Source organism: Thermobia domestica, chromosome 1, assembly GCF_964235325.1.
Source record: "Thermobia domestica chromosome 1, izTheDome1.hap1.1, whole genome shotgun sequence".
Classification (NCBI taxonomy): Eukaryota; Metazoa; Arthropoda; class Insecta; order Zygentoma; family Lepismatidae; genus Thermobia; species Thermobia domestica.
Genome location: NC_137454.1, coordinates 60,169,610 through 60,433,309, shown reverse-complemented (window position 1 = coordinate 60,433,309; position 263,700 = coordinate 60,169,610). Strand labels below are relative to the sequence as shown.

Below are 263,700 nucleotides of genomic sequence, written 5' to 3'. Positions count from 1 at the left end.
GTGCATCCCTAGGGCGTAGACGCGTCAGAGATGGTGAGAATACGCGTAAAATACATACCAACACAACTATCGTATCTTGCACTGGAATTTTCACTGATCCTTTCTTTCTTTCTGTGCATCTTTCCACTGCAATTCTTTCTTTTAGTTCACGTCTTACTTCACCGTATACCATGTTAAACCATCAACTGATTCATTTTTCTTGAATAACATAGGCGCAAATCTGTATTCAATACTGGTGGGACGAATAAGACCTTTCCCATAATAGTTTTTTTTTTTTTTTTTTTTTTTAAGCGATGTTCAAAATATTTATGAAGTTGAAAAGCAATGCTGTGTAGGTCAGGGGGGCAGAGTTGTCTTCAACTTTTGGAGGCGGGAAGATTTGAGGCTTATTCTGGGGGGAGAGCTGAGATTCATACTACGATAGAGGAATCTGATTTCTGAGGCGAACCTGTTGTATATTATACAGGGTGGCCAAAAGTAGGTATACATTCCCGTACTGATCGGTTCATGGCATTTTATAACATTTACTTATTGTTATCCTTACAGGTATTGACTTAAGCCGTGTCCAAAAGATACAAGTGTGCATTCGAAGTACGCTTATTTCCGGAAATGACGTCACCTAGTGTGCGTCAAAAGGTCCAAGTTCACAAGTCTGCGAGTGCATAGTAAGTAGTGTGCGAGGATGTACACTACGTTAGCACACTTGCGTACTTAAGATGGGAGTTCTTCGTCGTAGGAACAACAATAATGTCAAAGTGACTTAATAAAATTTTAAAGGACATATGTTTAATATTTTTGTTGAGGTGAATAAATTTGTGGGCTGATCTAATAATAGTTTACTTGATAAATATACAAGTTAGTGATTTTAAAAGTGGGATATAAAAATGTAACGCAAATAACAAACGTATTTATGTTGTGTTCTTTGAGTATGCAGTGGAATGTAAAATTGTATAGGGAAAGCAATCAAATAGTTTCTTTGATAATGCTATAAAGGCATTTGTGTTTAAATATTACGTGGTTTATGTAGCTTAATTGAAATAATTATACTATCGGTAATGGAGCTATTTGCACGTAAATGAAAAATTTTAATGGCGTATGAATTAAAATGTTAAGTTCTATCATAGAATAATGAATACCTAGATTATTCATTTCTCTATACCTACAGCTACAGTTGCAGCTGCAAATATTAATTCGTAGGTAGATAGGCCTAGTTTTGATTCTAAACAAATTCCTTTCAAATCTACCATATTTCCTTGCACTTAAGAGACTGTAATATACCAATTACCACACATTAGCCATTTTTGACAGCTGCCAAAGAGTGAAATACAGATCAAAAGTTTCTTTCTTCACATTTATCAAAGATTTCACAAATTCCTCTTGGTAAGTCTTTACTTTGGCCATTTTTTCTTTTCTTTTCTTTTTCTTCTTTCTTTCTTTTTTCTTGATTCTTTGATTCAGCGATTTGATCTTTCGGTTACGTTTTTGAGAACTCGCCTGTTAGCTCATATATGTAGTTACTAACTAGGTTCATTTCTATACCAAAGTTTAATATTTAATTCACATATTATTGCCTTGAGCGTCAGCGAGTGAAGGCAGGTTAGATGCTCGCAGGAGATGTTCTTTTCAGCCTTGGTTACGAATGGGTTGATTGAACGATTCATTGAATGAAATGGCCAAAATAAAGACTTGCCTTCCTTTTAATTTATATAATCCCATTATGAATTGATTATGAACAAATAATTCCTTCCGTATAGTTGAACAATGAGAGCCACTACATTGCATACTGTATTTTTTCATAAAACCGTCTCTTAATTTTCATAAAATTCTTATTAGATAGATAGTAGCTTTTTATGATTATATTTGGACAAGGGGATTTGTTTCGTTACTGAGTAACCATTTTCGTAGTGGGAAGCATGTAGGAGAGACAGCTGGTATATTTCAAGAAAGATGTAGGGCGCCGAAAACATAGTGAAGTGCACTCAGATGTTGAAGTGTATACAATGTACAGAACTCATTTAAGCGGGCTTATAAGATAGTAATCTTATATTTTTTTAACATATTATTTTAATTAGGGTTATCCACCTTGAGTACACTTGATCCTTATAAATTGGTATTTCATAGTGACACAATAGCTTTTTCCTGTTAATTTTGGTCCTCATGTTGTTCAACTCCACCACTTCTTTCCTTGTCATCCTTGTAAGAGTTAACTTTTAGTGTAGATTAAGAACATGGAGGCACTATTTTGAAGCTTTACGGGTAAAATCTATATATTCACAAAGAAAGAGTAACATATAAGGAACTTCAACATTAGCACAATATGGTAGAGATAGTCTAATCAGTATGCCTGTAACTGAGCAATACAGTAGAACGGTGACAATTATAGTGTCATTGTTTTGTATCTACCGTACACAAAGGAATTATACTCAATATGAACTCTCTCCCAAAGTAGTTTTGAGCCACATTATTGTAAATAGCGCTCTCCTCGGTACCTTCGGTGTCCTAACGCTTTTGCAAATTCCTACTTTTACCTGCAATAAAATTCCTAAGCTACTTCGCAACAGTGTCATCAGCGCCCTAACCACCAGTGCTGCTTTTCTTCCGGGGGATTAATAAATATTCCCTCGCGCAAGCATGCCTAATAAAATAGAACATCGCCAATAGTTTAGTGGTTTTTATGCTGATAAATATTTGCAGATACTGTAAAACAAGCTCTTGGCATACATGAAAGAAACTCTCAAGTCATTTTATGGTTACCCCATATTGTCAATCTGTGATATATTTATCTCTAATATAACTGGAAAGTCATTCATCTAAAAAAAAAAAAAACATGGTAATTTTTTCTAGTACTCGAAATTCTCCCTTCTTTTGTTATCAATGTTCAACATTCCACCACGATGAGGCGCTGTAAACAAGTGTGGATCAAAAGCTAATTTGACGAAGTGTACACTATGTAGTGTGCACTCCATTTGTAGACTTCGAGTGTGCATCCTCGAAGTGTGCACTATGCGATTTTGGACACGGCCTTAGTTTCTTCATTATTTCCCAGACAGCACAATGCACGTACAGTACCCGTATAGTACATGTATAATTGTACTGATGCAACATGTGCATCGTCTGTATAAATACATGCCTGTACGTGTGATGTACATAAGCGTCACAGGTCCTATTCAACATCTTCATGTGCGCAGTACATGTGCAATACACACGTCCTCCACAAGTGATTTACACCTACCGCAAAGTTCATTTGCATATAGTGAACAGGTGATTTATATGAAGGACAGAGATGATTTACACGCCGTACCCAGATAACTTATATGTAGGACACGGGTGATTTCCTCGTAGTGCAGAGGTGATGTAAAAGCATATTCGAGATGGAAAGAAGAAAAACGAGTTTTTATTTTTGGTGCATTACGCAGTAATACCATCTATAACACCAAAGCCATTACCTTCCAAGTATATTAGAAGTAACTAATAATTGTCAGTGAAAATTTTACTTTTGGAGTTTATTTGCAATGAGCAAAGCTTTAGGTAGTATATTTGACATATTTGCCAAGTAACAAATAACGCAACATGTTTTGCTGTAATCAGTCACGAAAATAGTTTTGTAAACCTATGAACTGTCTGACTGTAGTTACCATAGATGGCCATTTTCCATTGGGCTCGCTCGCGCTCGCGCTCACTTCTCTCAACTGAGCTCGCACTCACTCGGGCTCGCGCTCATCTCTCTGAACTGGGCTCGCGCTCACTCGCGCTCGCGCTCACTTCTCCTAACTGGGCTCGCACTCACTCGGGCTCGCGCTCATCTCTCTGGACTGGGCTCGCGCTCACTCGCGCTCGCGCTCACTGCTCCTAACTGGGCTCGCACTCACTCGGGCTCGCGCTCATCTCTCTGGACTGGGCTCGCACTCACTCGGGCTCGCGCTCACTTCTCCTAACTGGGCTCGCGCTCACTTGAGCTCGCGATCACTTCTCCCAACTGGGCTCGCGCTCACTCGGGCTCGCGATCACTTCTCCCAACTGGGCTCGCGCTCATTCGCACTCGCGCTCATTTCTCTTAATTGGGCTCGCGCTCACTCGCGCTCGCGATCACTTCCCTCAACTGGGCTCGCGCTCACTCGGGCTCGCACTTACTTCTCTCGATTGGGTTCGCGCTCACTGGGGCTCGCGCTCACTAATCTCAAGTGGGCTCGCGCTCACTCGGGCTCGCGCTCAATTATTGAGCCCGAGCCCGGTTGAGCGTGAGTGCCGAGCTCACGAGCGTCGGGCTCGCGAGTTTGGACACCTATGATACAGACACGGACAATGACACGGAGAACCAGTCGTATTAACAAATGCTGAAACAAATCTTCAATTATGCGCTTATTCACCTAAAAATCACCTTCACTAACATGTCTGCTCACTAGGAGCGAATCCCCAGCGTGTACGTTAACATATACTTACGAGATAATACCTATAACGACGAATGATGTACTCAGATTTTGAGTACAGTTTCAAAAGTTCATTTCCGTAAGCTGTAAAGGCAGTAATTGCTATGCTATCACAAATTGCTATCACAAATTAATTGCAACTTTTGAGTTGCATACACACAAACTACTAGGTAATGAAGAGCATGTACTAACAAAGAGTACACTGGAAAATGAAATAACATGTTATAACAAAAATTAAAATAAGATGATAATCGATACAAATGTAGAGGATGAATATGGCATGTCCGAACTTCGCCAAGTATGGTGGAAGAAGCTATTTGTTTACTTCTATCCTCAATTCATGTCATAGTTTCATTACACAACTGTAGTTGAAAAAAAAAAAAAAAAAAAAAGAAGTGACACACACTACGGTGATGTTCAGGAACAGTTACTCATCAGTGGGGGACTGTATTGAAACTATGACATGAGTTGAAAAAAAAAAAGTTAGCTCAACATATTGCAAAAAGGAATATATCAAAAAAGTTTAGTGAAATAACTAGCATTGTTTTCTAGTAATTATATGTAAAAAATGTATGTGTACTTAAATTAGGTTACAAAAGAATTTTTGAATAAACAGTCACACTTATCGTGGACTAATGAGGTTCTCCGGCAGTCACGTAGCGTAAAAAGTAATTAAGTGAACAAACAAGGCTGTTATGGAGAACCTCAGGGTCTGACTGAGGAAATTTATACAATATAAAAAGGTAAGGGAGAGGACCAAGGATCATCTCAGCAACCAACCAGCATCTCGTCGAGTAATCGACCAGCATCTACACAACATGGGTCGAAAATTAACATTTATACCATAAGTTGTATTTTTCATTAGTACCAAAACGCTGTCATTTATATAAGGCTCCAAGCTTGTCGAATTGGTCTCCTGCGAAAGAGCATAAATTGAATTTGTATTTGGTCTTTAATTCATGTAAAATAAAGTCTTGCTTGTTGTAGAAAAAAAATATTAATCTGTTAATTGACATCTGACAGGCAAGAGATCCCTAACTACCTTACTATTTAAACAATTATATCAATTGACGAAGCTATCGTAAAATTTAGGATGTTTTGCGTTCTTTTTTTTTTTTTTTTTTAAGCAATTAGTATACGATACCTCATTTGTCCGGAAGACGAGAATACATACCACTTAATCACATTAAATCAATATGAATATAAATGCCTGGTAACCCTTAGCTTTTTCGTTAGGTATGTGCTAAACTTCAATGTAATATGATCTGATAAATCCGTATGAAAATATTGTGACAAACAACACCAAAATCGAGTAGTGGCAAACTGAATGCTATCGTTTCAGAGTAGATTTCGAAAAAAAATATAATAAATAAAAAATAAAATAAAAAGACTTTAAAGGAAGGAAGTGTGTATGTATGTATGTATGTATGTATGTATATACAGGGTATCCAATATACAATGCAAAGCGGAGTTTGGGATAGTAGAACTTTTGAACCTGAAGTGATACACGAATAATGGTTATACCAAAATGAAGCCTTGTTTATGTATATACTTTTAAACTAGGAAGCATAGATTGAAGTACACTAGGAACCACACAGTGTTGCTACATGTAACCGAAGGTGTAAATCTTTTTTTTTTTTTTGCAAAATATGTTAATTGAATCATAACTTATACGTATGGATGTTCTGTCGTTTATTTTCAGTTTGTTTAGTTGGAGTAGCTTGGAAAGTATGGAGCAGAAAAAAGATTTTTTCATTTCCACCGATAACTAATCGGATGAGGCCCCTGTAAGGGGTTACTAGGGAAATCGTATTTTTCATAAAATAACACACTGAATTGGCAACTGCTGATGTTTCAATGCATCAAAAGGTGTGTTAAGGATCTGTCTACGTTATTCAATTCCTGAAAACAATGAAAAACAAACTTTGAAATTATCATGATAAAACGTTTACTTACATGCACCCGGTAACACTGCTACTATCAGAAATGAGTTACCAGCTCTGCAGCGAATGCTGGGAGTGTCCTCTGTTTTGATTCAAACACTGGTTCACACGTTTCACCAGGTTGGCAACAACTTTACGAAGATTAGAAGTGTTAATGTTCACAATGGCACCCCGAATGTTCGTTTCCAGGTCTTGAATAGTTCGAGATTTGTTCTTATATGCCTCTTGCTTTAAATAGCCCCATAGAAATGAATAGCAGTGTTGCCGGATGCATATAAGTAAAAACAAATTTCATTATAATTTCAAAGTTTGTTTTTCATTGTTTTCAGGAATTGCATAATGTAATTAGATCCTTAACACATCTTTTGGTGCACTGAAACATCAGTGAAGTTGCCAATTCAGAGTGTTAATTTATGAAAACTACGATTTCCCTAGTTACCCCTTACAGAGGCCTCATCCGATTAGTTATCGGTGGAAATGAAAAATTCTTTTTTCTGCTCCATACTTTCCAAGCTACTCCAACTAAACAAACTGAAAATTAACGAAGAACATCCAAACATATGAGTTATGTGTCAATTTACATGTTTTGCAAAAAAAAAAAAAAAAAAAAAAAAAATACACCTTTGGTTACATCTGGCAACACTGTGTGGTTTCTAGTGTACTTCAATCGTTGCTTCCTAGTTTAAAAATATATGCATGAACAAAGCTTCACTTTGGTATAACCATTATTCGTGTATTACTTCAGGTTCAAAAGTTCTATCCCAAACTCCGGGTTGCATTGTATATTGGACACTCTGTATATTTCTCCTTCTGGTCTATTTAAGTGTCCCTTGCTTTCAAATTTTCTAAAATATAAATATAATATTGCTTCAGTTTTTTAAAAATAAATATTAAAATTACATAGTGCAGTAATTAAATTTCGCGTAAAATACATTTAAAGATCTCAAGAAGAATTCAGTAAAATTAACTTGCTAAAACTGTCGTTTTTTTTTTGTTTTTTTTTTTTAAGAATAAATAAAATGTTTCGTAATATAAATTAATAAGCTAAGAAAAAATTATGTTACATGTATTTAATACTATTAAGAGCTACTCTTGTTTGTTGAGATTTAAAGAACCTACAATTAAAATAATACATATTTCGCTCGACTTTTCTATGAACGTAAGCTTCACATTAGTTGCTATATATAAATTTCTTACCTTGTAGGGTCAAGAAGTTTCCTTACTCTATGATCTATTAGAAAAAGAAAATGGCCATGGAATTTGCAAAACAAAAACAAATGCCAGCCTCAAACACCACTGATAATAAGTATGAAAAAATGGGATTTCCATTCCCAAAGATGTTTCGACAATGAGATCACAGGTCAGATGTCAAACATTCGTCGAGTGGATAAATATAATACACTTCAGATAGTACAGAATGCACTTTTCCTTCATTTTCGTTTGCATAGCGGTTAAAATCTTGCAGGTCGTTATAATCTGGACTTGGAATACATTTCTTATATTTTATTCCTGAAGCAAACACCTGTTTAATGTCGGTCTGCAACATAAGCTCAGCTATACACTACCGTATGTTTACGCGCGTAAACTAACGATGTGAGTTTATGCGCGTCATGCAGTTTATGCATTGTGCATGAATTTACGCATATAAGCTGAGGAAAGCAGTTGCAGAATGGATCGATCGAAAGCAAAGTTTTAAGGGGGGGTACTACCAATGCTATATTGCTGAGAAAAAGAATAAAGAAAAGACGCTAAAGAAATAGGTATGTTTGGACAAGGAATAGGATTTTAATATTAGACAAGGAAGGATAATCCAACTTTCACTGATTATATCAAATTTTTATTTAGATTGTGATGGCTCAGTAGTAGAAGGTTCATCTCTGGTGCGTGAGGTATCTGGTTCGATCGCAGCTCGTATCAAATGGGCAGGGGTGTAGCCAGCAGGTTTGTGTAGGGAGGTCCGTCGTTTTTGAGGGGGGGCAGCTACAATGTACAAAGCCAAAAAAATTTGTTGCTGCTAGTGTTTTTGAGGCCTGAAAGAAAGGAAAATTTTGGTTTCCTTCTGGAAAACTAAAAACACTATTTTAGCTTATTATTATTATTATTATTATTATTATTATTATTATTATTATTATTATTATTATTATTATTATTATTATTATTATTATTATTATTATTATTATTATCCATAAATTATATTCAAGATAGTTTTTATTATGCTAAATCAAGAACTACTGTCCGGGACCAAACGCTATACTTTTGTGCATAACTATAAAGGTAACCAAGAAAGTTCTGTCCCTTTTCGTGGATGTCTGTGTTCAATTGGACCTCACACCGTGAGTTGAATGCGAGTGGAGATAAGGCGAAGGTCAATTGTTGGTGTGTATATCCGACCATACTACCTGGTTGTGGCAATTCAGATACACCGTAAAGACAGAGGGAACGGCTTGGGTACAAAACCTCGCGGCCCAAAATCTCGCCGGGCCGGAACCTCGCCTGGCCAAGACCTCACTGCCCAAAACCTCGTGGGACAAAATCTCGCCGGGCCGAAACCTCGCCTGGCCAAAACCTCGCCGCCCAAAACCTCGCGGGGCCAAAACCTCGCCTGGCCAAAACCTCGCCACCCAAAACCTCGCGGGTCAAAATCTCGCCGGGCCAAAACCTCGCCTTGCCATAACCTCGCGTCCCAAAATATCGCCATACCCAAAATCTCGCCTAACCAAAACCTGGTTGTAATGATCGTGCGACACAGAATCTCGCCTGGTCTAAATTAAGCGAGACGTAGTGTCGCCTGGGAAAAAATGTTGTCAGGATAAAACCTCTTCACGACGGTTTCTTCAATGTAGAATGTTCTATCGCCAGATTTACAAAACTTATTAGGTTTTGAAACTTGACATTTTGTATAAATCTTCTTGCTCCACAAGGGCACTAGCTCCAGATAAGACAATATTTTGCGAAATGCATGCCCTAAGGAGGAATGGAATGGAATGCCTTGAATGAATTTTGCCGTTCTCCAGATCTAAAAAAAACTACTAAGCATAGAACCTTTACGTTTTGGTACAAATCTTCTCCTTGTACCATAAGAAGGTATGTTGCAAAATACTCCTCGTAAGGGAGTGTTGAAGTTTGGATAATTCTTGAACGTTGGCTTGATCTCAGGACCCACGAGGTTTTGTCCAAGCGATGTTTTGGGTGGCCCCGTGTCATTTTCCTGTTTCACTTTTTATTATGTTTATTTGTCTCCAACCGTTTTCTGTTGGACTTCGCTTATCAAAATATTTCTAAAACTGGTTTACTGGTCCCAAAATCTAAAATTCAGAGTGGGGGTGGGGCGACTGCCCTCCTGCCCCACTGGCACCTCTGTCTAGCGGCTGCAATATGAAGCTATTCCATGCCCTTTCATATGGTTTTAGTTACATTTACTTCGGACTCTTGACTGCGAAGACATTAGGTTTTTAAATAAAATTAATTTGCTGAGCAAAATTGAACTTTATTGAAAATGAACTTGGATTCATTGTCCTCTGAACGTCCTAAATATTACTTTACTTCAATAAATTATTGACTTAAAAAACAACCAATTACATAGGCTTGCAGAAAATATTCTAGAGTTAGCACAACATGAAGTGTCCTTCAAACATTACTTTTGAAGCAATGGTTTTAAATGTAGGTACTATCAATGTTGTGTTGTTGAGAAAAAGAATAAAGAAATAGACATATTTGGACAAAGAAGTGGCTAATATTTAACAAGGCAAGAAAGAATAATGCATCTCTCACTGATTATATCAAAACTTTATTTAGATCGCGGTGAGTCAGTAGTAGAGGGATCATCTCTTGCGAGTGGAGTCTCTGGTTCGATCCCAGCTTGTGCAAAATGGGTTTTGTGGTTGACAAACACCGCGTGCGTGAGTTTTCTCGGATTGTCCCGTTTCCTCCTATTATTGTTACATTCCTCCTCTTTAGTGACGAGCGCAAGAGTCTTTGTCTTGCAGTTTTTACAAGAGTCTTCACCAAGACCAAAACCAGGAATCCCGATGCAAGACCAAGACCAAGACCAAGATCAAGTGTGCCAGTGCAAGACCAAGACCAAGACTCGGTGTGCAAGACCAAGACCACCTGGGTCTTGGTCTTAGTCTTGCATTTGCTCATCACTACTCCTCTTCGTTCATGTCATCGTCGCCCTCTTCTGTACCCTACACATTAGCCTATATGCGTGGAACGTAAAATTCGAAGATTTAATTTTCTTTTATTTAGAACATACAATGTAACAAGACTAATTAACATATGTAATTTTTATACTTGCGAAAGTCTTCTATTCTGTACTTTCCTCCTGGAGATGTATTTTGGCGAATAATCTTCGAAGAAATACTCAAAGTTTACATAGAAAAAATAAAACTGGGAGTAGGCGGCTTCAGCCTTTAATCAGGGGTTACTTTCCACCGGTCCAAAATATAGCTTAGAGAGGAAATTATTACTACTGGCACCTCCTACTTTCTAATTTTAGGTAAATATCCTATAAAGGTAGATGCTGGAATTAATTTCTTGTCGGAAAATAAATTGCGAACAATGGCGGATCCGCTTCATTCGCTTCACTCAGTAAGGCTTAGCTTTTTCTTTCTTTCTTTTCTTTTTTTTCTTTGTTTGTTTTTTTTTTTTTTTTTGTTTGTTTTTAATCGCTGGACGTTTTGGGGGGCTTGAAGCTTACACACATAGGACTTACTAACATTATTTTTTTTAAAAAAAGAAATCCTGAAATTTGGCTAGGCTTCATCCTGAAATCCCCAAACCCCGTAAACCTTCCAATGATTACGGTTGGATGATATTCTTGGGCACAAAGAGCTACCAAGGGAAATCACTTCACGGGATTTTTTTTTTCGTTCCTGAGTTGACATTTTTGTTGGATATATGCTAAAAAATCAGAACGTGGTTCCTGTGCCGGTCCAGAAAATACACAATTTTCTTTACAAATATCGATAAATCATACTAAGTACTGATACCAGTACCATGATTCTAATATCAATATTTGTAGATTTCATGCAGTTTTGTGTAGGAAGTGAAATGTATAAATACTGAAGGGAAAACATTGCACAGAAACATTATGTTCCTATGTTCAACATATTTTTTGTATGTGTTGCAAAGTATCCTGACCTATGATGTTACTTTGCACCAAAGTTTATATTATAGTAATCACGGTCATCGTGAATGTTTACAAATGCACTTGCACGAATGTTTTCCTTATATATCTAGCTATTATATGTTTAAAATATAATGTTATAAATAATTACGTTTATAAGTTACATGCGATTTTCTTTAAAATTCATTACATCTGCTGCAAAGTAACCCCGTCTTACGGTACTGGATGATCTTTGTCTTAAACAATATCACCTACTCACGAAGCTGTATACATTTCTTGGAAAAGCAATCAGAACGAACATAATGTTTCTGTGCACTCAAACAAAACCTTTTATCTGCAGCTATAACGCCTACAGGTAATCTATTATTGAAATCTAGGCCCTGATCTAGGACGGGCTCCTGGGAGGGAGGGGCAGTGAAAGATTTCTGCGATGGTCTGCCAGTGGGGAGCGGCGAATGACCCTTCGTCCCGTGCTGCAGAGATTTCTTTGAATTTAGTGCAGGTGTCTTCTGTGGTGCGTATTGTATTCAAATTTTAAAAAGTGGATCAAAGAATTTTCCACATAAGAAATATATACCATATAGGCCTATTACAAAGAGTATTATTGCTGGAATTTTAAACGAAATTTACTAAACTAATTTCGTGCAAATTACTAACTCAATCCTTTATATAAATTTTATATGCATTGGATGACCCTCTTCTCATTTACACCAATCACACCAGTTTCAACATGGCCTCTTTCAAGATGGCGGATATTCCTTTTATAACTTTTAACAGATCATATCGACGATCTCGTATCCATGTATGCTCATTTCGTGATGCTACAATAGTTAGTTTTAAAGAAAAACGTGCATTTTCTCACCATGTCCTTAATGTACTGAGGTTCCACTTTTGATCTTTCTCGGGCCCTAGTGTCCCAACGTCTTGGACTCTGCAGCTACAGTTTTGGCTGTGCGAGTTTCCCGAGGTACTCTCTCTATATACAAAGTTTCGTGAAAATCGGGCTCTGATAGATACCTAGGGTTCCTTGTTAGATTTCAAACATCATTTCAGTGCTAAATGATCCGTATATAAAACCTATAAATTATAAAAGTAATTATACGATCACAATGAAGAGCATATAGGAACGCCTAAGATATTCAAATCATTACACAATATACTCCAATAAGAAATATGGTTTAAATATTGTTAAATTACATCCTTCTTAGACTTCTCTCCTGAAGCAGAAGGATTCTGAGAACTATTAGATAAGGGAATACATTTTGTACTTAAATTTACAAAACGAGACGAGAAGTGAATCCTCGAGAATCCAGACAAGAAAGAAGTTTTCGAGAATTTATACAAGACGAGACAAGACTTAGGTTCAGGAGAAGTGGTGTGATCACCAGTGGGAACTGGCAAGTCATCTAATTTAGATTCCAAATTAATATAGAGGTTTCCCTTTCATAAACCTCGTTAAACTTAGTCAGTCAACTAAGCTTTATTAAGCTGAATGCGTCCACATGTAAACGTTTATTTACAGATATTTCTCTCGAAGATGGTTTGAATTATGTTGTCCAAATTTAGCGCTATCATAATGATCGTGTATCTGGTTTCAAAATTAACTAGATAAAATTCCCATTTAAGGGCTGTATGTCAACTTGACATCGAACAACTTGCACGAAATTTACTTAAAGCTGGCCATTTTTCACTTCCATTCTTGGCAATTTGCCGAACAGGTAATTTTGTCACCGAAAATTTTGTCACAGTAATTTCGTCAGTGGTAATTTTTTCACCAAAATATTAGCATATAGGTAATTTCGTCACCGGAAAATTTTACACAGTAATTTTGTCATCGGTAAATTTATCACCACAGCATTAGCATATAGGAAACTTTGTCACGAAATTTTTTCCCCTTTGTTGAACTAGGTATAAACAAAGTAAACGACCAAAACAGCTTATTTATCTTAATCAAACTTGGAAAATAATTTAGTTGGTGTTATATTGTCATTTTGAATTTATTCCTACATCCATATTAATATATGTATCTGTATACGAAAAACAACGTATCAGTGTCGGTCTTGTTTCGATCAATATTTGCAGCTCCTCCCTGACAAAGCGGTTAGCGTACGTACCTTTGGCGTGGGACCCGGGTTCGTTTCCTTGCAGGTTATGTGCTTCGGATCCCACGTTAAGCTATAGTTCGCATCTGATGTGGCCCCGCTGATATAGTCGCAAGAGCCTGAGCAACAGGAAATTTGTTTGAGATATCCTCGGTACCGAAAACCAACATTAAACCCCAATAAATAAATTCCAACACTTTGCATTACATTATACTTGAATAGCCAGAGCACATGTCTTTGAAGCATGGGGTTCCAGGTTTGAATCTTGGTGGGAGATCATTAAAAAGTTTCAACTCATAACGGTAGCTTACATTCCATCTTAAACCGTACGGCGACACCTCGTACAGCTTTGATGTTGAAAAGGGACGCTAGATTCCAAGCCAACCAACTATGCAATTTATATTTTGATATTTTAACAAATACTCTGGTTTAATCTGATAGTTTTCCTTTTCCCATGATCTTGCCTTATACTGAAATTCTAATCTCTACCAATCGCTGCTCTGTTGAGTGAGCTGTCGGCTCGACTCGATAGTGAATGAGCTGTAAGCCGACCCGCTCGAGCCGTTCAGAACCCTAAACCCGAGCCGAGCAGTTTTGAACTTGTTTGGCCGGCGCTCTCTAACTTGTAACGATTTTTGGTTCGAGCCCAAATACTTGCTCCTCCAAAAATCAGACCCAGAATCACGTGAATAATGCCTTCCCTCCTAGACTTCACGACTACCGAAGTCAACAGTCAACTCGCTTAGTATTTAGATACAAATCGCCTATCTTTCATGTATATACACGGTGTTGTAATAATAATAATAATAATAATAATAATAATAATAATAATAATAATAATAATAATAATAATAATAATTTGTAGTAGCAGTAAGTATCATTGATAATAATTATATTGTCAATGTAGGATATCTGAAGAAAGTATTTGAAACTACACACAACATTGGGCTCGATTTGGCTCGACTCGACTCAAATTCGAGTCGAGTTTAGAGCCGGGTTGGAGGAAATTTTTCGATCCGAGTTTTCGAATCGAGCTCAAATATGTCTGTTTCGAGCCGAGTTGAGTTTCAATGAAAACTCGCTCGAACTCGCTCGTGCCCATTCTTAACTGTCTCTCGTTCACGGTTTTGTTTAGGACTCTGAAGTAAGGCTCGATCGATATGTTGTATCTCGGTCTAGTTTCGATTTACTAAAGTCTGTCTCGTCTCGAAATTTAAAGAGGAGAAACATGATACTTAGAGTAATCTCGGTCTCGGCATCACCATTAGAATATGTTACGTATGTTCAAGTTTAATTCTAGAACGCTTGGAGCAATTTCAACGAAGTTTGATACACATATGACATACAATCACAATAATATTGTAGGGCAAGATATCTCCGGTCTCCCTAGCGGTGGATAGAAGGGTGACGTATAAATAATCGAGAACGACCTACATTCATGTCGAATACACATTTTTAAAGAGTCGCTATACTGATTGTTGAGAGTCCAGATGACATTTAAGCTCAAGTTTAGTCTAATAGAACAATAGATCTCCGTAGAACCTTATGCTAACTGTTAGAAATGAATAGAACTATTGAACCTACCAGAAATTTTGAAAACAAATAAATTGCACGTCAAATATACATTTCAAATATTTTGAATAAACTTTTATTCTTCCGTGTATACAGTTCAAAGACTAAACCATATTCGATTACCGATTAAAGAAAGAAAAAAAAAAACACTTTGTGCTCTCCTACTCTGAATCAAACCTGGAACCACGTACAACAAAGGAAATACGCGCTAGTCACTACACTAGCAGAGAAAATTGCTTATTGCACTCTTTCGAGTACAAAGGCTATATGACACGGTGACCTTCAATTTAAGGTAGAACCATAAGCACCGCAATACGATCAAATTTCAAGGCTCTCCTCATCAGGACTCCAACCCAGGACACGGTGTAAGGAAGGCGCAAGTGCATGATTGTAAATATTTTGCCGTAATTTAAATGTGTTATACGGAGTATTCATATAGTTTTTGGCCAAGAAGAAGAAAAGAAAAGTTGTAAGCTGTTGTAGTTTTATTCATTGCTTATAGCATTGTTTCAAGTTCTTTAGAAATAAATAAATAATAATAAAAATAAAAAACTTCCACTGAAATCTAGTTACATAAATCTAGTTTCATACTATCCTTCGATATGGACAACAAACCCATGTGCAAAAATCCTGCTGCTCTGTAACAATAGATAGCAATTTCCAAGAATTGTCTCACTTCCCTCTTTGCTCTGTACCTTCAACCATAAAATACAAGCATCATATGATCTCTGCATCTTTCGGAATGATGGGAGAATTTTGAAAACGCTACGTCTCATTCAGAGCTTACGAAGCAGAGATTAGTATTTTTGCTAACTCTCACTCACACTCACCTACCAAAATCTTCCTTTTCAATGCTGCACATGGAATGCGTTTCTTATGTTCTTGTCTCTGAAGCAAATGAGTCCACGTAAGCGCGAAGCGAGTGCGGGCTCGCGATCACACTCACTTCTCTCAACTGTGATCGCGCTCACTTGGGCTCGCGATCACACTCACTTCTCTCAACTGTGATCGCGCTCACTTGGGCTCGCGCTCAGTAATCTTAACTGCACTCGCGCTCACTCGCGCTCGCGCTCAGTTTTCCCAACAGAGCTCGCGCTCACTTGGGCTCGCGCTCACTTTTTTCAACTGGGCTCGCGCTCACTTGAGCTCGCGCTCATTTTTTTCAACTGGGCTCGCGCTCACTCGGGCTCACGCTCACTAATCTTAAGTGGGCTCGCGCTCACTCGGGCTCGCGCTCACTTTTTTCAACTGGGCTCGCGCTCACTCGGGCTCGCGCTCACTAATCTCAAGTGGGCTCGCGCTCACTCGGGCTCGCGCTCACTTCTTTCAACTGGGCTCGCGCTCACTCGGGCTCACGCTCACTAATCTCAAGTGGGCTCGCGCTCACTCGGGCTCGCACTCACTTTTTTCAACTGGGCTCGCGCTCGCTTGGGCTCGCGCTCAATTATTGAGCGCGAGCCCGGTTGAGTGCGAGTGCCGAGCTCACGAGCGCCGGGCTCGCGAGTTTGGACACCTATGGTAGTTACACGAGTACAGTTCTGTCACCTGTTGATCTTATATCCTTGCTCAGCGGACGTTACGGAATGTTTACAGTAATTCAGCTGTCATTCGTCGAAAAGTCTTTATAACACCACCTGGAGGAAAAACGACAACTTCCAATGAAAACTACTATAGTCATATTGCATGTTTTAAATACTAGGAAAACGAAAGTAAAAGTATACACTTGCACGGTATTATGGACGTGTCATACACATGTGCAGTAGAATATTTAAATGTGCTTCATCCACACAAATGCATATGTGCACATGCACGACTTAATCACGGGTTATATACTGTGTTTCATCCACTCAAATGCACATGTGTACATAATGTCTTAAGCACGGGTTATATAAATGTGTGCTTCATCCATGCAAATGCACATGTGCATATGCACGACTTAATCACGGCTTATGTACGTGTGCAAATCCACACAGATGCACATTTGCTCATACACGGGTTATGTATGTGTGCTTCATTCACGCAAATTCATATGTACGCCTTAAACAGGGTTATGTATGTGTGAATCATCCACACAAATGCTCATGTACGGCTTATGGTTGGATAGTGCACATGTGGCGTACACGCACGTGTTGTCTGGGTTGTTCTTAATTTCTCTTCACTTATGCCTTAAGCTCGGAACAGATCGAAGCAAATAAGTTCATTATCTTAATAAATTAAAATGTCATGCTTTATCGATGCTGGTCTGTATGCTCCATTTGGGCCACCCTGTATATCAACCGAATAGATGAAGTGGCAGTCGGACACAAATCATCATATTTTTCCCCCAAAACACATTTTAAATTGGATTATTGGAGAAAGCATAAAATTCTCTCTCTCTCTCTCTAAATTTCGCCGCGCGTTTGCCACGCTTAGGGAAATGGAACTTAGAATTTGGCGATGAGTTTCGGAGATTTCTATTATTAATTATAATTTCTTTATTTCTTAATTTTTTACAGAATTTTTTAAATGAAATATGTGGTTTCCCTTTTCTGCATATTTCTAAAAAGACATTTAACATTTTCTATCATAAGAAAAAGAGTTATTTCTACTTATGTAATTTTGAAAGATATGGGACAGAAATTCTGGACAGAAGTGTAGTTTCTTCTTTTATTTATACTCCATTTCTGGACACAGACAAACCAACTTTCCTTCATTTTATTGTTTCTTTAAACAAATCACGTAATGACCGATACCTTTGGTTCGGTCTTACTTGTTAGCTTTAAACTATATGGGTCTTGATTCGTTTGTTTTTTCCTTTTCTACTTGTGCTGAAGAAATTAAAATGGTTCTGCGTGAGCGGGAATTCATCCATGGACTACAAGTTCTCCAGACCACCTTGCTACCGAATACTCTACGAGGGTGGATGGCCAGAGCAGAGAAACTATTTCTTTGTTCAAGAGACACACGCACTTTACTCTGGCTTCGTTACCTCGATCTGTGTGCGAATTCACAACTAACTCGGTCAAAAAATTTTACACGTGATTTCAATAACAAGTTATTATTGACTTCAACGCTACATGCAATGTTGAAAAAGCATTAAAGGAATAACACAAATTACAAATAGTGATCGAACTTACAACTGTAGTCACAATAAGGACTATATTTAAGGTGTCACCTCACCTTTCTATCTGGCAAAAGACCCGGGTTCGATTCCCGGCAGGAGCTCATGTGTTTCGGATTCCACGTTGATGATTAGGTCCCATCTCATGTAGCTCTGTTGCTGAAAGGGACGTTAAACTCAAAATCAAGTCAACCTATCTAGAAAAAGGGCGAAACAAAATTCATTAATGATACCAGCTAATACACATTTTTACTCCATTTTTTGTTCTCATAAAATAATAACTCTATCTGTCAATCCATAAATGTAGTAATATTATTACGTTCATGTGTAAACCTAAAAAGAATCTGACCAAGTATATCTCATCAATAGCTTCGACTATGTGTCCTTGTTCTTTCTTTCTTTTGTCATTCTATTATTATTATTATTATTATTATTATTATTATTATTATTATTATTATTATTATTATTATTATTAATAATAATAATAATAATAATAATAATAATAATAATAATAATAATAATAATAATAATAATAAATGTACACTGTTTTCCTCAGAAACTTGCGACTTTAAGGTCTACAGTGTAGAGCTCTGTCGACGACAACACACTGGACATTGTTTATAAAAAGACCGAAAAACATTATTCTTATTATTGTCTATTGTCTATTGTCACAAGTTATTGTCTACTGTTTGAACTGCAAGAAATGATCATATTTCTTCGCAATAATGTGAATACAAAAGTAAAATATTGTGTTTCTACACAATTATCTTTTCTCGAATAACTGGATAGTTTTCAAAAGTTCTATTGTTGTAAAGAAAATAAAAAAGTATGTCTTTAGGGGGAATCGATCTTAGGACCCCGTGAACTTGAGCTCACGGTGTTACCGATTACACCAAGACCTGCATGCAAGGAAACCGCTACATTGAGTGATTTGGCGAAAGAGTCCAAGCACTTTACATCCCATTGTATTTTTTTCTTGTTCGTTTTTATTGCGTTCACTCTTGTGTCTTTCGTAGAATGCACGAAAAATCAAATACATTTTTCGCCACGATATCCAGGAATAGTGTTTCAACTGATGAGCAAATAGGAAGTTACTGGCGAAATGATATGGGGTAATGTGTAGTATTTTAATTTCATAGCAGCAAGGGGCAAGATACTATCCCGCGAAAAACTTGCATAAACTTTCTTGACAGAGAATACGTGTCAGAGTTCATTTTTTATAGTGCGGTCCGTAAGTGCAATAATTTGTATGTATCGTGCATTTCCGGTTACCAGCACGAAATTTGGTCAGAGTGTTTAACGCGACATGTAAATGAGAAAAAAGCCGGGAGACAGCTTCTCAATATGTTTCGTGTAGCTCAGGGCGCCATCTTGAAAAATGGCCTACTTTTCATAATTTCCCCACATTTTGTCCAATTTACACCGTCTTTGGGCTCAAATTCACAGGCAAAACGACTATAGAAAACTGTGAACTGCTAGACAATAACAGCAATAGCTTTAATTTCTTGAGGGAGCTAGTGAAAGGGCACAAGTATTCTGGGAGGGAGGGACAGTTATTTTGTGTACACCAAAAATAAGACTATTGTGTTACATGACCTATATATAAAGTCAACATCTCTGGGAAGGGGGCTCACGACAGGCCCGTATCCACGGGGGTCATGGGGGACCACCGCCTTAATTTCTACTGCCCCCCTAAAGTTTTCATGGTAAGCTTGCAAGAGCAGATATTACAGTTAATAGGGTTGAATCGGACCCCCTAAGTTCTACCTCCCCCCTACATTTTTGCGATGGCTACAAGCCTGGCTCACAATGCCACCAGAGGACACTTTCCCCCTTCTTCCCATCTATCGTTGTCAGAGTGCTGTTATTATTTGGAACATGTATCGACTATTAATACATGTTTCTGCTGCATTGAGTAATATTTTGTTGGAAATAGCAGTCATCTCGAAAACGTTTTATTATTCTGCAATGTACCTGTAATGAAACTTTCAAATAATACAGTCCTTTATGATCTTGCTCGTACATTAAGTGCCTAGGAATATCATTTAAATTTTGGAATTCTCTAAGGGACATTTCACCAGTAGGAAACGTTACCGGAACTTTTTACGTATGTCAGACGACCAGCTTCACGAACAGAACAACAAACTGATAAAAGGAAGTGGTTCTCTATGGGGAGCTTCCGATAACCGATTTACCCTTTTGAAGAAAATAGTCAGTTGTCCCGAAATCGCTCATTTACTGGCTGAGTATGAAGACAGCTACTCTGCTGAGTTGCACGTATCGAGATCACACCACGAGAACACGGATGCATTCCAAAGGAAGCACAGGACACATGTGAAGAACCAAATTGATGTATTTCGCGATACTGGTAATCCTTTTGAAGAAGAGCATCTGTCTACAGTTGGGTTTACCAGACGTATAGCGCCAGAAGATTCGTGCCAATCTGTCCCATTGCAACTACCACAGAAACAAAAGTGTATGAGGACTTTGTTTATAACCGTCTAATGACATGCAAGCAGTCGATATACGATGTTATAAAGAAAGTTAATATGCAGCTTTTCAACTGTAGCTCGTTGAAAGTTCGTTGCAAAGATAAGATGAAACTTGCTAGTGCACACAAAGATTTTAACCTATTCTGCAAGATGTTCATAACATGTCAGGAAAGGTAGGACGATATCAGAGAATTCTTTTCGCATGAGAACACAACTTATCCTCCATCAATATCTGAATTTAGAGATCTCAGACTTCCTACCTCTAAATCAGATATTTTGAAATGTTTTGAAAATTTTAATGGGTGTACAAGTAATATCATCCCCCATTCCTCTTGTCTTGTCGTCGATGGAGCGATGCTGGTACACCAACTGCAACTAGGAGCAGCGAAAACATTTGCAGAATATGCCGCAGTTGTGAATAACTGGGTTTCTTTCACACTTCGAGACACTAAACTCTTAGACGTGGTCTTTGACCGCTACATTGAAAAGAGCTTGAAAACACAGACGCATAAGAAGCGTGGGCAGGGTGACCGCTTTGTTGTCAAACCAACGGGACCGCTTCCAAAAAAATCCATAAGTTCCCTGACAATAAGGAATAACGATGACAATAAGGAAAGGCTATTTCATTATCTCGCCGAAACAATAACTGCAGCTGATATTTCAGAAAGAGAAATATTCTGCACAAGACGAAATCAAGTCTTATCCTTTTCCTCAGACTTAGATATTACTGGTATTTCTCCCTCGTCCCCATAGAAGCTGATGGAAGAATCCTTCTGCACGTCCGTCATGCCGCCGAGAGGGGACACAAAAATATTACAGTTCGTACAGTTTACTCCGATGTTGTTGTTATCGCTCTCTTTGCGTTTCTGCATCTGTCACCCACTCTGGAGAAACTATGGATTGATTTTGGTTCTGCAAAAATGCGACGTTTCATTCCTATACACACCATGTGCTTACCTTCTTGGAACGATAGATTTGCTGCCGTTTCTTCACAGTTTTACGAGCTGTGACACAGTGTCACACTTCCCTAGCGTTGGCAAGACAAGTACATGGAATATGTTGATGGCGTTTAAAGAAGTGAATATAGCTTTCCGGGAACTGCCAGTCGTTTATTCTCACGGTTTTGTAAGCTTCCAACCTCATATTCTAATCCTGCGATTTGTGACGCTCATGTACGGCAGATCAAGTATTTGCGAGGAAGTCAACAAAACCAGATGTATTCTATTCAGCAAAAAGAAAATCGCACAATAGACCGAATATCTCCAATTGAAGACGCATTGGATCTCCATACAAGAAGAATAACTCTTCAGTGCAAGATCTGGCGACAGTGTCTTGAAAAGGATGTGCATGATGTTGAACCCCTGAACTGGGGTTGGAAGGAAACAGATGACGGACACGGTTACGAACGTGTGTGGACTACGTTGTGGAGTATGTCTGATAACAGTCGGCAACTAGTGACATGCCGTTGCAAACTGCGCTGTACTAGGAAATGTATTAAGAATGGCCTCGTCTGTACGTTGCTTTGCGAATGTGAAGGACAATGCTAATAGTGATATCACTATGAACACAGCAGGTGAACTTTTTTTTTAAAATGTGAAAGTGTATATGAGTTACGTAGATATGTAACATTGTAGCAAATGTATTAAAGTTGTAGAATGATAAACTGTATTAATTTGTACTTGATACACAACACCTCTACAATAAAAACACACAGCGAGGTCGGGTGACCGGGGAGGCGATTCATGCGGTTAACCCTTATGGGACCTTGTTTTTTTTAGGTAAATTTTAGTTTCAGTCAAGCGCCTATTGCAACGAGACTATTTATCGTAGGATCATGGTTCATACCTCATTTTTTGTAAAGAAGCTGCGTGTCCAACTGTACTAGTCGAATTTCCTTATTTTGTAACTAAGGCGGGAAATTCCAGCCCAAAGTGGAAAAACGGAAATTACAAAAAAAAAAAAAAAAATGGCACCAACATCTTCCCTCGAACATGCAAATGGTACATGACACGAACATGCAAGTGATGCCAAAAAAAGCTTTGCTTTATAGTGAATAGAATGAGGTATGAAGAATGGTTCCCCAAAATTAATGTAGATGCTCTAGTCGATTTACCAATTTACCCCAATAATACATTGTCACTCAATTGTTTTTCAATGAGCTTCAGCATAAAGACTATTCATTGTAGGAACATGAATCGTACCTTGTTGTCTTTGGAATGAATCAATCTTTCGAGTGGTACCACTCGCATGTGGTTACCATGTGCCTGTAGAGGGAAAATTACCTCCAAAGGGAAATTTTGTCAGAAAAAAATAACTTTTTTTCAAGTTTGGGTCCCTCTCCCCCCTGTGTTAACGCTTGGACATCAAAATCGCCTAAAACATACTACATGGTGTATGTAATATCTGTGGAAAATATCAATCTCATATCTTGAAAACCAAGGGCTGTAAAGAAAATTCCTCCACGTGGAAGGCATAACCCGTACTACTTTAAGGGAGAAATAAAAAATCCCTGACACGTCCCTATTTATCCGAGGATCATAATTCGCAAACGATTTCGTGCCAAATTAGAGTAGATTTAAATTGTACCACTCACATGTCCCTATCATGTCCCTGAGGGGGGAAATCCCGAGAAAGGGACCGAAAATATCTAATTTAAAAAAAAAAATTGGACGCGATTTTCTCGCTTCTGATACACAATAGGGAAATTGTTATAGTACGTTGGAAACAGTGCTTCATTCCAAACACAACGAGGTACGAAGTATGATCCTATAGTAAATAGAAACGTGTCGAAAATTCCCAAAATGCTGTAAAATTTACCCAATTTTTTCTTCTTTAATGTTCGTGACGTCACCACCGGTAGGAAACGCACGCGTGACTGGAAAATGCCCATGAAAAACGTTCTTTGATGCTTCCACACTTAAATAAATGCAAAAAAACCGGTGTGAAAACTTAACTAGAGACTTATAAGGCAAATTCCAAAGGTCGACGTTATGGTAAACTCGGGTGCACCGGTCCACTAGGTTCCATCAGTCCCTAAAGGGTTAAATTACTAAAATCGGAAATTTTTTGCTATTAACTGTTTCTTGTTCTGTTTGGCAGCAGATTGGATAAGAAGAAAAGTATTTTCTAAAGCTTTCATGTAAATTTTAGATTAAGTTGCTAGAAGTTAGCCATTTTCCAATACGGCGTCCAGTGTCGACCATAATGATCCTATGAACTGTCTCCCGGTAATTTTCCAACCTTGATTGGACATGTAACAAAATGACGAACTTTCATGCTGGTAACCGGAAATGCAGGATACTTACGCTAACATACCACACTATTAGTATTTCTCTCACTGTTCTTTTACTGTGAATTTTATATTTTTTATGTATTTAATAGCCATTACAGTAAAATTAAATTACATATATAATGTTAGTATGTGAGCGTACGTTTTTTCATATTTTAAAAATAATTTATTTGCTATATTTAGGAGGCAAATTCATTATCTTTCCTTCACAAATCTTAATTCCGGGTAACAGGTGTAAGCCTCCAGAAGAAAAGATTCGCTCTGTATGAAAATCAGTTAAAAAGAAAAAAAGCTACGCAGGTAGTTGCTAAGTGAATTTGCCTTCTTGTATGGTAATAAAACAGCAAAGGGTCATTTGGAAAGATAATATTTCACGGAAATTGTATAACTTTTAAAAATTAGGTACATTTATCATCGTATCTGTGTAATTTAAAGTCCGAAAAATGGGAATAAATCTTTAAAGTCAAACATATCCCATAAAAAACTGATATTAAAAAAAAAAGAAATTTCGCTCCGTACACGCACAAAAAAAGTTAATTTACTTTTCCCTGAGAGAAAATTAACCGGTCCCTCTTGACTAATTTTAAAGCCAATTACTGGAGATACTGAAAAAGCCTCATACAAAAATATTTTGTATCAAAATTGATAAATCTTCTTGGAAGTATATGCCGAGATTAATTAAAATGGGATATATATTAATTAATCTCGGCATGTAATGATCGTCTTCGGAGTTAGACCAGGGTGCGAAATCATCTCATTCAAAGTGAGGGGGAAGTTCTTTTAAACATAATACCTGTACACAAAATCGTAACCTATCAGAAAGAAAAGAAGCTAACCTAAGCTTACTAGCTTGTCGCAAAACACACTCATTTCCAATTATGCTATTCCGTATTGAATAAAACTCAAACAATACAAGAAAAGTATACTCTGAACTAAAACGTTGTGCTTTATTTTATTGACCTTCAATATGTTCTACAAGCTTGCATTAATAAACCATCAAAAATAAAAATAAGGCTATTGTTCTAACTGGTGGCCTACCAGGCTATATTATTATCTAGTGTTACATCTAAAAATGATTGGCCATTTAAGTATTTAATTATATTTTTGTTGAGATATAAATCCGAGTCTATTGGCTCATGTCCTTTATTAATATAACCACAATTTAAAAGAATACTGTTTAGGTTAGAGCTCGGTAGGTTACAAGTTAGAATAATACCGAAATGAGAAACTGTATATAAAAAAATAAGAATTACAGCCATCCGTTAAATCTGACAAACACGAGACTACCGGTAACCTGTAGTACTCTTTATAGAAATAAATTATATTCATACTCATCTTCATTCTTCTGTATAGTGCTATATTTATTGTCTGCCATATGGTGCCCCTCCTTAACCCAAGACTGTGAAACACTTAATGCATTCCACAAATTCAAGGGTGGTCCACATAATTTAAACTGTCATTAAGGCTTCTAATGTATCTATTGTTAATCGATTTCTTTCATAGCTTTTCAAGTCATGTGCAACACTGAAACGAGGCTCACATTCTGCAGTCGACAGTGTAACTGATTTTATTTTCCGCAACAGCAGTTTAAATACGGGTAGATCATCAATAGATTTGAGACCAGATTTCAAATGTCTCCATTCTATTACAGCTATAGACGGATCTATACCCAATAATGCAGCAGCGTTATAGACATTAGAATTGCCGTACAATGGGTTAAGTTTCTTGAATTTAAAGTTTCATCAAATACTTTAAAACAGGAAATCAGTTCATCTGCTGGAAATCTTCTTCGTAGTTAATCTAAATCCCTTGTAAGATTTGACATTTTACTCGCTCGAATTGAGATGATGTCGAGTTACTGTCAACACAATAACACAGATACTTCTCTTTGCAATTCGTGAGATAAACGTCACCATTTTCTTTCATTTCAGTAAGAGTTGTGCCCGCAGTACGTAGCTGAGTTTTTATTTCTCGATATAATACAGATTTTTTTTTTTTTTTTTTTTTTTGCATTGTTGTACTGACCGTAGTTAATATATGTGCAATGTCTAAAAGCAACCCTAACATAAGTATAGTTTGTCTTGAAGTTGGCTTACGATACAAACATTCAAAGTTTAACACCGTTTGTTCACTCCACTCTTTTCTCACTTCGGCAGAAGACAAATAATCAATTATGGATGATAGTCTCTATATACGGCTAAGAGCACATCCTTTTCACATTAAATCCAACGGATTCGAAACAGTTTCTTTACTTTCAAAATACCTTTTTTGCCAATGACTTTGGCAATGTTTTCGAGGCGAGCAAATGCAGAAGGCTTTCTGAAGACTTTATAAAGTTCGTTAAGCAGATTTTCGAAGTGTACTATGTTCACGACTCCAAAACATTTTATGTTACTAAATCAAGCCTATGAGCCATGCAATGAATACTGACTAAGTGGGGAACAAAATTTCTTCTAATACGAGCAGCAACTCCATCGTGCTTAGCTACAAGAACCGATGCGCCATCTGATTCAAGACCCACAAGCTTCTCTTTAATAATATCTGAATCAATGCCCTAATTTGCGAAAGCTTCAATGATCTTCATTTCTATTCTTTCTGCGTCTGCTTTCTCAATGCGTACTAGTTTACCTAGGTATAAAAACAGCTTCGAGCAATATTCCTCTTATCCACGTAGCCTACGTAATATACAAAATCAAATGCTTTTCAGAAAATTGATCTGTAAACTCATCAACAGATATAGAGAAGCAATCAGTAAACTTCAAAAAATGTTACCAATTTCTTGTGTAGCTGGTCTGCAATGAAACGTGTTGTCAAAGCAGCACTTTTGTCTGTATGGAGATGAGTTCCCATATCTAAACCATTTGCACGTTGTAATTTAATCAGTTCTGGGTGATTTCTGAAACTCCAACCTCGCTTTGCACCAGTATACGCAGTACGAAATACCTTTATACCGTTACATCCAATTGCTGTTCTTGCTTTCTCAGACACGTTTTCCTTGCTGTTTCTGCGTTTTTTCCAGTGCCTTTTTCTGACAAGTAACTCCTGCATCTAAGCACAACCGATGAACTGAACTTAGTTCATTTCTGTATACGGCATCCAAATCTTCATTTTTCCGAGAAACACCTTTCGATGACCACGGCAAGTCATTATTGGCAATTTTAATGTTATTGTTTTTACACATGAAAGAAGCATGCAGTTTACAAACATTACACATCATCACTTCCTGTCCTGCTTTCATTTCGAAAACAAGCCATGATCTATCTTGATTCCACGAATTCTGAAATCTTTCCCATTCCATGGGCGGTTGACTTTCTTCTAACAATGTTACATTTTGGTTCATTTTACTTGACATTGTTTTATCACTTCCATCACACAAACTCTCTCATAAATGTATTTTAGAAGCTTCCATCACATTTGCACTAAAACACTTCTTTTCAGCTTCACCCGTTTCACCACTACTGCATTCGTCACTGCTTTTGTTCGTGAATAGCGACCCATTATTAGTAGCATGTGAATTGTCACTATTTAGTTTGCGAACTTTATTGTCTGACTCAGAATTAACGTTAAAGTACTTTGTAATTACGTTATTCGTAGCACTCTTCCTACGTTTCACTTTTGTTACATTCAAGAAGTCAATAACACCGCGCTCAAGTATGATCATATTAGTAGTAGAAGGACAAAAAAAGAATAATTACTTCAGATCCCATTTCTATTTTGTTTTCAGAGTTTGCCAGATCAAAGCACAGTTTAATTATTCACTGCATTTTTATTTTTGCTTAACGCTAACTGCACTTCGATTATTTTCATTATACTTTTCCTCCTGAAACATTTCCAAATATATTGATAAGTTTATTGAACATGTATTAATGGGAAACATGTGCCTTTGAAAGTATTTTGTAGGGAAACTAACGTTACATTTTCAAGAAATATGTATGACTTCTGACAAATATCTACATATTCTCTTCCCCCCAGTAACTCTGCAGTGAGGGGGATTATTTTTCAAAAAACAGTAAGTGAGGGGGAATTCCCCCTCATCCCCCAGGATTTCGCACCCTGAGTTAGACCATGAAACACCTTAATGGAAGTATGAAAACTGTAATTAACCAGCTTAACATGCACATTTTGCGCACAGCTTCGTCAAAGATGTACCTAATTTGATAATTCTTTTATTGTTTGAAAGAACTCTTTTCCTTATCATCCCATAAACTTCAGGAACTAACAATGGTCTTCGGGGCTACAGGGTGTCTGTGAAATTTCCCAACCTGAACTTTTGAACTGTAAGTGCGATTGAAATGAAACCTCCACCTGAGAAGGCCTATCCTAATAGATATTTTCAAGATAAACCATGGTGTTGGGGTTCGACGTTCGTCCTCACAAATGTCGAACACACGAAAGTGAAGTTTCTCTTCTTTTTTTGTTTAACGAGACATCAAAATTCATGAATAAAACTTAGTTATGGATTCTTTGTGAACAAATGAAATAGTAATGAGTACGCTGGGTGGGAATGAATCGTTCTGAAACGACATATTAGGCCTTATGTAGAGTCGTTCTGGCGCGATATTAGTGCCATAGTTCGACTAACATATGTTTCCTGCAGTAGTCAGGCCTTTAGTATGACGCTAATCATTCATCAAAACGACTCTGCATAAGGCCCATTGACACCAAGTGTATGTATCTCATGGCCGTGATAATGATGCCGAAAAAACGCGTTGTCCTGGTAACATGGCAACACTGAGGCACGTAGTCAGGATTTCGTGAAGGGGGGTCCGTGTCATGAAACACTGTGGTTATCACACCAGGGGCTCGACCATTCAAAACTATTTTACTGGAACATATGTTGGTTCGTTTCGCCAGGATTTCGTAACGGGGGGGGGACAAGAAATTTTGAAGGCCCAGGAGCTCGATCAGTCTAAATTACTTTACTATCAACGCATATTGGTTTGTTAGGACAATAAAATGAGGATATGTTGGTAAGTATTTTGTGAAGAAATCTCGAGTAAAATATTTTTAAAAAACTATTGAAAAAGATTTTACAATGTATTTACGTTCTTTCTCTGTTCATTCAAATATAACAATTTTTCCTTTCATTATGACCTCAACTATTATAAAAAGTATATTCACTATTATAAAAAGTACATACTTAATAAAGTCTTGTAAAATATTTTACAATATCTGCGTTCCTTTCTCTGTTGAATGAAATATTGACAGAACTTTCTTTACACATAATTTTTTGTTCTTATCAGTCCGCCAACTACTGTCTGTTCTATTGACAGGTTAAAGTTGCAGTAGACAATGTTTTTGAAATATCATGTTAGATACTGCAAGGATGTGATGACGAAAAATTACAATAAAAAATGTCACTCTGTTACACAACGGCACTATGCTTTCGGAAGCTTAAAATCTACCTGACTAGTAGTAGAAATTCTGAGAATTAAGTAACTTTTTTAGAAATTTCAAATACCCTGACTCTTCCAGGATATTTTGCTCACCTCGCCACCATGTGTTGCAAGTAATACAAATCTCCTCATAAAAAAAGAGTAATCAAAAGCTTTCTGTAGTATTTTTTAAATAAATTAACGCTGATCGTTCTTTTTCTCATTTCATTTTGTTTCATCCTTCCTTATTTTTTTCATTTCTGGCCTCGAAGGGGGGGTCTGGACTCCCCGGACCCCCCCTTCTTGGCTACGTGCCTGCAGCACTAATTGTGTCAATTACACGTGGATGGCTACCACCTACCCTACAAAATAATAGATTGCTACAAGCAAGGAACTTGCACATTATTAAGAAGTAATAATCTATCTACTCCTAATCATGACTTCCTGAACTCCATAACGATCTAACAATAATCTTCAGAGTGGGACTTTGAAACTCTTCAACAGCTGAAAGTGTTATCGTAATTCATTCTGTGCATATTTACGCATAACTTGAACATAGATACACCATTTTGATTATTATTTTTAGTGTCAAAAAGTACACAGGAGACACATAAGCCATTCCGCGGTGCATGTAATAGTGTTAACATTAAAAGTAAGGTGTAGAAGATGAAGTGATTAAAGTTAACATTTCTCATCGTACACTTTTTATACACTTTTACAAATACTCATGAAAACATTAACATTCATTTACAACTAATTTAGACGTCATTTTATTTATTTTTCACTTTTTCCAACTTTTACACCCTATCTGAGTAATTGGCCTTCTTCTTCCCGTTGGAACTCCTTCACGAATTTGACTTATTACATCCTATTGTGACTATACATTTCTTTAACTGACTTTGACAAACTTTTTTTTTCCTGATCTTGAATTTGCACAATTACAATTTTTACTCTACTACATTTTCTTACTATAGAGCCATTCCATATGAAATCAACAAATCAAGGTGGCTCATATGCTTTAGATTTTCTTCAAATTTTGTACAAATGTTGTGGTATCCAACATAGCACACCTGTCAAATTTTACAGCTCTACCTCAAAAAATCCAATCAAATTAGGCTTTAACCCAGACATTTAAAATAACAAAGCGAAACTTGCTGGAATATGTAGCACTAGTTATGATGTGCTTCTGGCAAAAAATTCCCAAGAATCCTGTGACGGGTTTTGGAGCTATGACGTCATCAATATGGCTGCCGTCAAAATTCATAGGGAAATTTTTGAATGCGTAATAAAGCCAAGACGTTCATTTTTGTGTCAAACTGAGAGAACTGGTTGAAAAATTTGCAGAATAAACTATAGTGGTTAAATCGAAGGTTTTCTTTGAAATATTCGCACATAAACTGCAAAAATTCACTTTTCTGAATACTTGTTTTGAAGTTTGCACGTAAATACCTCCCTGGCTATAGAGTACTAATACATGTTTTCTATAATATTGTAGACCATTTTATTAGCTTTAAAACGACACCGGTTTTATTTCTCTATCGTAGAAAGTAAAGGAGCAACGTAAATTTAAGTTGTGGAGCATGCGATCCGCAACGTATGCTGGATGAGCACAAAGTCTAATTCTATTTACAGATTCATAGCAAATGGTCAGAGATATTGGAAATTTCTTTTACGAGTTAGTTGGTTAGAGTGGATAGGGAAGTTACAGCCATTTTACTGTAACAGCTATTTTGAATTCTATCATTTGGGGTTTCAATAAATTTTTGAAACAAGGTTTTGCACTACTTAAATATTTAAACTACCGTTGTGAATAGCGTATGAAATACTATTGAAGATTAAAATCCTTATATCAACACTTGTATAGCAATATGTAGAGCTCAAGTGAATGAAAAAAGTTTAATAATAAAAAGCACTCTAAAAGTGATGATAATATAAATTAGGGTAGACAAGGTAATACTCTAAATATATAGAAAATTACAGTACATACAACTCCTGTTGTTTCACATTTAGTTCGGATGCTTAAGTTGTGCTGGTGGAAAACTTAACTCGTTGCTAATCTCAATGCCATTTTCATTAGCACGTGTTGAATTTATTGTTTGTCTCGTCATATATTCTTCAATCGCCATTTGGCTGTTACTACAACCATAACCCCCACATAGTCCGGCCATATGCCGAATGTACTTAAAGTGAGACGCGAACTATACGAAACATCGGACTTTGAATCTAACTTGTTTGATGATCCAACCCGAGACCTCAGATAGCAAAGATTAGTGCCGTAGCTTTCACCACAAGATTAAGGAAGCTCCTGTTTTAATGTGTCAATTAAACACTGAGATGTGAAACGGTAATAAATCATTTGATTATTTTGAAACAAAATATATTGTAGTAATAATTTACTCTATTTGTTAAGGTAATGAATATGACAGTCAAAGCAGAATGTATTGAATAATAACTGAGAAATTGTAAAATTTCAATTTCGGTACGATTAAATACATTCGTGCTGCTATGTGTTGCGTTATTCGTTAGGAGGCATTGAACAATTCTGATTCAAAGGAAGGAAGCATACTACTGTATAGTACTGGGGTTAATTTAATAGAGTTTAATTGTATAGGCAGTACTGAAGCTATTTGAGACAAAGTCTATTGCTGAAAGTGAAATATGAGTTACTATTAGGGTTTTATCCCGGGTATGTTATACCCACTGATGATTGAATCTGGAACACACACATGGAAAGCATTAGCGCTAGCAAATTAGCTACGAAGAGGTACATCATACCATAATTCTAAGTCAAGAATGAAGGCAAAAAATAAGAAGCGGAAACGACAGACTGTACCTTCGAGACTTTCGAGACGAGACCGAGACCGAGACGGCGATTTTTGACTCGAGACGAGATCGAGACCACTACTTATCAACCGAGACGAGACCGAGACTGTATGAATTCTCGTCTCGTCTCGTCTCGATACCATCCCTACATCTGGGGAAGATGAAGAATTGAAGACATCCGTGTGATCACGAAGCTTCTTATCTGATGAAAGCAGATTGTAAGTTTTTTTCCTTTTCTGAAAGAAGTAGAATCACATCCAGTGAATGCATGAAGGAAAAGTATATACTCTCTCATGGGATCTAATTGGATCTGTATCTGTCGAATGTTGTACATGCAATCTTCTTTCCCAGTCCTTCCGGCCATTACCATAATACTTGATCTGTCACATACACGATTAACAATACAAGGAGATCTGTATCTTCAATAAATACCGATGGACCTATAACAGCTAATTCTATGTATTCTTGCTACAATAAGTGTATCTGCGTCAGCAACTGCTTGATACTTATGGCACCCAGCGCTGTCAGATGGAGCTTTAACATATTTATGAACCTTTCTTTGTTGATGTGATTTGAGAGGAAATCCTGTTAAGACATGGAAATCTCAACATCATCTTTGACATTCGCCTCAACAGAAGTACGTAACTTTGTTCTTCGTAAGTGGGTCACATCTTTTATTCTGGGTCCTCCTTCATAGCAATCAAACACTATGTGGTAACTTCCATAATCCTCCATAATGTATGTCACATATTGCGTGCGGATGTTTCTATAAGTTGCTGGGCGATGCCAAATAACCCTGTACAACAAATAACCACCGTCTATTGTATACATTGCATTGCTTAGGATATAAAAATCGCTAGACATTGTATTAACAATTTGAAGGAGAGATCATTTATTGCCCTTTCTCATCGAAATATCGTCAAACATTGATGGTGGTTGTGCTGCCAATTCATAAGACAAAAAGTTTTCCAGATCTTTTTCACTACGCACAATGCACAACATTCTGTGAAAAATCTGGTTTGAATTAACTACAATGTCTTCGTTGTTTATTTGGACAACCTTGTTCACTGTAGCCAACGACATGATCATATTCTTCCGCCGGAAATGAACTTCGTTGAAGAGCTTACCACCATTATTCCTGAGGGAAGCAAGTCCAATTTCGTTAGCTCGATCGCAAATTACGCAGTTATAACCAATAATTCTGCTGGAAAGGGACACAAGTTCTGTTGAAGCTTTCTTGAAAGGGTGGTAGCACGAAGCCACTCTAGCAACTTGTTTGTGTCTGTTATGTCTCGCTCCTGTCTTGACAATCTTAGTTCGATATGTTGTTCTGAAGATGTACTATGAACTCCGGCGATTTCTTCAATAGCCTCTACTACTTTAGATCTTATTGGCATTGTGTGCACCCATTACGCAAGTGTAGATGCGGACATATCATGACCATAAGTCAATCCTCCTGCGCTCTTCATTGATCGCATCAATACCTGCTCTATGGTCGTATCAGTTCAGACACCAGCCCAAATTTGTTTGTGATTCATCCTGATTCATTTTCTGCTCCAGAGTAAGCATTTCTTGAAGATAGACATGTGCACTCTTTGCATAATTGAAATGGCCAGCGGCATGAAAATACCGCATCATTTATTGAATACTGTAAAGATGTAGCCGCCAATCACCATAGCGCTCAGCTCGAATGAACAAACATATAATTTTCACCATGTTTATGTACTGAATCCATAGTTTACCTGTTCGTCTCCCTTTCGCTTCAGCTTCCTTCATTCTTTCCTTTAGTAGCTCGGTACATGTTTCGAGAACCTAGAATTCAGCAGGTTTTGTACGCCAGCTTAATGCTCATCTAGCACACGTTGCGGATCGCACATGCTCCACAACTCAAATTCACGTTGCTCCTTTACTTTTTTTGCGATAGAGAAATAAAACCAGTGTCGTTTTAAAGCTAATAAAATGGTCTACAATATTATACAAAAACATGTATTAGCAGGCCCGTATTTATGTATTGTGCGCCCCTGTGCTCTAAATAATTTTCCGCCCCTCCCCCCGACTCATAACCTTATGTCTCAAATGCAAAATACGTCTTGCGACCTTGCTGGTATATAAGTTATAAATATTAAAGGAAAAACTAAATATTAAAGGGGGAAAAAATCTGAAGTCCTTACACCGAATAAATACGGATTTTGATAAGTTATAATCCATTACCATTGGCCGTAAGGAGCTATAGGCCTATATTGCTCTCTTGTATATTTTTTGGCCCAAAATTCCAAAGGTGGCTCTACTTTCGTCTTTCGGGCCTGCTTAAAATTCTGGAAATTGGGCCTTTCCACTTTAAATCATCTGTGTGTTCTCCGTATTTATTCGCTGTAAGGACCTCAAGCTTGTTCTTTTGGACTTTGCTTTATCAAAAGATTTCTAAAACTGCCTTACTGTCCTGAAAATATGAAATTCAGGGTGGGGATGGGAGCGGTTGCCCTCCAGTCTCTCTGACGCCCTTGTTTAGCGGCTGCCCTATGAATATATCCCACGCCTTTTCGCATGGTTTTAATTACATTTGTTTTGAACTCTTGACTGCGAAGATGTTATGTTTTGAAATAGAATTCATTTGCTGAGCAAAACTGAACTTTATTGAAAATGGATTTGGATCCATTGTGCTCTGAACGTCCCAAATATTACCTTTCCTCAATAAATTATTGATTGAAAAAACTACCAATTACATAGGCTTCCTGAAAATATTCTAAAGCTAGCACAACATGAAGTATGCTTCAAACATTACTTTTCGAAAATGTATTATTTTAAAAGAATTTTATTAGCATCGTGTTCTGAAGTAGTAATCAAATTTTGCAACAAAAACTTCCCCCGCCTCCACGAAACGCGAGCTTAGCCCCTAAAGGCATAACTAGAAAACTTTCAGAAGCGGTACCTCCGAAATGACTTGCTTTTGGGGCTTAAATAACCTCACAACCGTATTTCTGGTAAAATTCTAACCTTAAAATATATAACATGACTCCCTTTGCATTTGAAATTTCGAATAGAAAGCAAAGGTGTCAGCCATGATGCTTGATAGCACCATCTGATGCGTCAGACCACTTTCAAGTTTTATCATTCTCCCTCAACCCGTTCTCAACACACAAGAATAGTGAGGATTTTTGTTCTGCCATGTATATTGATAGATTGTATGAAATCTCAATAGTAGGTAGATGTAAAATCTACCTAAAAAGCTTATTACAACGAAGAAGATATTTACGAGAGTCATTGGCAAGAGGATGTAATAAATGGGGGTCGTGATATGAAATAAGTTGAGAAATACTAATCTATACTGATATATTCTGTACCCAACATAGTTTAGTCTTAACGAGAATAAAATAAATGAAAAGATTGCTTGCAAGAGCAAAAAAGTCTTAATAAATACGTTATTACACGATTTTGAAATATGTTTAAAAACATGTTTTAAACTGTTCAAAATGTTTAAAACATGTTTTTGTGAGTGTTTTAAAATATGTTCAAAACATTTTGAACACCTTTTTAATGTTTTAAAGACATGTTTTGTTCTTTTTCAAATAAAACTATTTTTTTCCAACCCTGGTGGGCGGAAAGAGGCAGACCTAGTTGCTGGGCGGGCGGACAATAAAAATGAGAACTGGGCAATATAGACTTTATTATTATTATTATTATTATTATTATTATTATTATTATTATTATTATTATTATTATTATTATTATTATTATTATTATTATTATTATTTTACAATAATTATGTTTCACTTTTTATACTCTTTAATTAGCTAAGGCTCAGACCGAAATAGGGAAGGAACAAGGATGTGGAAAATAGCTGTCTTGGCCTTATAGAAGGTACAATTCCGGCATTCACCTGGTGAATTGAAGAAATGCAGGACTTAGAATGGGCTGCGGGAATTCGTGGCTATATGGTCGACCTACCGAATTCCGCGTGGCAGACACACTACCTCTACTTCGTTAAAAAAACAGTAATAACGGTGTGTTCTGTGTAGTCTATGAAGTTCAAAACAGCTTTACACCGTGTGCGTGGGTTTTCTCGGGGTTCTCCCGTTTCCTCCCACTTTCTTCATTCCACCATTTCATTCATTACTCATTATTACCGACTCCTTTAGCCTAACCGGCATAACCATGGGACGTAAAACTCAAAATTTCATTTCATTTTTCAAAACAGCTTTACCTCCTCTACCTCCAAGAATGCACATGAATGCGTAGAAATAAAAGCAAGTTTAAACAACACAGACTAACAGAAAATACTCTACCTTTCGTTAATAACATAAAATACACAATAAGTAGGTAAAGCAAAACAAGGATAAAATAGGCTACTGCAAACATTTTTATCTTTGAAAGATTTATTACAAGAAAGCAAGAGACAAAAAAATATAAATCATTTATATTTTCTCATGTATTCTTAATTTGAGCACATTAGATTTTTTGACGTGATCTCTATATGGAACAGCAAAGACCTATGTTACTAAAAGAATAGGGAAATTCGACAACATGATTGATCGTACCTTACACAGAAATCTTTGAAACTGAAACTCAAGTTAGAAAAAATATATTTGGATAAAGAAGTAAATATTTGGTCTAGGAATTAATTCCTGCGGGTGGACAAGAGATGGCGCAACGAACGGCGCGTCCCACAGTTCCGTGTATCCACACATGTGTTGCAAACCCCTGTCATCGCGTATCGTTCGTAGTATAGGGCAGTGGATTAAAGCGTCAACAACACCAGTTTGTAGTTAAGTGAACATGGCGCAATTTGTGCCTGATAAAGTGTTTTTGCGGGGTGTCCTGCTGCATTACTTTAACATGCAGAAAAGTGCGACTGAAAGTCATCGTATTTTGGTGGAAGTGTATGGTGACCATGCTCTAGCTGAGCGAACGTGTCAGAAGTGGTTTGCACGGTTTAGAAGTGGTGATTTCGGCTTGGCAGACCAAGAGCGAGCTGGACAGCCAAAAAAATTTCAAGACGAAGAATTGACAGCATTGCTCGAGCAGGATTCGTGTCAAATGCAGGAACAACTTGCAGCAGCATTAGGCGTTGATCAAACAACAGTCTCCAAACGCTTGAAAGCCATGGGAATGATTCAAAAGATGTCACATTGGGTTCCACATGAATTGAAAGACAGAGACGTTGAAAGACGAAAAACCATTTGCGAATTGCTGCTTCAACGACAGAGCAGAAAGGGGTTTCTGCATCGAATTATTACGGGTGATGAGAAGTGGATCCATTACAAGAACCCTAGACGAAAAAAGGCCTGGGTGAAACCAGGTGAACCAGGTCCATCACAACCAAAACGAGATATTCACTGTGCAAAGGTTATGCTGTGCATATGGTGGGATATGAAAGGTGTGGTGTACTATGAGCTGCTGCAACCGGGTGAAACTATGAATGGAGAACGTTATCGACGACAATTAATGCGTTTGAAGCAAGCTCTGGCCAGAACATGACCAGAATGGGAGAACAGACATGATAAACTTATTGTTCAACATGATAACGCTCGCCCACATGTCGCAAAACCGGTCAAAACCTATTTAGAAAATGTCGGATGGTAAGTTTTACCCCACCCGCCGTATTCACCAGACGTTGCTCCTTCGGACTACTACTTGTTCGATTGCATGAACAACGATTTGATTGGACTGCGGTTTACTTCTTCAGAAGATATCGAAACATGGGTCTCTGACTGGATCGCTTCCAAGGATGAGGACTTCTTTCGCCACGGAATCCGTACATTGCCTGACAGATGGGCGAAAGTGGTGGCTAGCGATGGACAATATTTTTCTTAAGGTATTTATGTATTTTGTGTTTGTACTACAGCTTCAATGTGTGCGTACCAACCGCACGAATTAATTCCTAGACCAAATAGCAATTAACAAACCATCATGATCCACAGAAACAACAATATATTTTAAACTATGAAGGGCGTATCACATGGTTGAACAAGTTTACAATATACTTTTATACCTACACTTTAATGAAGTGCAATGCGTAGATATTTATGTCCAGATCGAATACGTTTACCACATCCTCTACAGCAATATTCATTACAAGTTCTCTTTCTATTGAAAGAAAACAAAGATCGCTTTGGCGACCGTTTGCCATTCGATTTCTTAGATTATGTTTTAACCCAGACACGAGAAAGAACGCTCACATGGTGAACTAGATACAGGAATGGTGACAGCATTACGGCTTATTTATGAACTTCACGAAAAGCAATTTTGAAACGATCCATCACTTCAGTAAACCGAGAAACGGAGGTAATTTTGCATTGCTTTTCCTCCTCATAACGTTTCAAAACTTTCGGGAGAATTTGAGTTCCACCTCTACACTATCAACATCACATCCACAATGACGCGCAAATGGTTCAATTTTCTCAAACGAGAGGAAGTGTTCAATTTTAGGGAGAAAACTGCTTATCCCACTTAAAATCATTGCAGAGTTAAACAGGGTAATAGAATTATTACATTACAATCGAAAGTAATACCTATTGCTTTTGAAGTACAGGATGTCACGTTCATTATTTTACTTCTGTTGGGGTGGGCGCTGCCCACCCTTAATGCCGTCCCTGCTGTAGACTTTAATTTGGAGCCTCAGAATCAGGGTTAGGCCAGACTGTCCTGTGAGTCAAGGTCCAGTCTTTGAATTGTAAGGAGTGCGGGCCAGAGTTAAGTGATTACTGTAACTCGTATTTCAACAAGTCCCTTCTTAATTAGAGAGATTTTGAGTAATTAATGAATTAGGAAAATTAGAAGTTAGCTTAAATTCTTCCTTTCTCCATTAGTTATTGGAGAAAGGCAAGCAGGAGATTTGGATGCATATACGACGGAGTGGCGTCCTGAGATTATAGTCATTATCTCACCTCCTAAATTCAGGGTGCGAAATTATTTGAAAATGGTGGGGGGAAGAAGTTCAGCGGTCCATACTAATGCCTTACTGTGCTTCACAAATGAAGTGGGGGCTCCAAAAAGTTGAAATATTCATGTATTATTATTATTATTAATAATAAATGTTCAAACTAGTCGTCGTTGTTACTTAAAATACTTTAATAATGGTATTTATTCATTTAACCTAAATTAGTACACTTATCTACTGCATTTAATATATAATTCGGTGCGTATGGTCCAGGGTTAGACTCCCGTGGGAGCACAGTCCTCTTGTGTTTACCATCATAAGGAGGAGTACATTCACGAAAATAGTGGTGTGAGATCTAGAAGTCAGAAATAATAGCGCGTGAGAACCGATGTGCTAACCAAGCATTAAACATACGAAGTTGGAGCGCTCCACCTGACCAGCCATAGAGTTCCATGAACTGTAGACTGAGTATAGTTTTTATTATTTGTGAAATTCGCGTTTCTTCATTGTATTTAGTGTTTCAGTTTGGACGCTCAGATATCCGGCCACCTATATGTCTAAATAATACTATGTATCTATATCGTATTATTAGGAAAATGTATTATAAATTACATATATGATTTCAACACAAATACTTGAAGGCACAACGAAAAGCCGCGTTATCTTAGTGGTAGAGCGTTCACCTCAGGTGCATGGGATCCTAACTAGTGGCAAATTCTGCTTGTGGTATATAAACACTGTGTATGGGGTTTTCTCGGGGTCCTACCCTTTCGTTCCATTTTCTTAATCCACCATTATCATCTATCTCATCATGACCGCCTTCCTTAGCCTTGGTGGATATTCATAGGACGCTAAACTTTAAAAAATGAAAGCACAAGCACAATAATACGATTGATTTGGGGATTTAAGTTTAGCATTCCTTTTCAGCAGCGAGGCTATGAGATGTGGACTTACAGTTTAAGGTAGAATACGAACCACCGTAATCGTTCCAATTTTTGTGAGGCGCTCCCACCAGTAATCGAACCCAAGATCCCGTACACCAAAGATGGTATGCGTGCTAGCCACTAGACCAATGGGGAAAGCCACAATAATACGAGTATTGAATGTGTGTATTACTGTATTTATAGACCTAAAATATAGTTTGCAATAACGTATTACCTTAGAGAAAAATTTTAAGATTAGACTTCTCCACTTTCTTTCCGTGTGTAACGAGAACATGTGATGGTCAGACGAAACCCACGTATCAGCAGCAGTAACAGCATCCCATAATTTTAAAAGAGACCCATTCTGGGGCGTATCCAGGGGGCAATCACCCCCCCTAGAAGAGAAAACTTTCTTATTTATATATGTATAAATAAAACACATCCCAGAATTTGGTGCTCTTAAAAGTAGTTCTAAGTAGCAGTATTACAACACCCCGTAGAAGTCCGTCCTGGATCCACCCCTGGGTCCATTGAATTGAATTGTCAATAAAGATTGCAGGGAACTCATCAACATACGGTTTCTTTCGAAACTTTTATTATTATGATCAACACTGAATTCACATTCACACGAACAGTTGATAATGGCACAGAGCTAACTTTTTTGTTAGGGCTTTAAGAACTGGAAAGTCACTTACCGACTTAGAACTTCACTTGTACTCTCTCCATTCTGACACTTCAGTATCAGGATTCAATTCCAATAATTGAACTGAATGATATAGACCCTACGTCTATCTTACCGTATAAACCACTCATGCTATTATGATCTTTATTTTCAAACACTGAAAAGCATTTTAGCACATCATTTGAACAAAACCTTCTTTCCACTTCGTCTACTAAATCCTGGATTACCTGCCCCTTTATTTGATCAAACTCCCTATCATTACTCCCTGTATCAGACGCTTGTCTGTAGTGCACTAAATATTTTTCCCTTATAGAAATCCTTTATAGCCTATAAGGAAGTTATAGGCATGCTACTGATTTATTTTAGCACTATTTAGAAGGTGTGACTATGAAGTTTTTTTTATTATTATTAATTTATGACATCTGTTTTCCATCTCTCCTTCCCCACCTACAGATTTTGGTCGGGGGAAATGCAAGCATAAAATTTTTGGTGGGGGAAAATTCCCCCGTCCCCCGCGATTTCCATCCTGCCTAAATTAGAATGTTAATTTGTAATAAATAATTAATCTTCTTACTAATTCCCCCAAATTTTCATTTAATGTCTTTGATATGAACAAATCTTCGACATAACGAGCCGGTATTTATTAGCGGACGTATAGATATATATTAGTGATGAGCAAATGCAAGACCAAGACCAAGACCCGGGTGGTCTTGGTCTTGGTCTTGGTCTTGCACATGCGGTCTTGGTCTTGGTCTTGCACTGGAACCCTCGGTCTTGGTCTTGGTCTTGGTCTTGCACACCTAGTCTTGGTCTTGGTCTTGGTCTTGCACACCCAGTCTTGGTCTTGCTTGCAAGAGTCTTGCAAGTTTTGCTTTTAAGAAATCTATGATTTTCATAAGTAAATTTTACTCTGGATATAAGGGATAATAAATCCTACATTGCGTCAACAGTGAGGGAAATACAATGTATGTTTCTAAATGTAATATATTTTACCTTCGTGTAAGTGTGATGATACTGTACAACATAGGCGATGACCTTTACTTTTTTTTTTTTTTCAATGAGTGATCACGCTTCACTACTTATAAGATAAATCACAACATTTCGTAATATTTTTATATTTTTAACAGATCCAATACTCCACTGGTTCCCAAACTGGGGAGGCTACCCCTGACAGTGAGACGCAAGAAAGAAAACCAAGACGGCACAGATTACTGAAATACCATAAATTGCAAAATTATTTTTACACTCTAAAGGCGTCAGATTTTTTCTTTCTAACCACGATTAGCTTATCTTTGTATTGAACAAACTCCCAATTAAATATTGAAATACTAATTCTAATATGTACTGTATGGGGCAGAAACAAGGACATTACGCAAAAACGATGAAACAGTTAGACTTTCGAAATGTAAGCATGGAGAAAAAAGGAGAGAATCAGCTGGGTTGAACGGAAAACGAATGCGAAGGTTTTAGAAATAGTAGCAGTAGGGGAGAAAAGAAGAATTTAGATGTAATGAAGAGGAGGACATTGGCTGATGAGGAACTGTATTATGAGGGACGTGCTAGAGGGAGGGGGCGAAGGAGATTGTAATCTAGCTGAGGACCACAGTTATCGAAGCTTCTCAGCTGCAGCAAGTGACCTGCCAATAATGGCAGAATAGCTATTATTATGACGATGATGATATGTTTTGCAATATTGACCAAAATAGAGAGAAAAAATTAAAATAATAATAATTAAACCTCTTAATATTTTAGAATATGAAATGAAATTAAATTTGTGAGTTTTACGTCCCACGTTATGCCGGCTAGGCTAAAGGAAACTGTGATAATGAAAATGAATGAAAATGGTGGAAAGAAGAAAGTGGGAGGAAACGGGAGAACCCCGAGGAAACCCACGCACACGGTGTTTGTCCACCACAAAGTTCACTTGGCGGGGCTGGGATCGAACGCGGGACCCCAAACACCAGAGCTGAACGCTCTACCATTGAGCCACCACGGCCCCAATATTTTAAAATAATTTGAGTGAAAACTGAAAACGACTCAACTGTCTATGTCTTTTGTGTAAACTCAATTTATATAAATACTTTTGACCTACATCAGAAATACATAATAACGGCATCAAACTTCAAGTTATTTGAAATAAGTACGAAATCACTCTCAGTTGTGAATATAGATTATTTATTGTTGTATAATGTTATATCGTTGAATCCTAGATATGCCGTATACCTAAGGGGGCTATAAGTTATATTGATAAACAATTATTCAACGTATAAGCATCCACATATGAAATCAAACTTGCGGTCACATGCGCTAAGTTTTTGTCAATGTCATGAAAATGTTATTTCAATATTAATTTTATAAGTACACATTAAAAATTTCCAACGTATGCTTGAACCTCAGAGCCAATGCCCTACCCATGTAGTCGACATCTATGGTGTACGGAATTGCCGATGTTCAATACTACATTTCTTTAGTTTTGGAAGAAGAACACCATTAATATGTTTTGAAATGAAATGAAATATCTAGTTTAACGTCCCACGATTATTACACTGAGGCTAAGGGAAACAGAGATGATGAGAAATGGTGGAATAAAGAAAGTACGAGGAAACGGGAAAACCCACGCACAGGGTGTTTGTTCACCAAAGAAGTTCACATAGCGCAAGCTGCGATCGAACCAGGGCTCCATGTACCAGAGCTGCACGCTCTGCCACTGAGCTACCGTGTCTATAACATGCTCTAGTTTATTTTTGCTTATCCACTTCTTATGGACACAACTATTCTTCGTATGATTTCCCAAAATCCAATCATGGGCCGTCGTGAATGATCAAATGATGACCAAAGTAAATCAGACACTGAAGTTACACCGGTGTATTATAGCTTGTAACAATTCATAGAATTATGCTATCGGTCGTCTAGTGAACGACCGATTCAAAAAACGACATACTGTAGCTATATGTTACAGGAGCAGATCGACTCACATGGATTGCGTAAACTACTGGGAACACATTCACTCCGGCGGTATTTTTACTGGAGTCAAGAAGTTCACTTGAAAGATGTAATGATTTTTCCCCTTCCTTTTTATATTCTATAAAAAATCAAGTAGTACCATACTTGTGCAAGACTCTTGCGCAAGAGTCTTGGTCTTGGTCTTGGTCTTGCAGGTATGGTCTTGGTCTTGGTCTTGGTCTTGCAGGTATGGTCTTGGTCTTGGTCTTGCATCGGGATTCCTGGTCTTGGTCTTGGTCTTGGTCTTGGTCTTGCATGCAAGACTCTTGCAAAAACTGCAAGACCAAGACTCTTGCGCTCATCACTAATATATATTTATAGAGTGGATGGTAGTAAATGCGATTTTTTTTGTAATTTCAAATTTATTTTATTGTATGTTAATAGTATAATTTCTTCAGGGAAGTGAAGGCTATTCAGTAACTTCATCTCAAGTGGGGGCCGAGTAAAATATCTAATAGATATTTAATTTTAGTTGTATAGTTTTGAGCTGTAGAGAGTTCTGTCAATAGAGATCAGAGAGAAATAACCGTATTTACCGTACAGACATTCGAACACATGGACAGCTAAGCCAATTTTTTCTTCTATAAATAAGGAAAAAAAGCGTGATTTCGCAAACATACCAGATCTTGTTGAGTAGCAGTTTAAGTATTACAAGTTATAAAATTTACAACTTTTAAATGACCTAATTCTGTAAATGATTATTATGATGTGATGTTAGATAGATGGGCCATAATAGATAGAAACATGAAATATGAATGTGTCCCTAGGTTACACCTGAGCTGAGATATGGCGGTTCAAAGTCCCTATAGGAATAACATGATGGCACTTTTAAAATAATCGAAAACTACAAATACTAGTGTTGAATCAGGGGTGTCATTTCAGACTTCGCTTGAGAGGGGCAAGAGCACCACTGACATAAGAATCTCATGTTTTGTACTAGTGTATTAGTAGACAATCTATTAAAGCATTTGTACTCCTCAAACTCTTGGGGGGGCAATTGCCCCTCCTGCCCTCCTTAAATGACGCCCCTGTGTTGAATTCATAGTTTTTGTGGTCGCTAAGATGAATAGTGACAGTTTTAATCCAACTCAACTTCAAGGTTTTAATCCAATTCATACTCTACTCCCCCGGGGGGGGGGGGAATTTAAAAGTAATCGACAACGACAGATAATAGTGTTAAATTCAGTTTTCGCGGTCGCTGAATTTAACAGTATCAATTTTCATTATGTACAAGTTCATCCTCACCCCTTGGGTTGGAGTGGGAGAAAATGACTTTAAAAATAATCAGATAATCTAGCTAATTAGTAACAACTGTAATTATAGCGAATTATTAACATTTTTTCGGGCTTACACGGAACTCTGAGGGTTACTAGTTTTAAATATTACTTTATTGTGAACCTTCAACAACAACAACAACAACAACAAAAAAAAAAAAAAAAAAAAAAAAGCCGCCCTGTGCTCGAGCACAGAATAGCACTTACCTAAATACGGGCTTGTGTATTAGTAGTCTATAGTCAGGGAGCAGCCCGGTAGCCAGCCCAAAACTGAAGGGGGGCTATCCAACCATATTATAGTTCATTTGCAAGCCTACCGTGAAAATTTTAGGGGGACCAGCAAAAATGTAGGGGGGCTCGCCCCCCAGGATAGGGGCCTCTCAGGGAGATATTTACGTGCAAACTTCAAAACAAGTATTCAGAAAAGTGAATTTTTGCAATTTATGTGCAGATATTTCAAAGGAAACCTTCGATTTAACCACTATAGTTTATTCTGCAAATTTTCCAACCAGTTCTCTTCTGTTTGTCACAAAAATGAACGTCTTGGCTTTATTACGTGAAAAGTTATACGCATTCAAAGATTTCGCTATGAATTTTGACGGCAGCCACATTGATGACGTCATAGATCCAAAACCCGTCACAGGATTTTTGGGGATTTTTTCTGCCAGAAGTACAACGTAACTAGTACTACATATCTCAGCAAGTTTCGTTTTGTTGTTTTAAATGTCTGGGTTTGGCCCCAAAAATGCCTAATTTGACTAGACTAAAAGGAGACTGCTGTAGGAGCCATTCGAAGTTTGAGGATTTTGTGCGAAAAGCACCTAAGTCCGCCTTCGACTTAAAGTACTGAAACCGCTACATCTCTGGATATATTGAAGCTATTTGAAAATGGTTTTCATTAAAACAATCTTAGAATTCGTAGCAATTAAAACATTGTAGTAATGAATTTCCCAAGTGGGGTTAAGCATATGAATTTCACCATCAAAGAGCAAAAAGAAGAAAAATAATGTCAAAATTTGGGAACTATTTCTGAAAAAGGTCCACCTAACACCAATCTCAAATTTTTCAACACCGCGTGCGTGGGTTTTCTCGGGGATCTCCCGTTTCCTCCCACTTCTTCATTCCACCATTTCATCCATTACTCATCATCACCGTCTCCTTTAGCCTAACCGGCATAACCGTGGGACGTAAAACTCATAGATTTCATTTCATTTCAAATTTTTCAAAATAAGTAGCACTGGTGTTTCTCTTTAACAAAAAAAAAAGAGGGTTTTTTGGTATGTTCAAGAAAAACAAATTATGACAATGTAAGCTGAGGGCGGATTTAGGGACTTTTGAAATGTTTCAACAGCTTTCATAGTCGTCCATGATTTTGGAACTAATGACATAATCTGAGTCCTTTTAACAATGGTACTTAAGTTTCAAATTTCTGGCACAATTCATTTATTCAATCACCTCAGTCTTGACAATTATGAACATTTTCAACACGGAAAATTGGAAACAATCATTGGAAATTTGGGGGTTTTGTGCAAAAAGTCCCTAAATCAGCTCTCAACTTACATTGTGTCCTAACTTGTTTTTCTTGAACATACCAAAAGACACCCTCCTAACTTTTTTATATGTTAAAGAGAAATACCATAGCTACTTATTTTGAAAATTTGAGATTGCTGTTAGGTGGGCCTTTTCAGAAATAGTTCCAAATTTTGACATTTTTTTTCTTCTTCCTTGCTCTTTGATGGTGAAATTCATATGCTTAACCCCACTTGGAAAGTTCATTACCACAATGTTTTAATTGCTATGAATTCTAAGATTGTTTTAATGAAAACCATTTTCAAATAGCTTCAATATCTCCAGAGACGTAGCTGTTTCAGTACTTTAAGTTGAAGGCGGACTTAGGTGTTTTTTGCACAAAACACCCAAATTTCGAATGACTCCTACAGCAGTTCCTTTTGAGGTAGAGTTGTAACATTTTACAGGTGTGTTATGTTTGAGTACCACAAAATATGTACAAAATTTGAATAAAACTTAAATATTTGGTGATTCCATATGGAATGACCCTATATATTACAGGCAATTCGACGAATGGCGTCATCCGCAATTTATAAACTTCTTTACAATTTTTAATTCAAGTAATTAAATTTTGAAATAAGACTTCAATTTTCAAGTTACAGACATTTATAGCTACTTGGCCAATAAGGCTGATACACTATTATTAAAAACACCGTTAATGGTGAAGACAGGAGCACACACTTTCACTGGTTCTAACAAAATTTATCAGGATCTAAATAAAGTAAGATTTAAATCATGAAACAACATATTATACTGGTAATATCCAGTGGCGGCTAATGTTAGTGTTGCAGCGTTGCGCAACGACCAAAGTATTTCAAGAAAAAAAAATATTAGCAATAGTAGTAAAGAACAGAAAAAAATACTTTCTAATACTCCATATATACTTTAAATAACATTTTTTTTACTTCTCTAACTGTCCGTTTCGTTAATCCGTTTTAAAAAGCGAAAAATAATCCTTCACAGAGTCTCTAATTTATATTGTGTTGCAGCGAGCATGCAACGACCAGGTTCCTTCAGATCGGGAACTGGAGCAAATGTTAAGTCTCCTTTCCCCTATCTCAGAAGTTAAAGGGTCTGGTCGTTGCAATGCTTCTGCAACACAGCACGGTTTCCAGTGAACGAAAAGGTTTTTCGCGCTAAATAAGATTTCTAAATTTTATTTCACTAGCAGTTAACAAATGGAATTTGTTTTTATGCATTCATATTTTTATATTACGGTACTTATACTGAAGCAAATCAATATAATGACAATTTAAAAAAAGTGATAGCAGAATTACAAAAGAAAAAAGAAAAATAGCAGAAATCAAATGAAAATAGATCCGCATTTACAAGTTAATTCTTAGCTTATATAGATAATGAAAATTTCTTCTACAGTAATTTGTGAACCAAATATTAATAAGTCAATATGCAGAATTCCCCCCTCTCCTCTGTGGATAGTAATTTAGTATATACATATTTCTTTTATAAAATAAGTATATTTTATACTCTTGATAGAACTGTATGGTGGGGAACGCCACACTGAATTTGGAACTAGTTAGCAATGCTCAGAGGCGTAGCCACGAGGGGGGTCCACCGGGTCCGGACCTCCCCAAAATTTCGAAACTCGACTAGCATTTGTAGACTTTCTTAACGAACTATACTTGTTTAACAGAGAAATGATTGATGTACGCTAAATATTTTATTTTACGCCTCATCATGTACTCTTTCTTTTCTTATACAAATAATCGTTCTATCATTTTTTCTAAATATGTAGGTGACAGTAAGGCGCGCTATACATTACGAGATCAATCCTAGGAAATGTCTTAGGATTTATCTTCGGAAAAATGTTATGACATATCTTGTAGGAAATCTTACCCTTGTGTGCCATACACGTGAAGATTTTTCCTGTCTGACCGAATGACATATATCAACATTGTGAAATAGTTCTATTTAATAAAAGTATAAAGTTGAAGAATTACTATGCTAACCACACTGCACATCCCACTGATATTAATATCAGGCACTATATTGTTAAATTATATACCTCTAAAAAAAAAAAAAAAAGCATAAGTCAGAAGGGTGCTGGTATACTTTTGGCGCACCACATTTTAGAAGATTTACAAGTAAAATTTAATACTTTGCATGAAAAGACATATTTATAAGGAACAAATTTTTTGGAAGCAACATAATTAAATACAAAGTAATACACCTGTATTTTATGTTTACAACTGTAGGGTTACTAGTGTAAAATCATTATAAATGTTTTAACGACGGTTAAAATAGGTGAGACAGTTTAGCAGAAAGGGTCCAGCTATTTTTTCTAAGAAATGCTACAATTTCGGTAGTTTATATTCACATTAGTTTAGTTTAGGTTGGTTCAGGTTAGTTACGGTTATGTTACGTTAGATTATATTAGTACATGGGTCCAACACAATTTTCAAAAAGTGATAGAATTTCGCTTACTTCTATTAATATTAGGTTAGTTTAAGCTAGTTAACTTCATTAGGTTAGATTTAGTTAGGTTGTGTTAGGTCTAAGTACTTGCATCTTCCATTTCTCCTGTAAATTTTGTATGTTCTGCTTACTTCTGGACCCCTTCTGCGAAACTTTTACGTAAGTGAGTGCATATGAAAGTTGACTGGTGTTACTATTTTCCACCACCGGTGTATTTCTGCATAGTTTACAGAAGCTATAATTTATGTTTACGAGTGGAGCGCTACTACCAGGATACCATGACAAGTGCTATTCAAACTCGTATCATTGCCAAAACGCACTCGTTTTCACTACATCAACTGACACGCCTGCTTCCTTCGCTCGCACCCCCTCACTAACGCTCGGGTCTCCGGTTAGCCCTGCTCTGACTCGGTTAAATAGCATTCGTACTTTCTAGAAACAACCTAGCACAACTTGGTTTGCGTTTTTTGCACTATAGTTTTTATACTATATATTTATCTTGACCCCGTATTTGTACGCAAATCGTAAAAGAATTGTAGTTTATCAACAATTGCTTTTGTTGGTCCCCTTCAGGGATTTTATCTATGCTATGTAAGATATTTTCATGTCGGTCAACGCAAATCATTTAGGAAATAGTGACAAATTATAATTTTTCAACAATTATTTCGAGTGGTACATCTAAAGTAAACCTGCACGATCAGAAGATACCTCATCATTTGTGTTTTCGTTTTGTTTTGTTTTCACTTTCTCTCACCTGATGTCGCTTAAATCGAAATCTTACGAATTTTCTTTCCGAAATAGAGCGTGCTCTAAAGAAAAGAAATCTCATAGGATCGTTCAGAACACAGGAAATGACATGGGATCTGTTGCCATACACGTTGAGATTTTGACTCTAGGATAAATCGTAAGAGATTTCCTAGGATCTATCTTATAGTGTATAGCGGGCCTAATTAAGAATTACTTATCTTTTCGGGTACAGTAAGGCGTGCTTTACACTATAGGATAGATCCTAGGAAATCTCTTACGATTTGTCCTAGAGTCTAAATCTCAACGTGTATGGCATCAGATCGCATGTCATTTCCTGTGTTCTGAACGATCCTATGAGATTTCTCTTGTTTAGAGCACGCTCTATTTCGGGAAGAAAATTCGTAAGATTTCGATTTAAGCGACATCAGGTAAGAGAAAGTGAAAACAAAACAAGTGAAAACACAACTGATGAGGAATCGTCTAATCGTACAGGTTAACTTTAGGTGTACCACTCGAAATAATTGTTGAAAAATTATAATTTATCACTGTTTCCTTAATGATTTACGTTGACCGACATGAAAATTATTCACATAGTATAAATAAAATCCCTCAAGAGAACCATCAAAAGCAATTGATGATAAACTACAATTCTTTTACGATTTACGTACAAATACAGGGTGCGGATATATAGCATAAAAACTATAATGCAAAAAACGCAAACCAAGTTATGCTAGGTGGCCTCTGGAAAGAACGAATGCTATCTAACAGTCAGGGCAGGGCAAAGCCGGGGCCCCAGCGTCAGTCAGAGGGTGCAAGCGAAGGAAGCAGGCGCGTCAGTTAATATAGTGAAAACAAGTGGGTTTCGACAACGATACGAGTTTGAATAGTAATTGTCATGGTATCGTGGTGGTAGCGCTGCACTTGTAAACATAAACTATAGCTTCTGTAAACTATACAGAAACAAACCGGTGGTGGAAAATAGTATCACCGGTCATCTTTCATATGCATTCACTTAGGTAAATGTTTCGCAGAAGGGTCCAAAAGTAGGCATAACATACAAAATTTACAGGAGGAATGGAAGATACAAGTACTTGGACCTAACCAAATCTAACCTAATGAAATTAACTAACTTAAATTAACCTAATATTAATGGAAGTAAGCGAAATTCTATCACTTTTTGAAAATTAGCTGGAGCCATATACTAATATAATCTAACATAACATAACCGTAACTAACCTGAACCAGCCTAAACTAAACTAATGTAAATAGAAACTACCGAAATTGTAACATTTCTTAGAAAAATTAGCTGGACCCTTTCTGCTAAACATTGTCTCTCACCTATTTTATCGGTCGTTAAAACATTTATAATAATTTTACACTAGTAACCCTACAATTGTAAACATAAAATACAGCTGTATTACTTTGTATTTAATTCTGTTGTTTGCAGAAATTTGATCCTTATAAATATATCTTTTCATGCAAAGTATTAAATTTTATTTGTAAATCTTCTAACATGTGGTGCACCAAAAGTATACAGCACCCTTCTGACATTTGTTCTTTTTTAGAGGTATCCAATTTAACAATATAACGTCTGTTATTAATATCAGTGGGATGTGCAGTATGGTTAGCATAGTAATTCTTCAATTTTGTACTTTTATTAAATAGAACTATTTCACAATGTTGATACACGTCATTCGGTCAGACAGGAAAACTCTTCACGTGTATGGCACAAAAAGGGTAGGATTTCCTACAAGATATGTCATAACATTTTTCCGAAGATAAATCCTAAGACATTTCCTAGGATTGATCTCGTGGTGTATAGCGCGCCTAAAAGACAGGTTCGTTATTACGTAGACGTATTGGACCTTCCTCGAATACTTTGGACCCCTCCCAGCTAACAAGTTGTTCCTATATCTGGCGGGTTTCAAGGTTGCTTTCCAGAGCGTTGATAAACATTGTTTCGCCTCATGTGGAAGTATATTGTGTTCATCGTGCATTTCGTAACAACCAAGACGGATGATTTGGAATGTAGTTCTTTTTTTTCTTTTACGCACAAGTGTGTGTGTTGATATATGAATAGGGTTGCCAACTCTGTAAAATTAAAAAAAAAACGACACTTCCTCAAAATTCTCTGTGATATAGGTCTCAGCGTGAAGTATCTCTGTTCGGACCTATCCATGGAAAGGAAATGTACTATCGTGAACGAAAGTGCATTAACACATATATTCTGTATGTCCTTAGAACATTCACTAATAAGCTTAATAGATACATTGTGCTATAAATGAGAAACTGAAATTGATCAATCGGCATTGATCAATTTATTGTATTTACCAGTAACTACCATTCCTTTAAAATTATCGAAACAGATGAACAAAATTATAATAATCTTTACGTGACAATTTTGGATTTGGAAAATGAGATTCACTCTTTAAACATATAGTCTCTACTTCAACTGTAGGAAATTGCTTTAAGAAGTCCTTTTCCACTCTTAATAAATGTATAAAATTCCTTGAAAGTAAATTTCAAATTTTCCCTGATACAGTCCCTGTCATCTCTCTAAAATTTTCTAAACAGGTGAACAAAGTATATTAATCATTGATACATGGTGAAAGGTAACAGTTTTGAGTTTACAGAATGACAGCTACTTTTCAATATCTATACTTCGAACTAGATACAAATTAAAAAAAAAAAAAAAAAAAAAACGGTTATAAAGGAACTGGTGAGAAGTTTGTACCCGTCACCGGCTTTAATCAAAATAACATCAATTTTTCCGGCCAGGCCAATGAAAAGCCGGCCAGTTTACAGCCCTATGTATGAATATGTGACATTTGCAATTCATATACTAGTATCTCTTTTGTATCAGCTGTTTTGGTTATTAGTTATTAAATTTAATTTTATTGCGTGTGCTTTAATTCTGTACATAACCTACAAATTCTGAATGAATTGCATATCATGACTTCTGTAAATAACTTACAAAAAAAATTTGCCCAGCTTTCAACTGAGGAAAACTAACAATTAAGGCTTAGACAAAACAAGCAAAGTGCAATTTAGGAGAGTGTTCGAAAGAAAAAAACGGTTTAAGTTTACAGGACACCTTATGGCAGTAATGTTGTATGCACTAGGTGCATTTCCACAATTTATTTGAAATTCTCCTAGATAAATTGTGAATAAAGCGTGTTCAATGTACATTTTTTTTATAACAATATCTGCTACGAACTCTCTTCAGTCTACACTGAAGAGGAATTCGGATCACTGTCAGGGACTGAGTTTGCTAGAATGAATTGTTCACAAAAATCTAGAAAAAATATTTAGTGAATCTACAAAGCTTCTGCAATTAATATTAACTGTACCTATGGCATCAGTAAAAGAAGAAAAGTTCTTTTTCACATCAAAAAGAATTGACACTTTCAAGAAATTGAATGTCCCAAGAAAGGTTATCACCATTGGTTATGCTTTCCATCGAAAAAGACCTGACAATAAGAATACTAGAGTTCAACCAGCATGTATTAGGCAGATTTGTTCCAATCAAAGAGATAAGAATGAACTTACTAATTAAATAAGGTGATTAATCGGATTAAATGTTCTGCATTTTTTTATTTTTTAAAAACAGATTTTTATTTAATTTAACATGTCACATAGCATTTGCAACTAAATTTATGCTGATCAGTCAATGAGTCCACTTTATATCTTCTGTCTCCGATCGTTCGTACTGCAACACCCGAAACCACAAAGCACCGGCCGCCACTGGTAATATCCTATGTAACCAATTTATCTGGTCACGCATGTCTCGTAGATTGCCCACTTTATAGGAAATTAGTACTCTACGACCTTAGTTTAAGTATCTAACTAAACTGCTGGGATAACAAAAAGTGGAAATATTAAATAAAAAGTATCAACGACTTCGAAAAGCACTAACAATCAGATTTTTTTTTAAAAAAATAACCGACTTCAATAAAAGCTCTAAAAGTAGGAAATAATAAAGCACTCAGAAGCAGAAAATACGTTTTTTTTTTGGTGTGTGTGCCAAGGAAACAAATTAATTTCTCATAAAATTATTAAAAATATTTCTTTTAGGTATTACTTTCTTTGGCTTGGCACAGACTTCGATTTTTTATATATAATAATAATAATAATAATAATGAATTAGTCTTGTTTAAGCACTTTATTATTATTTTTTAACTTCAGCGCGTTTCTTAACTTGGTGAATATATATTTTAAGAGTACTTGTACTCTTGAGATTCAAATACCCTACACTCTTCTTTCCCCGCCCAAATTGTGCTTCTAGTAAGCTTTTCTCTCTGATTTCACAAGTTCTCTCTGTAATTATGAAGTACCTTTGTTTCCATTTTCCTGTTGACTTATGTAAATACATCTTGTTTCAAAAAGAATATACGTATTTCGAATGCATGTATTTATTAAACTTTAAGACATACGAATATGAATTTTACACCCATATTTACGAACCTCTCAAGTTCAATTACAGTTCAAAGTTCAAATTACCGATGTTCAATATGTCCTCCATCAGCGACACGAACAATATCACATCGATACTCAAATTCCTCCCATACTCGGGCAAGCATGTCCTGCATCACTGATGTTATGGCAGTACGGATCCGGTTCTTCAACTCTTCCAGGTTCTGTGGGAGTCGTGGTACATAAACTTTGTCTTTAACGAAACCCCATAGGAAGAAATTACAGGGTGCCAACAGGTAACCGTGAAGGCCAGCTGAGACATGCTAAGTCGCCAGCTCCTTGACGACCAATCCAACGGTTCAGTAGAGTTTCATTCAGATATTCACGCACTTGGATACTCCAGTGAGGGAGTGCCCCATCTTGTTGAAAAATGAAGTTGTCTTCGTGCAGCTTCGGAAACAACCAGTTTTGTAACATAGCGAGATACTGCTGACTGTTAACCGTTTCCATTAAAGAAGAATGGGCCGTAAACAGATGATTGGGATATCACACAAAACACTGTCTTTACACACATCCTGTATCTACAAACTGTCGATACCATCTGCGAATGTTCCACCCATTCGGAAGATCAACTTGGAACGTAAAGCTGAAACGTCTTTGCACTGTAATCACGCAATTGAACTTCGCAAACTCGAGAACACAAGATGATTTCTGCTGCGGAGTTGCCATTTTAAACATATAACGGTTACCAAGCAAAACAGAAGACAACTGACATCTAGTGGCTATTAATATAAACTAGACTTTGTATTCGTTTCTCCAATAGCCGAGCCAAGGCGCAGCGATCGATAGTTTGGACAAAACAATTCTTCGTAATATATATTCTTTTTGAAATAGGGTGTATACTGTTGCTGATCTTCCTAGCGTTAGTCTTTATGGCTGAAAACTCTCATAGTTAGAAGTAATAATTTCTAGGCATATATTGTCTTGACGACTGGCATTCTTGCACTTATGAATAGCTCAGGGAAAAGTCGCATTCGGATTTTGCTACCCAAGTGGCTCACATCGATTACTGAATGCTGCGAGGACACGAAAATAATTTTAAAAATCCATCCTTCCTTACAAAACTCTCTGCAGGTATGCCTATGTAAGCCTCACGATTTCCTACACAGTGTTTCGATGCGACCGCTACAAACTTCTATTCTCATCAGATGTGCTAATAAGATGATAATTTTGAAAAACATTACCTATAGCAGGGACAGTAAAAGATGGTCTCAGACGTTTCTTACTACATGCGGAGGGACAATACTCCCTGTTTGGTACTAGTGTTAACAACCACAACCACTGTCTTACACCACCAATTAAATTACCACTATAGATGCACCGAAAAAAGCCTTGACACGTGAGTAGTAGCAATGTCATTGCGAGCTATCAGAAATCTTCCCTTGCTGGCCCTGCTACAGTAGTCAAAAGATGGTTTGCAAGTCTTATTTCAGTTTGTCGAATGAGACATTCACTACGTAATCATAGGTTTGGATGACTTTTAGTGAGTCGTTTTTCCCCCTTCTCCCGCGTGTCTGAAAGATTGATAGGCATCCCTTATGGGTAAGCAAAAATCGAGGAGTCCTTCAGCGTTATAAAAAGGGTGGTTACAAAAGTACGGTTCTTACTGATCTTTACAATTGCAGTGTTTCAACTGTCAAAATGACAAGGTGTATGCCTCCATATAGTGATCTTTATTATGAACCAATCTGGAGGATATTCATTTTATTTTATGCATTAGACTTAAGTCCATTTCGTTTCATTTCTGCGTTTTTCTTACTTTTCACATTATAATGGACTCTTTCTTGACGTTTGAACCTCACCCGTGAAAACTATTCTGATAACATATTCCCGCATACCTTTCTTATACGTCATGATAATGCTCCAGACAATGAGGGTACATGTACAGTAGGGTGGGCCGAAATTTTTTTTTCAGATATTCAGGATTGAGTAGTTATCAAAAGTTGTGCTTTGGTACGAAATTAAGCCATATCAAATATGTTGATTTTAAAACAATATTTAACCGGGCCCCCGTGGCCCTAAAGTGCCTAATTTTTTGTTCAAATAAAATGATTTTTGGTAATAAGAACATTTTACCAGACAATACTATTAATACATAAAACATGAAATACATGAATTTAATATACGCGAATAACTATTGAGACCTTAACTAACTTTCATAACTACCATATTAACACGAAAAACCTTCATATTGAGCCCACCTCAGAACTCTCAAACTTTAAGAGAATATAACTTTTTCGCATCTGGATGCAAAATGCGCAACACTGGCTTTCCGAAGGCGGCGCTTACATTGCTGAATTCAAATAAACTAGAAACGATATGGCTGCGAGCCTCTCTTCCTGTATTGTCTTGCCTTCGAATTAAGGATACGATTTTGAATTAAAACTCAAAATGCAAAACAATCATTAACCCCATTAAGAAACAAGATACCTCCATTAAGAGCCAAATTAAAGAAATTTAAGAACGGTGCTCAGAACTTATTTGATATTTTCTCTTGCAAATGCTGCGATAGATTAACCTGTAAGTGTGATAAATCAAATTAAATACAACCGTGGGAGCTCATATTAAATCAGAGACAAATGACGAGTTGCAATGTAGATAAAGCAGAAACACATAGGCTCAAAAGAAAGCATGACACACAGATCGATTGTGATGCTGCAGTACCAAATACCAATCGTTAGCCTCAATCCCGCACTTGGAACATACATTAAGTGCTTCCACCCCGAATTCAGACGATGACGAGTTCGCATGGAGCTACCGTTTACAGAATAAAATCTAAAGTAAACCTAAACAAACAATAGTGAGCCCTAAACAAATGAGTACCGCAAAAGATTTAACAGGTGTCTCGAATATGTCGGCTGCTAAAATTGTATCCGCTGTTTTAGAAGATATTAATTTACTGAACAAACCTAACCAAGACAAGGTAGTAGATAAAAACAAAATCCGTAAGAAACTAGCAAAAAAAGATAAAGAAAGAGAAAAAAGAAACCGTCTACAGTGTAAAGCTACTAATTTTAAGGGTCTATTTTGATGTCCGAAAATAAACTATAGTTCTAATTGACAATTGCAGTAGGCAAAGCACTGAAGAATATGCGGATTATATTGATTTGACCGATTAGTCAGAAGTAATATTAACGAAACCTCCAATTTTGGCTAACGTATCAACAGAAGAGCTAACCGAAATAATTGTGGAAAAGAGGAGATTTCAGTTTGTCACGTTTCCCTTCTACACACAGGCTTTGGAAAGGTGTGTAAAGGTAGTAACAGAATCTTCTTCAGAAGTATGCGGTAGTGTTGCACGAGACGATTGTATTCGCGCAAAACTGGAAGCACGAAAGTATCTACCAAGCTTCGAACATAAATCTCAATATTCTGTTCCAAGATTCAACTAAGGAGCTTTAAGTACGAGGGAGGAACTCGCTGTGTAGCCATCTCCACGTGGTGAGTTCTGGGCTGGTTTGGTGTTGGTCAATTTCTCAATTCTTACCTTATGTATTTGCGTCCGTACTATTATATCTGCTCAACACCAATTAGACGAAGAGCTGCACATCAGATCAGAACATTTAAAATCCTGGGGTAAGTTGAAGTATTAGGAATCTTAACCAATTTCCTATACATACTTAAAATAATGGTATATATATATATATAAACTTTTCGGACCAGCAGGTCCTGGTAAAATATTTTCATCTGCCTCTGTTTTGGGAAAGAAACATAGCATTATACAACTTTTGCACAAATATTTCAATAAAATTTTCACTACTCACAACCATATTTTTTCAGCATTAACGTTCTTTCGGGCTCCCGGGGCCCGGTTAAATATCTTTTTATCCGTTTTTATCTGTTTTCGTGAGGAAATATGACATTATAAATTTTGCACGGTACTCAAACTTAACTTTCTAAAAATATATTTCAATAATATTTTCACTATTTACAACTCTTTTTTTTTTTTTTAAATTAATGTTCTTTAGGGCCCCCGGGGCCAGGTTAAATAACTTTTATTCCGGCTCTGTTTCTGTTAAGAAACATAACATTATACAACTTTTGCACGGTACTGAAACAACTTTCTAAAAATATATTTTAATAATATTTTCATTGGTCGCTATTTTTTTTTTTTCAAAATTACCGTTCCTTCGGGCCCTGGGGCCCGGTTAAATATCTTTTTATCCGGCTCTACTTTGGTGAGGAAACATAATATTATACAACTTATGCACGGTACTCAATTTTTTAAATAATAATAATAATAATAATAATAAAAAGGCCGTTTTCGGCCCACCCTAATGTACAGACGAAATGAATAAAAAATCGTATGTTGTGAGATGTATGAAAATTTTACGCCTGGGTTCTAGACTCGTAGGCGGAGCTTCGCGAGAAGAGCGATTCTGTATTCGGGAAGATGGTCGTTTAAGACGTGCATCATGTGTCGTGGTTAAATTTTCTGTTACAGAATTTTGGTTTCAATTCTTCTTCCTCTTTTCGACCTTTGTAGTATGGTAGAAGGTTAAGAATATCAATAATATGATAAATTGGATCATATATGTTGAATTCAAGATTTCTCCTCTGTGCATGTTACGTGCGTAATAATTCATCGTAGTAAGTTTTATGTATAATTGCATAATTCGTAACTTTTAATGTAGTCTTTTACTGTGGTTGTGGTAAGGTTGGAACAAAACTCCGTTTAGTTTGAATGGCATCATATATTGCAGGAAAATAGCATTTGCGTATGGATAGCTTTGTATGCATTCAAGTTGACATTAACGAAGCTGTCAATGCACGGGTGTTGAATGTATTACAAGTTCGTTTCCCGAGCTTGGTTATTACGGTGGTTTCTTTTATCATCCGCAGTAATCAGCATATCCATACCCAATGACACCTGTACGAAAACGATAAGGATCCTGAGAAGTCAGCATCCCGCTTCAGTGATGGTTTGGTGGGGTTTCCGCACACTAGCACAACTGAGCATCATTTCTACGAAAATAATGTTAAAATGTCCGCCAAAGTGCACCACGAGACAGTAGTGAAACTCTGACCACCACAATGTTCAATTATAAACCTGGAGCTTCCAGCAGGACTCAGCAAGAACAAGTGGGTTCAAGGAGAATGTGACTGACTTCATTTTACCAACTGACTGGTCCTCCAGCAACCTGAATCTCCATACATCAGACCGCAAATTGTGGTCCGTAGAATCAAAATACAGTGAAACCTCTAAAGCGGACAGCCGTGGGAAATCAAAAAATGTCCGCTATAGAGAGGTTTCGATATTTTCTTGCGTAAATTAGTAAACAAGGTGATATGTAACGATTGAAGGTAATTTATCAAATCATTCTATTACTGTGGACATGTCGACATCTGCGGATTCTTCACAAATCACTTTGAAAGAAATTTTGTGTCTAACCCGAAACTTCTCTAACCACTCGTTCGAGACCTTGAAATCTGAAACATCCATTTCTGTTGCTACCTCCAAATTCTTAGCTTTTAGCATCGACCCTAACACAGGAATTTTTTAAATTCCGCCCTCTACAAAACCACTCATTTGCATACCAACTTTGTTCAAAGCAATGAGAGACTATTTTCATTGTCATTTTCACACCACAACTTTATTAACTTGTCTTAGTTTTACATTAACTCAGGTGCTTGTTTCACCGATACAAAAATTTTCAGCTATCCTTCGCACACCTCAGTATTCTTCAAAAATTCAATCAATTCGATTTTAACGTTAGTGCTTCTCGTGGCATTTCGAAAGCTCTTAACAACTTACGCCTTATTGCTTATTCGATGCAGAATGATTTAGAAAGATTTCGTTCTACAAATAGAGGCACTAAGACAATATGCGTATACGCGGACAAAAAATACCAAACATGTCTTCTGCTTGATTCCAGCGGAACAGTAGAATGACGTGTCATCCCAAATGGCAGGCAACTGTCAATCACTTTTGATTCTAAAACAGGTTGGATGGGAGTGGAATGCAAGCAAAGGATACAAGGGTGTTGTTAAACAAAGACGCTTCACCTGAGTTTCTGAACAATCAGTTGACGAGGAAAAATGTTATTACAATGCTTCCTTGGTGATACATGTATGCATTATTGAAAATGTACCTTTTCCGTATTTTTCAACTTGTTTCTAGAGAAAGTGTTCGTAATATGGAGGTAAATAATACCTATAAGAGAGACAAAAGACTGTCTATGTCCGTACTAGTGTGTGTCCGCTTTAGAGAAGTTTGTCAACATGGTTTTTCCTATTACAGTCTTTGGGGATTACAAAATATGTCCTTTATGAGAGGTGTCCATTAGTAGAGGTTTCACTGTATATTCATGGTCTGCAAGAAGACGAAACCCAAAACAATCTCATGCATGATTTTCTGAAGGCAGTGGCAGATTTTCCGATACACGTCGTGGGTGCTGCGAATGATGATTGGCCTCAGAGACCTAATGTTTATACAGGGTGTCCCAAAAGTAATGGTAAAAAATGAAACCACATATTCCTGGCACCAAAACAAGAAAAAAGTTAATGACATATGGTGCGGAAGTGGACAGAGGCGGAGCTAGACAGCTTCGAATGTGTCAGTGGATAGGTAGGAAAGAACTTCACACTTAGGGAATGGAACTCAATGATTTGCAAAAACCACATTGAAGATGCGTGTGAACAGTTACGCAACATACCGCGAGTGATGAAACGCATTCGAAACTTACGATTAGCACGTTTGTATAGATGTGGGAGGACAAAACTTTGAACATCTCTAGGTGCGTTTGTGGTTAGCATGTATGACCTAGTAGTTTGTAGTGCTATTCTGTGTAAGATACTACGTTGCAAATACAGTGCGTCGTTGTAGATTCTGCCGGTTACTTTATTAGGCCCCAGATAACACGACCAGTTACATTTACTCTTATTTCTACCCTCTCCCTGCAAGTTTCTATCTGGTATACCACTTTCCATTACCCCTTGAGATTTTTTCAATCATGCTAAGTGGTCTTTGCTTTGATTACAAATGTGCGTGTAATCGTGCCATGGATAACAACTTTCTTCTATATGGTTTCTATCTCTGCACCTTTTCATTACTCCTGCCGCACAGACATTCGGCGAATCCCTAAATAACGTATGAAGAATCTCTGGTGCATTTATGTAACATGCGTTTAACATGTCAAGCCGATATAATGTTTGTCTTTCTGAACCCTTTCCTAGCTCCTATCATTATTCCGCTGGCAGGTGTCAAGTTCCTTTCCCCCCGCATTCAAAGCTGTCTAGCTCCGCCCCTACCCATTTCCGGACTATGTCATATAAACATCTTTTCTTGTTTTTGTGCCAGGAATCTGGTGTTTCAATTTTTACCATTACTTTTGGGGCACCCTGTATGCAGACACAGGTGGCCACTTCGAGTGATTGCTGCTCTATCTTGGCAATACATGTCCATCTCTCACATCCAAATATTGAGTTAGTTTTGCAACTGTTCTCGTACTTCATTATTGACTTTTTTAACAGAACTTACGGTATCGCTAAGAACATAATGCTTCAAGCAGTGGCGGTTTCTCTTAATGTTTGCATGTTTGTACAAACTTCCAATATTTTCAATTTTTATTTGTGCTAAATCACTTTTCGTTTTATTGTCTTCATCTTTTCTTAAACAAGTGCGTTTGAAACCGGGCTGACTACTTGCTTTCTGCTTGAGTTTTCCAAACTCCCCAGCTTAACACCTTCTGGGTCACTGCGAGAGTTGCGCAGTAAGGGGGGGGGGGGGCTGTCACGTCGTTTACTACCTCATAAGGATCCATATGCTTGCAGATCTATTGCAAACAAGTGTACCAAACAACAAAAACAGATTTTCCAAAACATAACGCTTTGGAACTGGAACTTCTCCACCGTCCCTCCCCCTGCAGTATTGGTTGACAAGGTTCTCGCCTGAAGGGGAATATTCTATTTCTTTGTGACAATGTTGCGTATCGTAACTAAGTCGCTACAGAGAGAGAGAGAGAGCGAGAGAGCGAGAGAGAACATTGCGCCTTGCCTAAATTCGAGATTATTTGTGAAAGACATCGGAAGACCGATTCCGACTCTTAATATAATGCAAGTAATTAGAAGTCAGAAACGAACATTTACAAGTTTAATCTCAACTTGTACGAACAGCGTAAGTGGTTATGTGAATGTGAAATTAAAAATGCTTTGTTTTGTTTTCCCTGTTTGTTGTTCGGGGCGGGGAAAGATGCATGGAGTATAAAAAAAAAGTGCGGATATCCAGCATCTGCACAACAAAATAAATAAATAAACATGAAAATTCGTCAGCTCATATAAGACATGTTCTAATCTCTCTGTGTTGGGAAATGTGAATATTGTTGCTCAACTAGATGCTGGTTATAGGCGGTCCATTGAGAATCACAATCAAAAAGTGACAAAACAAGTACGTGCTCAATATAATCATCAATTGCATTTGGTTTCGTGGCACCTTTGAGGACATGATGGAAAACCGACTCTTCTTCAAATCGAGGAATATTTCATACATTAATTAATTTCAGTGCAGAACTTGACAGTGCAATCAAGTCATATTTAGAAAGCGCAACAATTTTCAAGAGTACGTCAAAAATCATACAAAATGAGATTCTTCATTGCATGCTTAAAGCATGCCATGAAGAAATCGCTATTATTATTTATACTAACTATTATTATTAATATAATAATAATAATAATGAAAAAGGAGTTCATTGTGCACCACCTAAAATTCAAAGCACAAGCCGCCACTGGCTTCAAGTATTCCATTTTTTTTTTTTTTTTTTTTTTTTTTTTTAAATATATATATGCCTTAGTAACCATTATTTGCACTGAAAAGTGTAGCGCTTAGAAGCATTTACCTATACTGCCTTTTCTCTTTCAACATACAAATTTTAAACGAAGCTCATGCTTCATTAAACTTATCTCTGATACGACGGGTACCTTGTTCAATCCCAGGTCATGAATTTGTGTTGGACAACATCGTATTGCGGTTTTCCAGATTCTCTCGTTTCCTCCCTCATTCCTATTTCACAATTTCTTTAATCATTTGTCTCCTTTATTCAAAATGACATGAGAGTAAACCGCTAAATTCTTATTGTGTATTAATAGCCAAAATATCATAAGCGCAAATCACTAAACTATTATTATTATATTACATTTCGAAAATTGGAACGTTTGGATGTTGAAAGCTATGGACAGAGATGCTTCTCAATTTCTACACTGAAATCGATTTTCTATTCAAAACGTTATTTATATAGCAGGAAATTTACAAATTTGCCAAACTATGAAAAAATGTAAAAGAAATTCCATTGTTAATGCTGTGCGCATGTTAACTGCAATCACAGAAGAATCAGTATATAAGCTAAGAATATGTAAGAAAAATTAGTGTTATTTTATATCAACAAGCACAACATTAGTTTTATAATTATAATAATGATAGTTTGCTTTGGGATAAAGGCGAACAAAAAATAGGTTAAGACCAGTGAATAGTCTACTGACTTGAAATATAGACAAAATAAACTATACTCATGTTGTTCTAATACTGTAAGAGTATTTATTTCGACATTTACTCACCTCTGGTGGTATTATTTAACACCGAATTACACGTGAAGCTTTTTCGCTTATTTTTCCCTTTGTACAAAACACTAGCAACAAACCAAGTGGAAGAAAACCATATTGGTTCGTATATATATATATATGTGTGTGATGAAACAGTTCACTTTGTTGCATGAGACAAGGCGTATATTTATCATATCATTTATATATTATATTTATAATGTTTATATGTGAAATGAAGTTATCGTCATTTTCATCTTGTACACCAGACAGAATTATTCTTATGCTCAGATGGGAAACACTCATCACATGGGCGTATCATGTTTGAGCAATGTTGTGATTATGTAAATGCAAATAATAAAAATAAATAGTAATAACAAACTAAGTTATAACCACTTGGTTCTTTTATTGGGGGAGGGAGGGAACAGAAATGTGATATAAATAGTTGCATACATTAGTTCAACATTACTGTTCACTACGATTAAAGGTTAAATAAAACGCCACTGATTTATACCCTTTACAACCTTTACAAAAATTTTCAAATAGCACTAGCTCTCACAGTAGTTCGTTATGTACACAAACATGTATTGACTTTCCTTTCGGTTCATGTAATCCAAGAACTATTTTTACAGAACATTATATATATATATATATTTTATGTATATATTTATATATATATAAAATGGTTCACGTTGACAGATCAGGGGAAGATAAAGAAAAGAATAAAGAGGTGAAATTAAAGCAAAACACACTTGTCACGTGTTCAGCTGAAAAATCTCAGAAGCAATGGAAAATAACATTTTCGTGAATACAAATTATGCACCACCTAATTTACTAATTTAAAAACTTTTAGTTCAAAGTATGACCAGTACCTGCATGGAAAGGCTATCACAGAATGCACAATACAAACCAAGGATGACACAGAGAGACACTTAATGCTACGCCTCACTATTCTCACTCTTCTCTTCCTCAGGTGCAGCAGTTTCACTGGCTTCGTCACCTGTCTCTCCTTTATCTTTGGTGTTTGATTTTTCACTGTCACAACTATCAGCAGTCTTGGTTATGTCCGGTACAGAACCATGACTCCTCAAAAACTTTCGTTCAAAAACATTTTCTTTTAGTTTGCTAACAGTTTCTTCCAATTTAGTTAGTTTATTTTCTAAACGAGGTCTCTTGCTACTTCGCGTTCTTCTACTGCATGGTTCCTTTACCACTTTCGAAGCACAACGTTTATTAGAAGTTGTCTCAGCCACAACGGTATCATCCACTTTCTCAGTTTCCACTTTGCTAACGCTCAAACTTTCTTTCGGCTTCACCGCAGAAGGCTCTGGTTTCTTTTCAGTCACACTGTCCTTTTTCACCAGAGCAACAGCTTCTTCAGTTTCACAAGTAGCAGCAGAGGGACTACTACTAGTAGGAGTGGGTTTACTACTAATAGCAGAAGAGGGTTTACTACTAATAGCAGAAGAAGGTTTACTACTAATAGCAGAAGAAGGTTTACTACTAATAGCAGAAGAAGGTTTACTACTAGTAGCGGAAGAGGGTTTACTACTGGTAGTAGGAGAGGGTTTACTACTGGTAGTAGGAGAGGGTTTACTACTGGTAGTAGGAGAGGGTTTACTACTAGTAGGAGGAGAGGGTTTACTACTAGTAGTAGGAGAGGGTTTACTACTAGTAGCAGGAGAGGCTTTACTACTAGTAGTAGGAGTGGCTTTACTACTAGTAGCAGGAGAGAGAGTACTACTAGTAGCAACAGTAGCAGCAGGTACTAGGACCGGAGCTGAGGACTCCGATTCCACTTTTTGCGTCAGTTTCTCCTCTGGAGTTGGCGTTGGCTGCTTCTCTTTCTTCTTCACCTCTGGCTCTATCTTCTTCTTCTCCGATTCCTTTGGTATACTTATCGATGGGCAAGCAGCAGGGACCTCTTCCTCAGTCTTTGTGGGTTCATCCTTGCAACTTTCCGTTGAAGGTTTTGAAGTCTTTTGCGGAGGCTCCTGGGGTGCTTGTAACTGTGGTGACTGCATTTTATCACCGGTGTCTTTTACCTTATGTCTATGATTGACTGAAGGCGCAGGTGGTGTTGCTGATGGAACGCTAGTACGAGTTTGTGGCTTAGGTGTTGATGTGTTTCTACTCGCACTGTCTGTTCTACCAGGGTTTAAACCATTCAGAAGTCCACACTGGGCTAGGCTATCGTACGCGGATGAGAGTCCAGGTTGCAAGGAAAATGGATTCAAACCTCCAAGACCCAAAGGAGTATACAATAGGCTTGGATTAGGGAAGAGAAAGGGGAAAGCACACGTTGTTGGTATACTTGACGACGACGACGGTTGTGATGCTGACGAAGAGACGGGGGGTTTATTAATCCGTTCATCCACTTTCCTAGATTTATTTTTCATTGTATTTGGACTACTGTTCATTTCACTATCAAGATTCATTGACGGAAATCCTAATCCTGCCAAGTTGCTAAACAATGAGTTCGTTAAATTCAAATTAGACATGTTGCCAAGATTTCCTACATTCCCTAAACCACTCATTCCACTCAAAGCTCCTAAATTAGGCATTCCACCGAAAGGAAGCAGTAGTGGGTTTTTGGGGTCTAAACCTCCTAGCGCTCCTAACCCTGTGAGGAGGTTAGGATTTAGGCCAGATAACCCACCCAAGCCTGCAGTTGCTGCTAAAGGACCGAGTCCTGACGTAAACGGAAGGCTCGAAGCTAATGATGTCGGAAGACCAGCTTGACTAACAACAGGATTTGGTGGACTCGCCAAAATAGGTGGTCGTCCAGGTCCCTTCTTTCTTTCATTTGGTATCCGCTTCTGCAATTCATGAGGAAGATTCCCTCGTTCCTTCACTAGTTCACCCCATTTCGGATCGACATCAAACATGGGATTTTCAACCAACCACTGTGCTAGCTGTTTCAATTGTGGTGCCTTTGGTCCAGTTATCTGTAAATACAATGTTAAAATTCTATTATACAGAAACTAATAATATAAACATGAATCTCAGTATAAGCATATGGAAAAAAGAAAATATATAACAGTTTATGCTACATTCCATTAGCTAAAAATACAAACATGAATGTCAGTATAGGAATATGGAAAACAAAAGATACATGACAGTTTATGCTACGTTCAGACTGTAGTTGGTCTTTACGTTTACCGCCCTCAGTTTGTCAATAAATCAAAACACAGGGTACATAATAATAAAGGAAAAATACACTGAAAACATTAAGACCCTCAGCCTCCGAAACTCAAAACAGCTGGTCAACGGAGCGAAAGAAAAGAAATCATAATATTACGCAAGGTACTTATATTCTAGTCTGAACAAAACACTAACAAAACCAAATACAAGCACTTAGCTTAGAAGATTTGATATTAAAAATAAATAAATAAATAAAACAACTTCCTTGTCTAGCATTCTCTTTCGTTTCTTAGATCTTTTCTACACTCTCAATATGACTTCGAAATTCATTTATCTAATATCTTCAGTACCTTTGTTCCCGACTGTCGTGTATATATATATATGTTTTATGATGCTTATGATGCACTCTTGTTCTAACCACGTATGACACACACACACACTTATACAAGTACACTCTCATTTAGTAGCCTTAACCGTTAACACTTATCACCATAAACAGAAAATATATGCTCGACAATACTTATGAGTGCTTAGAAAGTCACATGCTACAAAGTTGTTAAATAAATGTAGCTTCAATTAATAATGCAAAATTGCACATATTCTGTATTCTTCTACTACACTTCAGTATATTTACCAAGTACATGAAGTGTAATTCCAAATTCATGAAGTGTTAATCTTCGATTGCAATCTTGCTTAACAACACAGACACGTGCAAGTGGTATCAATGGACGCGGAAACAAAATCGCCAGCTGGTATAGCTGTAGCGTAGTTACAGTTTTTACCGCTAGGATGATAGGAGAGAAAATGGCTGTCAAAAAAGATGGAAAGGTCTTTTAGAGTTTTAAGTCTGCCAGTCTGTTATTACTGTACAATTGAAGATGTACCCAGTGGACACAGTATCTGTTAGTGATATTCTGAATTTAATGCAAATGGTTGCATCTGCAAATGGAATTTAATCGGCCGCCCATTAGTAAGCGAGGGAACTATGGAACGTGAGAGAGTTTCGTACGAAGTCTACAGAAAACAACTACTGCAGCCAACTGAGAATTAGACATCCCGCAATTAACTACGTGGAAGATTCTGCATGAACATTTGCGGTTCCATCTTCACCGTTTGCAATCGTTACGGTGGCGGCTGAATCCAGACGGCAAAGAAAGGACAGTCTTTCTGCGAGGATACGCAAAATGAAAAGAAAGCTGGAAGTTTTACAGGACTGTTGGCATTCAGTGATGTAGCCACCTATCAGGCATAGCGCATGAACAAAATGTCAGAATCTGGACTCTCGAAAATTCTAGATGTGGAGCTATGTGGAGCTTAAACGTGACTCCGGTAAGGTGAATGTTCTTTGCGCTATCAGCCATGTAAAAGTGAATGGCCTCTCTTCAGCGAGAACATAATCACGGGGTCTTCGTACCCCCATATGTTACGGATATGGCTTCTTCCACAGAAACAATACACTCCCATATTCACTCATCAACTTGATGGATCACAATTCCATTTCCATTCGTATGTCAGACGTGAACTAAATAAGGGACTATCAAACAGATTAATTGGACGTGCTGGTAGAGAACTTTCACGCAGGCTTGACCTTATGTCCTACGATTCTTTTCTGTGGGATTTTGTCCCCCCCCCCATATATATATATATATATATATATATATATATATATATATCTTGCGCCTTCACCATAAAGGACTTTCTGATGGATTAGTGGGAAGTCCAACATTACCTATTTATGTTAAGAAATGGTTACAAGTTAGATGCGTGTCACGTGACAAAGGGATGTCACATTCAACACATGTGATGTTATGAAACAAATGTAAAATGAAACTTTGTGAGTTTCCATTTCCACTGACAGCACTTTCACGTGTCTTGAAAGTTAAGCGAGATTTGTTCAAGTTTGTACTCAGAGAGATCATTTGGTATATTAAGAAGCATATAAATAGGTTCAAAACTGCTTCGGAAAACAGGTAACAGCATTATCCTACTTTGTACTAAGGATTTAAACAGTATGTCTGATAATTAAGGGTAAAGCAGGGCAAGTGCAAACGACTATGTACCATGGAAAAATCGAAGAGGACCACAGGGTAGTTTTCTGCATGAGCGAATTCTGTTTTTGCCACGGAAAAGCTACCCATATATGGGGAAAACTGCTTGCTGCGGCGAGCAAGTAGGCAAATTAAGTTGTAAAATTCACCACAGGTCGTGTGAAGTGTAGTGATGTAAACCTGGCCGTCGAATGGAAATTGCGACGGAGTGAATACTGTAATGTCTGGCGATATAGTTTTTATATATCGATTAAACGCACATCTGAAACTGGCACTTCACATAGATTAGTCTACAGCATAGTGCGTAAGTAGTTTTATTTCCTATAGGAATACGCATCTCGATGGGTACTCAAACATTTGCCTGCACATGCTTATCAAGACCGTTACAGGCGATTCAACAGTGTGAATCATTAAAATTCAGAAACTAAGTGCGTATGGAAATACTAGACTAGACTGCCAGCAAATATTCCAAGAATGTATCCTCCAATATGACAGTTATAGCCTTGGTGTTATTGGGTCGACACGGCGTGCTGTTCGTCTATTCATTTCTAGTATCGAACATTTGGGAACCACCTCGCTGAGCCTCAGTACGTCATGAACGATATGGTAGACTGATCTTGTGATATGCCGTTTTATCCGTATCAAGTCTTCCACGTTAGCAATGTTGCTTTCCATGACTGCAGTAAAAGAGACTTGGACGCAGAGCATCTTTTACACGGGTTGTACTCTGCTTAAACTTAGCCTACTCGTAAACCTGTTTTCGATTCATAAAGTTGTTAATGTATTTACTAGTCATGGAGCTATAAATTTCCATCGGTATTACGTCTTCATTCAGCACAAATCTAAAGACAGCATGGTGCAACGCAGTAAAGATATTGCTGTTTCCCAATGTCCCATGCGCAACACATGCGTGGTAGCCCCAGCTATAAATAATTTTAAGATAAAACTACCACAAATCACCATATAATGGTCTATTTTAGACTTCTTATACAACTTTTCCAGTTATTCACTGAAGAGTCTTTGTAGTTCAAACATATCTTCATTAGATGCACTTGCGGTACCAAAAATAAATAAATAAATAAATAGAGCAATATAACTTTACTGTATAATCTGTACCCGAGTAAATTCAAATTCTTTAATATTTCAATTGAAAATCGTCAACCATGATTATAAAGATAGGTTGAGTTTGAATATTTTGGAGATCTTGATTAATTTGGAGTTATCTGTTCCTTTCTCACAAACGATGTACGAGATGTATGCTTATAGTGTAACATAAAATTGGAACTACATCCGTTCCGGCCGCAAATTCAACCCAGGTCCCCTGAGCTGAAGCTGTGTATGCTAACCATATGGCCATAAGAATACTCCGATTTTTAGGAAGAAAAGAACAAAGTTCTTAAAACGGATTGTAAAAACTCGTCAGCTGAGCACTTTTATGAAACGCATGATTTAGTATTCACCATTTCCAACGATTATGTTCGAAATTTTCATTGTGATTATTGCAGTTACCCAACAATGATATTTATATGACTTACATTTCCTTGAGGAATAATTTTGGAATTTTATTGTTTAATGACAATCGATTCGGAAACTTCACTGGTCGATTATTTAGCATCTAACCCACACTTACTCTGGTGTTTATTACATTTGCATAGTGCTTCATATAATCCTAGCGAAGAGGAAACACTAAACTAAGGTCAATGCAACACACTAGGGACAGAGAAAAACAAACTATAGTCTTGTACAAGTAAGGATTTACGTACTTAAAAAAATAATCACAGAAATCTTCGAAACATTGTTGGATAACTATACTTTACAAAATAAGAGTGACGATAATAGTTGAAACTACTGACCTGCCAATTTCACAAAACAGGGCTCATGTGATTTGTAACTTCAGTTCTAAGATCTTCACTATCTAATTTTTTTCCAAAACTTTGAAAACAGCCCATCCTACTATCTTCATCACCTTTAACGATTTTCATCGAAATATTAAACTAACTACACTTAACTCTCCCACAAATAGTGAGGACAGCCTATTCTATTCTATTTATTTATTAGCTGTGTGCATTAATTTTATGGGATGCCGTAACTAGTCCTATATGGTATCGGGAGATCAAGTTAGTATCACAAGGGGCCTGTGAAAGCCACGTGTCCATTTTTTGACTAGAAACCACAAAAACTCTGTACCGACCGGATAATGGAGTTGAAGAAAAAAAAAAAAAAAAATAGCGGAAAATCATGGAACAAAATAGTGCATATGTGGTTTCATAACGTTATTTTCAAATAATAATAAAAGTATTCTCAATTTTGGCCTTCAAAGAAAAAGTTACCTCAGAGGTTTTTACGTTATGCGATACCTACTAAACTTAAGAATCTTCCCTACTTTCTTCAACAGAATACCATAAAGAAAATAAAAATCTACGAAATGCAAGTCAGATATCTACAAAACGCTATTAAATAAATTAATAACCTTTTCCAAACCTTTTCTTACAGCCCAAATATCTGGCGCACATTTAATAAAGTTAGCTTACCTTAAAGTTAACAAATCTTTTTATTATGCGAAAGCTAAAACTATTAGTTAATGCCACGTGCTAAAGTACGACCGTTATTATGACCATTCATTTCTCTTCCTTTACAGCAACAAAGGTTCCGGCTGCCCTGACAGCTCCCTTTTAGTGAGTTCATGTATTCAGCACACTGGATTTCTATCACCATTGTTTCGGAAATTCTACGTAGCAGTTCTTACCTCAGTACAAGATTTTATTCACTAAATCTATCTTTTACACATTCTCGTAACAGATCAAAAATTACTGTACCTTTTTGCCAGTCATTCTGTTAATTACGGATACATTCTCATCACCAGTCAGGTTCTTCCAATCCAGCAAAGAAGGCTCAACTCTGGGCCTCCGCCGTCGTGTGCCACTTAAATAGTCAGCTATATGTGCTTGCTCTTGCATCATTGCTGTTTGTTCAGACAACCATTTGTTTACCTGAGAATAATCAAATGAACTGTTAGCTACCACAATAATCTAAAATAACTCACTGAAGATAATATACACTACGAACTCTTTGATATTAAATACAACAATTACATTCATTTCAAATTACAAAAATACGATACATTACGGATCTTCAAATTTTTTTCGAACTAGCTGACACTACTTGTTTCAAGTTCAGTCATATCTTTACTTTGCGATTGTTTATCACTTAATTTAGAGAACCAAAAGCTCGTACATTACAATATGGCTATAAAAATACATCTCTAAGAAAATCTAAAAGACATGATTATTTTCCAGTACTTCGACATCAAGAAATTTTCATAACGTCAAATAGACGTTTTTCAGTAACACACTTCCTATCCCACTAGCTCAGTTCAACGTAAGGCATCCGGTAGATGAGCAATCTTATCAATGAACTCAAAGTATTCATCTTGCCCTATCCTATTATATATTGTTTAAGACCGCTCACGTAAGTTTTAATACGCATAGGATAAATGGGAATTCGTTGAACATGACACGAACTTACTGATCAATAAAAACTTTATCTGTTTCACAGAAAACTTGTCTTAAATCATTAAGCTGCTGCTGCTGATGATGACGATGATAAAGATATCAAGATTATTCCAAGATCTGTTCAGAATGTTCATTTCGAAATTTAATTCTGAGTCTTTCGTTCAAATAAAAACGGTTTCGTATGCTTCTTTCTCTAGGTTTTTTTTTTTTTTTTTTTTTCAAATCACTTTCACCTTATCGATATGCTTTTATCTTCCAAGTGTTTTGTATCCCTAATATGTTCTTTTAATCTAATACATCTACTCCTTTTGGTCATGCTTATGTGAGTGTCTTCTCATGTACATGAGACTTCATAGATATATGCGAGCACAACGGAGCAGTGAAGAAACTTGTTTCTTCAGAACGTTCTTTGGAAGTAATAATCTCGTATTAAAATTATGCTCCCTCAAAACTTTTTATAATTTGTTTGAAATCGAATTAAATAAAGATATATTTTATCCATTTTACGATTTCGTCGTTTTGTTTTAATATTGTGCATTTTGACAGATGGTTCGACCTGACATAGCCATTACAATGAAGTCTCACTAATCCGAACTAATTGGGACCGAACCCTGTTCGGATTAGCCGGAGTAACAGTAAAATCGCTGTTTGAAGCAGGTAAACGGATCTATTGTGCTGTAATACATAGTGTATAGTATTGCAAAACACGTTTTCTGACCACAGTATATATACTAAACTGGAGAAATGTTAAAAATGTTGGAAAAACTTGATGTCTTTATTTAACCACGTACAATACGTTCACTACTTACAAATCTTTCTCTTAAGGGTATTATTATCTTTGTGTAGTTCACTCTGCACCGGTCAGCAGTTTTGTCAGCTGTTGTCTCACTTGTCAGTGCAAACATTGTTTCCTCTGTCTTGAGCATTTACGTATTACAGTGAAAGAGCCGATTGTTATGGGGAGTAAGCGTAAACATACAACCCTTACTCTTAAGCTAGACGCTCTAAAGCAGCCTTTCCCAACCGGTGTGCCACGAATTGGCCGCTGGTGTGCCGCGAGGAAATCGCAACAAAATTATTAATTCTATAGCAACCAAATTGTTAGACAAAGGAAAAATATATATTTGTATTTCACATTACTAATAGTAATTTACTATGAACTTGTCGATGTGAGGAATGACCGAGGCTTAAAGCTCCAGCACTTACAGCAAGACATAGCATCATTCTGGATTTCTTTCCGGAGAGAAGTTACCTACATTTGTATTTTAAAAGTGGAAGAGATTTGTTTGTTCGTTCGTTATTTAGTTATCTTCCTTTAAAGTGAAAGGTTGGATACAATTTTCGAAAAAGAAAGTGTATTTTTATTAACCTAAGTCCTATATTTCATTTGAATTGTTTTCTGTTTTTAAATTAGAACGAAAAATAAACATAATGATTTACCACGGGGGAAAACCAGTGATCGAGCTTTCTTCTCTGTGAGATCAGTAATCACAGGAAAAAAAATGGTATTTTATATTTACTACTACTACTACTATTACTACTACTACTAATTATTATTATTGTCTATGAGTGTGCCGCGAGAATTCAAGTTACGCCCAAGTATGCTGCAAGCTGAAAAAGGTTGGGAAACGCTGCTCTAAAGCGTTTAGATAGCGGTGAAAGTGTGACTAAATTGGCCACAGAGTTAAAATACTGGCAAGCTACAATTTTGTGTCTGGAGAAAAAACCGTGCAAATCTTGAACAATATTGTGTTACTTCTGGCCGACTCTTGAGAACACACACACAGCCAAGCAATCCCTGTAGGGTAAAGTTGATGAAGCACTTTGCGTTTAGTTTACCCAGGAGAGAGAGAGGGCAACTTCCCTAAGAGGGCTTATTATTCAAGAAACGGCTATTCTACGAAAACATGCACCAATTTTCATCTTTTAGTTATCAATTTCCTAAAACTGTGTATTTTCGCCACAATAAATAAATAAATAAATATAAAAATTTCCCTCCCGGACCTGTTCGGATTACCGGGACTCCATTGTATTTTCAAAGTGTCAATTGTGTAACTATTTACCTTCCTATTGTTTAATGAGAAGTTGATTTCAGTCATGTTGTAATCATTGGTACCAAGAATTTAGACTATGCAAGAAAGTCTTCTAAATGTTCGCTTTTATGTGAGTGCTTCGAACCTATATTATGGACTGGATACCTGTTGTATCTTTCCGGTAAACCTTGGTGTGGAACTTATTTTATTTATTTTTATTCTTTTTCATTTTTTTTTTTATTTTTTTCATTTTTATTTATTTATTTATTGTTTTGAATATATGGCAAGATCCAACAAATTTGCATTACTGATAATTTCAGTTGCTTTTACTACTTTGATGTTGAAATGTATGGAGTTCCAATTATTGTACGGAAGTTCTAACTGTGCATATTCACAATATATCGTTTTGTCCAGAAGAATGTAATATTTTGAGTAATTTCAGAGTTTTAAAAATTTTGGTTTCAAAATGTGTCGAACAAATTCTTTGTTTCAATGATTACAACACAATAACAAATCAACTTCTCACTAAACATTCGAAAATATTTTATCAAACATTGGAAAGAAAGATGATTACAGGACTGACACTTTGAAAAATGGTTACTTCATGTCGCAACAAACTGCAGGTACTAAAAACAAATTATACTATAAAATGAAAAGAAATCTTTGGGAATTTTACGTCTCACGATTATGCTGGTTAGGCTAAAGGAGACGGTGATGATGAGTAATGAATGAAATGGTGAAATGAAGGAAGTGGGAGGAAACGGGAGAACCCCGAGGAACCCACGCACACGGTGTTTGTCCATACTATAAAATGAATAGGTATGTCCTTATTTCATTTGGTTTCAACCAAATTATAAAAGTTTTCAGGATGCATACTTTTAATACACTAGTACCCCAAAGAACTTAACAAAAACTTAAGACTACGAAAGTTTACTCACTAATCAGCTTGATTTCACATGAGTTTCCTTAGTCTCATGTACATATTAAGACACTTATATATGTATAACGAAAAGGAATGCAAATACCAGATTGAAAGAACATATTACGGATTTAAAACACAATATCGATAAAGGGGGAATGATCTAAAAAAAAATATCCTCTCACAGAAGTTAATATTTTAAATTATTATGATATATTTAACTAATCTTAATAATTCTTATCCACCCAAAAGTCTTTTCTCACCTGTCTTAACAATGGTGATACTATCAACGAAAATGTTTGACATTATAATATTTAAAAGGAATATATATATCAAGATATAGAAGAGCAAGCTGAGCATCTTTCAAGTTTATAAATAGCTAAGTTCACTTTTGCAAACTCGGATACAAACCTAGTATTATGCAAGGTAGATAATTTTACATTTAACAATTCCGATAAAAATAAAGACGTCAGCAAAACTGCTCTCTTGAACTACTCTCAGCTCTATCACCATTGATTTGGAGAGCTTTCTCGACCATTACTCCACTTATCACCAGAAGTTATCTAAACATAATTAATATCATATTCTACAAAGAAGAAACTGCTTAGCTCCTATTTCTGATATCATTCATTATTTACTTATAATAAATATGAACCCCTAAAGAAAAACAAAGTTTGCACCTTAAGTGACATTCTCACTTGATTTTCTAATACCACTCACCGGACACAAGATACAGTTTGCGAGGTGACATTTGCATTACCTTTACAGACAGTGAACAAATTATTAGGTAACTTAAAATGCGTTATTTTGTTCGTTTCTTAATTAACTGATGATTAGAAAACAATTAAAGGTATCTCCTGTTTGTTTTCACTGACATTAGAACTAATCATTACATAACAAGCAGTTGTTTTGTCTTTGCCACAGCAGGACGAAGTGGTTGGAAAATATTCTTAAGGTAGCGGTACCAAACATTCCCGGACTGATCATACAGATTTATTTTTTATGACAAACACTTTCTAAATCTTAAACGTTTGCAAAAGTTAATGGTAAAATCTTTAATAATTTGGCCACGATCTGTAAGATTGACATTAATGTATATTATATATATGTTATTTCCTCAATTGAGATTAAGTAAGGTGGCAAAGTAATTTTTGAATTTGCGTTTGTTTATTTTACAGTACACAAAATAATATTTGGATAAAACTTGCCTTTGCTTCATGCGAGAAAGAACCAATCTTTGATGAAAAGTCTGCAATTTTATTTACGTCTGCTAAGAGAGATTCGTAACTTTTACGAGCAGACTGCTGCTGCTGCTGCTGTTGTTGTTGTTGTTGTTGATGTTGCTGGTGCTGCTGCTGTTGCTGTTGTTGCTGCTGTTGTTGATGCTGCTGCTGTAGTATTGATGATGATTGGGCTTTCTTCAAAATATTCTGTTCCATCTGAGAGAGGATGGAAAAGCTATCTTTAGATGTAGGAATATCAGGCAACTTGGATGTTCCTGGCGAGGATACAGACGAAACAGTGATGGTGAACGGCGGTCTGGATGGAGTAGTTGATGTAGGAGGAGCAGTTGTAGTAATAGTAATGGAAGTATTGGATGTTCCAGATGAAATGTGTTTCTTCGAATCGCCAAAGAGAGATTGTTCCTTTGCCGCTGATAATCCTAAAACAATCTCGTCCAGTTTTCTACGCTTCTTCTCTTTACAGGCAGGATCATCCATCTGTAATGAAATTTAAAATATTTCGTATATAAAATAACTTCAACAGAAGCTTTGTTTCGTATGTTTATCTCTTAATTCATCCAAGAAAAACTGAGTTTTTGGAACACATTCTACAGTTTTATTCTTTATTTTAGAATTTTTAACGAGGAGTTTATTTCTAAACTTCTTTTCAATAATTATTCAAACTAAATAACTATCGTAAAACTGACATTAATAAACTTCTGCCACCACCGGTGGATTTTTTCTTTCATTTATATACGATTAGAACTTTGATGAAATCTAATGGATTATGTAAGTGGTTACTCCATAAATTTTGCAAAACGAACTAGTAACTTTTCTTCTCATTACAGATTAAGTTTCTTATGAAACTACAGAAAAAAATCGTAACCTTGATATTTGTGCACAAGCAATTAATTATCAGGTCGTTTAAAAAGTATTTAGCCTTATGCGTACGAGATGGCGTTAGTGATCCAAATCTTCGCAACAGGTCAATTTTATCATCATTTGACAGCTGCCAGTTAAAGCTACTACATGTGCAAAAATGCTATATTTTTTTTGTCAGCCGTACGGCATTGTACCGTGAAATGATTTAAAATTTCCACACAACTGCGATACATTTTACAATTTTATTTCGATGAAGGCACAAACGTTGCGCAGACCTGTGAAAAAATTTCTGCTATTAATGTTAAGATACGCTATCAAAAGCAACACCCAAAAGAGGTTCAGTCGCTTTTGTTTTGCAAATTTCGATGTCCAAAATGCTCCTCACAAGAGATGACCAATCGCAGCAAAACTGGATGATATTCTGGCAAAGCTAGAGCAAGGCCGACATGTAAGCAGTTATAACTTAAACATCCATAACCAAACAATGCGAAACAATTTGGAATACGCTGGTATAAAATGAAGTTTAACGCTTGGGTGCCATGATCTGACTCAAACATATTGACTCGATCAAATTTTAATCTAAGAATTTCAACTGAAACGTTAACAAACTCGGGTGATTTCTGAAGCGGTAGATCTCGAATGATGAAAAGTGGATAACTTATAACAATGTGCAGAAAAATCGTGGATGAAGCGAGAAACTCAGGTCTCTCGCAAAGCCCACACTAACCCCCAGAAAGATTATGCTGTGCGTTTGGTGGGTTTGGAAGAGCATTGCGCATCACGAACTTCTGTCACCGCGCATAACGATAGACTCGTACCTGCACTGCTGATAATTAGCATAAGTGCACCTAGCAATTCAAAAGGGGCGGTCGGAATTGGTAAAAAGAAAGGGTGTCGCATATCGCGCTAACGCCAAAATGCATCCATCTTTAACGACCTGTCAGAAATTGAGGTAACTTGGCTGGAAGGTTGTAATTAATAAACTGTTATAGCCCAGACCTGGTACTGTAAGACTATCACTAATTTCAGTCTTTGCAGATATGCTTGAATGGTACTGAATTAGTTTAAAAATCGACCTACTAGAACCACATGTCACAATGTTTTAATCAGAGAGCACCGAAGTTCTATAGCGACTGGATTATAGTATTGCTGAAAAAAAAAAGGGAAGGTTATCGAACAAAATGGTGTATATGTGGTTTCATAATGTTATTTTCGACTCACAATGAATGTATTCTCAATTTTAATCTCCAAAGGCTAAATACCTTTTAGACAACCTGATATTGTAAACTGAAGCGCAGGAGTGAAGTTGTCACGAAAAGAACTTCAAACCATGATTTTCTCCGATTTGCACGTTGCTTTGAAGGAGATTTTAAGATTGACACTCCAGTATATACGGTAGTTTAAAGGGGGTACACGTATTTCAACACGCCTTTCGGAAAACCCGTAAAGAAAAACTAGGTCGTGTAATAACGTCAATTGATGTGGCTGCTGCGGAAGATATGATATTCAAAAATCCAAAATGAATCTATCGCTTCTCAGATTTCTGGAAAGTCAAGGTAATTAATTATGATGAGACTTATCTACATTAACTTTCGAGTATGGATCTATGAAGACCACTCAGGCCAACAGCAGTGAGAAAAAATTAGTAATGATAAGTCACTTATGTTATATTCTTCCGTAGCACTTAGTCGCAACTATTAGTCAAGGTGGGCAGAAGATTGTTAACAGCTAACTTGTACAAAACAGTATATTTATCGAAAGTTCTAGCATTTTTGGAAATTTGAGATTTACTCTCTTTCATCACGATAATGACACTTTCTATGGCGTGCAAGACAGTTTTTACATGTTAATAAAAATAACTGATCATTCCACATGCTTACTTGATGTAGCTATGCATGATTTGTTTTCTAACCTTAGAAGCATCTGAAAGACGACATTTTCATCCTCAAACAATGCAACATTTCCACGACAATGACAATTAAGAGTGGCTCTGAGCTTCTGACATGTGTAAGGAAAAACACTTAAGTGTATTGTTACTGCAGGCAATTACTCTTCAGGAGGAGATACGCAGTTTGCCCGATTTCAAAACTTTAGAAGTGTTCCCTCATATATCCATCAACGTTTCAAGAAAGCTTTATTCACTTTATTTGCATTCCAAAACCTACTCCATTTCGCTACCACTGCTTCAATGTTAATTCTTATTATAACATTAATATATAATAATAACCAATCCAAAACTATAAGTGCACTCTAGTTTATTGTCGAAGTTATTTCAAATTGTGGCTTAACTATACAAGGATATCACGATATGTGCACTAACCTTACGCTTCATTATTTTATCTAACATATCGTCCAATTTACTCTTTTGTTTGTTCTTTGAGGGAAGTGAGAAATCTTGCGCTTGAGCTTCTTGTGTTACTGGATTTTCCTTAAGTTTCGGAGATTCCTGAGATTCAGATTTATTAAGACTGCAAAATAAAAAAATACAATAATAATAATCACAATTCATTTAGTATTCATGATTTACTAAATCTTAAACATAATAAAGTAAATGTTAATATGAAATAATGATTACCAATAACGTTAAAGAAAATTATCCTCTAACTTTCAGTCTTTATTACAAGAAGTATATGCATCACTTTTAGAACTCACTGATTGTTAGATCATGGTGTTCAATGGGTATGTCAACAGTAAGGAGCATTTGTCTCCCTATTGAGAATAACGTATGTCACCGTCAGAAATACATACAACAATACTGTATACACACATTATTTTAAATTACACACACAGTACATAAATAATCTGTTCCAACAGAAAAAATCTCAATTATTACTGATAACGAACAACTTCTTGGGACTGTAATTTTTTATCTATCTTGAAAACTACACATCATAATCTTACCCATTGTTCAGCTTGACGTGATCTTTCGATTAATGTATGTCTCATTTTTGAATAATATTGTTAAACAGAAATTTAAGAGTTATAATTTTGGGCTATATCTCATTAACCATGCGTGTACTGACGCCTTGCTAATGTCATAATGAAAAACTGGTTAGAGTATACTTTACTGTCAGTTTTATCTTAAGGATGGCGTAGTTATGTAGTCAAGCAATTTTCAGCTTCACAAGCAAAAATAATTTCTCTCAAGATTTTCTGCAGACTACGGATTAGGATTTACACTCACCCTTAGTTTGTCTACCTCAAAGAGGTATCGATTGAAATATATAGTAGTGCCTCCGAAATCCGAACGCCTAAGAACTCGAACGATTTTGAACAGGAACGATAAATAAGAGGAAATTTTGCTCCGGAATACGAACACGGCTTTGGAATATGAAAGCTCAGCATCTATTTGTTGTGTGCTTGTTCAAACGTATCTGCTGAACTTGCGTCACCCACATTTTGTTGTTCACTGGTTGTTGAAAGCTGTAGTGAACACATTTCGTGTGATTTTCACTACAAGTTTTTTACTTTTGCCCCTGTTTTGTGTTGTTTTTATATAACAACTTAATGTATTCCCCAAGGGCTCTTAAAAAAAAAAAAAAAAAAAAAAGTTCATATTTATTCAAATATTATCATTACCCGTTAATATTTGATCTTAAAAGTCCAGTATGTTTACTGTTAAAATCCAACAGAATAAACACTATCAACTCTATAATACTGACAACGAACGACATACATTTTAGCGCCACAGAAAATAGTTTTTCTCAATTTTCTCAAATCTTATGCATGCGAATTTATTCTCAAGCATGTCATTTTGTTCAGCCAATGTGATCTATCGACTGATACATTTCTCATTTTTTGGGTAATATTTTATTTGAAGAGAAATTAAAAACAAGAGAAAATTGATTACGATATACCTCAATATCAGTTTCACCTTAATGCTTGTAATATTGTAAAATTTGACACGCACTAGCTATTAAATGTAAAAATAGAATGTATGAACTTTCTTTTAAGTCATTCTATAAGAATATACACAACAGCAAAACCAACCTTGACGAAAGATCTATCGGTGTAAGAGTACTTGAAGTACCCGGTATCACAGTTGGTCCAATGGGTTTGTTAGGCGTGTGATACTTCAAATCGAATGAATTCAAAGGCATTGACAGAACACGTGGACTCTGCTGATGTGCAGGTGGAGGCTGTCGGTTTGACGTAACAGGAGTGGAGCTGAAATGCACACAAATATATTATGATATAACTTTAAAAAAAAATTTTGTAAATTCCTAACACATTAAGAATTAACTAACACTAAACATTAAAACACCCTCCCTTACTTCTCGAGGCACTTGCATATACCATAGGTCCATAGTACCTTGCAATTTAATTAATGTATGTGAATAAACAGATTTTGTACAATGCTCTCTAGTTGTTCTAAACTTGTCCATCACTAGTTTGCTTTACATCCTTATACAGGGTGTCTACTAAAATTCTAAAATGAAATTTCGTGACCTTTTCTTTTGCAAACCATAACACTTAGTAACATTTTCAAGAGCAAATTTGGGTACGAATTGACCAAATTTTCATGCATGAGAGAGAAGCGTGCTTTGCTTGCGATTTGGTAGTGTCTAAAGCCGACCGTAGACATTTTTGGTGGTGAATTTTGACGTTTTATAAAATACAATTTTCCAGTCTATACTTATACTTGCACAGATGGAAAAAATCGTGACCCAAAAGCTAAATTTCATGACCCTTTTCTGATTTCATGACTTTCGTGACCGATAGACAGCCTGTTACACAACGAAATTAAGAACCATAAATCCAAAATAATCCGGTTTTTATATTTGCCAATACATACGCAGCAAAAGCCAGCGCGCTACCCATGAGGCAGACCTTCTATTCGTTCATTTTAGTTCTCTACTTTTCCGTTTGATACACTTTTAACAACAGATACATATGAGAACGCTACTCTCCGATGCCAGATATAAATATATATTACAATACTAAACTATATTACACTTCTGAACATATATGAATACATGTATTTCATTATCACTGTACGTAATGCTAGATTTGAAATTTATAACGCTAGCAACCCCTCCCTCAAACAACACTAACAAAAAAACTTGCTCTCACAGATTTAGTACGATTAAATATTCAAGTCTTCTTTTAAAAAATAAATGTAAATATACATTCTGTTTATATCCCGTCTCTTGTAATGTATGTGCTTATAGGATGTTCGTAGAGTCGTGCAACCCTAACTTTGGAACGTCAGAACTTCCGAACCAGGAATCCTTTCCTTCATATAGATAAGTAAATTTGTAATGGCTTGAAGAAAAAGAAAGAGACATAACAGATTACTTAAATTTTTTGTATGTAATAGTTTTCCTTCTAAAACTGAATGTGTATCACAATTTCTTCTAAACCTTTAAAAAAAAAAAAAAAAAAATCCAAGAAACTTGTGAAAATAATAATTAAAACAATGTAGGTATTCTTGCAATGTAACAACTATCAATAATTTCTATTATCGGTCAACGATAAGGATGTGAATTCACGTTCATTTTAAGAAAAAGCCTTCCTTATGTTTTACTGTTCGTGGCACCATTAAGTACTAAGTTAACTGTAATTGGCTACTTCCCTCAGATATCAATTATAATATGAACTATAGGCCATTGCTTCTTAATCTGTAGTCCGCGGAGCCTTGGGAGACAATGAAAGATTGTAACAGGATCCGCAGAATATTTTATCATCTGTTCCTTAGACATGCGATATTTATAATGTGCAATTCCTAGGTTTTAATCAATGAAGAAGAGAATATCAAAAGATAGAAGAAAAAAAAAAAGCCTTATCAATCTAGGCTGAAAGATGCATCATCCATCACCTTACGTGAATGCTGCATTCATAATATTGCGCCTAGCTCTATGATCATATTTTTCGAATATCTCCATTTATACGATAAATGCGTTGTCATAAATGACACATTTAATGTTGTAAAAATATAATTTACCATTTAATATTATATATATATATATAAATCACATTTCATTTTATGAGGTCGTGGGAATAACAGTCCCTACTAGAGATCTGTAACATTCGAAAAGACTGGGAAACGATGCTATACAGTACATATAGAGTACATCTCATACATAACAATGGATTTAATGCGAAGTTAATTTTTCTAAACATGTTTTGAACATTTATCTCCAGGGCTTCCTCGGAGGCGACTCTCTGTTCTTCTATGAATTATACTAAATTCTAATTTATCTTTTGGATCATCCTGATTACAAATTAACAATCATCTTGAAAATCGAATAATTACAAGCGAGCCCATGTTTCCTCGTTTTAACAATATATTTCCACCTTAATGCATAATACCAACAGAAAAGTGAATAAATACGTGGATTAAAATAATAATAATAATAATAATAATATGGTAATGATGAAATGGTAATAATTAATTACAAGTTTCACGGTTTGCCGTTAACCGTATGTATGTTGCAAGGTTACAATGGAGGACGTTTCCTCCTACGATAACTACACCGAACTTTTATTGTAGTGAGCTTTGATCTATCCTCACTATAAATTACAAGCTAGTAGCAAAATAATTATTTCTATTAACAACGGATATTTCTCAGGTAATCATCCAGACTTAGCACTAGATATAAAAGATATTCACTAGTTCTCCGAATCTGGTAGCAGATCTAAATATTGCTTACGAAAGTACAATGTTGGATGTAATGGTAAGAAGCAAATATTATGTTTTTTTGTTCTCATTATCTCCCACAGGCTTCGTCAATCGCTCCTTTTTTCTTCTTTCTCATCGCACGACCTACTGTATCTTGCCCACTGATTGAATCTAATTACGTTGTTAAATACTTCAAATATGACAAAAAAATGAATGGGATACAAAAATTTGTGTCAAACTCTGAAATTTGCCTCGAAATTCCGTTCAATATCCGTTCATGAAAGATCGATCCAAACACTAAGAGAGTAATAAACAAGTGAGATACCAAAATATCTTACCGTGACTCCTCGGGGGATTCTTCACTTGGCTCCCAAAATGACGGCTTCGCAACGGGAGTGGGTTGGTGCGGATTACTACTATTTAACAGTGCATGAAGTTTCGCTAAAATAAGGAAGAAAAAAAAAAAAAAAAAAATTAAAACAAAGAATTACCACAAAAGCAAATGTAATATTTCACTTGATTTCGCACCTCCATGAAAGGACACGGTATTATCACTATATTACATAAATTCTTTAACTTTGCCTCTTATTAAATAATTACTTGCAGCCCTAGGCTATGCAACACAACATGACAGGGCTGATCAAGCACTGAAGTTCTGGTGCGATGTTCTAGGATGTGGTCTGAACAACAGAAAGTATTCCTCAGATGTAGTACATGTGTAGTAAGCTCGTCTGAAGACGAACTGGGTAACGTCGTACTGGTCGGTGAACCCATACAGTAAACTAACCATTCGGGTTCGATTTCTGACCCATATATAAAACTTTGAATTTCTATAACAACCCCAGCACTGAAAATATCCAGTATTTAACTGCATACTGTATGCTGATCATAATTAAATCAAGAATCAGTGGTTGCTGCATGCACCATATTCCACTAGGGCTCCCGTTAACTTTCGTATTTGCTGACGTCCTCACTAAACCTGAATCAATTAACTTCCGTATCACTATAAAATTTTCAACACACTGTTGTCTTTTTCTGTACTATTGAGGGCCTACAGAGACAAGAAATTCGGAAAGTGTCAGTTAAATTATCCTAGAAATATATTAAATAAAAGAAAGAAAAAAAAAACCGAAAATATAAAGATGACAATTGTATGTCGGAGTGTTTCTTTTGTATATAGTTTTTCTTCCTCTCGTATCGGCCCTACATGTTGGTCTAGTGGCTAGTGCGTGTCCTTGGTGAGCATGGTTCTGAGTTCGATTCTCTGTGAAAGATAATAAGAATTTAATTTCACAATCATTCAATTTCATTAATCACCCGTTTCCTTTAGCCTAAAAGGTATAATCGTGGGACATTAAATTAGTAGGTTTCATTTTCATTCTTCTTCCCTCCTATTTAGCACAATTTTGGTCAGTTTAGTATCTCACTGTAAGTAGAAAACAGGAAGAACACTTTCGATATCCCTATGATACGAAAGTCAGAGGGAACTTTAGTGTCGTAAGGTACGTACAGTATACAACACGTGAACTTGAACAAATGGAATTTCTTAGCGCAAATAATATATTTCCCAGTGGTTTAACATTAGTAGCAGCTATTGTATTATACTATAAGGTGACAAAAATTTCCTTTGATATTGAATGATGTTCCATTGTTCTTGAAGTTCAAATATATGCAAAGCTTTCTGATTTTCCTACTTACATTTGTACTAATATGTTTTCAGCGCTGGTTGTTAATATATTTCAAAACTAGTGTATTGTAAAATGGTAATTTCTGAATTTAAGAAATAACTTGTTTTAATATAACTTATTACAATTCGCACATTACACAATATGAATAAAAATGATGGTTACCTCTTTCGGTTTCAACATCAATAGCAATATGCCTTTTCCTCTTCTTAGCAAATCGAGGAGCACCATGATCTGTTGTGATGGTGATTACTTCCGATCCTTCTGACACTGGTGTTGATGTCTCACGCTTAGGAGTAACATCAGGAGTATCGTGAGCAGTTAAATCCAATTCAATAGCAGTCGGAGTGTACATGCCATGATGACGTGCCATTGGCCATTCATTATTCTCAACAGCATATACAATGTGTTCCAAACGTACCTGAAGAACTCGATCCTACAGAGAAAAAATATATGCTTGACTGTACTTTAATTTCATCATGTAATAAAGGAAAGTCACAATATCCTTATATTCAGTCTTATGCTAAAATATACCTTACGATATCATACAAAGGCCCCATTCCCCTAAGGTTTGCATCTATAATACGCAAAATTTGTGTTTAGGTAATTACAATTGCATATTCTGCGTGGCGATGCTATCAGCAAATTATTGGAAGACTGGTACATAATGTGGTCCCAGCTCAACTTCTGTCACAAAAGTGGCATGAAATTCCCTTCGAGTTTCAATGAATTACTAATTAAAAATGCGAACTACCATTGTAACGCGAAGAGAATTCAAACATTTCAATAATCTCACCCAAAAAAAGAAAAAAAAAAAAATCTAAATTGATTTCTGTACTTAGCCAACTGAATCCAGTTGCTACTTCCAATTCCTATTTCTGCGAGATCCATCTTAATATTGTATTCCCATCTATGCTTACGCCATAATACATTACGCTAAGCGTAATTTATTTATTTACATTACTATTAACCTATAATGCAAATAATTTTATTTTACCAACATAGCGAATTTACCAAAAATATAATCTTGCCATTTTAATTATATAAGCACTCAAAATAGTAATAAAAAACCTTTCTAGAACATTGGTGTATTTGCATTGTTATGGATAAGTTTTTCATCGGTCAAACATGATCAGATGACCCATTACCGCTGCCATAGCCACTGCAGTGGAAACTGCCCTGAGTCTTAATCGCTTCTAATCAAACAATTCGTTACGATGGGACGGAATGGCAAAAAGGGTCATTGTGTTTGGACAAGTACGTGAAGCTGCTACGTTTGTTGGTGTCAGATATCAAAATAGTGTGACTGCCAGGTCCGGGCTAAGTGACGGGATGCATTAAAACCTCGCAACCACATATCTAAATTTTTTATGGATCGTTAGTGTCAGCGTGGCATACACCCTTTCTCTTGACCACTTCCGGCCGTTTTCTGAATTGCTAGGTGTACTCGTGCTACTTATCGACAGTACAGGGTCCGAGTCTATCGTTCTGCCTGGTGGCAGCAGCAGTTTGTGATCCACGATGTCCTTCCAATCCAACTAAACGCACAGAATAACTTTCCTGGGTATCAATGTGAGCTTTGTGACAGAGCTTCTACTCGCTTCGATCACAATCTTTTTCAGACATTGCTGTCGCAGGTTATTCACTTCTCATCAGTCGTGATAAACTGCTCCAGAAATCACCCACGTTTGTTATGTTTCATTAGAGATTTGCAGATTGAAGTTCGTCGAGTCAATGTTCTTTGGCCAGATCATATGATAGCCAAGTGTCGAGCTTCTGTTTGTAGCCAGCTATCTCCAAATAGCTTAAAACTGTTTAAGGGGGTAGACTACTAAATATTTTTCAAAAGTTAGCATTTTTTCTTTTGCTCGTCTTTCATAAGAGAAAAGAGATAATGAAATGTAACTTGCCACAATAATAGATAATGTTATTCTACAGCGGAAAATAGGATTTGGAAGAATTTTTCAGTGTTGCCATCCATGGAAATCACAGTGTGACCAGAATTTGACTTACCCAAAAATCTAAGTTAAGGCTACGACTAGGTAAATGAACTCATCGGTAATTGATTACTTATCGTGCTGTCTTTGTTCCCTGTTAACTATTTTTAAAATAATATTTGTATTTAGTCTGTAGTAACTTATTTATTTAAAAAGTAGTTAACAAGGAACACAAACAGCACAATAAGTCATCAATTATTGTTGAGCTCATTTTTGTAGTCGTTGCCTTAACCTAGATTTTTGGGTAATTCAAATTCTGTTCACACTGTAATTTCTATGGATGGCAACACTGAAAATTCTTCCGATTCATAATTTCGGGTGTAGAATAACATTATCTACTATTGTTGTAAGTTACATTTCATTATCTCTTTTCACTTACGAAAGACGGGCAAAAGAAAAATTACTAACTTTTGAAAAATATTTAGTTGATGGATGTTCAGGTCATTGGCAACGTCATGACTGCTTACTTGCCAGTCTTCCTGAACTTTTGTCAGCTGTGATTGGTCACACACTGCGAGGAGCATCTTAAACATCGAAATTTGCAGAACGAAAGCGATTGAACCATCTCTTCTGTTGCTTTTGATAACCTATCATGCCCATAAACAATACATATTTCTTCATTCAACACATGTTAGTTGTGCAGCATTTGCGTCTTTATCGAAATTAAACTGTAAAATTTATTGCAGTTTTGTGGAAATTTATTTCATCTTCATAGCGCAATTACCTTCCGTTTGATTATAAGATTTTCAAAACTTCTTGCACGCCTATTGGCTTGAATTGACAGATGTCAATTGGGATTAGATTTGATCCGCTGCGACTCATATACACCTCGAGATTACACATTAACACCATCACGTGCACAAAAGGCTCAATACTTTTTAAACTATCTGCTATTTAGCAGATACTTCTCATATAATATGCAATAAAAGTTAACAATGACATTTGGTCGAAAATAATTGTCTGAAATTTTTGTGGATGCTTGCATTGCGAGGAAGAATCTGCATATTTATTAAAGCAACGTATTATTGCAGTATTTTCTGCGTATATTTTATTATAGGATCATACATATTTGAGAGTACAGTGAAAGAAAATTACACGCACATCAATATAAATAATAAATTTATTACATTTGATGTGAAATTCTTTTAGTTCTAATGTGAACCAAGTGATGTCGACAAACGATATCAAGTTGTGCAATCGTTTTTCGACTTGACATGCACAGAAACGGTATGCTAATGGGAACAGTAATTGGAGAGAATGGGATATTTAGGAAATGGACCAAGCATTTCCTTTTCCTGTATATTGAGTATATGTATTAAACAGAATCGCATCGCGAATTGAGTTGCTACATCAATACATGGAAATAAGATGAAAATGGAATACTATAATGTGATGTATCTAATTTTATTATTCAGGTTAGATTTGCAACTCCCACAAATAAGCAGCAATGCAAAATAAAGCGATAAATCGAATTGTTACCTACTTTGAATTTCGTACTCTTTCTTTATAGATTTAAAAGTGAAAATAATATTCTTAACAGTCAAATCTTACACAGAACTCTTAAAACACTATGAAAACTGGGAAGTTATTCAACAACCTAAATGTAAATGTAAAACCTAATGTGTTACAAATATTATAAAGCAGAAGAAAGTTACTCACCTTGGGCCACCTAATAGGATTTTGATAACTCTGCGCAAGCAACTGGGCTACTGTAGGCTCCGGATAATCAAATCCTCCCATATGTCTATCTCTGAACATGAATGAATCCAATTCTGCTAACTTCGAAAGTGGCTGGATTACTTCTAGTTCAGGGAACAATGACTTTAAGTCCCTTGGTTTCTCGTCGAAAACTTTTCTACCGTCATTCATTAGATTTATGTGAGGAGACTGTATTTTAATATCAGTTCCCACATTTTCATCTTTGACTTTATGGATGGTTTTTTCAATTATAATTTCTTCTTGTTTTTCCTCTGATTTAATATCCAACTTTTTATCCTCATCTGGTTTTGCCTTTATCTCCGATGAGGCATTTTCAGGAGTTTCAGTAAAGTCCGATTTTTCATCTTTAACTTTGGATTCACCTTCAACTTCAGCACGAGCAGTTGGTAGTTCTATCTTATCTTTCTCTTCTTTGTTTTCAGTCTTTTCTTCCTCAGTTGTGGCATCTTTATTTTCGTTCTCTTCTTTTTCTGGCTCCTTTGTTTCTGCCTCTTTAGGTTTTTCCTCTTCAATGGTAGCATCAGTCTCTTCATTCTTTTTTTCTTCCTCTTCTTTCTCTGGTTTACTTTCCTCTTCGTTAGTAGCTTTTTCTTCTTCTTTTGTATTAGTTTCTTCCTTCTCACTTTCTACTTTACTATTATTGCTTTCCTCAGTTGTTTTCTCAGTTCCCATATCCTCTTCAGCATCCTTCTTTGTCTCCTCTTCCTTTACACATTCTTTTTCCTTCTCGTTCTCTGATTCTGTATTCATTTCCTTTTTCACATTCTTTTCGTCTTCAGTTTCTTTCTCTGTATTATCATTCTCCTCCTTATCGGTCGGTTTTTCTTCTGGTGCTTCTGTTTTGATTATTTCTTTCACTTCTTCCAACGTTACTCGCTTAACTTCTTTCTCTTCATCAGCATTTTCTTCCTTCTTCACAGGTTTTATTTCGACTGTAATCTCACTCTTCGGATAATTTATGACTTCATCCTTCTCCTTTTTAATCAGAGTTAACCTGACGTCATCTTTTGGTTCCCTTTCAATAGGTTTCTCAGGATTCTTTTCCTTTTTCACGTTTATCTTCTCTATTTTCAACGTACCTTCACCCTTTTCGAGTTTCACAATTATTTCATCTTTGTCTATCTTTAAAATATCCTCAGGTTTCTCTATTTTAATAGCATCTTCTATTTTAAACGACCTGTCAAATCCAGAGCTCTCTCTGCTTTTATCTTTCAGTTTGTCTTGAGGATTAACTAATGGTTCACCAACCATGTGTCTCCGCAGTATTTCCCGGAATGAAAGTTCTGGATCATTTAGTATGTAAAAATCAGTTCTACCCAGACCATGCCTATAATGAAGTTAGAGTAATATATTATTTAGCAAGGTACGTACTACACAGTAAATATATAAGACCTTGTCAACGTGATAAATAATTAGTAGTCAGAGAACAAGGAAAAAAATATCGAATTGCCATACATGTACATACATAAATTATAACTCATGATTACAAGAGGAATTGTAAAGGAGAGAGGTCACGATTTAGCACTTCCTAGAATTTCTTTTCTATATTAAGTGAAGTGTTTTAAGAGTCAAGCATAGTAAAACAGACATAATCATAATAAACAGTCCTTCACTTCATTTTTACTTCTTCGTACAGTTTAAGACCTAAAGGTCTGAACAAAATAATTCACACGCTTCTATAGCAGATCAAGGCTTACCAACATGCTAACTCTGATGCAGATCGAGTGACTTTGGCTTAACTCGTACGATACGGTGCTTTTTTTTTTTTTTTTTTCACGGGAAAATCAAATAAACAATGAAAAGCAAGTTTTATGTTCAAAAATATTTGACTAATTTACAGTATTCACCAGAATAGTGAGAGTAAGTTCAAAAACAGAAAAGGAAGCTTGAGAAGATCTATACGATTCCATCAGACTTGAAGGGAAGTTTCAGACTTGTATGCGAATAAACTAGTACCATTAAGTCTAACATTACCCGATCGAAAACGGGGTTATTTTTTAAATTTACTTATCGTCTGGTATTATTAGTTTTTCCCTACCCAGCATAATTCTTTCCTCCACTTTCCTGATTGATACCGCCACTTTTAATCTAAGTTCAAGGACGTTACGCAAAAAAACTAAATGTTTTACCAACTACTATATAATATCGAGTATTTTATCATCATCTTTATTAAATATTTCTTTCAACTGAGACTGTTCCCTCTATTTACACATATTACTGGTAAACTCTTAAGTAACTAGTTTAGACACTTGCTAAAAAAACAAACTACTCTCTTCCGATATTTCTACCTGCAAGTATGTATAATAAATAAATATCAAACTTCCCCTTTAAAACACTTTGTCCGATTAATCAGTTAACTTCTTGTAACTACTTTGTATGTAGTCACTGTCAAAAGTATGAGCACATTACTGATCTTTCAGACCTTTCCAGAAAGACCTGTATTCATATAAAACCCAATTTGTTGGACTTGTTCTGTAAAATAAACATCACTACTCATATAAAGAAATTTAAAAATATGGTCCCGTTTCCGCAGAGGCAAACTAATTGAGTAAGTTTGCGTTCAATGGTGTGCCGACCCTTAGCCTTAATACGAGCTTTACAAATTTTAGGCATTTGTTTGACTGGTTTATCAAACTTTTGCGTTGCTATGCGACTCCAGTAGCTCTGAAGAGCCTTCGAGTATTCGTTGGCACCTGTTTACAGACTGTTCTGTTACGTTCATCTTACAAGGACCCGATGGGTAACAAATCCGTTGACTACTCGATTTGTTTGTCACATAAGCAGATAATTACTGCATACCTTGGAAGAAAGTTTCGGATGGTAATCATCTTGTAGTGCAAAGTTGCTACCCCAAATCCGCGTTTCTGATGGAATTCCACGCCTCACTTAAACACTGTGAAATACGCTTTGTCCATTATTCCATTAATTCGAACTACATTATCAACTTGGCAGTCTGTAAAGCATCCCAAAACAGTGAAGCTCCTTTCTCCGTGGCTTGCTGTAGGTATTATATGGTCAGGACGAAAGCGCTCTTCGGGACACGACGCACAAATTTCTAGCATTGGAAAGCGAAAAGTTTGAATTAGATTCGTAGGTAAAGAGTGCTCTCTTCCATTGCTCATCGTTCCGGTCTTTATTTTTAATTTTTTCGGCCCAAAAGTATATTTTGTAACATTTACTACTTGTGGGAATAGTTTCTTTACTACAACCATACATCCAAGACTACAGATCTGCCGTGCTAAGCGAAAAGGCCTTAACACCATTTCACATACTTTCGAGAAAATAAGCAAAACGCATTTTGGCTTAGTCTGTACGTTCAAATTTGTTGTATTTCAGTAAAACTTTATTAAATATATTTTCACGATCTAAAATTTGTGTGGAAATACAGTTAAATATTTTTGCTTATGAACTGCCACTTAAGGTGTTTTTGCTTACATTCAGTTACAGTTTTGAACATAAGGTAAACACTCATGACGTCATTACCCCCTACCTATTGATCAAACCACGTCAATTTCACTTTAGATAGATGCAGAATTGTACTACGAACATTTCCATACCAATATTTCGATTTTCGAAAAATGTGGAGTTACCGTCTTTTCGCTTAGGACGGCAGAGATCTGAAGGCGCTGGGCTACCGTCCTATTTGATACCAATTGGAAATGGTTCTTCCATAATTCTATAATTTCTTCCGGAGCGGTTAACGTCTATTTCTCTCAAAATAACTACTTGAACACGTGGTTCGACTCTTAGTTAACAGTTTCTCTTCCTCATAGTATTTGCATGTTCTTCACATTATTCAACTGGATTATGAAAATTAAAACAGAGACGACATATGTCAGATTTCGATACAATTTTGCCCATATTGCAACACGACTGAATAGCGCATACATAACTGTTCATTGAAGTAAAGAGATAACTACTGACAAGGGTTCATATACGTACCACTAGGTGTCGTTGAAACGATGCACCATTAAATAAAGCGTGACGTTAGTTATCTGGTCATTAGTTGTTTACTGCCTAGTAGCTTTCTTCAATAAATTTGTCTAGTCAAAACGATCATGAATTTTCATATGAACAAAATGATGAAAATCGACTGGAAGCCTTCGAAATTTGGGTGTGAAGAAGAACGGAAATAATTAGTGGGTCGAGGTATGAGAGTGTGTTAGAAATGGTTGGGGAGAATAAAACACTTTTAGATATTATTAAAAAGAGGAAAAGAAACTGATTGGGACATTGCCTAAAAAGAAATTGTACCATGAGGGACGTCCTAGAGAGTATGGTGGCGGAAGAGGGAGGGGGCGAAGGAAACTGCAATTAATGGATGATATAAAAACAGAAAGATCATACGTGAATACGAATAGGTTAGCGGAGGACCGTGGAGCATGGAAGCTTCTCAGCTGCGGCAAGTGACCTGCCAATAAGGGTAGAATACCTATGATGATGATATGAACAAAGTTGTTTATTTTCAAAACTGAGTTCAACAAACTTAGTTTTGTATGGATAGTTTTTTATATATATATATATATATATATATATATATATATATATATATATATATAAATTCTGGAAAATCAATAGTGTGCTCAGAGTTTTAACAATGACTGTATATATACGTCCCTATTTTTATTCTGTCTGTTGAAGTCACCAACAGATCTTACAAAATTTTCCTTTTTCTTGTGTGTGCTGGTCTCTAACTAGATTATGAGAATAACGGTGTTCATCTTATATCCGTTCCAAAAGTTTTCGTTTTTTTTTCTTTCTTTCTTAAAAATCTGTAAAATTATACAATATTGGTCACACTAACATCTGTAAGGATCATCTCTGGACTTGCTGTCACTTTTTCCTTTTTATTTTTCTTTATTTTTTTACATACCAAATTATAATATTACCAGTTTACAATATCAATTTCTCGCACTTACGAAAATACAAGAAGCTTACAATCCGGTGTCAGACTAACAAAAGCACTAGTTTTTTGTAATATAACTACGTACAAGTGCAGCATGAAGCGTTGTTTGCGAATTAGTTGTTATACTAGCGCTCAATAAAATTCCCATGTGCGGATTTACGCGATAGACTGAACGTCAGTCAATTACAGATATAACTTGTTTATAGAGTTTTGGCAATAATATGAATAAATGCTAAAATAGTGTACGGATTTTATAAGATAAATTTTATATTTACAAAGAATACTCTTGACACAGTAATCATAATATTGCTAGTACTTTGAATAATTCACTATTCGGGTTTTCTTGAGGTTATGAAAATACCGTTTACTTTATTCTCTATCACATTCGATAATACAAGAATTTGTAGCATTGACAAATCCTGTTAATTACTCCATATGAAAATTCACTTTATTACAGTTTATAGGAATATAAGCTAATAGGTATAGATTCTAAAGTACTAATAAAAGCAAAGGTACTAATGTATGTTAATTAACGTATACATAATGATACTTAAGTATTAACATCAGCAGGAGACCCGGGTTTTATTCCCGGCGGGAGATCATGTGGTTCGGACTCCACGTTAATCAGTAGGTCAACGTCTCATATAGCCTTGCTGTTGAAAGGGACGCTAAACAAAAATCAACTCCATTAAATACTAACAATCTATAATGAATAATAAAACAGCAATTGTGATTAACAAAATAGTGTATCTAATGTCATGATTGTACTTTCCTTCAAAATTTAGAGTAGAAACTAGACAGTAATTTCGAAAACGCAACAAACCCAGAATAATGAACTGTTCACAATATCGGCAGCATTAATTACCACTACTCCCCTTATAACATTTTTTGTACGTACAAACTTTACCTTATGTATAAGCTATTTTTGAATACAACAGTAACTCTGTGTGATGTTCAGAGCTACATACTATATTGAATAAAGTAATAAGGCATGACTGTTTCATACCACTGACATATGTAGAGTACTTCTATCTATTCTTCTTTGCTTTCTCTAAGAACTATTTAGTTTTCAGCATTTTTTTGTGCAATCACGAACAAATACGAGGATTCTGATCTGTTTTTATATAGAGAATTTTACTCTTCGTTCCTCGACTGGAAAACTGAGAAACCTCAGTTATGAAAAATGCAATTTTGAAATGCGTCACTGTTTTGCAAGACTCGTAAAAAATAGTGCCCTGTTATTTATATTGTGTACTCCGTTATCCATCTCATCTACATAGTATAAATTTCAATATTTTTTAAAAATAAAAATACACTTTAACGTAGATTAAGTCTCAACAACATGAAGCAAAGATGATTTACTTTAATTAACACGTAACAAATTCCAACTTACAAAGCCGGAAATAGTGACGATAAGAATAGATGTGCTGGCTATCAAACAACGATCTTTCTGGCCTGTAACCGTAGAATTGAAGTTTAATTTTAATTATAAAACAATTTAGGGTCACATTCGAAAAACATGCCCCATTCGTTTAAGACAAAATTTCCAACTGCCACTTCTCCCCTTATTAAATTTTCAAGTTATACTAAGACTTAAGATACTTACTTAGCTGCACCGATAAGTAAATCCTTGTCATGTTTCCCAGAAATCCACCAATCAGGTAATTCAATTGAAGGCTGGCATAATTTCAATCTTTCATCCAAATGTGGATGGTGAATAATTTCTTCCCTTATCTTATTTAAGAGTTCAATTCTTTCCAAAGTTCTGCTTGCTCGTTCTTCGGTAATTGGTTCCATAATCATCAAATCGATGTTCTCTGCAAAGTATAAATCATATTACAACGCTGAAATTAGTCATTTGCACGGAAGGCAAACTTGAAATAAATGAAAGTTCATTTCAGAATGATCTTTGTTCTTTGGAGAAACGCAACAGCATAAAGCACTGCTTTGAAATAATTCTGTAGCTGATTTCACTAGCTGCCTCCTTGTTAGAGGAATATTTAATTTAATGCCACGAAAGATTTTGAACCACAACCGGAGTAGCAAAACTAATGCTAAAACGTGGGTAAACCATGCTACAGAAGAGAATTTCTACAGAGCAGCATTAGAGAAGAGTCAGATTGAAATGAAATATAATCTTCCAGTTTAACATCCCACAATTATGCTCTTTAGGTTAAGGGAGACGATGATTAAAGCAGACGAATGATGGAAGAATTGGTGGAGTGAGAAAGTGAAAGCAAACGGCAGTATCCCGAGATAACCCACGGACATGATGATGTGCACTACAAACTAACTTGACTGGGAATCGAACCAAGGAGCCCACGCACCAGAGGAAAGCGCTCTACCACTGACCCACCGTAGCTCCCAGTGAAGAATCAGAGTAAGCGTATCATATGTCCCTAGGATGTGATACAAACTGAGCAGCATCCAACGAAATATCTAACACGAACAAGTGCATCTGCACTTGATGTAGAACATCAGCGACGGCTATTAAGATGAACGAAATTAATTTTGGTGAGGACTGCATGGAAGGATGCATATTAAAATTTCACAAATTAAATTATGGTCTTCAGCAATTGTATAAGCAATATTAACAAACAAAACATGTGATATTGGAGTGTTTCCAGCCCATGTTTAATGTGGGGCACCAAATATGCAAAGAAGTGGTACAGTATTAGTATGTAAAATGAGGGTTGCTTGGTGGCATATTAGTGCGTGTGGGATTCGATCACCTATTTGAACATTCTTCGATTGGTCAAAACGGTTGTTAGTAACCTGTAAGGCCACAAGATTCAACATAGTGGATTCTTTTGTCAGGTTATTTAAAGAATATCACCCGCTAGGTTAAGATTGTGTGTAAAGAACATGAATACTTTCGCATCCCGAATAAACTATCTTATTTGCAGCTTTTCGCTTTCTCTTCTCCCCATTTTCTGGCGCACCACTTAAATCTCGGAATGCTATTGAAGTAAGTGCCAACTTTTCTTACGTCTTTCATACGAGTAGAAGAAAAATGAACAACTATTCTTTATCTGGTTTTGTAGTAGAACATTCTGTCCTAGAGTTTTCTAGAGGTTATCTCCCTTTCACGTTCACTCCACCAATCCTTCCATAATCATTCACTTGTATTCACTGTCTTCGTATTTAGGCTATACGGTGAGACATTAATATTAGACTTTATTTCACTTGAGTTATTTTCTTAACCTAATAGACATTACAAAAATCTAAAAAGACTATAGTAGTTTTCTCTACATTAAATAATGCATGTTAACGCAACTAGACCCTAAAAATATTTATTATTTTAACTATTGTCCTTATTCACTAATATTTTTTCTTTCTTTTAAACGTGCATGGTTCTTAATGTGTCCAGTGGCAACTGCCTGAAGTGTATTTACAATCCAAGCATATAAAAAAATCTCTAACTTTTACATAACGACTCAATTTTATTCTTGCGTAATTTCCAATTTCTTACTATCTTTGCTTTTGACAAATAATTTTTATGTATAAAATTTAAAACAATATTGCAAGTAAAGCAAATTTTATTATTCAATTTACAAATGTACTTAAACGTGTAAACTTTACCTAACAGAGTTTAGTGAACATCCGAGTGGTAATAACTAAATTATTTTCCGCTTTTGGCATGAGGTATAATGATAATTAACACTAATACACTTATAGATCTATTTTATGAAGAAGATTTCAAAGATGATTATAATACGACTAAATTAAAGAACAAGAAAATATACCTTCTTCTTCTGTTAGCTTCATTCCGCAAACCCTTTTGCAAGTTGCAATAAAAGCTTTATAATATTCTGTCATCGTATCATCAAACTTCCTATCCAATCGGGAAATTGCTCGGAATTTACTCCAATCGTATCTACCTTTCTTCCTGTAATATTAAAGAACTATCAGTACTGATTGATTTATTGTACATTCACATACATTCCATAAATTTAAAATACATTACATACATTGATAAAACGTTTGATTTTGAATACGTAACATTAACTAAACGACTTGACTCAATATGATTGTTTGAAATGTGAGAAATTAGTGTTTTGTCCCTTATTCCAATAATATGAGCGACAGAAGAACAGACGGCAAGAACTAAAGAGGACTAGAAATATTAAGCATCAAATATTTGTCTCAAATGCCTTTATCAACTACTCACTATGCTTGTCATATTTAGCATGTATTCAGTAAAGTAATAGAGCAGATAGTTCGTACATGGATTATACTTATTTATTCAATTGACAATGAAATTATTAAATTACATGAATACACTTTCAACAGTTATTGTCCTTAGAAAAAATACCGCTGCAAACCATTTTTTAATCTCAGGTCTGATGTTTGCAAAGAAAAGTTTGGAACAAAATACCTGATGCAAAATTTGGAAAACCTCTTATATTTTACATCTGGACGGTATGTTAAATAAAATAAGAATATATTTTCTGGGATCATTGATCATGAAAATAATTCTCTTACTTTTTATATTCGTTTCGTACTTCATGCAGTTCTATTATTAGACAAAACCCTGAAAAAACCATATACACAGTAGAAAAGAGAGCAAATATTGTTATCTATGTGATGAGTGAATTTACATGCTACAAATACTATTGGTAAAGTTTTAACCCACCTACACACACACACACACAAAGGAAAAAAACAAAGAAAAAGAAAAAACAGAAACTGGCTAACCAAATCAAAATCATTCACAATTAGAATAATCTTACCTATCAAATTCTACTCCGAAAGTTGACACAGTCCTGAAAAAATCTGCTTCTTCTCGACGGGACCACCTCCTTTGATGAATTTCGAGTCTCTGTCTTTCTCTTTCCCTTACTATTTGCTCTATTTTTTCTCGTCGTTCTATCTTCTGTAAAGAAAAAAGAATTAATGTTCAAGAAGAAAGGAACAATCACAATAACTATTTCTTGAAAGATGTTCACTAATGTAAAGTAAACAAGCCAAAATATGACAAAACGCGTTAAGAATAAAACACCTGTTTTTGTACTTCCCATTGAGCTTCCCACAAACTTATTCTGCATTAATCAACTATGAGTGTAGAACCAATCTTATATCAAAATGAATAATATTCCTTTTGGCTCCTTTATTTGACTACTATTTGAACTTTTATATTTTAAGTTTATATAAAACGCACCTAATACTACTATTATTTAGTACATACAAAAAAAAATGAACCCTTCTGTACCTGTCATGGCAGGAAAAAATTAAGGGCACAGAGTTTTAATAAAAACTGTCTAAACGCATCAACTTTAGAAGCTAAATATACTGTACAGTAGATTTACAGGGATAATGGAACAAAAATTTACTTCTGCCATAAATCATGAAACAAACAAACGTATTTACATTTTCTGTACATTTATAATTTATAAAATGCTGTGAAAAAGGAACTGAATTTAGAACCAGAGTAATTTACCTACAATATATAGAAAATCAGACAGTCTTTAAATGAAATATTTATTTCACTGAGAAGGCACTATTTATCTACACCTAACACGCTTATTTCAGTGGAAAATCTTCTATGTCAATTTTATTTATGGACTTCTTCCTAATTCCCTTATACATGTGCTTTACGAAGATTAGTACAGCGTTACGATCATACAGAATTAAGGTACCAAAATCAAAATAGGAATTTCTTTTCTAAATAAAACCGAGCATAACGATGGAAGAGCATGCCTTACAACGACGAGCTCACTACCTTTGTTTGCATAAGCAAATAATAATAATAATAATGTACCGTAATATATGGTAAGTTATATCACCTAAACACCTATCAATCCATATCAAGCAATGAAACATCTATTTACCAACTCGCACAAACACACACACACACACACACAAAATTATTCTATGACACCTTTACTGTGTATTTTACCATGTGATCTTATTTCAAGAGTCGCTCCAGTTCTCTTCCTCAATCACACGATGAACGCCAAATATAAATCATTGTCTTTGTTTTCATAATTATTCGTATATTTGAGTGTTACGAACAGTTGTCTGCTTTTCAAATACAATCACTTATGTTAGAGTGAAGTGTTAGAAAGGAGCAAATAGATATGTGAGTTCTTGATTTCTGTTCATCGTTCATCCAGTGAGTGAGGAAGACCAGGGGCGGTTCTTGAAATGAAAGGAAAGCTTTCAGTTACGACTCATGATTATGCCATGTAGGCTGAAGGATACTATGTTGTTGAGAATGAATGAAATAGTGGAATAAATCAAGAACGTAGGAGGAAATAGGAGAATCTCGAAAAAACTCATGCATACGGTGTTTGCCCACCACAAAGCCAACTCGGCGTGAGCTGGGATCGAACCAGGAATCCCGACCACTAGAGGTGTCCTGAAAGAGTATCACATGGTTGATGCACAGTGAAATGAAGTCATACCATATGTTGAAAATAATATGTCAAACGTTTTTATTACATTTTATATGCATAAAATGATCCGGATCTTATGTAAGATTACAGAGTTTTTAACTTAATATTGAAACTGTGGTGTACATGTATGTATCAATGTTTTGTGTCTTTGTAACAACTGAAAAGTTTGTAATGGCTTCTTAGTTACGAACGGATTTAAATTATTAAACTTACAAGTAGATAAGTAAACTTAAGTCTCAATATGGTTTATAGCGAGAAAATGAAACATAATAAACCCACTAACAAATATATCGAAAACTGGGTATAATACATGTAACATTCACTCTGAAGTTCCATCATTTCTGAACAAACAATTACCACAAAACCAGTAGAATACAATAAAAGGATTAACATTGTCATCCACATGCCCCCTTTGACCATGCCAATTCTTGTTCTTTCATCGTGTTAATTCTGACCATAATGATTCTCAATTCCGACCACAACCACACAAATGAGTACTTCATGAACAGAACTACGCAAATGAATATTTCTACATTTACCAAACGTACAGACAGTACTTTCATTACTTTCGAAAAACTGCAATCAAACTAGTGTACACTATTCACATCTACCTCCAAATATACTCAATATATACGTTGGCTGGTTATAAGGCAAGCAACTACAGCAAATATTTAGCAACATTTTAATTACATCTACTTTCGTCTTTACAATAAATACCATTTCTCCAGACAGGCAATATACTGTACAAAATTGCACAATCTTATGATTTCTACGTTGTTACTCAGGTCAGTAAATGAACCCCATTGCAAATATACAAATGCACTAATTTCAATCATTTTTTTTAAAAATGTATATTACAATATTTCATCGTAGTATTTACTTTGAGAACCTCAGAGTGAATATTTCATTATTAGACCCACTGTAGGTCAAAAATGCGCATTTTTCTTTTTTTTTAAAAAAAGAGCTCTAAATCTGATTACTAGGAATGCACGTACGGAAAGTGCTTGTAAGTTACTGTGGGTCTCATCATAGGAAGGTCCCAATCCATAGTGAAATTGGTACGGAAGAGCATGTCCATGACAAGAAGTGGTAGCAACTGAGGATGGCGTACTTGAGGCCACCATCAGTGATTCCTGTGAAAGAAAGGTTTCATTACAACACGAGTTCAAGATATACAAAAATGTACATCTTCAAAGAAAGATGAATGTAATTCAGTTCTCCATTCTTTATAGAAATCTGTGTATGCCTAAAAATTCAGTAGCTTTGTTCTTTCCCCATTTTACTCACATTCACATAAGCAGACTGAGATATTAAACCAACTTATTATTAGTGTACTGAGTTACATACTTTACAAATGATGTAATATCATAACGATGTTTATTTTGCAGAAGTATAATACAAAAAGTAATTTAAGAATAATAGGATTTCAAAGATTATTAAAATATGAGTAAACAGGAATTAGAAACTTGGCAGTTATCTGCACTTGAATCTAAAATAAAGCTAAGAAACTATCAAAGTTAAAATGTATGATTCTGTTTTAGATTCGCACCGTTTAATATAAATTGCTGGAATGAAATGATGAATGAAAATAATTAAATAAAATTATTTTATAAATTTGATATCGTATATAAAAAGTATCAAAAATCCGATAATGTAAGTATACAAAAATACTAGGTAATGTTCTCATGTAAGTATTCTTTAAACCTACAATTTCACGCTGTAAAGCACAAAACAAATGCTAATATTATCCCAATAAAACACAGTATGATGAGGGTCACAATAATAATAATACTCTACAGAGAAGAGCATGACGCCTAAGAGGTCTTACGATGTAGAAACAGGTTTAAACTTGCCTTCGCCTTCTGAGCAAGTTTCATTTCTTCTTTCTTAAAATTCCTTTGATAAGAAGTAATCACACGACGGAGTCTCGTGTTCAGATCAGCCATCGAAGGCCACACTGCTTTGTTGGTATCTTCTGTTTTAATATTTTCCATTTTTGGTGTTTGGTTTTGGCTCTGCTCCATTTGTGTCGGTTCCTGCACTTGCTCCGATGACTCCTGTGCACGTACTTCGCTATCCAACGTTTCTTCGTCTTCGGTTATCTTACCCATATCATCTTCATTACTGTATCAAAAATAAAATAAGATTTCAATTTATTAAAACCTTATAGATAATTAACATTATTTTTCTCTAATAGCTGGTGCGTGTATGTTCGAAATCTGAATAGGAAAGAGATTCTCATAGTGTGTTTATGAACGTAAAATATCATAAATTATTTTAAAATGCGTCTTTGTACGAAGGTAAATCAACTTTTCTTTAAATCAATATTTTGGCTGAAAATAGTCACTCTTGATTACGACAATAAAATATACATATTGGATAATAACAAGTTTCACAATTACTGGAAACACGAACCAACCCATTTCATTAAACACGACTAACATCGATTTCAACTATTTTTGCAACTCAGTTGCAAAATCTTCCCTACCTCTTTCCAAAAGCCTTTAAAAGCTACTTTATCCTATGACATACGAAGAGTGAAGAACTGCACAACTGGATTGTCTTCAAATTTTGTCTCAGCCTCCCCGGGAAAACGAATCAACCACTGTGCTACCAAACCTGCTCTTAGAAGCCATACATTCTATCACTCGAAGTCTATGCTCAGCCACATAAACCAAACGAACCATAACTACCGTTTTCCTTGAACAACCCATCGCCTACACTGGAACCTCTGACGGTTGAATTAAATATTATATATGATGAGTGGTGGGACTAACAGATTTCGTTACAGAACAATCTCTCTTTAGATGTGAGTTCAATGATATGCAAAAAATTTGACCTAATCGGACCCAGGTATCTGGTTCACCGTGTGATAGAAAATGAGTCATTTCCTTCATTTATATATGCTGAATAGAGTAAGCGTCCGATAAACTACATTTCTGTCGTACACAAAAATGAAATGAAAAATCCTTAGTATCCCTCAGACATGGTATCTCAACAGGCTAAATGAGACGACTGATACATTCAAGTAGCTCTCTTTAATGTTATCACAGGCTTCACTCAAATTCTGGTATCGATAACCTACAATTTTCATGACCAAGTGCATTTCCCCTGATCCGCCACACCGCAAAGATTATAATTTATGGTTATTTTCTTAATCGATCTCCCCATCTCCATTGCCATTCAACGCCCTCTTCTAACCTTTTAAACACAGTATAACGTTACGTTCATACTGTAAATACTATAGTCTAATTAATGTACTTGGAATACAGTAAGACAGTAGTACCACAAAATTATACACTAACGAAACCTTTAATATCTTCGCATTCTACATACATTTATCAACAAACAAACAAGTATCATAATTTGGCTTAATTCTTTGGTAATTTACACCCAACAAGTTTTTTTTTTTTTTCTGTAGGACTCCAATTTATTTAATTTGTATTTTCCTCTCAAACCTCGAAGTTTTAACACCTTTCAGTACTCCTCAAATTGTTTCTAAATATGGTTTTCTTATTTCAGTCTTTTTCTTAACTTCTTTTCGAATGTCTTGGTTTTTTGAGACGTTCTTTATCTTTTCTGTGGGCAGCTACAAATAATTCCCTGACTTTAGTGAAATGTAGCAATCTTAGTCACTTGCATCATATTTCAAGCATTTCCATATCTTTGAAGATCAGTGCGAACCCTGTGTTATTATTATTAACCCTTTTAAAATGATGGGTTATTTAAAATGATATTTTAGAATTTTAAATTCCAAAGTTACTCTTCCAACTCCATTATCTTACATGAACGGTTCATACATCATTAACTTTGAATGAATTAGTGTTTTGAATTATGCCGAAATTAATTTCAGGCAACTTGGAAAAAGAAAATCCTGTAACCAGTTTGGGAGCTCCTAGTGGGACCACACCTACACAAACTGCGTCAAAAAACATTCTATGTCCTGGATTACATTTCAGTCAAGTTCCATTGACGTACGATTAGTAAGCATGAAGACAGAAACATTTAGCGATAATGCGACATTTTGAAATAAATATTTGTCTTTAACAAATTAAGCTTTCTCGTACCATATATATATATTATATTCATAAATTTGGAAGAAATTTGGGAAAATACTCAATATTTTGATGAAAAAGGTACTTTTATAAATATCAGGGCACCCCTATTCGGACCTGAATATCAGGTACTTACACGAAAGGTACTTCAAGAAACTCTACATATCTTATGCTGTATATCTGGAAAGTACATATTGATGTACGGTTAGTAACTTATGAAGATATAGAGGTATTCGAACTAGAAGTGTCCGCTTATGTAGAAAACATTATTTCTTGAATGGAGGAAGACAGAGATAGATAGAGATAGAGATAGAGAGAGAGAGAGAGATAGATGGGATAAAGGGAGAGAAAGTATGTTTTTTCTTACGTACCGTAACCTTACATGTGGAAGATTGTACAACCCGAACTTAAGTGTATGTCCGAATTGGAATTAAGTATATGTAAATACTAGTCAAATGATAACTCATTTCTGTGTAACATACAGTGTTCCAAGATTTTAAAAGGGTTAAATATAATAGTATACAGACACAAATAGTGCGCCTCACGGTATTGAGAAAACAAGCAATATTCCACCCAGTCACCATACTCGACCTGTAACTTACGAACATAACAACAGAAACACTGGTTAATGTTGCAAGTCCAGAAAGGACAAAATGACGGCAGAATTTCCCAGAAAAAAAGGCGAGTAAATACCAAACAAGCTAATTTCAGTAAGCATGCATTATTATTCCTTGTATATGTAAAACTGTGGAAAATTTCCCAAGTAATCTATGATAACTTTTTCATTCACTTAAGATTTAAAATAACTGTTACTAATAATGTTCCTGACTTAATTAGTGCCAATCATAAATTAAGTTAGAAGGTTTTAGCATTGCAGTAGGTCTATAAACAATTCGCACATTTGCGAAGAGTACAATTAAACTGCCGTGAATAGAACCAATTTTGAGAATAATTCTTTGAAAAATGAATTACTAATACACACTGTGATTAGAAGTAGTAGTGACACTCCTGTCACGTGAGGGGCGAGTCAAATACACTAGGTATTTGGTAGATCATAACAAAACGTTAGACGAACAATTATGGCAAATGGGAACGGCTGTCTCAGTCAAATACTGCAGTGTCGTGAAATAGATTTTAAATACCCTAACAAGAGTTATACTAGTCCTATCGAGATGTTTATAGAAGTGAACAATGTACGTGGGTCAAAATTAAAGTGACAAGTGATCGACGTGCACATGACGTTTTCAACGCCTCCGTCAAGGATGTGGTGAGGAAAGTTCGTCATATCAAATACTGTTGAGATAGGTGAAAGTTTCTCGAAAGGAGCCATGCTGTTCAGACCACACCAATCTGACAACCACACAATCATCTATTCTTTTACTAGCTGGTTGTAAATTGTCATTGGATTGCACGTGAAATAGTTACTGAAGTATGCATTTGCCACAAAACTGTGCTCCAAATCCTGCACAACACTCCTGGATTTCGCAAAATTGTAGAACGGATACTCTACCAAATCAATACGCTATGAAACCGAGAGTCACAATAAACGTGAATGAATGAGGTCAGCGGCTATTTCTGCATGCTACCACGTTTACAGGCGGTAAACAATATATAATCAGAACAAAACTTATTTCGACAACTTTTAATTTCAGAACAGAACTTAAAATGTCCTTCGGGCTATCATACCTTAGTGAAACTCAAGTCTTGTAATAGAAGCGGAGAAGTATTACTATTAAAGTCCACTGTGTATCAACACTACAATACGCAAATAAGCGTTGAAGACGACTATACTCACCGCGTGTCCACGCTGGTATGGCGCTCGCTCAAATATACCAGGACAAACTTTCTGCTCGATCTTTTAGTTTCCTGTGGACTCTCTTTGTTTTCTCTAATTCATGATTTTAAAGATGTGAAGGACAATATAAAACACACACAGATATATACAGGTTAAACAATTTATCTTGATACGTAAAGAACCAAAATTTCGTACCATGCAAATATCGACAGGGGAATGTTGAGACTTTTCAATATCACCACGTTAACAAAAATGTCAACACAACTAAGTTTTATTTTTTTCAAGCGGAACTACATCAGGTTACTACATATTTTAAATCTCCATGTCTAAATGAAAACGTATAATACTATATTTGTTATTCAGAGTTGCAAACAAAGAACACTACAGTATCACAATCATCCAAATTTCACTACATTAGTAGTAACGAAAGTAAGACGGACGTGACAACGGACATCCGAAGTACTTCAGTGTCTAATACTATGATCATGATACGACGGATTTCAATTGAATAGGAACAAAATTACAAGGGACTGAAATTTTGTCTTCCTTTTAAAACCCTGTACTTCGGAGAACATATTAAATTGCACACATGATTTTCAACAAGAGTCAAGATCCTAATGCCGTTTCAATAATCTCATATCTCGAATCGTTCTAAAGATATGATAAAACTGTTTAAAATTACATAATTCCAACAACTTGTAATTGCAGCTACCAAAGAGAGTTGTTCTGTTATTATAGAAACAAAATAATGTAACAATTACTTTAGTAAGTTCCCACAAATTTGCCATTTTGAGCAATATAGCAATCTTTTTCTTCTTTTTATTATCATCATCATTATTTTCTTTCTTTCTTTTCCGTATCTGAGGAACGGGTTGAAATAAATTACTGTAAACGGTATTATGTCTTCGGTTGAAAACCATCTACACAATTGGATGTAATATATATATATCTGAACATGTTTTCGAAATAAAGCCATTTGAACAAAGATAAATTTTCAATTCCTTGAAACTTTCTTTCTACTTGTTCAAAAATTAAAATAGTATCCGGCACTAAGGTACTTGGGATGGGCATTACCGCATCTGTTTCACTTGTGTTATTACTGTTTTAGAAGTCTCCAAAATTTAGTCGTTCTTCGATGTTTCTGATACCTTAGTATCCTTAGTTTGCACCACGAAATAACAAGTGTGCTACAAGGTTTTGTTTAACACAAACATTTGAAATATATAGTAACCTGACATAGTACCATTTAAAAAAAAAATCTTCAACTTTATTGTTGGGCTGGCAACACTGCTAATCTAATTGTATTTTAGAGTATGTCGAACGATGTCCCCCTGTCGATAGTTGCATGGTACGAAATTTTATCGTTTTCTATCTATTAGCTTTAAAGTCATAAGAGTGTTTCAAGATAAATGGTTCACCCAGTATATATGTTGAGGGTATGTTCACACACATCGACATAGGTCAAGCGACTTTTTTTTATTTATTATTTTTTTATTTCACCTCCTTGAAGGAGTACCTTCTCGGTGGTTCTATATACATTTCTTCAGGATCTGATAGCAAACTTCGGAGCTAGAACATGAAAGATCTCAACGGACGCTACGTTGAAGTCTGTTATGACTTCTGTTGAAAAAATACAATGATTATCCATGTTCTTCATACTTCCTTTTCCGTACTATTTAGGGATATTTCTTACACTCTCTTCTACAACAGGTACGAGGGTCACTACGAAAGTTTTGAGATACGCATTGTTGTGGCACAGTATTTGAATTCCAACAATTGCGTTCGGTAGTGGTATCTAGTGTGAAGAAGCGAAGCAAGTTTCAACTCGCCTCGCTTACCGACGTGGCTGTATCGCCTTCACTTGTTTGTTGATGTGAGCAGTATTCGGCTGTCCAGAATGGAGCTCGAAAGGGAACATTTTCGGGCAATGATCCTTTAGGATTTCAAAAGTGGTTTGAACGAGACACAAAGCCTTGACCGTTTGCAGGGGGCATTTGGGGACCTTGCTCCTTCCCGTGTTACAATTTTTCGGTGGTTTGGTGAATTCAGAAGAGTCGGACATCGCTTAAAGATGAAGAGAGCTGGACGTCCGGCAACAGTTGTGTCAGATGTAAACATTGCCGCTGTGGAACAAATGATTCGAGAAAATCTTCGAACAACTTTCAAGGACATTGAATCTAAAGTGAACATTGGATCGCCAACAGTAACAAAAATTCTTCATGATCACTTTGGTTCAGGAAGGTTTCATCTCGTTGGGTGCCTCACAATTTGACCATGAAAACAAACGCCAGTCTACAGTTTGGATCTTTCCAGACGAAAATCCACCCACGAAAGTGAAGAGACCACGAAGTGTGGGGAAGAAGTTGGTCGCAACTTTCTTCTCCAAATTTGGCCATGTTGCAACTGTTCCACTTGAAGAACAAAGGACTGTTACTGCTCAGTGGCACACCACTGTTTGCCTAACAAAAGTGTTCCAGAAGCTTCGGGAACGGCGTCCAAGAACTGGATTGCGTGGGATCCTGCTTCATCATGACAACGCGTCCGCACACACGGCCAACATCACAATTCAGTTTTTAGAATCTACGGAGGTCAAACTTATGACTCATCCGCCGTATAACCCTGACCTGGCCCCGTGTGAATTTTTTCTGTTCCCCAGAATCAAAGATCGCATGCATGGGAAGAGATTTTGCAGCCCTGAAGAAGCTGTAGTGGCTTACGAGAATGAACTTTCAACACTTGAAGAAAAAGACTGGCAACACTGCTTCTAAAAGTGGTTTTCGAGGATCCAAAAGTGTGTACAGCGTAATGGTGAATACTTTGAGAAAATGTAAGTGTTAAATTGATTTTAAGTATGTAAGTTATTTCACATCCCAAAACTTCCGTAGTGACCCTCGTAGAGCGGGGACGAAACCAAGTAAATGAAATTCAGAACATGTGTGAATTATAAAACGTCGTAGTACAGTGTCGTTCTTACTTTTTTTTCTCCTTATCTGATGAAATAATTAAATGAGGGCACTAATAGTGTACTTTTTTCGTAGAAAATAAATATTATTCACTGCGTTTAACGATTTAAATATACAAATTAAAAATGAGTATAGGGCCATGCATTTTTTTTTTTTTTTTTTTTATCAATCTATTTGAGAATATGCCTCGCTCTGAATAAAACATGTAATATTTACAAAAAAATTAAGTATCGAATTCCTCTACTCTCATATTTCACTAGAAATTTGGTATTAACTAATTTTAGGATGACTACTAATACACAAGGCCTTGTCCCAAAATAATGGTTGGAGGATTCGAGTTTAGCGTCCCTTTCTGCGAAGCTGTATGAGAAAAAGACCTAAGACATAACGTGGGATCAGATTCACGAGCTCCTGCCACGAATCGAAGCCAAGGTTTGAAAATAAATTCAGGGACGCAGTCTATTTGTTAAAGAAGGAACAAGAGCTTTTACTAGAAACTTTCAAAATAACTTAAAATATACTGTATTAAATATAAACTTCCAATATTTTCGCCTTCTTGCTGATTACAGCCTTAATGAGGGGTTTAAAGTCTGAAATAAAAATTCTGATTACATGATTGCACTTAACATAAGATATCTTATATCTTAATCCTAACGATTAAGCCACTACACAATATCAATAATCTTAATGTTTCAAAATAACACTGTACCATTTCACATATGGTACCTGTCGCACGTTATTCAATTTTATTACCACTAAGACTTAAAGCCTAAAACACAATATTCATGTAACTAAAATTACCAAAAAGCTGAATTACTTGTAGTTGAAGCAATATACTTTGAAATAAATAAATAAAAGATCATGCAGGTCGACCATACTTACACTGTAACATCTGCAAGCAGGGTAGAGCCATCAGGAGGGCCACAGCGTGCGAGGAAACTGAGTGCTGGATCAATTCTCATCAAATGGTAGCATTCGTACCCATGTTTGTAGGTACCCACCAACAGTGACTTATCTGCATCATTATCCCACCAGGGAGTGGGGGGCTGATCACAATAGGGTGGGTATATCGGCAAGTCACTGTGAACAGCAAGACCCAGGATAGGAATGAAATAAACAAATAGCACTATAGCGCAAGGACTGGTTACAGGAGATTATTTCTGGGATGTCTATTGCACAGTGCACAAACGAAAATACAATTACAGCTTGTGAGCAAGGAAATAAACAAAGACACTTAAAAATGCAGTAACAGCTTAGTAAGCAGTGGAATTTAATGTTACTTTGAAATTAAATTACTTTCACAATCATGCAAGATCAGCAGAACAATTGAAAGAATTATATTTCACATAAATAAACAGCACCAACTGAAGAATATGTACAGTAAGCTTCCAGCAAATGAAAGTGAGCTGTTTTCAGTCAATTTTGTTTCATCTCGGAACACAATTCAGCTTAGCGGGAAAATATCATCCTAAAACAGCTAGCCGTGCTTATAAGATGCACCCCAAATGTTTAGTAATAGATTTATTAATGAACAAACAATAACGTAATTTTTATAAAATCATACCTAACAGGAACACCTTCTGCGATTTGTTGTACCAAGTCGCCAATTATCTCGTGTTTGATGTAATACAGCATTCTCACTCGCAACAATACCCTGTAAAACAAGTTTGTATATTTTCCTAAGCTTATATGTTAGGTCCTTGAGAACATACAATACATATACATATACATGGGAAAGTTTCAGGAAAGTGAGCAACTAGAAATATTAACGATTATTCTGTAAAACTTATTGCACATTAATCGATAAGCAACGATCTACAGCTTCTGTATGTCTGAGGACACAGCAAGTGACTTAGCATTTTCAGGATGTTACTACAAAATCAATCCAACTCAAAAAACATCTTTTTGTATTCAGAAAAAGAACTACAATTTTAAGTTTAGGTCAATTACTAATGGTAACTGGAACTTATTTTCCTTCTTAAATTACTATGCTGAAACAATATTAAAACTGTATGTTGCTACAAGAAAACTTATTTAAATCATTACAAATAGTATCTATCATTGTTAATAGCAGACGCCCCAAGAGCAGTTTTATAAATAAATTCAGAAGGTAATCGCTCACCTTGCTCTTCTCGACCACAAAATGAACGGATTAAGAAGATAGGATAAACGAGAATTACATTAAAAAGCTTGTTAAGCTGTCACAAGAGAACCACGTAAGAATTATCCATGAATTAGCCAATGCGAAACATGAGTTGAGTGAGTTTAACGTCCCTTCAGAGGCTAAATGAGACGGGCCTACTGATTAACGTGGAATCCGAAACACATATGCTCCCGCCGGGAATCGAACCCGGGTCTCCCACGCTAAACCAATGCGAAACATGAATCAGCCAAATCTGTTCATTGGAGATCTTAGCTCCTCCATACCAAAAGAGAGATTCTGGTGTTCAATCGTTGTGGAGTAATGATCGTGAAACCATATTGAGTGCAATCGAAGTGCTCGCCACATATAACTACATGATGTACGAGGTACATAAAAAAGCCGGTAACTTTTTTACGCACGGTTGGCAACACTAAAACGAATTTGAGCATGTTCTTGTATTCTGTACGTACAACAGAGATACAACTGTTCGAGTGGAGTAGTGGACGTGCAAGTAGCAGTAAGGTGAAATGGCTGCCGTAATACAAGATCCTCCCAAATGAGAGTGATATCTATCATAAATGTGATTTCTGAATACCAAGAAACTGACTACAGTTAACATCCATCGGCAATTGTGTGCCATTTACAGCCGACAGTAATGAATGAAAGGGAGGGTCAGGCAATGATGCAGTTTCAGAAAGGGCGTTCAAATGTTCATGACGATGAGCGTACCTGAAAGCCTACTATTCAGACGGACGATCTGGAGGAATGCTTTAACCAGAAAGTGCGAACCAATCCCCGGTTCACAATAACTTTTCACAACAGTGAATCGAATTCTGACTAACAAGTTGGATTATCACAAACTGTGTGCGAGGTGATTGCCAGATAGACGCTCAACAATAGCAGAAAACAGTTGCACGTGATTTTTTGGCCCTGGGGGGGGAGGGGATAACCTCTTTTCTTACATAGTGACGGGGATGAAATCTGGATATCGTACATCACTGGTTAGTCGAAGCAGCAGTTAATGCAGTGGCGGCATTTTGGTTCTTCTAAAGCGAAGAAATTCGAACACCACCAGTTCATAAAATCATATCATCCGTGTTTTTAGATCAAAAAGGTGTGATCCTTGTGAAATTCTTACAATTACAGGACGAACAATTACAGAAGATGTGTATTGCCAAACACTGAATAACATGCGACGTGCCATCCAAAATTGGGAGCAGAACGCTACGCTCTATAATTATTCTGATCCGTGACAACGCTCGCCTACACACAGTTGCTCGTACTGTTTCGACAATTCAAAGATTCCGACGGAGGTCTTCCTTAGTGCTTCGACCTTGCTTTCAGAGATTTATTTCTCTTCATCTGAAAAGTGGCTTGCATCAAAGAGTTTCAATAACAATGAAGTGCTTAAGACATCAGCTCTGGACCGGCTTCACTCTCAGGTAGAAATCATTTTTACAGTACATATACAAACGCTTGTGTGCCACGCTACCATAAATGTCTGGAGGTTCATGGTGACTCGTCGAAAAAGAGAAAAAAAAAAAAAAAAAAAAGCCAAAATATGAACTTGTAATATATATTTTAAATATCGCCCTCTATTTTCTTTTTCTTCCTTCTTTTGACATGCCCCTCGTAATTTAATTTCTCCAGGAGGAAGGGCATTTAAGCCACAATTCGTCGTCGAATGATTTAAGGATTATGACGGGAACTTGATAAGTAATTGTTATGTGCACAAGTGCTACAGCCAACTTTGATTTCAGTTGCGCGTTCCTTTCAGCAACGACGTTATATGAGACATGAACTCATAACTTGCGTAACGTGAGATCCGAATAACATGGGCTCCCGCCGGGATACACAGTTTAAAGAAAGTCTTAAGTTATGTACACAATGAAAGTGGTCAAGGATCAAAATCTATGGCGGAAGACGACCTTGATGAACGCGTGAATCATGTGGTTCGCGAAAAGTCTAGAATATAGTTTCTTAACTCTCTGATCTTGGAATTTCAGGGAACTCAGCATCCGCCTGGAGAAATCACATTACATTACGTAGTTCACAACTCGTGAGCGCTTCGAATTCACTCGATACGGTTTTACGCTCACTACTCCACAATAATTAAACACCAGAGTCTGTATTTTGGTATAGAGGATATGCGACCTCCAATGGACAGATCTAGCTTATCCGCAATTCGCTGTCTCACGGGGTTCTCTGGTGGCTTAATGGAAGTTCAAATAAAACCCCTTACGACCAAATAATAAGAAAGACCAAAATTACGAATACCAAAACCAAAACAAATATTGCTATTTTTCTGTAACTGAAAATTAAAATTGCACAATATTTTCAATTAACAAGAAAAAAATATTAACACTCCTTTATGTGCATTCCACAACTAAACAAACAAACAAAAAATTCATTACTACTACGCATACATGTATAGACCAGTAATGAACTTATTACATTTCATTTTCTTGAGACTGCATGGGTATGTAGTTTTTCATATACTCACGCACCCAAAGGTACATAACCGTCTTTATCGCCTTACACTATTCTGGTTTTTACTCACTTGTTGGCATGTCTTAGTAAGTGTTTCTTGTAGTTGCTTTCCAGAAATATATCTCCATCATATTTTTCTTCTCTGCTCCAATCATTATCGTCTATGCTGGATGAGAGTGATCTGGCCTCCTTTTGTTTCTTTTTACCTTTCCTGCCTCTTGGAACAGGAGCATTTAAGCCTGCCAAACAGAAATTGAAATAAAACGTAAATAGATAACCATGAGAAACACGAATTCTCCAACTTCTACAGAACAGCCACGTCTATATATAATGTAAAAAACGAACTTTTTTCTCCGAGCAGAGGGTTTCTCATCTACTATGCAGATACATATATTTTATATATATATATATATATATTTATATATATATATATATATATATATATATATATATATATATATATATATATTTGTGTGTAACATAAGTTTTTAAGACAAACTAATTTATTTTATACAATATCCCATATTACATTGTAGGCCCTAACTTTTTCACGTTTTTTTTTCAGGTTGTCATGAAATTCCCCGATTTTCCAGGACTTTAAAAAATTAAGCTGAATTCCCTGACATTTTCAAGTTTTCCAGGTTGGTGGGAGCCCTGTAAGCTGAGTAACGTGTCAATAACAGCACTACATTTTCTGAATCTCGATTTTTGCAAACTTTAAAACATTAAGACATAGAAGTCAGTACACATAAGCTGCAATTCAACAGTTATAAAAGTTTTGCACAAAAGTAGTATACAAACTATAGTATTCCTTACATAATGATCAGACTTTGCATTATTTCATGTTTTTCAGTCACTAATAGAAAAATAAATTACTTAAAAAAGGGACATCATAGTGTTTTTTTTTTTGTTTTTTTTTCACATTAGCACTCACTTGTAACCCGTTCATCCATCTGTCACTTCAAAGACTCAGAACGACGTATTCCTTACGTCCAGGAAGAGCTTTACCCTCCCCTTCTTTTGATACACTAAATCTTCCTAATAGCTAGGTGGAAGTTGCATCCTATGTTTATTGAATGTTACCAAGAAAATAGCCATCCTACAAGATGATTAATACGTGTATATCTATTTGTAATGTATTGTTGGTTTCGTGGATGCAAAATCTTCAGTGTAAACAGAAATTTCACATAACAATAATCTCCAGTGCTAAATCAAGATTATCCATTTCTCTAAAGATATGATTTCAAGAAAATACTACGAACACCGGATAGCATCTAGGAAGGATCTATCTAAGAGCGCAGTCAAAAGACCGAGGTTATTGTCTCTAAGAAATTAACGTTCAAAATTGTGAATATGCATGTTCTTTTATTCTATCGTAAGGGATTTTCGACAGAAATGAAAATCATATAAGCACAACATCTAGCTTTACACTATTAAGTGTCCAATGTGTGGAGATTACAGCATTGAATAAAGTTGTTTCAACTGATCAACATTAAAGTGTTACACTTAACTCAAATTACGAAAGTACTAATTAATGCAACATTTATGGAAAAACACAAATTTCACAAATAAACGAGTTAATCGTGGTTTTGTGATGTTTTCAAGTTTTAATATAACTAACTTAACTCGATAACGTACGAGGGATATGTCTGTTGCTTTTATATTTTGCCTTCCTGTCTCCACTGTTGATAAAATTTATTGTTTGCAACTGGTATCTCTTCTGAGGTCGATATTATTTAGGACAAGTTTTTCTCGCTAATAATTGTTTAATTAGAAGTCATACTTGCTTTAGTCTTGTGAACTTGTTACGAATTGTAAGACTACATTTTAATTAAGTAACTAATTTGGTTTCAATTTCTTCTGCAAGTAGACCACTGATAAATATTGAAGTATTAGGAATATTTTAACATATTATTTCTTGGGTTTGCAAGGAATGCTAACTACGATGCATTTTTTTTATTATGGGTGTCTATGTACCCTAAAGGTGAACAATAAAGTCAATATTCAATTCATGCATATTTGCTAATATGTGGCTGTGGCAGCTTGTAGCCCGATTTAGAGTAGTTTAAACCGGGAAATATTAACCACAAAATTAAGCTTTACGGAGAAAGTAGACACGTCTGGGAGAGGAGGACTGAAAATATCGACTTCGTCACACTGGATTTTTTCTTTTCTTTTAACGTTTAGCATTTACTTTGCCAATCATGGGTTCATTTCGGTTCTTTTTTCATTTACTGCGAGCATAGAGGCTCTACGAGAAGTGGACCCAAAGATTAACATGGGATCCAAACGTCACACGAGTTCCCACCAGGAATCGAACCGGTGTCTCCTGCTTAATAGGTTCGTTCGCAAAACTGTAGTCAGATAGTGCTCCATGCACACTCTGGAAATTAAGATGATTACTGAAAAGATTCCACTCTGAAGCAGTTTTATTATTTCTTGCGAGAGGATGTGAAAAATTTAACATATCTGGCAACTGACAGATAAAGTCTTCTCTGGAGTTGGATGTTAGATTATTTTATTTATTTTTCTCAATAATAGAACTTTTATTAGGCATCGAAAAGTTGTTGAATGCACTGACATCTAAATACAGGCGAAGATTGAACGAAGTTTAGTAGAATCCAAAATTTAAAAATTAAATATCTAATTGTATACAGACTAAAAATTTAGCAACAGCTTGTATCTCACATTCTAACGAGAACAACAATACTACTATCTCAACGGCAACGATACTAAACAACGTGAAATAATTCAATTTCCCAACAAATTTATTCCTCAGCTTTATTAAAGAATGAATTTCCCTACCCGTTTCCAGGGCAAGTAGCGAAACGCCGACCCTGAGACATTAAATGAAGCGTATCCACTGATGATGATGAAATATAATGCACATATACGAGGAATGGATTTGATGGACCGAAAGATATACGAGACTGAAAGGAAAAAAAACTGATGTTCTGAAATTGATCTCTGACTTACTGGACATTTCAATGAATAATTGTTATCAATTATTGCAAACGACACAAGCAAGCAAGTGAAAAATTTAATTCCATGGCAGGGATTTTGACAGCACATGTTTAAAATCTTTACAGTAAATTACAGTTGAAAAAGTCATTTCCTAAGATTTCCCTACAGGGAAGCTAAGACAGTTTCTCACCACCTTCTGAACATCCATCATATCGAGTGACAAACTGAAATACAAAGAAAGGGGTGTACTATATTATACTGTATTAGTCTAGTGTCCCTTTCAGCAGCTGGACCTACAGCTTAACGTAGAATCTGACCAACATGGGCACCAGCCAGGAAAAGATTCCACGTCGAAGATGCACACGTTTACCATATAACCAAGAGAAAGCTTGAAGAAAGGAGCGCTTACTCTGTTAAGTTACATGTTGAAAAATAAAATAAATGTTCTTGTACAACGTACTGTATATTTGTTATACGACTTTAGTGTATTTAATTAAATCAAGTTTTAACGATTGTAAAAAAATAACGTTCGTAACTATCAAGAAATTACAAAAAGGAACTGAAGATAGTTTAAAAACAAAAAATAAAATGCACAAAACTGACATCTTCCAAATAATTTATTTACCTAATTTTTAACCACCAGTCTTATAACCTTTAACGAAATGCTGCAATTTGGTATGGTTGATAATTGATGTAAGTAATAATTTAGAAGGAACGGACAGTACAAATATAACTTTTCTTACAATTTACAATGAAAAATTTTAATGAGATCACTTACCCATATGATTTCTCTGCACTTTTGATTCTCCATTTTCTGTAGGTGTTATTAAATCATATATAAAGCTCTTTATCTTATCATCACCATGATAGTATTTCAAACAGTAGAGAAGCTATAAAAAGAAAAATGATATAAGGTCAATTTCGCAATATAATTGACGTAAATATTTACAGTCTTATTTCCATACATGTAGTCTTTAATGCTTCGTTGACTTTGTATGTCAATATCACTTATATGTTACTTATGATCCTTTTTTTTTTTTCCACGTGGATCGACTTCCCTAATATATTAATGCAATATATCACCGATGACTGACACCTTAGTTTGAGAAAGATCTACTACAAGGTACTTACTATGTAGAAGAATCGGACCAGCTCCATAATCAGTGTGAAATTTTAACTAACCTAATTAAGAAGTGACAAAACAAGAACTTTTACACATGGACTCTAACACTAAACTTAGCCTGACTATTCTGCACATCAAACATTGAAAAGAAACGAAATGGAGTTTTACTAAATACTTACTATAACACGGGCGCAGTCTTCAATATCACTTTCTTTCCAGCCTTTTCTAAACTGTCCATGGACAAGTATTTCTGGCCACCTTCCCCAGCTACGAAAAGAAATTATATTTCGGTTACTTTTAAAAGAAACAAATTAGTACTAAGCTAGAATACACAAGGATGTTTTTCAGTTAATGTGCTTCTAACTCATCGGAAGCCCAATAAAGCTTTCTCAGTATTAGCATGGCAAAACATCATTAAAACAAAGGCAATCGGCCTAAATACGTTCTCAAGATATTTAATGTTTAGATGCTTGTGATCATATAAACGTCATGGAAAAACTAGTAGCAGTTCTACATAATTTCACAAGTTTACAAAGATTCAAAAGAAGTTTATGCGAATATATATAAATGGGACCTTTAATGCAGAATACAGATGAAGTACACAAGTAACATTGATCGGCAATAATAAGTAATTAACAATATAACATACGTTGTTGACTGACTAAAATTAACATACACACGAAAATGATCGCCTTAAGCTAATGCGTAATTAATATCCACACGATTCCATGTATTTTTGACATGGAGACGAATAAGTTTTGTATTGTCTCTAATGAAGTGTTGCCAAACAGTTTATTGATTCAATGAACCCAATTCCTGTGGTAAATTTTCTTGCACAAACTTTATGCTTTAAATATCCAAAAAAAAAATTCATTTCGCCTGGATTCAATCCCGCGAATTACTAAATCAAAAAAGTGATATTGCATTACGTAAGGATAATTTATAATCCTTTGTAACTGGCAATGTAGCAAGGGGAATAGCCGTGAAAAATAAGGAATCCGCCGTTGAATAAATCTCTTCCCCAAGATATAATTTTGGTCTCTTGGGTTATCTTGTATGTTTATGTATTAACAAATGTGAATTCTGCCGACCCCATTCAAAGATCTGATTACAAATGGGAAGTCTCTGAAACTGTAGTGTTTGAAAATTGAAATTTACTTCAATGTTATATTCACATTTAAGCTTAAGAATAAAAGAATTTTAAGGAATTCACTATTTCAAACGAGGGATTACCTTTCCTTGTTCTCTATTTAACATTTTGCCCAAATGTTCTATATGCACAATAAACTTGAGTTACACGTATTCGAGAATTTCACTCCGGAGAGTATGTACAGAAATTAAAATATTTTCCACTATTATTACAAATTTCTTTTGAAATCCTGGCACACAGATCAAAATTTTGTTAACTATATAAACACGCGCTTCCATTTTCGAGGTGATAGGGATCAACTAAACATTTTGCCTAAATATTTGCATGAATTTGCGTGAATCAAACGCTTTGGGGTTCGAAAAAAAAAAAAAAAACATTTGACGTGGGTTTATTCTGAACAGAATCTTATGTGTGGGCTTACGTAAATCCAGTGAAATCTGACTTGTAACAAATATCCTAAAACTGGGAGAAGTTCGTATGTACCTTTCAAATATTTTCATTAACCCTATTTTTCTACGCAAAGAACGAGCATTTCTGCTAGTCCGTATATAATTATCTCGATTGTACTGGAACTAGAAATGTCGCGAGGGAAACTTTCCGCATGTTTCACCTGACGTCAAGCTGTACTGAGTGACTGGCATTTATTACAAAAAGTACAATATAGTTTGAGAACTTATCACCAACTTTCTTTGACGTTAATTTATAAAACTTACCCGAAAGTTAGTAATCCTCTTTCTACTTTAAAGCATTCACTCCTAGCCCAGCTTCCGTAAACAATTTCACCTTCTCTAGGCACATAATCATCTCGGAAGAATTTCATTTTCTGGCGCCTTCCGAACTTAGACTTACTTCTTCTCCCTATAACGAAATAAATTTTAATACAAATTAAATTCTGCACTGAATATTTTCTTGTGAAAACCAAACAAATATTTTAGCCTGGTACTAGTATGTAAACTATTGTAAAATGAACTTACCGAGTTAACGTTCCATTCTTCATGATCTATCACTACTTTTCTCCCCCCCCCCCCCCTCATTCAAAGAATCTTTTCTAGAAGCAAAAACTGTACTAAGAAAGATACAACCAACATAAAAAACAAAAGAACACATCAAACGCATGTTTTACGATATGCAAAGTAGCTACTGAAATGACTATTGTTGCCCATCGTATTCTCTTAACCGTATTCAGTTTTGTGGTTTTTGTACTGTTTTACGTATCCTCAGACATTTCTTACTACTTAGGGATTTAATCGAAGAACGAAAATCAGCGACAAAATATGACGACTGCAAGCAGATACGGTAAATTATACATTATATCACTCAACTTCATGTTTCCTGAGGAAATGAAATGAAATTTTTGAGTGTTACGTCCCACGTTTATGCCGGTTAGGCTAAAGGAGACGGTGATGATGAGAGAGGAATGAAATGGTGGAATGAAGAAAGTGGGAGGAAACGGGAGAACCCCGAGAAAACCCACGCACACGGTGTTTGTGTGCGTGGGTTTCCTGAGGACAGACATAAACACCTGTCCTCAGGGAACAAGGAGATGAGTTACAAATATAAATTTTTCTAAAGTCGTTTTACATTATTTCAAAACCTTTCCTGCGCAAGAACGATAATATTATGCCAATATTACGCTAGTCAAAATTCCTCCGGAATTCTTACACAGTTAAGATTTATCAATACATATTTTGCATCATTTGTTCACAGTAGAAGCTAACACAGTGAGTTCAAACTTACTACTTTCTTCTGTATATAGCATTAAACACAAGAAATTATCTTGAAACAATGTTGTTGAATTCACGAAAATAATTAAAATTACTTTACTACAATAATTTTTAATCCAATACATACGTCAACAAGGTAAATACCTTTCAAATTTTCAAACATATGCACTTAATGTCGTCAGGAAAAAGGTGCAAAGCAAAACCAACTTTACGGAGAAGTAGAAAGAACAAAGTTAAAATATGGGTTCATTAAGAAAGAAAAATTATATAAACTGATATTAGGTAGGTGGAAATATGCCACAAAATGACAACGTAAGTACACACTGTAACAAAATATCCATTTCGGAAAATTTTCCGCTATATTTTTCCAGAAAATTTTCCGTTCTAAAAAAATGTCAGTAATCAAGTAACAATTTCTCAGCAATCATAAAATTGGTTGAATTCATGTACAGAAATGTAAAAAAGTGAAAGATCGTTTAAAGAATCTGAAAATTTTCATGGCTCAGACAATTTTCAGTACCATGTAGGAACAAGTTAAACAATTTTTCATGAATCGAAATATTTTCTGTCTTATATAGAAAAATTGAAGAACTTTTTATGAGTCGGAAAAGTTTCATCATTTTGAAGCAAAAAGTAAAATAACTTTTTGTGAATCGGAAAGTTTTATTGCTCTGTAGAAACAAGTGAAAGGAATTTTCATAGAGCGGAAAATTTTCATCACTATGTAGAAACAAGTGGAAAAAACTTTTCATAAGCCGGACAATTTTGGATATTATGTATAGTGATGTTAGGTGGAAAATTTTCCACTATATTTAACTGCACATAGAACTACAAAATTGAATTTATGTAGAGGAAAGTTAGTCAGCAACAAATTATAATTTTCCAATTAGCTTTCATGAACCGGAAAATTTTCTACTGTTTCAAGTTGGGAAGTAAACTTTTACATAGTGTTTCTCTCTCTCTCTCTCCATCTGCGAGCTCCTTCGTTGCTAAGCAGTTAGCATACGCGCCTTTGGCATGGAAGACCTGGCTTCGATTTCCAGCGGGAGCTAATATAGTTCGGATTTCACGTTAATCAGTTGGTCCCGTCTTATATAGTCTCGCTGCTGAAAGGAACGTTAAACTCAAAAGCAACTCAACTCCCCTCTCCCTCTCTCGCTCTCTTGCTCTGTGTGTGTATGCAAAGTGCAGAGAACATGAGTTCGTAGAGTACAAATAACCAATTCCATTATTTAAAATTTCCATTTATTAAAAGTCATGAATGTTTTCCGACTCAAAAACATACTCCATTTATTCTACATCGTTGTTTAGCCGTAGAATTTATTGGTAATAAGTACTGTCTTACAAAGTTTCATGAAGTGAAAATCTAAACCATTCATTTCAAGAATGTTTCAAAAACTTCAATGCGTTCTTCCCTCAAAATCCACCTTTGTTCTTACAATATTAGATTTCGTCAGTTTAATACGCATAAGACGGTTTTCTCATAGCTTTACTACTTTTATAGATTTACATTCTGCAACATTTATAAATAAGTAAATATAATCGAGAGAGAGAGAGAGAGAGAGAGAGAGAGAGAGAGAGAGAGAGAGAGAGAGAGAGAGAGAGAGAGAGGAGAGAGAGAGAGAGAGAGAGAGAGAGAGAGAGAGAAACACTGGGTAAATTTTTATTTCACAACTTGAAATATTAGAAAATTTTTCTGGTTCCCGAAATCTAATGGAAAATTATAATTTGTTGCTGTCTAATTTTCCTCTACAGGAATCTTATATCTCAATGCGCAGTTAAATATAGTGGAAAATTTTCCACCTAACATCACTATACATAATATCCAAAACTGTCCGGATTATGAAAAGTGTTTTCACTTGTTTCTACAACGAGATGAAAATTTTCCGCTTCATGAAAATTCCTTACATTTGTTTCTACAGAGCAATAAAACTTTCCGATTCACAAAAAGTTTTTACTTTTTGCTTCAAAATGATGAAAATCTTCCGACTCATAAAAAAGTTCTTCAATTTTTCCATACAACACATAAAATATTTCGATTTATGAAACATTGTTTAACTTGTTCCTACATAGTACTGAAAATTGTCTGGGCCATGAAAATTTTCAGATTCTTTAAACGATCTTTCACTTTTTAGCATTTTTATACATAAATTCAATTAATTTTATGAATACTGAGGAATTGTTACTTGTTCACTGATATTTAGAAACGGAAAATTTTCCGGAAAAGTATAGAAGAAAATTTTCCACCTCACATCACGGCTATACAACGATGTAGGAATAAGTGGGGTATGTTTTTATGAATCGGAAAATTTTCGTCACTGATGACAACGCTGAGCACAGCTGTACATGTACTGGAAACTTTTTGAGAAGTCTTTTCGGGATAGTACTCAGGAGCCTTGTCACGTTCCGTTGGATGTCTGGAATATCGTCAAATCTCTTTCCTTTCAACGCGAGTTTGGGGCGTGGGCACAGGAAAAAGTCAGGATGATTCAGATCTGACAATTATGGTGGATGGTCAATTTGCACCATCCCATTTTGGGCCAGGAATTGTCTGACGATATTGGCTGTGTGAGGGCGAGCATTGCCGTGAACCAGAAACAATGAACCATGTTTTGAGTACCAAGGTCGTACCCTTTGTACATTAGGGTGTCTACTAAAATTCCAAAATGAAATTTTGTGACCTTTTCTTTATCAAACCATAAAATTTCGGAACATTCTCAAGTGCAAAGTTGGATGCGAATTAGGCCGACTTTCCATTTATGCGATTTTGTAGCGTCTAAAACCGATCATAGACATCTTTGGTGGTGAATTTTGAACAAAATTTTCCAGTCTGTATGTATATTTGTACAGATAAAAACAATCGTGACCCAAAAGATTAATTTCTTGACTTTCATGACCGTTTTCTCATTTCGTGACTTTTTCGTGACCGATAGACAACTCTGTACATAAAACGTCTCAAAATTTCAACGTACGTAACAGCATTCAATGTTGTTCCCTCAGGTAGAAATTCCTTGTGGATTATGCCACTACTGTCAAAAAAGGTAATTAGCATAGTTCTGATGCGTGATTTTTCTGATTTGACCTTTTTTCCGACGAGGTGATGCAGGAGAACGCCATTCTATGCTTTTTGTTTCCGGATCGTACCTCACACACCAGGATTCATTCTCAACAACAATACAGTTCAAGAAATTTGGATTTTCATCCGCCAAAGCGATAAAATCCTGAAAGGCAAGAACACGTGAGTGCTTTTGGTCATCAATCAAGTAATGTGACATGAGTCAACAACACGTTTTCCTTTTTCCTAAGTCGTTGGTGAGGATAAGTCTCGCAGATTCACGGCTAATGTTCAATTACTCAGCAATTATTCGCACAGTTAATTGGCAATCGTTCGTGATTAATATCCTCACCCTTTCAATGTTTTCATCTGTGCTAGAGCTTGACGGCCTTCCGCTACGGGGGTTATCAGAAACATTATCCTGCCCTTCTCGAAAACAGCTGAACCACTAGTGAACACACTTGAAGGACACTGCTTGATCTTCAAAAGCCTGTACCAGAATATCATGGGTTTCTTTCGGTGTCTTATCAAGCTTTCAAAAATTAAAAAAACCTTCAAATTGATTCTTTGTTCGTTCCTTTTACTGTTATCAGTTTGGAACCGGACACACTAACACTCACTTGGTATTACGTGTCTCACACTGACCACAGTTGACTCACAACTAAACGGTGGGTCCACAATGGTGGCACCTGTCGCTACTCGTATGCAGTGTTTCGTTGCGCCAGTGTTGCCAGGCCGAGCACAGCGCCTTCACCGAACTTTAGCGTCCTTTTCAGCAGCGAGGCTATATAAGACGTGGACCTATTGATTAACGTGGAATCCGAACCACATGAGCTCCCGCCGGGAATCGAACCCGGGTCTTTGTCAGAGGTTGTATTAATGGTGTTAATATCGCAACTCGAAAAGGTAAGTCGTATAGGAAAACACGTATACGAGAATAGCATCGAAGGAAAACAGATACATTAAGAGATAAGTTTAGTGGTGTCGAACAGTATGTTAGATTTAAACCTAATTTTAAGTCTCTCCAATGTGTTGCTATTTCACTGCTGCACACAAGCAAAGAAATTGTAATGAAATGATTATGCCTTCTCACAAGAACATTTATAAAGTTAAAGTTACTCTAAAAATTGTAGTACGTGTCATGCAGGTTATGCTGAAAAATGAGAATTAAGTAATTATTCCAGTGTGCATTTTGAGTGACTCATTGTTACTATTTACTTTCCTTTGTACAAACCGCAAGGAATTAGTATGGCATGTTGACAACGATATTTTTACACAATTCACGTTAATCAGGCTTCAATGTAAGATGGAGGTCCACTTCTAAGTTTTGTTATGATTTCTTAATAGCTTCTTGTTCTAGTTTTGTTCACTTTACCCTTTCTTGTATTCTTTAGCACCTTCTTTTCGTGATCATGTCACGCGCGTACCTTTGTAAAAATTTCAAAATAATTTTTTATGTTAACTGAATTATTCATGTACAATATTATTCATTCATCTGCAGTACATTTACAACTTGAAATACAAGTTCATCATACCTCTTCCTCTGCTTAAACCTCCTTCCTCATCGCTATCAGTACTACTATCCAACTCTGACATATCGACTACTGATTCATCATGGCCGTATCTTTTAATCTGGGTTCTTCTTCGAGGCTCCGAAATAACTAACACATTCTGAAATTAAATAAAATATACATTTACTAATACTGAAGTTTATTTCACATGAAGAACACACATGCACACTTGGCTCACAATAGGTTTGAACAATATAAAATAGCTACTAATATAAAACTGCCTATCACATACGATAGATTTATACTTCGATATTTGTGGAGAGTTGTTCGCGATCTCTAGAAATAAATCTAGTCAGTACTAAAATCTGAATTAAAATCCTCCCCACCATCAGAAATGATAATCTATTTGAGGCCATATGACACTATTGCACTGCACCTCACTTTCCATTGCAACCAGTTGGAGCGAATTATAGTCATGTCGATTTTATCACACTCTTGTTGGAATTCTTCCCTAAAATCTTTACTGTTCGAATTCGTCTGTTTACAATGACCTTTTTTCAGCTGGCCACATGCACGGAAACCCACTGGCTATGTATCGCGTGATTTTGCGGGAATAACTGTATTGTATAGAATATGTCTTATCGTTTCTCCCTCCCCAACTTTATCAAATATCGGCGTGCTGGAGCTGAGTTATGGCTTGAAGACTTATTCTAAATTTTAGATTTTATTTACAACAGTTATAACAATTTCCTCTCACCGACCAGAGTATTGACGCAATTTTCTCCTGTTTGCGGAACAGCAGGTTGCAGATTGAGTAGAAATCTCGATTAATACGTTAACGTAAAAGAAGAAAGTTCTTGAGAATTTTTAAACAAAATTTCCAATGCAGATTTAAAATACTGTATTTTGAACGTATATATAATTCACACCTATTCACGACAGTGAAAGATAAAATTTGAAAAAAAAAATATCCGTAGACTATTCATGAAGATGTCTTCCACAATCTTGATTTGAACATTACACAATCTTCCTTATGCAATGGGATACACACTTCACATGAAGGTGTTCATCCTGATATAGCAATAATGATTCTCTTGTTTCAATGTATTATATCCTAACAAGACTGCAATATGTTTGGAGGGATCAGTCAGGGGAAAGGGGGAGGTCCCTTAGTGTCGCATCTTTGTCTCCCAATGGTCTATTGTATCAATAAGACATTTTAGAGAAAAAGGAGCGCGCATCAGAAAATCTGCTCTCGTTAGCGACCAGTGTACTTTTGCGGTACACCAGCATTTCTAACCATCACAATCACACAACACAAGTGAGTCATATGGGAATATATCCGGATTGATCAATGCTTCATTCAAACGCATGTTACATATTATATACTCTTCATTATGGAGTGATAGAGCGAATTATATAGGTTGCACAGATTAGCTAAACTTGTAAAGGGAGAAATCAACACATTACTTTGAAACTGTACGAAGGAAAGCAGTATTGTATAGCTCAACTTAATATCCGAACTCCTGTATGTAAGATTATAAAAGATGTTTATGGGGTATCCCATAAACTAAAAACTACTTGTATCTTTTAAGGTACAATGGGCCCTACGGGATTGATGAAGGTACTTATAGTAGTCAGCGACCCTCGACCACTTATGTTCTGGATTTGGACTGGATATAAATATTGTAACCTGCCCAAATGTATCTTGGAATTGGTGGCACAGGAGTAACTATCACCTAGCCTTATTTATCTAAAATGTCTTTCCTGAGAAATCGTGATTCTCCCATCCTACGTAACTGAATGATCCACAAATGAGTATTTTACATCGAAAAAGGCAGTAATACGAGATTGTCACAAGTTCTTCAATATTTCTATCATTTACTTGCTTTATGCATCACGTTAAGCAAAAGCTGCCTAATACTCAAGGCAGAAGCCAGTGTTGCACCAGCTGAAGCCACCTTTCGGCAGTTTGATCCTATGCAAATAACAGCACTTGTCCTTCCATGTGAACAGGATTTAAGCTTCCACTTCCTCTTCGTTTTTAAAGCATCGCAAGCGAGGACTGCTATGAACTAAGTAATAAAAACCCAACGTGAGAAGTCCGGATTATATGGATGTGGCATCATTTCAATTCCCTCCAAGTTCATTCCACATCAAGAAGTATGAGGTTTTGTGTTGTCTTGCTGCAGCGAAGCTCGCTTTCTGCTTACCAATGTAGTATGCTTTTCGAATGCTGTCATATATCTCCTTCAATTATTCAAAGTACAGGTTGACATTCATGATTTCACCATCCGGAACCAACTCTTAGTGAATTATAACTTCATAATTTCACAAGATGTATAGCACCACTTATGTTAGAAACTCGTGCCCGTCGACAGGTTTCGGCGCGAGAGCCTTGTTTAATCATTGCTTAGAATTTCAGGATGCTCCTTAGGATTTCAGAAAAATATTTTCTTTTCGATGTGCGTTATAATTCTCTTTAGAAAACTACAATCATGCAAGTTTCCCGTGTTTCTTGCAAACATCCACTCGCAAATTCGGTTGGCGTACGCGCCTTTGACGTAGAAGATGCGGGTTCGATTCCCGAGGAGAGCTCATGTGGTTCGGATATCACACGTTAAGCAAGGTCCATGTCTCTTATACTCTCGCTGCTAAAAGCCACACTAAACTCAAAATCACATCTCATCAATAGGTCCGGATGGTTTTGACGAGGTCATAAAAACTAACTACATTGGACTATGGGACACCAAGCTCACCTAACACCCTCAGAGTGTTAATCGTCAGATTTGACTACAGCCTGGTATGTGACCTCGGAATACACTGTTTTCAATGTTTTCTGACCTTGGTTGATCGGCAAGGTTTTTGCAATCGAAGCGAATTTTTTGAATTTTATAGCTGCAGTGCTGTATATGTATCTCGAAAAATGTTAAGTTGACGATAATATTAACCCCTTTCTGCGTGATTTTTTTCTTTTAGCGAAGAAAAAAAAATAGTAAGTATTCGAAATCCTCATATGGGAACTTGAAAAATGAATTAAAACTTGAATTTTAGATTTTGCACTCAATTCCGACGAGAAATAAGTATATATGATACACTTCAACTCACAAAGAACATGCAAGATGACACCAAAATCTCTTATTCATACATGTCAATATCTCACACAGCAGACAAAACAGTCATTTAATGCCTTTGATAAATCACAAAAAAGCTAAAGTGTAAAAAGGGTATGTGGCACGGCATGCGGTAAGGGGTTAATTCAATCCAAACGGTTAGCATATTAATAGCATGCCAGCGTAACCTGCTAATAAGACTGCTTATACGTTTGGAACATAGGTGCGTATGGTTTGTTGAATGGAGCGACTTGCTCGTAGTACTAAATCATCAAAAATACAAAATGTCTAAACAATAACTGCACTTTCTACCAAAGATGAACGATTTGCTATTCTCTCATGCATGCTGATTTGATCAAACCCTTTTTGTAAGTTTTAATTTGCTACGTGTTTTCTACGCGAGTATTTAATGTATTGTTCATTACTATTCCACTATATATAAAGTTGTTCATTCTGGATACGATTATTTGAAGAAAATATATCAATTAAGATAGATTACAAAAGTACTTCAGACCAAGCCGCTTAAGTTAGAAGAAATATTACAAACTCTTGTAAAAACTATTTACTGCAATAGATGATTATCCAAAATTATATAGCAATCTACAATACGGATTATCACTTTTGTAACTGGCTTTAAAACAATACAAAATAATCAATACCAACCTTGTCTCCTCCTTCAGACATATCAATATCTGCCTTTTTAGCCCATTTCTTCCAAAAATCTGGATCATCTATGTCAATATCCGAACGAATTCCTGAACTCGCAAAGCTTGCTTTAGAAAATGTTGATCCTTTTTCTGAGTCTAATGTTATAACTTGTGTACGGCGTTCCAGAATTTGATCAATATCTTCTTCACAAAACTTATCTCCAGCACTATCTTCATCCATAATAGCTCCATATGCACCTTTAAGTATAAATTTCAACATATAAATACTACGTTGTACAACAATAATACAAAATTGGTATATTCGTTTCATACAAACCTAAGTTATAACATTCATTATTTTTAACAAAAAGAGTTGGCTATCTTCGGGATTTTTTTTTTTTCCTTAAATCTACAAACCTTGGTGCTTCTCTGAGAAAATTTTCACGCACCCACGTTTGTTAGATCTCGAGCTATAACACGTTCAATTTAGAGTACAATCTCAAAGCAGAATCTCGGAAACTGTGTACATGTGTTATTTTCCCAAACTTTGATCGCCTCCAATTCCAAACCTATTTGGTCTGAGGAGGAAAAACTTCAGAAAATCTTGAATGGTGAGTTAAATGACCTGGTTGAACTACCACGCAATTACCTAGCTCAGAACAGAAGTCAACTAAAAAAATGGGTACTTCTAGACTTTCTTTCGCAAAATCCCTTCCGGGGTGGTAATGGAGTATTTTTATATTCGAGGAAAAACTTACGTTATACATGTTGAATTTTGGTCTTTAAAAAATTCTGGTAGGAGAGAATCTCAGTCTGGGGTAGAATATCCGAACCAACCCTCTTTGAAAGAAATATTACTTTCAGTGTTTACCACGAGATATAATTTCTTTCATCTGATTCTTCGCGGACCTTATTAATTGTATACACACAAGTACGTGTTGCAACTGCTGCACGTTTGTTGGCAGGAGTGATAAGGAGAACGCACTGCTTAGTTTTAGCTTCTTGGTCATGAGTCGATAACATTACTAATGATTTCCATCTCTTCCCTGTACATTGTTTTGTCTTCTTTTCCTATGTTCTTTCAAAGATTCGTGACAAACGCAAATTATTCAACAAAATCACCACGATAAAACACATTAAAATGTCAACAATAATAGCAGCACTAATAAGGACACGAACAAATAAAACACTAACTAGAATAACAATTCCGCAACCGATACACTACAAGTAAGTTGAACTGACAACTTGCTGCGACAGTGAACTAAATTTATAATAGCGTCCACCTCTGAAAATCTTTCTCACTGCCTGACCATTCTCTTCAAATTTGCCATTGTTGGAAAATAGTAGTACGAGATTCAATGCACCGAATTATTTGTTTTTCAACAATTTTTTATTACTATATTCACTTACCTCTGTTATACATAATTTCTGAATTCCGTAAATAAAGAACATTCTACGCAAAAAGCAGTACCTCACTTGAAAATACGACTAAGGTTCTTGATTGGTACTTTCCTTGAGCAAATTTTCGGAGGTCAATGTAGTGTAAATTCACTGCACCACGCTGACAATACTTGATAACTCATCCGTAGCACACGGAAAACCCAAACATAAACCATTTTTCACCTCCAGATACTGAAAATATAGTTGCCCTTTTTTTTGCCACTTTTTATCCTGTCTTCCCTTTGTACAGAGCAGGGTGGAAAAAAATCATTTTTTTAAAAAAAACCATTTTTGTTGATTTTTTTTTATTTAAATCGAATTTTTTGATTTAAATCAAATCTTTCTCCTCGTATAATACAAGTCGCGAACTGAAGAAAAAGCATTAGGAATTAGTATTAAATGCTAATTATGCCACTTAAGTGAAAGTATTGGGGTTGAATTTTGGGGTATCCCCAATCGTTAACCTATATCAATCCCAAACAATGTTTCTTAATCCTTTTAAATTATGGCTCTTTTTAAACTTAAATTATAGACTATCAGTCAAGCAGCTACAGCATCATCCCTATTTATCCTAGGATCATGGTACATACATCACTCTCTTTAGAACAGAACAGCTTTTGAAACGGTAATATTCACATTTCCCTATCATGTCCCTGAAGAGGGAAATTTTGAGAGTAATGTTTTTTTTATTTTATTTTATTTTATTTCTTTCTATCCCCTCTGGATTCGCCTGTGTTAACGCACAATCTCAAAATCAACTGGGAAACACTAAGGGGTGTACTAAATGTATGTACAAAATTTCAAGCTTGTATCTTAGAGTAGTAAGGGTGAGGAAATTATTTAACAATGAGCTAAGAACATTCCCACGATGACCCGGATGTAATATAAAAATTTCCTCAGACATCCCTATTTATCCTAGGATCATGATTTGTACATTATTCTCTTCAGAATAAAACAAATTTTCGAACGGGTCCCTTCAAATGTCTCCATCATGTATCTGGGGCGGGTAAATCACGAAAAAAGGAATTTTCTCTTAAAAATATATATATATATATATTTTTTTAAATACCTCTGGACCCCTCCTCCTGTTTTAAGGCAGAGATCTGGAACAAATCTGAAAAATACTGAGGAGTGCACTGAGTAAATGTGAAAAATTTCATCTTGTAGGTGCAAAAGTAAGCCCGCGAAAGATAATATTCCCTAAATACCCCAGATTCACGTACAAAACAGGATCTCAGATAACAGTTTCCTGCGACATCCCTATTTATCCTAGGAGCATAGTACATACATCATTTTCTTCAGAATAGAACAGCCTTTCAAACGGTACCATTCATGTCTCCATCTGAGGCGGGAAAATCACGAAAAAAAGCTGTTTTTGTTAAAAATATTCTTTTTTTAAAAACATTTTTGCCTCTCTGGATCCCGCTGTTTCCACACAGAGATCTGAAAACATCTGAAAATTATTAAGGGGTGCACTGAACGAGTGTGCAAAATTTCAGTCTTCTGAATGCAAAATATAACCCGCAAAATGCAAAATAATAATACGCATAACAAAAATATCATCTTTTTAAATTTGACGTCATCACACACTATGCCTCAACGCAGAAAGGCGTGAAAGCATATGTAACGTGTTCTAGAATGCCTCCAGTCTTGAAGAGAACGAAGTAAAAAGCCTTACTGGTACTTTTTTAATCGAATAATGAAGATTCTACCCTATCACCTACAAATATAATATAATTTAAATATAATAATTTAATTATATAATTTAAAAGGTTAAGCATTAAGGAAAAAGTACAGCAACGTTTATCAAAATGACGCTTTTTTTCACAAAAGTTACTTATATTTGGCAGGGGCCTATTTTTAAAAACTAGAACTACCTTGCAGCATGAAATACATAAATTTCGCCTAAAGTTATAAAACAAAAAACAAAACTGGAGAGAGGATAGGACCCCTCTAAATACACCCTATTATCTAGGAACAAACAAACAGACACGCACATAAAAGAATTTTCGTCTTAAATGTCGATAGTGATTTCCCCGTTGGAATAGTTAACGATCTTAAAACCCAAACCCAATGTTACGACAAGAAGAAAGCAGGATTGCTCCGTTACCTGTTCAAAACGGGATTTTCCCTAATCATCCTCTGCATGACATTTGTTTTCATACTATACTGTACATTTGAGTCTCATTGTATTATGATTATTAATTTCCATTATCGAAATAACAAAACAGAAACGGGATTTTACTTATTTTCACTTTAAATTAATTTATTTTGGAATTCGATTTAAATCAACGATTTTTATTAAAAAAATCAAGTGATTGAAATCTTGATTTAAATCAATCCACCCTGGTACAGAGTCTTCTCGTAGCACACAGGCTGTACGCTACTTTATTATTTTATATGAAATTATTTCTAACACATACTAGTCAACGAAGATGACAGTGCTACAGAAATGTAATCCACGCATGCAGGAACTCTTAACTTTTTAACAGAGAAGACTACTACTAACACACAATGTTCAGCGTTTTTGCTCTAATTAATCCTATGCACATAAGGAATACGAATGTATTTGGGTTTTAAAACATTTTTATTTACTTTATATGGTGCTGCAGTAAAATTTCAAGAGTGGAGTAAAATTGCGGAGTATCCCAAAGAACATACGTATTTGGTACATATAATTTGAGGGAAAAATTTGAATAAGGGCTTAACTAGCAATTCTTTTATTTTTCAGGAGAGCAGAAAAACAAACGCCATTATCCAATTAACCAGCGTATTCACACAATATTTTTGGAGACAGGCGTTCGCTACGGAGCAGAGATATTACCTTACCATCACCTAGACACATGCGGACATGCTCAAACTTGCAGAAAATATGTATATCTCATATTACCGGAAATAGGTCGATACGCCCTTATCCAAATTACCCCTTCATTTAAAAAAACTATTAAAAGAATCGAGGCGTATTTAATGGTACGTCATTGTTATTAAATATTAATATGCGTCGATTTATTTCTTTAAGTAATTACTGCTAAAAGAGACTCAGTTTTCTATAAAAATGAAAAATAAATTACCCTTTTTCAAAAGATCTTCAATTTCTTTCTTCGTAAGTTGTTTGCTGCTATGTTCTTTGCCTCCTTGCGTTGTGTTCATGCTCTGGAGAACAGCCTTATCTAAACCTAGCTTCAAAGAAGCCTTGTCAAACATTTCGCGTTCATACGTACTACGACATAAAAGCCTATAAACTTTTACCATCTTCTGTTGTCCAATACGGTGACATCGAGCTTGAGCCTGAAAAAAAGATATAGAATCAGGTGAAAATCTTCATTTCCTGAAATTGAGCAGTATTTAAAAAAAAAAAAATAAAAATACCTTTCTTGATGTATACTTTTCACTGGTTTACATATTTAATACACTACTTGTTTGAACTTCACAAGTAAAGGGATAAGATAGTCTCGATAATGTGTTTCCCGTATCAAATGAATATTTGTGGATGATCTAGTAAAAAAAACAGTCTATAGAACATGGAACATAGATTATATTGTGATTTTTGCACACGATGGTCATGAATCAATTAAAACTGTTTACACAACAGATGAAAGAGCATATAACCTTCGAAAAAGGCATTTTCATTAAATCCTTGGCAATAAAGTGCGAAAAAGAAACTAAAAATTTATCACGCTTTAGACAAAAATCACTAAAATTATAATAAGAAATTCAAAGTATTACAAATTTCCAGTGAAACTAGAATCGAACCGAAGAATTTTGGCCCATTTCACTTTTCTTACTACAAATTTCATAACTCGCATTTGATACAATGAGAAAAAAAAAAAAAAAAAAAAAAAAAGTCCTCTATTTATCATTAATAAATTATTACAAATTTAGAGACTAATGATTTTTTTCCTTTTTTTAATATATAGGGTCGTTCGGAAGTGGGCGTACTCCTAATTGGTGTTTTTTTTTGACGGTTTTAGGTTTTATCCACATTTGTTTGGTAACATTGATTAGCATTGTATGGCAACATGGTTATCCCTGTTCATTTGCTTTCTGCTTGTTAACAGTTATTACCTGAATCAGACGTTTCCTGGCCGCTGGATTGGAAGAGGCTGTGCATCTTCACCAGCTCCCTTTGCTTGACCTCCAAGAAGTCCCAATCTGACGTCACCAGACAATGCTCTCTAGGATTTCATAAAGCAACAAGTAAGAAACACTAGATATCACACAACGCAGAATTACGAGCAGCTGTGGATCACGCTTTTACCCTCGTGACTCCGGAGTATCTCCGCAAAACATCTGCGAGAACTTGGCGCAGAATTCTGTTGTGTTATGACATGGATGGTGACAATACCGATGTTTATAACTCTCAAGACTTCAAGGTAACCGTGTACAGACATTCTACCATAACTAACACTATACTGTTGAAACTAAAGGGGATTACGCCCACTTCCGGACTACCCCCCCTCCCCCTCTCTCTCTCTCTCTCTCTCTCTCTCTCTCTATATATATATATATATATATATATATATATATATATATATATATATATATATATATATATATATATATATATATATCAGGCAGGATCAAAAAGTACTATAAGTGCCCTAAAAATGAACCACTGTATGTTAGTAACTTTTTGTGTGTTGTAGGTATTGACGGGTAGTATCCCCGGTGACGCAGTCGAAGACAATCGTAGTTCGAAGATGGCAGGGCTACTGGAAACATGGTCAAATGTTGAAGTGCGAAGTGTGAAAACAAGTGTGGTGTTGGTGTAGGGAGTTTGATAATGGGAGGACTGACATCACTGATGAGCATCGAAGTGGCATACTGTTAACCTCTGCTAGCGACCAGAACATTTGTCAGGTGGAGGAAATGATTAGGCAAATCATACTGTCACACATTGCAGAAGTATTGAACATTTCGTATGTTCCGTTCACAGTATTGTTCACAATACGCTTGGCTACCGCGAAGTGTGTGCACATTGGGTACCACGGAATCTCACACAAACGGACAAAAACAGACGAATGAGCACTAGTCTGAACCACCTGATTCGTTATCAACAAGAAGGTTCTTCATTTCTGTATCGCGTCATTAACGGGTGATGATACACCTGTGCCATTGTGAACACCTGAATCGAAACGTGCCTCCATGATGTTGAAACCTCCTTCATCGCCCCCATCCAAAAAAGTTTTAAACAGTAACATATGCAAAGAAAACAATGACCACTGTCTTTTGGAACCACCTTGGTGTGATTCACCTGGAATTTCTTCAACCGAGTACCAAGATCATTGCTCGGACCTACTGCCAGACGTGGAACAGACAGGGAGGCCATACGTCGGAAAAGACCTGGAGCACTAATGAAGGGTGTCTTGTTGTTACATGACAATGCTCAACCCCACACAGCCTATCTCACCCGTGACCATGTCACACGTTTCAACTGGGAGGTTTTGGAACACCCTGCATACAGCCCAGACCTTGCACCCAGCGATTTCCATCTCTTCGGACGAATGAAGAAGCATCTTCAAGGACAACGTTTCAACACAGTGCAAGAGGCACAGGACGCAGTGAAAACCAGAATTCTTCCATAATGGCATTGATGCTCTGGTCACCCGTTGGAACAAGTGTTCTAGACAAATATGGCGACTATGTGGAATGTTAGTTTGCAGTGTCATGTATATCCTGTAACAGAATAGGCAACCGAGACAAAGATTTCTGAAAAAAAATGTTACCTTACTTTTTGAACATATCTTTTATATATATGTTTTAATTTAATCTTACCTGTAAATCATTCTGAGGATTCCAGTCACTGTCATAGATAATTACTGTATCTGCAGCTGTCAAGTTAATACCCAAACCTCCAGCTTTTGTACACAGTAAAAAAACAAAACGGTCCGAATCAGGTTTGCAAAATCTATCAATAGCAGCTTGTCGAAGATTTCCTCGTATTCGCCCATCAATTCTTTCGAATGGATATCTGTAAACAGTAAATTCACATTCTTTACTCCTATACACAGACTATTTTAATGTGAAAACTTAAAAGTATATACTTCTTTATAAACGAGACTGTGAAGCTTCCGAACTTCTTACACCCACATGCTAACAGCTACGAATGCTCTATTATCCTACTAGTTTTTCTATCTTTCAATTTCAACTTATTTTTCGTTTCGAAATGAAAATTAGGTCTAATGTCTTATCCTTTCATTATGAGTGCAAAACACTCATACCTGACTTCGCACATACACATAATAGTTTTCTACAGCAGAAATGTAGCTACCACATTGTGTTACTTGCTAAAGGAGATAGAAAACTTGCTTTGGAATTCAGCGTTCCTTCCCAGCATCGAGACTAAGACTTAATATAAGATCCAAATCTTCACGAGATTCTACAGGATTAAACAGGGTTCTACCATACAGAAAACTGGAATGCTATTTAGCCTAAGGGAGCCTAGAATATAGTTATTTCAAGTTTCGGAAGGAAAAAGTATAATCAAATACATTTCGTGTGGTTAAACTTTAAAATACAGTTATTAGAAATAGTAAAATAATAAAGGTTACCGTTGCACTCATGGACCTCTACATTTTAGCTTAATATTTCAATTCGCTTGGGAGTCAAGTTCCCAACCATTTGTTACTTATTGCACGCTGGAACTCCCATACTACTTTCATTGACTGATTCTGTTTAAGTTCTGTAAAGAAAATGAATCACGGATTCCCGGACAAAACCAGATTTGTAAAACACTTATTGCATTTTTAAACACATCGTTTGCAATTATTATCCATCCACTAACACATGAATGAAGAACTGCTATTTTTTGTTAACAGTTTTGACATCAAATGTTATGTCTTTGATATTAATTTTTACATGTCACTTTGCACACTGGTTCCCATATATGCTGTACTCACTGTTAATATATGAAATTTAACGTATTTACAACTATGTATATATATATATCTTATTATGTATTTAAATATTTTTCTCATATTAGTTTAGTAAGTTGACAAGAAATATACACAGACAATATTCAACTTCGTGCTGAAGTCAGTCTTGGATCTGGTATTCTACAAAGTCCTGAACGTGAACCTATAAACCTTTGTAACTGAAAATACAAGTTTAATTTGTACTTTTCTTTTGATCTGACCTTATACAATTCTACCTATTATAAAAATGTCCACTATTTAAGTTGTTTTGGGCTTTGTCTCAATGAAAAACAATTCGAAAACATTTCTTTCAGTGATGTTAATGCAAGAATGAAGTACTTCCACTTTTTCAATTTAAGAGCCTGCCTTACTAAAAATAATACAAAATTTACCAATTTTCTTTTGCTTGTTTATTCATGAGTGAAAGGAAATAATGAAATGCAACTTACCACAATCGTAGATAATGTTATTCTACAACAGATAATATGACACTGAATTGTTGTATTTAGTTTGTGACAAACAAAATAGTTTTAACGTACAGTTATTTAAATTAAATAATAATGTTATTTAAAAAATAGTTCACATCATACCAAAACAACATGATACTTAATCAAATGCAGTTGAGTTCGTTCCTGTACTAACTGCCTTAACTTAAGTTTCAGGGGAATTGTTTTCTGACAACACTAAGATTTCTATGGATGGCAACACTGAACATTCTTCAGGTTCATATTTTCTATTGTAGAATAACATTATCTATGATTGTGGTAAGTTGCATTTCATTACCTCTTTTCACTAATGAATAAACAAGCGAAAGAAAAATGGTAAATTTTGTATTATTTTTAGTAAGGCAGGATCTTAACATAAGGAAACATTTGACCGTTACAAGAAGTAGCAATCCTTTATTCCAGTATTGGTGGACGGATAATAATTGCAAACGAACTGTTAAAAGTGTAGTAAATGTTACACAAATCTAGTGTAGCCTGGAAATCCGGGGTTCACTTTCCTTACAGGACTTACATAAGCAGTCAGTGATAGTGTTATAGGAGTTTCAGCCCGCAAGAAGTATGAAATGGCTGCGAACATGACTCTGAATAAGTTCAAATATTAAACTTCAATGTTCAAGATTTAAGTAAGTTACTGAAATATCAATTGATAAATGAAAAGTAATTAGCCTTTTGTTTCCAAAATATGATTTCCCGATCCAGAACAATTTATTAATTCTCCATCCAAACACTATGATGAGGGGCGCAGACAAACTGTCCTGAAAATATTACGATCGAATGATAAATGAACCATAACCAGATATGACAACAATACGACGTTAACTTACTTTCTATATACCAAATAATCTTCTAATATGTCCAAGCATCGCACCATCTGACTGAAAATTAACACTCGATGTCCATTTGCTTTCAATTTTGGAAGCAACTTGTCAATAAGAACCATTTTACCGGATGAATTGATCAACGCTTTGAAATAAGCATCAGGATCTGGATCTTCTCCATGAGTAGTTTTGTACTCTAACTGAATTTGTTCCTCCGCACCTGGAAAATAATAAGACGCGTCTACTATTTACGAAAATATGGTACAACATTGTATTGTAAAGTTTGCATTTGGCACAGAAAATTACACACAGAATAACCACATGAAGAATTGTTGTATTTCTTCTTCTTCCCACATACGACGTTTTACTAAATAAATAAATAAATAAATAAAACGAAATATGACTATTTTCAATGCCACTATCCAACAGGGGACCGAAACAAACTGAACAATCTTCCCCACCACGGTTTAGCCTATATGTATAGATCTGATATATATATATATATATATATATATATAGACAATTTATCTGGAACATCCGTGATAACGGAGAAATCAAAAGAGGGAGAAAAGTGGAACTTTGTATGAAGCAACTATAAGGAAGGGGACATAGTTTTACGTATTAAACACCACCACCCGGTGAACAGTGTTGCCACACCAGTATAAAGTTATATTTTTCAAATGGCACTACGTTAGGTTATCACATTATTCAAATCAACATGTTAAAACGAAAACTTAAAATATCACATTTATTATTCATGTTGCAAACTAAGGATGTTATAATATCATAAACATCCAAAGTTTGGTAGCCTCTATCACACAAAGGAGATGGAGAAGACAATGCGCATCGGAAGTGCCTTAGCGTTAGATACTATGGTCGTGGTATGACTTGTATTGAATGAATAGCAACGAAGTCTGAAAATTTGATTTTTTTCAAAAGGCTTCATTTCGAAAAAAATTCTTAGATAAGTATCATATCTAGTTACTTGTGTGGTTTGCAATTGGCAAACAAATCATTTTTCCGTTTATAGCACTTCGATATCTAAAACAATTCCGGAGATATGATAAACATTGATGAAGTTCGCAACACTGTTGACAATATTTAAATTGATTGTTGTTTTCCTTGTCTTTTATAGCATTAGGTGTAATAACTTAGTAGGTGTAATTACAATAAGTCCTCGCAATTACAGGATTTAAGCAGTGTTGGAAACTTCAGCAATGTTTATCATATCTCCGGAACGGTTTGAGATATCGAAGTGCTGTGAACGACAAATGATTTATTTTGTCAATTGCAAACCACATAAGTAACTAGATATGATACTTATCTAAGAATTTTTTCGAAATAAAGCCTTTTGAAAATTTTCGAATTTCCAAGCCCATGTATCTTAGTTGTTATTCATTCAAAACAAGTCATACCACGAACATAGTATCCAGCACTAAGGTACTTCCGATGTACATGTCTTGTCCATCTCCGTTGTGCTATATGTTTAATAGAAGCTTCCGAACTTTGGATGTTTGTGATACTGTCACATCCTTAGTTTGCAACACTGAATAATAAATGTGATATTTTAAGTTTTCGTTTAACATATTGATTTGAAATACGTTATAATCTGACGTAGTACCATTTGAAATATATAACTTTATACTGGGATGGCAACACTGTTCACCGGGTGGTGGTGGTTAATACGTAAAACGATGTCCCACTCCTTATGGTTGCTTCATGCAAAGTTTCGCTTTTCTCCCTTTTTTGGTTTCTCCGTTATCACGGATGTTCCAGATAAATTGTCCACTCTGTATAAATAGGGTGGGCGGAAAGTAACTCCCTACATTGAACTGTGATTTTTTATTGATATTGTGTAGACAAAAAAATTATCTTGTTTTGTAGACTAAAGTATGATGTTTTTCACTTTTTCCAAATGCTGTGAAGCTTTTGTTGTTTCTTTGAAGCCGCAGAAATGCCAGGACGATTAAATATTGAGAGAACAAAAATTGCACCAACATTTGAGGTGTGGCAGTCAGGTCCAACGGTGGAGGCGTCACCATGGGTGGCAAAAACAATTTAAAATTGCCACAGAAAATTAATATCTACCGGAAGTGTAGTGGACATAAGAGATCAAGGTAGGCTCTCGACTTCGGTATCAGAGGAAAAGATGGCCACAGTGAAAGAGATGTTCGAGAGAAGCCCTTCAAAACCAACAAGGTAGGCACACTATTCTGTGCGTACAATTCTCCACAGAGTAACATTACAGACCATTAAGTCCTCATTATGTCGAAAAGTTGCTTCCAGATGATTGTGACAGGCGTGCTGAATTTTGAGAAATGATGCTTAATACCTGTTTGAAGATAATCCATACCTGTTTGAAAAAAGTCTGTGGAGTGTTTCATGTAGGAGTTCGTTAATCGTCATAACAGCCATTATTGGACAGGTGATTTCAAAAAGACCGGTGAAAAATGCAGGGCAAGCCGAAAGTGACAGTGTGGTGTGGATTAACTGCTTCCCACATTATTGGACCGTATCTGTTGAGAGATCCTGTAAACGCTGGAAGATACCTGGAAATGTTAGAAAATTTTATATAGCCTACAATTTCTGAATGGGACGAGACACATGAACTGTTATTTATACAAGATGGAGCTCCCCTTCATTACGCCTTGTCTGTAAGACAATGGCTCGATGAACGCTTCGGAGAACACTGGATATGTCGCCGAGGTCCCACTAAAAGGCCAGCGCATAGTCCAGACCTCACCTTCACGCGAACTTTTAGCGAACTTGAGAATAAGATTCGTTCATAGTATGAGAACAAAGTCATAAGTGGTGTTTCTCCTGTGGTTTTGGGGAAGGTCGTAGTAAACGTACTTGTTCGTTTGACAGTGTCTAGAAATTATTGGAACACACACTGAGTTGTAACTTTTGGAAAGATAATGGTATATAATAAACTACACATGTGCAAAACAATGGGTCTACCTACAATATTTTAGGAGGAAAAAAATATTAAAATAGGGAGTTACTTTACGCCCACCCTGTATCTAAACACGTAGAACAATTACAATAACACTTAAACATTTTCTACCATATACAGTGAAACCTCTCTAAGGCGAACAGCCATGGGTAATCAAATATTGTCCGCTATAGAGAGGTGTCCGCCTTAGAGAGGTTTCAATATTTTATGACGTATATTAGTAAACAAGGTAATATGCAATTAGAAAAAATATTTTTGCATTAATCATGTATTTACGAATATTAAAAAAATGCCTGCATTCTCTTCCGGCACCCAATACTCCATGTTCAAGGCACAACATGGAAAAAGATGGTATAGTTCTCCGCTCTTTACACTTATTACTACTTATTACATTTTCGGTATGTTGTTTTAATTTGTGAGTTAATTGCAGTCCAGTAGTGTCTTTTTTGAGACAATATGTGTACCCGCAGGCCCAAAATACCAAACTCGTCTTCTGCTTGCTTCCAGATTCCAGCGGGAAAGTACCATAACGTGTCACTCCAAATGGTGGGTAACTGTCAATCACTTTTGTGTGCTTGGGTGGGAGTGGGATGCAAGCAAAGGACATGTGAGTGTTGTTCACCAGAGACTTTGACTGGGTTACTGACCAGCCAGTTGAGGAGGCAAAATGTTGTCACAATGCTTTCTTGATGACACATGTATGAATTACTAAAATTTATTTTTACTGCACTTTTCAACTTGTTTCTAGAGAAAGTGTCCGTAATACAGAGGTAAATAATACCTATAAAAACAGGAAAGACTGTTCATGTCCGTACTAGAGAGTGTCCGCTTTAAAGAGGTTTGTCAATAAGTTTTTTCCTATTACAGTGTTTGGGGATTACAACATATGTCCGTCACGGGAGGTGTCCGCTTTATAGAGGTTTCACTGTATCATATAAATACTATAATATATGTATGTGTGTAGTATTAGGGCACTATCATGATACCGTCGAACATCATTTATTTAAAAAAATAAAATAAATAAATAAATAAATAATAATGTCTCGTCCAGTCTTTTAATAAACAGACATTGCCAATTTATTTATTTTTTAAACTGCAAAACGAATTCTCGTTTTACTAAGCACTAATTATACAATATGCTATGAATAATATATATTATTATCTTTTCTAAACAAATTCGTACGGTATTTTGAAGACTCCAACACTCCACACATTCGATGACCCGACATAATAAAATACAACCTTCTTTGAAATTTGAAACAAAGGTAGGATCTCAACAAGATTAGTTTACCTTACCAATTCTCCCTATTCTTGAAATTAACTTTATAACGGGTATGTTCTTATATCTACAAATTTAATATCAAATCTTTAGTACATATATGACACTCAATTCTTCTTTTGAAGATGAAAATTAATTGAATTTTTTATTGATAACAAGGCTGACTGAAGAAACAGTAATGTCTCCTTAGCGAAATCAAGTGGGAGTGGAAATTTAGATTTTGCACAAAACTGTATCTTACAAAAACTTCCTTCCATGACAATAACAGCGATTTGATTTCCCCTTCTGGGACAGTAGGAAAACTGTTTTGATTGTGTATCAGCGTACGTGAACTTAATAAAGAAAGAACTTACCATTTAGCAGATATGGATGGATACAACATTTCCGTAATTCCATCATGGTATTCATAAGATTTGGTACGTTTGCTGTTGACGTTCCCTTTGACAAAAACGAAAAGTTCCTTTCTAATATTGCCCTATAATATTTCTTCTGGATATTGGTCAATTCCACCTGTATGAACATCAAAGTGAGAATGTATTTAATTTCCGAAGTTGACAAAAATCAAATTAACATGCATTCAATACAGAAGAAATAAATACACAATTAGTCAAATTTCAAGTATAGGCTATTAGATTACTTACATAGTGTATGTCATACATAATATAGGAGGAAAAAATCGTACCAGTTTCAAATTCCACTGTTAAGTGTCTTCATCCCGGCGAAATTAAAATATCGCTAATTTTACAGTTATTATGTGATATCTTCAAATAGATAAAAGATAATCGAAATGTGGAACAAGAGCGCCCTAGACAGTACTATTTTACATGAGAAACCGTTATTACGACTCACTTATCTGCTTTCGATTTCGAGCCATTTTGAAAATCGGCATTTATTTTCGCGTTTCTAAACAGCTGAAAACGGAAAGCCGCTAGGTGACTTGTGATAACGGTACCTAACGCAAAATAATATTGTCTAGGGCGCTCTTGCTCCATATTTCGATTGTCTTTTATCTATTTGAAGATATCACATAATTACTGTAAAATTAGCGGTATTTTAATTTCGCCGGGATGAAGACTCTTAATCTAAAAATTATGCGATATTGGGAAGAAAAAAAAAAAAAAAGTGGTTTAGTCATTGTGTGTGACTGAGAAAGAGTATCTCAGTGTAACACTCAAAATATTGAAGGAAAAACTGAAGGAACATTATTAGCAAGTTAGTAATCTGTTATATTGTATGTTCCATACAGTCCATCATAATTACTTTGATCTATATGGAATTTGACTGTGTAATTATTACTTCTGTACTGAAGCTTGCCCAAAATATATAATTTCTATAAATAATAATAATAATAATAATAATAATAATAATTCAAAATTACTGTTTTCATCCAATCTAATAAAATAAATATTACGTATTTGCGATATCAACTAAAAATTTTAGCTCTGCCTTCAAATATCTTCAAAAATTTCCTCTTATTCTTCATATACGCACCTGGGACAATGTTTACACAAGAGATGCAAAGAATTCGAAAATTTCTGAAGAAAGAAAACTTCCATCAAGCTTTTTCTGACTGGGAAATTTTGGACTTTTTAAAATATTTCTATTTTAGTCGAGACAACAGCATGTTCTTTCTTTCTTTTCCAATTATAACACGAAAACAAATATTTAATTACTGCATTCTGAAGAAAGAAAAAAAATGATCAAAGAAAATTGGTAATGCGATAGAAAGGGCAAATGTATAGACGAAATGGGCTTTCCGGTTTCAACAAAACGTAGAGCTATTAGAAAAGGCCGTTAAAATTAAAGGGAAACTGACTTAAAAGGACTATCCACAAGTTTCTAATTTCAAAAATTTTGACACGATGTAAAGAAAGAAGTAATTTTGTGAATAATAAAGTTTAACTACCGACTACCGTTTTAAACTATCATCATACCCAAAACAACGGTTTATGGGTTTAATTTTGAAAACTGAACTCAGATTAGGTTCTAATTGAATATGTGAAGCTCAGAATAACGTGTTTTTCGATATAATTTCGCTAATTAAATACCTGTTACATATTGAGTTCCACTACCAATACAAGAACTTACACTTGATAACAACCATTGAAGTACCAGTTGGTTAATTACTCACGATATCTCATTCCACGACTACATGATGTAAACACATTTTCTTAATTGAAGAATACACTATAGGTAAACAAATGTAATACTTAAATAAGATCATAAAAAGCTTTTTAAAAGGGGGAAATTTATTTATATATATATATATATATATATATATATATATATATATATATATATATATATATAAACACTAGTTTTTATGCGAAATCTCCATCCCAGAAAAGCAGACTTTTTCGCATCTCTAATCCACAATTACAGTAAACGGTAGTTCGGTTTATTAGAAATTCTAGACTGAATTTTGGACTAAAATCAATCAATCACTGTATTCACCACTATACAACCTTTATTCGTATCACTTATCCACAAATCAATTTGAAACCTACATAATGCACAGCCGACTAAGGCATAGGCCATGTCAGTCAGTCACGTGCTTTCATTACGAAACATGGATAATTGTACAAGTTAAATGCAACTCTAGAGAAACGAATAACAGACCCACTAGAGGCTTTTCGCTCTACAATACCCTCCTTTTTAAATGTGTTTCATTCATTACTGCATGTAATATATTAATTACGTAAGCTTATGTACATACTAACTTCAACAAACAGCTCTTTTTTCTCCAATATTACATGCGGATGTATCAAGTAAGTTTTACGAGACTGCACATACCATTATTTTGCACACACATCTCGATTGTCGCAACTTTCTTATTATCTCCGTTGCAAGCAGTAGTTTTAAATATGTTCTGCAAAAATTGCTTATATACCCGAAGCAGTTTAGCATTTAAAGTAACTACTTTTAACGTTAGAAAATACTCTTGAGCATTCACTGAAATATGAAACTGAAGTTCAAGATTGAAACATTTACCTCTATCACAGTTTCTTCTTTGGGAGCAATTGTCTTCTCTACGTCTTCTTTCAAACGTCGCAACATCATCGGCTTCAGTAACATCTGTAATTTCTGAACTTCGGTTTCAGTTTTCAGGTCACCAAATTCTTGCAGGAAAGCTTCACTACTTGTAAACTGTTCAGGTTCCAAGAAATTTAGAAGTGAAAATAATTCATTTACATTATTTTGAAGAGGTGTTCCAGATAAAAGCACACGATGTTCCTTTAAACAAAAATGAAAATATTACAATATAGAACACAACATTATTTGATACACAAATAGCAGTAATTATATATAAGTGAGAAAGGGTATACTTCATTAACACAACTACTTATTTATTAACATGATCAAGTGTAGTGCCCTAGAAAAAATTACATAATAAAACTGAACTACTGGTCTATCCTTTCAGAAATTACTGACTAATTAACACTGTCTTTTACACTGGGTACGAAGTAACTGTTTTAAATACATATCTTCAGATTCAGATTAGAAATAAGATTTTTGAGCTTTCGGCATCTATAGCCATGTTAGCCCGTTATGTAAGAGAGAAAGTCCCTCGGCGATCACACTATCCAAGAAAAGGGAAGGAAGGAAGCGGCTTGGGACCTGTATGGCAGTACTATCCCGGCTTTCACCTGGTGTCATATAAATCTTACTCAGCATAGCTGGCCTGAAAAAGCTTCTACGCTTTTTCGGCCGACTGTTACGTATCTTTCGAGATCATGTCACCCTAAAATACATTGAGTAGTAAAACTAAAATATATGGGATATATTCTGTGCGAAACTAACAAGTTTGGCGTTCCACATATTTTACTTCTGTGATAGTTTTTCGATATACGTGAGTGATAAAGTTGTTTGCTGTCCAATATTATCGAGATTCAAGTTTTATTTAATGTTAGTTATGGACCCGTAAATATACGAGTTCAGTGTATTAATCGATTTTCGTGAGTGTGGCGACGGAGGATTAGAATAGCGGCTCTCAATTTTGCTGGGATACATTTAGCACTGTAAGGTTAGTGTCTCATTTTAGTTAATGAGACAGGTAACTGAGCAATGTGAGAACTATCACGAGTATCGATAATTGTTCATGTGGATTAAAAACTTCAACTGGACAGAGACTGAACTTAAAATGTAAATTAAATTAAAAGAATCCCAACTATCAAAACTGGATTTCATTCAGTTTCCCCAGATCACTTTTTATCGCTATCGATTTTTTTTTTTTTTTTTTTTTTTTAATTTAGTAATGTTGTGGTGGAATACTCTCATTACATTCAGTCTGTTTCCCACATCCCTTTTTATCGCTGATTTTTTTTTTTTTTTAATTTACTATTGTTTTCCACGAATGGTACTTCCTTCTGTAGCAATTAATTTTTATTTTTCTAATTTTTTTTAAATTTCAGAATTATACGTACATCGTTACTCTGTCTTTCTGCAGTACTCTTACCGATCAATCCGTCGCATCTGTTTTTCCTTGTGCACTCGAAACCTACTTCATTTTCAATCTCGTAACAATATCACCTACCTGCATTATAACTGTTTATGTTTACTGAAAATACAATAATTAAATTCAACCTACCAGGTTAAGTAATCGCAGTCCTTCCAACAATTTGCAGTTTCTGTTCTTCAACCTATGAGCTTCATCAATCACACACAGTCTCCAGTTAAATTCTTTTAACTCAAAGCAATCAGTAATAATAATTTCAAAAGTTGTGATTAATACATTGAACTTCTGGGTTTCCTTGATAATATTTCCTTTATCGTCTTTAAAAAACATCTCGTACTCCTGAATCATATTTCGACTAGCGTTCCTGCAAAGCAAAAATTTTATAAATAAATATATCAGGATATTCTAGTCACAAACCATTTTTTAAGCTATTTTTTTGTTCCTATTTTTTTTTGGGGGGGGAATATACACTAGAGTGCCGCTTAACAAAATTTGATGGGACCGATGGTGGTTCGGTTGAAAGAATATTCGTTTCAACCAGACAAAAGGTTTGATACAGTACAGTACACGTTCGTATTCTTTATATATTTGTGGAGTGAAAACATATTGACAAAATATGATTATTTCAAAACAGAGCACTGCGTAGCTACAGTCGTACGACTAAAACAGTGAAATTTAATTCAGCTTGTGACAAAAATGTATGTATCTTCTTTGGCCTTCTCTTAGTAAAGGCTTTTTGGTTGTTTGGTTAATCCAGAAATTCGGTTAAACGGGACTGTAAAGTATAAATAAAAGATACAGGCTACCGCACCACACTTTCCCGCTTCCATTTCTTAAACCATGACATGAAGTTACAGAAATGTCTATTTATGAAATACAAACGGAATTATAATAGCGGTGTTTGGAAAACTGTCCCAAAGAAACTTACTCTACTAGAAGAAAATCATTTCTGGTTTCTTAGTAGAAAAAGAAAATAATATACCATGTCTCAGACTATTAATCTATTCATTTACAAAGTATTAAGATAATTACTAGACCCATTTTCGAGAGAATCTTCGAAAAAGCACATGCACGTCAGTATAAATACTCTCTCTGAAACTTTGTGAGGAAAGTGAATTGTGCAACTTTTAGGGTTATTGATGAAATATTTAAAACCTTAATGTCAATACTTAAAATGTCTAGAAAATTAAGAAAAGTTTGAGCAAATTGTGGATCTGATTTTCATTTGAAGTACTCTTATACTTGGTTTAGAAGAAGAATGGGAAACATCCTCTGAACAATCTTCTTAAAACACTGTTTTACAATTATTAAATTTAATACGAATCTAGAGTATGACACTAATTAATTTTGAATTTTCAAAATGTGTTTAAATTTTTAAGTAGTTATTACGATATAATCAAATTATTATGCAACAAAATTTTCTCTAACTGCTCAAGAAACAACTTTAAAGATAATAGTCTGTATGTCTTGGCGACAACTTGATCTATCCACACTTTGGTATTCAAGGTCTTAGTCCCAGATAAATATAGCTATGACTTCAAAATCTCCATATAAAACGAAGTTGTTTCCTGCGAAACGTTAAGTACGATATTATTATTCAACATGAATCTCTTTTGTTATTATTTAGATTTCGACATCCATTTTACATATATATTTGTACCGCTGTCCGATTAAGTCCTAATTTAGGTAAATTCCTCTTTTAGTTTACAGGACACTACATAAATTGAACTACTTATTTAGTAGTTATTGGAAAGAAAAGAAGCGTGTCTGTAAATCCACTTTTGAACGTAATTGTACACGAATGACTAAACATATACACTAAATATGATACTTTTACTCCTTTTAACAATTGCAAAACAGAAAAAAAATACGCCACTTACGATCCATGATAAACAATAACATTCATGTCCGTCCATGCTTCAAATTCTCTCTGCCAATTTGGTATTGTGGACAAAGGAGCAACAACAAGAAATGGTCCCCTTATTCCGTATTGATGAACTGCATTTATGAATGCTATGGACTGAATTGTTTTTCCGAGACCCATCTCATCAGCTAATATACAATTACGACTATAAAAGAAGAAAAACATCATTACTTTATGATCTATGGTGAAAAAGCAAATGTATGTCAACACTGGTATTTAGTTTTCTTCACTGAATAAAGCGAAAAATATAAGAAAATTCTTAAGTGAATTATGAAAATATTAAAATATGAAAATAAAAACTGCAAGAGTATTTGCCATTTGCTTACATTTCTATCTAAAACTGCAAGAGCTTAAGAATCAAGTCAGAACAGTGAAAATAATTTAAGCAAATTATACACTTGTAATGCAAATGTGGTTGATTAAATAAAATTGGATAACTTACCCATTGTACCATGAAAAAAGTAGCCAGTTTAACCCTTCTAACTGATATGCTCTTAATTTATTATCATTTTTGTACACAGGAGATTCCTCTAATTTTGTCCAATCTTCGGCATTTGGCTTTTTCTTTGGCTGAAAAGAAAGTATTAGGTTACACCAAAATAACATTACTTTTAACAAACAATTCAGAAAACACTAAGAAAAAATTTCCTTGTGTGCGTATTTTATATATTAATATAAGAGTACACACAATAAATATGAAACGTTTCGCATTTTAAACAAAGAAAATATTTCATTAATGCAATACACAATAAACAGACGCAGTTTCCAAACTCACTTAATCGAATCATCTTATCTTGTAGAAAATTCTATTTTTGAAGTGTCCTCCTTCGTATTTCATCAAGGTGTAATAAGTAAGTACTGAATAAGATTACGTTTTCAATGCACAATGCTTTACAATATAAATGCCAGAATACCGAATCGTTCGTATACTTAGAAGGCTATTTTTGAGTGCTTGAATGCGTAATGAGTACGCTAATAAAACATTTGACATAACATGAAGTAACCCTGTCGCTGAAGCTAACTTGACGAGTGAACCAAGATGTGCAGTGGCAAGTACGAGGGGCCTTCCACATTGATTTACACTTTCCTTTTTTTCTTCTTTCAGGGTCCACAATTGAGTTCGTCATTACAGTTGGAAGGAAGTCTACCACCCCAACAATGTTTCAGGATATACCTTAGCAGCTGCCATGCAAAAAATCATGAATGCAGATTTTAACTCGTTCACCAATCCAGCCTGTTCACGAGATTCCCCTCCCTCTCCCATCCAACTTCAATTTGTTCCCCAATCTACAAAAATGCTCAAGTTGGACGTCTTTTTGTAAGTGATACTGAAGTCATTACAGCTGTGAAGGAGTTCTTGTAATCATAACCTAAAAATTTGTTTTCTACTGGGATATTGCTGGAGCAAGTATGTAAGGGAACGCGGCACTAGTCCTAAACGGCACAAGACCTAAAAGTCATTTCGCGGCGCAAAGTCCTAAACGGCGTAAGATCTACAAAATTATTTTGCGGCACAAGTCCTAAAAGGCACTGGACCTAAAAATTCCTTGTGGCACTACCATCGCGTCCGTGTCAAGAATACTGTCAATCTGTTAGTCAAAGTTTTAGATACATAGTTTGTTATTGCAGAACCAGATTCTAGCTTAGTTCTTACAAGTAATTTGAATAAATACATTTTCAATCGTTCTGAAATAATAAATAAATAAAGCCTATTGTTCTTTCTTGCTGTTTCCATAATAGCATGTGTGTGGTGACAAAATATTAACAACCTATCAAATGCGATTCCCAGATCTTTCATAATGCCTTTTTTTTTTCCCACACCATTGACCTCGTATTAGTAACATAATGTTGTGTTTTAGTTATATACGTCATAAATTTTGCTTTATGCTGATTTGAAGTAAATTATTTTTACACATATATTTATCATATTCAACTCCTTCCGTAGCAAATAGTTGTCATACTCGTAATTAACTACTCTTTACTCGTTACAATTATTAACTGTAGTTTTAGTATTACTAACATAGCTGTTGCCGTTGGAATTAACTATTATTATTATTATTATTATTATTATTATTATTATTATTATCAATAATAATAATAATAATAATAATAATAATAATAATAATATTTCAGATATGCTACATTTTTGAGACCCTGAGCCTTTACTGTACGTGAAGTTAAAACTAAAGGTTATGTCACAGATGGCAAATGATGGCTTAACACCCAAAACAAACTCTTGGTCCCCCGAGTGGGGGTTAGTCTGTGTTTAATAATTACAGCAAATTAATAATGTTTATAACAGATTGTGAAAGAAACACTTTTTAAAAAATTAAACTACGTCAACATGTTAAAGTAATTAGAAGAACCTAATTAATCATTCACTTTGAACTCCCATTTGCTTAACTGGACGAACCCAGACCTAAAGGAAAATGTTTTTTGCCCAAATATCATAAGCAGTGGGAAATTTTCATACTATAGAAATTGACCCTCCTTCCCTTTTAGATGTGTAATTTTCAAGACGCTGAAACATATATTTCATTACTTTCAGTTAGAAGTTGAAATAACGAGTTTCAAGCATCCAGCTTAAGCAAATCCTTCCCTACTTTATAAATATTTTCTGAATAAGTAATGTGAAATTCGAACATTAAATAAAGTTCACCCTTTGTTCTTTCCCTTTTATGCGTTGAATTTTCAGTTTGTTTTAAGTGGAAAGTTTATATGCAAAGTTTCATTTTACTAGCTTCAGAGATTTACGAGATACACTACTATTTGAAAAATCTTACCCCACCCTTTTTACGATATGTATTTCCAAAATTTCTTTCTTATATCCTACTTTCGTAAGAAAACTATTTTTTTTTTTTTTTTTTAATAAATTAAAATTTAACGACGACTACTTGTAGTAGTATGCCCAGAAAGTCACTTATCTTAACTCTTTTTATATAAGAGTACAGAAGATAAATACAGTCAAACTCATTCAGGGTGTCTACTAAAATTCCAAAATGGAATTTCGTCACTTTTTCGTGACCTTGTCTTCACCAAATTATAAAATTTCCTAACATTTTCAAGAGCAAATTTGGGTGCGAATTAGGCCGAATTTTCATCCACGCGATAGAAACGTACTTTGCTTGCGATTTGGTGGCGTCTAAAGCCGACCATAGACATTTTTGGTGGTGAATTTTGACGTTTTATAGAACGAAATTTTCAAATCTGTACTTCATTTGTACAGTTTAAAAAAAAAAAAAAAATCGTAACCCAAAAGCTAAATTTAGTGATTTTCATGACCGTTTTCTGATTTCGTGACTTTCGTGACCGATAGACACCCTGTCATTGACTTTCATGAGCAGTTTCCGATTTATTTTGCCTTAACTTATTCGTACATCTCCCACAAGCTGTAGTTTTAAATTCACGAACTGTCAAGACCCATGTTTGACCCATGGAACAAACTGAAAATATAATGATAAAAATAATATAGGATTTTAGGATTTAGATTTCTGTGCTTTCGGCATCGAAGGCCATTTAGCCCTTTACGTTTTTGAGGGATGACGTCCCTCGGCGGGCACACAATCCGGGGAAAGGGAAGGAAGGAAGCGGCCTGGAACCTGTAAGTTAGGTACCACCCCGGCATTTGCCTGGTGTGAATGAGGAAAACCCAGGAAAACCTCATTCAGGGTGGCTGGCCTGAAAAAGCGTTGTACACTTTTTCGACCGAGTGGCCCCACCGGGAATCGAACCCGGGACCGCTCGCACCGAAGGCGAGAGCGTTAGCGACTACACTACGTGGGGCCACATAATAATAATATATGTATTTATATACGTGTGTAATATGTATACATTTATTGCCTTATTGAAGCTTTCGAAATTTGGAAATATACCTTTGGTTTGCTTTTAGTATGTTAAAAAGCCTACTTCCTTCCAAAAGTTACCAGGCTACACCCCTAAATGACTATGTATTGGTTTCTTCAAACGTATTGTGTTGCATATTACATTAGTAATTTAGAGTTATTTGTTGATTTTTTTCTGGCTTATATGTATCAACTCTATCAAAACACACTGTGAAATATAGTAACCATCTTGCGTTCTTAATATATATAGTCGGTATTTAGTGTTCACTTGTGAAGTATATAGTGCGCTTTTGTCCTAATTTAGCGAACTTTGATGGGTTTTCTCCTACCTTTGGAAAGTTAGAGTGGGCTTTGTCCTACTCTTAATAAAATACACTCCACAGAATAGTGTATATATATATATTGCAATTTTGAGTGCTTACTTGGCTTCAGAAAAGTCTGGAAAATATGCTTTTTAAACATTTTTATTTAATTCTTTTCTAAGAATTTGTCATGGAATTCTCGTATCTCCATTTGAAAGAAACTAATTTCTTAATCAATTATATAATTAATTCTTAGAATGAAATAGGTTATATAATGTAATTCATATATAACTGCAGAACAGATAATGATGATAATTTTAGTAGTACAAATATAGCTGTTACCGTTGGAATTAGCTACGATCGTAACACTATTGACAAATAGTTACTGCATCGTCGCAATTTCGTGTGGTGGTGGCGAATTTCATAACTAAAGCAAGTGAATGAAAAAGGCACAAGACCTAAGCGGCGTAAGACTTAAAAATCATTTCGCGGCACAAGTCCTAAAATTTAGGTCAAGTGCCTATATTTTTAGGACTTATGAATGTTACCCGTATGTGAGCCACCCCTTGTGAGGTCCTTTTAAGGAAAATCTTATTCGCTGCTTTCATTGTGTCATAAAAATGTATGAGGGATGACATCCCTCGGCGATTACACTACTTGGGAAATCGGGAATGAAAGAAAGTGGCATGTTTAATACCATCCTGGCATGATATGAATGAGGAAAACACAGGAAAACGAGATTCAAGATGGCTGGTCTGAAAAAAAAAACTTTTAGTTTTTTGACCGAGTATCTCCATTGAGAATGGAATTCAGGACCGCCTGCACCAAAGGCGAGAGTTTTAGCGACCACGTTATGCGAAGCCACACAAGAATGTTTACTTTCGATTATTAGAAGTACGTTATTCGTATGTTAACAATAGTTAATGACATACAACGAAACAAAGAATGTTCCGATATTTTAATTCTTGATCTCTTATTACTTACTACTGATTTCAAATAACATACCTTCCATTGATCCTTCGGAGGGACCTTACGGAATACTTCAAACTGCTCTATTTTCAATGGATCTACATCTTCTTCCAATTCCCACGTACTGTCTTCGTATTGGAGCGCCCTCCACTTTACCAAATAATGTTTTATTGTCTGTCCCGTATTAGGATCTGTATTCTCCGCAACATCAAGAACACGATCAACTTCAACATAATCTGGATTAAACGGCTCATCTTCCAACTGAAACAGAAAATATATAAATATGAGAGAGAGATATTTCAGTAAAATTTAAAATAAGACTTTAAAATACACTGAAGCTGAAATAAAGTATAGTATATATTCTAAAACGGCTAATCCAATTTATATTTCTCACCTCTAAAAGTACCAGTATATCAAGTTTTAAATTTTCTTCACATTTAAGAAATAGTATTTAAGTTCAGTGAAAAAAAACGAAATGAAATGACATCTCACGATTATGCTAAGGGAGAGAAAGTTCAGTGAAAGTTAAGAATAGTGTTTAAATAATAATTGTCAAAGTAAACAGTATTACTAAGAGAGTAAAACTGACAAACTACAAGCATAATGTCATCAATAAATAATCTACTTACATTTTCGAAAATATTTGCATGGTTATTCATTTTCTGTTTAAAGCGTTTAATTTTTGCAGCAATTCTTTTGTCGCCTTTGTACAGTTCTTCCTCAGTCTTCCATTCACAATGTAAGTATGAAAAGTTCCTGTACTTTACAAAGTATTCTTCAACTTCCTGGTACTGCGCATCAGTCTTTTCTACAGGTTCAGCTTTTTTACTTTCAACAGCCTTGTGTTCGGCTTGTTCTTTGGACGAATCAGGATTCGCTTCAGCAATATGTTCTTTCTTTTCACTTGTGTTCGATTCAGGTTTAACTTCTTTTTCCGAATTCTCCGAATCTGGTTGCCTAGTCTCAGCGTTTTCTTCTTTGGGCAATGTTTCGGAAATTTCATTTGCTGTTGCCTCATTTTCTTCCTTATGTTCACTTTCTTGCTGTTTCCCTTCATCGCTCCCTAGTTTTTCTTCAAGTTTGTTTTCACTTTGTTCTTCGGGAGATTTTTCCTTCTCTCCCACAATAGAATTCTGCTCAGGCTTTGTTTCCGCTTCCCCTACAACTTTTGAAGCTTCCTTGTCTTTTACTTCGTTCACGCTCGTTTTCTCTTCTTTAAGTTTATCGGATTTTATTTCCCGCTTGCCTTTCCGCACAGCAAGAACGTGTTGTACAACCATAGAGTCTTCATCTGTAGTGTTCTGCAAAACAAATTAAGAATTTCACAAGTTTTAATTTCTAAATTTTCACAACATACACAAAAATAATGCGCTGGGAAAAAAGAAAAACCTATTAAACTAATTATTATATTGACCGATCGCCTAATTCGACCGCGTTATCTGTGGAAGCTGCGTTATTATTGTTCTAGCTTTACAAATTAACAATTTTTATTATTCGGATTCTTCTGTTATACTAAGGGATGCCGAATTAGATTTCACAGTTCAATATTGATTGATAGAACGTATGGAACTAATATTACAACATAAAACTTATAACCTTTTGCATTTCTAGAAGCTGAAGTACTTCCAATACTTCGGACATACATGAAACAATTTTCAAGGTCCACAGAAACTTAAAAACATACTATGCTGTCCGATCTTCACATGCTTGTAACCTCAATGTCAGTGAACATTTTAATTTCTATACGAAGTAATGTATCAGGGTTTCCACTTATTATATATTGGAATATACTTATTTGGCAAGCACGAAATCTCCCAACTTTTCCTGTTTATGATTTATGAACTTCCATGTTTGTATATAATGTGAAAATGCAACTACATTTTTCCCGATTACAGCGTTCCTCAACTACTATACATGTAAATAGTATTTGTATCGTAGAGAAATTTTGCAAAACAGGTTCTGAGAATCTGTACTTTGTATTTCTTGACTATTTCACGATTTTTCAGTTTTTTCATGAATTCCATAATTCTTTCAAGTCTGCGCGAACCTTGTGTATTTTTACGTTATTTTTCAAGAATTACCGGTTGTGCCTAATGGAAAGAGTGGGATTTCACAATATTTATCATTTCTCCGTAAAATTATGTAAAAATGGCGCTTAAGAAAATTATTACCAAATTATTATTATTTGCTATTACATCTTATAAAATTTTGTATTAATATCTACTGGCAGTGGCACTCCTGATCTGGTGGTCTGCTTCCATGAATGGTAAGTATTGTGAAAACGCCTATAATAGTTATTTGGTCAAAAATACGTCACCTCTTAACTCAACTGTTCACTGATATTCAAGTTACAAGCATGTGAAAATCTTATTGCATATGTTATAAACAAGCCTAAACTCTCATTAGCTGTGTTAATAATTTGGAAAAATGAAATGAAATCGTTTCCACGATAAAGAGTAAAATCGAATGTTAGCACGCAAGCTTCTGAGCAGTATTTTAAGGAAAGAAAAGATAGACTATCAATGTTCAAAAAACTCGAAATAGACCGACAAACGAGCATATTAACTGGGAGGTCCAACAAGATACAAGAGTGTACTGAATTACTGTGAATATATAATTCTGGTGTATATGTAAATGCACTGAGCCAAGGAATTTGATTTTGGCGCCAAATGGAGTACTATATTTTTATTTACTTAATTTACTTTCTTCGTTTTAGTATTCATTTCAATATTTATTTTCGAACGTGTATGTATCATGTATATGCATGTATACATACACGCTGTGTACACTATAAAATTTGTTCCGAGATTATGGGGTTTTCATCACATTCATACATTCCAGTGCTAATTCAGAAGTTCAACAGAGTAGATGTTCTGAAGGGCGAAGAAGTATAACAGTATGTCAGCAAAAAACCAACAGGCACTTCTCAGGGATTTATTTTATTTTCCTCTATTACAATGCAAGATGTATCACCTGAGAACAGGTTTGAATTAAATTACTTAAAATCCGGCATAATTAAAGGGAAACACAAAATCATTCAATTTAAGTTCTCACTTCAAGGAAGTCATTACAGCATATTAATATTTTGAGCATATTATGTCGATACACTTGTATGTTAGCTCTACTACAAAATATGTAATTTGGAAATGACAGAATAATACAATTTAAAAAAAAAAAAACACGTTCGCGTAATGCAGAAAAAAAAAAGAAAAGTTTCTCACGAGCATTATTATGTCAAAGTAGTGTGCATTCAACAAAGATTACTGTATAATCAACTTTTCTCACAGATTTACGATTTTATCGCACACCCAGTAGAAGACTATTACGATACACATTTATGAGAATATGACTTTTGAAGTTTGTTTTTCTATCAAAATCGTTCCCTGGAATATTGGTATTTCTGCCATATAGGGGTTAATTTGTTTAGTACGTTTCTTCAAAAATAACACCAGGTAGAGCTCGCTTCTCTCTCTCTCTCTCTTCTCTTTTGAGCGATGATAACTCAAAATTTCCCTTTTTTGAGTTGCAACACTTCCACCGGGTGTGTGATATCATCTTTGCAAAACGTCTATTAAAAGTGAGTAAAGTTTCTACAAATTAGCACAAAATTACTCTAGTGTTCAGAGTTTCATACGAACGAAAGTGTAAAACTAATTCAGAATTATGAGAAGTGAGATGGCTTGCCAGTGAGCTTCTCAATCTGAGGAAACTGTCAGGTAACACCGACCCAATGCAGTTCATGGTACATTAAATCCCGGATGTTCAAGAAAGGATCGAATATTTTGTTGGGGAATCTTTTAAGTGAGAGACTGTAGCATATTCATTTACTGATGTAATTTTGTTCGCAGGTTGATTTGAAAAATGGTGTATCCATTTTTGTGCTTCTTGTTGTAAATTGAAAAATGCTTTATTTAACCGGAAGGCTTGAGTTTCTAGTGAAACATGGTACCAAGCAAATGGAAGTCCACCGGTAACACTGAGAAAATAAAATGGTCAACGGCATAAAAGAATACCCAAAACTATACAAATCAACAAGGGTGCACCTGATTCGAAGATTCCAGAAAACTCGTCATGTTTGTGATACACAGAAAGGACATACCGGTGTACCAAAATACTGAAGACAACAGCTAATGTTGAAAAACAAAGAGGACGCTTTTCAACATCAACCTTCAACCGCTCAACTGGACAACAGCGTTAGTTTTGTGCACACAATCATTAAGAAGGGTCTCCAATTATTCCCATACAAAATGGAACTCTTCGACACAGAACGAGGTGTCCTTTGAAAAGCTAAAACACATGAATGAAGTGTCCTCTGAAAAGCGAAAAGAGTCTGCGAACACAACTGTTGTTCTGATTAACAACAACGAACTGCATCTGGAAACTGCATATTTCTTCGACGAAGCCTATTTCTGGTTATCGAGGTACGTAAATAAGCAGAATTAATGAGCCAATATGTCTGTTTGGGCATGTGTGTGCCGCGATGAGCTCGTATGTCCACTTTTTCGAGCTGATCAGCACAACGTATCAATTATTCCTTGAAATTTGTCGCCTAAGATAATCTCTAGCTTCTGGTTTACGCAAAATGTAGCACCATTGCACCAGACTATTTCTATTTTTCTGATCATTAACAAATATTTTGGAATACACGTACTCACTGCAATATCCCAATCATTATCCTCGAGCAATCGAATGGCCTTCACATTCTCCCGACGCATATCCTATTTGCTTCTTCCTTTGGAGACACATCAAAGATCTAAAAGACACTCTGCTACTGTGAATGGCCTCAAAATTGCTATCACTAACGCGCTTTCAACCAATCCTCCGGAGATATTTAAAAAAAATATATATTGGTAACTATCAAAACCGAATGCATAATCTTGTGGTATATGATGGCACATACTTTGAAAATCTAAACAAGTGATTCTCATTTGGACACAATGCACTACTACAAAACGTTTCTATAAGTATCTTTGTCATTGCAAATTTATTTCAAAAGAAAGTGTTCAGTTCTTTCTTGAACACACTACCAGTCGCAGTAAATAGAAGTGTACGTACACATCTATTAATAATTTAACAAGTTTCACTGAATCATATGATCAACGTTAATGTATAATGCTACTACTTACAATATAAACAAAATTCGGTTTAACTGGAACCTCCGATGTTTCTGTTGTTGGTGGTTTTGTCGATTCCGTGACTTTTGCTATAACAGCTTTTGTTGCCTCGTCATCAGACATAGCAAAGACTATGTCATCAACATACTTCTTCCTGTGCGTATTTCGAGCAGATCGGCGCTTCTGTTGGAAAGCAAAGTGAGTGAGTTAATAAATGTATAATACATTGTGAATAACACAATAAAGCACATGAAGATATAATCCATTCTAAAACAAGATGTAATAGATTTATATACATGTTGTTCAGAACAATGAAAAAAAAAACTAGATTCGACGAACGTTTCAGCAGTTCTGTCGTTGAATAATATATCTCTAGTAATGAATACGAGTATTTCCGTGTACAAAGAGTCATAAAATATCGTAAGCATGTATAAGTAGAGGTATTATACGACGCAAAATCACATATAAAAAGATAACCTATTTCATGTGCTATTTCAAAAGCTAACCTATTTTTATACAAGTTAAAATTAAATATTAAAAAATGAGGGAAATTTTAATGAATACTATATCAATGTATAAATATCTCTACTTTCTTTTTAGCACAGCCAGAGGCAGAGAGGATGGAATACAGAAGGTAAACTAGATGTATGGTCTAGCTGGAAGGCCAATATATAAAATACCTTCCTTACCTTTTGCTTTTATGACAGGTTAATTATAGCTAGATTGTAATCCAAATCACTTTTCTTTCTAGTTGAAATATGAGAAGCACTGAAATATGTGTCTTATTATTTTAAATGAGAAGTCCATATACCAAATTTCATGTTTCTAGGGAAATTCTAATGCAATAACTGCAATTCCTATTTCCTATTTCCTTCCCCCTCCCCCTTTCCTCCCAGTTAAATTTCCAAAAATCATTTCTCCATGCTACCTTAAAATCCTATCTACTATCCAAATTTCAAATTTCTAGCTTAAGCGGCTTGGTTTCAGCGTTGATCAGTCACACTTTCATTCAGGACTTCTTTTATACTGTATATGGAGATAAAAGCTACAAGAAATTTCGACTTTCGCGAACTTGAAGTACTGCTGACTGTAATGAAAAATTCAAGCTGAAACCATTTCCGTGCGAACCCACAACACAACCATAAAATTGGAAACTTGCAACTTCATGACTTTGACGTCTAAATGTGTTCGGTTATCTAGTAAAACAGCTTCTACAAACCAACAGTGCCTTAAGGACTTAATGCAATTTTTTTATTACTGCGCATAAACAGAGAGGAAAAATTTTCCTTCATGTGTTCACACAAACTTCAATCAAATCTGATTAAGAAATGTAATTATCAAGTACCTGTACAGAACTTTCTCCACTAGCTTGAGGAGACGGTGGTGGTGTAACTTCCAAATCTGATGCATCAGAATCTCGTAGTTTCTGTTTCTTGTTCTTGTTCTTAAGACCTGCCAATAATCCCCTGCAAACGAAAAGGAAATCTGTAAGATCTTTTCATGAAATAAAAGTACAGAGTGCTTTGTATGAGAGATTACCACCACTTGTTATACAAGGATTGAAAGTTTAAAGGTGGCAACACTGGTTTATAGACGCTTCACAACGGAATCAAATAATGTCCCTCGTACCATGTTACATACGTACCTTACCTCAGCGTAAATGGGCTCCTTTCCAATGTCACGCGCAAGGGCAGTAGACGAGAACAAAGCCTCGTGTAGCGGGTGGTACACGCGCGGGTGTAAGGCAAGGTTACTGTGTCACGATGTTTTCGAAACAAGAAAGAAAGAAAGAAAAAAACAGAGAGAGAGAGAAAGAGAGAGTTCAATAAGAACTGAATGTGCAAAAGATCGTACAGCAGGAGAGTGTCATAAAGGTCTTCAAGAGGCTTGCGGTGAATCTGCATTGCCTTACAGAACGGTGGCAAGGTAGGTACGAGCCTTCAATGAGGGACGCTAAAATAAAAGACATGCAACGGCCTGGTCGTCAACGTGTCAGTGAAGACGTGATTGCTGTTACCGCATTATTGGACACTGATCGACGCCATATTATTCGTAAGCTGGCTGAAGAGATAGGAGGATTAGTGCATACGACAGTTCTGCACATTCTGAAGGAACGCTTGGGCATGAGAAAAATCGCATCAGGATGAATTCCGCATGAGCTGATGGAAACGTAGAAATGGCTACGATATGACGCTGTTCGAACCACTTGGAACGCTACGAGCGGGAAGGAGAGGTCATATCATTACGCTGAGTGAAACATGAGCCAAATCGTATAAGTCGCAATTGAAATGCTATACAAATGAATGGTGCGTTATGAGTCATCACGGAAATCCAAAGCTCCAAAATTCAAAACCCCACCTATGTGAAAGTTACGGTGACTCGTGATGACTGGGATGGTGTAATCGTAACGAATGCCATTTCTCCATATCAGACCATTAATGTGAAGTATTTTTGTTTCTTTTTAGAAAAGAACCTTCGACCAGCCTTGAGGAAGCGGTAACTCGTTTCGCAGAATCCACCCATTATTTTACTGGACAATTCTCGGGCGCAAACTGTGACATTTGTTCGATCGAAGGGGACGGAAAGTGCTGTACCGTCCACCCTACTCCCCGCACTTAAGCTCTTGACTTGAATCCTAAGATGAAGGAACCTCTTCGTGGCATTCGTTCAGAACTGTTCAACATATTCTTCAGGCAATAGACAGCTCCATTAGAACTATCAACACAACAGATGCTGCTACAATTTTAATGAATACTATATCACAATGCCAAGACCAGCATCCAACGACTTCCATCACATCGCTGGCAATGGGTTATACACAATGCTGGTAACTATATTAAATGAGTTATTGTAAATCTTTGTCACATGTATCTATTCTGTATCGCTATAAATAAATAGCTGCCACCATTAAAGTTCTAACCTCTACTGTAACCAGACTTATTACAGGCATAGGTGGCTCATGAGGGAAGAAACATTGATATAAAAATTAGAAGTTTTATCGTTCCAAAGTAACAGGAGAGAAGTTACCTAACGTATGGATTGTTGCACAGAACAATTAATTCACCATTAACAATAACTTTCACCAGTTTGACTTCTCATGAGCCGCCTCTGAGCACAGGGAAGTACATATACAATCTTCAGTTCGTACAAGCTTTATACGTAATAATACAACTAAATAAAATGTACGGAACACCACACTAAACTTTCTCACTCCAATTTCTTATAATAAATCATGTTGTGCTGCAATTATTAAGAAACCATTTTCTTGTGAAGTAAGAACAAACTTACAAGGCTTTTTCGGAAATTTTTGCCCAAAGAAAAAACACCCTCAAAAGTCAAGTAGGCCCTACCCCTTGTGGATATTCTCATGGAAGTTATTTATTTAACATTATATAATTATTATTGAAATATTTATGAAGTATGAACAAAATCGTCTGTTTTTTCGAGAAAAAAATCCGAAAAAACTCACGAGCCTAAGAATAAACTCTCCCTCCACATTTTTTCAGGACAAATGAGCTATACCATATTGTCAGGTGATTACTGAAATATTTTTGAAATTTACACAAAATCATCTGAGCAGTTTGGAGAAAATCGCCCGAAAAAACCCACCCGCAAGAATCAACTACCCCTCGTATATATTTTCAGGACAAACGAGTTATACCATATTGTCTGGTTATTAACCCGTACGTACTACACGGAGTCTGTCAGACTCCTCTGTTGCCGTAACTTTCTGTTCGACCACCTCTCTCGATTGTTGCTTCCTCTACCTTCTTGGTTATATTTAGTGTGTATGCGAAAATTAACATTGTGCAGTTGGTTTCTCCACAATCTATTGTTCGGAGTCTGACAGACTCCGCGTAGTACTGTGACAAAAACATGCGTAGTACTTAAGGGTTAATGACGTTTATTTATGAAATATGAAAAAAAAAAAAAAATCTAATTCACCCCCAAAAATAAACTACCTCCGAATATTTTTCCTGACAAGTGAGTTATGCCATATTGTCACGTTATTAATGAAATATTTGTGATATATGAACAAAACCGTCAAAAAACTCATTCCAAGAGTAAAGTACCCCTTCTCGATTCTTCCCAGAGAAATGACTTATACGAATGTATGAGGTTGTTATTGGGAAACTTGATTTATAAAATATAAAAATCGTTAGAGCAATTTTTAAGAAAGCAGCAAATGTTGATTTTCATCCTTCAGTAAACTGCCCTTACTTTTAGGGGTGAGAAAATCGAAAACCCTCTCTGGAGAATTACATAAAAACAAGTTTAAAATTTGGTCTCAATACGTTCAAATGTGTAAACTCCAGACGAATGTGCATCTGGAAGAACGGACGGAAATATATTGAAAAATCACTTTCGATATGTATGGGTCATGAAACGTGCAGATCCATTAACATCTCAAATTCGATTTTTTTCATGATTACCACACTTTCTGGTCTCCTTTTATCACTTGAAAGCAAACGTATATACATAATTAACACAGAAGTCGTGGAAAATCCAGAATAACAAAAACATTACTCATAACGCGGAAGTTATACTAAACAACTTCGAGAACATTATCTCAGTTGTAGGAATCAATCTAAAAATAGTCTCTAGCTAGAGTAATATCCCAAGAAATAATATTATTGGTTTATCCTATACGTTCTCTAATATCTAAGTATTAGATGGACGTGATCTACTGCCACATTTCATCTACAACAAGCTGCGGTAGTTTGGTCTAATTTATGGACTTGGCTCTGTTAGAAGCATCCGGTCCGTCATTCCTTAGTCTTGGACTTTGCAGTCCTCTTGCATACAGTGCACCTTCAGAGTTGTCCCATGACCTGTTTGTAGCATGTTATCCCCTGCAGCACGTGGAGTGCGGCCAGACCGAAGTCTTGAGTGCCTATCAGTTACCTATCGAAGTTCTAAATGCCTACCATTTATCTAAGTATTCTGAACATTATACATGAATGAACTCGCAAGAGGCAGGCCTTAGAGCGCTCGATGTATGCAAGCCGTTCGTTCTAGTAAGCAAAACTTCTCTCTTTTAACACGTATTTTCATCCAACATTCATCACATTTTTCTCTTCAAATTTCAATTCTGATTCCGTAACAGGCGTCATACAATTTGCAAAGAAAACATACTTAATTATCCTCTCTCCTACTAGCACATCTTCTGTCGAACCGTACTTCATTATTCGTTCTAAAAATATATTAATAAGTTAATGAAAGGCAATAACCCTATGGAAGATTATACTTATGATTATACCTCAACATAGATTCGGAAGAAAGCCAAAAGAAAACAATAGAATTATCATCAACTTTAACTGAAAATAAATTAAAATACTACTTACTTTGGTTTGAGTTTTCCAGCAAACACTGGTTTCATTTTCGGTTTTTTCTCTTTCTTAGATTTCTTTGAAGATTTGCCAGCTGTGCCTGGAGTTCCTCCGGTCTGTGGCTTCTCCCCCTCTGTCTTCTCCTGATTCTCGCTGCTTTCGTCTTGACCAACAGAAGCATCATTTGTCGTACCACTAACATTCTCCACTTTGCTTTCCACAGCAGCATCTGGTGGATTCGTTGCAGTTGCAGGTACTGCATTCTCTGCAGCAGCGGTATCACCAGCAACTTTCGCCTCATTACCTTCCACTGAAGTCTCAGTACTTGCTGAAGGAGCTGCACCCGCCGCCGCCGCTGCAGCAGCAGCTGCTGCTTCCTCTTCTTGTTGTTTTTTCTTCGAAATTCTTCTAAAGAAAACACACAATTGGTATTACACACGACTATATTCAATAATTCGCCGGTTTTCATTAAACTTCTAACATATATTCTTCCACGATATAAAATTAAAGCAAATACGCGAACACTCCCAAAAGCGCAATTCTTTACTATTTTTTTTTTTTTTTCATTATAACTTCATATTTTCAATCGATATACATACCACAATCATCACATTAAAAAAAATATATATATATAAAGCTATTATTTACATAATATTCAACAATGAATTCACTGGATTTTTCTGATTTATCACATCATAATTCAGGCCAAAGTTTATCTCAGTTGCTGAAAAATCCTTTGTTTCATAACGAAACCACCGACTACTAGCACGAGCAGTGCTACTTTTCAGGTTTCGACCAACTCGGGAGTTTTACCGAACCAGTGATAATAAGGCTACAAAATTAGTATATAGGAATAAACTGCGAAAAAGTAAAAAACCAGTTTGCCCACAGATACGATCCTTATCAACTGTTTGATCGTTTTGAAACTAAACTGATTGTGATATTGTACACTACCCAGTATTGTCAGGAAGCGAAGTCGGACACGAAAAAAACTTGTTACCACGATTTTTCTACTAAAATCCTTGATATCATGTCAATTATTATTTATCTAATTATTAAAAAAGGGTCGATCTGTATTTTTTTTCAAATGTATTTCTCATGTATAACAACAATAAAAAAATACTATCTTTCTAAAATGCTAACATCTACTTTACATGGCCCTGCCTAACTATGATATAAATCAAGTAACAATCTTATTAAAGCGTTACTTCAAATTACAGGACATGAATACGGCAACGGTGATCTTAAATATACTAACTTCACTGTTATCTATGAGCAATTTCCGCGAAATCAACAATACTGAACCTAAAATTATGCAAATACAATTACTTGATTTTGTGAACTTGTTAAAAGCTGATTTCTCCTTACTGTTGAATGTTAAGCTTCTACGAATATGCACAAACTAGTTAAACTCTGTAACCATTTTCCATCAGAAAACTGAAAATCTCCGTTAATTCATAATTTCTTCAAACCGCTTCTTTGCTGAATTCCGATCTCCCAAAATGTAATACACTCGTTACAAAATAAGGATTCCATTCATCTATAAGGGTTGCATTACAGGATGGTGCCACCATTGTTGTTAAGTAATGGACATAATTCAAATGACTACACTTTGTAATCTGATACTAGATTACTGTGAGACAAGGTAATGTTGCGAGTGGTAAAATCATGAAAGACTGAACTGCATTGTACTATGCCCTCTAGTGAAAGACAATAGCGAATGAACACAAATAACATGTTTACGAAATTGGAACACTGCTTCAGGCCAGGTAAAACCTGAAGTTACACGAGGTCCTAAGTGTTTATATTGTATCCAGCATATGCCGATGAAGTGAAGTCTTGCAGGACAGTCCTATTCATGGTGATTGGCTGCTGACAATCACACAATTTAAATCAGTCGTCGCTATTCTAATGTATGTTGATCGCCAATGGACTACATGTAATCTAGCCGCAGAAGAGGTGTATGCCACAAAGACGTGCTCAACATTGTTCGATACGCAAAACTGCAATATACTGGATTAACCCATGAAATTTCCAAGATGCAAAACGGGCATATTTATGCATTTCCACGGGACTTCCTGTACCAGTACCAAACGGAAGGTAACTACTTCCTTGGACGGATCATCACTATGGACGAAATAGGGGGTCACACGAAACATTTTAAGCGACAAAATGTATCTAATTTTCTGCACTGAGTTCCGACAAATGAAGTACGCTGCAGCTAAGGTGCTGTGAACGTGTTTCAATTTGGTGTTGACATCCAGAGAAGTGCTACAACATTCTGTATCTCCACCTGTATACTGTAAATTTATTACTACTGCAACCTCCTAGAAACACTCTCTTCAGTACTACGCGGAAAGCAGTATCATTTATTTGCTGCGAACTAAATCACCCTACGTGATAATTCTCATTCCAGACGCAGTCACGGAACTCTACCATTTTCAACTTTTCCCACTATTTGATGAGATACTAGAACATTCGCTAAGTTCGTTAAGATATCAAGTCTCTTTGCCATAATGAGAACATCTCCATAATAGACGAAAAAAAAAATCAAAAATGTAGTTATTGTGTTAAAAAACGCCTCACCAATGTAGGGCATCACCAAAGGCTGCAGCGCTAATGGTGCAATGGTAGAAATGGATACGTTACATACAAGAAACGTGATTTTGCCTCTGGTAATGAAGACATCTCACACCTTTAGACTTGTAATTTTTTTTAGTCAACCTTTGTAAGTTTACAGAGTGATGTGATTAAGGTTAGAGCACGTAATAATTTATAAAAACAACCCTACAAGGGAAGTAAATTAACCAAAACATTTACTGATATTGCATACGATAAGTTAAAAAAGAAAAGTAATTTCTTTATCAACATTAAAATGAACAAATTCGTAAGTACAAATCAGCAATTTAAAAATAATGAGACGATATACACTTTATTAACTAACTCTATGGGCTATGGAACCCGGAGGTTCAATGCAGTGTTTACAAAAGTTCTCCATTGGTTTCCGTCCTTAGCCAACTGGGCAAAATTTCTATTTCTGCGAGATCCATCTGCGGCCTATTGTCCTCCCACCTGCGCCTGTGTCTTCCTAATGGTCGTTTACCGACTGGATTTAAATTTAAAATTTTTAAAGTGTTCCTATCTTTTCTCATTCTGGCTACATGACCTGCCCACCCGATCCTTGCAGATTTGACGATCATAACGTTTGATAAAACAGTATAAATTATTCAGTTCTTCATTATGAAGTTTTCACTATTCTCCATTCCCGTTCCTCTTGAGTCCGAGTATTTGTTTCAGGATTTTATTTTCAAATACTTTCAGTTTGCATTTTTCTCCCAGAGTAATTGACCATGTTCCACAATTTAACAGCACAACAGGCATGATTATCGTTTTATACATTTCAAGCTTCAAATTCCTGAACAATTCGCGATGACGAAGATTTTGAACTGAGTAACAACAGTAATTCCTGCTTTCAGTCAACATTTAATTTCTTCGTGTACATAATTTTGGTTTGTTAATATTGATCCTAGGTATTTGAAAGTACTATTTGTATTTTCACGTATCCATAATTTGTAGTATTATTATAAACTTTATTGGTAAACTTTTTTCGAAAGATATTAATACTACAGGAGTAAATATTTGAATGGACTATGTATGTACTTTAAATTCAGAACTGTAATTACACCGATTGCCACCACCAGTACACAAACAAAAATTGTGAATTCATTACATGCTATCAAGGCTTCTACAAACAAAACAAACAAAAAAAAAAAAAAAAAACTGAATAGGAAATAACTTGTATATTAACAGAAAACATCAGCACCTCAACATGCGTTTTCATTTAACTAAGTATTGCGCAGTAGAAAATCAGAGATAAAATCAAGATTATTATGCTGCTACAAAATCGAAAATATATAATGCATTTTGTCTATTCTATAACACAGACAGTACTACATTCTAATCTACGAAGCTACTACAAAGCAGAAAAGCTGCAATTTTAAGAGCACATACAAAAGAACCAAAACAAGCAAGACAGAGAGTCTTGAAAAAGTAGCAAAGGCACTACAATGGGGGCAACTAAACAGATGCATGTCTCTACCAATAACCTCACCTTCTAGGTTTGGGTGTTTTCGCTTCATTTGGCGTTTTGGGCTTAGGTTCTCTTTTCTTTTTGCCTTCTTTCGGCTCTTTGGGTGGTTTTGGTTCTTTAGGTTTCTTGGGTTCCCTAGGTTTCCTTCATAAATGGGGAAAAAAGAAACATCTCAACTACAGAAAAAACCACGAGACTTAAGTAAATAATATTACAGAATAGCACGCTTCTTATAAGTGGAAAAATGTGCGTTAGATATATATATTTACAGCCACAATGTTTACATAATTAATGTGGAACCATTTACACACACCGCTGTTTACATATAAGAGTGAAAACACATATATATGATCAACCCTTCTGTAAGCGTAAAATTACGATATAGGTAACTCAAAATATAAATAATAACGCGTAGCACCTCTGATTAGCAACTCACATTTGAATGATGTAAAGATACAATTACTATTCTACGTTAGTTTCTTTCGTACAATATTGATGTTCACTATGTTTCACACTTAACTTCTGAATTGCAGGTTATATTTTAAAAATCTAATTTCATATAATAACGAAGGCAGCAACTACATTTAAGTGAATTAACTCTTACTAAATATACATCCATCTGAGTATTAATACATTTAAGTATTATTAAAAGTAAAATCTTACGAAATTAAACTGAACAGGTTATGTAAATCGTATTAATTGACGTTAACACATTTTCTTCTAGAGATCTATCGAATTCTCATATTGTATCAATTCATATAATAAACACAATTTACATGATGCTGAAATAAAGAAACTTCTGAGACCCTGTTGTAACTTTCTCCTGAAATAAATTCCGAACATCAAACTGCAAGATAAGAAATGAATAGGAAAAAGCAGTTGAGGTGTTAATACACTTAGGAAGTGCATTTGCGCACATCAAAAATTTGGGGCACTAATATAAACTTAGTATATAAATATGTGTAATTAAGACTAAGAGCTTCAGCTAACTCGTAAAATTCGTTTCCCCCAAACTATGAGTAGGGCCTCGAGAAATATTGATCATCATCTCGCCTTCTGAACCTCTATTCTTGACTACATCACTTTTCTTTGTGTGTCAAAACCAGTTATCTCGAAGAATAATCTCCAAACGAAAGCTCTCTTCATTACTGTTCAGTTGAAAACATGAGATATCAATTGGCAATGGTCCAGCGATGTCAGCAGTGCCCGGTTATTGGTAACAGTGTTAGGAGAAACTAAGTACTACGTGAGGAGCAGTACAACAGAACTATGCAGTGAACTGAACAGTGTAAAATGGGCAGTGATCTATCTGTTCTGAAGAGAGAAATTGCTGGTGCCTGGTTATATTGTATGAACGTGACAAAAGTGGCAAATGTATTGAATGTATCGCAGGGACTGTGTTCAAGGTGATAACTGTTCACAAAACTCTCGGCTAAATTAAGCAGTACCTGAATCGATAATCACAGTAAGACTCAAACAACATATCATGGTCATACGAGGTCGGGTTGCATGAGGAAAACACTTATCAATAGACCATAATGCTTTAGAACAAACGCTAATGCTGGCGCGAACGCTCAACATACGCCGCTGATAACTAGAAACGTGTGATATTTTCGGATAAGTCATTGTTCACCTTATTTCAAACCCGAGGCCGTATTTGTATGTGGCGGACGCTCACAGAAGCGTATGATCACCAGCCCAACCGTGAAATACTTTCCAATTTTCATTATCTTTCCTCACAACGGAGTAAAAGAAAGGAAAAAAAAAAAAAAAAAAAGTGGCACCAAGCAGAATATTATACCATTTTGTGTGCAGTGCATAACTAAGTTCCTTGAGAAAAGATTCGTGTCTCCAAGCTGAAACACGGATTTTCAATTACGCTTTTGTATAGCACGGAAGGTATTCATTATCCCGGTGTAGCTTAAACGATGCCACTACAACTTTAGGTGTTTGAATGAGGGCATATCACCCTGGAATATGGAGTCATTGCCCGGGAACTACTCATTTGGATCATAGGAAGCACATGATTACAGAGGTTATTCAGCCTACGTTTGGCCGATTTCGTTCCTTCCCCCTCCCGGGCAGAATGGACTTCACCCGACCTGTGTGTGGGTTTCCAAGTGTGTGGGTTTCCGCTCTGTGACCAAAATGCCGCCCAAACTAAGCCGGTTTTGGGAGGGCTATGTTGCGGCTCTTTATGATGCCCATTTTAGTGTTTCTATCATTAGAAAACAGTGCAAGAAGAGTGGTAGCAGCATCAGTTTAAGTGGAATAAAAAATGTTATTAAAAAGTACAAGGGCAACGAAGCTCCACCATTTGGATCACCAACGAAGTTGCCTAGGAAGCGGGAATGCACCAAGGCCACCTCCACCATGCAGAGGAAACTTCGCAAAATGGCAATGCAAGCAAATCCGCCAACACAAAAATATATGGCTAATCGTCTTGACGTGTCTTTGGGGACTGTGAGCCGGACGTTACACCATCAACTCAAGCTGGAAAAAGTCATGAAAGCTCGCGGCCATCTCATGGATGCCCACCAAAAGGAACGAAAGTGTAACGCCCGGAAGCTGTACGAACGGCATCGGGCAAAACAAAGGTGGATGTACGTCATAACGCTCAATGAAGCATAGATTTACCTTTCCGACTGCGGCAAACCGAGAGCCATCACGTGCCGAGAGAAAGGAGCCAAGAAGTTTAGAAGGTGGGTTCGTGTCTGTAAAGAATCCTTCCCAAAAGGGTTCATGGTCGTTAGTGGCTACTGTTACCGAGGTAAACTGAAGATTCGTAGGGTGGCGAAGAACTGCAAAATAAATTCGCAGCATCTTCAGGAGCAGTTCATGCGGCCGATCTACGAGCATAAGATTCCAACAATGTACAGAAATGACGCCAGTCTGGTGCGCATTCACATGGACAAGGCTTCATCACATACCTCACGATCGTCCCTCGCATTCTACAGGGAGATGGAGGAGGCAAGTGGTATACAAGTGATACCTGTCAATGAGGTACCTGTTAAATCTCCAGATGAAAGTCCTATGGACTATTGTGGATATGGATTGCTGAAGCGGGCTTTGGGAAAACGGCGTGTGACAACTATGGAAGGACTTTGGAAAGCTGTGCAAGGGAAATGAGACAAGATTCCCCTCCCAGCTCTTCAGAGAAGCCTATTACAGTGGAAATTACGCTGTCGGGCTATTGTTAGGAACCAAGGGAAACACATAAGCACTTACGGACCTGGCGCCATGGATTCTTGTAAATTTTTAGGTAAGTCGAAATTGGCCAAATGTAGACTGAACAATCTCCGTACATTGCGACATGCTTATGGGTAGTGACGCGACGGTAAACAACATAGGATCCACTGAAAAACATAGAATCACAGCCGTTGCCATGTTTCACGATTGGGCTGCTGATCATACCAATAAGTTCTTTGCAGTGATCAATCCTGTCCCTTTATTGGTCGTGTGTTACGGAATGAGGCATGGAACGGGGACACAAGACTTTACTCTCGTTAAGACTGTGGATTATTATTTGTCGCACAGTTTCTTTATTCGCGTACAACTCCTTAGCAAGGATTCGCGATGTCGCATTTCCTTAGTGTCCTCACTGTCCTTGCTGTTTTTGTCTTGTAGTGTATTGTATTGTACTGTGTTGTGTTGTGTTGTGTTGTGTCCCCGGATGTTCGTCGTCTTCAAGTGACTCTCGTCTCTCACTGAAATGCCGGTGCCATGCAAATACACGCGAACGGGATACACAAGGTAGCCCCATACACTTGTTGCAACATTTGACTAAGTTTCTATAGCTGTCTTGCACAGACGCACAAAACTTGACGTTCGCTTTTTGTTCTATGTTAACTCACGACGCAGCTTACCAAAAACCTGCCTATACTCGCAAAGTTCACGCACGTAAGTGTCTGTCAAGATCAATGCACTTCGTATCAGTTACTCACGAAATATTTTTTCTTTCGTTTCTACCACAGCTCACTTGCACAGCTGTGCCATATACTGACAAAAAAAAAGTCTCGACTTCAAACTGCCACACTATACATGTAAGACCATACATGAAATAGTCTTTTTATATGGCAATATTGAATCAACCTTGTCTCATTTTCACATCAATGGATAAATTTTGATGCATACTGTACATTTACACAGGAATTCACCCGCAGGAAATAAGTTTTCTGCAACTGAATATTGATTTTCTTCATTTTGCACATTTTTTTATTTTTCACTTATCCTAATTTCTTTCGTTACTACACAAAAACGTTACAAGTTCCGGCATTGGTCATGATCTCGAAAATATCTACATAGAACATGCTTACACTTGTTTCAAGTCTCAGGTCTTTACCATTCTTAGATCAAAAGGTATACACAATCAAACTTTGGGTTGCGAGACTTTACTGACACATTGTATATCCCATAGAAGTACATGAAACAAAAAAGCTACCTACGTATGATTAAATCATATAAAGTACTTCAACAAAAATTCGAAAATAAATAAAAAGGATTCTCTTCATCTAATGTTTAATTCATATTAACAAAACTATAATTATTTTGACACATCTTTTTAAAACTAAATAAAGCGAATTCTCATTACGTACACTTTTTTTTTTTTTTTTAATTAAGCATTACTAACTGTAACTTACTGCCATTAATTAATCAGCATTATAACATTCGAAGTGTTTAATTAATTAATTACCTTGGAGTTTTAGGTTTCTTCGGTTTCGGTTCTATCTGTGGGGGAGGTACTACTATACCATCTATTCCTTCGGGAAGACCTTGAGGCAACGGTCCCTGCCCCGGTCCCGGAACATTGTTAGCATTATTTTCATCTTTCTTCTTTCCTCTTCCTCTACCTTTTCCAGTTCCAGGTGTTTTAGGCTTCCTTTCTTTTTTCGGTGGAGAAGTCATCTAAAATCACAAGTTACAGTTACAGTTTTATATAAATTACCATGAGAAAACAGATATTCACAAAAAGTGTAAAAACAATGGGTATATGTAAATCAATATGAATAAAACGTACTTACATGAAGGTAATAGAAAAACTAACCAGAAGAAACTGTAAACATACTTTCAAAGTTTCCGAAGTTATCATCTGATCTTCAAAACACGAAAGAAAAAGCATGTGAAAAAAAATGATGTATCAAAAGAACGTGGGGTCTGGTCCATATTTGGGGAATTACGGGAACAGGGAACCATAGCGAGCAGAAAATCACGGTGGGAAACTTCAAGAAAGAGTAACTGAAATGCTGCGACCTAGAGGAAAAGTTGGAATCGGAGAATGGTAACTAAAACAATTACCTAAAAAAAAAAAAGTCTAACTATAGCTGAAACCCAACACAATACTACTGAAGTAATAATATTTTAACAGGATAAACAGGATGTGAAAAAGCTGTGTGTTTCACAACAGGGGTGCTACGTTAATGTCCAAAATGGAAGGAAACTAATTACAACAGAACCAGAAGAATTTAACAGAGTTTGTTAATATTATAGGAACTGTTCCACGTGTAGGCTGTCCACGGGTCCAGATCACAATCTTAACCATATGAAAGGTTTCAGTGGTGCAAAATTACGGCGTCGCTGTTTTACACATCCTATAGAAACGAAGGTGAGAAAATTGGCTCATACATGCTCCTTATCTCTGCCCTTCATTTTGGAGGTATGTTTATCTTCGAAGGCAAAAATGATAAGACGAAATGAGATCGTTAGATTAAGATTAGAGTGCTACATATTAGAGTTTCGGGACGTGTTGCGAAAAGTCTTTCGTATGCTATAAATGAATGGAATGGGACATTATGTCTAAAGGTTAGGACAGTAGCAGGTCTTGTAATGATAATGAAAGAAAATATAGGAAATCACGACGAAAAAAAAAACATAGGATGTTTCGTGAAACTATAGAAAATGTACATTTCAATTATCCAATAAGTAGAAATAAAAAAATAACAAAATCGCATGGAAATTACATCAACTGTTATATGAACGTACATTCTACTCTAAATATAACTAAATGGGTAATTATCTCTGCAAAATTTTATACGAGATTCTTGGTGTTTTCGTACGTAGGTTACCAGTATTAAGCACCGACCATAAGAAAAGTAAAAAAGATCTGCAATAGAAAATCAGTGTTTATCAGTATACGTCTCTCAGAAATTGTTTAATCCTTCTGTAACGATTATTTTATGACCTGCTTTATCTTGTGCTGCCAGATTCTCCAAAATACTTATGTAGCCCTGGAAGTTGTTCCGCGACGCGTTTGCACACAGGAGAAAGTTAACCATCGGCTCGGAACATGACGCAGAAAGAAATGGCTTTCTAAATCCAATACTGACTGAACAAGAACAGTCCTCTAGTCGAGCAGCAGACATTCTGAACCACTGAAATACATCCACACAAAAATCTTCAATATACCAAGACAATGATTTTACTCCATCATGAAACGCATTAGAAACTGTGTGCAAAGTACAAGAGCTAATATCCAGAAGCTTTGGTAATCCTCGATCTTGGCATCAATTATTTAACATTCCCCGAAGAGACACGTTCACATTAGGTCCATCATATTACAGCATAAGGAACTTGTCATGAGCCAGTTTAGATGTTAATATTTTTCGCAATAGCTTGAGAAAGATCTGAAGATGTAGCATGCCCCAAAAATGCACTGTTCAGGTATTAAATAACAACAACATTGGTTGAAGAAAAATATCAAATTGTTCATCATTTGCTGAATTTGCTGTTTCATCTACAGCAAGACTGAAAATGTTACAAGAAGTTTTAACATCGTACAAAAATTTCTCATGTAAATACGGGCCAAGTCCATGCGATACTGAGTATGACAACAGTCTTATGAAGCTGAAAATCCTTATCTTCACAAGTGAAAGTAGCAATGCCGCAAAAATATAGGTTTCCTTAAAATGTAGGAAATATAGGAGTTTATAGGAAGAGACGCAAATATATAGGAAAAATAGGAAATATAGAAGCATTGGAAAGCCTGCAAGTAGTATTAGCTGGTAGGGGTCGATGACGAAATGTATCAGTAATAGGAAGTGTTAGAGTTTTATAGAAATAAAAATACTGTTCAAGATATTTATTTGAAGATGGTAATTACGAAGCTGCTCAGTAGGAACGCAATTCTTGAAACAACACGTCTATTAAGTTTACCGTACGTATTTGTGGATTTTTGGTACCAGACAAAATACAGGGTTTCTTGGTGTTACCAACGTCAAGAATAAAAGGATATCATTGAATAAGCCTTCGAGTCAATTACTGGGAGAAGATTATATATTTGCAACTGCCAAGTGAAGTTTGTAAAATAAATCACCGACTTACCAGACTTGGAGTTACTTCATTTAACCCTTTTAAATTCTCGCCTTTTTAGGCGTTTTTCTTTAATCTCAGATAATCAGCAACAGCGTCATCCCTATTTATCCTAGGATCATGGTTTATACCTCGTTTTTCTCAGAATGGAACAGCCTTTCAAACGGTATCGCTTACATGTCCCTATAATATGCCAGAAAAGAATTATTTGAGGGAAAATCGGGATTTTTTACAAAAAAAAAAAAAAAACTTCTTCAAAGTTTGGGGCCCCCTGAGGCTCTACCGGGTCTGCGCACAAACCTCCAAAAATTTGGAAAAATACTACGTAGTGTACTAATTACTTGTGACAAATTCGACTTTCCTGTCTTGAATAGTAAGGGCGGGAAAATTTTTTACCCATGTTGAGCGAGAATCAAAAAACGCCCAAAATTTCCCTAACATGCATCCTATAAATTTTAAAAAAATTCTGACACGCCCCTAATAATCGTAAAATTATGGTTCATACGTCGTTTTGTTCAGAATGGAGTAGCCTTTCAGATGGTATCACCCGCATGTCCCTCTGATATCCCTAGGGAGGGAAAAATTGAGGAAAATAGGGATTTTTGCTGGAAAAAATCCTTTTTTCCGGTTTGGAGCCCTGCCCTGGGTAAACATAGAGATCCAGAAATCACTTTCAAAAATACTACGTAGTATACTAATTGCTTGTGCCAAATACCAATCTCGTATCTTCAACACTAAGGAGGGGAAAAATACTTTCCTCTTCTGGGAATATTCCCAGAATGTCCCAGAATACCCTATACAAATTTCAAAAATTTCTTGACACGTCCCTAACTATCGTAGGATGATGATACATACGTCGTTCTCTTTAGAATAGAGTAGGCTTATAGATGGTATCACCCGCATGTCCCTAGCACGTTCCTAAGGAGGTTACAAGTGAAGAAAATAGGGATTTTTGCAGAAAAAAGTCCCTTTTCCCCATTTTGGGACCCTCTGGCGCGGCCCAGGGTTAACATAGAGATCTGGGAATCACTTTCAAAAATATTACTTATGGTACTAATTACTTGTGCCAAATACCAATCTCCTATCTTCTATACTAAGGGTGGGAAAAATATTTTCCTCTTCTGCGAATATTTCCGAAATTTCCCAAGGATACTATACAAACTTCAAATATTTCCTGACACGTCCCTAATTATCGTAGGATGGTGATTCATACGTCGTTCTCTTCAGAATCGAGTAGGCTTTCAGAAAGTACTATTGAAATGTCCCTACCATGTAGCCGAGCGGAGCAAGAATCACGAAAGTGGGATTTTTGGTCAAAAAATATCCCTTTTTTACCCTTTTGTCCCTCCGAACCCCCCTTCTGTGTTGACGAAGAGATCCGAAAAAAATCTCATAAAAACTAATTGGTCCACTGATTGTTTAGGGAAAATGTTAGGATTCTAGGATTAAAGAGAAGCTCACCAAAAAATGGTGAAGTTAGACCTCAGTAAAAAAAGGGAATTTGTAAAATGATGACGTCATACCCCCCTATGTTCTGACGCTCGGAAGCGTATAGACCCTTCCAAGGCTTTCTTGAATGCCTCCTATCTTGGAAAATTAAAAAAAAAAAAAAAAAAAAAAAAAAACCGGAACTAAATAGCATTCTTAGTTCTCTTTTAATCGAATCTTTAAGACACTACAATATCGGTCGAAAACGACCGAAAAAACTTAAAAGGGTTAACACACAATTTTGATAACGTACACAATATTACACCAACAGCAATTTTACATTGTATACGAAAGTTTATTCTCGAAGTTTTCATACGGCTGGTGACCACAATGGTATAATTACCAAGGCAAAGAATCTGATTCTAGTCAGAATGAACAGCAATTAGGAACAGTAATTAACTTGACACGATTAATTTCACACTGAATGTTGATAATATCGGTATCTGAACTTTTTTTTACCTACCTGTGCTGGTGGATTGACCAATGGACCGCAGCCTAACATGCATTGTGGTCCTCCAATACAATGGTCTCTAGCCTCATGTTGCTGTATCATATGCAATCTCTCTTGCAACATTCCGATCTAATGATAAAATTACACAAACACATTATGAACTGCAGAACAATGTGTAAAAACCCATTAATATTTCTTTCACAAAAGACAAGTACGCTCTGCCTAAAGCTATAAGAGTGAATTGAACTATCAAAGAAACAACACCCGCAAGAAGTTACTTGGAATACTATACAATCACTCGTCATACATCGGCTTATGTTAGTACAGTGCAGACTTCTTATTTTCAACAACTTACTATTTTAGTCCACAAAATATACAGTGCTAGAACTCAGATTATCTCGCAAAATTTGTTGGACACTTCTACATTCTTAGAATTTACTGTATGTCAGTGTTTTTTTCAGAGGTGGCAGTCTTAATTGCATTAAGAAAATTAATTATCACAACCTCATCAAGGCTGACACTTCAGTCAAAAACTCAGCTGGATATTTTGTACGAGGCTCATTTGAAGTTATGGGAATGACGTAGAAAACAATGATTTACCCCTGGAAAACTTTTTTTTTTTTTTTTTTAATACAGCCTTCGTTTATTTTCATGAACTTTGGTGATGTAAGATGAAAAAATGAAATGAAATCTTTGTTTTACGTCCCACGGTTATGCTGGCTACTCTAAAGAGACTGTGATTATGAGAAATGAATGAAAATGGTGGAATGAAGAAAGTGTGAGGAAACGGGAGAACCCCGAGAAAACCCACGAGGTGATGTAAGATGAGTTTCACCTTCGATCAACTTAGTCATTATGTGTTATTTTTTCAGTGTAGTTGGTCCACAAGTGATGCAAAGTGCATAGCAGTGGTTTTACCAGATGGAAAATAATCAATAATAAGCATATCTTATGCTTATAAAACCTGAAGGCATCATCTTTTAGGCAGACTTCACAAACATTATTTGAACCTAAAGAATGAGGATGTTTCCATTGTTACATGATATAAGAAAAAAAAAAAATCAATGTACCGCTGGACTGACCGTACCGACGCGCTAGCTGCTACGCTCCTAGTTCGCTTCGTGAATAGCTGATGTTATGCATCGACGCATATAATCAATTGGATCTTTCTAAAATCTGTCATTCGGGATATGAATTCTGATTCCCCCCCCCCCCCCCCGAAGTGTCAGCATTTGTCCACACATCTTATAGACAGTTTCTTCAAGCAGAATTCTTCGGTCAAAATGTGAAATAATCATTTACCTGATATACTTAAAGCCTCTGCAATATCACTTACTTATAATTAGTGGAGTCGTGTACTTGAAGTATGTTTGATGTACTAGCAGATATTGATGGCCTATTTCCCAAATAATCTTCTAGGCTTTCACGACCGCATCAGTTATCTACTTGGTAACAGTTGAAAACTAACGAGCAGAGTCTCTTGTGTTCGTACCCTTCTTCAAATATAATGTCCGTTCAGCACCGAACTTCCTTGCCGCTATATACGTAACAAAAACCCCGAACTCTCAAAAAAACCTCGCAACTACCTTTTCCATATAAAGAAAAACCTACACACTTTCGTGAAAACACATCACATGGATAGTCTACAGTGATGTGTTATTTTCTCAGGGTATTTTTGGATCTGAAAACCTCAGTTGTAATAATAAGTAATTTCCACTTAGCCCTACGAACTCAAGATGAAAAAACAAAACTTTATTGTTAGAATAAAATAACTCTACTAAATTTTAAATGAACAACTTATTACTTTTAATCCTTTAACCTGAAACCAAAACAAAAATTTCTTTACCTTTTCTTGATTTTCTGGACCTTGTGGCATGCAATAAAGCTCTTGAAGTTGTTGCTGCAGATTGAATATTTCTTGTTGATGTGTTGTACCTTGTTGGAAACCAGGAACACTCATAAGCCCTTGGCTATACATCATGGGTGGCTGTGACGGTACTGTCGCATTCATGCTGGTCATTACTTGGTCACCCGGAGGCATTGGCGGATGTGGAGGTGGAGGACACATTGGATGAGGGGGAGGTCCAAAACTATTTGGTGCTTGTTGAACACATCCTTGGCTCACTGGTGGGCCCACGCCCAACATTCCCGATGGCATTGGTCCTGGAATATCTTGGGACATTTGGGACACCGGAACATTGCTATTTCCATCCATAGTATACTTATTTTGTTGGTTGTACTGTGAATTTGCATGATTCATCCCATCTTGAACTAAATTATTGTTTTGATACTGTACATCATTAAAATCTGGATAATTCTGCTGTGCAGGGCCCATCACTGGCTGAGGAATCACATTGTCCACTCCACTAGTTTTGATATCACCACAAGAGCTATTCTGTACTTCAATTTCACTATGCTGAGATCCTGTCGATGATCCAATAGGACAAGCCACATTTGTATCTAATTCAGGTTTGGGTATAGAATGTACACTTTTCTCACTGCTCACATCGTGAGACTGACTATTAGAAATGAACTTCTCTTGCAGTTGCGTATTAGAAAACTCAGAGATTTGTGTGTTAGTACTGTCACTCTGAACACATGTAGGAATGCACACAGATTCACTGGCAGTGTTATTTAAAGCACCATGTTCCTTGCTAGGGGATACATTTGACTGTTCTACTGGGGGAATTGGAGTTGACGCTGATGTTGACTTAGGTATTTCAGACCGAATTTCTTCGCTGCTTCTAGAAACCATAGGATGCATAGCCATCCCTTGACCCTGTTGATCCATATCAGAATTTTGCAACATGCTAACACCACTTCCTGGTGTTCCTAATTGACTATTTGGTCTTGGTGACTGCCACTGCTGAGGTGAAACAGGAGTTCTTGGACCAACAGCAGGAGACAATGGCGTTGTTTGGGAACACATACTTGCTGGACTGGTGACATTGCTTGATCCGTGAATATTAGCACCAACCATAGGTGATCTATTAGATACGGGTTGTACTCCTGGTGGGGGATAACCTGGATATTCACTACCACTGTTAGCAGATGGTATAACCATCTGCTCCAATTGTTGCAAAGTATTTTGTGGTGGTGGTGGACAAGTTTGGGTCATTTGCATTGTTGAAGCCTGGTTAACAGATAAGGACTGATTTAGAACTTGAGAATACGGAGATGACACGTGAGTTGCCACTGTCGCTGGAGAAGAGGTTGGTGTCCCTGCCATGGATTTTGGTGTTATCGAAGTCGCTGGTCGAGGAGATAATGTGGGCTGACTAGCGGGATTCGGGTGGGGTGATAACGTAGGTTTCACTGGAGACATTTGTGGTCTAGGAGATAACTGTCGAGGAGATACTTGAGGGCGAGGAGATACCTGCGGAGACAGCTGTGGAAAAGGAGCTCTATATTGGGGGCTCCCGTTACCTATTCCTTGTGGATGCTTCTGGTTTCCGTAAGAAGCAATTTCAATCCCAATCGGCCGTGTCATTTGCGGCTGGTGTTGATTCATTGTGTTTTGTCCAAATGGATGTGTTAATTGCGTTTGTACATTATGTCCAGTCATCTGCTGTGTATGCATATGATTAAACTGTTGATTTTGTGATGCGTTCATATCGCATTGCTGCACTTGCTGTCCAGCATACTGCATCTGCATTCTGTTCACTGATGCTGCTGAATTTGGTACTGTGTTCATATGGGATTGAAGCTGAGAATACGAATTAAACGAAGAAGGCATAGACGCTTGACTCGAGTTCGCTCCCGAAAATACAGGTCCCACCATATTTTGTGATTCAGTAGGGTAACACTGCGGAATATTAGCATTTTGCATTCTCTGCATCTGATAATTTTGTGGAATGTTTTGGGAAAGAACCATATTAGAATTCCCACCCACACTCATAACTGACTGATTAGAATACTGAGAAAGCTTCGGATGTCCAATACTGTCTGGTGTTTGAAAATTCAAATGCTGCCTGAATCCAGCTTGGGTCATCGGATTGTACTGTCTTATTGGACCAACATTAGGATTTGAAGGAAAGCCAGGTGCATTGTTCCAGCCTTGCATGCCTTCATTAACATCCACTGATTGCATAGTTTGGTCCATTGAGTACATCCCTTCAGAAGCAGGAGGGCAAAATGTGGGATACTGATTTGATGGTGTATTTCTTCGCACAACAACCTGACCAGTAGGAGGTCCCTGATTCGCAATTTCATGCTGTTGAACTGGTAGCCCTTGCGGCCCTGTCCGTACACCTGCACCGGGTAACGCTGATCCCTGATAACTAGTGGGACACATTGGCCTTTGTGGGTTCTCATATCCACCTTGCGGATGATGATTCACTGATGATTGAAAAATATTTGAGTTATCACAATGATTGAAGTCCCCAAAAGAAGCTAACTTCTGTAATGGCGATTCCTGTTGGTGGATATGAGATCCTTCCATGGGATTATACGGTGCCTGAGAATAGCCTGCAGCTGCCGGATCTCTTGGACCTGAAGACGAAGAATTCAGAACGGACGTAGCGGGAGTGTCGAAGTTGTCAGAGCCCAGATCGGGCAACCCATCTAGGACACTGCCTCCAACATCGTCCCCGAAAAGATCGTATGTATCCATCTTGCTTATAAAGCTATATAAGCTGCATTTCACAACCTTTTGTCGTCCACAACCATTTCTTCAGGGACTCTTGAAGCACTTCCATGATTCAAGTCTACCTTCCAACTTTGCAGTAAGTGACTCCATCTGGGGACATCTAAAAAAACAAAACAAGAAAAATGACCATTTCATTAAAAAGGATCACACTAATATTCTGATTATTATTTTAAGAAAAAGATACACTTGAAATATTTTTCTGTGCATTTGCAACTTTTAACTTTAGATGTGAGGGTTCTTCGTCGGAATTTGTCACAGGCATAATGCAGTAGATTGATGGATTTATACATATATTGTACATCAATTACAGATGGCCAAAAAGTATCTACACTGTACGATACACTCGTCTTTATGTCACAAAAGAACCTACCTCAAGTAATAATGTGTTGAAAAATTCGACTCTTTCTAATCCTCCTACGATGAAATCTATTAAAGCATTATTTATTGTTCTATATATATATATATATATAAAATTTGCTTTACTCTTCATTGAAAAGCAGTTTAACTTATGTCACTAAAGCCTCAAAGTTACTAAATGTTATCACTGTATGTTTTGTCCCTCTACTGAAGTGTGTGTATTTATTGAAATGAACTTGTACCATTCAGCTTAACTGGTATTTGCGTGTGTGTGTGCGCGTGCTCCATGCCAACTCTCGTAAAATCTATCCGATTTGGATGAGACTTAGTATTTTCCTTTAACCTTCAGATATAACATTATCTTTGGGATTTGAGATCCATCGACTATAGAATTGTAAAATGGTATAATATTCACCCCATGAGGCAAGACTGCAAATCTATATGCGCAAACTTTACAAATGGTTTTCATATTTCCTTACCCATTTGGAATATTAAATTAGAGCAAATGGCAAAATAATGAAAACCATGTAATTACTTAGATACGGTACTTGTATTAACAGTTCTTCGAAGTAAAGGCTTCCGATAAAAGTCAATTTGCAAACCCTTCTAACATCATTCTTTGCATGGGCAGATTCTTGAAGCCCATCTTATCTAAAAAGATGCAACAATTTTTATACAAAATTTCAAGGTTCTACGCCTAGTATTTTCAGAGATGGAGTCAACTCTTTCAAGCCCCTTCTCCTTACCTGTATGGATAAAATCCCGTTTTGTCTAAAGCCTAGCCTAGGATGCAAGGACAATATTTATACAAAATTTCTAAGTTCTACGACTCAGTTTTGGAAGATCAGGTGATGTAAGAGCAGGAAGCAAGTTGGTGGACTAACTCTTTTATATATACATAGGCTGAGTCCTGACAAAGAAGGCTGTTGGACGGGGGGTCCAGCTTCAAGGAAATAAAATGCACTGCCTATTTAGTAAATCGGACTTTTTATATCGCTGCTGAACGCATCCCACTCTTTTCTGGTAAAAGCAGAAACTCCACGAGAACGAAAACTTCTTGTACTTTTCTCATTCCTTTTGTATTAAGATCGAACTCCCCCATATAATATACATAAAGCGGCTTAAATAAGTATCATATCCAATCACATAGATAGATGGTTTTCAACAAAGTAAGTGTATAATGCCGTTGACAATAATTTCATTTCAAACCGTATTGGAGATTACACATTTTAAGCCATTTTTAACTATTACATTGCTCATTCTCTACATAATACAAACTCTCCATATTATATTTACCATTCTCTATAAATATTCCGGATGCCAGGTGGCCTGCCGATTGAAAACGAATGTGAAGCCTAGCTAATATAAGGACAAAATATGTAGGTCTATGTATTATATTTTTATTATGGCGCTTGGTTCCAAAACTGTGCCTAGGGACAGAATCACTAATCTTTCCGATCTATGGAATCTTATGTAAAATTAAAATTAAACAAAAAAAAAAAAAGTAAGAGGCACTACTTTCTACACTTCTAATTAACACATTTAACTTACGAATCGACTTAATTTAAATACCAGATAATAAAGTTCTCAACTTCGGAACGAAGTGAAGATTTTTACATACTTCATATATGAATGAAGTGTTAGTTTAGGTTGTCGTCTACGCACACTCATTGTTAAGCTTAAATTAGCTGTTCCCCTGAGCTCGTCGAATGTTATATGTTAAAATCGTGTTTAATAGGAAACGCTAAATGTTTTTTTTTTTTTTTTTTTTTTTTTTTTTTTTAACGTCAGCCCACCAAATATACTTAGACCCATGTCTTAAGAATAAAAATAAACTGAAACAAACAATTTAAGTTACAATTAACGTCACAATATACAATATCGTGTGTGTGTGTGTGTGTGCGTGCACACACACACACACACACAAAGATCAACCCAAACTTTGATCGAGAGTATATTTTAAAGAAAGAATGAGAGAGACTTGATTTTTTGTGACAAAAGTTAACGTCTATGGAGATATTCCGAGAATGTAATCAATGCGACAAATCGCAACGCTGAATTCTAGTAACTGTTTAAATAACCAGAAGTGTACAAATGGCTTATAATCAATTGCGAGGAACAGAAAAAAGAATTAATTTTGGTAATTCTTAATGTACATGTTTGGTACGCATCAATATTTATCGAATAGGACAAAAACTGTATGTTGCTTTGCAGTATTGAAGGCTCTTGTTTTACGTATTCAGAAAAAAGACATTTTAAAAATAAACCAGCACATTCATGTAACAATGTTCCAGCAAAAATACTAACTCATCTTCGCATATGTTGCACAATGTGATTTATCAATAAAGTAATAAACTGATTTTTTTTTTTTTGCAAAAAATAAATAAAATAAAACAAGAATTTTAGTATTTATCAAACAATGCATCAAAAGATTGCGATTTTGGTCAATAATTAGTTTTTGGACCAGGAGCCACAAAATTTTTGAACAGCCCCTAAATCGAATTTTCATACTTTTTATGGAATAAGCACATCATATTGAGTTAAGTGATAGCTTGGGTTTGGCTATACACCATATGTAATTCTGCAGATATAACGCGTACAAGGAAAGTTTTGACTGAAATATATTAAAACGTTTGATGCATTCTTGAATCAGGGATAACAAAATCTTTGAACGGTCCCTAAATCGAGTTTTCAGTTTTTACGGAATAAGCACATCATACTGAGTTAAGTTAGGCCTATAGTTTTTGTTTGGATACACTGCATGTAGTTCTCCAGATATAAGGCCTACAATAAAAATTTTGCCTGAAATATATTGGATATTTTGATCCAAAAATAATAACTTACCTACAGCTGGAATCCGTCTGTCAGGGAGAAAAATACTATTTTTCGTATATACAAGTTTTATTCGCGGTGGAATTTTGCTTCTGGTCAGGTGCTTATTGAATTTCATTGTGTATTGTGTTGTATTGATTATTGACATTATCTTTGTTACAATGCCGTTTATAGCGTCGGAGAGAGGATACGCAATACTGAGTTTTATTTTCAAACCTACTCGTATGAAGCGGTTAGAGTACGATTTTAAGAAATCTTTCCCAACTCAATAGGTCCAGACAAAAGCAAAATATGGCGCCTTGTGCAACGATTTCGTGAAACTGATTCTGTTTCTGACAAGCTTCGCCAAGGAAGACAGAGTACGAACTGCAGAGGCCCTTCACAATGTAGAGGTACGAATGGCAAATTCTCCAAGGAACTCTGTTCGAAAACTTTCAGTCCAATCCGGTTAACCTAAAACTACCGCTCATAGAGCCATGCCCAAGTTGAAAATACACCCATACAGAATTCGAGCTGCACAAGAATTAAAGGAAACTAATAATGAAGAACAAGTGAGGTAATGCCATTGGTTCAATTGCTTAGAGATAATGGAGTAGATATATTGGATAAGTCTTTTACAGCGAAAGAGGCGTGGTTTCATTTGAAGTTATATAAATAGCCAGAATTCTTGCTACTGATCCACCGAGAATTCACATGTTACGTGAAGTTCCGCTTCATCCTCAGAAGGTCGTGTGTGTGGTGTGCATATCGTAGGTTCTCTCTTTTTCAATACACTGTTGATGGCATTGTCTATCGAGATTTAATTATGCAATTTTCTTATTTAAAGACTATGAGCGAGTTTGCTGGTTTTAGAAAACAGAGCCACCTGCGATACTTCTAATGAAATTTTAGAAATGTTGCAAGACTTCTTTGGTGACCCCCGTTTCCAAAAACTTGCCGCCTGCCTGTTCTCCAGACTTTAACATCGCCTGACTTTCCTGTGGACTTTCTTGAAGGGAAAGGTGCGCGAAAACAACCCCAGAACGACAGACAGAACAACTGAAAAGGAATACTGAAACAGACGTGGAAGCAATTACCAGAGACACCCTTCGGAGAGTATCACAAATATCATGCGCGTAAAACTGTGTCTGCGAGAACGTGGAAACCACATTGCAAACACTTACCGTACAGCGCCTTCTTCCTTTCTTCAAGCGAGTACAGGGTGCCAGCTCCAGGTGAGGAATTTTATTTATTTATTTTCAAGAAAATAAATTATTTTATTGATACGTCACACTGCACAACATGTGCGAGGATAAGTTACATCTATGGCAGTATTTTTGCTGGAACATTGTTGCCAGAAAGTGCTATTTTATTTTATAACAATTTTTTTTCTAAATACATAAAAAAATAGCATTTACAACTGTGCATTCTAACATTATCAAGACATATATACCTATGTGTGTTTGCCTATGTTCCGGCACTACCCCGGAACGCCTGGAGCAATTTCCCGAACTTGGTACACACATGATTTACGATCTGGAAACAAATACTGTACGAATAAGATACCCCTATCACTCTAATGGGGAGTGGGAAGAGACTGATATGTAAAAATAACGAGCGACATTATTGTCGAACTTGGACATAATCCGCACCGGGAATATCACTATTCACATCAAAGATTCCAACAATTATGGATTCGACACAAAGATCGGCTGGTCTCTGTCATTTTTACGTCACACTCTTCACCCTTCTCTCGTTGCTAGGGGTGTGAGTCTTGTTTCAGATTGCGAGTCGTATCTATGTCCACTTTTTTCTAAGTTTACACATCGAGTTTTATCTTCCTAATATAGGAGCTTATGAAATACTCTATTTTTGGCATTCTTAAAACCACCTCTTCGTAATACGTACTACCAAGATTCAGACTTGTATGTTCTCCGTCTCTGTTCCATAAAAATGTTAGTAACTGGATATCATATGGTGTATACCAAGTATGAAGGTCATTTTGTTTACCTGTCTTCACTGAGTGACAATCAGTACTTGAAGAAAACTGAGCATTCCGTGCCGTATACTACTGGGATCAGCTCCATCCTAATCATCTGATTCAGCATAGTTTTCTGCGTCACTATATATGAGGCTTATTCCAAAAGTAAGGGCCTCGACGTATAGTGAAATGGGGGTAAGCCGGAACACAATTTCACGCATGCAGCGCCAACAATAATTTTTTAAATCATCAAAAGGTCCTGGAATACACCCATCACTATCCTCTGAAGACTACAAGAACCCAGTAATTGTTTAATGTCAGTCCTCTCTTTCTTGTCCATGATGACAAGTTACGAAAACCAGCATCATCAACCATCAAAATTGCTCTTTTCGCGGTAAAATTGATGGAAGGGAGCAGTTAGAAAAAAATCTCTTCAAGGTTTACGCTGATTTTAAACATGATTGTAAGTTCCAAACAGAAACGAAGATAAGAGAAGAAAAATCAAATTTCAAATTTCCACAACTTTCTTGGTTTTCATAATTAGTGCTAAAACTACCGAAAGAAAGATTAGTGCTGAAACTACCGATAAAGAAAGATTAATTCGATTTTCTTTACGTTAGAAGCCACGAAATCTCGAGAATGAGAACCACCTCCGTGTCACACAAAAATCAAGAAATACTTGTGTGGGTATCATATGTAGTGCTCAACAGATAAAAAGTATCAGCATTATATATGATGGTCATGGCAATCAATCTGTTAAATCAAGACGTGTCAAAGAAACTTGCTTAAAGCGTAACATCTATAAATAAATTAGTGCGAATATCCAATCATTTGGCTGTATGGAACTATAAAAATAGAAAAGGAATACCAACTGGGTGACACTGTTTCCCCCCAAATTTTGACGAATTTACTTGAATTAAGTTTCGATCACTCATATGAAATAACATAGAAATACATACATACGTTAATGTCTGACCCATCGCCGCTTCGCTGATGAAATCCCTCTCTTCGCAAAGATCACCACAAACTTGTAAAATACAATTGAAGAGTTTTACTTAAAAGGCCAGATTTTATTTGAACCGAAAAATCAGATCAAGAAAAATTACGAAAAAGATAACTTTCAGTAACTTTTCAAGAAAGTCAAGGATAGAAATTTAAAATACTGAATTAGAATAAAATGCTACCTATTAAGATATACACGGATGATAATATTAAAGAAATTAACACTATTAAGCTAAGCTTAAGGTCTTTCGAAATACAAGTTCTTTCAGCACTGATGCTACATGAGATATTGGGTTACAACTTATAGTGAAATCTGAACCAGAAATTTCCAATGCAAATACAACACGAATTTTCCGCATATTTACGCTAACCATATAGCCACGCAGAGGCTCCTCAATTCGAGCGAGTGTGATATAAAGTAAAATTTTCAATAACCAAATTCTGCCTGTTTTGGTACATGGAAGGGAGAAATATGTATGCAAGGAATTACCCGCAGAATATACAAGGCTCACTCAATTAATAACCGAGAAGTTGTATGCAAAATCTAAAATACTACCGTTAATGTTATATGTTAGTTTTTGTGGTGGCGTCATTCACAGCTGGAACAGGGATACTTCCCTTGCTTGATGGTGCCATAAGAAAGCGGTATCCTTATAAGTAGGTGTACGAGTTTTTCGCACTAAGAATTTGAAAATTTCGCGTTTCGTTTCCCATATTTCGCGTTTTGTCGCATTTTCCAAATCAAGTTTCGCATTTTGTAGCTCTTGTGGAAAAGAATTCCCTGACATTTTCACAACTGTTCCTTTTCTTCACAGATCACTATAAAAATAAACCATTAATTACCTAAAAACAAAATACACTGAATATTTCACTTGACAATGTCAATTTCATTTATAGAAAATTATATTTTTTTTACAAATGAAAGTGAGGAAAACCAGTAACCAAACTTACTATGAGTAGGAAAATTTTGCTGTCTTCTGAAAACACGGACACAAGTTACATTTAAGCATTAAACATAAGCATGTTACATGTTTCCACATTTTCCTTCTCCATTGTTGTACATTTGTCACTTATAATGTCCATACTTGGAGAGAGAGAGAAAAAAAAACTCTCATAATTAGCATTGCTTCTTAGAAGCCACACATATGTAAGTGCATTTATAACAAACTTCAAACAATCATCACTTCGGAACTCTCCATCCAGCTTCGATGGTGATAGTTTAAGGGCAACATGTTCCCTATAGTCGTGTGCTAATCAGAGCCCTGCACGAGCCGGGCGCGCCCGTTTGGCCCAGCGGATTACCCGGCCCGGTCCTGCACGTTTCAATATCAAACTGGATCGGGCCCTAACCGGGCCGGCCCGGACACGCTGAAAGATAGATCGGAAACTAATGTTGCCAGCCTGTTAATCGTAATGTGTTGGGAAACACTCTTTATTCAAGACTGCAAAGTACTGTAATACTACTACTATTACTACTACTACTACTATTTCTACTATTACTACTACGACCACTGCTAATACTACTACAACTGCTACGACTTCGCGTCAGAGTTGACATGTCTGGTGGTACAGAATTTACCTTCTAAGTACAGAAAAAAAAACAGAAATCTGGTTATTATGGCCGGTCTGCGTAGAATGTGAACCGATGCTTGATCTACGAGGGACAACGCTGGCTCAGTAGGAAAAACAATCACATCAGGTGCTAGAGGTAGTCGGATCAATCCCTGCTCGTGCTATGTGAACTTTGTGGTGGACAAACACCGTGTACGTGGGAGTTTTCGGGGTGGTCCCGTTTCGCCCCACTTTTCATTCCACCAATTCATCACATCACCATTCATACGGCCTGAGCCATAGTTACCTAAAGAATGTATGATAAAGTCAAGTACTTTACCTTCTAATTAAATTTGGTACGCTACCATTAGACCACGGACGTGAACTGGAGTGTTTATAAGATCAGTGCAATTTGTAGTAATGTTCAATTAGCAAGGCAAATACCAAATGGTGTTACATGTTCCTGTATTGTTTATAGTATGATACTACAAATATAACAAAATATAATGATCAAATAAATCACCAAGACGCCAGGGTCGATTAGGTGTTCCTGGAACGGTGGCCTAGTGGTTGAGCGTTCACCTCTGGTGCACAGGGTCCCTGGTTCGATCCCAGCTCGCGTCAAGTGAACTTTGTGGTGGACAAGTTCACCTCTGGTACAATCCGCGGCAAAAAACCTGCAACATGAGGATGTAAGTTTATTGTGAAACTACGCCTAATAGCACAGGGAATGAACATAACGTCTAAGTAGAACGAATCACGCCAGCATAAACCTCGGCCTCCTCCCGTGCACACTTATTTTGGGGCAAAAGACTTCGTCATTTCACAATTAACTTATATGTTCATGTTGCAGGTTTTTTGCCGCCTATTGTACATACGGTCCCTGGTTCGATCCCAGCTCGTATCAAGTGAACTTTGTGGTGGACAAACATTGTGTATGGGGATTTTCTCGAGGTTCCCCCGTTTCCTCCCACTTTATTTATTTCATTATTTCATTTATTTCTCATCATCACCGTCTCCTTTAGCCTAGCCGGCATAACTGTGGGACGTAAAACTCAAAGATGTCATTTTCATTGTTTTGTTTCGTATAACTAGTAATAGCGGTAGTGGTATTCGCTGTCTTATTAGTATAGTAATGAATAGTAGTAGTGGTAGTAGTAATAGTAATAGCAGTGGCAGCAATAGTGGAATTAGCACTAGTATTCGTAATCGTAATTGTAACAGTAATATTAGCAGTAGTAGTTGTAATATTAGTACTACATACGGTAATATTAGTACTACAGCAGTTTTACCTATGCTCTCTGTTACTGTAACGCACTAATGAGTGTAGTGTAAGATTTTAAGGTAAATGAGCAGTATTATATAATAAACATGGCTGGACAGAGCAATCATAGATAACAAATAGGCAGACAGAATAGGGATATAGAAAGCAAAGCTTAGGTAACCTTTCACACGATTTTCCCATTCGAGAAGGACAAAGAGACAATGCTATGTTATGACGACACATTCCTCACATTCCACGACAGACCTGTTACGCGGACCGGGTCGAGCCGGGCACAGAATACAGATCCATCCGCGCCGTCTTCGGGCCTGGGTTTGCAGGGCTCTGGTCCGAATCACCCCCATAATGCACAGTTCATGCCACATTCGTTCTACCGTTCCGTCAGCGGAAAACTAGCGTTTTTAAAGTAATGAAAACATTTTAAAATTTCGGGTTATATCGCGTATTGTTAGAAATTTCGCGCTTTAAGAACCAAGTTGGAGCAGTAGAGTCACATTAGATTTCTGTTATATGAAGATGTGAGGGCAGTAAAAAAAATTCATGTTATGAGAGTTCATATTATGACAAATTGAGTTGAACACAAGCTTACGAATGGACTAAGAAGTTCAAGTAGGGTAAAGATTCTTCGTACCCAGGTTGATCTTTCACTGCAGTCAACGAAAACACTGCTTAAGTACAGGAGTTAACAAGGAAAACCCGACGTATTACTGTATGTGAAATTCCTTCACAGATGGAGATAATTGCAGAATCAGCCCAACATACTCTTCACAACAAGCTGAGGTACAGCAAAGTATGAAAGCCGGCTTCCCGCCTCAAATCTCCCGCTTTTGCAATATTACGTTTTGTAGACTACGTCAAAAAAAAAAAAAAAAAAAAACCTCAAAAGTAAACCCGCTAATCTCATGATTCTAACAAGCTGTAATCTAAGTACTGTAAACTAAAAATCGTCATTTTATTATTATTTTAGAGACGGTAGACAGTAATAGGTAAATGATGGTCTGGAAGTTCAATTTCTTCCTCTATCTCCAATACTGATAAGAATGAGTGTAAGGTGAGCTGTCTCACAGTTTGGTGTTGACCAGAACATTACACTATGAAAGAACAATGGAAATGCACGCTTAGCTTTGTCACAGAAGGATCAAGACACGCTGCACGCCCAGTTTCAAGATGCGCGGAGGTTGTTTTAGCTCTCTCCTTAAAGATATTTCTTTCATTCGAATTGGTCAACATAAATTCATGAAGAAAAGTAGCATTTACTCCCATCACTTTTCAGTTTCCAACATCACGGAAAGAAGAAACAAGTTTTCTACAGCGTTTTCATTCTGCCTATACATAGCTCTTTTCAATCTACAAGAGGGACTCTAAATTAATGTCCTGATTAAATGAAACATACAGTAAAACACTATACGAACAACACTATGACAAAATATTCAGAACTGCAAAATTACTTTTAGGACCCTTCCCTTTTCCTTATTTAAAATTAAATGGTTTAACACATATTAAAGAATTTCGATTCTTCAGTATGACGAATAGAAGTTTCATATTTTTCTCGGGATCTGCAGAACTCCTTGAATTGTGTCAAGTTAGTTTCAAACGAAGTTTGTAAAACCTGCATGTCAATCTTTTGATGTGACAAAAGAAAAAAACTACAACTTTTAGAGCGACAAGGTTCTGGTGCTGTCGGTAAATAGTAGATCATAAACGAAATGGTGCATACGTACTTTCGTAATGTTATATTCAATTCACAATAAATGTATTCTTAATTTTTACCTCTAAAGGTTCAATAGACAGGATTCAAACTCGCAATAAAAAGAGCACTGCTTGGAAAGAATTCACCTTATGCGTTATGTGGAGAATACTGTTACGCTTCTATCCCTTCCGCTCTCTCTATTGGTTTATGAAGGAGTCGTATTCAACGCTTCCTTCCAGAGGCAAGGATACCATTGTTTTAATATGTGTGAGCGTTATTTAATGTGACGAAGTCAGCATTATTCTTGGATTTTAAAAAAAAAACTGTTCGTTATAAAAGTACAGCTGGTGAAAAATTAAATCTAAAACAATTTTTTGAATTTAAAAAATCAAAGATAAAATTAATCTTGCATATTTAGATTCAATACTAAAGTTCATTCAAGGAATGTTCAGTACCTAATGTAAACAAATACACGTGGTGATTGTTTGATTTTATTGGTTAGAGAGCCTTAGAACACCCATGCGGCAGAAGAAAATAGTCCTTGCTTATAAGGCTCATTACCAGAATTCCTTAGAATTAAACAACACTTTATCTAAGAACTAAATTGAATTAATGCAATAAAAGAGAATACGCATGCATTGAAAGTGGTTTTGATCCAACTTTAGGGCGAATCACAGTTAACAATATGGTCACATGCTGGGAATAAGTAAAACATCGACAGGGTACAAGCACGTGCTTCTCGAAAGAAGCGCTTACCGATAGCCAATCATCCGGTGACTGGCGGAGTAATACAATTCTGCAATGTTTACATCAGGATCAGAAGGTTCGTTGAATGAACTTTAGCTCCAAATATTTTGCAGTAGGACTTAAATACTTGATATTGCTTACAAAAAGCTGAAGTATTAACATTGCTGCAAGTTCTTTTGTTCGTTCCTTAACACCACCTTTTTAAAAATAAAAGCCGTTTTTTTTCTCCACTTTTTATGTAAAAGATGAATAGAAAGTTTTTCGCGCATTACTACGAAACTGTGACTTGCTTGACCCTAATGATTTCGGTAGATTTTTGATTCCTTGATTTTTGTTCCAACCAGACATTTCGTGGGAATACTCGAATAGACAATTAAAGATAAAAACATGTAACGCAGATGGTTAATTATCTTACTATTTTCTAATTATGATATTGCCTTTACTCCCACTTTAACTTAGATCTCATTCGAACTTCCAGAAATTTATTACAAAGCAACTTTTTTAAATATGTTCCAAAGACACGACATTATCGCATATCTCTTTATACTAACTAGTTACGTAATATAGTTTTTTTAAATAGCAACTTGATGTTTTTCAATACATGCTCAATATTGTATGTTATCTGATTCGATATTCTATTGTGTCCTACTACTACTGCGTAATTTTAAGAACTACACAGCCTCATTTTGTACCGAATAATACCATCGAGTGCTAACATGAAAGATACGTGTTCTTGCTATTTTCTTGTTCGTTCACGGTATCGCTCTTTAATCTTTTCGTTTCAGTATACTATACCATAAACAGCACTTTTATTATGGAAATAAACTGAAGCATGGTTACACATATTAACTTAAAACTTTAGTATACGTACATCAATATTTTTATTAACTTATGAAATTTTAGGAAACCATTAATTTAAATACTTACCATCCTACAGAACCGGAGACAAGTAGCTAGGATAAGTGCTTTAACTGCACGTTTCTAATGTACATGACATTCAGCACACAGATTCGAAGAAGCAAAATGAAACTGTGTATAATCATCTGAAGCTCTTTGTTCATGACTGCATGCTTCTCATGTATAGTCTTGTTCAAAAAATTCTGGTCACCCACCTCTCTTAAAAGCTCTGAACTCTTACCCACAGTTGGAATTAAATAAACGTGGAATTTCTTTGGCATACAAGAGATCTTTAGCTCAAGTATTAGAATTTCCTATGTATGGTTGACAGAATATAGTCTTTAAAAGCATGGTGCGTGGCCAAAAAAATAAATAAATAAATAAATTTAAAAAAAAATAAAAATTGAACACGACTCTATATAACCTAATGTAGTTTATTAATATTTCATTGATTAATCCAAGAACAAATATTCAGCTTCAATTTTAAATGGAGTATACAATTATATTTTAAACATGTACGTACTTAAAACTGATATATTTGTCATGAACCACCCGTTGAGATAATTATATTCTTATTTCTTGATTACCGGAACGTGCCTCTATCACATCGGTATTCTCAAAATATGATTGACACTACCAGACGTGATTAAAACAGCCGCTAATATTTTAATAAAAATCACTGCTCATAATGACGCGAATCCTCATGAAAATTACCAAATTTAATGGTATCTAAAAATTAATATTTGCATCTTCATTTGTTAAGTTGGTTACATAACGTAAGAGAGAATCTACTCTTGAATTCTACATAATCATGTGAAATTATGTAGCTAGCTACTTGATTGAGCTACATAGAGAACAAAAGCTACTTGATTGTGATAATAAACTTAAGCATAACGATAGTGTTTGACGATCACAGATCAATTGAGTAATTGATTCTTAATTATACAACACCATGCTACACAATGCATTATTAACGGCCCTTCCCAATTATCTATCATATTAAATCCATTCCCCCTCCCACCTTTCCAACTGAAAATACAAGGAGGGCCGGATTTAGGGGGTACACCGGTGCACGTGCACCTCCCTTCGTTGCAAATATACAATATCTAAAATGAGAAGCTAGTAGTGAAAATAGCAACACTTTCCGGAACTTCCTACGTCATGTTTCCGTTTGGGATTTACAAGAAAGGAAAGTTTTGCAAAAGCAATAGTTTAAGTCAATTTTTTGAAGGTTGAAGGAAAAGAATTCTCCAAGCAAAGCGATACAACATTTATCAAGTAGGGAAGAAAACAGAAGCCTGGAAGAGAAAAGAACATTTTTTCCTGCATATCACTTGCGACCCTCTTTAAAACACACACTTCTCTCCGTTTCACTTATCAGCGTTGTCAGGTATAAAGAATATTGTTACATGTCACTTTGAAGAGTTTCAATGAGGCTGGTTATTTGGTAGTTATGGTGCATCTCCCCCCCCCCCCCTTCTCAGAAAATCCTGGATCCGACCTGTACACAAGGGATGGACAAAAATGAACATCTGCTACTATAAAAGAGGTAGGCATTCAAACACGATTTGCGTCTGAATGGTAGTTGTCGCTGTGGTCATCGGCGAATCGAACAGATAGGCCAGTTACAGTTCAGCGACCGGTTTGTGCAGGTTACCGTGAATCATGTCTAAGCTGACAATAGAGGTCAAATTGTAGGTGCGTGTATTGCGGGACCTTCCGTGATAAAACTACGGAAATGTTTGGTGTATCAAAAGGCATGAAGATCACGGATGCCTACGAGTGTTCCAGAAACACCGCATCAGCGAAGAACTAGTGTGAACGCAAATATGCGTAACGTGACAGAGAACATTGGGTAGACCAAGCAGATGGTCACCTCGGCGCCAAAGGTCACAACTGAGCTGAATACAGTGCTTACAAATTCTGTTAGCATCAAAACAGTCAAAGAGAACTCCATAAGCAAAGTATTTATGGCAGATCTGCAATTCCCAAACCACTCGTGACTGTTGACCATGCTGCTATACGGAGTGATGCAACGCTCTGGATAGTGGAACAGTGGAATATTGTTATCTGGTAGGGTTGAGTCTTACTTTATACTGTTTCCAAATGCTGACAGACTGATTTGATTGATTTTAACGTCCCGTTCAGCAGTGAGGCAATATGAGACGGAACCTACTGATTAACGTGGAATCCGAACCACGTGAGCTCCCGCCAAGAATCGAACTCGGGTCTCCCACAAATGCTGACAGAATCTACGTGTGGAGAACGTCAGCACAAGCGTACGATACAGACTGTCTGTTACCAAGGATGAAGTGATGGCGGTGGTTCAGTGATTATTTCGGTACCCATATCCTGCCGTTCTGCCGGTCCCATCATCACCTGCATGAATATGTTACTACCGAGGACTGCGCAACCATTTTGAGCGACAAGCTGCATCCCATGGTGCAAACTTTGTTCCCAGATGGCAACGCCGTGTTTCAAGATAACAGAGCCCTTTTCATACAGCTCACATCATCCAAGCTGGTTTGATGAACACGAAGGATGAAGTAACGTCTGCCATTGCCTCCACAATTGCCAGATTTAAATATCACTGAGCCCTTCTGGTCAGTTCTGGAAACCAAGGTGCGAGCCTGCTACCCACCACCGTCGTCTCTACAACTTGCAGCTGCTTTAGCGCAAGAATGATACAACATCCCACTGATAATGACATGCGACCTGTATTTCTCCATTCCCCGTCGACTGCAGCCCGTTCTACGTGACAAAGGTGATCCTACTTATTATTAATAAAGGTAATTTGCAATTTTTCAGGTGTTTCCATATTTTTGTCCATTCCCTGTACATTTTAACACACAAAAAAAGTGTTAACAGTAAACTGGTATTTATTCATATACACAAAATGATCGTGTAATATATATATAAAAGTCACTGTATATTTTATTAATCTTATCTCCAGAAACACACACACACACACACGTCACAAGCGAATACATCGTATACAAAACAAAAATTAAGTACAGGAAATTGTAATCCAGAAGTTATATACGTTTTAATTTAGACCTTCAACACATATTTAAAACAATCCATTTTTATTATTTATACATATAAAAAAAAGAAGAAATGTAAATATTTTATTCTTCTTATAAATACAAGCATTCACATATACATAGTCAAATAATCTACAACAGCTTACACTCCAACTTCTTCCAAAACACTTCTCTTCGGTCACTTCGTTCGGTGAAAGTAGATGTAATCCTAGGGGAAAAGCTATACGCTTATGTATCCCAATTGGGTTGACCATAATCGCTACAGCTTTTCCCGCCAGGACTAATCTAATGGAATTGTTGCGCAGCCAGTCATGGGATGTCAGATCCGCTGAGTCTTGATGAAGATTGAATATGTTTCAGAAAGAAAACTGAAATTCTTTTAACATATAAAAACAAGTTAAAAGTACTATAAAATTAACATACAAGAAATTCAATATTACAAAGCAAAGATGTAAAAATATTCATCAAGAATTCAATCCAATAAGCTAAAAATATTCCATCCCTACAATAATAATAATAAAAAAGTCTTCTCACATAATTAAACAAAAAAATCATGAAATTTACCTTCCCAAAAATGCTTAGCTTGAAAACCGTACTTTTACGTAGCCCCCCCCCCCCCCCATTATTCCAAGAAGACAACGGATTTCATTATTTTCTCATGCTTTGGAAGATTTATCAATACTATTATCTCAGGGCTCATAGTGGTCTGGTCTCTTGTAAATAGTTGAAAAGTGACAAAAAAGACACGAAAAAGTGACCGAAATCTCATGATGCCCCTTTTCTTCTTTGTCAATTTCTCCATCGCCCCTCTCTTTGCTTGTTGTTTTCTTTCATCTTTTCTTTACTTTTTATTTTTGAGCTTCCTCCTTTCTTAGGTTTTCTAAGTATGCTTTGTAGTTACGGTAAGCAGACTTAGAAGATGTAAGAAGCTTCTGAGTAAGTGGAACCAGTTCTGGCCTATTTCCGAATTTCTTCATCCCAGACATTATATTTAACTTAGCATTGAGAGTTCTCAAAGCCCTGAAATATTATAATTCTTCACCTACTCTTAAGAAGAACATACAAACAGCATAGCACAAGACGAATATGATGAACCACACAAACATACACACACACAACGTTGAACGGAGCGCTAACTATTACGAGAGAAAACTAAAAAACTATTATGATAGAAGAAAGAATAGACACAGAAGGGTTCTCAACCCCACCTTGAGAGCTTAAGCATCCACCAACCATCCACTGCTTAAAAAAAAAAAAAAAAAAAAAAAAAAAAAACTCACGTGAGAATAAAACTGACCGTTTCACATGCTTTCACCGTCTGAAAGCAAATACTGAAGCTTTCAGAAGATTAACGAGCAGGGTTGGCAAAAACCATGGTTTTTATTAAAAAAAACAAATAAACCGGTTTTTTTGGTTTAAACCAGGTTTTTATGGTTTAAATAATTTGCTCTATATATTCATATCATATATGGACAGAAATAAGTTTGTTTCGCCTTGATGTTATTATGCGACAACCGAGTTATGCTGGAAGTGGTCACATAAGCTTAAAGCGGAATAAAAACCGCTTCTCGAGTTACATCCGAGAGAAATTGTCTTCCATTTGAACTCGGAACCAGGACTAATTGGCCACAAATGCGATACGTCTGCCGACTCACTCATGAAGGACTCCTGATAAAAATACGTTGTACTGATCTTTACATGCTTCTTAATATAACTGTCAAGAGTCATTTCAGAAGGACAAAAAGATAAACAGTTGCACAAGTGAAACCATTACACAGAATTACATATGAACAATTTCAAACTACTACGGAGTACAGAAGAACTAATTTAGTTCAAGTTAGTTAACAACGACTTTTATTGGTCCAAATTAAAGAAATACACCGACTTAATCTGCATATCAATAAGAAAAGTGAATAAAGATACGAATTATTTGAGTCCACTTTGGCTCAGACTCATTTATACATAAATAGATACCAAAGATACTTATTTCACTAAAGGCCTCTCGTGAGGTCTGTATGACCCTCTTCCCTCCCCCCCCCACACACACACAAAAAGTACGGCATTTTCGATGTATTTTATCAATAGTAAACATTGAAACGAAACAATATTTAGAATTTTTCTTCGATTGCAATTACATAACAATAATAACTACAAAAAATCACAAAATAAACATTTATAAACTTATAAAAAAAAAGTTGCTTTTGTTGTATAATCTTTTTGAGTAATGAATGGAGAATTTAGGTCTTAATATAATACGAATAATATACGGGAGTGAAACGTGACAACCCACAAATGTGTGTTCATCAAGATTTTACGAATACTTACACTTTTACGAACATTTTTTGTTTTTTGGTTTAAACCAGTTGGTTTTTTTGAAAAAACCAGCTGGTTTAAACCTTGGTTTAAACCAGCCAACCCTGGTAACGAGTAACAAGTTTCTGCCTTTTTTCATTTATTTCTATATTTTTCCTAGAAAACTGCCAATGCAAAACATAAATCACAGGGGAAAAGTAACTTTTAGTGACAAACTTGGAAAAAAAAAAAAAAAAAAAAGAACTTTTAGTTTAAAAAAAAAAAACTGACTCGCTATGAGCCCTGTTATCTGAAATAAAGTGGAGGATATGTATTCTGATTTAGTAGTTTAAACACTACTGTCTCGATTTCAAGAAGCCTACATTAATGTTATTAGTCTCAGAATGGTTATAGACTACATACACGCTTTGAGATCAATAGCATAAATATATTTGAGGAAAGTGAGAAAAACTTATGATCACAATGAAAAATTTACTTTCATTACAGACACCTCCTCCGTAATTCGTATCTGTATAGATAAAATTTTGTGAATTCAATATGATAGCGCTGACGAAAGAGATAGAGGAATTTCCTCCATTAATGTATATGAGTCTTCTTCACACAACATGCAATTTACTTATAAAAAGTTTGGAAATTCTCAACGAAGACGTGAGCTTAATACTGTTCCTTCTGAATCCCTGGACACTTATAAAAGGCACGAAATTTGGTATACGGTGGCTTTTTCAGATACAAACTATCAACAAGTGTGACAATACATATAGTTTATAATAAAATATGAGGTCAGTCCACTGGCATCTATGGCTTCTCAGGCTGAAGACTACGAGAAATTCCCTAATTGTGTTACAACGCTGGGAACTAAAAGCACAATGTCTCTATCCGAATTCGAACGAGGACCAAGTGTGCCAAAATTATGCACGCTATCGATTAGCTTAGATAGCAGTACAAATGACAAGATCCACCTCTTTAAAGAGTTTCAAGAATTCACAAGTACAGATTCATTTTAAAAGAACTCACTTATGCACAAGATAAATTTTAACGCAATACTTTACTCAAATTGCAACAGAGTGGACAATTTATATTGATACACTATTGTAACTTTTAAACAAATAGATACAAAACGCTAAAATTTTATACCACGCAAATATCGTCAGGGGAAAAAAGTTCAATACCCATACACTGAACTACCAGATTAACTGTTCCCAACCCAATATAGTTGTATTTTAAAAAAATAAAAAAAAAAGACAGTTAGGTTATTACGTATTACAAAGAAAAAACTTACAATTCTATATTTATTATGCAGTGTTGCAAACTAAGGCCGCAACAGTATCACAAACGTCGAAGAACAACCAAATTTTGGAAGGTTCTACAACAGTAATAACGCAAGTTACACAGGCAGGGTGACGAACATTCAAATAAATACCTTAGTATCAAATACTACAATTCATCACATTACGTATTTCAAACAAGTACAAAGTTAAAAGGAACTAAATATTTGACTATTTTCAGGGAAGAAAAAAAAAGATTTTCGAAAGTGTGTTTAGATAAGTGTCATATACAATTACGTAGATGGGTCTCAATGGACATAAAGATTATAATGCCGTTTACAGTAATTTGATATCTCAAACCAATCGGAGATATGAAAAATGATTAAATTCGATATATTACTTAAAATGGTGTATTTGTAGGAACTTCTCAAAACAATTTTTGATTTACTTTGCTTCTGCAACATTATAATACTTTTTGGTCGCAGTAATTGCAAGTTCTCGGAATTACATAATGACTATTTGCCTTAGTGGCACTGTTACAGGAATGAAAGTAGAGCTCAAATACTACAGTATTTAGAGCTATAAAGAAAGACGTGTTTTATCAACCTTGCACTAATATTAAGCACTGTTGCAAACTATTTACCATATCTCTAGAATAGTTTGACATATCAAGCTGCTGTGAACGGCATTACGATTTTCACATCTATTGAAAGTCACCTATGTAATTGGACGAGGAGGTACTTACCTAAGCAGTTATTCGAAATAAAGGCTTTTGAAAGAAGTCATCCGTCGTATCATGATCATAGTATTAAACACTAAAGTAATTTTGGATGAATCACCATGTCCGTTTCACTATTGTTACTACGTACTGCTATAGAAGCCACCAAAATTTGAATGACTGATCCTGTAGTCCTGGGGTTTGCAACTATGAATAACAAATCTAACAAATAAATACAAACCTAACAAATAAATACATTGTAATCTTTTGATTACCTTTTAGATTTGAAATTGCAATAACTTCATGTAGCAGCATGGGTTGGCAGCACTGTTAACTCGTGGTATAACAGTATTTCAAACCACGTCCTTCTCCCGGTATTTGTATGGTTCAAAATTTCAGCATTTTTTTATTAGTTTAAGAGTTACAAAGGCGTATGAATGGTCCAACCTGACACGCTGTATATATATTTTATTCTGGCTTAATTTGGTTCCATATGGAACCATTTTAGGGGGTTCGTCCAATGAAATTCCTAAATTTATTTTTTCCCATATAAATAAGGACCACCCTAATATATATATTTTATTAGTTTGAATTACAAAGGCTTATGAATGGTCCAACCTGACACGCTGTATTCAGCCTTTGTAATTCAAACTAATAAAATATATATATTAGGGTGGTCCTTATTTATATGGGAAAAAATAAATTTAGGAATTTCCTTGGACGAACCCCCTAAAATGGTTCCATATGGAACCAAATTAAGCCAGAATAAAATTTAGATCCATTGAATAATTTTAAATAGTGCCCCAAGCGACCTTAAGTTTTGAATTCGTTTACAATGCATAGCATATGGGGAAAATCTGGAATAAACTCTTGTAATTCAGAAACTGCTTAAAGTAATGGGGAGATATCTTGGATAATGTTACTCGAGGAAGAGACCAACCTAATATTGTATAGCATTATCATGGCCACCATCTTGAAGTCCGCCATCTTGAATTCAGGTTAAAATTCTTAATTAAAAATAGGGTTATGTTGCATATCGTTTTGAGGTAGCGATTTCACAGAAGCACAAATCTGGCATTATTTACAAGCTACCAATAATCATGTAAGAGTTATTACGTGTGAAAAACAAAATGCTTCGATGTAATGTTATTTTATTGTAGTTATGGACCACAGATTTGTAAGAATTTTGGAAGTATTTTACATAAACTGGAAACAAACTGCTACAGAAAGTTAAATATTTGTTTCGCCATGAACTACAAATAAGTTTTTCTATAAAGATGATTCATAGACCATTATGAGGAAAAAGAAAAATTAAAACTTGGAAGAAATTGAAATATCTCGTATTTATGTAGTAGCTTTATGGTAAGTTTTCAATAAGTTTTCAACCTTATTTGTTACACAGTTCACTTTTGTCACATCTAGGAAAAGATTGTTTATGGGCCTTCACTATCTGCAAAAGAAACTGTTTCCGACCCTCATTTTTTGTAAAAACGTTGTTGTAATTGTCTATTATTTTCACTCCCCTTCCACTGCATCGTTTGTTATGTGGATGAATTAAACTACTGTCTTTCCTTGAAGATAATCATTGCTATTTGACCATGAAATTGGATCACACTCAAGAAACCTTCTGGATATTTCAAATCTCAAGAAATATTTGTTTGTTATAACAAAATCACTGATTTCTCTTTTCACAATTTTTATAGTTCACCTCTTGCGTCAAGTGTCTTTGCTGCTTCACGGTTTCCTTTTACAGTTTTAATCCTTTTAACATTTTTTCTTTCATTATGCTAACTTTATTAAAAAAAAAAAAAAAAAAAAAAAAAAAAAAAAAAAAAAAAAAAAACAATGCACGTATTCCTCCGTCAAGTACCAGAGATGAAGAGAAAATTTAGAAAGAGGTAATTCAGTATCTATTCAGGTAATTCAGTATCTATTTGTCTATAACTGTACAAACCTTTCAAAAATTGTAGGTCTTGTAATGGTTAATGGGATACGTAGATCACTCGTTTCAAAAATGTTTAAATAGGAGAACGTCCGGAGATGCAAACGAAACACAACATTTGTCAAATACAGATTTTAAAACCAAATCATAAATGTAGTGTCTACAAGAGAAGTATAGATTATTATTTTGGAGCTTCTGCTCTAGCAGAATGGAAGCACCGTTGACATGACACATATTGCAGGGAGCAGTGCCACAACAAACTGCCTGCACGACCTTACCAAGTTCCATTCTTCACGCCAATGAACTGTAATAACAGCAATATGTTCTACTCTTGATGATGACAAACTGAGAACACCAATTAGCTTCTCATGACCATCTTCTGTAATAATTATTGATAACCTGTCGACACTCTATACCAATCCAACTCGGCAGTTTTTTTCGTCCCATTGCACAACTAACGCACTTGATGCACTCCGAAATTGTTTTTGTGGTCCTGTGAAACTCCGCTACGGATTTTTTCTCAGCATCAGTGAATGGAAAACCTATTTTTTTTTTTTTTTTTTACTAGTTTCTCTACATTATGACCTAATGCTTCTGCCGTTGCTGTCAGAATATGTATTGTTGCTCTATCAGTGGCCTTGTATCGATCAAGAGAAGCAACCAGTCTTGGAGTAATAAAATTAGCTTTTCCCTTTTACATCTCTTGGAGGGTCCGGGCACATACGCATCCATATTCACATTTTCTCTAACATTCTTAACTAGGTTTTCCTCTTCATTTCTTGAAATGCTTACCCCCATGTCTTTTGGTGTATAAAATTCAAACAAATCATTTTCAGAAGTGTACTTTTCTTTTGCGTACCTCTTTCATTTAAAACTGTTTATATCCCTTTTGTTCTTTTCGCGCCAAACTCATGTCTTTACTTTTAGTCGTGCAAGAGTTATTACCTGTGAAAAAGAGAAAACTTTTCACAGGTAATAATTCTTAACACGACTAGAGCTACCTTTAAAATAGTACCAGATTTGTGCTTCTGGTGAAACGCTATCTCAAAACGATGTCACATGACCCTCTTCCTATTTAAAAATTTTGATCTGAATCCAAGATGGCGGACTTTAAGATAGCCGCTATGACAATACTATACAACATTAGGTGTCTTCTTCCTCTAGTTTCATTACCCAGGGTATCTTCGCATTCCCTTAAGCTGTTTCTAAATTACAAGAGTTTATTCTAGATTTTTTCCATATACTGTGTATTGTAATCGAATTCAAAACTTTAGGTCGCTTGAGGCACCATTTAATATTATTCAATGGAGCTAATCTTTATCCTGGCTTAATTTGGTTCCATATGGAACCATTTTAAGGGGTTCGTCCAAAGAAATGCAGAAATCAAAAATTAAGGACCACCCTTGTGGACACTGATATTTACCAATACATTTTCCGAACAATTTTCAATTTGTTTAATATTAACTTATATTTCATCGGTTTCTTTTAGACTTAAAGTTGATCTGATTGTTATCAACTAGCTGAATATACCCATTCTACGCATGGGAGCCGTATTTGGAAGTCAATGCCTGTAGAGTATCACTATTCATCTCAGCGACCGCGAAAACTATGGATCTGACAACTAATATCGGTCATTTTGGATTAATTTTACATGTTTCGGTATCACCCCACCCCCGGTGATCACCGGCCCGCAGCGGAATAGGGTGAATTTGGAAGTGAATGCGATTAGAGTTCCACCATTGATCTCTGCGACCGCGAAAACTACGAATTCGACACTAATATCGGTCATTTTCTACTACTGTTACACGAAAACGCACCCTGAGACCCCAGGTTCGAAATCTTAAAAAACCCACTTCGCCGTGGTCTGGAGCCTGGACCAAGGTATCCGTAACCAAAATTGGTAACTCAGTCAACAAGTCTGATGCGCCCCTGATTCGATTTAAAAAAAAAAAAAAAAAAAAAGCTTCGTCATTGTCTGGGGCCTGGATCAAGGTACCCGTGACCCAAATTTGGCAAGTCTCGGTCCATTCGTCTGGTCTCCAGGTCGCACACAGACAGACACACACACACACACATACAAACTGTTTATTTTATTTACATTAGAATGTACAATCGATTTCTTTATGCATGTGTACGCCTTTGATTTGCACTACCAGTACTCAGTTGATATTTTTAGTTCCTCGATGCCAAAATAGTGCTGAAGCAAAACCAAAGGTCCTCAGTCAGGATCATGGGCGCCTGAAGAAAATTTTCTAGGGGGGGGGGGCGATTCCATGGTTGCTATATTACGTCTGGTATTTAACATGCGTGGTTTGCTACATTACGTATACATTTTCGTGAGCCAGGGGTCCCACCGTGCCCTCTCCCTTCGGGCGTCCGTGGTAAGGATAGCAGACCCGTTATTTGAATCCCAAACGAGGCAGACGTTCCGATTCAGAAAAAAATGCTATGGAAGAAAGCCACAAGATGCTCACTTTATCTTTATTTTCTCCTACTTACTGGTTAAAAAAAAAAAGTTCTGAAGTTAATAGTCTTATCGTTTTCGACTTCATTTAAATAACTCTATTTTATTTTTGACGGTATACACAGCAACACCTGGTTCAGAATGCATAATTTTGTAAATAATAAAAATTTGTAACGGTAGTATCCGTTTGCATTATATGTATGTAACAGAGACTAGTAAATACAATGTAACTATAAAAGTACATTATCACTCTAAATATCAATCACTGACTCTTAGAATTAAGTTTACACTATATAAGTATTTGCTGCTTTTTGGTTCATTTTATGTGAGCTGGATTAAGTTTAGAGGAAATATTTTTGTGCGGAACCTAATACGAAATTTTGCTTTTTGTCTTTGTCAAATTTTGGTCTTATATCTTTATTACAATGTTGCTTATTTCATTATTATGAAAATTCCTGATAATATATAAGAAACGTGTTCGAAAGTGTCGACATCGGCCTCTTCAGTATCGGTATCGGGTATTGGTGATAAAGTGGTATCGGCACATCTCTAGAAAGAGCAAACTAAATGCATGAAAGTCCAAATTTCTGAAAATCATATGAGTAATCTGACATTTGAATATGTATGTAACTATCAGGACACTATTCAGAATTAAAGACGTGTTAAAATAACTTACAAATAAAGACGTGAAACAATGTTGAATGGATTTTCTATTGGAAAAAAAAGCACTAAAGTATGTTGACTGATTTTACTATCCACCTAATAGTTATTTGTTACACTGCAATTTCGAACACAGGAAAATCTAATTTGCGATTCCAGAATAGTGATAAGAAATTAGAAAGGTAGACAGAATTCGGAAGAACAAATTACGTTCTTTTAAGCTCTGCGTCCCCATATATATATATTGCTAGTTTCACATATGCCATTTGAATTATCAACAAATACAGTACTGTTTGTCCATATTGTTCAATTAGCTGTTCTATATCTGAGTTAACCATGCTATTAGTTAGGAAAACATCAGTTGTACAAATTAAGATTACGATTACCACAAATTATATAAAATTACTCACTACGTAAAACTGGCGCTCCTTCACTCCTACATATTGGATCTCATTGTCAATTCCATATGCAATTAAGGTCCTAAAAGTAAGAAAATATGATTTTAAACAATTTCCAGAATTGTGATGTTTAACTTGATGCAATTTACTGCGCTTCACAGAAGCTAAAACGCCAATTTTCACAAAATATCACATTATTATTAACCTTAGACAGTGTACATGGAGTCTAAAAGTCCCCGCGTATACTGTCTAGGGTAGCTTATACCTAGTTGGTCTAATGTTAATTTGGGCACGATTTTGTTCGATATTAATTTAAACTTCCTGGCAAGAATCCCACAAAGACTAAATCTGATCTGACGGCCATCTGAAATTGGGGAGTGTATGGCCAGCATATTGCAGTTATCGCTGATTTTCTCGACAGCCGATCTTTCAGGCATCTCTCCAAGTATAAGCCAGTGCTGCACTGCCAATATATTAGGTTTTCTCTAACGGCCATTCATTGAATTAATCAGATCCAGCAACATTTAACTTCGATGATCCCACGGTAAGCCGAAGGATAGTAGGTTGGGGTGTTTGCCACATAAAAATTATACACATTATAAATCATAATGCAAACGGAGGTTTATCATACAGCCAACTGATAAAAGATGAATTAGAAATGAAAGGTCTACTCAGATTACATCTGGAAGAACTTATTACTCAAACATTTTCTTGACAAATTATGAATATAACTACAACAAATAAACCCATCGTAATTTATGACTCTTTTTTCCATCACGAATATGCATTGAAAATTCTTCCCACTGTTTCTAGTATATTTCATGGGAGCAGACGACAAATTATAATCATTCAGATGGAGCATGAGTAATTTGTTTAGTCAAAATAACATAGTGACGCCCCCATGTTAGTATGAACAACACAGTTTTCGTCAGGAGTTAGGAAACAGCAGCTTAATCCAAAGATCCTCTGTTTGAGGCTCTTGTTTCCCCCAGAACCAGCTCTTAAAACTGATTCAGTTACAGCGGGATGTCGATAATCCGAACGCGGTCCCGAGAAGCTTTATACATGTCTTAGCGGTAGCGATAAACAAACAATAGGGTCGGCGTTGTGTGAAATCTGTTTTTACAAAGCTCATTCATATGCAATTGTTTGTCATGCATATTTTTATTTTCCTTTAGGCCTATCCAAGTTTAAGTTTTAAGTGAGAGTTACAAGAACACTAATTTAGTGCACCAGCAGGTTCTTCAGAAAAATTAAATTTAAGTAGCCTTACGTACGGTATTGTAATTACTGTATGCACTGTATAACCACTGTATCGATAAAATAACATACCGCAAAGCATATTTAAACCTAAATGGCATTTTCTTGATCATTTTCGAAAATCCGAACTACCTGTAGTCCCAATTAGTTCGGATTTTCGACTTCCTAATGTAATTTTATTCGACGAATTCCTAAAATTGACTCATATGAAATTACGGTATTATTTACCTCTTTTACCACAAAAAGTGTATTTAAAAAATCAACTTGATCACACCCATTTCATATCGCAATCATATGAGCAGAAGATGTAGCTGTAAAAAATGCAGTAAAGCAAAACCACCGCATGTCATCATTCACTACTCTCGTGAGAAGCTTTCAGACTGTAGTGACGATTTGCCTTATGTTTTATGGAGTAGAAAGTTGTTTGGATAAAAGAACCTAGCGTGCTCCGGTCTAGGGAACATACGCGGTTGGGTCCGAAAGTAATGATAACGATTAAGTAGTACAACAATTATGGTTTAAAATTATATTTATTTTCTACACACTCTCCTAAGAAGCCGATACACCTAGTCTGTCTTTTTTTCTATACCCTGAATACCCTTACAAAAGAATTTTTGTCTTGACCTTCCCAAGATGCTTCCACAGCGGCGATTACCTAAGCATCGTCTTCAAACTTCTTGCGTCTAACAGTCACTAAGGGCCAGATCTGGAGAAAAGGGCAGTGTTCGAGCAGATCAAACTCTCCGCAAAGGTATTTAACAGCTCTCACTTTGTTTTTCTCTATTTTTGTGTCATCATCTTGACTACTCGTGTTCAAACCACTATACCTCCTATATGATGATGAGCGTTCAAATGAAAAGGTACGAAATGATAAATGAGGGTAAAATCTCTCACTATTCAAAAGTGATCAATCACAAGAGGCCTGCGCACAACTATCCCACTATTTCACGAGCCTAAACATTCCCTGTTTCTAGAGTTCCTGTGTCTGTGATAACAGCTAGTCCTCCAATGTGTCCTTCAGTTCGTCGTTCGAGTACAAGCGTTTCCCTTTTAGTTTTTTTTTATTATTATTGTTTTTTAGCGGACCAAACACGGGAATCGAAGGCGACATGTCCGAGCTGTAGGGCGGATGCTCAAGCTGCTCCCACTTGAACCTGTCCAGTACATTTGGTATGACCTGGGAGATGTGTGGATGAGCGATACCGTGGAGCAGAATCACTCCTCCATGAGGAGCACAGCCCGTTTGCTCTAGATGGACTTGCGTAGGCTACGGAGTGTCTCATAGTATACATCACCATTAATGGTTTTCCTGTGCTAGATGGGTGTCGGATCTCGGAAGTCAACGCTAAATATCACCTTGCCTGCTAAGGGCACAGCTTTAAAATTTTTAAGGGGAGGTGACATTCCATGCGTCTCGCTTTATCTCTAGTTCGATGTACGTCACCAGCTCTCGTCAATGGAGACGATCCGCTTCAGGAATACGAGGTCCTCATGGGTCAGTGCTAGCCCCATACGCAATTGCTTTTGCAGTTCGCCGAGCACCTTCTAAACTCACTGCGCGCACACCTTCCAGTAACACAATCTGTCGTGCACAATTGTCCACATTGTCCCAACGCTGACCCTCACCATCACAGCCAACATTCGTACGATGACACGCCGATCACTTCTCACCAGGTCGTCCACCTTGTCGATGAGTTCGGACGCGATTACCGTTTTTGTCTGGCCTGGTCTCGGGTCATCACTCCAACTCTCCAGGCCTTCACGAAAACGGGCATTCCACTTTCTCACTGACTTGTCGGACACACAGTCTCCCCCGTATACGACCACCATCCAGCGATGAACATCGGCCGGGTTAACCCGTTCCGCAGTTAGAAATCAGATAACACATGCTGCTTCTCAAGCGTCGAATATTTCAGTGTGAACGCAATTACTTCCCCACGCACTAAAGTGTCAATTGGACGGAACATACAACTTCCTCATTCTCTCCTGTGTCATGTAATAGGCGTCCGGGCAGGCTCACAACCACGCCAGACACTACATTATCTTCCCTAGATGTCGCACTACGTTATCCCAAAACGGTATATACCTATTCCAGCTGGTTTGGTTTGCACAACGTTTCGTACCTTTTTCATTTGAACTCATATATATATATATATATATATATATGGAGAACTATTGAAGATATGGAAAAGCGAAAGTATTTTATTCTGATTTTTGTGTCTATTGTAAATGTCTTACTACTTTTGTATCACCCCTCGTACAACGGCAATACGACTCACCTTATTCTGAACACGATTAAAAAAAAAAAAAAAAATGCAGCAGATACGTGTCAGAGCTTGATTGAAGAAGTTTCAAATGCCCAATTACTGAGTATAATTCTTACTTTTCTTATACAAAGCCAGGAAAAGTGAAACTTACATAAATAAAGAAATTTTCTATGGCCGTATGTAAACAACAGCCGAAAAAAAATATATCGTAATTCCACAAGTTACAGCTTGTCAGTTAAGCGTAAGATAATTTATCATTTATTACGTAAAAATATCTTTTGGGGAGTGTTCAGATTGTGTTATGGAAATACCGCATTATTCAACTAATATAATAAATAAAAGGAACATGCGGGAAAATTCTCAATATGGTCGAAAGTTCGAATCCTATTTACGACTACAGTGAGAGTTTTCCCGCAATCCCATCAAGTGCAATTCTGACGTTATAAACATCGCTTGGTGAGTCATTCCACGTCCTTTCACCCAGGATTTCTCTCATTTGACACCCACTTGTCGCAGAATGGAATGCAAATTCATGTGCATATGTGGTCTTTGATTTTGAACCCAAAACTGCAAACCAGTTGTAAATCGGCCCATTGGTTCTGGATTTATTGACCTTTGAAATTAAAGCCTGAACATGAGAAATAGTAGTCGCAAGAGCGAAGAGCACAACTTTCTTCAAAATTAACACACACACCTGAAATGTTTTCCTCCTCTATAAATGTACTTTACGGACACACAAAAGTTCTTGCAACGGTAGAAGGAAAACAGATCATCAATAAATAAATAAATAAATAAACTGTAGGTAAAAAACGTTGTAATTGCAAGAAGTCACTAGCTCCCATTTTCATTTTCATAAAATTCTGTGTGAAGAACCGTAGCAACGTGGTGATGGGCAATGCATAAGAACCGTTAACAATAAATACATTTGTGATGAGTTGAAAACATACCATGTATGCTAGGCACGAATTATCCTATAACTGTATTAGCAAAAGCACCCTATAACTACCTTCTCAGGAAATTGGCAATATTACATTTGGTGACTTAGTTCTTTGTCTCTCTCCTTTAGCTGATTGAACAGAACGTTCTTGGATTTTATGTAACATTCGAGATTAACTGTTGTTTGGAACATTCGAGTAGGTTTATCTGGACCTCTACAGATAGAATGTATATTTACCTTGTCTGAAACTATCTCGAATGTTCGTCCTTGGTTTGAAACCAGGGTTGGCAAAAACCATGGTTTTCATTGAAAAAAAAAAAAAAAAGTTTTTTGGTTTAAACTTTTTTTTTTTTTTTTGTTTAAACCAGGTTTTTTTGTTTAAATAATTTGCTCTATGTATTCATATCATATATGGACAGAAATAAGTTTGTTTCAGCTTGGTGTTATGCAACAACCGGGTTATGCTAAAAGGGGGCCACATAAGCTTAAAGCGGAATCCAAACCGCTTCTCGACTTACATCCGAGAGAAACTGTCCTCCATTTGAACTCGGAACCAGGACTAATTGGCCACAAATGCGATACGTCTGCCGACTCACTGACGAAGGACTCCTGATAAAAATACGTTGTACTGATCTTTACGTAGGCCTACTTGTTCATATAATTGTCAAGGGTCAATTCAGAAGAACAAAAAGATAAACAGTTGCAGCAGTGAAACCATTATACAGAATTACATATGGACAAGTTCAAAGTACTATAGAGTACAGAATAACTAACTTAGTCCAAGTTAGTTTACAAAGACTTCTATTAGTCCAAGTTAACAACTTAATTTGCATATCAATAAGAAAAGTGAATAACGAAACGAATTATTTTAGTCCACTTTGGCTCTCGTGGGGTTTGTATGACCCCCCCCCCTTTCCAAACACACACACAAAAGTACGGCATTTCGATGTATTTTATCAATAGTAAACATTATTGAAACGATGATCCGACTTGACTGGAATCGCTGCTGCCTTCTACCGGATCTTTGCTTGGCTACTTCGTTTCTCGACTATCTATGGCAGACGTATATTGATATTTCATTTGTAGCACGCAGTAAAGTGTTTAGCGCAGACAGCCAAAATAATTGTGTAGTGTGAGAATGCTAGATAGTAAGGAGTCTAAAAATAAAGAATTAGGAACACACGTTCCAACAATTCCATGATTTAAGTGATTTCTTATAGTTGACGAGCAAAGATCTAGTCGGTAAAAAAACAATACAGGTAAGAATACATTTTCAAAATGACTTGGTGTGACATTTTTACAGTCTGTAAATCAAGGAAAGTACAAGAATTAAACAGACACATACTTGGAATAAAATTTCGAAAATACCAGAGATGCATCTACACTTCAAAAAATAATGAAACTATTATATCAGGTTTTAAAAATCATCACTATTTAAGACTCACTTTTTTTTTTTTTTTCTTGTAGAAGAGGAAAAACTACTTCACAACAATGATCAAAGGAAGATTACAAGTGTCTCTATATTGTAGAACTGTTTAAAATACGTAGTTCTGTAAGGATGAATTTCTCATGATGTCGGCAGGGTATCATTAAAACTTAGTGTAAATTTGTCCGTCAATTTCGTGTTCCACTGAGTACATTTCATTTTCTATATTTCGTTCGCTACCCTCATTTACAGTTACTGTCCGATTCGATACACCGTAAGTGGTAATGTCACCAAACTCATTACGAGGGCTTACGTATATCCGGTCGAAAGTCGGATGACGGAGACAGTCTTCTTATTGACACACATTTATTTTTGTGTTCTTCCAACTTCTTCAATAATAATAATAATAATAATAATAATAATAATAATAATAATAATAATAATAATAATAATAATAATAAATTCCTGGAAAAAATAATTGGCGATCTATCAAGTAGTATTGAGATTTTATGTCTTCGGACAGACGAACGGACACATATTTTGGCTTTCGGACGAACGACACACAGAGTAAATAAATAAAGGAGCTTCGGTAGACCAACCTCGTTAAAAATCGATCGTATCCTCTTTAGGAAATCACTCAACCCTACGAAAAATTTGAAGAAGATCAACTTTAAACTCATGTACTGTGGGATTTTTATTAATAATATGTTTTACTTATCCCTATATTGACTTCAATTATTTTATCCCCTAATTTGCATCATCACTGCGAACATCTTAGAAACTACAGGTGAAATTTTGAAAGATGAATGTAGTTAATGGATAAACATTACAAATCAAAATGATCGAAATGAAACTTATTTAATAAAAATATAAATAAATACATTTACAGTACTACTAGTAATCGTTACAAACATGTCTGCAGAAGTCATATATAACCCATAGTATTCTTTTGATTAATAATGAAGTTTTACAGAAATCTAATGTAAAATGAACCTTAACTTCAAGAATACGTAAAAGATATTTATTCTCTTAAAATTAACCTAGAGTCTCTGGAGAAGGGCGTACAGTGGTCACTGAAACTATAGAGTAGATAAAATCAAAAACAACACCGGAATACATAAAATTTGCTCAGTATCTGTGCAATAAAACGTATTCCTGTGCACGATTCCACACAAACACGAAATCTATCATTCGAGCCCTGAAGTAGCACAATACAGTAACCACTAGGTAACAAAGAATTCGTCAATTTATACAGAAAAAAAAATCATGATGTACAAGGTGTTCAGAAAGTAACTATGCAGTTCATTACTTGCCGTATTTTATTTTCCATAAACCACTTTAAACAACTGAAATTAACTCGAAGCTAAACTTTGTCATGGAAGTTATGAGATGCGAAGTGATCTCCTTGCACTTGAAGACACAGTTGCACACTATTCTGCATGTTCTTGAAGACATTGTGCAGAACATCAGGAGTGATGTTCCGAATGTGACGTGTCAGTGCAGCTTGGAGTTCTAGTATGGTGTGCGGACTGCCTTCATAGGCCTTCCCTTCATCGTATCCCATAGAAAATAATCCGGTGAAGTCAAGTCGGGTCGGGTCGGGTTCAAATATGTTAAACAATGGAAAATGTTGTATTACTAATTGACGATCATATCAGTCATCAATTAGGACACCACACGGCACTGCATAGTTACTTTCTGAATATCCGGTACACATATACCGCACAATCACCCCCAGTGTATTTTCATTTCTTAGTTATTTGGTTTCGCGTTCTTCAATTCACCTTACCTAACACATTCAATACATGTGAAATTTATCGCCTTCCCTAATGTTATAGTGCCTAACACGGTTTGGATTTTACTTTAAGCTATAGTTTTATGTCTCGTGTAGCATCAATGCTGACACACGCCATATTCCAACCCAACAAATCATGTATAATTCACATTTCAAAAAGGAAATGAAATCATTAAGCTTTACGTCCCGCCTAGGCAGTAGTGCCATTCTAATTTTTTAAACAACCGCCTCTCTCTCTCTCTCTCTCTCTCCTAGTGAGAGGGTTTTATTTTTATTTTTTTTTAAAAAAAGTGCCGGTACTGGACATCAGGTTCATAATGGTTAAAAAGATGTATACCTTACAGAGTAATAACAATAATAATAATAATAATAATGAGCAAAATAGGCTCCAATTGTTCAGACTTGAACCTCTACACTTTTGTATGAAACAGCAAAGGAAAACAATAAAAACTTTGATTGTCAATAAAACTACATAAAATTTGATATTTTCGAAATTTCTCGTCAACCGTTTTTTTATACAGAAGAGGGAATATTCCGTTCACATTAAAAAGGTTCCGGTATGTCATACTGCGTACAACAGAAATGCACTATTACAACGGATAGGTTATGACTAGATATAATTCCTCTTGTGACGTGTACCGACCTATACAGCATACTAATAGAAGGTGGTGTGACGAAATTATGTACACTTCGAATATCTTAGAAACGAATTGTTCAAGATAAATGGTTGGAAAAAAAAAGCATTGGAAAGACCTTCATTCAGCAATGGATCGACAATTGTTGATAATAGTCTGTATGTTTGTCAAATATGTATAAATAACCCTTACTCCTTCACTCGTATAATCCAAGTTCTCATTCTTGGTATCTAAGCACTTGAGATTAAGGAATAAACGCCTATAGCTTGTTCTGAGAGATCGTATGTTTACCCCTGTAGCTGTAAGAATTTCCAAGAACAAAGACACTTGAAATTTACCGTTCACTCCACCCTCCATTAGTCTTCTAGTAAAGAGCAAAGTAATGTTCTTCAAATAGCTTAATTGTTTTTGACTGAAAAATTTGTATTTTACAAGCTCCTCCTTCCGGCTGAAATTTTGCAATACATACGCTTGCTATGCTAATAGAAATACAAAACATATAGAAAACTTATCTGCATGGTTTATTATCAATTTTCGAAAATGGGTTCTACTAAATGAGGTTGGCACAGAGTATTTTGTTTATGATATAAATTGTTTATAAATCACAAACAAACTAAAATTTTATAACAATTATGAACAAACGATCTGAAAGGTTTATTTCCGATTTCAGAAAATGGGTTCTGCCAGGTTCAGCCACATAATTAGTTTGGCTTCCTACTTTTACTCTTGGCTAGGTTATATCTACGTTTGTGTGTGTTTATATGTGGGTATAACGAACGGTTCTGCGAACTCGAAATATGTTAACAACCGGTTCCAGCGAACCGGTTGAACAGCACCACTGCGCCTAGGCTAAAGCGACGGTGATAGTGAGAAATGAAAGAAATGGTGGAATGAAGAAAGTGGGAGAAAACCTACGCACACGGTGTTTGTCAGGGTGTCTACTAAAATTCCAAACTAAAATTTCGTGACCTTTTCTTTACTAAACCATAAAATTTCATAAAATTCTCAAGAGCGAATTTGGGTGCGAATTAGGCCGAATTTTCATGCATGCGATAGAAGCGTGCTTGGCTTCAGATTTGGTAGCCTCTAACGCCGACCATAGACATTTTCAGTGGTGAATTTTGACTTCAAAATCTTCCAGCCTGTACTTATATTTGTACAAATAAAGAAAAAATCGTGACCCGAAAGATAAATTTCTTGACTTATATGACCGTTGTATGATTTCGTGGCAGACAGACAACCTGTTTGTCCACCACAAAGCTCACTAGGCGCGAGTTGGGATCGAATCACAGACCCCATGCACGAGGTAAACGCTCTACCACTGCGCCAGCGCGGCCCCCAATTCATACTTTAATTCCATATTTGGTGTCCATGTGGCGAAAGATTACACAAAAATGAAGTGTAGAATGTAAGGGTATAGTAGTATACAGTGAGTTAGGTTATGCATGTTCCTATGGACTGAATTACATTCTAAATTTCATGATAATGATAAAATTAATATTTGCATAATTACCAATTCAAGATTATATAGAGCTCAAAATATTATTTCCTAATGAATATGAAAACTGAATACTGCATATTCTGAAGAAGAGGAAGGGGGAACCTACTTCGTAATGCAGAATACGGAAACTAAACGTTTCAACTACACAATATATAACTTATATATATAGAAAGCACGAAATTAATGTAGCAGCCAAGAAAATCACAAACTACAATAATCTCAGGCGTCGCAATTCACAAAGAACTACTGCAATTGTGTTTTAGTATTCAAGTCAGCCCACTAGATCCAAGTTTGAGAAACATTACATATGCGATATCCATTCTTGCTGACGAACGTAGTAATGTAACTCAGTCTACTCGGTCTAGTAATTCTCAAACATATATAGAGAAAAAAATACTTGCGAATATCATTAATCTTCCTAAACTTCCAAAATTCATTAGGTATATTTAACACAATCCTGAAATTGTTCAGGTTAAGCTTAAGAATAGTGTACTACTCAAAATAATTGATGCAAAGTCTTAATTCTTTCACTAATTTCTTTCAATTGTCCATCAAAATGAATGGCATTTATTATCTCCCCAACTCGTCTCATGGCTCCAGAACCAAGTATCTTGTTTTTGTCTAAATTGCGCTAAAGGTAGAAACAAATGGGCCCTGCGCGGGGCTTCTAACCCCATTCGCTCGCTCAGCTATATTGTGTGACATAACACTGGAGATAACATTGAAGATTTTATATGTGCAAGATTGAAGATAATAATATCCACCTGCCATCAAAATATTCGCGCTGGGAGACGTGACAATAGGCCTAACTTACATAGCATACCTAAAGTTCAAGGGGGGGCCACAGTTTGAGAAATTAGAATGTTTTGACGATTATCATATAAGATCCAGACATGTCACAAAAGCTAATGTGTACATGGAGAAACCAACTTGTGCTAGGTGGCCGGCCACAAAAAACATTGGTGTACCTAAGTCAGGTCAGAAGGAAGCTGAAGAGCCCGCGGGGAAGAGTTCATAGGGAATAGGCGTCTTAATGACAAATGCGCGTAAGTGAGCACAGAGCAAACTGTTCCTGATGTTACTGGATGCCTTACCTGTCAGATAGTATTACTTTTACGGATCGTCGAGTAGATTAAGTTAATGCTTGTGCGCTGAAATTACAAGTACCTTAATGTGAATTTTCAGTGATACAATTTCGAAGAGCACTTGTGAAATATAAAGTGGTTTAACCTTACAATGGCCGCTCCAGCTGGTATACTCTCCGAGAAACGAGAAACTACACTATATACATTTTATAAAATGGATCAAAACTTCCCTACCCTACTATACCCTTGATGCGCAGCTGGAGCGTGTTTTGTAAATTTACCCTAGTACTTTTTCAAATACGCTTGTTTTCACGACCATATAGGGCTTGTATTGGTCTTATAGTAACCCTACACATGTAAACATACATCATCATCATTATAGGTATTCTGCCCTTATTGACAGGACACAGCAGATGAGAAGCTACCATGCTCCACGATCCTCCGCTAACCTCTTCGTCTTCACGTATGATTTTCCTGTTTTTATATCATCCATTAATTGTAGTCTCCTTCGCCCTCTGCCTCTCTTTCCCGCCACCATACCCTCTATGACGTCCCTCATGATACAATTTCTTCTTAGGTAATGGCCCAACAAGTTTCTCTTCCTCTTAACAATATCTAAAAGTGTTCTCCCCCCCCCATTTCTAACACCCTCTCATTCGTTTTCCAATCGACCCAACTAATTCTTTCCATTCTTCCCCACACCCACATTTCAGAGGCTTCGTCTATTTTCATCACTTTTATGTAATGTCCACGTTTCCGCCCCATACAGTACAACACTCCACACGAAGGATTTTATGAGTTTTTCTCAATTCATGATTCAAGGTCCCACAAAACAGGACTTTTCTTCCCCCTAATGGCTTCTTTCACCATTCCTATTTTTGCTTTTATTTCACGTTTGCATTTCATGTCATTACTAAGAACACTAAATATCTAAAACTATTCACTTGTTCTATCTTGTCCCCTCCCACTTTTATATTTGACAAAGATCTCTTCGTTCCAATCACCGTGGCTTTTGTCTTTCTAACGTTTATTTTCATCCCATATTCTTCAAAGCCCATTCTCAGGTTTTCTAACATTTTATTGCTTTCCTTTTCTAATTCTGCAAGCGCCATATCGTCTGCAAATGTTATCATTCTATCTCCTACTGAAATGCCACCATCATCATGTAAACTCTTTTTCACTATGTCTTCTAGCTAAACGTTATATAGTCTTGGTGACAGCAGCATCCTTGTCGAACGCCCCTTACAATTGCACTCTCTTCCGTCACTTCTTTCCCTATCCTATCACTTACTTGTTGGTTCATGAATAATAAGTTCCTTCATGTATGGTTCATGTAAACATACAAGCCAGCTATAATTATTTACTATTTACATCAGTTCCTGCAAAAATTTGTTCCTTAGAAATATATCTTTAAAAACAGTTGAGTGTAAACTTCTTGGATGAGAGTGCACTTTGTGCAGAACATTCATAGGAACCAATACTTAAACGAGCCCTGCGGGGCTTCCAACATCCTTCGCTCGCTCAGTTGTTTTGTGAAGTAGGTAATACTGGAGATTTTATATTTGCAAGACTGGGGAAGAAATTAAAAGATACCCAAAATCACTTCTTCTGCACAAGGCCTTATGTTCTTAAACTTAATCTGCACTCCTGAAGTACCCCCAGCAAAAAATATTTTTGCTACTAAAGACTCTTAACACAACTGTACATTAGGAGGATGAAGTAAATCACGATCCAATGCAACTTTAGCTTGCAGGCACCTATGTAAGTAGACTTTCCTACTCGTTCACTATATAAATGACATTTTAGCAGGTTCAAAGTTTGCATCTTCGAATAGTTTCCACGGCTTAAATTTCAAAATAATCTTTCTTCCTAAGTTCTCATATGATGGGATCATTTTTTCTTATTCATTTCTATCAACCAGAGAAAGAGAAAAAATAAATTGCGAATACAAAAATTCCCACCTATAACATTAAAAGGAAACCAAATACAAATAAGTAAGAGAAACGACTATATTTTCCTACTGGGAGGTTACTACAACTTCTCAGAAATGTCTCACTCGGATATCCTACATTTCTCATATGCTGGACTGGAAATTGTAAATATCGCATCCCGCATTAGTTACGTGAAAACAATTCAAGATGTCAAAATATAGCATAATATATAGCTAGTAGAAAGCTAATATTATGTGTTTTGCCCAATGTAGGGCAATATACAACACAGTTATCAATGTATAAAGCATACTTGATGAAAAAGGAAATTAAGCAAATACGCACGAAATACTCACACTAAGGTCTTGGCTGTTCCAGAAAAAAAAAAAAAACTCTCTTCGTCGATAAAAACACTTGAACACCCCCTCTCTTAGCATTAGTAACTAACTATTGTAGCTACCCACTATGAATGTTCAACAAACATAATATTGATATTTACATTTAATCAGAGCACATTTCGGGTAAGAAACACTTCAAGAAATAGTACGGATGAGAGAACAATGAACTTTGTGAACGCCATTCGAAGTGTCCCCTTTCGGCTTGGATGCTTCGATAGGTTCAATACTTTCTTCTACTTCATCTTTTATTCCACAAATGTTCTTGTCACAACATAGTTATCAGACACAACTGCACACAAAAATTATTTATATTATATAAAGAAAATACTCACCTATGTCAGATCCAGACCTTTGTAATTTCAATTTTATTGAGATCCTTCCACTTTCCACATATCGTACGGTATCGTGTAAAATGCACGACATTCTACTAAAACCGAAGTTCTAATTGGTTAGAATAATACGTACTGAGCTCGCTTGTCAGATACCATTGACCAATCAAAATAGATTTTACAATGGGACTTTAGAAATGTGTCGCAGCCAACAACCAATAATGTTATTGCATTCGTCAAAGTACCCGGATAGCAACATTTTCAATCGTAATGTGTTCTTGCAGTAGTGCAATAAATGTTACGGAGACATCAAATGTAAATTTCGCCGTTGAACGCCATAAATTGATCTTATTTTAGAATGTGTTGTAAACTAACTAGCACTAGTTGTTTTGCGACTTACACCTCTTTTTGAAGTGACAAACTTATGCTTATAAAATCATTCATGTAGTGAATGTTTATTACTTTTTTTTAAGAATCACACCCCTTTTTAATCTTTATTTATATTTGCTATACGTAAGAGGAAAAAAAAAAAACACCCAAAGGACATGACCTTCAAATTATAGTCAATATTCAAGCTTCTTCTTTAAACAATTGTTTTAGTATTGTATGTTTCATATGCAGATTATGTGATATTAAGGATTCGGCGTATATCTATTTACGGGCTGGGAGGGCTACAACCGTGATATTTATGATTTAACGAATATTTTTAAAGTCTTAAAGGTAATTTTACTGGAATATATTTTGATGTATGTTCATAAATCAAAATAGTGGCTTCCAATAATTATACATTGTTGCACAACACCAAAGATTTCTACATTAAAATATATTTAAAAGAATAAAGAATTGTTAATTTTTCTTATAGTTTGTAATGTTGCTTCTCATTTCGAAAATTCTACCAACCTATCTCAAGGAAGCAAGAAAGAGTGAGAAAAAACAACTTTCACTGCAGAAGCTACTCGTATTTTCTTACGTGAATCGCAATTAAGTAGAATCGATCTCGGGTCTGTATATTCTGTACGTGTTTCTTAACAGACAAGTGAAACGCGTCTTAATAAAAATCGGCAAGGGCAGGGATGTAATGGAGGTATACAGCGTATACCCACCTCTAATTTTTGGAAACTATCGTATAGTCACCTAAAATTTAGGAAGTACGCAGGTATATGCTACATTAGGGCGTGTCATTTTTGAGGGTGAAATATACTTTTTGCAATTTTTCATGATGAGGGGTCTTAAAAGTATGTTTTTAGGTATGAGAAATTCAAATCCGCACTTAGTTTTGTGATTAAATAAATTCTAGCTAGGTAAATCAAGATTTGAATACACTACAAGAGCATTTTTTGGAATTTCATACTAAAATACTTTCGAAAATGCCATGCAATGCTATAAAATAAATTATTTTTCCGTATGAAACATTTAATCAATCATCAAACATATTAATAAAGCTAGAGGTACAGTAAAAAAGAATATATAACCAATACTTTGAGAAAACACTCAATAAAATTTCTGCATACATAGACTTACGCACTGAAATACTGTATTTAGACTTTATATTATTGCATTGTAGTTACTAAGAACAGAAAGCATTATTTTGATTACGTACTATTATACTTTATAATTGTTTTAGTAAAAATATGTAATATTCTCCATGTTTCAAGTGTGTAGCTTCTGTTACAAATCTTGAGAAACACATTTTTCATTGATTTTAAAAATACCTTACTCAACCACATTGACAAACTACTAATTTCCAACTATAATGAATTATTTTGTAACTGCTGCATCATACAGTACTACACTTACACTTCTTACTTACTACTATAGTATTACTATATATATATGCTACATTTGTGTTACGTTTTATAAAGCTGTCCTTATTTTACTTCATACAAATGCATTCAAGAAACAGCAACAAGTAAGCAATACTATTAACGCACAAGTTATTCACAAAACAAGTTTCATTATGTCCTGTTTTGATTCATTTTCGGATTATCTATGGACTTGCTTCTTGAACTATCATGTACCCCTCACGTTTCTCATGAGTATAGACTTTTGCTGCTGCCTCTGTGACACGTTTCATATAGATTGAGCGTGTTCTGGCCACTGTGGTACTTTCATCGGAACGTCTACAAATTTATTTACTACTACTATTGAGAGTTTGCATGTCAAGGGAGGTTCATAAACAACTTTAGACCAGTCGATCATCTCAAGCACGAACAAGGCATTGGGGTCAATAGCTGGTGTTTTCCTCGGACGTACAGAGAGACTTCCTTGTACTGCCTCACTCCTCAAGTTAAGTATCTTTTGAAGTACAGCATCCACAACAATCTTCTTCTGCATATTAAGTCACTGCAGTTGAAACAAGATGTGGCGTGGTCCTTTTTCCCAGCAATGCTTGACTTTGATGTTGAACCAGCAGGGTAATAGACACTAACAATGTATTTCACTATCTGCTTAAGATTTATGAGATATTTGACGTTAAGTTCATGTTTAAAAACCCACAAACGATGCAGTCTATTTGCTGTAGTCAACCATCTTGAATGACTGACTGGACCAATTTCAAGAAGCGCCAGATCTCGTGGAAGTTTTCCAGTGAGAATGGCCTGTGTAATCTGATATCCGTATGCTTGATCTGTAGATAAATCTTTTACGATATTTTCACTCAGTGCAATAAGAGATTCTCCAATTGGGAGTTTTTGCTATGATGGATCGATTTCAAGTTTAGTAACTGCGTTTAGCATATCTCCAATAGTACCTTTCCACTGATTGTTAAGCAAAATTATGCCATCCAGTGTTGTCACAATCTTTCTGAGGAGTGAAATGATAAAGATAGCGTCCACCTGGCTCGCTGTAAACAGAATAGTGTTGTTCTCATATAATCCCAGGGAACTGTGATTTGAATTTTCTGCTACCAACATAACGTTCGTAATATCTTCACGGCCGTCAAAGAAGATGCAGTTGATTATACCTTGCTGACGGAACTCATCAAATTCTTGGTCCACGGATTTCAATTTTTTCTTGTGCTCTCTTCACTTTATTGTGATCAATCACAAGCCTTTGGTCTTTATCGGCCATCAAGCCAACATCCATAAGGGCGGTAGTAGATATGGCAGGTGTGGCACCCAAGCCGACACCATACCAAATGCTCTGCATGACAACATAGCTTAATGAGGGGAAGTTCAGAGGGTAACAATTCTCTGCCGGTTCCAATCAAATTACTCCTATATGTAAATGTATTATGTTTTGTTTTTTGTCTTAGAAGTCATTGCAAAGAAACATCAAGAAACCACGATGTTAATATAAGGACTAGTTGAAAAAGTTTACACACTCAAATTTAAAGCTCTCAATCTTATACCATTGGAGTTATTACATAATAAATGTGAAAACTTTAGCACCCGTTTAAAATTGAAAATGTATCTAATTTAATGATTGTAGGACATAAATTTGACATAATAATAAAACTGTAATTCAGCAATGTGCAAATACATAAAACTAATCTTAATAAGCATGTATTTCTACTCAATAAATGAAATACAACGCTGGCGCCATCTATGAACAACAAAAGTAAATTTGTTAAAAAAGAACGAAAATGACAAAACTTTAGACTGATATTTACCTAGCAAAACAACCTTATATCGAATTTGTAAATATAAGCTTCGAAATACAAAGCCAGGTCTCAACTATTTAGCACCCCTCATTTTAGGATTTTGAAAATTGAAAAAATCGACACGCCCTAATGCTACATTCGATCAATAGTATTCTCACTTCATTGGGACAAACAACAACTGTTTATTATGTACTTTACTTCAAAACCCAAAAAAAAAAAAAAAAAAAAAAAAAAACTAAAGGGCCGGTAGTCAAGCTGTTACTGCGAAGGATGTCTAAATCTTTTAAAAAATATTTGCGTTTTCGGGCGTAGGAATCGAATTTTCCAATAATCCCTTCTATAATGGAAAACAGCGCTCTCGTGCAGTGATTTTTCCTCAAAATGTCACATGCGCTGTCCCTACCTTCTGAAAGCTGACCTCTGGTATTATAATAAAGTAAAGCCAAGCTCTTTCCAAATGCTCTTCTTGAAAAATGTTTCTCAAGATCAGTGTAAGATAAAGTTGAGTGGTGAGGAGGGAGAAGAATGAGGAGGAGGGCCTATATTCATAGTAGCGTAGCTAGAGTTTTTTTAGGGGGGGGCAATGAAGGGCCCAAGAAGATTTTGAGGGGCCATCTCCAATGAATGAAAAATTTTATTCATATATATATATATATATATATATATATATATATATATATATATATATATATATATATGTGTGTGTGTGTGTGTGTGTGTGAAATGAAATCTTTGAGTTTTACGTCCCACGATTATGCCGGTTAGGCTAAAGGAGACGGTGATAATGAGAGATGAGTGAAATGGTGGAATGAAGAAAGTGGGAGGAAACGGGAGTACCCCGAGAAAACCCACGAGCACGATGTTTGTCCACCACAAAGTTCACTTGGCGGGGGCTGGGATCGAACCCGGGACCCCAAGCACCAGAGGTGAACGCTCTACCACTGAGCCACCGCCCCCCCCCCCGTGTGTGTGTGTGTGTGTGTGTTAGAGACCTGCACGGGCCGAATTTTTCGGCCCGAGCCCAATCCAGCCCGAACGTACCTAGGCCCGGCCCAGCCCGGGCCCGAAAAGTTTTGGAAATTTTCGGCCCGAGCCCGGCCCGGACCGATAAGTTTTTCAAAATTCTTGGCCTAAGCCCGACTCGGGCCCGATACATTTTAAAATTTTTGGCCTGACCCCGGCCCGATAATTTTTTTAAAAAATTAGCTCGAGCCCGAATCTTTCTCAAAATTTAGTACTAAATTTGACCTAACCCTCAGAAACATTTTCTAAACTCTGGTTCACAACCTGACGCTTGCCTCCCGAATGGTACCATTGCCTCCTAGAACTTTGCCTGTCATCGAGAGAACAAAAACTCCATTCCCTGAAACAAAAATCTAACTTAATTGATTTTTAGCATAAGGTGAAGAGGCAATATTGTTTAGCGACAGGCAAAACATTTCCACCCCTTCTTTTTATATTTTAAGTTCAGTGAAGGCCAAGGTCAGAGCTCAATTTACCGTATAATGCCTGCAATCCTCTATAGTGAAAGTGGAGCCGCTAAGCAACACAAACAGTAAATAGCTATTGCATTCTTTGTAACATTTTTCAGGGACACACTTCAAAGTTTGGCTTTATTCCAATTATCGTTTAACGAAAGTCAATAATTATTAAAGAATTGCAATTGATCGGCCCCAGCCCGGCCCGACCTAAAGAGAAATCAGTGTCGGCCAGCCCGGCCCGGCCCAAAGAAATAACAATGTCGGCCCGCCCAAGCCCGGCCTGGCCCAAAGAAATAACAGAGTCGGCCCGTGCAGGTCTCTAGTGTGTGTATGTATGTATGTATGTATGTGTGTGTGTGTGTGTGTGTGTGTGTGTGTGTGTGTGTGTGTGTGTGTGTGTATTCAAGGTGAATGTTTACATCTTTCTTGTTCATGATTTTACTCTTTTGAAAACAGTGAAAATGTATGGACATTGATGCACCCCATGCTTACCAAATGCTTATATTGGACAATTTCTAAAATTGATGAATAACCAAGATGCCCCTCCCAAATTTTTAAAGGGGTGCATTAATGTACCCATGTCTTATGAAAGGGAATGGACCCCTGTACACTCGCATAAGGTAATAGAACCATATAAGGTAATAGAACCTCATCCAAGGGGATAAATTGGGCCAAAAACCAAACACGTGGTACAACGTATTGCTTACGGTTATATTTTGGCAATTTTGTACCCCTAAAAGGGAACGAGGTGGACCACCCAAATTTATAGTAATCTATATTAGGGTAATATACTATAATACCAAATGTTTAAATTGGGCCATTTCCAAAATTTAATGGATGGGTCAATGTACCCCTCCCAAAAATTTAAAGGGATGCATCAATATACCCATGTCTCATGAAATTAAATGGACCCCTGTATACGCCCATATAACTATATAAGGTAATAACACCTCATCAAAAGGGGGATAAATTAGGTAAAAACAAAAACTGAAATTTGATTTTTTGGCAATTTTTTACCCAGGAATAAAAGGGAACGAGGTAGACCCCCAATACTAATAGAGGTACATACCATGGTCCTAAGTTACCACACCAAATTTTTAGATTTGGTAATTTCCAAAATTTAAGGGGTGGTGGTCCTATGTACCCCTAACAAAATTTAGGAGGTGGGCCACGTACAGTGCCGGTCTGGCTAGGTCGGCTGCTCGGCGATCGCCGAGGGCCCGAGAGCCTTTGGGAGGGCCCGGACACATAGGAAAATAAATATTTAAAACTTAAAAAATAACTTAATTATCAGATGTTTAGAATACAAAAACAGAATTAACTACTGATAATTTTAAAACACAACAACATTGTTTAATGTAATGCTTGAAAACTAGTTAAAAACAACCAGTATCAGATTTACACATAACAAGCTATAGCTTAAGGCGCCACTCTTGTAGAGGCTCCCAAAATATTAAAAAAGTAAGTTGGATATAATGACATTTTTTTCCTATCTAACTTTAATTTTCAGTTCACAGTTCATACGGTATCTTCTCTAATAACATTACCTAGATACAGTACCGAGCAATGATGGAATAGTTGCCGTTTGTGTTCGTTATGTTGTACAGGGTAAAATCTATGAAAGACTTCTTGATTTAACTATAGCAGTAGATACCTCTGGCGAAGCACCATTTGAACAATTACAATCATCACTTGAAAAGTTAACATACCTCTTTCAAATATGGTTGCATGCTCTTTTGATGGAGCCAGTAATATGAAAGGGTGCTACAATGGTCTTCAAGCACATTTGAAGAAGGTAAACCCAGAAATCATATACACTCATTGCATGGGACACGTTCTCAATTTAGTTATAGCAGATTCTACTGTACAGTACCTCCAAGCAGAACATTTATTTGGGCTTGTGGAAGAATCCGCTTGCTTTTTAAGCAACTCATACAAAAGAATGATTGTGTGGAAGAAATTCACAAAGAAACATCATTCTGGGTGGGCAAAGCTACATCGATTAAAAAAATAGGTGCTACTAGGTTATGGAGCAAACACAAAGCTCTATCATCTATAATAGATTTACATTATGATAATGTTGAATCTAAATTCGTTACATTATTATTATTATTATTATTATTATTATTATTATTATTATTATTATTATTATTATTATTATTATTATTATTATTATTATTATTATTTGTCAGTATTGTTAGATGTGTCAACAGGCAATTTCGATTGCAAAGCAAACTTTACAGTGTGTTCCCTTCGAGGACAGTGGTGCAAATTCGAAAATTTGTTTCTAGCTGTAGTCATGCTAGACATGTTTTCAGTTACTTCTGTATCCATCTTTCTTCAAAGCAAGTCTTTAGACTATGCAAAGGCCTGGCAGTCGGTAGATGTATTATTAAACGAAATTAGAAGAAAAAGAAGTGACAAAAATTTTAAAAGATTTCATGATAAATGTAAATCCCTGGTTAAAGACATCAAAGCTTATTTTAGGAATGGGGAAATTGATATCGAAGGTGATTTTCCAGAAAAAAGAATTCCCAAGATGAAGAAAATGCCTTGTGAACAAGTTTCTGACGAGGCTAGAAATTTGTCACATGACCAGAAATACAAAGCACTATACTTTAACATTCTCGATTATACGAGTAAAAGTATAGAAGAACGGTTTGTACATAACAAGACTCTACTGCTTGATTGTTCCTGGTTAAACCCAAAAAGGTACGAGGATATAGTTGCAATGGAGGTAGAAGATTTTCCAGATGATTGCTTGCAAACTGTTTCTCAATTAGCAAACGTGAATAGAAGTGAGTTGTTGTTAGAACTGAAACAGTTTACAAGCCAGTATCGTAATTTCAGTGCAGATTTTAGTGACAAGTCTGAAGAACCAGAAGAGAAAGAAATGTGTAAATTTGTGAGAATTAGAAGTAATGATGGTGATGGTGATTCAGATGAAAGTGTGACATCTGAAGATAAAAAGAAAAAGTCTGAAACTCAATGTGGTACTAAAAGGAAATGTTTCAGATGTCTCTCATGTGCATTTCCCATTCTCTATGAACTATCGTCACAGTCTGGATTATTTAGTAATTTATATACTGTATTTAAATATATAATGACCATTCCATCCACTCAGGTGACTTGTGAACTAGTTTTTTCGAAATTGAAAATTGTAAAAAACAGACTCAGATATTCTTTAAGCGAGAACTTACTATCTCCTTTAATGCTGATGAATGTTGAGAGAGACTTGTTTATAAATTTGGACAAAAATAAAGTCATTGATGAAATTGCGTTGACAAGCGAAGTTCTGAAAAGAAAATTAATGTATTGATATGTTCCTGATACTTTGTAATTCCTGTGTGTGTCTGAGTCATTTTCAATTTTACAATTATGTGCTTTATGATATTGTAATCATTTATTTGTAGTAATCAAATTTGCCTGTTTGTATTAATATAAAACTAGAATAAGCTTCACTTTGTTAGTGCATATCAATATTTTCGTCCTTTTACAGTTGTGTGGTCATATAAATGTTGTAATACACGTTAAATATTTGTCATTAGTTCTCATAGAATAAAAAAATGTTTATAACTCTACGGGTTTCACATAATTTTGCCATATTAACACATTTCTCTTTATTTCACTCATAGCCTCATTACATCATATAGTACAATGCCGAACTGACGCCGAAACCTGTATCATGATTTATATCTACGTTATATTGCTTAAGTATGTTTTACCTTGTCATTTATCGTAACATAGATAGATTTAAAATACTTCAGAAACTTCTTTTTTCATAAACAAACCTTTAATCATTGTTGTAAGTACCGGAGATACGCTGTGAAAAGTTTCTCTATCAGGGGGACCACAACCAACTTTAGCCGAGGGCCCGTGATTGCTCCAGACCGGCACTGGCCACGTACCCCTGTCAAATCTAGAGGGGGTAGTCCTAAGTACCCGTAGGTCATTGACCGTGGGCCAAGGGCATTGACCTATGACGTCACAAAAATTTTTGCTGACTCAGTTGCATATAGTGGGGGGCTTGCTACTACATGCAGGGCCTAAAATTGAGTGGAGTACTCCACACTTTGTGTAACTGTAGAAAAGGAGTGTGGAACTATAATTCTTAAAGTGTGGAGTGGTATTAATGTGTGCACCTTACTTTTTTCGGATTATGCATTTAAACACGTTTAGTGTGTCAAACTAAGTCTTACTGATTCAATACATTCATTATGCAATGGGGGTTACTCAATTCCATATAATTGCCAGTATATGACATTAAGCCAGAGTTAATACTTATAGGTGTCTCCTAGATGGCAGGGAAAACTATTGCCAATTTTGAGATGAAGGAACTTTTTAACTATATTTAGTTTTCAAATGTTTTTGGTTGCATTCATATAGTTTTAAAATATGCAACTAACTGCACGTTTATCTGTTGTTTCAATAGGACATTACACTTTTCCGATATAATGAAATGTGTTGTTTTGTAGATAAAAATTACACGATCCTTACAACCCGTTATAGAAATATGTACTACTACCAGAGATAACATACATCAATAACCGCCAAAGATTTAGCCGAAGCACAGCGTTACGAAAATCAGTAGAAAGAGTAATGTTTTCCAGAGTGACTTCGATAGTTACTGATAGTGAAAGCAGAAGAACACAAAGGAGAGTGGAAATTGTTAACTGATAAAAGAGTGTTTCAGGTGAAACGTTGCCTCTGTTGTAACTTTGGTGTGCTGCCCATCGCATTAATTTAGCATGGAAAGATGTCACCAAGATTGTCCAAGAAGTTTCTTCTCTCATACAAGCAGCATCTGGATTGTGTGCTTTCCATCACTCTTCAGGGCAGCGAACGAAAGGTTTAACGATGGTAGCTTCAGAAAATAATTTAGAAGTTTTGCACTACCCAGAATATTTTGACGTCAGGCGGACAAAATTTTCATTCAGTATGCTCACTATTCTCCTAAAAAATTGGTATCCAAGCTGCTTTTACTTGCAAACGGAAAGCCATGTATGTAATGAAGCCAATAGGTCATCTGCGTAAATGGATAGAAGTAGATCGCCTTCATCTTCTGTGTCTTGTCACAGACGTTCTATATGTTTTCAAGAACTGCCAGCAGAAGTTTGAGAGAGATGAAATGTTTCTTTTGGACATAATAACAAATAAAAATAGAACTATAGCAGAATTGGAGAGTATGAAAGAGAAACCTCTGTTAGGCGGGTGGGAAAAAACGTTTTTAAACGAACATGTGCAAGAGAACGTCAATGGAGAAATACAGTACACATTACATGGTATTCAACTTCATCGTAACACACGTCACAATAAATCCCATAACAAATATGTCAGTGAGAAAAGATATTTTACTGTAGTACGCTACGAAGTCTTGGATGCCATAATTAACTTTGTTAATCAATGTTTGCTGTATGAAGACAGTATTGTTGCTTTGGAGCCTTTGCGTGTTTTGCAAAAGTATGTAACTGATGATGTCCTAAGAGAATGCCACAAAGTTATTTGTCTTGATACAGATCTTCTGCAGTTCGCAATGCAATATAGAGAGGCATCATCGTGCAGTATGTTGAAAGGTCTGGACGCTAAAAGCCTTATGAAAATCTGGGGAAATCAGTCATTTCATGCTCTGTCAACAAGTCTAGCCCAAGTTGTTGCTTCGAAATCATCTTCTTCCGATGTTGAAAGACTTATAAGTGACTACAACATATTGAAAACATAACAGACTGTCTTTAGCTCCCACTACTGTAAAAAAAAATACCTTCACGTTAATATAAATATGAGTCCGTTGGAAGATTTTAACCCAACCTCTGCTGTTATGAAATGGCTGGCCAGAAAGAAAGGGCGTTTTGAAGTTGATAGGAAGTCAAAGGAACAGCCCTGGTATGACAGTGTATTTGCCTTGGCAGAAAACAGACTGAGACAGCGTGATGATCACGAAAAAATGACAGTGAAATTCTTATGTAAGAAAAAGTGACTTTATTTTCTTCCAGTGTGACTATTTTTCTTACCGTTTTTTTCCCTGTATTTTATGGTTTAATACAATACAATTAAATATGTATCTTAATGTGCCTTTTACTGGATGCCAAAATTTTCCTAAATAATAATAATAATAATAATAATAATAATAATAATAATAATAATAATAATAATAATAATAATAATAATAATAATAATAATAATTTTTGGTCGCAGGTAAACATGATGTACTGGACAGAACACTGATTATATGTCTAAACAAATGCTGACTAAACTAGTTTTTCTATACTATATAAAATTTTTACCAGTGTGGAGCTGTGATTTCGTTGAATTTTAGGCCCTGACTACATGGAAGTGCGTCGGGACCGTAATACGGCAAATTATGAATGCGTTAAAATCTTAAATAATACTTTTGATTAAGTGGATACTTTCAAATATTTAGGATCAATATTAACAAACGAAAATCATATTCAAGAAGAAATTGAATGTCGACTAAAAACAGGAAATTCGTGTTATTATTCAGTTCAAAATCTCTTGTCATCGCTAATTCTGTCGAAGAATTTGAAGCTTAAAACATACAAAACGATAATCATGCCTGTTGTTCTGTATGGTTGCGAAACATGGTCGCTTACTCTGAGGGAAGAACATAGATTGAAAGTATTTGAGAACAAGATCCTGAAACGAATATTCGGACCCAAGAGGAACGGGAATGGGGAATGGCGAAAACTTCATAACGAGGAACTACATAATTTATACGGATTACCAAACATTGTTAGAGTATCAAGTCTAGGAGGCTTAGGTGGGCAGGTCATGTAGCTAGGATGGAAGAAAATAGAAACGCTTTCAAAGTCTTGACTGGAAGACAAATCGAAAAACGACCATTAAGAAGACCAAGGCGCAGATAGGAGGACAATATTAAGATGGATCTCGCAGAAATAGGAATACAAAGTAGAAACTGGATCCAGTTGGCTAAAGATAGAAGTTAATGGAGAGGTATTGTGAACGCGTCATTGAACCTCCGGGTTCCATAGACCATAGAGTTAGTTAGCTTAAGAAGCATGAATAGATGCATAGGCTGATACTACAAATAGATGAAATGCGCATTTACTGAAAAGATGGGTTCTACTGACATTGGATAGTCTATATAGAATACTCTTCGTATGCTAGGGCCTACGGGAGAGGAGGAGATAAGATTTCACATGAGGTTACGTCACGCACACTCGCATACTTTCATTTTCATTAAAAATGGAAAAGCCAAGAGAAACCAATTTAATCTCTTTTCTTTGTGGTAGTCGGATACAAATCATCACACTGATCTGGAGAAAGCACTTTTCAAATCGGATTATTGGGAGAGCCTCCAGTTCCAATGTTGGGGGGACATGTACCTCCATTTCCCCGGAATTTGTGCCCGTACCTACAGCTGAGACAACTTTCCAGCATGAGGAGAGGGGCATATCCTCCTCTGGCATTTATTGCAATTTGTGCCCAAGTAGCGGAAGTGGAATTAATACATATTGATGAGACTACTAAACGCACTACAGCACGAAGTTCAGTTTGAAAGATGGAAAAGCCAAGAGAAATCAATTTCATCTTATATTCCTTAGTCGAACACAAACTATCACCCTTATCCCAAAAAGCACTTTTCACGTCAGATTATTGGGGGGACAGTCTTCCCCAGGCCCAAAATTGGGGGACATGTCCTCGTCGTCCCCCCCGGTATTTGCGCCAGTGTGTCACAGTAATCTTTGATCATTTCGGTACAGCCGTCACTTCGAAAAAAATTGCTTATTAGTGTTTAAATTTTCTTTTTGGGTTGACAAAATTACGAGTTGTTTCGCAATTTGCAAGATGTCCAAGAAAGTGTTACAAAATTGGTTAAAAAGGAAAAGAGACAATCCTGCATAAATTCCATTGACGAAAATGTGAAAACAAAGACATCGAGAAATAATGAAGAAAAATCCAAAGAACACGTTAATTTATCAGATACTACTTCAGAGGAAGACGTAAGTACAGTGGCGTATTTAAAATTTTGTTTTGGGGGGCTATGCACAGCACGTAAATAAGCACTTATATTTTTCCTTTTGGGTGGCCGACAAATTTTAATGAAGTTGTGCATATAACAAATTCCTTTCGGGGGGGGGGGCTAGAGCCCGATAGCCACAATGCTAAATACGCCACTGCATAAGTATATTTACTTATTTCACATTATAAGGGTTATTACGGCATCTCCGGCATGATGACTAAGATGTCAGAGGGATAAGGTCCTTCGTTAAAGGCATTTGATAGCAGACTATTTAGGGCCTGTAAGTTAGGTAATATTCCGACATTTGCCTGGTGCAAAGGAAGAAAAATCTTTCTTAGCATAACTGACCTGCAAAAGCTTTTTCACATCCTCTTTACTGATTTATTATTATTATTATTATTATTATTATTATTATTATTATTATTATTACTATTATTATTATTATTATTATTATTATTATTATTATTATTATTATTATTATTATTATTATTATTATTATTATTATTATTATTATTATTGGTATCTGTGTGAACGGCCCCAGGATTAACTTTCGCTGGAAACAGCTGTTAGAGTAATTTTATTCTTAAACAATCGGTAGCAAACCTCCTTACTGATCTTTCCAAGCTTTTCTTTGACAGATTAAGTAAATGCTGGAATAATACATCAGCTTATAAGTCCAGGCAGCATCCTTTTCAAATCCTTTTGTCTGACGGTATGCGCAAGGTTTAATACTTTAATAAGCAGTATGAAACACCTTTCAGCATCTAAGAAAAGTCTGATCCCGAAAATTGTAATCTACCTAGAAGAGCTAGATTTGCGGATTTTGTTATTTGCTTCCTCAGTTTTAATAATAATAATACGAGGGCTATCCAGAAAGTAGATTACGTTTTGGAATAAAAAATCAACAAAGTATAGGAAACAAATTTTATTATATACAGATGAAAGCCACACACAAATACTACTTTTCGACATAGTCACCATTCAAATTAAGGCATTTATCGTAGCGATGTACGAGCTTGGAAATTCCTTCGTCGAAAAATTCGGCCGCCTGCGACTTCAACCACTTCGTTACCTCTTCTTGCAGTTGTTCGTCGTCATCAAAACGCTGCATAGCCAGCCACTTCTTCATTGCTGGGAATAGGTGGAAGTCGCTCGGTGCCAGGTCGGGACTGTACGGCGGATGAGGAAACAACTCCCACTGAAAAGATTCAAGAACTTCACGCGTGACATTTGCCGTGTGGGGCCGGGCGTTGTCGTGAATCAACAAGATCTTAGAGCTCAACATTCCTCTGCGCTTGTTTTGAATTGCTCTTCTGAGGTTTTGCAGAGTTTGGCAATACCTTTGAGCGTTTATTGTAGTGCCTCTTTCCAGGAAGTCCACCAAAATCACACCTTTTCTGTCCCAAAAAACAGTCGCCATCATCTTCCTTGCCGACATTGTTTGCATGCATTTCTTGGGTTTTTGGGGAGAACCTGTGTGCCCCCACTGCATTGATTGCAATTTCGTTTCACAGTTCACGTGTTTCACCCATGTTTCGTCACCAGTAACGATGTGATCGAGTAAAGAGTCACCATCCTTATTGTAGGCGTCCAAAAAGTGCAACGCTGCAGCCATTCGCTGATTTTTGTGGTCCTCTGTCAAGATTTTTGGAATCCATCTTGCACAAAACTTGTGGTAACCAAGCTTTTCGCTGATGATTTCGTGCAACAAACTTCGCGAAATTTGTGGAAAACTCAAAGAAAGTTCCGTTATTGTGAACTTTCGATTTTCACGGACTTTAACATCGACTTTTTCGACAAGTTCGGCAGTCACTTTGCTGGGTCTCCCACTTCGATCTTCGTCGTGAACATTAGTTCGGCCATTTTTAAATCTTATGACCCACTGTCGCACTCCACCTTCAGTGATAATGTTGTCCCCATACACTTCACACAGCTGCCGATAGATTTCTATCGGTTTACAGTTTTTTGCTGTCAGAAACCTTATTACTGCACGCACCTCACAGCTCGCGGGATTTTCAATTAACGCAGACATTTCAAACCGTCACAGTATCTTAACGGAGCACAGCACGAACCTCTCACTAGCACGGCTAGATGCCGACTGAGCTGCGCAACGCTCTGACCCCAAGATGGCCGCGCTAGCCCCGCCCCTAGCGGACACAGACGAAAACGTAATCTACTTTCTGGATAGCCCTCGTAATAAAAATAATAAACTTATATTACTTCTTTAGGGAAGACTTCTAGGAGGAGAGCATTTTTTGTTATTATCTATTTTTCTTTCCTTTCAGGGTGCGTATTTATTTCATTCATTTATTTAACACTCACCAGATACAGCTCAGAGGTCATTTTATACTGGATATCTAACAACAACAACAATAACAATGGAAAGGATTTGGGGAGGTATCGTCTGGGATCTGTTTATTAGGTACCATCCCGGTATTTTCCTGGTAGGACCGAGGAAAACCCTGGAAAATTCCACTCAGGATGGTCGGCAGAGGGAATCGATCCTACGACCTCCCAAATGCAAAGTCACGCTCTACCACTTGATCTACTTTTCTGGGTAAGATTGTCGTTTGTGACTTTTTAATCGCTCCTGACGGGAAACCTAAACCTCGAATCGAAAGAAATTATTGGACTAAAGTTTTAGATGGGTATACCGATACTACCCGACTCTAACTTCGGCACTGATATTAGGGTTTAGTTGAACCATAAATTGCCCTCGAAAATATTATCCAAGGTGCCTATTTGTTGTTAGGTCGAAGCGTCTATTTTGAATCGCTTCTGATGAAAAAAAAAAAAAACTTTTAATTTAAAAAAAAAAAACTTATCGGAGCAAAGTTGCTGACACGAAACATATTCGATCATAACGCCACCGCAGGCGTCATATGCTTAATTCGGTCTAAATTTGTCTTGAAATTGGCATTTAGAGCAAAAGAAAGCTTCGTGTCTGAAGATCGCAACAAATACTAGATTTGAAATTATAACAATGATATAACCTAAGTTTGTTTCTGCTTTTCCGAAGCATCTAAAATTCTAAGTTCTAGGTATAGTAGTTCATGAAAACAACTTGTCTTCGTATTATTGTATTGTTCATTTGTCTATTCTTTATACTTAGGTGTTAACGTACCAGGTCATTAATTATTTGCTCATTGGGGCATAACTGTCATTGTTTTAGGATAGTCGAGTGACACAGTAGTCTAAGTACCAACAGCAATAAGGTCGATATTAGTATTAATATGAATACTAACTTCGACGTTATTGCTGTTGGTACTTAGGCTACTGTGTCACTCACAACCTGTCAATTCTAAAACAGTTATGCGCCAACGAAACCAAAATTAAACCTTTTCTATTTTAATGCAATTATGATCACACAAAAGAAAACTAAATTCATTCTTTGAGAAAAAAAAAAAAAAAACTAAACACAATTTGGGAAAGAGAAAAAGAGAGGTTGTTAGCTGCAGGACAAACAAACTACAGATTGAGGGCGATTAATCTCTTCTTGGTTATGATCCTGATTATCACAGCAGCTGGTAGACTGTGGTTCGCGACCGATTTACAATGATAAAATTCAAAATTTCAATCTTAAATTACTCCAAATGTACTCAATATTTTAACTCAAACAAGATGTGTGTATTTCTGTTTACATTAAATATATCCTTTGAAAGTGTCATAATGATATATAGAACCAAAGGAATGAGCAAAGTGGCGAAAAAAACATTGGTCTGTTATTTTTTTATTCATATAGTTATCAGTCATAAAAGTACAACCACTTCTACAGCCTGACCTACTGAACACAGAGGGCTAAATAAAGTCTTAAATTAATCTATAACATTATAGGTGATCTTTTTCTTAGTCTCTGGTTGATAGGTTAAGTGGTTCGGTAACTGTTCTCCAAAATATAGTTCTCGATTCAGACTTCTCTTGTAACTTCATATGCATATCCTGCTTGTTATGCAACCGATACGCGCAGAGAGTCAGTGTGAATTGCCTGTAAGCTAGGATATTTCATAACTTCCTTATGAACTTTGAACTTTAAAATCTTAATTGTGCAAAGGCTAATAGTGTTAAAACACCATTATCTATCTATCTATCTATCTATCTATCTATCTATCTATATATATATATATATATATATATATATATATGTGTGTGTATGTGTGTGTGTGTGTGTGTGTCTGTGTGTTTGAAGGGATGGGCGTATACCCAAATATAAAATTAGCATTACATCACTGGGCAAGGGATACCATAAAGGAAAGATTTTTTTTGGATTATTTGGATTATCCCGCACCATTTGCAAAATTTAAATCTACTTCCGGTTGAAGTTTCTAATTCATGTATGATGAGTGTTTTCTTTCTTCTTGCATGCAGTATGTAATAAGCAAATGCATCACAAACACCAATAACTATAATGTCAGTGATATATGGTATTCATTGCGCAAAACACTCCAAACAATGTTCATCTTAGACTGGAGAAATGGTTATCCTTCGATTTTTATTATTTGGGCATGAAACTAACGCCTGAGGGATATACAACCAATATATACAAATATGTGGTGTTGAAATCTATAACTCGTAGGATATGATGCTTTACTCTTTTTAAATTTCAACACTTCCAGTGTATCCCTTACAGAAATAAGGGCTATGTTTTTTTTTTACAATACTCAATTAATCCTGAACAATCTACATAAAATTTTCAATCGATCTGTGAAAACAGCATCTTTCTAGAGCCTATGGTTCTCGAGAACTCACTGTTGAAAGGATTGGCCACTAACATATAAACGTCAACAAACACATTAACTTTTCGTGATCACAAATATATAAACCTAGCATTTTTATATATAAGTTGCGTGATAGTATAGAGTGATCAATCTGTTTTTTGTAGGGACCGTACAGAGTAGTCCTGGGAGGTTTTGGCCCGATTTTACCTGAATTCAGCTCTGATTGGCTAAAGGACGTCATGTAATCTGACTCAATGTCCTTTGATTTTAACATGGATACTTTAGCCTACTGCCAAGTTTTGGGAGGGATGCATAAGAGCACACCTTAAATTCGTGAAATTGCAAAATTTAAAAATTTGGAATGATAGTATAGGACCGGGGTAGGTACTTCTCAGTGTCGTGTAGTGAAATTTTGAAAAACTGAAATGAAATCTTTGAGTTTTACGTCCGACGATTATGCCGGTTAGGCTAAAGGAGACGGTGATGATGAGTAATGAATGAAATGGTGGTATGAAGGAAGTCGGAGGAAACGAGAGAACCCCGAGAAAACCCACGCACTCGGTGTTTGTCCACCACAAAGTTCACTTGGCGGGTGCTGGGATCGAACCCGGGCCCCTAGCACCAGAGGTGAACGCTCTACCACTGAGCCACCGAGGCCCAAGTGAAATTTTATTTGGGTAAGCAATGGTATCAGAAGCGGCTCATGAGGGACACCAGACTGGAAAAAATAAAGTTTTTTTTCTCTTGAAACTAACAGAAGAAAACTTCATTAATGTACTAATTGTTGCAGACAGCAAATAATATATTAGGTAACCAAGAGCGTCAATTCAGACTTTGCTTGAGGGGGGCAAGAGCACCACCGACATAAGATTTTCACGTTTCGTACTAGTATGTTAATAGACAATCAATTAAAGTATATGTATTCCTCAAACTTTGGGGGGGTAATTGCCCCCTCCAGCCCCCTTAAATGACCCCTCTGTATGTAACTTCTATCCCTTGAGGTCGAAGCCATAAAACTTTATTAAATTACCTGAGTGACTTTCCTCACGAACTGCCTTTGAATGGTATGAAGCTTCATAGTCTCTTTTCTCTAAATTCTAAAAGCATTTAATAGTTCTTGACACCTGTTAATCCATAAACATTTAGTCTAGCTCACCTGACATGTTTTATGAAGGCGATGTTACATTCTCGAAAACAGTTACACAAGTCATAGTAATATTATTTATTACTTTGCTCAGTTTTGTATCATAATAACTATTAAATATTTCCAAAGATATAGGTCTAATGAGCAAATTAGCAGTTGAATGTAATTTCGCTGTTTGAAGAACATGTACTCTCATTATAACCCCTAAAGCCTGTTCTTGTTTGGCCAAAAACAAACACTGTCAATTAAACATTTCATAATGTATCTTTGATTACAAACGCGCTCGTTGGGTTGCTCAGAGACCTGTGCAGGGGTTGGTCCTAGGGTTCAGACTCCCTCTAAAATCCCAACCTTTCTGTAAATTTAGGGTTGATTTTTCAAATTTTAACATAATGTATCCTCATTTTGAATTTTGATTTCCCAAAAATCTTTTGACCTTTCCTAAAATAAATACTTGCGTACGTGCCTGGTGTTGCAGATCGCTTAATTTAATTTGTTCATCGCACATAGCCAATCCTGGATATTCCAAATATATATATATATATATATATATATATATATATATATATATATATATATATATATATATATATATATATATATATATAGATAGATAGATAGATAGATAGATAGATAGATAGATAGATAGATATAGATATAGATATATAGATATATATAGATATATAATTACTGCTTACAGATGACATTAACAACGACTGTTATAAAGCTTCGTGTACATTATTCATATAATTATATTCTCCATTCTTCCACATATTCTCATCATTTGAAAAAAGTAGACAATGCCAACAATCAGTCGCGTACGCAGAATTTCATAAGGGCGATCTCAAGTATTCAATTTCACATTCTTTCAGGACTATTTTGATTTAGGTCCAAAACCTTAATATGGCAAATGTTTATTTTTCCATAATACCTTGCTCAAGAGCGGTTTAAATTTCGCAGTCCTTACGCCAGTAATATAATTAGTTTGTAGGTGAACAACCACATAAAAATAAACTATTGATATGTAAATTAACAGTAAAATATTAAACACTTGCTTTTACTCCTAATGTTATTTCATATAAATTATCTACAGTTAGACGAGGAAATTCAATGAGTGAAGTAGCATCACATGGCGTCCAAACCTGCGATGTCCACCTAGTAATGTCTGTCGAATCAGTAAGCTTTTGTTGCAGATGATTTGACAGACTAGCACGTGTAGCACAATAGCAACTTCTTCTTGTATTTCATGGGAATCTTTACTGAGGGGCGCTGTAAACTGGTTTTCTATGGCACAAGCAATCAGAAGATATGCACAAATATGTGCGAACGCTGCAATGGGGACTCTATTTCTGAAAATTTTGAACTTCATCTTGATTTGCCCATTTTTGGCCTCTACTGACTATCTGCATTTGGTGACTACACGTGAAAAGTTTGCATCTGCTGATTCATGATGTTTTAAACCATTTTGAATAAGAGCCGGCATGTTGGCAAATATTCCTGCTTCCTGCAATACATGTATGGAATCCCAAAATCCTCGATCGACCAGGACGCAGTCACCAGGTTCTATGAATTCGTGTAAATTATTAGCAGCATCTCTAAACAAAGAGTTGGTAATGTTGGTATCGTTATTTGCACCAACGAATGGTGCTATAACATTGACAATAAAATCAGACAATGCACAGTGGTCGGAAACTGGAAATACCGGTCCAAAATCCATGTTGTCAACTTCGCCGCGTATGAAATCGGTATTGATATTTGGTTATAAGTATCTCTCCTGCTTCCAAACCCGGAGTTTCAGGACATAGGAATATTTTCGCTGTCCATAAAATGTATATAAACACGAACACATAAATATGCAGAAAAATCAATAAAAAATGAACCAAACAATATGATATCTTTTAACCATTTATATCTTTTCTGAGGTCGATGAAATGGATTGGATAGGACATTAGACTCAAATACTATGCGTTTAGTGAAGAGTTTTATTTGTTATTTATTGTCATATCATTTATATGATAGCTCTGTTAGTGTTACCGAAAAGTTACACATACGCTTGTTAGTAGCTCTGCAGCCTAAGCTTATCCTTGTTTATCTGCAAAATAAGGTTTATTGAGTTGACTATGAGTAGTACAAAGGTTGCGCATTTGAAGTAGCTACAGCCAAGTGCAACTGAAGGACTCAGCTCCATCTAACTGGAAATGCGTGATGAATAATGTTAAGATTGCAATCGAGATCCACTATCTGAGGCTTACAAAGAGAAAAGGCATACTGTCTTGTACGTAATTTGGATTGCTCTTCGTTCCTGAATCAAAGTTGTAGTGAAAGCCTCATACGTAGTGCAGTGATAAACTATCAGTCATGTGGAGCTTGTGTATATTGCACGTCAGTGCAGTAGTATATAAGAAGATTCTGTACTGAATCTTTTAATCTTACCGAAACAACGTAATCCTGAACTGAATTACATTCCAGTAAGTATTAGTGTTACTCCGAAGATGGTGCGAGTGCAAAACCGCGAACTTTAATTTTGTATCCTAAGGCCAAACACACATATTTGTTTTACACCGTTTTTTAATTAGCTGCACATACAATTAGAGGGTGAACACATTGAACCTGTAACCGCTTCTTCGATGTATATTAACACCTGTCATAACCTGTCATAACCTGCCATGACCAAAAGAAATTAGAACAGAGTTACGGAGAGAACGTAATTTGGATTAACAAGGGAAGAGAGGGAGATTATATATTGAAGTGGAAGATGGTTTATACACCAATCGAAAGCACTAATGACATCTATTACGAAACTGTAATAAAAATTTTTCGAATGCATATACTGTGTGAGTTATATTAATATACACGGTGTCTATAAAATCCGTTGCCACACCTAGAAATCGCAAACGGTACAACAGATGACAAAACAGGAAAATATGTGTTCGATCATTTTAAAAGTACTACGTATCAAAGCAAAAATTGTTGTCCCAGGGCCACCCGCAGGGTCCCAGGCGGAGCCCAAGAAAATGGTGACGAGATCAAGTAGCGTATCATTGGAAAGCTGTTGGGAAATGAACGGAGACCAAACAAGTCTCTACTCTCTAAAATTGCTATGTGCAAAATGGTAGCCTGTCAAAATGTCAGCAAAAATGTCATTGTAAAGTCTATTGCCACTCTCATAAACCTGAAATGGTGCGTCAGATATCACAACAGGAAAACACATGAGTCATCATTTCGAAAGTAGAATGATTGAAAATAAAAATATTTGTCTCAGGGTCCTCCACAGGGTCCCAGACGGGGATTCCCAAATGAAAACTTTCAAATTTCAAGTGGGTCAAGTAGCATATTGTTTGAAAACTGTTGTTAAATGAAAGTAGATGGAAGAAGTCTGGACGTTCTACGATAACTCTGTGCAAACATCTTGCATTTAAGTTCTTTTTTCTGTAGTCGGGTGTTCGTTTCTGTACGCAACGTAAAGAAAGGAAATGCGCCTACTATGAGATTCTGTTCTTCGGGGCCCATTAATGTGTAAAGAAAGAAAGAACGAAAGAAAGAAAAAGAACAGAAACGACAAGAACAAAAAAACGAAAAGGGACGGAGATTTTTATATTGAAGTGGAAGGTGACTTATACACTAATAGAAAGCACTAACTATGCTCATTAAGAAACTGTAATATTATTATTGGTCCGAATGCATGTACTGTGCGAATCATATGTATGCTTAATTGTAAGTTTTCCCATTTTCACCGAATATTGTATCAGGTAGCATCGGAAATTGTTTGAATGAAGTCTGAAACTGATTTTCTAGACATTTGTGTTTGACAAAATTGCTAAATCGTAGTTCACTTTACATGTACAGTGAATAACTACTTCCATACACATGTAGTTGTTTTATTTAACAACAGCTTTCAAACAATATTCTATTTGACCCCCGTTGAAATTTGAAAATTTTGAGTAGGACCTCGTCTGGGACCCTGTGGAGGACCCTGGGACAAATATTTTTACTCTCAATCATACTATTTTCGAAATGATGACTCACGTGTTTTCCTGTTTTGACATCTGTCGCACCATTTCAGATTGATGAGGGTGGCCATAGACTTTACAATGGTGGCTTTGCTGACATTTTGATCGGCCACCATTTTGCACATAGTAATTTTAGAGAGTAGATACTTGTTTCGTATTCGTTCATTTCCCAACGGCTTTCCAACGATATGCTACTTGATCTCGTCACCATTTGCAAATTTTGAGTTGGACTCCGCCTGGGACCCTGCGGGTGGCCCTGGGAGAACAATTTTTGCTTTGATACGTAGTACTTTTAAAATGATCAAACACATATTTTCCTGTTTTGGCATCTGTCGTACAGTTTGCGATTTCTAGGTATGGCAACGGATTTTATAGACACCGTGTATATTAATATAACTCGCACAGTATATGTATTCGGAAAAATTTTATTACAGTTTCGTAATAGATGTCATTAGTGCTTTCGATTGGTGTATAAACCATCTTCCACTTCGATATATGATCGCCCTCTCTTTCCTTGCAAATTGAAAAGCGTTGTCTGATGTAATATTGTAAGAACTGAAAAATATTCAGAAACTGAATGTTGAGTCTGATAATTTGAACACGTCTTTTGTAAGGATAGACTATATTTCACATTTTGATCTTTGCTAAAAATTATCTTGATCAGTATTTCAGAATTAAAATAAATAAATATTTATGCAACGTTCAAAATAAGACTCCTATATGCTACGTCATGAAGATGAATATTTAAAAAATAATCAAATAACATCGCAGTATGTTTTCATAATTAAAATCAATGGTCTAACAATAACATGCTGAACGTATTTCAAATGTATTAAATGTATAATAAATAGGAGTACCCAGAACTTTTCATGTGGGTGTATGTGAAAGTAATTAAAGCCAATCTACCAAGGATGTTATAAAATAAGCTATTTTATAAGATCCTTGCAATCTACCCTTTTATTATAACATTTTTAGGAATAAGTTTTATTGGGTATTCTGTATTTTAAAAGAAAGAAAATGTGACAATTGAAGGATAAAAAATAATCATATAGGGCGAGCACTGGTAAATTAAACATATACTCATATAGTGCTGTCATAGGATTTTGTCTGCCTTGCCAGAATTGTTCTTGGATTTTTTTATCGCTTGGGTTTTGCCCCCTCTCTCCTTACTACAGCCATTATATGCACCGACATGACTTCGGATGTGCATAAAAACACTCTAGGAGTCAAGTATTTCCGTGCTACATTTCCCTTAAAAGATCCTTCCAGCATAAAATTCCCTGTCTCCAAAGATTAGGTAGAACGGGAATTTCCGTTCTGCCTAAAGATAAAATCATTTAAAATATTTTCTACAAAGTGTTGGAGGGCCTTTAGGCAGAACGGAAATGAATCATGAACTCCAAACTAAAATTTCTAATATGGAAATGTGTTTATATAAAACAATCCCATTTTTCTACATTAATAAATTCCAGAACGCTTGAAATTTTTTTTTTTTTTAAAGATGTGCCAAATATATACGGAATTCGTAAATTTGAGGAAACAACTTGCATAATAAACTCTCGATGGGGATCGAACTTGAGACCCTGTGTGCAAGTCACACGCGCTAGCACCCTCTTCCTACAGAAGAACTCATTTGTAATTCACTTACATATAATACCAACATGTAACACTTCCCAATGGTAACATTCCAATTTTGATAAAATTTGGCAGGTAGATACTACACATAAAATAAAGGAATCCGTGTTTTTTATTTTCTGCTAAAAAAAAAAGGTTTTAGAGGGCAAAAGTCCACACCCAAAATTTTGAAAGTTGACGCCCAAAAGGCAAGAAGAAGTAGATCAAAGTGAATGAAATTGTGCACAAATTTTGTAGACATAAAATGAAAGAATATATGTTTTGTATTTTTCTGGAAGAAAACGGTACTGTGGGGCACGACAGATTCTTCCAAACCTTTGATCACGAAATATCAAAACTGCAAAATACAGTATGTCAGAAGTGCCTAAAGGACATGACGAATTGCAACAAAACTTTGTGTAATGACAATATGCAAAAAATAAACGAACACGGTTTTTTTTTATCTTTTGCAGAAAAACGGTTAGGGGGCAAAAGCCACAACCCAAAATTTTCAAAGTTGACACCCGAAAGGCAAGAAGAAGTGGACTGAAATGAATGAAACTGTGCACAGCTATTGTAGACGTAAAATTAGGGAAACCATGTTTCGTATTTTCCTGAAAAAACCTGCAGGGTGGGACATAGCCCCCTCCAAACCTTTGACCATGAAATAACAAAAGTGCTAATAACAGTATGTCAGAAGTACCTAGAGGACATGAACAATTGCAACGAAACTTTGTGTAGTGACAATACGTAAAAAAATAAACGAATATGAGAGTTTTTTTTTTATTTTATGCGAAAAACGGTTTTAGGGAGCAAAGGTCCCCACCCAAAATTTTGAAAGTTGACGCCCGAAAGGCAAAAAGTGGACCGAAGTGAATGAAACTGTGCACAGATATTGTAGACATAAAATGAGGGAATACGTGTTACATATTTTCCTTTAAAAAAAATCGGTGGGGCACTGACTTTCTAAACTGTTGATTGCGAAATATGAAAGGTTCAAATGAGTGTACGTTAGAAGTTCCTAAAGGATATGAAGAACTGCAACGAAACTTTGTGCAAAATAAAATTAACACGTGTTTTTAGTTTGTGCGGAAAAACAGTTTTGGGGATGAAGTCCCTCCGAAAAAAGTAAATATTAGCGTAGTAGCAAAGGAAGGAGTAGACCGAAGCAAATGAAATTGTGTGTAGATTGTAAAGTAAGGCCTGTCGGATTTCCTAAGTGTCCGCATCCGATTTGCCTCAAATTTGGCACATCAACAGTAAACAGAAAATAAATCGACACGTGTTTTTGTTTATGCGGAAAAACATTGTAAGATGAAAGGGGCCTCCCGAAATACTATAAAATACACTATACTGTTTGTGCTTACTGTTATGTGCCAAATTTGAAGAAACCGGATGGGGACACTTGTTGAACACGAAAGGCCTTATTTTCTTTATAACATCTACACACAATTTCATTCGCTTCGGTCTACTCTTTCCGCCACCCAACGCTTCGGACCATCAACAGTTTCTTTTCTTTTCTTTTCCTTTTTTTTCACGTATTCCCTAATCTTACGTCTACAATATCTATGTACAATTTCATTTACTTCGGTCTACTTCTTCTTGCCTTTCGGTTGCCAACTTTGAAAATTTTGAGTGGGTGCTTTTGCTCCTAAAAGTTTTTTCGAAGAAAATAAAAAAAAAAACTGTATTAGTTTATTGTCCCTACACAAAGTTTCGTTGCAGTTCTTCATGTCCTTTAGGCATTTCTGACATACTGTTATTAGCAGTTTTGATATTTCGTAATCAAAAATTTTGAGAGGCCCGTGGGACACCCAACCGTTTTTTTCTAGGAAAATACGAAACACGTAGTAGTAGGCCCCCCGTTATATCGTGCCGAGTAAGCAAAATTTTTTGTGACATCATAGGTCAAAGGTCAATGACCTTGGCCCGGGGTCAATGACCTAGGGCTACCTAGGACCACCCCCTCTAAATTTTGGCAGGGGTACCTTGGCCCACCCCTAAATTTTGGTAGGGGTACCTAGGACCACCTCCCTTAAATTTTGGAAATTGCCAAATCTAAAAATTTGGTATGGTAGCCTAGGACCATAGTATGTACTACCATGAGCAAAATAAATGACGCGTCTCTTTATTTTGAAGTTTTTTGAAAATATCTCCGTTTTCTTTATATGTTCGAAATTTCGGAAGGTTTCCCCAGCAGGACAGGTTAATAACAAACCCGTTTTTAATATTTGTGTTAGATATTAGCTTAAAATAAAGAAATTAGAAGCAAAAAACATTAAATCGACAGAAATCTCGAGAATTACCAACTCTGCTAAAGTGGGAAATTTTCAAGAACGCGAGGGAATTCTGCAGTTCAACACGAAGCAGCGACATCTATGTCATTGAGAGAAGCGTGGATTAGATCTACAAACGAAAATTTTAACGAAATATTTCTAGTATGTCTTATTATATGCATTATCAGCGAACTCCAAATATATGAATCTATGCTAAGTATTAACGTATAGATAGTGCAAATAGTGGAAATTACCTATGGAAAAAGACGAATTGTTAGCCCAATCGTAATGAAAAATCGTCTTTACTGTAGAACAGGTTCAGCTTACGTAAGAGAGCAAATAGCTCAGTTAGGTAAAGCAACGAGTTTGTATACCGAAGGTAGACGGTTCGAATCCCGTGGAAGTACGGTTGCCATTTTTATCCCTAAGGTTATTTTATTTATTTTTTATTTGGGAAAGAATCAAATTGTAACATATGTGTAAAACTCAGGACGATACCCCCCCCCAAAAAAAAAGAAAAGAAAGAAAGAAAATATCGTCGCATTTGCATTAGTGTCTCTAATTTTTGTTTGCAAACAGATTCATAATTATTTCCCCTGTGCTCACTGATGCATAACGAATGTTTTCCAGTAAATGTTAATTCTAATTTGGAGAATTTCAGAGTTTCACAATGTTTCTCACTACATAGTCTTCTATCTACGTGTTTGGACATTTTGATAACAGATTTCCCTATTAAATGTTTAATTTTCTCTATAAATATTTGTCTTAAATTGAAATTGTTTTGAATTTACTACATAAGCAAAGTTGCCCGAAGGAGGGGAGCTCAAGTAATTGATATTCTACGTAAAAGCAACCTATTGTAGAATGATTATGCTTCTTACCTTCAGCACATAATCTTAACGTTAGAGAGTCAGAGAGAGAAAAATCCTGGTTTTTCCTCCTCTATGACCACCCATCTTAAACCTCTACATATCATTGTTCGTCTCACATAATTTCGGCTCTCCAAAGACATTCATATTTATTATTATTATTATTATTATTATTATTATTATTATTATTATTATTATTATTATTATTATTATTATTATTTAACACTCTTTATTCTACGTGCCATCTCTCCATTTTTCGATACAGCCCCCTTAGTACTATGAAACTCTCTTCTTCCATAGTGAAATGGAAAAAGATCATATAATTGCCACTACTTTACAAGAATATAAACCAAAAACGTCAGTAGAAAGCACATTATAAAATTTACTTTTTGAGGCTCATTTTGGTGCCCCTCTTTCTCTGGCGCCCCGGGCAGTCGCCCGGCCCTTAGTCCGCCCTTGAAAGTACGGACGCATAACTAAGGACTGCGGAGGAGAGGTTAACCTTCATGTTATGCCACTGGTTTGACGTGTTTGATATGTTCAGTAAGTTATCAGTTGGTGAAATAATTTCGACGGTTACTGATGTTTAAAATTTAGCTAAGACAAAGCTACCTAATCAAATACATTTGATATCGCGTTGTCACAATTTGATTTTTCCTCACATAAAAAAGATAAAAACAATAGTAATAAAAACCCTTACTCGTACTGGGCTCCTAACTAACTAACAACCTAATTCTTACAGACTAGTTGCTCTGACCAACTGAGTTTCGATTTCTTACGCGAAAGAAGTCTGTTATATTAAGAGGCATGCTTTTCATTATCAAAACTGTTCGAAGTAATACGAACATGGCTTAAGAACAGAGACGGAACTGAATTACCACTCGATTGACCTTGAGGGCAAATCACCAAAGCGTAGCTATAACGTAAGTTCAGCATGCATTTCTCTGGAGTTGTGTTCAGTATTCCTATCTGCCAGTCATGCTTGTTCGTAGGAGTAATATGTTACAAACCTAACCTTTCGATAGAGCACAATGACATAGAATCAAAATTAATTAATTCTTGCCCTTGTGAACTTGGGATACCACCATGTGCAATAAAACTGTCGCGTCTTCTGAAGTGATATTTTATCGAAAATAACTCGTTTTCCTTTATATATCCGAAGTTTTTGAGGGTTTCAAAATGAGGAAACGTTACTGACAAACAAGGACGCATTTAGGGGTGGGTCCAGGTGGTCCGGACTCCCCTCTGAAATCCCAACTTCTCTGTAAATTTAGCCTAAATTTAAGGATTATCTTTTAAATTTTATTATAATTTATCCTAATATTGAAGTCGGACTTCTCCCGAAATAAATTACTGCATACGTGCCTGCTGACAATTTTCAATATATTCCTTAAATAAGTAAAATAACTAAATTAGGAGCAAAAAAGCTTCAACACGGGCTAACTTTTGTCCACTGCCAATATTGTTAGAAGGGATATTAATAGCAAAAACTGCTAGGCAATGCTGAACCTTGGAACTTCACTCCGAACAGCAAGCTTATTATTGAGAACTACATATGAAACATTTTATCAAAACTTATCTAGCTTTTACCTGGCATGAAATTATTATATACACCAAAATTCACTCTCCTAAAATGTGTATCTAAATATTGCTCTACATATCTACGAAGCAATGAAAATTATTTATCGAAATATGTGAGCAGGGAATTCTAACAGCCAGCCATTTTATTTAAATCGTAGTAAACCATGTAACCGGCCGTTAACGTGAACACAAAGCTTGGTCCATTGGTAAAGTGTTGGAAGAATATAAACTCAATGTTCGTAGGTTCGAATCTATCCACTCACCATAACATTTTGTTCTTATGTGTAACGATGAAATAAGAAAGAAAAAATGTATAACCGTTAAGACAAAACTTCAACCAAGTCTGAAGAGAACAATACTAAAATAGTAATACAATGACGTCAACCAAAAATTATTTCATGTAGTGTTTGGACGAAATTACAGCTGTTAACAATTGCAGAAATAAAAACAGGCTGTAATGCAGTCTAGACTTCTGAATGCATTTACTTCCTGAAAACTTCCGTCTCGTCATTGGTATGCCGTTAATCATTGTAAAACCTTTCAATTGGAAGTGAAATGACACAAACTAAAACAGTTTTAAATCAATAAATGTCTATGTGTAAAAGTAGGTGTCTTTTATCTGTAGTTCTGAGTTCCTTTTACTTTGAAGTGACAAATGAGAGAAGAAAGTATGGTGTTCGAAAAAAAAATCAAATTTGAGATTTCAACGAATTTACACGTATTATAGCCCCTAACACCGAAAAAGTTATTTTTCGATACATGTCCATCAGTTCGTCCGTCCGTTCGCTACACTTTTCTGTGCACTCGCCTAGAAGCCATACCGTTCAACTTATCTGCACCAAATTTTAGTTTAAGATTTTCATAGTATTTCCTATAGTTTTTTTTATTTCCCTTCTACTCCCAAAACAAGGGTAGTTTCCTGTACGATGAAAATAAAAAAAAGATATTTTCTCATAACTGGCTCTAACGATCTTGTTTTCTTTCTTTTTTTATAAATCAATATTTAATTAGCAACCCTATTTTGTGGTATAAGGCATTTATCTGAGAAAAATCTACAAGGGGTAGTTTATGCTAAGGGGGTGAGTTTTTCTCAGTGATTTTCTCAAAATGGACTCAAATGTTTTCGTTCATATTTCATAAATAAAGATTTCATTAATAACTTATCAATATGGCATAACTCGTTTGTCCTAAAAAATGCGAGGGGTAGTTTATTCTTGGTGGAGTGTTGTCTGGGCGATTTTCTCAAAAACGACTCAAAAGAGTTTATTCATATTTCAAAAATAAATATTTCGTTAATAACCGAACAATATGGCAAAACTCGTTTGTCCTGAAAAAATATGCGAGGGGTAGTTTACTCTTGTGGGTGTTTTTCCTCCACGGTTTTCTCAAAAATGAGTCAAGCAATTTTGTTCGTACTCAGAAATAAATATTTCATTAACAACCTAGTAATATGGAATAACTCGCTTACCCTGAAAGAATCCTCAAGAGATAGTTTATTCGGGGAGTTATTTTTCCCTCACGATTTTCTCAAAAATTACTCGGACAATTTTATTGATAATTCATAAATAAGTATTTCATTAATAACCCTGTATTTTAGTATAAGTCATTTCTATGAAAAACAATTACAACGGATAGTTTATTTTTGGGGTCAAGGTTTTTTCCCCGACAATTTTCTCGAACGACAGGCGATTTTGTTCAAATTTCGCAAATAAATATTTCATTAATAACCAAAAGTATATCTTAACTCATTGTTCGAAACAATTCACAAGAGGTAATTTACTCCTGACGTGTTCTTTTTGAACGACTTTCCCAAAGTGACTCATTTGATTTTTTTCATATTTCATAAACAATGATTGCATTAATTGGTCTATTATATGTCTAATGAAAATGTGCTCAAAGTGTGAGTTAGTTTTGTAGTGTGGATTTTCTTCAATCGAAGTTTTTTATTCGACAATCTGACATTCGATGTATTTGAATAATACGATAATTTTATTGAATTGAATTGAATTGAAAAAGTTTAGTGCGGTGGCCCTGTAATTGAATATTTTTTGAGAAACTCCCTAGCTTTTTGTGGTAAACTCAGGCTTTTCTTTTTCGAGCGACAAAAGAAAGAAGAAAATATAGTGATTGTGAAAATAATATCAAATTCAGATTTCAACGGATTTACATGTTTCATGGCGTCTACATACCGAAAATGTGACTTTTCGACACCCGTCCTTCCGGTCCGTCCGTTCGGCACACTTTTATATGCACTCGCCTAGAGGCCATACCGTTCAACTTATCTACACCAAATTTTAAACTTAGGGTTTACTTAGTATTCTTACAGGAGCTTTTCCATTTTTTCCTACCACCTAAAATAAGTGTGGTTTACAAACAGCCGAAAATCGAAAAACGCTATTTTCTTAAAAATGGTTTTAACAATTTTGTTTATTTTTCATTAATCAATATTTAATTAACAACCCTATATTGCAGTATCAGATATTTCTCTTAGAAAAATTTACGAGGGGTAGTTTATTCTTGGAGGTGACTTTTTCTCGACGATTTTCTCAGAAAAGACCCTGGCGAATTTTGTACACACTTCATAAATAAATATTTGACCTTACAACATGGTATAAGTCAATTGACCTGAAAAATATATGAGTAGTAGTTTATTCTTGGACTTGAATTTATTCCCAGTGAGTTTCTCAAACACGACCAGTTGGCAACCCTGTATCTCGACAACGAAGCTGAATTCGAAAACTGCAAGAGGACCATTTGTCTCATTTTGATGTCACGAATCACCTCCCGAAGTTTGTGGACATCTTTCAGGTTCACCCTTAATGAAGCTTCTTTTCGAAAAGTTAACTATTAACTTTAGGCATTGTTTATCTTTTTTTAAATCACAAATGTCCTTATTAATTTTAAGGTAGAGAACTACTTCTGAGAGAATAGATCTTGAAAAATAATTTTAAAACTTAGACTTTTGTTTTCGAGACATTCCAGACAAGACGAGACATTTTACAAGCTATCTCGTGTCCAAAACATTTGCCTCGTATTATCTTGGGTGTCACAAAGCGCGTCTTGTCTCTTTCTCGAGACATGTCTTATCTCGTGCGCATTCGTTAACACTTGGGAAGGATTATCTTTCTACTCAAAGCATTGTTTTTATAATGGTTGCATATTTATGATAATTGCTGTCCATATAAATTACAGTCCTTTCAGTTGAATTAATTATTATTATTATTATTATTGAAATTGCAATATCTAGTTTAATAGTTAATTGCAATATCTAGTGCAATATCTAGTTGGACGATTATGCACCTACGCTAAGGGAGAATGATGATGAATGAAATGGTGAAATGAAGAAAGTGGGAGGAAAATGGAAAATCTCAAGAAAACACATACCCATGCACACGGTATTTGTCCACCTGAAATTTCACTTGGCACGAAGTGGAATCGAGCCACGGACCCCCTGCACTAAAGGTCCCTGCAATGCTTTATTATTATTAATAATAATAATAATAATAATAATAATAATAATAATAATAATAATTGAAGCGAGCTTAACGAGTTTCAACCGTACGACTCAACCAACGTTTGGGTGCCTGTTCGTTCGTCTGCTCCTCTCATAAAAGACATTTCATTTTAATGAAACTAGTAAGTGCCTTCTTTTAGCTCTGCGAAGTAACTATTGCTTGGAATATGAATCTGCAAAACATAAGAGGTAAAATTAACCAAATGGTGCAAGTTTCCACTTTTATATACAAAACAATTTTGCTATATCAACTACGTGAATCTTGTCCCATAAAGAAGCCGAAACCCCTACACCGAAGAGCCCTCCGAGATTTGATCATTGTCCACACGGACTGAAATTGTCATTTGAAGCCAAGACTTTAATATGAAGCCAATAATTTCTTTAAAATAGACGGAAAATTCGGAAGTTATAAGCATTTTCATATTTTTGCCTTTTCCCATAAGGGAGCCGTAGCCCCCTATACTGAAGACCCCCTCGGAGATTTGATCATTGTCCACTCGGACTGAATTTGTCATTTGGAACCAACACTTTAATACGAAGCAAAATATTTCTTTAAAATAGACGAAAAATTCGAAAGTTATAAACATGTTAATAATTTTGCCTTTTCTCATAAGGGGGCCGTATTAGCCTACACTGAAGAGCTCCACGAGATTTGATCATTGACCACTTGGACTGAAATTCTCACTCGAAAAAAAACTTTAATATGAAGCCAAAAATTAAACTTTTACATCAATTTAAACTGACTGGGTTCCGGTTCCCCCCACTATTGTTTAGTTTAGTTAAGTGGTAATTTGTGACAGCTTCACATCATCAAAAGAATGTTTCACTTCCCCTCCCCTCCCCAGGAGTTCGTGCTGGATCCACCACTGGAATCAATATACACTCTTCCTATTCTTTTTGTCACCCTTGATTGTGTAGGGGCTCCCTCGTACAAATAAAGAAGCGGTAATATTACAATCAAGGGGCGCTATATATTAGGTATTTTTTTAGTTACCTACCCCTAACCGCACAGCGCCATCTTTCGTAGAATAAAAAATATTACGTGATATTCCAATCATGAAAGGGGAGAGGATGCTGTAAATATATTTCTTATTCATTTTGTCTGTCCTGCTTATCAAAAATTACTTTCTGTTGGAAGGCTACTGAAATGATAGGGGCAAAATAAAAAGTCGTACCTCCTCCTACATGGTTGCTCAAATAAGTACTAAAGAAAGCATTTTAAACTAAGATATTTTAAGATTTAAACTAGGAAACTAAGATATCCTACATTATGTAAGGATGGCATATTCAGGATTATTATTATTATTATTATTATTATTATTATTATTATTATTATTATTATTTGAATGTTTTTGGAGCACCGAAATTTTGTGAGACGAACAATGATATGTAGAGGTTTAAGATGGGTGGTCATAGAGGAGGAAAAACCAGGATTTTTCTCTGTCTGACTCTCTAACGTAAAGATTATGTGCTGAAGGTAAGAAGCATCATCATTCTACAATAGGTTGCTTTTACGTAGAATATCAATTACTTGAGTTCTCCTCCTTCGGTCTACTTACCTTATGTAGTAAATTCAAAACAATTTCAATTCAATACAAATACATTGTAAAACTTTTCCGTAATTAAACATCTTTAAACATTTAATAGGGAAATCTGTTATCAAAATATCCAAACACGTAGATAGAAGACTATCTAGTGAGAAATATTGTGAAACTTTATAAAATTCTCCAAATTAGAATTAACATTTACTGGGAAACATTCGTTAAGCGAGCATATGGTGAGCAGTGAGCACAGGGGAAATAATTACGAAACTGTTTGCAAACAAAATTAGGGACGCTAATACAAGTGCGACAACAGCATTTTTTCTTTTTTTGGTATCGTCATGAGTTTTACACATACGTTACAATTTGATTCTTTCCCAAATAAAAAAATAAAAAAATAACCGTAGTGTAGTGATAAAAATGATAACGGCACTTCCACGGGATCGAACCCGCTACCTTTAGCATACAGACTCGTTGCTTTAACTAACTGAGCTATTTGTTTTTTTATGTGAACTGAGCCTGTTCCGGTAGAGACGATATTTCATTACGATCGTCCTACCAATTCTTTCTTTTCCATATAGATAATTTCCACTATTTGCTCTATCTTTATGTTAATACTTAGCATATATTCATATATTTGGAGTTTGCAGATAATGCATATAATAAGACATACTAGAAATATTCGTTAAAAGTTTAGTTTGTAGATTCAATCCACATTTCTCTCAATGACATAGATGTCGCTGCTTCGTGTTGAAATGCAGAATTCCCTCGTGTTCTTGAAAATTTCCCACTTTAGCAGAGTTGGTAATTCTTGAGATTTCTGTCGATTTAATGTTTTTTGCTTCTAATTTCTTTATTTTAAGCTAATATCTAACACAAATATTAAAAGCGGGTTTGTTATTAACCTGTCCTGCTGGGGAAACCTTCCGAAATTTCGAACATATAAAGAAAACGGAGATATTTTCAAAAAACTTCAAAATAAAGAGACGCGTCATTTATTTTGCTCATGGTAGTACCTCTATCAGTATTCGGGGTCTATGTCGTTCCCTTTCACGAGTAAAAAATTGCCAAAAATTCAAATTTCGGAGGTTTTTAAAATAATTTATCGCCTTTGATGAGGTGTTATAACCCTATATAGTTATATGGGCGTATACAGGGGTCCATTACCTTTCATAAGACATGGGTATATTGATGCACCCCTTGAAAAATTTGGGAGGGGTACCTTGGCCCACCCCTTAAATTTTGGAAAATATCAAATTTAAACATTTGGTATCATAGAACTGGACCCTAATATGTATTATGATAAATTTGGATGGTCCACCTCGTTCCTTTTAGGGGTACAAAATTGCCAAAATATAAACGTAAGCAATACGTTATACCACGTGTTTGGTTTTTGGTCGATTTTATCCCCTTTGATGAGGTGTTATTATCCTACATAGTTATATGGACGTACACAGGGGTCCATTCCCTTTCATAACATATGGGTATATTTGTGCATCCCTTTAAAAATTTGAGAGGGGTACCTCGGCCCACCCCTTAAATTTTGGAAATTGCCCAATATAAACATTTGGTATTATAGTACTAAACCTTAACATGTATTATGATAAATTTGGGTGGTCCACCTCGTTCCATTTTAGGGGTACAAAATTGCCAAAATATAAAAGTAAGCAATACGTTGTACCACGTGTTTGTTCTTTTGGCCCAATTTATCCGCTTGGATGAGGTCCTATTACCTTATATGGTTATGTATAGGGGTCTATTCCCTATCATAAGACATAAGTACATTTGTGCACCCCTTTAAAAATTTGGGAGGGGTACCTTGGCCCACCCCTTAAATTTTAGAAATTGCCCATTTTACACATTTGGTATTATAGTATAGAACCCTAATATAGATCACTATAAATTTGGGTGGTCCACCTCGTTTCCTTTCATGGGTACAAAATTGCCAAATTTTAGTAAAACCACGTGTTTGGTTTTGGCCCAATTTATCCCCTTGGATGAGGTCCTATTACCTTATATGGTTATATGATTATGTATAGTGGTCCATTCCCTATCATAAAACATAGCTACATTGATGCACCCCTTTAAATTTTTGGGAGGGGTACCATGGCCAACCCCCCTAAATTTTGGAAATTTTCCAATTTAAGCATTCGGTATCATATTACATGACCTAGACATGTATCATGATAAATTTGTGTGGTCCACCTTGTTCCCTTTCATGGGTAAAAATTGCTAAAATATAAACATAAGCAATATGTTGTACCACGTGTTTGGTTTTTGACCCAATTTCTCCCCTTTGATGAGGTTCTATTACCTTATATGGTTATATGGTCATGTATATGGGTTCATTTCCTATCATAAGACATGGGTACATTGATGCACCCTTTAAAAATTTGGGAGGGATATCTTGGCTCATCCACGTGGTTTTAGAAATTGTTTAATATAAGCGTTTGGTATCATAGTACAGGACTTCAATATGTATCACTATAAATTTGGATGGTCCACCTCGTTCCTTTTCATGGGTAAAGAACTACCAAAAATCAAATTTCGGAGGTTATTGACCCCGTTTGATAAGGATTTAACACGTTATATGGGTATGCACAGAGGTTTATTACCTTCATATGTTTATGTTCCCTTTTAAAATTTGGGAATTATCAAATAACAAAATTCGGTAAACATTTTCTAGGACCCATTGTAGATGTTGGTGTTCCTCTTATGGCCAAATATTCAAAATTTAAAGGTTATTGACCTATTTTTGATACGGCTTTATTATTGAATAAGTACAGGATTTATTACCTTTTCATAAGACACAGGTGTATTTGTGTACCAATCTTAAATTTTGGGAGGGGTACATTTCTTATTGTTATATCAATAATTGGTAATTGTTCTTAAAATTGGATAGTATCTCATTCATTGGGTAAATCATTGTCAAATATTAGTATGATCACATGATCAGTCATTGACCTATGATGGGATTAGGAGTCCAGGACATTGGTACATTTAAACTTTGTAGGATAATTTGAGAATTGTCAAATAAAATTGCGTCATTGGTTTTGATTATTCCAGCCTATGGACCAAATATAAACGTAAGCAATACGATGTACCACGTGATTGACCTTGATGAGGTAGTGTACAGGGATTCATTTCCTTTGTTGTGGTACTTCTTAAGTTTGAGTACACACTTCTAGAAAACAGTTGGTTCTACTCAGGTAAACAATTGACGGACATGATATGATTAATTCTAAGACTTAGGTATATCGAGAGAAGTATTCTTTAAATTTGGGAATTGTGATAAACAGAACTTTAACATAAGGCGCGAAATTTGAAACAATACTTTGAACTTTAATCACAGCTCATAGTCTAAGATCATTTGTGGTGATTGATTTGACATTGAGCGTTAGAAATCTGATAGCTAACCTTATTGAATCTTATGACTCATAGTCTTAAGGGAATATATGCTACAACACTGAAATTTAGTCACAAGGTGATGTAATCTGACACTGGCAACTTATTGTTGATGTAATTAGATTGGTTGATCACTATCTTTCGTGCAATCTGATTGGTTGATGATTTTTAAATTTTTGCTGCATTCAGTTTTGTTTTGTTAAACATTTAAAGTTTTTGAAATTTTTGTTTGGAAATTTTTCGTTTGAAACTTTGGTTTGACATTTTTTCGTTTGATATTTTTAGTTTGGAAATTTTTGTTTCGAAATTTTTGTTTGAATTTTTTTTAAATTTGTTTCAAAATTTTTTGTTTGAAACTTTGGTTTGAAATTTTTTTGTTTGAAATTTTTGGGTTGAACATTTTTGTTTCGAAACTTTTGTTTGAAATTTTTGTTTCAATTTTTTTTGTTTGAAAAACGTTTCTTTGAAACTTTGTTTGTAATATTTTTTGTTTTGAAATTCTTGTTTCAAAATTTTTGAAATTTTTTCGTTTGAAATTTTTAATTTTTTTGTTTCAAAACTGAAATTTTTTTTGTTTGAAATTTTTGTTTCAAAGTTTGGTTTGACATTCTAAAAGTTTGTGCACTCATTAGTAAAGAACCGGAACTGTTTAGAACAAAAAACCTCTGGCAACATTGTTTTACATGGTGCAATAGTACGCGTCAGAACACGGGGTTGAACTTGAAATGTAAAAAACACAAATCATTGAAATGGATCATTTTATTACATTGCACATACATCAATACCAGATAAAGGATCTGGATATTGTCGATACAATGTATTTTGAACTTCTTGCACTAGTTTGTGTTTTTAATTTTAATTCCTATAATTTTAATTCCAATTGAAGTCTTTTAAGATCTATTGCAATATCAATAGGTTGAAATTCAATGTCCATTTGATCACAAATAAACTGTTTATCAATACAGGTATGCACCCACGAGCGATGTTGACAACCATCACAACATCTAGATACATGTTGTACTATATGCATGACACATTTCTCAAAATAATACTTTTTCAGGAGTATACTTGTTTTGTTGCACACTTCTACTGCATGTTTAACACATTGGAATACGTTGAATTGTTCCATTCCGTTTGGAATTTGTTCCATTCCGTTTGCATTAGATAACCATGTTACGGGGGACATGCAATGTACTCTTTTTACGTAACAGCACCACTTTCTCTTCGAGGACTGTACGCAGCATAACTTCATGATTTGAGCCTAATGATTTGACTATGGTCACATTTAGCTCATCATGAAAATAATCATTCATTTGGTCGATTCGAGAACATAATATTTGCCATTCTTCAAGGTTCAGTTGTACACGAAATTGTTCTGCTTTGCCCAATCGAATCACTGGTTCAAATGTTCTAGCACTGATACCAATCATCAGATGTTTTGTTTGAAATATATTTATTGGATAATATCTTGCGAAAATGAATTCTTTATCGTTAGAAGTACACATCTTTCCTGCCGAAGCGCAGTTGCTCAAATGATTTCATGGGATGACACTGTATTTGCTGATTTATAGAACTACGGCTGACGTCATTGGAAAGAAATGTGCTGACGTTTGAATTCATGATTTCATCACAGTTGCTGACGTCATGCTGACCAACCAAATTCATAGATCCCATTCTGCATACAACTACGTCTGATGTCAAAAGAATGTGCTTACGTTTGAATTCATGATTTCATCACAGTTGCTGATGAAACCAAATTCCGGCTGTGTACTAAATTCAAATTGATGACTTCGACCCAAGAATCCTTTGCAACATAAAGATACAGATCCAGTATTTAAGAAACGCAGCAGTTCTTCTTGTTTTGATGCTTCCATGGGTAAATATCTTGCTGGTAAAAGATATTTATATTCTTATCATTTTCAAGCTTCACTACGATTCTTAATCCAAACTTTGTAGGGATTTTTTGGCTACCTAAGATTCTATAAGGTACATTCTGTTGTAAATCAGTAATCTTGGTAAACAATTTCATCACATCACGTGTGTTTAGAAACTGCAGACAAGTAGCCATGATGATGTTATCATGAATACTAACTCGAACGATACTTATATATGATGCAAAAGTGATGACGTTGCATTGTCATGTTCTGACGTGTACTATTGCACCATGTAAAACAATGTTGCCAGAGCTTTTTGTTCTAAGCAGTTCCGGTTCTTTACTAATGAGTGGACAAACTTTTAAAAATGTCAAACCAAACTTTGAAACAAAAATTTCAAACAAAAAATTTTTCAGTTTTGCAACGAAAAAAATTTAAAAATTTAAAACAAAATTTTTAAAAAATTTCAAAACATAAAATATTACAAACAAAAAGTTTCAAACAAACGTTTTTCAAACAAAAAAATTCAAACAAAAAATTTTGAAAGAAAAATTTCAAACAATTTGAAACAAATTTTCATACCAAAATTTCAAACGAAAAAATTTCAAACCAAAGTTTCAAACACAAAATTTTGAAACAAAAATTTCAAAAAAAAATTATCAAACAAAAATTTCGAAACAAAAATTTCCAAACTAAAAATATCAAACGAAAAAATGTCAAACCAAAGTTTCAAACAAAAAATTTTTAAACAAAAATTTCAAAAACTTTTTAAATGTTTAACAAAACAAAACTGAATGCAGCAAAAATTTAAAAATCATCAACCAATCAGATTGCACGAAAGATAGTGATCAACCAATCAAATTGCATCAACAATAACTTTGCCAGTGTCAGATTACATCACCTTGTGACTAAATTTCAGTGTTGTAGCATGTATTCTCTTAAGACTATGAGTCATAAGATTCAATAAGGTTAGCTATCAGATTTCTAACGCTCAATGTCAAATCAATCACCACAAATGATCTTAGACTATGAGCTGTGATTAAAGTTCAAAGTATTGTTTCAAATTTCGCGCCTTATGTTAAAGTTCTGTTTATCACAATTCCCAAATTTAAAGAATACTTCTCTCGATATACCTAAGTCTTAGAATTAATCATATCATGTCCGTCAATTGTTTACCTGAGTAGAACCAACTGTTTTCTAGAAGTGTGTACTCAAACTTAAGAAGTACCACAACAAAGGAAATGAATCCCTGTACACTACCTCATCAAGGTCAATCACGTGGTACATCGTATTGCTTACGTTTATATTTGGTCCATAGGCTGGAATAATCAAAACCAATGACGCAATTTTATTTGACAATTCTCAAATTATCCTACAAAGTTTAAATGTACCAATGTCCTGGACTCCTAATCCCATCATAGGTCAATGACTGATCATGTGATCATACTAATATTTGACAATGATTTACCCAATGAATGAGATACTATCCAATTTTAAGAACAATTACCAATTATTGATATAACAATAAGAAATGTACCCCTCCCAAAATTTAAGATTGGTACACAAATACACCTGTGTCTTATGAAAAGGTAATAAATCCTGTACTTATTCAATAATAAAGCCGTATCAAAAAATAGGTCAATAACCTTTAAATTTTGAATATTTGGCCATAAGAGGAACACCAACATCTACAATGGGTCCTAGAAAATGTTTACCGAATTTTGTTATTTGATAATTCCCAAATTTTAAAAGGGAACATAAACATATGAAGGTAATAAACCTCTGTGCATACCCATATAACGTGTTAAATCCTTATCAAACGGGGTCAATAACCTCCGAAATTTGATTTTTGGTAGTTCTTTACCCATGAAAAGGAACGAGGTGGACCATCCAAATTTATAGTGATACATATTGAAGTCCTGTACTATGATACCAAATGCTTATATTAATCAATTTCTAAAACCGCGTGGATGAGCC

The 263,700-nt window shown here is 35.8% G+C and overlaps 1 protein-coding gene and 1 non-coding gene across 5 annotated transcripts; both read right to left on the bottom strand.

The window, feature by feature from the left end:
* Window positions 1–63,738: 63,738 nt before the first annotated feature.
* Window positions 63,739–222,237, bottom strand: kis (chromodomain helicase DNA binding protein kismet). Of its 4 annotated transcripts, none has more exons than XM_081757548.1 (40): window positions 222,103–222,237; window positions 208,551–208,620; window positions 180,615–183,516; window positions 178,781–178,897; window positions 174,218–174,429; window positions 169,546–169,668; window positions 165,450–165,842; window positions 161,450–161,570; window positions 160,117–160,287; window positions 155,620–156,291; window positions 155,027–155,251; window positions 150,320–150,447; window positions 149,834–150,022; window positions 148,086–148,317; window positions 146,489–146,731; window positions 143,851–144,007; window positions 139,269–139,482; window positions 136,800–136,995; window positions 134,096–134,312; window positions 129,601–129,842; window positions 125,849–125,984; window positions 120,248–120,392; window positions 118,564–118,651; window positions 118,040–118,151; window positions 114,368–114,536; window positions 111,229–111,318; window positions 110,547–110,744; window positions 102,705–102,975; window positions 101,847–101,984; window positions 99,187–99,329; window positions 98,200–98,342; window positions 96,060–96,270; window positions 89,488–90,874; window positions 85,997–86,267; window positions 84,485–84,587; window positions 81,515–81,691; window positions 79,845–79,992; window positions 76,628–77,140; window positions 71,772–71,945; window positions 63,739–66,711 (listed from the first exon to the last, which is right to left on the bottom strand). In XM_081757548.1, the coding sequence occupies exons 3-40, from the start codon at window positions 183,378–183,380 to the stop codon at window positions 64,702–64,704; spliced, it is 13,245 nt and encodes a 4,414-aa protein (XP_081613674.1). In that variant the 5' UTR covers window positions 183,381–183,516; window positions 208,551–208,620; window positions 222,103–222,237; the 3' UTR covers window positions 63,739–64,701. The 4 variants fall into 4 exon arrangements, with proteins under 4 accessions (XP_081613674.1, XP_081613679.1, XP_081613682.1 ...); XM_081757553.1 differs by having other exon boundaries at window positions 165,450–165,839; XM_081757556.1 differs by lacking the exon at window positions 101,847–101,984.
* Window positions 118,724–118,804, bottom strand: LOC145668638 (small nucleolar RNA U6-53/MBII-28). The gene has a single exon (XR_014128055.1). It is a non-coding gene; the product is annotated as a small nucleolar RNA U6-53/MBII-28 (small nucleolar RNA).
* Window positions 222,238–263,700: the final 41,463 nt, after the last annotated feature.

What these genes read in the sequence shown, in the direction of transcription:
- kis (XM_081757548.1), bottom strand. Translation starts at nt 183,380, where the DNA reads ATGGATACATACGATCTTTTCGGGGACGATGTTGGAGGCAGTGTCCTA. An exon ending in GCAGAAGGTGTTCCTGTTAG is followed by an intron (nt 110,745 to 111,228) that starts GTATGATTTTAT and finishes TGCTGTTCACAG; the next exon opens with TGACTTGCCGATATACCCAC. An exon ending in ACAGAATGACTGGCAAAAAG is followed by an intron (nt 66,712 to 71,771) that starts GTACAGTAATTT and finishes TTGTATTTACAG; the next exon opens with ATAACTGGACCAAAGGCACC.